At 33.0% G+C, this 274,764-nt stretch overlaps 23 protein-coding genes and 1 long non-coding RNA gene across 53 annotated transcripts; 11 read left to right on the top strand and 13 right to left on the bottom strand.

Annotated features, from left to right (window-relative positions):
- Positions 1-1,625: 1,625 nt before the first annotated feature.
- On the bottom strand, positions 1,626-4,950 carry LOC108343895 (uncharacterized). 20 transcript variants are annotated; one of them, XR_008244804.1, is made up of 9 exons: positions 4,430-4,950; positions 4,264-4,319; positions 4,121-4,169; positions 3,965-4,041; positions 3,811-3,854; positions 3,459-3,564; positions 2,958-2,998; positions 2,785-2,860; positions 1,626-1,939 (listed from the first exon to the last, which is right to left on the bottom strand). XR_008244804.1 is itself a non-coding variant. In XM_052867112.1 (8 exons), the coding sequence occupies exons 1-7, from the start codon at positions 4,432-4,434 to the stop codon at positions 2,801-2,803; spliced, it is 321 nt and encodes a 106-aa protein (XP_052723072.1). In that variant the 5' UTR covers positions 4,435-4,950; the 3' UTR covers positions 1,626-1,939; positions 2,785-2,800. The 20 variants fall into 20 exon arrangements, 5 of the variants coding, with proteins under 5 accessions (XP_052723072.1, XP_052723074.1, XP_052723070.1 ...); XR_008244803.1 differs by having other exon boundaries at positions 4,416-4,950; XR_008244802.1 differs by lacking the exon at positions 4,264-4,319 and having other exon boundaries at positions 4,121-4,209.
- Positions 4,951-8,634: 3,684 nt separating this feature from the next.
- LOC108345597 (protein RST1) lies at positions 8,635-26,527 on the top strand. 2 transcript variants are annotated; one of them, XM_017584214.2, is made up of 25 exons: positions 8,635-9,093; positions 9,682-9,966; positions 10,089-10,172; positions 10,285-10,564; positions 10,927-11,180; positions 11,416-11,599; positions 11,689-11,876; positions 11,991-12,091; positions 12,191-12,266; positions 13,200-13,331; positions 13,413-13,494; positions 13,632-13,704; positions 14,035-14,194; positions 14,303-14,433; positions 14,523-14,614; positions 14,817-14,908; positions 14,983-15,198; positions 15,316-15,393; positions 20,746-20,928; positions 21,352-22,245; positions 22,349-22,645; positions 23,826-24,485; positions 24,665-24,815; positions 24,941-25,059; positions 25,750-26,527. In XM_017584214.2, the coding sequence occupies exons 1-25, from the start codon at positions 8,698-8,700 to the stop codon at positions 26,146-26,148; spliced, it is 5,607 nt and encodes a 1,868-aa protein (XP_017439703.1). In that variant the 5' UTR covers positions 8,635-8,697; the 3' UTR covers positions 26,149-26,527. The 2 variants fall into 2 exon arrangements, with proteins under 2 accessions (XP_017439703.1, XP_017439704.1); XM_017584215.2 differs by having other exon boundaries at positions 10,288-10,564.
- A 1,625-nt stretch (positions 26,528-28,152) lies between these two features.
- LOC108344849 (pentatricopeptide repeat-containing protein At5g40400) lies at positions 28,153-30,329 on the top strand. Its single transcript, XM_017583364.2, has one exon. It carries the CDS (start codon positions 28,278-28,280, stop codon positions 30,177-30,179), a length of 1,902 nt encoding a protein of 633 aa, XP_017438853.1. The 5' UTR covers positions 28,153-28,277; the 3' UTR covers positions 30,180-30,329.
- Positions 30,330-32,370: 2,041 nt separating this feature from the next.
- On the bottom strand, positions 32,371-41,305 carry LOC108345760 (zinc finger CCCH domain-containing protein 41). Its single transcript, XM_017584498.2, has 5 exons — positions 41,131-41,305; positions 39,040-39,930; positions 35,875-37,071; positions 35,266-35,601; positions 32,371-33,174 (listed from the first exon to the last, which is right to left on the bottom strand). Exons 2-5 carry the CDS (start codon positions 39,823-39,825, stop codon positions 32,728-32,730), a joined length of 2,766 nt encoding a protein of 921 aa, XP_017439987.1. The 5' UTR covers positions 39,826-39,930; positions 41,131-41,305; the 3' UTR covers positions 32,371-32,727.
- Positions 41,306-44,334: 3,029 nt separating this feature from the next.
- Positions 44,335-48,828, bottom strand: LOC108346052 (uncharacterized). The gene is made up of 3 exons (XM_017584986.2): positions 48,441-48,828; positions 46,702-46,980; positions 44,335-45,735 (listed from the first exon to the last, which is right to left on the bottom strand). The coding sequence occupies exons 1-3, from the start codon at positions 48,729-48,731 to the stop codon at positions 44,581-44,583; spliced, it is 1,725 nt and encodes a 574-aa protein (XP_017440475.1). The 5' UTR covers positions 48,732-48,828; the 3' UTR covers positions 44,335-44,580.
- Positions 48,829-51,394: 2,566 nt separating this feature from the next.
- LOC108344962 (uncharacterized) lies at positions 51,395-53,655 on the bottom strand. 4 transcript variants are annotated; one of them, XM_017583503.2, is made up of 4 exons: positions 53,505-53,655; positions 52,974-53,185; positions 52,766-52,882; positions 51,395-51,808 (listed from the first exon to the last, which is right to left on the bottom strand). In XM_017583503.2, exons 1-4 carry the CDS (start codon positions 53,572-53,574, stop codon positions 51,758-51,760), a joined length of 450 nt encoding a protein of 149 aa, XP_017438992.1. In that variant the 5' UTR covers positions 53,575-53,655; the 3' UTR covers positions 51,395-51,757. The 4 variants fall into 4 exon arrangements, with proteins under 4 accessions (XP_017438992.1, XP_017438993.1, XP_017438994.1 ...); XM_017583504.2 differs by having other exon boundaries at positions 53,548-53,633; XM_017583505.2 differs by having other exon boundaries at positions 53,514-53,627.
- Positions 53,656-54,441: 786 nt separating this feature from the next.
- On the top strand, positions 54,442-56,955 carry LOC108345188 (methyl-CpG-binding domain-containing protein 7). The gene is made up of 6 exons (XM_017583769.2): positions 54,442-54,677; positions 55,513-55,641; positions 56,074-56,136; positions 56,222-56,350; positions 56,429-56,654; positions 56,736-56,955. The coding sequence occupies exons 1-5, from the start codon at positions 54,543-54,545 to the stop codon at positions 56,651-56,653; spliced, it is 681 nt and encodes a 226-aa protein (XP_017439258.1). The 5' UTR covers positions 54,442-54,542; the 3' UTR covers position 56,654; positions 56,736-56,955.
- A 3,139-nt stretch (positions 56,956-60,094) lies between these two features.
- On the bottom strand, positions 60,095-63,943 carry LOC108344776 (probable galactinol--sucrose galactosyltransferase 5). Its single transcript, XM_017583265.2, has 5 exons — positions 63,413-63,943; positions 62,375-63,112; positions 61,814-61,991; positions 61,315-61,682; positions 60,095-60,853 (listed from the first exon to the last, which is right to left on the bottom strand). The coding sequence occupies exons 1-5, from the start codon at positions 63,857-63,859 to the stop codon at positions 60,293-60,295; spliced, it is 2,292 nt and encodes a 763-aa protein (XP_017438754.1). The 5' UTR covers positions 63,860-63,943; the 3' UTR covers positions 60,095-60,292.
- A 24,826-nt stretch (positions 63,944-88,769) lies between these two features.
- On the bottom strand, positions 88,770-95,287 carry LOC108346110 (glycosyltransferase BC10). 2 transcript variants are annotated; one of them, XM_017585092.2, is made up of 11 exons: positions 94,561-95,283; positions 93,422-93,535; positions 92,265-92,365; positions 91,973-92,044; positions 91,609-91,690; positions 91,417-91,497; positions 91,002-91,040; positions 90,714-90,779; positions 90,175-90,324; positions 89,250-89,378; positions 88,770-89,108 (listed from the first exon to the last, which is right to left on the bottom strand). In XM_017585092.2, exons 1-11 carry the CDS (start codon positions 94,795-94,797, stop codon positions 89,085-89,087), a joined length of 1,095 nt encoding a protein of 364 aa, XP_017440581.1. In that variant the 5' UTR covers positions 94,798-95,283; the 3' UTR covers positions 88,770-89,084. The 2 variants fall into 2 exon arrangements, with proteins under 2 accessions (XP_017440581.1, XP_017440582.1); XM_017585093.2 differs by lacking the exon at positions 90,714-90,779 and having other exon boundaries at positions 94,561-95,287.
- A 1,925-nt stretch (positions 95,288-97,212) lies between these two features.
- LOC108345958 (uncharacterized) lies at positions 97,213-101,772 on the bottom strand. The gene is made up of 7 exons (XM_017584826.2): positions 101,599-101,772; positions 100,419-100,586; positions 100,061-100,152; positions 99,761-99,860; positions 98,812-99,670; positions 98,586-98,719; positions 97,213-98,120 (listed from the first exon to the last, which is right to left on the bottom strand). The coding sequence occupies exons 2-7, from the start codon at positions 100,532-100,534 to the stop codon at positions 97,274-97,276; spliced, it is 2,148 nt and encodes a 715-aa protein (XP_017440315.1). The 5' UTR covers positions 100,535-100,586; positions 101,599-101,772; the 3' UTR covers positions 97,213-97,273.
- Positions 101,773-107,872: 6,100 nt separating this feature from the next.
- LOC108345528 (nuclear pore complex protein GP210) lies at positions 107,873-141,859 on the top strand. 2 transcript variants are annotated; one of them, XM_017584109.2, is made up of 42 exons: positions 107,881-108,264; positions 109,608-109,873; positions 110,268-110,434; positions 110,540-110,756; positions 112,490-112,836; positions 113,447-113,629; positions 113,844-113,973; positions 114,061-114,209; positions 115,539-115,650; positions 115,736-116,322; positions 116,420-116,543; positions 116,623-116,897; positions 118,278-118,385; positions 118,593-118,655; positions 119,494-119,685; positions 120,431-120,490; positions 120,994-121,062; positions 121,303-121,449; positions 121,549-121,668; positions 122,217-122,336; positions 125,936-126,091; positions 126,176-126,238; positions 126,916-127,043; positions 127,443-127,854; positions 128,959-129,061; positions 129,153-129,265; positions 129,988-130,059; positions 131,845-131,920; positions 132,178-132,285; positions 132,387-132,528; positions 132,608-132,691; positions 132,779-132,992; positions 133,231-133,297; positions 133,544-133,635; positions 133,884-133,944; positions 134,520-134,857; positions 137,525-137,527; positions 138,312-138,348; positions 138,495-138,658; positions 138,783-138,882; positions 139,423-139,592; positions 141,077-141,859. In XM_017584109.2, the coding sequence occupies exons 1-42, from the start codon at positions 108,092-108,094 to the stop codon at positions 141,593-141,595; spliced, it is 6,831 nt and encodes a 2,276-aa protein (XP_017439598.2). In that variant the 5' UTR covers positions 107,881-108,091; the 3' UTR covers positions 141,596-141,859. The 2 variants fall into 2 exon arrangements, with proteins under 2 accessions (XP_017439597.2, XP_017439598.2); XM_017584108.2 differs by lacking the exons at positions 137,525-137,527; positions 138,312-138,348; positions 138,495-138,658; ... (1 more) ...; positions 139,423-139,592; positions 141,077-141,859 and having other exon boundaries at positions 107,873-108,264; positions 132,620-132,691; positions 134,520-135,270.
- A 1,212-nt stretch (positions 141,860-143,071) lies between these two features.
- On the bottom strand, positions 143,072-145,996 carry LOC108343928 (uncharacterized). Its single transcript, XM_017582378.2, has 5 exons — positions 145,399-145,996; positions 145,142-145,318; positions 144,499-144,931; positions 144,140-144,229; positions 143,072-144,060 (listed from the first exon to the last, which is right to left on the bottom strand). Exons 1-5 carry the CDS (start codon positions 145,828-145,830, stop codon positions 143,282-143,284), a joined length of 1,911 nt encoding a protein of 636 aa, XP_017437867.1. The 5' UTR covers positions 145,831-145,996; the 3' UTR covers positions 143,072-143,281.
- Positions 145,997-154,627: 8,631 nt separating this feature from the next.
- LOC108346006 (histidine biosynthesis bifunctional protein hisIE, chloroplastic) lies at positions 154,628-158,980 on the top strand. 5 transcript variants are annotated; one of them, XM_017584912.2, is made up of 7 exons: positions 154,630-154,860; positions 154,949-155,030; positions 156,403-156,561; positions 157,577-157,822; positions 157,926-158,021; positions 158,117-158,265; positions 158,539-158,980. In XM_017584912.2, exons 3-7 carry the CDS (start codon positions 156,424-156,426, stop codon positions 158,753-158,755), a joined length of 846 nt encoding a protein of 281 aa, XP_017440401.1. In that variant the 5' UTR covers positions 154,630-154,860; positions 154,949-155,030; positions 156,403-156,423; the 3' UTR covers positions 158,756-158,980. The 5 variants fall into 5 exon arrangements, with proteins under 5 accessions (XP_017440403.1, XP_017440404.1, XP_017440401.1 ...); XM_052867127.1 differs by having other exon boundaries at positions 154,755-154,871; XM_017584913.2 differs by lacking the exon at positions 154,630-154,860 and adding an exon at positions 156,014-156,178 and having other exon boundaries at positions 154,878-155,030.
- Positions 158,981-166,408: 7,428 nt separating this feature from the next.
- Positions 166,409-170,948, bottom strand: LOC128193449 (uncharacterized). The gene is made up of 2 exons (XR_008244671.1): positions 170,812-170,948; positions 166,409-170,675 (listed from the first exon to the last, which is right to left on the bottom strand). It is a non-coding gene; the product is annotated as an uncharacterized LOC128193449 (long non-coding RNA).
- Positions 170,717-175,092, top strand: LOC108345632 (altered inheritance of mitochondria protein 32). The gene is made up of 5 exons (XM_017584265.2): positions 170,717-171,434; positions 171,559-171,644; positions 172,411-172,719; positions 173,373-173,456; positions 174,502-175,092. The coding sequence occupies exons 1-5, from the start codon at positions 171,126-171,128 to the stop codon at positions 174,833-174,835; spliced, it is 1,122 nt and encodes a 373-aa protein (XP_017439754.1). The 5' UTR covers positions 170,717-171,125; the 3' UTR covers positions 174,836-175,092.
- A 309-nt stretch (positions 175,093-175,401) lies between these two features.
- On the bottom strand, positions 175,402-177,507 carry LOC108345360 (uncharacterized). The gene is made up of 2 exons (XM_017583958.2): positions 177,069-177,507; positions 175,402-176,617 (listed from the first exon to the last, which is right to left on the bottom strand). Exons 1-2 carry the CDS (start codon positions 177,281-177,283, stop codon positions 175,843-175,845), a joined length of 990 nt encoding a protein of 329 aa, XP_017439447.1. The 5' UTR covers positions 177,284-177,507; the 3' UTR covers positions 175,402-175,842.
- Positions 177,508-191,386: 13,879 nt separating this feature from the next.
- On the top strand, positions 191,387-193,101 carry LOC108344605 (alkane hydroxylase MAH1). Its single transcript, XM_017583035.2, has one exon. The coding sequence runs from the start codon at positions 191,419-191,421 to the stop codon at positions 193,009-193,011; it is 1,593 nt and encodes a 530-aa protein (XP_017438524.2). The 5' UTR covers positions 191,387-191,418; the 3' UTR covers positions 193,012-193,101.
- A 3,471-nt stretch (positions 193,102-196,572) lies between these two features.
- On the top strand, positions 196,573-202,060 carry LOC108344606 (alkane hydroxylase MAH1-like). The gene is made up of 4 exons (XM_052867103.1): positions 196,573-197,190; positions 197,604-197,875; positions 201,300-201,521; positions 201,606-202,060. Exons 1-4 carry the CDS (start codon positions 196,597-196,599, stop codon positions 202,057-202,059), a joined length of 1,542 nt encoding a protein of 513 aa, XP_052723063.1. The 5' UTR covers positions 196,573-196,596; the 3' UTR covers position 202,060.
- Positions 202,061-207,256: 5,196 nt separating this feature from the next.
- Positions 207,257-209,124, top strand: LOC108344608 (alkane hydroxylase MAH1). The gene has a single exon (XM_017583037.2). It carries the CDS (start codon positions 207,366-207,368, stop codon positions 209,028-209,030), a length of 1,665 nt encoding a protein of 554 aa, XP_017438526.2. The 5' UTR covers positions 207,257-207,365; the 3' UTR covers positions 209,031-209,124.
- A 12,858-nt stretch (positions 209,125-221,982) lies between these two features.
- LOC108343730 (alkane hydroxylase MAH1) lies at positions 221,983-223,926 on the top strand. The gene has a single exon (XM_017582075.2). The coding sequence runs from the start codon at positions 222,010-222,012 to the stop codon at positions 223,636-223,638; it is 1,629 nt and encodes a 542-aa protein (XP_017437564.2). The 5' UTR covers positions 221,983-222,009; the 3' UTR covers positions 223,639-223,926.
- A 4,360-nt stretch (positions 223,927-228,286) lies between these two features.
- LOC108344609 (alkane hydroxylase MAH1-like) lies at positions 228,287-229,916 on the top strand. The gene is made up of 2 exons (XM_052867385.1): positions 228,287-229,492; positions 229,653-229,916. The coding sequence occupies exons 1-2, from the start codon at positions 228,389-228,391 to the stop codon at positions 229,695-229,697; spliced, it is 1,149 nt and encodes a 382-aa protein (XP_052723345.1). The 5' UTR covers positions 228,287-228,388; the 3' UTR covers positions 229,698-229,916.
- A 5,011-nt stretch (positions 229,917-234,927) lies between these two features.
- On the bottom strand, positions 234,928-236,819 carry LOC108344772 (alkane hydroxylase MAH1). Its single transcript, XM_017583261.2, has one exon. The coding sequence runs from the start codon at positions 236,555-236,557 to the stop codon at positions 235,037-235,039; it is 1,521 nt and encodes a 506-aa protein (XP_017438750.1). The 5' UTR covers positions 236,558-236,819; the 3' UTR covers positions 234,928-235,036.
- Positions 236,820-260,809: 23,990 nt separating this feature from the next.
- Positions 260,810-266,008, bottom strand: LOC108344611 (alkane hydroxylase MAH1). The gene is made up of 3 exons (XM_017583041.2): positions 266,005-266,008; positions 263,989-264,040; positions 260,810-262,274 (listed from the first exon to the last, which is right to left on the bottom strand). Exons 1-3 carry the CDS (start codon positions 266,006-266,008, stop codon positions 260,810-260,812), a joined length of 1,521 nt encoding a protein of 506 aa, XP_017438530.2.
- Positions 266,009-266,583: 575 nt separating this feature from the next.
- On the bottom strand, positions 266,584-268,315 carry LOC108345306 (alkane hydroxylase MAH1). The gene has a single exon (XM_017583897.2). The coding sequence runs from the start codon at positions 268,312-268,314 to the stop codon at positions 266,788-266,790; it is 1,527 nt and encodes a 508-aa protein (XP_017439386.2). The 5' UTR covers position 268,315; the 3' UTR covers positions 266,584-266,787.
- Positions 268,316-274,764: the final 6,449 nt, after the last annotated feature.

The following is a 274,764-nucleotide window of genomic DNA, read 5'->3' on the forward strand; positions in this document are numbered from 1 at the left end:
AAAAGATAAATTAAGAAAGGTCAATATAGTTAATTTAAATGGATGATGTTCTTCTTATTGGATTTTTTTTTAATTACATATGAATAGTGAAGGTTGAATTGATTTTATTTTTTGTTGAATTGGTGGAATTGAAACTCTAATTTATGTTTTGGATTGCTTGTTTATAACGAGGATGGATGTTTTGAAACTTTTCTAATCAAGGTTTTTGAAGTTATGAAAATGACCACGAATTAGGTTTCATTCCTTTACAAAACTTTAGAGATTGATACCAATTATACCATATTCGATTTGTTTTTGAATAAAATTTATATGAAAATGTTTATAATTAAAATTTTATTTTATTTTTAAATATCTATTGTTTGTTAACATTATCGAGTTAGATGTCGGTCACTTAAGCAAAACATATAGTTTAAAGTGAATGAAGTATATTTATGTTTTAAGTTAAAAATGGTTGTGGATAAAATTAAGTTTGTTTCATTTTTTATTTTTTTGAAACTCAAATCCGCTTGCTGCCTTGTAAAGTTTCTAAAAATCCTTTGAATTTTTTTCTTATTATGAAATTCACCATTTCAGAGTAGTGTTGGAAATCTTACATCGATTAGAGATAAGACCAATTTATAATATATAAGTGAGGTGTAAACCTCACCATACCGGCTGGTTTTGTAGGATTGAATTAAGGTTAAAGTTCACTTTCTAATATGATATCAGAGCCATGATTAGAGTCTTATACTAGTGAATTATAAGTAGGCATTTCTGTTTTCATCCGTTGTGGGACCGTTATCGGACCATCCCATTAATTTATACTCAGTTTTCCAAGGTTGAGTTAGGTTTAAAGTCCACTTTCTAATAATAAGTAGACTTGAAGAAAGAGAATTTTTTCCATAAAAGGTTTCTATAATTGTTGACTCAAATGAAATTACCTTGTTTTTTTTTTATTAAATTAAATTTACTATAATTTTATAATTCTTCTAAAAGTTGTTTACTATAAAAAAAAGTTATTTTTATATTGTAAAAGTTGAAGTTACCTTAAAATGTAAAATACAAAATTGTAAAAGTACGAGTGTGATACTTTTTGCATTAAATAAAAGAAAAATATAAGATAAATTTTGTATTATAATTAAATGTATCTGACGTGTCACTACAAAAATTTAGATTTTTACCAGGGGTTATTTTTTCCGTTTCCGGCGGTTTTAACCCCCGGAAAGTACGTTACCCGCGGTTAGAAAAACCGTTGGGAAAAGCTGCGTCGCTAAGTAATTACCGACGGTTTTTTGAAAAACCGCCGGAATTAGCGGGGGTTTGAAAAACCGCCGGAAGTAGCGGGGGTTTTGGAAAAACCGCCGGAAGTAGCGGGGGTTTTAGAAAAACCGCCGAAACTAGCGGAGGTTTTGCTCAAACCGCCGGAAATAGTTGGGGTTTTGAAAAAACCGCCGGAAATGTGTACATATTTTTTTTTTTTAGTTTTTGACTGTAATAAAATGAGATTATAATAAAATTAGTTTTATTAACCAAACATAGAATAAAATAATATGAACTAAAATTGAATATTATATATAAAATAAACTATATTGTTCAAATTGTTCAACATATTAACATGTTCATACAACTAATTGTTGATATAATAAAAAGAAAAATATTCAATACTAAATTAAAATATCAAAAATATGACTAAGATGTTCATTATATTACTAAAAAAGAAACAATGTCTAATTTTTTAGAGGTTTCTTAAGTGTCCACTCCCCTCAAACTCCTCTTAAGCTAATTGCCTCAGTTCCATTTGGTTGGGAAGAAAACCCAGAAAAATTTCTTCCTAATTTCTCATATGTATCAGTTCATCCTATGTTTTCCAAACCCGAGAAAATATTCATTCATGTAGAGCATCATCTTCAGGTTTTTTTGTTGCATGCAACTTTGGCCACGATGACAAAAACAAAGGAACCTGCAATTATGACAGTAAAAACATAACTAGTTTAGACCTTGAAGCTTGAAGCTTTTACATTTGATGGGACTAAGATACGAATATTATCTTGAAAATCACCTACTTTTAACGGATAAAATCATCATATACGTCTATCCACTTTACCACCCATTTACTCTTACCACATTCCCATTTTCTACACGATTACGATATTATAATAGAATATCTTAAATGACTATTGTTTCACTCATTCATGTAGAAATATAGTTCATCTATACTATAAAGGATACAATACTCAAATGAAAAATTTGCTTACATATATAACAAATTTAGTTTAATTAAGTAAAGGTAATCAAAGTTATTTGACAAAAAGTTGTAGGGTTTTTAAAATATTTAAAACATTATTCACATGATAAATTATCCAATATCACATGAGTGGATTTCTTTGAATTCTGTGTCTACCAGTAGTACTTTATATATTTTATTCTGACTTACTTTTGCAATTAATTATCAACTTTAAAATTTCACTATCAAATTTAACTGGCCTTACATGTGATTTTCTAGTTTATTAAATGTGAAAACTTATAATAGATATTAAGCATTCAACTTTTTATTGACACGTTGTGAAAGTAGAAGAAACATAGAAGACTTGTGGATATGTTTGTGACCATAAAGCTTTAATTTAAAATGCATTTTTTGGCATAATTATAGAAGTCTTCCGGTATTGATTTGATCCATAATACCACCCTATCATCATTTTTTGAGCTATGTATCTCCTCCATGCTACACCTTTGCCTCTCCTTTTTTTCTATTCTCTATGGATGTTATCACTTTTTTTATTATTTCAATTAAATATTTTGTGATACCTTTAATTCTCTGGTATCATCCTTCTCGGCAACAAAGACAGAGAGTCGTCAAACTGATTGGAAGAAATTTTGGCACCTACTAAAATGAAATCAAATTCCTAGACAAATTACTTATTTATAAACCATGATTTATGATTGAAATAATCATGCAGCCAGAAAAGAAAAAACAACACCTGATAATACACCAACCGCTGGAATGCATTTAATATCTTGCCTGTAAAGAGCAAATGACGTTTCGAAATCAATTTGACTCATTTAAATAAATTCAGTTAAAAAGTCATATGGACAACTGCTAGAAAACTCTATCAAGAAAACAGAGCAACAAATACTATACTTAAGGAAAAATGTCATTTGAGGAATTTAAATGGATGTTGTATAATAAAGTATACACTCAAATAACCTATGCAATTTGAAATATATTTCAGAAAGTAGAAGTGCCTTTTTAAAATATTTCTTGCACCAACTTTATTATTATCCTGATAATGGGCTCTTTGTTCCAGTTATCAGGGTTAGCAATAGCCTCTTTCTAATATTTGAAATACAATTACAGCCTATATTCCAATCACAGGTCATCGTTTTGACACATATTCATAATATATGCACGATGCAGACATGAAAGGCCTCTCTACAATAGGGCAGGAGGTCAAACAATGGATTGGTGATGGAGGTTGTACCACTGTTCTCCGAGGTCTCTGAAACGCATTAAGAGCAACCCAATTTGGAGATTTTGATTGGGATATGAGAACACTCTTCAATAAATTCAAGACATTGTTGTTGGAACTATTGCAGAAAATTAATATACAGATAAAATGGAAACAATATATTAGAATATAATTTTGATTTGAAGATAAGGAATAAGATAAGATATTCTATCGATTCAAAGAGTAAAAACACATCATCAGATTCGTCTTAAAATTTTCTTTTTAAGTAAAGTCTTTTTGATGTGGAAAATCATTCCTTTCGTTCAAGTATTTGCGTTTTGATGAACACATAATCAAAGATGAAGAATATTAATAATTATTATACCAGGGAGCTTCGTATGCCAATTCATATGGCCATCTACCAGCACACTGCCACAAGAACAAAATTAATTACAGATAACAGAAAGTAGAAATCCAAAAGCAACAAGTTCAAATCCAAGAAGAAGTAAACGACTTGAATCAAAACAAGAACAATTTACCAATGTTTCTTAACAAATGAGGTCCACATAGTTACGAGCCGCTTCTGATCCTCAGAAAGACCAAGAAGCTCAAGTTTCTGCATATCAATTTTCTCAATTAATGATTCCTCAAAACATAACTGATTTTGTTGTTTATGGAGAAGAAGTTGAACTTACCTACAGAGAGGAACTATCTCCTCCTCAATGTCACGAGTCCAAAGGGGCACTCCATTTGAACAATAGTGATGGGATTAACATGTCCTCTCCTAATAGTATACATCCAATTAAAACTAACCCAATTCTAACCAATTCATAATTACCTGGTGCAGAGGGTGATTGGACCTCGAACTGATTCGAACAAACCAACCTAGGGTTTCTGAAATTGCAATTTTTAAACTTTAAAGAATAAAGAGCAAAGTTGGGTCAATATAACTACAAACACAAACCGACATTAATCAAAACTCACTCCAACCTTCGATTTCTCACCGCATTCAGAAGTCAACGACCAAATCCAATCTCCTTCGACACACAGCGCGATACGAGCGATAGAGAACAAAGAGTGACTCTAGTGTGAGTAAGAGAGACCACGACGAAGACGACGCCAATGCTTCAAGGACTTTTCGAGAAGGTGTAGAATCGAAACCAGTGGTGGTGAGCGCAACTTTGGATTGTGTGAGAAGATAAACCCTAAATCAGAACAAATTTGGTATCGCTGCCGTTTTCTTCTATGGTGCTTTTCGCGTCTTGGAGGATCTGTTCCTCAAAAAAGTAGAACGCCTCTCAGACCATCGGATTCCTCTCCTTCCTTCGCATCCCTCGCCACTGCCATTCCAACCGTCTGCACATGAGTCCAAGCAAGGAATCGTTGGATTTAATGGTCTCCCAATCTCTAAGAGAAGCGCGCGAGGGAGGGTGGGGTTCCAAGGGAAAAGATAGGGTTGGGGAAAATGATTATGTGCGAGAAAATAGGGTTTGGAGAAAAATTAGAAAAATAAGGGAAATGATGAAGGCACAGAGAGAGGTGAATAGATATTTCGGGATTAAAACTTATTCTAGAAATAAAAAAAAATATTTAGGGGCGGTTTCAGTTATAAACCGCCAGAAAGTTTCGGGGTTCTTAAAACCGCCGGAAAATAACCTCCCCTAAAATATATTATTTTTGTAGTGTGTTATTGATTGGCCAAAAAATGAATCCTTATCAAACAATAATTTGTTGAGGTTGATCGACCAGGCCGGATTAGTCTGATAAGTTGGAATATAATACGAAATTTAATGAACTAAGATATAATAGAAAGGAATAGATTACATTATGTTTATATCCTTGTTGATTTTTTATTTCACAATTATTAAGGTGTGGTATTTATTTGTTAAACGATCGTTTGAAATTATAGGAGAAAAAATTAAATTAATTTTTTTATTGTCTAAATTGACTTACATAAAAAAAAATACTTTCTACAAGTTATCTCATAGACTTTGCTCATTTTTATTTGTAAGTTGATTTTAATTTATGAAAAAAAAACTACTTTTAACTTTTTCTTATATTTTTTATATGGAAAACTTAGTTTTCAACCAAATAATTTTAAAATGGAATCTCAATATACATATTTATTTATTTATTTTTACCAAAAATTACTTATCTTAGCTGTCTTTGAAGTAATTTATCCTTTTGTTGTTGGGCTGTCACTCATGTATTGAAGTTTGTGGAATTGATTCTCACTTTGACTATTCCATGAAGAAAGTTGGTGGTTTTGTTCTAAGTATTTTGGTTTCTGTTTAATTTTTGGCTATTTATATTTTTGTCCATAAGTGTTAAAGCTAAATAGCTAGATTTTGAGGTCCAAAAAGAAAGATTTGGGGAGAGATCACATAAAAGTAAAAGATTAAACTCTAATGTTATATTAATAAATTAAAATTTAAACTCACTTAGCTCTATAAAATCATATTCCAATTACATATAATAATTTAATTGTATTTTTAATTCATATGGGGTCTTTAATACATAAGATTATTGATCAGCTTTGAATTTTAAATAAAATATTTTCAATACAAAATATTTTTTTAGAAAACAAGATTTACATTTAGGAGACACTTCCAATTTTTTGAAAAAAAAAATAACGTTTGAGTAGGTCAAAATTAATGCATTTTTTTCCCTCTCAAAATGTAATGTTACTGTAAAAAATTAATACACTTTTTTTTATACCCAGAATACATAATTACTTAAAATATTTTGAGATTATTATTACCGTAGTTAATATTTTATAACTCACTCCTTTTATATTAAATTTTTAAATAAGTATATGTTATGAATGCTGTAAGTGAATATTCATATTTTCGTCTACTAGCACAACTTTTTTTTGACACTTTTATATTTTAGCAAATACTTGGTTTACTCAAGTAATATAGCACTAAACTTGAAATAAAGGATATAATAATATAGAAAAAATAAGTTAAGAGAAAACGGTAAGACAAAAATTCAAAAAATCTCATTATATATTTTCATAATTTTTAACCAATAAACAAAATTATTTTTCTTATCTCAGACAAATCACAAATTATTTTTATTTTCTTTGGTTATTCAATTAATTCAGCTATTGTATGTGTAGGTTTTGTTGCTGTAACGATACTTTTACAATATTTTTTTGACAATATTTTAACATTATTTACGTGTCATCATGTGATTGGTCCAAAATTACTTCACAATCAATAATAATAATCATAAACACAAATATGGATCAATCACAAAATAATATGTAGACAGTATTAAAATATTATAAAAAAATATTGTTAAAATATATATATATATATATTTTTCAAGTTGATGAGATGTTTTGTTAATTTCTAAGATTGATGGAAAAAACATTAGAGATGCAAAAACTCAAAACCCAGGATGTTATGCACATGCCATGAGAACAAAAGTCTTTGATATAGGTCACTAGCTCACATATATCTATGACCTATTTTGTAAAATCAAGGTCCAAACCTAATTTATTATTGTAAGCCCTTTTTATATTTAGTATGGTTATTTTAAAGTTTTGTTTCACCTGTTTGGGTATCAAAAGCTTTTTTTCATATAAGGTCATTATGGATGATTACTTATTACTGATTCGTAATAAAAAATATATTTTTTACTCGTTTTATTATTAATTGGATATCGATTTAAAAAATATCTATGATATTTTAAAATCTAGAAATATATTAAAACTCGCAAATATAAGTAATACTTATATATATATTTAAAAATTTAAAATAAAATTAAAATAAAATGAAAAGAAATAATTAAATTTAACTTAATAAAATATAAATTAATTTTAATTTTAATTAAATTTAAATTAATAGAATATAAATTAAATTTTAATTTTTTAGCGTTAATGGATATTCGTAGATACGGATGGTATGATATCTATATTCAATCTATTTATAAACGGGTATTAAGATATTCACTACTTGTAAATAATAAATATATATGGTTATCAATTTTTTTATATAAATTTTATCATTCGGCTACTTTTGTTGTGAAATATAAAATTCATTTCAAATTAAATAATCTAAAATACAATATATTATAGATAATACAATTTAAAATATATTTTACATTTTGTATCTTAGAACATAAAAAATTGTATCCAAAATTTATATCCTAAAATAAAATATAAAAATGCATATTAAATTATATATTTCAAAATTTTACCATGTGATTGTTCAATCAATATTAGATCAAACGGTCCATACGGTTAACATGCCACAAAAATAATGATAATTGCAATTTTGAAACGAAATGACCATGACAATCAGACTTAATGTTCACTATACAGAACAAATTCATCTAACACTGATTAACTTACGATAAAATATTATTATTATCAATTGGACCACAATTATGTTATCACTAATCCGAAACTTATTCTGAAATTTATAAATATATATTTAAGATGAAGAGGTAAGTGATTGTGTTTAATACACATTAATTGCTTGAACAATCGAATCATGATATATTATATGTCATTCAACTCATATAAAAATGAATATGATGAAAAAGAGTATGGTAAGAGATATTTTCCCTAAATTGTTGATCTTTGGCCAGAAAAAAATTAACCTGTGAGGGATAAACCCTACATAATATAAATATTACTACCTACATATTATATATATATATATATATATATATATATATATATATATATATATATATATATATATTTTAATGTTAGTATAGTAATTATTTTAAATAACCGTATTAATATTTTATATATATTTTTTCACCTACATTATCAGAATTTATAATATTTTATTTAATAATTTTATACTACCAAATGAGATATTAGGTACATACAACTATCCTTAAAATTTAATTAAGATTACACCTAGTTAAACATTAACAGACTAAAATAACAAATTTTGTATAATTATTAAACAAAAGTTCGTAAAGAAACAAAAAAAAATTGAGTTTTATTAAATATATTAAGTATTAGATATATTATATTATTAAATATCTTATATAAATATTTTATTTTTATCTATCTTTATTTTTTATTTATATTTTAAACTTAAATCATTTTTTTTACTATAAATATAAAACCTTATACATTCACAAGTGAAATTAATTCATATTTATCCATACATAGATTTTAAATGTATTTAACACTAACCATCAAATTTTCTCTAGTTGTGTAAGTGTGTGACGAAGTCTTAAGGCCCCTAATTCTTTATGTGAATACGAAGTAATCAGTGAGACACTAACTAACTTTCTCACTCTGATGGAGTCTTACGGTCCTCTTCTAGAGAAGACCCGAGTTCCCCAACCGGGGCTCCAAAAACTCGCTGTTGAGTCCATTTTCTCCAAGCTTAGATCCGCGCCAAAGCATCTCGACCCGGAATCCGAACCCGGAAGACGCGCCATTTTCCTCTGCCTCTCGTCGCCGTCTCCTCACGTCGTCGACCACTCCGTCCGCCACCTCTGCCGCCTCGCCGCAGACTCAGTCGTCACCGTCGCGCTCGCCTCGCTCGAGCTCCAGGCCGCGCTCGAAGGCTCCGACCCGAAGCTCGTCCCCGTGTTCGTCAAGGGATTGGGCTTCCTTGCTCGCCACGATTTCCGCAGCAATGCCTCTTCACATTATGCTTATTCTTCCTCTCACACTCACCCGTTCGTTAGGGTTAGTCACTCACCACACTCAACGTGCAAATTATTCAGTTGAATAAATTTTAAGTAGGTTTTCTTTGTGTTTGATAAAAAGAAATGATAGTAGAATTTGTTGAAATTAATTAATTTCATCCAAATATGCACTTGTTAGGCCGAAAAAGCTAAAACATAGAAACTCTACAATAGTTATGGAAATGAGAGTGCGTTTGTTTTAAATTGAGGAAATTCATTGAGAAAATGATTGAGAAGGATATGGAGAGGGAGAGTGATACTTTTCATGAGCTATATGATTTATGTGAATTATATTATTGGTTAGATAGAAAATGTTCATTGTGACGGATCACCGTTATCATGTGCCAACATGGTTATAGTTGACAAGGGAGCAAAACAATAAACCCTGAGAATTTTGTATAACTTGGTGTGCAAGTTAATTTCTAAGCAAGGTTCCAAACTACGGCTGTGACTGCAAATATGCCCTCATTGACTGTATTTGCATGCAATTTCTCACCATGTTAAGGATCTAGACTGCAAGTGCTATGTGAAACCTTGCTCCAGAGCCTTGAATGAAACGTGATATTTTATTTTATTTAATGTTTGGCAGGTGTTGTTGTGCCGGCCAGAGGTTCAGTCCGAACTCTTGCAGCAAGTGTTGCTATTTATGTTTCAGAATAAGCAGGTGGGAATGGTGCGCGTTTGTGAGTTTTTAAGGCCGTTGTTGGATGTCTCAATCGTAAATTTGTTAGGTTCGGAGTCATCCTCTTCCTTGTTTGCCATGCAACTGGTATCGTCGATGTTGACTCTATGTTGCTCTTTTCCACATGAGTCCATGCCTGTTTTTAGGCTGCTAACTGAGTGCCTTAAGTATCTTCCGCATGAGGGATCTGAAGTAAGTATAATTATTAGAATGAGCATTGGATATGTTGTGTTAAATTAGTTCTTTCTTTTCTATGTTTTATTAGCGTAGTGAAATGATTATCTTGTTGCTGTTTTGTTGTTGGACCTTCTCAGGACTACAGGAAATTAATATTTGTTGTAGAACATATGGTGGAGGCGTATATAGTTGTACTGAAATCTTTGGCTGGAAAGAAATCAGTATGTCTCTTGTAATTTAAACTTCTCATTTGCGTTCATTGCTTTTATGATGACATTTCCTACTTCAATTTAATTAATGCCTTGCTCTTGTATTTTTATTGATTCCTGTTAGCAGCTGATAACTGAAGCTCAACTGTGTGCTGTTGAATTTCTGGAAACAATTCTTTCTCTATCTACATGTCTTCAGTGGCACCTTGGTGGTCTTGAGCCCATATGTGAACTCTTTATGCGCTTGTTAACTGTACAGAAAGATATTGGGTTACCATGGTTACCTGGCTTGTCATCAATTATTTTATCATTATTCATAATCATTGTTCAATCAGAACTTGAACATGAACATATTTCTATACTGAAACTCCTTCTCTTTATCCTGAAGTGGAAATGTGACAGTGGTATGTTTTCTATAACTGCTTTGATTTTGAAGTCTATGCATGCATACAAGTTGAATGCACATGATAAATTTAGGTTACTGTTTTTCTTTTTTTTAAATGATACATTTGTTTTCGGCATTTTTCATGGAGTTCTAAGTCAATCTCTGTAGTGTTTATATTTCATATTTTCAAGGAACAGAAGTTTATGAATTTTTCAAGATATGCTTTTGCATACTCTTTCCATTGAAACATTTTTTTTTCTGGCTACTGCTGCAAAATGCTCTTTGGTTGAATTCATGAAATAATCCCTCTAATTATGCTCATTCGATAATGTCCTTAATATCATCATTTTTTTTATAATTTATTTATTGTTAACTATGCAGATGCGGCTATCAGTGGGACTGAATTCTCTTTATTATTTGAAGAGACTTTGTTTCTTCTTCCCATTCTCAGTCTCATGTCGTCCCCTTCCAAATCTGTTAAAGGATTGGCAACTGATTTGCTTCACCTCTTGGAGAAGCTCCTTGCCAACATGTTTGTGGCTCCAAAAAACAAACCAATCATTGAGGAGGGAGTTCATTATCTCAGCACACCAGGAAGTATAGTTTTGAGACTTCTGCGTCGTCTGTGGTATCAGGTATTTTGTGCAGCATATCCTTCTTTTTTCTGTTTAAAAGTTTGTTATATTATCTATGCAAATTGTATGTACTTTTTGACAGAAGCATTTATATGCTGTAGTCCTGAATAAATATATACGAACTCATAATTTATGTGACTGGAAAAAGGGCAGTATATAATGTATATGGTAGCTATTTCCAGTTTTCTCCCCCAGCAATAATAGACTTTTTTGAAATATGTATATGTTTTTTCAGGATGGAGAATCTTCTTCCAGAACTTCCCTTCTGAAGTTGGCTTTAACGGGATTGAACCAAAGTGAAATAATTTATGATAGACCATCATCTTGGTTTTCCCATTTAAGAGTGTTCTTTTTGTCAATTGTTGACCGACGGAAATCTTCATTACCACTCTCACATTCTCAGGAAATGTTTCTGAATGGTATAACCTATTGGCTTTTTGTGAAATGGAATTATAGTTGTGTTAAAGGATGCAAGAGATTAAACTTATGTCAATGTCTACCCTTGCAGAGATGCCCTTGTTACTTGCTGCTGTTCTTAATGTTTTATTGATACATCCGTCAATGGGTGCTTCTTCAGTTGATTCTTTGTCTTCCATTGCCATTGTGGATCCCAAACTAGGACTTCCTTTGTTGCTAACAATTATGTTTTACAGTAATATATTCAGAAGAAGTGATGTCAATTGCCATGATATGCTGGTAACTTATTCCTTCTGTAATGACACTTATTGCACGAGTTACCTTGTTCTTTTGCCTCCCATCATATGTGAAGTATTTTTCTTCCTCTCTTACATTTTGTTTTTAGTTTTGCAGTTAAAAATTTTTGAAATGCTGCCATCAATTGCTTCACACTCGGCAATGGTTCCACTTGTTGTTCAAACTATTTTGCCGATGCTTAACAAAGATGCAAAAGTGTGGGTACATCACTAGGTGTATTTTGTTTCATTCTTTAAAATAAGTTATTATTTTATTATTATATTATTCTTGCTTATTAGTTTCCTATTTTGATGCAGCTCATTACATTCTACGGCCACTAGATTGCTTTGTCGAACTTGGGAGACTAATGATCGAGCCTTTGGGAGTTTGCAAGTGAGCTTTTCATTCCACACTTTCCTTGTTCTTCCATTGCCAGAAGTATTATTTTAGGTGAACATGCATAATTGTTTAATACTGAAGATGAGATGACTTGAAATTGTAATTGATTGAAGAAATGTAATTGTGAACTCAATTTAATTGTAACTGTTTGTGAAAAATTTTCTTAAGTGAAGTTAAACACATTGAAGTGGTGTGAGTATTCTGTTCTATAACTCTATTATTTATTAAGATGTTGTGCTACACATGATTAATATTTCCACTGTTCTTAAGAGTAGAATTTATTGCTACAAAAATTATTTGTAGATAAATAAGCTAAATAACGTAATTTCTGGGCTTTTTACTTGACTTTGGTAATTAAAATCTGAGATAATCCTGACATATCTATAAATGGTGAGTCCAAACTCTGTTTTTGGATTGGAAAGCTAGCTGGTAGAATATAACCTATTCATTTAGTCTTAAATTTCTGTGCATTGTTCTAATTTTAAAATTGTTTGATATCTAGAAGTTAACTTATAAGTAGCAGGAATAATAGTTGCTTTCTGGCAAAAGATGATGCCACACGTCATATTTTTGGAGAGGACATGTGCACCCTAGCAGAGATCAAATTTAGAGCCATAAGATTTTGATGCTAAGTAAACATATGTTACACAAACCATAATTTTTGCTGTTCTGTGATATATTCTTGTGAATCCATGCAAGGCTACATCAAAATCGTTTTCTATAAATTTACGGTATAATCTGACAGTTTGGTATTGTTTGTCCCATTCTTTCTCACAATTGTCCAAGCAAAATGTTTCATAGATTTTTGTTAAGGATTGAAATTCCAATTATGCTTGAGTATTTTACCGTCCCTTGCCATGCCTTCAAAATCTTTACTACAGTAAATTTTCTCCCATAATTTTCTTTTTTGCATTTCTCTTGATGTAGGGTGTCTTGCTCCCTAAAGGTTTCACCAATTACACTTCAGAGAGAGAAATTGGCATCAGCAGGGCTGCTTCCATCCGAGATGTTTGCCATAGAAGTGCTGATAGGGGTGTTGATCTCATATTGTCTGTTTCGGTATGCACTACTGTTTTCTTGATTATCTTTTTGCAGCGCATGCTTTGAATAGAAATCACAGTTTGGTGTTGGAATAAACAGTCTTGCATTGAGAACCAAGATCATGTAATTAAAGCTCTCGGTTTGCAAAGCCTTGCCTTCCTTTGTGAAGCTGATGTGATTGGTAATTTTTTTAAACATGTTTGTGGAATAATACCATACCAAGGAATAGTAATGTATGCATTTACAATAGTTTGATGCTAGATCATGTTCAATTTATCTGTTAAATGGCTTTCTGATCAGATATATTGACTTCTTTAGATTTTTACACTGCATGGGATGTCATTGCAAGGCATGTGCAAGGTTACCAAGATGATTCTATTTTTGCTTATAGGTAAGCATCTTTAAGATTCCTTTGCAGACACTTATATGTTGTTGACATAGATTATAATAAAGATGGTGGTAAATTATGGAAAAGGAATTTGTAAGTTATTTCCCAACTCATTAAGTGTCACTGACAACTTCTGAAATTTTCATCTTGGGCATCATGAATTTTCTTAAACAACATATTGCTTTACATATATATCTTCTTTCCGTTAATAAACTCTGATTCAGTATAGTCTTTGGATTGAGGTGTTCTTTCTCCATAAACTAATACATAATTTCCCAGTCATGAATTTTCATTCTGTTGTCTCATTTAAAGATATTTCCTGTATTATGGCAGCCTTTGCCTTCTGCTAAGGTGGGGTGCAATGGATGCAGAAGCATATTCAGAAGCATCAAAGAGTGTGCTGCTAATTGTATGGGATGTAGTTACCTCCAGTCAAGATAGACAGTGGGCAAAAGCTAGAATTTCAGCCCTGGAGTCACTTTCCCAATATGAAGTATATCCACCTATGCAAATGTTTCTCTGCATGAGTGGACTGTTGTTTTATTGAATAAAGAGTACTTTACACTTTTTCTTTAATATTGTTTTTGTTATCACTTTCCAGGTATCCCAACTTGAAAACAGTATTCCAGATTTCAAAAAAATGATTTTAGAGTTGTTCTTTTCTGAAACAAATCCCAACGTTCTCAAAGCTATGGAGGATTTTCATGTCAAGATAATAGCATATGAGCACATGTAACCATTGCATCCTACAATTTTCTTATATAGGACGTTATAATGTTAGCATGGTTGAATTTGTCTATTTTTTTATCCATTTGCCTTAGAAATCGCCGAAGACTAGTCAAGACAAAAAGAGTTACAGGAAGCAAGATTGAAAAATTGATGAATGTATTTCCGCAGGTTATATTCTCTTCAGGTATGGAGTTATCAGTTTTCCATTTTGTGTTCTTTTCTCTAATTCTTGCAAGAAGAAATTCAGACCTGATGGTGGAAAAAATAAAATGAAATGCTTAAATCAAGTTTTCTGTCACCAATAGCTTAGCGGACTCTGTCTGGTTTATTATATTTATTTTCTCGTGTTATATGCATAGGCCTTGATGTTAAGCATCTATTTACAGGAAAGCTAAATGTAGCTAGAGAATTACCTGGTGCCGCCTTAGTATGTTTTTCTTTCACTCCTAAAGACGTGAATGAACACCAAACATCTAAAGTAAGATATTGACAGATTACATATATTCTGTTTAGATTTGAATGAACATTTGATCTGATATTTTAAGTATTCAGAGGTTAAGAGAAGTACATACTGGGTATGAAATTGCTCTAGTGGAAGTAGCTGCTTCTCTTCAGCTCTCAAGAAATATCTTGCTTGCACTGATGGCAGTGCAATCATGGAAAGGCTTTGTGCGACGATGGATGAAGGCTTACACACTTTCATACGATGCTAAGTCACAATTGAGTGTCCTAGATAAAACTTCTAAAGCTGCTAGTGACATTTTAAAGGTCAAGATTGGTCTTTTGTCATTACAAACCATCCTTTTACCCATTTATCAGTTATCTGTATTGAATGCACACGTTTGTCATGTCTGATATAGGTTTTGTTACACGATTTTTGTGCAGAGTATGATGGCTATGGCGGATGAGGCTATACCCAGAGCTGCTGAAAATATTGCACTGGCTATTGGTGCACTTTGTGAGGTGACAAGGTTTTCTATCGTTCTGCACTCATTTAAAGATTCTGATCAGTTATCATCTGTGTTAGACCTCTACTTGTGTATAGTAGGAGAAAGACAGTTACATAACTTAACTGTCTAGGTAGTTAGGGGGTTAGGGGAGTCGGTTGAGGAAACCTTGTATATAAGAGAGATTAGTTGTAAGTAGAGGGCAATTAGTAAATTCTTTTGTTGTAATCAGGAACTTGTTAGTCCTGACATGGGGAGGTTAGGCTCTCATCTTTCGGTAACCATTACCTGCATATTGAATAAAGGAGATTGTTTCCCGTTCCACTGTGGGTTGTTTGTGAGTTTAGAGACGTGTTTCTCATAGGTTCTTGATAGAGAACCTATCATTTGGTCCGACCTGCCGGATCAAGAAGGAGAGGAATCAGTGATGGGAAGTCAGACGGAAGGAAGATTGGACAATTTGGAGATTACGGTGGAGGGAATCAAGGATGAGACAGCGGCGATCAGGCGCGATATACAGCAACTGATGAGGGTCATGGGTGGAGGTCACAATAATCAAGGAGGTGGCTCTGAAGGCAGTGGCAGCTCTGTGAACGAGAATCAAGAAAGGCGCGACAGTGGGGGAATTCCCCAAAATTGGCGGAAAAGGGTTGAATTACCATCGTTTGAAGGAGTGGAACCCCATAGTTGGATCAACCGAGCTGAACGGTTCTTCGACATCCAGAAGGTGGCCGAAGAAGATAAGGTGGATCTAGCCTACATTAGCATGGAGGGGAGCGCCAGCTACTGGTTAAGTATTGGAGGGAAAAAACCAAGAACTGTTCTTGGTTGGGACTAAAGGCGGGATTGATTAATCGTTTTGGAGGTGGGTTCAGGGGAACCGTGTATGAACAATTAGCGACGCTGAGACAGGAGGGCGGGGTGGAGGATTATATTAGGAGCTTTGAGATGTTGTTGGGTCAGACTCAGGGGTTATCGGAGGAATTGATTTTGGGTTTCTTCCTTGCTGGGTTACGCGAAGACATAAAGGGTCAAGTACGAATTCAAGACCCGCAGGACTTGATGGCTGCGATCAGGGTCGCGAGGGATGTGGAAGACGCAATCCAACGAGCGCGCGGTGTAGTGTGGAACGGAGGAAAGGTGAACTCGATGCACGTACGAGCCGCTTCGACGATTGTGAGGGGAGACGGGGAACGTAACGGCGTAAACAGGGTCAGCGGGGCAGAAGGAGGAGGCGCGACTCGACGGGAGGTGTCGTCATTGGGCAGCCACACCAGGGCGGGTGGTAACGCTGTAACCGGAGGTGAAGGGAGAGGAAGAGTGGTAAGAAACTTACCTTACTCGGAGTTCTTGAAAAGGAGGGCAGAAGGCCGATGTTTTCAGTGCGGGGGTGCTTTCGCTCCCGGCCACCGGTGTGCCGAGAGGAGCTTGAGAGTTTTACTGTTGGCGGAGGACGAGGAGGAAGAGTCGACTGAGCACTCAGTGGAGGAGGCGCAAACCATGGAGCTGTCGGCGTGTTCGGCAGAGGGCCTGACACCTCCAAAAACCATGAAGCTGACAGGCGTGATCGGAGAAAGGAAGGTGGTGGTCCTCATTGATAGCGGGGCCAGCCACAATTTCGTCAGCCGGAGGGCGGTGGAGGAATTGAAGCTACCGGTGACCGAGACGTCTTCATACACCGTGAGCTTAGGTGATGGCCATCGCCGCACGACGAGTGGGCGTTGCGAGAGAGTGAGGATACGTTTGGGGAACACTACTGTCGAGGAGGATTTTTACGTGTTTGAGCTTGGAGGAGTAGATGTCATCTTGGGTATCGCTTGGTTGGCCAAATTGGGAGAGGTCGTTTTGAACTGGAGGGAGATGTCCATGAGATATGTAGTGGGTGGTGATAAAGTGGAGATAAAAGGGGAACCAGCTTTATGCCGCCAGCTGGTGGAACCTAAAGCCTTGATGAAGATGCTGGATGCTGACTCATGGATATTAATATGGGAGCTGGAGGTAGTGGAGCAGGGGATTAGCGGTGAGGTGACAGGTGATTTGACTGCGCAGCAGGAAAGGGAACTCAGAGCAGTGTTGCAGTTCCACTCACGTGTGTTCCTGGAGAGAGAAGGACTGCCTCCCAGACGTAATTTGGAGCATAGAATTTTGCTGAAAGAAGGAGAAAGCCCCATAAATGTTAGCCCATACTGATACCCCTATCTCTTGAAGGATGAAATAGAAAAACAAGTCGAGGACATGCTGAGAGCGGGCATTATCAGCCCCAATCAAAGTCCATATTCCAGCCCTGATATTCTGGTGAAGAAGAAGGATGGAAGTTGGAGATTTTGTGTCGATTATCGGGCTTTGAACAAGGCTACGGTACCGGACAAATTTCCGATACCCGTCATTGAAGAACTGCTGGATGAACTTAAGGGGGCAAAGTACTTCTCAAAGCTGGACTTGAAAGCGGGCTATCATCAGATACGAATGGGGGCAGAGGATATCCAGAAAACGGCCTTCCGAACGCATCAAGGCCACTTCGAGTTCCTGGTCATGCCTTTTGGGCTGACAAACGCTCCGGCAACATTTCAAAGCGCCATGAACGAGTTGATGGCGCCTTACCTGAGGAAGTGGGTATTAGTTTTTTTTGACGATATACTCGTCTACAGTTCCACGTGGGCAGAACATGTCGAACATTTAAAGTTGGTGCTGCAGTGATTGGAGGAGAACTGTTGGGTCGCGAATCAAAAAAAATGCGAGTTTGGAAGGGTGCAGATTCAATACCTGGGTCATCAAATTTCGGCGAAAGGTGTAGAGATGGACCAAGGAAAGATCAAAGCCGTGGTGGAATGGGATGAACCGAAAAATTGGAAGGCTCTAAGGGGATTTTTGGGCTTGACTGGATATTACCGAAGGTTCGTGCGGGGATACGGGGAAATGGCTAAACCATTAACAGAACTATTGAAGAAGGGGAAGTTTGAATGGTCCGAGAAGGCCGGGAAAGCCATGGATGCACTGAAGGTGGCGATGACAACTGCGCCAGTTCTAATACTTCCTGACTTTACTCAGGAGTTTCACTTGGAGTGTGACGCGTCTGGCGGTGGGGTAGGAGCTGTGCTGATGCAGAACCGAAAGCCTATCGCGTTCTTTAGTAAGGCTTTGTCGGAACAGACTTTGAGCAAGTCCATCTACGAGAAAGAACTAATGGCGTTGGTGATGGCCATCCAGCATTGGAGGCCGTATTTGTTGGGTAGAAGATTTGTGGTACATACGGATCAGCGCAGTCTAAAATACCTGCTGGCACAGTGGATAACGACTTGCAGTCAGCAGAATTGGATAGCCAAGCTTCTGGGCTATGATTTTGAGATAGTGTACAAAACGGGAAGTTCCAATAAAGTCACTGACGCACTGTCACGTAAGGGTGAAGGGGGTATGGGTGAGATGGAGCTACAAATTTTGTCAAAACCTTATTGGCATGACTTCCACGACATACTGAAGGAGGTGGAGGAGGATGCAGCACTTCAAAAGATCATTGAAGATGTCAGGAGGGACCCAGGATCACATGCATCTTATACCTTGGAAAGGGACCGACTACACTACAAAGGGAGATTAGTTTTGTCGGCAAACTCCACCTGGATTCCAAAGTTATTGGCCGAATTCCATGTGTCCAGTACTGTGGGGCATTCGGGAGTGTTTCGAACCTATAGAAGGGTAGCCCAGTCACTATACTGGTTGGGGATGAAGAAGATGGTAACGGAATTTGTTGCAGCATGCGTTATTTGCCAGCAACATAAGTATATGGCTGCATCGCCTCAAGGGTTACTCCAACCTCTGCCGGTTCCGCAGGCGATCTGGGAAGAGATTAGTCTTGATTTCATTGTTAAGTTGCCCAAGTCTCAAGGTTTTGATGCGATCCTGGTAGTGGTGGATAGGCTAAGTAAGTATGGCCACTTTATAGCTTTAAAGCACCCATATTCTGTTCGCACGGTAGCGGAGGTCTTCACCCACGAGATAGTCCGTTTACACGGGATTCCGATGTCAATAGTAAGTGACAGAGATCCTCTCTTCCTTAGCATTTTTTGGAAGGAGCTCTTTAAAATGCATGGCACTCAGCTCAAAATGAGCACGGCTTATCATCCAGAAACGGATGGCCAAACAGAAGTGGTAAACCGAATTCTTGAAGGATATCTACGGTGTTTCTGTTCTGAACAACCGAAGGGTTGGAAGTCGATTCTGCCATGGGCAGAATATTGGTATAACACCAGTTATCAGGCTGCAGCAAAATGTTCCCCTTTTGAAGTGGTATATGGGCGCTCTCCGCCAACTTTGAACAGATTTATTCCGGGAGAGACAGCTGTTGAGGCGGTGGCCTAGGATTTGATGACCAGGGATGAGGCATTGAGACAATTGAAGGATCATTTAAAAAGGGCTCAAGAGGTGATGGTTAATCAGGCCAATAAAAAAAGGAGGGAAGTGGAGGTTAAGGTGGGAGACTGGGTCTACTTGAAGATCAGACCCCACAGGCAAGCTTCCGTGACAACACGATTACATTCCAAGCTCGCATCACGTTATTTTGGGCCCTTTCAGGTGTTACAGCAGGTGGGGAAGGTTGCCTTCCGTTTGCAGCTACCAGAATCGGCCAGGATCCATCCTGTTTTTCACGTTTCACAGTTAAAGAAAGCTGTGGGGGAGAAGAGGATAGAGAGTGAATTACCCCCAGAATTACAGGCAGATGGGCCCATGTTTTGGCCGGTAAAGGTGTTGGATAGGAGGCAGAGGCAGAATGGGGAAGAGGCCATACCACAGGTGTTGATCGAGTGGCAAGAAGGGGGTCGAGAAGGAGCTACTTGGGAAGATGTAGCAACTATTCAAGAGCAGTATCCTGACTTCAACCTTGGGGACAAGGTTGTTTCGGAGGAGGGTGATATTGTTAGACCTCTACTTGTGTATAGTAGGAGAAAGACAGTTACATAACTTAACTGTCTAGGTAGTTAGGGGGTTAGGGGAGTCGGTTGAGGAAACCTTGTATATAAGAGAGATTAGTTGTAAGTAGAGGGCAGTTAGTAAATTCTTTTGTTGTAATCAGGAACTTGTTAGTCCTGACAGGGGGAGGTTAGGCTCTCATCTTTCGGTAACCATTACCTGCATATTGAATAAAGGAGATTGTTTCCCGTTCCATTGTGGGTTGTTTGTGAGTTTAGAGACGTGTTTCTCATAGGTTCTTGATAGAGAACCTATCAATCTGTGTCACAGATTGGCATCTTAACACAAACTGTATTTATAAGGAACATGTGTTGAGTCAGCTCTCTAATAATGTAGTTAGCAAAGTATCTTATGTATTACTATAATAACATTTGATTGCCACAAACTTTGGCCTTTCTATTATCAGGTTCTGCCCCCTTCTGTTCACACAGTTAAATCTGCTGCTTCAAAGTTTCTTTTGGAATGGTTGCTCCAACATGAACATGAACACCGCCAATGGTCTGCTGCAATTTCTCTAGGATTAATCTCTAGTTGCCTTCATGTAACAGATCATAAACAGAGATATGATAACATCACTGGACTTCTTGAGGTATTCTAGTTCTGTATTTTTAATTAAATTAAAGTGCCGATGAAAGTAAGTTTGAATATTAAAGAAGCTATTGCATTTTTAATTAAACTCTCTTGATATTTTGGATCCAATGCAAGTTTTTCTGGACCTTTACATAAGTTCAATTTTTCCCCTTAGATTTCATCAATCGAAAATTCTTTTGGAGGTTCTAACACACTTATGGGATTATATTAAGAGGTTGTAACACACTTAGGTTCACAATTTTGTTTGTAGTGGTATAGTTTGGATGGAAGAATGCTATTACACACATGGAATATAAAATCAAAGTTTTAAATGGATTATCCTGTCATTTTTGTTAATTTTTTCCAGTTTGGTTCAATCTTTAGAGGAACTTGTTGATAAGATTTTTTGGCATTGCATTTCACTGATTGCGTGAACTTCCAGGTTCTTTTTGATGGCAGAAGTTCCCTTGTAAAAGGAGCATGTGGTGTTGGATTGGGTTTGTCTTGCCAAGATCTTCTTACCAGGGTTGAAACTTCTGCTACCTCTACTGTGATGAAAGAAACAGAGAAGGTTCCAGAATCTGAATTACTAGGAAGAATTATTACTGCCTTAGCTACAATGATACAACAGAGAACTCGATGTTCTTCTGATATTTTAGACAATCTATGTTCATGCTTTCCACTGGGATCATATGACATAAGTTCTAAAGTATATGAACAGTTATCTGACAACACTGAAGACTTGGAAGAAGATATCTGGGGTGTTGCTGGACTTGTTCTTGGTCTAGCTAACTCTATTAGTGCAATATACAGAGCTGGAGAGTTGGAAACTGTCATCAAGATAAAGAACTTGGTAATATCATGGCTTCCATATGTGCATTCACTAGTTGAAAAAAATACTTTCCAGGGGAAAGAATCTGAAATTGTTTTAGCACTTGGATCCTGTATTGCACTTCCCACTATAGTAGCTTTTTGCCAGAGAATGGAATTGATGGATTATGCTGAGTTGGACCACATTGTGATTGGCTTTAAAGAGTTCATTTCCGAGTTAATTTCCGTGAAAACGGCTGGCATTTTACACCATAGTATGCTGATGGCATCATGTGTTGGAGCAGGGACAGTACTTTCTTGTATTTTGAATGAAGGTGTTTACTCTATTGAGGCTGAACGCGTTAAATGTTTACTGGAACTGTTCAGGAAATGTTACTTGAATCCTTTCCCTTCTCTTGTTCATCTTGGTGGCATGCTGGGAGTTGTTAATGCTATTGGAGCAGGTGCAGAAGTTTTGGTTAACATGAATTTTCCAAAGTACACTGGGCTGTCTGATTATCAGAAGGTAATTTACCTTTTTGATAAATATGGTACCAGCTATCTCATCGTATTTGTTATTCTTTTTTTCTAGCTTCATATTTAAATATCCTCTGTATGTAAAAAAACAGGAGTCTTCCTCAGTAGTGGGCCCTCTCCTTTCAAGTTCTGATTTTGAGCCATACTTGACATCTTTGGTGCAAGAGTTGTTTCTTGTGGCACAGAATTCTGATAATCAGCAGCTACAACAGTTTGCTTCCTGGGTGCTTGCCTTCCTTCGGCATCATTTATGGTCTAAAGAACTTTTGGGGGTTGATAGTGATGGCAGTGTAGCTGAAACTAGTTCAAAATCTGTTTCCCACAGTTTTTCTGAGGACAATGTTGTTTTGAAGCTTAGTATGTGGCTTATGGATTTCAAATACACTGAGGTAAATGTTTTGTCCAGATTTTGTGTAAATTTTTATGTTTGTTCTTCATTTTCTTATTTTATGCTTTCCTCTTTGCATTTAAGAAGTGGATTTTAAGTTTAATTCAATTCCACAAAATCGACTTGTAAGGTGAAGTTTGCATCCACTTATCACTAGTCGATGTGGAACTTCCATCACACCCCTCTCATGCCGAGGTATATACATCTTGTGTGTGAGACTAAACATTAATGGGTGATTTGATAGCAACATAATAGCGGGTAAAACAATATGTCTAACAAACAACAAATTTCGTTAGGATAGTCTCTAAACCATGATTTAATACCATAATAAGAAATCATGTGGTTAACTCTTTTGTCTCTGTTTATTTTCCTTTCTTTATTCGATGGGAGGGGTGTTGCTATGCAGTTTAATTTCTAGGTTGATGGTTAGTTGTTCTTTTTAGAATTATCCAAACATATTTTCTTTTCACGTTTGGGAGTTGAAAATCAAACTAATCACAAAAGCAGCTTCAAATCCATAAGTCATGAAGTCAAGATTATATATAAATTTTTTAAGTGTTCACAAAAAGCTAGTTGTTGGGTTTTGAAGTTTGGTTTCTTTAATAATCATATCACAAATACCAATCATTCATGAATAATATGTTTAAGTTTGATAAATTTCTTTTCCCTCCCTTTTTAAATGTAATAACCTTGTTGAAATCATTAAAAGCCAATGATTTTATTATTCCTATAACCATAATAAGTTTTTGTTTTATTTTTCTGTTAAATAAAATATTCTACCATGTATTATTTTTTTACTTGGTAACATTTGGTCGGGGGTTTACGAACGAGTGCTTTTTTTCCTTATAAGTCTTGTCAGTGAATTTAATATCACACTTTGTTCATCTGCCCTTTTCAATTACTGGCTGAAACAATAAAATCATCTTAGAAGTTTTCTTGGTCTTGGTTATTCTATGTTATTCGTCATTTCATTATTTTTTACATTGTTTTGTGCCACTGTGTTAACTGAATTCAACATAATAATAACTTCTGCTTCTATTTAATTATTTTTTCTTTGATTTTAGCATGGTTGTATATGATAAACTTCCCATGCACATCTATATTTTCTATTACAATAGTTTTGTGATATGTTTTTTCATTATTATTTCTCACTGTTCTCATTTTGTTGTGTCTAAATTAAGCCTGAATCTGCTGTACATAAAGACAGAGTCATTTCCGTGTTAAGGTGTCTCTCTAGAGCTCCCAGGTTGCCAAGTTTGGATTGGGGATCAATTATTAGGCGTTGTATGAGATATGATGTCAAAGATGTTGACTTGCTACCCAAAGATTCTACTTGCAAGAATGGAACTCTTAGGGAGGAATGCACCATGTTTGCAATGGCTCATGCAAATCAATTTGATTCGCTTCTAACTTTTCTTGATGAGCTATCTGACTTTTCCAGATTCAGGACACTTGAAATAAATCTACAGTCATGTCTGCTAAACCATCTAGCAGACCTTGTAAAAGTATTTTCAAACTCCAGGCTTGAGAAACTATTTGGTGATGTGAGCAATCACTTACTGTCTTTTACATCACACACAAAGTCGGGCACCTACCACAAAAGCTTGTTATGTATTTCATGCTGGAAAGGTCTCTATGAATGCCTAGATGAGGTTTCTGCAGATACATCTGGTCACATATCTCATATTGAGAGGTGCATGGAGGTTCTATTTACTTTATTACCAGCAATTCAATCTTCTGTAAGTGAAGTTTCAGGGGATGTAAGTTCCGGGGAGGAATGGTCTGATGCTGTAAGATGCTTAGGGAAGGCTCCAGAAAGTTGGCTATTGGATTTCCTGAAGGTATGGTGTACATACATGATATATTGTACAATATCTCTTCGTCCGGCTTTCCCTTCAAGAAAAGTATTTTGAGATCTCTCACAATAATAGTAGTAATCTCTTACGATATGTCATCATTTCTATTGTTTATCAAATTGTCACTTTAAACCTGTGATCTAAGCTGACATTTGAATTCACAGGTTTCACATGAGGAGTTTGTTCAGAGTGCTGGAAAATCTATTGAAGTCCAGAAAAAGGTTTGTGCTAAGATCAAGCTTGTGAAGACTGGTTCCCTTTCAGTGACTGAACTTGGAAAAATGAAATCCTACATTTTGAACTCCCAGTCTCAAGGTTAATTTTCTGCTTTGCTATTCAGTGTTTGTGTATTTGGGCAAAGGAAAGCTCAGATCAATTTAGGCTGAAATAATTGAGGGTTCACATATCAAATGTCAATACCATATGTTTAATTTTTCCAGGACTCTGGCATATACTCTTTGAAGTTGTGGCAGCTTTGTACTGTGCCGAGGAAAGTATTAAAAAACAGTGGCTTATTGATGCTGTTGAAATTAGCTGCGTATCCAGTTTTCCGTCCACGGTAGTAGTTCCTTACTGATTATTCCAACTTATTTATAGTAACCTTCAGGCATATCATAGAAAAATTCAAAAACTAAATTCAACAAGAATTGGTGTGCTATAAGGGTTTGCATTTTCTTTATTTTGAAAAGAATCAATACATTAATTCAGACATTCTGATAAAGAAAATTATACTGGTTTGTTGAAATTTTTTAGTGAAATTATTGTCATTATCATGATGAGGACGATTATTATTTGTAAATAATATACATGAAAAACTCCATCTTTTGTATCAACTTGAATTTCATGGACAAAATTATTTTTTGCCGGAAAGATTTTCATGTGATATTTTATTGTTCATATTGTTTCTTTCTGATTTCTTTTTAAGTGACTAGCATTTACTATGTTACTCCCTGATTTTAGACAAACTTATCTACAAGTACTTATAGAAGAAGAAAATCAGGAAAAATGAAAAAATATCTCTATAAGCTAAAATTAACTTACATTTAAAAATCAGTTTTCGGAGAAACTAATAAAAGAGTTTCTTAAGTATTAGTTTATGCTCAAGTTAATTTTATCTTATTAATTTTTTAATTTTTTATTTTCTTCTCCTATAAGTGCTTTTGAAAAAAGCTACTTAAGAGGCTGTATAGAAGTATGTTCTACTCCTTGATAACCAGGTTGAATTTGTTTTGGAACGTACTTTGTGCAGGCACTGCAGTTTCTTGGTCTGTTATCTGCTGCATGCTGCAAGTATATGCCCTTTATGATCGTGGACCAACAAATGGTTGTGAATGATCTACCAGTCACCCTTGTGTCTCTTCTAGCAGACCAAAACTGGAATGTTGTTGCTGAAACTGTCGTGTCGCACCTCTTTTCATCCACAGAACGTATATACAACTGGGCTACGCAAATAGCAGACGGTTCCTATATTCCTGGCTCGCAACCCATCGATGAAAGTGAGAATCAAATGGCTGTTTTTCTGCTAAAAGTGATGCATCATACATGTGTTTTACTTAAAAGTTACTTGCCATTAGATAAGCAACTCCGGCTCTCCAGCATGGTTGTTGCTCGAGAAGGAAACTATAGTCCTGAAAATAAAAGATTATGACACTGAAATTGTTATATACTCAAAAGAACACCCTCACCATGCTACATGCAGCCCCATTTTTTAGGGAATCGATCTTTGCCATTCATAGAATGTGGAGAATTCTGAGCTGTTTCTGCCATTCTTTATTCGATTCGGAATTCAATTGAGAGGGCACAGTGTTGAGCAGAAGCCAACCGTGTGGAATGTCTCTTAGAAATCATGGAGCTGTACATTCACATCTCAATGCACTAAAATTCGGCAGAAGCATAATGCATGTTGTACCATTATTTTCTGTTCTTCTTACACAACCCTTATGTATATAGTTCTAGCCTAGTGGTTGATCACAGAGATATGTAACGCATTTCAATTAAATTACACAAGAAAAATTATTGGGTTCCAACTTCCAAGCCCTTGATTTCCATGCTTCCATTGGAATGTCTTGTTTTTTAGTGAGTTGATACAAATTCACTTAATGATTGGAAATCTGAAAAAGTGTTCAAAAGTTGTTTTTATGAAAAAGATAATATAACTCTTAATACATTATATGTGTGAAAAAAATGATATTTTTAAAATGTAGATAAGTGTTGGCTGTCTACTAATTGCTTAAATTCCATCCATAATAAAGTAGAAATACAAGGATTGTATATTGTTAGGAGTATATATATTAACAATTTTTTTTAATAATTTTTTGATAATAAATCATGTGTTATTATTTTATTGGCTTGTATATTTGAAATAAATCAATCATAAACTATTACGTGTAAGTGATTGTTAAAAAAATATTTTTGGGAATTTTCTCACGATATGTTGAAAGTGTTTTCTTTCTCAAAGAAGTTGTTTCACAACTACTGTGTTCTTCACATACTTGCTTGGTCTAAAGTTTTGTCGAGAGTATTCTCTGATAAATCGACCACAAGAAATCTTTTTAGTTGCCTTGATTTTAGACCTTTTCATTTGTTCACCCTTTTTCCTATATTTTTATTAATCAAAAGTTGTGTGAGAAACAGAATTCAATATTCCAGAATTTGAATTACCAGGAAGAGTTGTTGCTGCTTTAGCTACAATGATACAACAGAGAACTCAATGTTCTTCTGATGTTTAAGACAGTCTATGTTCATATGACATAAGTGGTAAAGTATATGGAGACTTATGTGACAACAATATCATGGTTTGCACATGTGCATTCACAAGTTGAAAAAAAGGTGCATACATTCCAGTGGCAAGATTAAAGTTGAGACATGGTAACAAACAAGATAATTATAAGTTAATACTGATTTTTGAATAATATTTTAATATAATACATGTGTTATTTTTTTCATTAAATTTAAAATACGTCAACACAAAAACAAATAAATAATAAACTAATAAAAAAATAACACGTTAAAATATTGTAAAATGTGTACTTTCTTTTTAAAAAAACAAGATATTAAGGTGCCATGGAAAGCTTGGATAACAAAATTCTAACGTAACTATAGACAATCTTATGTATGATTTCAAGATTAAGCTTTTGCAGGGAAAATGTGTCAAATACACACATTAAACAAAATCACGTCTAATAAACGGAAAATAGAGAAGTTATTATTTGTGATTCAAGATTGAAATACGTCTTATAAACAGGACACAATAAACAACAAACTCCCAAGTTAACCTTACAACGAAACCTTGTTCTTTATTTTCTAATATAAGTAACAAAACGAAGTTTTTTTCTTTTTCTTTTTTTCTTTTTGCTACATTATTTTATAAGTTGATAAAACGTAAAAAGATTTAAAAATCATAATGGTAGAATACGAAAATAAACTTAGATGATAAAATACTCTAATATTTTTAATGAGTCAAATAAAATTTAGAAAATGAAACAATTTTATTAAAGATTTTTTTTATTAGTACATCCGTAAACATTTAATAAATTAGTAAAATATATGAAACTAAAAATTACAGTAGTTGAAAGGAAAATATAATTAAAATAATAATAAATAATAAAATTTCCAATTCTACAGCTAATTTTTAAAGCCATAAAATCTAACATCGAAATTTACCTAAATTCTCCATCATGGTAACCCAAAACTCAAATTTTCACTTCATCACAGTGACAACTTTGTCCACCCAAAACCTGATATGTTGTTCTTCTTTCTTTCTTTCTCTTCACCAACATGATTCGTCGACCTTCAATCTATCTTCCAACACTGTTTCAATCATTCTCGAATTCAACTTTCACTGATAAAACCCTTCTTTCTGCTGCTTCTTCTTCTTCTACTACTACTCTCATCACCATTCATGATTCTCACTCCAATCGCACTTTGAGTCCCTTTTACAATCTTCTCCCTCCCACCCAAAACCCCAACAACATCGTAAACCTCATCTCTTCGATCCTCAAACACGAAAGTTCCCATCTTTCCCTTCTCCAAAATAATGACATCAAAGGGATTCTCTCCCACTTGGGTCCCCATGAAATTTCAAGGGTCTTGCTCAGATGCCAGTCTGATCACGCTTCAGCCATCACTTTCTTCAATTGGGTTAAAAAAGATTTGAATATCACACCAACTGTGCAAAATTACTGTGTAGTTCTTCATATACTTGCTTGGTCTGGAGTGTTCTCTCAGGCCATGGAGTTTTTGTCTGAATTGATACAAATGGTTGAGGTTGAGGGTGTTTGTGTTTCTTCAAATGGGGGCATTTATGAGAATCTTGTGGCGTGTACTGAGGATTGTAATTGGAACCCTGTGATATTTGACATGCTTGTCAAGGCTTATGTGAAGGTTGGAATGGTTGAGAAGGGTTTGGAAACTTTTAGGAGGAACATTGAGGCTTGTTTTATCCCCAATGTGATTGCTTGCAATTGTTTGCTGAGTGGGTTGTCTAGGTTTAATTACATTACTCAGTGTTGGGAAGTGTACGAAGAGATGGGAAAACTTGGAGTACATAGGAATGCTTATACTTTCAACATTATGACCCATGTTTTATGCAAAGATGGAGATACTGATAAGGTGACTGGATTCTTGGAGAAGATGGAGGAGGAAGGTTTTGAACCTGACTTGGTCACATATAACACACTTGTTAATAGTTATTGTAAGAAAAAGAGATTGGAGGATGCTTTTTATTTGCACAAGATCATGTATGTTAGAGGTGTGATGCCTAATTTGATCACATACACAACCTTGATGAATGGTCTTTGTGAAGAAGGGAAGATCAAGGAGGCTCATCAGCTTTTTCATCAGATGGTTCACAGAGGCATAGATCCAGATATTGTGTCCTATAATACTCTTGTGTGTGGATATTGCAAGCGAGGTAAGATGCAAATGTGTAGATCAGTATTGTATGAAATGATAGGAAATAGGATTTGTCCTGACAGCATCACTTGTAGGCTTATAGTTGATGGATATGTTAGGGATGGAAAACTTGTGTCAGCATTGAACACTGTTGAAGAGCTTAAGAAATATAGAATTAAGATTCCTGAAGAAGTATATGATTATCTTGTAGTTGCATTGTGTAAGGAAGGTAAGCCATTTGCTGCTAGAAGTTTTCTGCAGAGGGTAATATCTCAGGATGGCTATATACCTAAAAGGAATACATACAATAAACTGGTTGAGTCTCTATGTGGATTCAATAATGTGGAAGAGGCATTAGTTTTGAAATCTGAGATGGAAAAGAAGAGCATGAAAGTGAATATTGTTGCCTATAGAGCTCTTATAAGCTGCTTGTGTAGAGTGAAGAGGAGTCTTGAGGCTGAAAGTTTGTTGGAGGAAATGATCAGTTCTGGTATGTTACCTGATGTAGAAATAAGCAGGGCATTGATAAAAGGGTATTGTCAGGAAAATAAGATTGATAAAGCTGTGTTCTTATTGAAACTCTTTGCCAAGGAGTTTCAAGTTTATGATAATGAAAGCTACAATGCAGTTGTGAAAGTGTTTTGTGATGTTGGTAATGTGACAGAGTTGATGGAGATTCAGGATAAGCTGCTCAAAGTGGGGTATGTTCCTAATAAGTTAACATGCAGATATGTGATCCATGGATTGCAGAAAGCTATGGAGGTAGATGATGAGATTTTACCATAATTTTGAAATAAAATAAAATTAATTTTACCTTAATTTTGAAATTCTTTTTCAATCATTTTCAAAATCAAGTGTCTTCTTACTTTTTCACATATACCCTTTTCATCATCACGATTGTAATTCAAGAACTAAAATAAATAAATTAATATTCATTCATTAGTCTAGATGTATGAAATTATTTTGCAGATAAATTACAGTTATCTGAAAAACATAGTTCTTATTGAAATGATGAGATTTTTTAAATTAATGACGAATAATAGGTTATAGTTAAAAATCGTAGTTTAAAAGGTTTGCTTTAGGCTATTGTCTAATAAATTACTATTTTTAACTTTAACGTTAAGTCCTAAAAAAACATGATCTTCATTGATGGTTTTTTTCCGAAGATTTTGGCTCGATATGCGTTTAATATGTATTTTTTTAAGTCAAATGAATTTGAAGTCGATTCTTTGTAATAATATTAATAAATATTTGTTTTTCTATCTAAATTATAGTGTTTTAATTTAAAATTTCATAACTAACACAAAATTGATGGATAAATTTTATATTGTGGATCAATTTTATAAATATGTTAAATTTATTTAATTGTCTTTTTTATATAAATATCAATTAAGAATTCATGAATTTCTTTTTAATAATTGGAATTTGTGTTTTTAGATGAAAATGAAATTATGTAAATAGAAATGGTGAATATAAAGATGGATTAAAGTAAAAGTATGTGAAAAACAGAAAACGTAAAGTACAAGAAATGTAAATACATAAAAATAAACTACTCTTACAAAACAAAAATTGGTAAAAGAAATATAAAATTGTAACTCAAACTACTACAATCATCATCACTGAATTTATCTTTTCCTATTCGTGATGTTGTCAGTATTTGTCTTATATATACAATTTAATATCTATTTTTGAACATAAATGACCTATTTATGTTTTCGAAAATTAAGGCAAAATAAAATATAAAAAATTAAATAATATACAATAACCTTTTAAAAATTGTCCACATTGCATAGTCCATATTCAATGTTTTCTTTTTGATACACCCTGAAATTTTCTATCATGTTAGGGTTTGCCTCCTAAACTGATCTTGTCTTCTGTATGATCATTCCTTTCTCATTTTTGTCCTTGATTCCTTTGTTGTTTTCGATCTATTTACTTTCTTGGAGTCTTCTCGATTTCAATACCCTCAATAATAGTATAAAAAATACATATTTTTTCCGATATTGGTTTGCATCCTCATAGATATTTTCATTACTATGTCACACTTTACATATATAGTTAATAAACCAATAACAAAATTTAAATTATTATAAAATTTCACTTTAATGTATAAGGATGTAGCTAAAAATTTAATGTGCATAATAACATGCAATATAGAAAGGTCATTAATGATTGACATAGACATACTAAAATTTATGATAAAAATTTTATACATATATCATTTATATAATTTAATATACTTTCATTTTTCGTAAAATAAAATAAACCAATTTAACTAGTTGAACTATTTTGTTCCCCATCAATTAAAAAAATAGACGAGATTATCCCACCAATTGTAAAGGGATTTGATTTGAGACTTTAACTTGTTCTCCTTATTTTAAAATTTTATATAGATATACAAATTTAATATATTATAGATCATAATACTAAAAATATAAAACATATTTTATGATTTTTTTAGATAATTTGTTTTTATGATATAAATAATGGACAATAATTTCCAATAACTATAAAACTTAATATATGGAAATTAAATTACAAACGTATAGGTACTACCATAGAGAATGTCTTCATTGCTGTCATCAATGCAAACATCACTACTAGGATTATCATTATTCTCTTGTCATCTTTAATGGAATTACATAATGACTGAAAAGTAAAAGCATTCAATATTAAATGGCTCAACATTTTTCTCCCGCAAATAATAGGGATGGTATAAACAATAAGTGATTTATAGGTATAAAAATTCAAATCATACGGGCAATAATACTAGTAATAATAAATATAATTTTTCTTAAAAAAACTGAAATGTTTTTTCCAAACTCTTCGCACAATGATTTTTTGGGGGGATCACAATGCTGTTGGACAAATGTCTCAGTTTAAAAGTCTTTAACTAATAATCAATATTTATATATTACTCAATTGAAGGAAATTAAAATAATAGGAAGAAGTGAACCAAACAACATTTAAAGGTATGCAATCAAACTAAGTGTCTAACCGCTTCAATTATATTTCCACTGTAACTACAGACATAAAGGGAAAAGGGTTTCCGAATATTTGTTATGTAAGCGTTCAATGGCTTTTAACAGAATTTTGAACCTCAAAACTTGTATCCTAAAAGTGAACTACATGATGCATCATTCCACTAATACCACCAAATACAGGAGGCAGCCAAAAAGAAGGAAATTTACAAGTCTCTGAGCATTTAAAAAGGAACATGGAATAATAACTTTTCAGAAATTGAAAATAGAAACAAAAAATAAGCCCCTGAAAATTAGAGTTTGATAGATTTAAAATTTTACCTTGCTGTACAAATCTGACCATTAGTAGATCCTTAACAGACACTCCCCTCGGGTGACTGTTTGGGAGAAGAAACTTTTGTGGTAGACTGGGGATCTTCATTTGGTTCCATTTCCACATGCTCCAAACCATTTCTAGTTTCAGAATCTCTATTCTCGCCATCTGATTCAATCACTTCTTGGTTCACAGAGTTTCCTAATTTTTCTTTAGAATAGTCATCTGAATCTAAGGGCTCCTTGGGAGCAGATTGAGATCGTTCTCTACCACCGGTCGCATTACTAGAAATAGATGGTGTCAACCACATGAATTTCAGATTCTGTTCATTCCAACATTTACCATTAATAAATGCCCTCTCAGCTGCCCAACGAGTAGTGAAAGTTATATGAGCCTCTTGTTGGATACTATCATTTGTTTGCACGTCTTCTAGCTCTACGGAGGAAAGTTCGCCAAAAGGTGAGAAGTGCTCCTTCAAAACTTCAACCTAAAGAACAGCAATTTATTTGAGAAAAAATGGAATATGATGAGAAGACTGCCTCTCATTTAATAATGGCACATTAACGAATCTGAGACGTGACCATATAAATGCATAAACTTTAAATAAACCATGCATAGACTTCTACTAAATCAACCACAAAAATTATGTTATTTCCATCTGATACATAACAAATGATCTCATGTATGATTTCTTACTGAAAAACAATTCTGCGAGATATACTTCACTTGGGGTTCTAGGTTTGACAAGATGAGACCAGCCAATAAAGCATATTCATGGAACGCAATGGTTCAACCTATCTAATTAATATTGTATTAGCAATCAAGACAACTTGCAAGGTCAAAAACTAATTGGTAGGGGCTCTTACAGATTAAAAATCCACCCCCAAAATACTGTGCTTTTTCGTGAGATAATTTAATGTCATAGAGGAATAAGAAGCAAAAATGTGTTAGCAACATCAAGTGAATTAGAATATCATGCTATGGTTCAGACTAATTGCGAACTCATGTGAGTAGATTAATGTTAGATCAAGATGAGAATGGATTTGAGAGTCTGCCCCTCCATCATTGTGATTTCATAACCAGGCTGCCATACTCATTTCATCAAATCCAATATGCCAGGAGGAGTATACAGCATGTTGTCATTTTATCTAAACAGAAAACTCACGAGTGACCGTTGACCAACTTGCTTATTTATTCCCTAAGGCTTTGAGTAGGGTATGCTGTGATTTATTTGAAACAAGCTCAACGTCATTAAAATCTATGTTTCAGCTTGATAGAGAGTGTAAAGAGTTAATTAAGATTTTCCTTCAGGTTATTGAGAATACATGGGTGTATAGCATAGATGTATTTTGTACTGCACTCCTAATGTAGTAGTATCTGTACAAAAGGTGGTCATTTTATACAGTCTATTCCATTACAGTATACTTTTTGTACTCTTTCTACCCCCTTCGCACAATGATGGTAGGAAACTTCTCTACACTAAGGAGTAGAAAGCAAATTGGCAAGCAAAAAATCATGAGTGTACATCATAAAGAGAACACATGCTATAATTCTGTTCAATTTAGAAAGACGAAAAGAAAGGAATAAATGGCAAATAACTTGGAAAAAGGACAAGTAAAAAATGCCAACTTGATTCGTTTAATTCTGTTCTCTTATAATAATTAAGATCTGAAAACACTAATGTCAACCCCCAACAAAAAAAGAATAAAAAAACAGTACAGGTGGATTGAAAAAATGCAATCCCCATAGGTGATGTTTCAGGGTATGAAAATATATTCTGGGGAGTACTCCCTTAAGACTCAAAAAGAACTAATTTGACACTAAATAAGAAAGTCAGTAATTACCAATCTCAACTAAAAAAAAAAAAACTCTTTTCTAAAATACCTTTCTTTATTGGAACTTAATATCATGAATAAAAAGAAGACTCAGATTTATATTTTGTTTTGGTTCATTACAAAAGAAGTATCCTAAAATGGGTCTGACTTCGGAGTCCAGAAAGATAATAAAAGAGCAGAGAGACTACAACACTGATGGCACAAGTTGGGATTTGTTAGGTTTCTTGGAGGCAAGAAACCAGGTTTATAATTCAGTTTAAGAAATTAACACACAAATCTTCCTGCACAACGTAAATAACACTCTAATTCTAAAAAATATAATACAAGAAAATATCCAACAGCTTCCAAGGCAAGAAATTCCCTTCTACACAGGACAAACCCTGTTCTGAAACAAAATACACACCACCACCAGGAGGCACCGTTTCCTCCAAAGATAACCCCTACTAGATTAAATAACTTCCTCTAACCACCCATAAACTGTCCAACTACTGTTAATTTTGAACTTTTTTCCCAATATACACCTTAAAAGTCTTATCAGGATTCCAGATCAAAGTAAACTTTATCCAATAAAGATGAACATGTATGTGACACCAATATTTACTATTCTCAAATGTGAATGCATGCCTGAATCTCCAACAGGGGTTGTGTGTGGGGACCTTATAGTAAAAACAATTGCATAAACAAGGAGATCCATTGAAAAATTCTCCTATCTCTTGACTACATAAGACATTGAGAATACTTACATTAGTTAGACCAGCTGGCAAAGGTGGGATGATACGAAATGCAGCAGGACGATTGTCCAATTTGTATCTATTTAGAGGCATTAATGGTTGAATTGGGTGCTTCAAGCCTGTAGGTTCTTGCAGTCTTGCTGCTGTACTTGTTTTAGGACTTTGGGGTACAGTATTGACCAGCTGTTTATTCTTATCAGCTGCTGCCTCTGTGTGTGGGGATGTCATACCACCTTCAGTATCCGATGATTGAGGAGGAGAAGCCAGTTTGGCAACATCAGACGCTGTGCCTAATTTGAGTCTCTTGGCAGCTTGCTCATTAGACAATTCACCCTTGAGTCCAGAAGCCTGTAATTAGAGCCCATATGATGAGAGGGAGGAATGATGTCTATACAAGAAAGATGATAACATAAAGTAACAGGATAATGATGAATATGCCTAACTTCTACCAGATATACTTCCCATAGACTTGGAAAGGGTAATATTGCTTATTATTTGACATTAAAGCCTAACCAATCATCACTAAAGGTATTATATTTAGCTTCTTACAGGCAAAACATTATTGGCCTGTAAAATAATGTATAATCAACTACAATTAAAATAAGGGTCTTTAAGTTTTACTTGTTTCTCAAATTTGTTCAACTGGCGCTTGAATTCATTGCGCTTCTGATCTAGCATTTCCTGCTTCTTGCGCAGTTCTTCCTTTAGATTCTCCAAGTTTACAAGCTTCTTCTGCAAAGGAGGCGGAACCTTGAGTCCATCAGTGATGACAGGCTTAGATTGATCAGTGGGTGATGATACTTCATATGTAGTCTTTGAAGCATCAGCTTGATGGATGTCTTTTCCCCTATCAGTGACAACAGGATGAGATGGAACAAAAGCAGGTGCCTGCCCACGGGGAGTTACAATCATGCCATTCCCAGTGTTGGTACTATCACTGCGAATACTATCACGATTAGCCCACCATAGCTTGATAAAACGATTACCCATTACAGCATCCGGTGCCTTCAAAGCTGCTTCAGCCTCTTCCCTCTTAGAGAATTGCACAAAAGCTCGTTCACTGTTCAATGGAATATAAATGTCAATAACTTCCCCAAACTTCTTAAAATGAGCTAGAAGTGCCTCTCTCTTGTTACTTTTATGAGGTATTCCATTTACAAATAGAGTACGCAATGCCTTTTGTGATGACTTTCGTATAGTACGCATATTATCAGTTTGTGCTTTCAAAGAGACATCCAAGGCTTTTGGGTCTGCATCATCTGCTATATTTTGCTTTACTTGAAAAGAAGCATTGTGAGCACCAACTAATTCATCGTTATCTTCCTTTAATTGATTCTCAGGATAATGAAAGGAACCCATTGCAGTGTTAGTTTTTTCTTTTATGTCAAATCTGTTTTTTGAACTACCAATTCTGGCCCATACAGATGAACTGGCACCCTGTGAACTGATAGATGTTCTGGCAGCTCCAACAGGACAATCACCATCTGGAGCATCATTCAATATGGGCTCAGTTTCCTCATTCTTAGATGACTGAAGGGTTAGGAGGGCATTTGAAGGCTCCAGACCACTATCATTCCAAAGTGGTTGATCAGGATCATAAAGATCAGCTCCACTTGTGCAACCAGCAGGACCAGTAAAAGCCCCATCCAATGTCAAACCATCATCATTGACTACAGACTTAGAAACTTTTCCAGGTAAACATTTGTTGTTCATCGAAGTGGTAGAAGCATTTACAGAATGTAAAGATTCAGATCCAGCAGGTGCTCCAATTAAGTGTGCACTTGGAAGTGAAACAGGAAGGTTAAACTGTGAAAGACTCTGAATTATGAACAACAAATTAATTAGTTAGTTTCACAATGAATGAACCTTATAAAGAAAAATATTCATCACTACATCTAATCCAACCCCACATTCACTTCATACCATGTGTGAAATAAAGACTGATATTGGATATTTGAAAGTTCTATGAAATGCAAATGTGTTACAGAAAACCCAATAGTTTTATGTAAACATTCTATTAAAAAATTAAATGCAAACATGCCATGTTCGAGTGTGTTCATATAATATCACATTTTCGAAAAGCAATGCCAAGAAAACAGAAAACATGGGGGAAAATTTTCATAAACGACAGTTAAAAAAAAAATCCCCCTAATCATGATTTTATTCTTTATCCATATAAACTAGAGGAATGACACATAACTTGAGAGAAACTGAGGAAAAACATACTTCAAAATTTGTAAAGCTAATTTTTAAATATTGTAACTTCTTCTCGTTGGCTTAAGCCTTAATGTAAGTGTTAAAATATAAAACACAAAGATATTGGACTACAAATCATGTATGAATAATCAGCAGATATTAGCTTATATAAATTGACTAACAACGTTTATTATACATGAATAGAGGATATATTGTTTCTTCTAAATTAAAGATTACATGACTATAATAATAAACAAAATATATTATTCTGATTCTCAACAATAAGTTTCTCAATTCACAAATTACTTCAACTAAGACCCATTTATGTTTTCAGTGTTTGGTGTTGCATTTTATAATAAATGTATTTAATATAGTATAATGTAAGCCATGCTTCATTGTTGCACTTCCAATTGCTCTACAAGTAAGGAACGATCTTTTTTTTTTCTCTTTGATAGAACAGTTTGATTAAGTGATAGGAACTTGTGTATTTCACGCTACCCAAATTCCACATTGAGTAATATAGGATGCTCAAGTATTTAAGTATTTGGTGCACCACCATTAGCTTTATGGGTGAGTTCCCCAAGTGTTTAGGTGGTATCAGAGTAAGTTGCCGGTGTCTCTGAAATATGAAGGGTTTTAATCACTGGAGGGTTCTAACCATCAAGGAAATTGAGTGAAGTGTCACCATGTAAAAAGTGTCACAAAGTAAAAGTCATGGAGACATTGACTTTTGGGAGCAGTACAATGATAGGGAGTTGAATATTATGGGGTGCCTAATTCCCACAATGAGTAGTATGAGATATTTTGTGGAGCATTTAAGTGTTTGGTTCTCCCAACTTAATATTTTGGGGAGTTCCGCAAGTGTTTAGGTGCCTATTAACTGGTATCAGAGTTAATTGCTGGTGTCTCTAAAAAGGCTACCTACAAAGGGTTTTAATCAATGGAGGGTTCTAACCAACAAGGAAATTGAGTGAAGTGCCACCATGTAAAAAGTGTCATAAAGAGAAAGTCATTGAGACATTGACTTTTGGGAGCAGTACAATGATAAGGAATTGAATAGTATGGGGTGCCTAATTCCCACACTGAGTAGTATGAGATATTTTGTAGAGTATTTAAGTGTTTGGTTCTCCCAACTTAATAGTTTGCTTTTAAGGGTCAAATTCCCATGTGCATGGATTCTTAGCATTAAGATTCAAGGAAATTTAGACATGCAAATGAGGATATCAGCTAACCAAACATTCCTACAACAGCCCAAAACCAAGAAAATGAAACCGTCACTCTGACAAATTTTGTCCCAACCATGCCAGCTAGATCATTTATTAAATCGCCCACATGAACATCTGAAACATTATTGGCATGCAATACTATTGAATTGATTCCACTACTAAATCACCCACATGAAAATCTAAAACATAATTTATGTGCAATAACATTGAATTGATTCTACCTACAGCCAATCAATTTTTCCATTAAAGTGAAACAAAACAAAAACATTATTCTACTTTGTAGAAAAATCCTCATGCAATTTGAAATTTAAGCTTCACCATTCTTAGCTATAGAACAGGAAATGTAATAGGAAAAACAAGGTACCTGAACATCTTCAATGACAATCCGATTAACACCGTGTTCCATAGGACACATGTCCCCTCTAAGGCAAAATCCACGCTCCTCAAAATCTCTACACCGTTGGCGAGAAATATTCACATTCAAAGAAGAATTAATAGGTGGTCTGAGCGTTCCCTGTAAACCCATTGGATGAAGCATATCTAGACCACCATTGGGCACAGCTGGAATTAAGCCAAATGTATTCCACGATGCATTTTGTGCATTTGAAACATTGGGTATCCCACGTCCAGCATAAAGGCTTGGTGGAATGGACCCTTGTGGAACCATTTGTGAAGCAACATCCATTGAGCCAAACCTAGATTCACGTTGATTCCAAAAACCAGATTCCCTGCCTCTTCCCCTGCCAACACCAGGATCTCCAGGAAAAGATGGGTTTCCACGTAGTCTTTGACTCATTTCCAGAGGTGGTCGAGGAACTGAAGTCAAGCCAGGGCGCCTTCTATCAAACTTGAAGTATATATCTTTATCTGAGGTGGCATCGCTGTAAGTTTTCAGTGTTTCAAAGGCTTGTGATTCATTTACCCTGAAGGGATGCCTATTACCAAAAGTTTTGTTACGCTTTTTGAATGGCCTATTAATAACAGGATCTGAAACATCTCTCTCCAAAGATTGAGAGCGAGCTTCCCTCCTTCGATGCTTATGATTACGATCATCATCATCGTCTTCACTCACCTCCTTTTCCTCTGGCTCACTGACACAATCAGATGGTGCAACAGACTCAGGTTTGGGAGACGAAACTTTCAGCTCCATTGATTCACTTATAACACAATATTTACAGTGTCTTCTTCCAAACACCAACTAGAAAGTATATGCCAGCTTACGTTGTCAGAAACAGCCCCAGAAATACAAAGGAACCTACATCAATAGAAAATATAGGAGATCCAAAGTGAGATAATTTGGCATCATAATCTCAAATAAAAGACTAGCAAAGTTACCCATAGCAAATGCACTGGGCACTAGCAGATTACATGCATGTTACGTTAGCTTTTAATGACAAGTTTCCTAGTCATGTATCATTACACCCAATTGCAAGGAAAATGTCAGTGGTCAAATTGGCAACTAATTTCTGAAAATTGTGATACTTCCAGAATATCAAAAGATAACAACCAAGGAACTCAAAGAATGCATGAGAGGATATATCTATACAAAATTTACAATCATCAGCCCAACCGTAGCGAGTGAGAAATGCCTACTAAGCACCTTAAGCAATAAGTTTAGAATTTGGCAAGTCCCTAATATGTGAACTATGCAACACTGGCGCAAAGTAACACAATAAAACCATAATATTTCTTTTAATCACTTAAAACTTAACTCTTTTTCACGCATCATAGTTAGAGAACCATCCAACTTTTGAGGATACACAACCAAATGTAAAGGTTCACCAAAGACTACTAAAAAAAACACAAATGTAGCATATGGGCAACATAATTCAGCAATAATCACACAGTATAATAGGATACAACCATATTAGTGCAAACATATAAAAAGGGATAACAGATCCCCAGCTACCCAACATTATCATAAAAAACAATGTAGTATAAAAAATTTCACCACATTAAACTAAATGCTAAAATATATCCCACACCAAAGTAATAAGCACCTAAAACCTGCTGGAGAAGCCCTAGGAATCCAAAAAATTACAAAAAATAAAATAAAATAAAAGACAACGCGTCTTTGTTTGTCTCTAATTAACCCCAAATGATTGCCTAATTCGAAAGATCCACTTAGTGCTGTTTGCCCTAACAAACATTCTCATTCGCAACACTCGGCGTTGCAATAACTTTCTCCAATTCAAATGATCGAATAATAACAAACAACCACTACACTGTGTACATGAGGGGTTGTGCACTTATGTATTGTGCCACACATAGCGACAGAGAAAATCACCGAAATTACGCATCCCTTTGACAACAAGAAAATTCAGTTAAACCTAAAGAGAAAGCAATCGCCCACCCGTGTAGCTATTTCGTTCATTCCTTCAATTAGGATAGGATAGAGGAGTAAAGCAATTCGAAGAATAAACAATTGTCTTGTCCACGAAATTAGATAGAAAACCTGAGAAGAAGAAGTGGTGGAATTGAACCACGCACTACGGAGCCAGGCGGCGATTGCGCTTAGCAGCGGTGGCTGCGGCGATTGGGCGATGGAGGAGCTTAGAGTGAGAGCCTGGTGCCTGCGCCTCTCTTCTGCCTTGGAGACTTTGCAAGAGAGGAAACAAACACAACACCTTAATCAGATGATTTTTTATTATCGAATTTTATTTTATTATTTCTCCCCTTCCGTCTTTGCCTTTTTCGCGTGTCAGATCAAAACAATGTAAATTGAAAATTATATTTTATTTGTTTATTTATTATTAATTAGAATGTAATTTCAATGTACAATCATACAAATTAAATTTTAAATAATTAATAATTATAATTGCTTCTAATTAGAAGTTGTTTATTTAGTGGTTTAGTAGATTGGAAATATTTGAGAGAAAAAACAATGAAAGTTGTATAATTTAATTGATTTAATAAAATAAAAATATGAAGATGAATAGAAGAAAAAAATAATTAATTTTTTACTTTGTTCTTTTCTCCCCTTTAAACCTTTAATACATGTGTTATTTTTCTTCCATGAGTCCTTCCTATATATAAATATAACATCCTCTATTTTTATAGTAATTATTGATTATATTTAAATTTTATAACTAAATATTTAATATAAAATAAATTTAATTTTTTAAAAATATATTTTTTTTTATTTTGATTAATGGACTTATATTATATAAACAAATAAAAATAATTTATAATTGTAACATTTAGATATTTATAATATAAATAATATTTTATGAAGTGTAACTATATAGATTTAAATGAATACATTAATTTATTTATCCAAATCTGTTACCAAGTGAAAATTTATTTAAATCTTTATAAAGATATTTTAAAGTGGAACTAATGAATTTATCTAAAATTTTTGTATATTGTTTTTATATGATAAGAATTGCATATTATTTTTATATCACAATAATTGTTTAAATTAAGTTATATAATAAAGTTATATATATTATAATTTAATATTAATTGTTTATTTTATATTTTATAATTATAATTTTTAGGTGTAAATGCATGTGTTAATTATATATATATATATACATAAACGTTTCACAAATAATAGTAATATAGTTATAGATATAAATATATATTTACTAACTCATATATTCATATTCGTAGTGTCTCATTGTTAATAAGAAATATTTTTATTTAAAAAAGTTATTTAAATTTTTAAATTAATGTAAATATTTAATAAATAGATTTATATTTTTATACTAAATATTATTATTTAATAATGATCTTATTTGAATGGTTACAATAACAACTAAAAAAATAGACTTTTTCACTTTCTTGAATCCTTAAATTTTTCTATATTATCATCCTTACATAATCAATATAAAAACAAATCTGACCATTGTGGGAAAAATTAATATACATAACATATACATGTGGTAAAATATACTACATCAATCATCTAAGATTTTCAAAATATATAGCATGACTATAACAAGAGTAGTTATATATAAGATGTACATTAATCCAAAGATGTTTTCCTCAAACAAGAATTCTTAGAACACCAAATACACTAAATTCCTCTTGACAAATACTTTAATTAAAGTTATAAGCTTACCATTAAGATCAAATAGCAAAAGAGGGTTTAAAAAGTTTAGTAATTAAAAGATGATGATTTTGTAAAATTAAACTTTAGTTAGTAAATTTTTTTTATATAACTCAAACCCCTTAATACAAAAAATAATATAATATTATACTTTTAATAAAACCACCTATCTTCTTAAACTATTTAACAAAATATTACATGCTCTCTAACATCAAAAATTCACTTAAAAGATGAAAATAAAACTGTTTAATTTCTTCTTCTAATTCTCAGGTGGCTGACATATTTCACGCATTTTTTTTTTCAAGATCAAATACATATTTCATATAACTTCTGATATGTCGAAAGGAAATTCATTCCCTTAATATTTTAATAATGAAATCAGATTCATTAATTATAAAAAGGTTTTTTTTTTCATTAAGTGATCCCACTAAGCAACAATACTTTACAACTTTTCATTGACCTATTAAACAACACTGTTTAGATTGGAAAATATTTAAACAATATTTTGTTTTTATCCTATTTAGAAAAATAGACAATTGTTATTATAATTAAAAAAAAATCAGCAATAAACGAATACACATATTCACAAATTTTTATTACAAAAATATCATTTTCTTAACTTCAATTTTTTTAAAAAAAATAATCTATTTTTTTTTATATGATATACTTATTTAAAAAACATAGTATAATTTTAAAAAAGAAAGCAAACTAATCATCTTAATAAATAAGTAAATTCACAAGAAAAAATGATAAATAGATAAACTCACTACATCAAATGAAAAATATTCACATTTTTTTAAAAGATTCGAATTTAGTCTATTATATAAATACTACAGTCTTATTTATTTCAAGAATGGCATGTATGCAAATATTGGTTTCAAGTTATGTTCAAGATATTAATATCCAAACATATCAATGGTTTTTAAATATGCAGTAATAGTTCTTAGTGTCTCATTACTTAAACATTCAATCTACATGATTTAAACATTCAATATTCTATATATCTCTAATAATATTAATCACAGATTTGTTTACTTGTAGAGACAAATAGTGTTACTTATATAAAAAATTTCATTCATGGTACTCTGTTGGAAAGTTACTTCCCTTAATTCACCCTTAATTTATAAATTGAACTTTACTTATTTTGTTTTGATTATTTTCAAAACTAAAAAAATAAAAACAAAAATAGTTTTGTTTTATTTTTGAATATGTAATTTTACTCAAAATTCATGAATACAATAAATGATTGTATAAATTTAAACTTGTAATTAGAAAAAAATTAATTAATTATTTTTAATTGCAATTTTTCTTATTTTTCAAAATTTAGAACAGTGAAACATACTTACTAAAATGATTTAACATTAAACCAGTTATCATTCACTCTTAATAGTATCAAATAGTTTAGATTAGATCATATAACTTGTCATTAGAGTTTGAATGTTCTTAGTATTGATAGGGAAAAATTTCAACTCAAATAAATTCAATCAATTCCGTACTTAGAATAATTCCTCAACAGAAATCAATCATGTCAATAACAACAATAATTTATGATCACAGTAACTATTAAACGAACTATTCTAAATGGTAATCTGGCAGAACTTGAACTGTTGTAAATAATTATGGAAATCAACTTCTATTTATTGCGGATATACAAGTAAGATGAAGATAGTCATAAATCAGAGCCAGAAAAGTAAACAAACAAGTTTAAACTTTCCAAGGAACAAGAATAGAGAAAGAAGAAAAGAGTTAAAACATCCACTTTGGCACAATCCAACCAAACATAAAGTCTCCACATAAACCACCTTTCATAGCAATTGGTTCTCCTATACATGAATTACTCGTGTTATTATGCTACCGACCAAACCAACTTCGTGGGGGTTGGACTTCACCATCATTCATGAGCTTATCCAGCACTGCATTTAGGTCCACAGATTGACCATTCTCAGTCAGCTTCCGAACTGTTGCCCTTACATGGTCTCTGGGGAATCCCATATTAGCAACTTTCTCAACCACATCATCAACAGAAACCCTTCCTCCAGTTCCAGCAGAACCTGAGCTACCACTCACTGCAGATGCAGTAGGGAGTGCTTGTGGGAGTATCCTGGCAGTTGGGAGCTGAGGGTAACCACTTCCACCACTAGGAGACACTGAAGCAGTTGGCAGTTGTGGTGGTTTCAGTGCAGGATTGCCACCATACTGAGGTGGTCCGCCATAACGATACTGCTCAGCAGGGCCAGAGCCAGATAGGGAACCATATCCAGAAGAATAGCCTGAACCGGGTCTGCTAGATGGCGGTTCGTACGAGTGGGATGGTGCCCCATAGAACTGTTGAGGAGGAGGAGGACCGGTGGGGGACTGAGATGGTGGCTGGCGGACATTGGGAGGATAATTCTGAGGAGGATAAGGTGGTTGTTCCTCAACATGGTGCCCCAGAGGAGGTTGAAGTTGAGATGGATTCATAGATGGATGTGATGGTGGCTGTTGTTGAGGAACATGAGGTGGTGGTGGCTGCTGTTGAGGAACATGAGGTGGCGGCTGAGGGTATTGGGGATGTGGGGTCTGTTGATATTGCTGATGTGGAGCTGCACCGGGGTGAGTATGTGGCGGCTGCGATAAAGGAAGTTGGTATTGCTGATTAGGTGTTTCCTGAGACTGAACAGGTGCTGGGAAATATGGATCTCTCGGAGGAGCAGCTTGGATTTGGTTTGGAGGGAATTGGCTTGGAAGTTGAACTTGAGGGGGTGGTGGCAAACCCTGTTGTGGAGGAGGTTGAGGTGGAGCATTAGGGGGAGGAATAACAGGAATGGACTGAGGAAGATTAGCAGGGGTAGGAAGCTGTGGTTGAGATTGCACAGGAGCAGGAACAGCTTGCTGCACAGGATCGGTGGTTGTGCTAGATTGAGCTTCTGATTTCTGATTCGTATTGGACACTTGTAGCTTTGCCAATTGCAGCTGAGCTTGCATTATATCTTGCTTGTCCTTGATAGTTAGCACCCCTGATTGCACCTGTGTGTTTCATATATCAAACAAAACAGGTAAAAACAGGAGTAGTATGAAAATAAATTCGCATATATCATGAAAGCTTCGGGATAAATTAGCTTTAGTGCTACTCACAAATAGCCCTCATCATAAATTTTGCCTTGAAACATTCATACAAAAAATTTGTTCTACTTTTCCTTTTTTGAATATGAAGTAACAAATTCAGTTTACAACTTTTTAATGATATTTTTCATTATTGCAGAAAAGTTAAAACAGTATTAAATTCAATCATGCGTGTAAGAGACTTCTCACAGAAGCTTAATATTAATCTTAAGTAGAAAACAATGTAGGAATTGGAGAGAACTAACCAAATTCACAAACGTTTCAATATCATTCACTTTTCTATGTTGCACAAGTAAAGATTTACAGCAAGAGTTTCACAATATAAACTAACAACAAAAAGACAAGTCATGTAAAGTCACACATCAAAACATGCGAGTCTATAAAGTGTGGAAAAAGCAACCTTACTAAAAGAATGGCATCACCGTTGGGATCAAACATACCACACCGAAACTATACATACAACATTGCAATCCTAAACAACTCCTATGTTCCTGCCATATGAACGGTAAACTGGTGTTCTATTACTTATAGGAAAAGCTTGTGAACATTTAACTTTCCAACTGCAGACAAGAGATTCTTGTGTATGAGCCACATTTTTTTTTTTGTTAATAATTTTGCTATACAAGTTATCTAGGAAAATTTAGGGACAGAAAAGAAATAACTCAAAATAAGGACCTACAACTGTATTGAAAGATTGTCATGATACCTGGCGTGAATATAAAAACATGACGATCAATTTTAATAGTTGTACATGAAAAATGGTTATAGGATTAGGATACGTCAACCTTTGAACTCATTCAGCATAAATAAAATATTACTAATTATTAAGGCTAGAAGGGAACAGGAAATGGAGGATGATAGATAAAGTACCTCTCGAAGAATATTCTCCAGTTGCCTCAATTTTCCATCAGTGCTACCATGATTATTCCCGACAGATACCTTCAAATCATCCACGGAATTTTCAAGATGGTGGGTTCTAGTTTCTAGTTGTGTTAACCGTGCACTGACACCTTCCAGTACATTGAGCATATTGTCCATATGCTTCTTCATCGTGCGATCAATGTCAGACAACATTGAAGCATCAGAAGCACTTCGGTCCTTTTCTACAATCACCTTTGCAGGTTCCAATGGATCCAGAGAACTGTAATTCTGCACAAAATAAGGATGGATACATAAAATTTGTGAAGATAAAAACCATAATGACAGTACAAGGAGTTATTACTCCTCCTACACAACACTACAAATGAATCATTACCCTATTATTCAAATACACAAAACCTTGATAAAACAACAACGTAAAATGGCAACTAAACCTATTAAGCTGAGAGGAAAACTCAAATTTGAGTCGTAAATGATAAATAAAACGGTGAACCACACTATCACAGCTAATCTGACCGCCATCCAGGACACTGTAGCAGTCATGACATGTAAACACTATGCATAGTCTTCAAATAGAAGCTGTCAGCCAATCTGCCACTATCATGCTGTGCTATATTGGGCTTTAACAACTTACTCATAGATAACTAATATTTGGAACCCAGTCTAGACAGCAAGTATCTTAACAGCATTAGTATTTTACAAACAGAAAATAAAGATTTTTATGAACACAAGGCCCCAATTTAACAAGCCACACCAACACGCTATACAACTTTGGATTGGCATTAGCACATTCAGCTAATTAGAATCATCAAATGTCGATCAAATGACTTTATTTCTTGTTGATAAACCTAAATTGAAATAAGTATCCAAGATCTAACCCAGTCAATTTCCATGCAGTATGTGAAATAACCCTTAGTATGTGAAAGGGGGGAATCCATGTCCATAGAATTTTATGGTAAACTCAAGCTGGATAGTGGCATTTTGATAGAAACCACAACGGGCTCAGCCTAACTTCCAATGCTGAACCCCCAGATTTCACAAAAACACAACTTCCATTTTCTCTAAGCACTAGCCAAGATAGAATTTACAAAAACATTCAAATATGAAAAATTTTAAAAGCAGCAAACAATAATGAAACAGTTCACTAATGTATGTCAATAACAAGTCAACATTAGAAACAAAAAATCATTTGGAAAGATTGTATTTATTGTACGAAAAAACACAAAGTCCCAAATGCTACAATCTTTATAGCAATTCAAAATATTCAACATAATATATCATAGGCACATATCAAAGAACCCCATGAAAAATAGCTACATATATCCTCCTCCAGCACTGAAAGATAGCAAGCAAATAACCGTTTGAAAGTGCGTGTCCATGATACCAGTTAATCACCACATAACACAATCTGAGTTATTGTCAATCTCTAAGCAACGCATCCAAACCAAGTTTTTTCAATTTACAGAAAAGAGATAACAAAACTTAAAGAGTAAGAAACAGCAATCACAAATCACAGTAGGACAAGTGCAACCTCACAGATGATCACTAAACAAGACATTAGCAACTAATTTAAACCCTAATTAATCCAATACCAACAACTAATTTTAACAAACACCCCACAAACCAACAAACAAAGATGATAAAAAACACAGAATACCCAGATGAGCCAAAAGGTTAAAGACAAAAAAAAATTGAGGCTTGAAAGCAAAAGAGCAATTGGGAAAAGTTACTTTGGAGTTGGAATCGGAGTTCCAAGGGCGTGAGAATGCAGCACCGAAATTGGGGGCAGAATCGTAACTGGAAGAGGCGAGAGGGCGAATCGGCTGGAAATCGTAACTGGGAATGATGTCGTCCTTGTTGATCCCATTACCACGCGCATTTTCTTCTTCACGATGATGATTTTGTTGCAGCGGTGGTTCGTGTTTCATGAGGTCGATGAAGTCCTTGCTGTGTTGCTGCGCAGTGGAAGATCCATGAGTGAGATCCATAATCTGCTTGTCCATAAACGGCGTTGTATTCATCGATTGTGGTTTTGTTAGGTGTGAGACGCTGTGGTGTGAGTTCTTAGCATAAGTAAAAGCTTGAAAACCTCTTCAAGAATATCCTTTTTCCTTCTGCAGTTTCACACTCTTAAATACAAATTTATTTGTTTATCTTTCTTAATTTCTGTTTTATCTTTTTGTGTTGGTTTTCATTCTTTTCCTGGCACAAACTAAGTCTTAAAAGATTTTTTTTTTAGTTTCTGTTTATTTTTTTAATATATAATAACTGGAGAATTCAAAACTCATCATTAATATATTTAAGCTTAGTTTTCTTTATTATATAACAAAAATATTAGCTTTTTATCTTTTATTTTTAATATGATATTTTTATCAAGATTATTTTGTCTATACATCATTTGAAAAAAAAATATAACTTTTGTTAATAAATATATTTGTTCTAAACAACCTGTTAACCAATGATAATATAAATAGATTTATCTTATTAATTTACTATTATAAAAAATTATTTCTTTCCTTTGCTCTTCTTTGAAAAAATCTAGTTAATTAAATTAATTTCATGTAAAGACTATCTTGGACGACCATGTATATGAAAAAATGAACAATTATTCAAACATTGCTAATATATATAGTTTATTCTTAACAATTTACACAACATTGTGAAAAATGACAAAATTGAACATAAATTATAAAAATTAAACTATATTAAACATCTGAAAAAAATAAAATAATCTCACATTAAACAAAATTAATAAAAATAGAGACTAAAAAGTATTTAAATCATGTTTTAACTAATCCTTCTTAGTGTATTTTTTCCATTTTTAATTAAAGTTTATTTAACAAATCCATATAAAAGTAAAATTGTAAACTTTATCTAATAAAAAAATTATAAATTCATTATAATTAAGTTTTTAAATTAAATTAATATAATTGAATATTTAAATTAATATTTTTTTTTAGAAAATGAAGGAGTATAATTTTTGTAGTGGATTGATAGAATGAAAATTAAAAAACCTAGTTTTCTTTTATAATTTTAGTATTTTCTCAAAATAAGCAATTATAAAAATAAAAGAAAATCAAGAATCTAATCATATTTTATTAATTTAAAAACATAATTTTAGCATGCTGATTTTACATGGGATGCTGCACACCCTACTCATGGGTGGTCTAACATTGTTCATTGAATTCACCAATGTCACATGCAAGATACACACAAGACAACACATGTTACCAATATCTATCGTAATTTTTTATTCAATTAATATAATTCTTATTATTAATACTAGTTTAATTAAAAGAGTAAAATTAGAAAAACAAAAAATATATATAGTTATAGATGTATAGTTATAAATATAATTATAAATAAAACAAATTTTAGTCATTGAAATAAAAAATATTATAAGTACTATTGCGTGAATAATATTATGATAAATTATTTAAATTAAAAAAAGTAGTTACTAAAATGATAAAATGATAAATTATTTAAATTTAAAAAAGTAGTTACTAAAATGATAAAAATTCTTTTATAATTAATGATTATTCGAACTTAAAAAAATCACTAAAATGATAAAATTAAAAAATACTTTTTTATTATGAATAATTATTTAAGCTTAAAAAATAGTAATTAAAAGGATAAAAAAAATCCTCTTTGTATATAGTTATATTATTATTATTATAATTATAATTATTATAGAGTTTACAGATTTTTCTCAAATATCAGCGGGTTAAGTTGGAAGAAACATCACCTCTTTGACTTTCCAAAACTATCATTCCCGTTTCATTTCACCATTTCACCATGGATCAAGTTAGATGCAGATTTTGTAACAAATAATTTATAATTTTCACATAAAAAACATAAATATAAATTTCAGTTACTATTGGATCAAACATGCATCATATAACACAGCTACTTCCCCTTTATCTTTTTATAAGCAAATGAGTCCAAAGAAATAGATTTAATAATGCATATTCGATTAAATAGTTAAAATATTTAGTGCTTGGAGATATGAAAACTCCACTTGAACAACCACTCTGGCATAACAAAGGCTTGTCATAAACACAATTGCTGTGATTAACTATCTAGGTGTGTGAAAGACAATCCAGTCACATTGCAACTGGATGTTACCCGACATGGCAGAAATCGAGACAGAGGTAAAAGACCCTGTAAATACTGTTATATTTTTTAGCCAAAAATTGGTCAAGCTATATTCTACATCAAATCACTATACTATTTTTGCAAAGAGTTTAATTCCCACCTTTTTACCCACTTTGCAAAAAAATTCACTTATGTTTGCAATCTCTACTAAATCCAAGATATTAATGTGGTCAAAATAGGTTAAGAATTCCAAACTTTTTGTTCCTAAACTTAAGACTAAAAGAGGAGAAGAAATATTTTTGGAGGGCTTGAAAAATCCCCTCTTATAATCTTCTATTTATAATGAGAAATTTGATACAAGAGAATATGAAAGATCAAAGGTCTATACTAGACACCTAGAAAACTAGGTACAACTTGATGATGATCCCAGTAATTACTCCTTAAATAGACTTAATTACTCTAACATACTCAGACTTAATAATTATTGTGACACTTAAAAAGGGTGATAAAAGGAGAAGATAATGGAAAAGACAAGATACTTATTGTGTGTTGCATATGAAAAGACAAGATAATGGAAAAGACAAGATAATTAAAAACAAAATTAAACTATTTTTCATTTAAATGCCAACATTTATTAAAATAGTCTTAATTAGGATAGCATTAGACAATTAGTACTGTAAACAACTCAATCAGAAACATTTGAGACTGATTGAGTTTGAATATCAAAGAACAGGAAGAAAGCTGAGTATCTGTTGTTACCCTACCCGAAAGAGACAAAATGCTACACATATTTTGTTCCTTATTCCTAAGAGTGCTGTAGAATGCACAGGGAGTTCAAATCTCAGTAAGTACTCAAACCTCATTGTTTTCTCATTTGTCTTTACATGTCTTCATATATTGCAAAAGTTTCTACTGTCATACTTCATCATAGTTTATATGTAAATCACTCTGATCAACCACTTCCATCAAGTTGTCCAAGAGAAAGGAGGTGTGCCAAGTATTGCTGAAAGAAGCCAAACACGTCATATTCTTTTGTTAATTCCATAAACACTGTAGAGATCCAAAAGAAACGGAACAATGTAACAAAATTAAACAAACACAGAAGCATGGTTGAAATTTTATGTAAGATTTTATCCAAAAAATAAAATAACAGTATTCTATTAATGTTTGATAAATTTATTAGTCATAGCTTTCAGCAAGATCAATTATGAAAAATATTTGTATCAGTTCTTCCATATCTGTTATTGCTTGATTATACAAAACGTAGAGAAAAATTCCTCCTGCCAAATGAAGGTCTGTCTACTTTGACTGAGAAAGTCATCAACCTGGGCATTATACTACAGTTTTAAACTAGTTTCAGGTCATGAGAAATACACGGAAACAGTGCTTATCATCCTCAGTTTCTCGAAACTAGATTTGTCCCTACCCAAGATTTTAATTGCAGTCATAGTTTTATTGCACTTCTTGATATTGCAGGAAATTACAAAAATGCAATTGAAACTGCTGCAGTCACAAAAACTCCAAAAACCTTATGTTGCAGTCAAAATTGTCATCAAAGAGTTTTTTTTTTAAGCCTTGCCCCTAGCATATAACAGGTAAAAACTTCAGGATCTTCCTTTGACACACTAGAAGAAAAGTTTAGAAATACATCAAACCCAGCAAACAGAACTTCTACTTATCTCACATGTAGAAATGATCATATCAGAAGACAGTTTTTATAGAATTTTTTCAAAATTTTCTAATCAAGGACCTCCATGTCATTCAAGAGAAGACCACTCTATGTCACTCTCACAATTCAGAAATCATTCCACTGTTCACCACTTACAAAGGGGTGGGCCAATAATCCTATACAATATTTTCTCCCAACATTTCATTAAAAAATCAAAACCCCAATGGACTAAGTATCCTTTTCTTTCCAGCAACATTAATGCAATTAATAACCCGCCGTTTGGCATCATACCGCATGATAAGCATATGGCGAATTCCCTTGACGATTAAAGTGTTTTGCCATGATGCAGAACTCAAACGGACCCCACTCTTCAGCTTCAAAGCAGTTTTCAAGAGCAGCTTTGTACAACTGAACCAAATTTCAAACACCAAAATCACACTTTAGGTCAAAATAATATGCTCTAATCTTCAAATTGATTACATCATACAAAAGAAAATACCTTGGTAGTGTCCGTCAAAAGCTCGGTACCAGCAGGGTATGATGCATAGAATTGATCGGCTCTAGAGTAACCAGCTCTTGTCGTATTGTTGACATAAGCGTAGCTTATGAGTGTGGCAAAGCAGTAAAACCCAGTATATGACACCAATCTGCGGAACTTTTGAATCTTCACTATCTCTCTTAACTTTTCATAGATCCTCATGGCGAGTTGTTCTAAGTAAACAACAATTATTATTATTATTATATTAGCAAATATGAAAAAGGATCTCAAAAATTATATTCATGAGAGGGAAACAACTAAAAGGTTAAGCATAAATTCCTATTAACTTATGGCACACAAGCAATTCAAAGAAAACTACAAACAGATTTCAACAAGTAACCTATCTAATCACTAGAACAGCATAAAAGAAGTCTATAACAAGTTCAGGAATGAAGACGCAGAAATCGTAAAATACAGAGTAAAAAAGCATAAATGGTGCAAGAAGGATAAAAAAGATAAATTTAACCAGGAATTGCAAAAATCAAAGAAAACCTCTCTTACACGGCAGAAACCTCCCACCCCACCGGCCACTCACCGAAAGAAAGTGCAGTCTGTCAATCATTCTTGTATCCCTAGAGCAACTGGTGAACAAGAAGGTGTTGGGAGAGGGTTAAATGTTTTATTTAATAATAATAATAATAATATTTAAAAAATCATCATTAATATATTTAAGCTTAGTTTTCTTTATTATATAACAAAAATATTAGTTTTTTATTTTTAATATTGAATTATCCATTCCACTTCTATGGATTTTAAAATTCTTTTAACTGAGACAGAAGATTATAAAAAAATATAGTTTATGGTTTTTTAAGAAAATTGCTATATACATTCGTGGCATCCTCCTCTCGATGGACTCTAATATAGATGTAAAATGTCATAAATACTATTGTAATATATAAAATGATATATATATATATATATATATATATCATTTTTAAGATTTTGCATTTAAAATTAATAGAAATATAAATATTTTATTTAGATTGAGTGAAAGAAACGCCTGTGTGATGAAAATAAAAAATAAAAAACGTTTTTTTATCAAATTTGAACTTTTATCATTATTTAAGAATTAATATATTAATTGATTAACTAAACTAGTACACTTTTTATTTTATTTTTTAAATTGTATTTTCATGTCTATCTATAATTGTTATTATTTTCTCTTTTTACCTATGTGCCTTTATGTACAATATTACATATCCATAACATAAAATACAGAGTCTATATTCTGTCCTATATAGTTAATTTGTAAACACAACAAGGACAGAGAGTATCATCATTAACTTCCGAACCTTAAAAAAAACAATTTAATAATAACTATTAAATGGAAAACATTTACATTTTATTGTTGAATAAGATTCTTCCTCTTAACCTAACAGAGTTAATTACTATTCGACCAGTGCAGACAAGCCCGCGTTGCAAATGTGGATATTTTTGACAATAAAAGACATAATATGTTAGGTAAAAGGTGAAAGTGAACAAACACTGACGACAGTATTGTTGGCATTAGCAAAACAACAGTAGCATACTATGTCTTGCAAAGAAGACGCTCTCAACGGCGTTTCATCGGATCTGCATGTCGGTGTTTCATCACATTTCAAGCTTCCTGAAGGTTGGATTGTGGAGGAAAAAGCTCGACCCTCTAAGCCTACTCATGTTGACAGGGTACATCTTCCCTTTTTGACCCATCAAGTATTGTTTTTTCATTCATGCATGCATGCATATTGTATCACTGTCATGTTCAGGGTTACTCTTAAAGTTTTGATCTGCGCATAACACCATAGTTAAAGATGTTAGGAAAGAATTTTGGATCTGTTTCCTTCATTAGGCAGAACTCTCTCTACTCTACATTGTCATTGTGGCTGCAAATAACTGTTCCCAAACATTCTGTTTTGGCATTTTTTTCATGCTTATAAAGATAAATTTAGTTTCTTGAAAGGATATTAGTATGAAAAATTAGTTTCTGATTCTAGACTGGATAAATTTAGCTCCTTGAATGGATATTAGTGTGAGAAATTAGTTTTTGATTCTAGATTTGGAGAATCTGAAATTTGAACTTTTCAACAGTGCCATTTTGTGCAAATAATGTTATTTTTGGAGGAATGGTAGGATTAATTAACATGGTATGATATAGTTGATGAATAACCATGAGGATTTAGTATGTGGTCAAGACTTGGATTTCCAAGTTTAGGTTAAAAAAAGATCTGTTGGGGGAGAAGTCTATTCCTTAAATAAGCAGTTTTATTGTGAGTGATTTTTAAAGGGTTATTTACAGTTCACCAAAGAAAGTTATTTTCTTTTGTAGACAAAGTTAAACCTATTGAGTCAACCCTCCCTTTAAGATAATCATAGCAAAGAAGATAGAGAAGTACTTTGTTTATTTTTCTGGTTTGTTCTTCATTTATTCAGTTAGCACATCTGATGTTTAAAAATGGTATTCTTTCTGTACTTGCAAGGATTTGATTGTTAGTGTTTTTTTGATGTTATATTATTTGATCAGTATTACTATGAACCAAATACTAGAAGGAAGTTTCGATCACTGTCTTCTGTTCAGAAATATCTAGCACAAGAAGCAGGAGATCATGATATCACTGAAACAAAGATATCAAAAGATGGAAACACAAGTACTGTGAGTTCTTATTTCATATTTTACAACTTTTTTAAGTATGTATTTATAATGCAAAGTGTAACATCTAGTAAAGAAGATGAGTCATTCTGAATATTCACAAAAACTTCGGAGAGGAAAAACATTGAAACTATTGAACATTTTCGTATTTAGACATAACACACCACTGTGTAACACTAACAAGGCTCCTACTCAATCCCTTTTCCCTTTCCAGACTACTTTTCTTTCACAATTTTCCTTTGAAAATTTTAACTTGTAATAGCTCATTTTGTTTTTCTTGATTTGAAGATGCAACATAGAAGGATTAGTTATACCACATGTGCACCTACCTTATGTGCTGTTTGTTCAACAATGTACCTAAAACAACTGCACAAAAATTGAGGAGTTGTGGCTTAAAGTACTCTCTATTTTTATTTAAAGTTATATTTTTTGCAGAATTATACCCAATCTAGAGAAGGAAAACAACTGGCAGAAAAACCAAGTACACCAATACCTAAGGTGCAAAATCCAACCAACAAGTAACTTTTGATTTCAACATATATCTACATTGTTTATCAAAATCTTATCTATGTTTTCGATTCAGTTTGCAGTTGAATCAGAAGAGAAAATTGTTCGTGGTATAAGAAGTTGTAGAAATCGTGCTTATTCTTCATCATTGCAAGAAGAAATAAACACTCCCAAGTCCTTCAAACACTCTAATCAATATGCTGGAGTGAGTTTCAAAACTATAGACTTTATGACATTAAAAATAATGGTAATGCATTTAATGTAATTAGCTTAATGTTTTCAGAAGAAACCTGTGAAGCTGGATAGTCAGAAAAAAATTAATTTTGAGAAGAATAACAGAGCTCCAGTGCATTACCTAACTGGTTCACCACCAGAAAAAGTAAGTTGGGTTCTGTCTGGTCCTGATGGCTTCTGGAACCCTTCCATTGATGGTTTGGCTGTGCCAGAAGCTGAAAGGCTAAGATGGTCTGAAGCATTTGTACAATCCCTCCGTAATAATCGAAACTAAGGTAAGTTCCATATAATTAATACTGCAATTCAAGTTTTTCAAAAATTGAAAGTCACTAGTTGATTCTCATTTAATTTTGCAGGTTGGATGAAGATGAGGATCTTCCTTAGTTGAGAATGGAGAATGCAATTATGTGCAACAACTTACCTTAAAATTTATGCAGACATTATTCTATTTTACTAAAGGCAGACAGTACTTTATGTTAAGAAGTGTAATGATGTAGTTTGTATCTCAAGTTATGTTTGGATCACACTTGACAGCAACTTCTAAACTGGGTTATGATTGAGGTTTTTGTCCTTTCATTTTAGTCTTTAAGACTGTGTCAATTGGTCTATCCTACATGCATGTTGACATTAACAACTTTTGCATTAAGAAAATTGTTTTATCAGTACCATATTACACACTTATGCACAACTTGTTTTATAATGTTGATATATGTTTTTATGCTGTGTTTTTCTTTGGAATTTCACTCTAATTTTCATTCTAATATCTGAAACTCATGAATTTATATGAAAACACATTGAATGATAAGAATACACAGTTGAAGACATTTTCTCTCATTTCACTTTTTATGCAGAGGCAGTTTTCTTAAAAAAATGGAAAATCTAGAATTTTGAACATTTATAAAAATAGTAATTCAGTATTATGAAGCCAAACTACTATATTAAAACATTTTTGAATTTTAGTTTAGTGTAAAACATTTTTACACAATTACTAAATTATGTGTTTCTAGCTACCACTTCATTAAAAGTGTTTTCTGATATGGCAAACTCTTCCTAATCTAAAAACACAAGATTAAATGATAGTTCAAACCTATTCAACAGTGGCAAATAGCTGATCATTGTAAGATAAAAGCACAAAAGTGTTTAAAGGAGAAAAAAAGGGTAATTAGGAGAAAATGACATTGATTGCATACAAAAGAAACCTGATACTGACTTAATTATCAGACCAATGTATTGCTGCCATATGAAACATTGTGAGAAAATTCAGTAGGAACCAGCCTCCTCCTTGGCAATTAAACACTGCAAGAACTCCAGTATACTATATCAAAAAACACAGCAGTTTTAGTTTCCAGTACAATCTGATCATTAGTTTCAGTATTTGTATTTGACACCATATGAACATCAAATAATTAATTGGATACAATTAACTCTATATTGCAAGAAATCAGATAGACTGCAAATTTTCTCACTTTCATTGTTCAAAAAACATATTTCATTTGACAAAGGTACTTGATCAATATACTTTTAAACAACATCATTACAGAAACATTGCATACATATATAAGGGCACGGGCAAAAGCTCAAATGCTCGTTTTCTTCATTGCAAAGATTAAGGTCCTTTTTTGGTAAGTTTCTCTGTAAACATTTATAAGAAGATAAAGTAAATTGCAATTTTCCTATAACCTAATATTAACTTTCACTCTTCAGCTCTTGGAAAAGACAGATTAGACAAAGCAACCTTTGTAAAAGTTAAGTGTATAAGTCGGTTTCAGCTAATGGAATGACTTACATTCCTTCTACCTTTTACTGCCAATGCCGTAACCATATATCACACAAAGTAATTCTTGCCAATTTAGAGCTAGAGACATTTTGAATTGCTAGTTGATTATTGTCAGGAGATGATTTATTCATGGTATTTTGTTTGTTACAAGAATGCACTGTTAGTAAGAGTAGTGCTGGTTATTTTTCCTTTCTGTTCATACCAGCATTTCATTATCAGTACATTGGTATATAATGTTATCCCTTCTTTCAATTTGTATCATCCATGAAAATATAAGAACTTACTAACTATATGATACTATTCATCAAGATATTAACAATATTATCATTTAAGAGTTTCACTTTCGTGAACATTGTTTAGCCCTTATATTAGTAAATAGTTTAGTAAATAGTTTGAACAATGGTTCTCATATACTTATAAAGTACTGTTTTTACAATGAAGAGAGAGATAAAGAAGATGAAAAAGATGTCGCAAAAGGTGCTAACTAAATAAATAAATATATAAATAAATAATATAATATAACTATATTATACATAGTTTCACGTGGTCTGAAGCAGCTATGTATGTGCATATATATATATATATATATATATATATATATATATATATATATATATATATATATATATATATATATATATCCCAACAGCAAAGATTCGTTCCCAATAACGATGCAAGCAATTGAGTGCACTTTTTTATTTTTAAATTAACAAATTTGGGAAACATCTTCCTTGCTGGCTAATAGTTGAATCCTAAAAGATTAACTTCCTTTACTCTTGGTAGAAATTTCTGTAGCTGTGCCATTTAAAATATATTGAATATTTTGATTTAAATGTTGGATTTACTGTGCTACATCCAGAGCATGGTTAGGTAATTTGTTTGCATATCACTTTCTGGACTTACACTATAACTACTCAGCAGTTGGTCACAGTTTTGAAAGTATGGTTTTCTTCAGTTTGCTTAATTATTTGATAGAATAAATGACATTGATGTTTTCTCTATGCTTGAGCCAAGCACCTTACCATATTTCAGTTGATTGATTTCTTTTCAGCTGTATACCTTTATACAACTTCACCTATACATATGACTACATCATGTCAACATCAACTAGTTTTGTGGACAGGTAAGGATACACACTTGCATTATGCTTCAGCACATATAATGTTATCCCATCTTTCAATTTGTATCATCCATGACTTAAAACTGAAATCTCAATTTTCTTTTTAAATTATAGCACTGAGTGAAGTTAGTGACACTAGAAGTACAATTCCTCGTACAACAAATTTTGAGAGGTTAAATTTGCTGATATGAAAGCGGAAATTTTTGTTAAACTTGGTAATTTATTTGCCTGCAATTTAAATGTTTTTGCATTACACTATGAACAGCTTTGCTGACACCAAAGAAGACTGATATAATCCAAAAATGGATCATGTTATTCCTGTCTATAACTGGAGGAAAGAATCTCAGGTAAAGGCCTAATGTATCCCTTAGTTTGCTATAAGTTAATTCCTAGACTTAAAATACATGATATGCATTACCTAATAATACCATCTTATTCCTGTCTTATATATTCTTCTGCAGTGGGATGTTCTTACCAGAAAGCACGGAAACTGTATTTCCAATGTTTCAAAAATATTGCTAGGTAATGGGAGAAATTAACTTCTAAACAAACAAAGCCAACCATATAATGTATATATTCTGCATTTTTAAAAAATCCATCCAATGAGTTAAACATATTATAGTATAAAACATTTTTACACAACTACTAAATCATGCGTTTCTAGCTACCACATCATTAAAAGTGTTTTCTGATATGGTCAAACTCTTCCAAATCTCAAAGCACAAGATTGAATGATAACTAAAACGTATTCAACAGTAGCAAATGGCTGATCAGTGGAAGATAAGAGCACAAGAGTGTTTGAAGGAGAAACAAAGGTATAATCAAGAGAAAGTGACATTCATTGGATGCAAAAGAAACTTATTGACTAAATTATCAGATCAATGTATTGCTCCCATAAGAAGCATTGGAGGAAAAACTATAAAAGCAAGTTATGAAGCATTCCAATAAGGGATAAAAGGCCCCTTGATATCATTTACTATGGACGATAATTCAAAAAAATAAAATAACTCCCTAGCTCAGAATGCAAACTGAACAGTGGACAATATTGAAGAAGGCCATGGCACTTGAATTTTGACCATGAATCCTTCATATTCGAAATCAACTTCTTTTCCATCAATTCTACAAGTGCTTGGTCTCTCTGAAGCATAGACCCTCATCTCCCCAGTGCCTCTTATTCCAACTTCCACCAAATTTTGAGCATCATCAAAAGTCAAGGACTGGACTGCTCCACCAGTGTTCAGCATATTCACCAAACCAATAGGAGCAAACTTCACGGACTTCCCAGACAAGACAGTCACAGGGGAAACTGTTATAAGCTCAAAATTGAATGGTTCCAAGGAAATCTCTTCAATGTCAGAAGGTGCTGAGAGGATGAGCTTCTTGGCTTGGCTGAAATACAAGGCGAAAAGCTCCACCCCTTCAATGGAAATTGGGTTGCTTCCACTATCCCACTCAATGTCTTTTGGATTGGCCTTGGTTGATACCTTGTGAGAAAACTCAGCTGCACATTTGTTGGACCTAGACTCACGGCACCAGCCTCCTCCTTGGCAATTAAACACACCTAGAACTCCAGTGTACTGTATCAAAAGGAAAAAACACAGCAGTTTTAGTTTCCAATATGATCATTAGTTTCGGTAATTGTATTTGACACCCATATCAAATAATTAATTGCATACAATTAACTCTGTCTCACTATATTCTCTTCTATATAAACTGACAAAAAATATTACCCGAAATCAAATACAATGACAAAAATTCTCACTTTCATTGTGCAAAAAACATATTTCATTTAAGGTACTTGATCAATTTACTTTTAAGCAACATCATTACAGAAACATTGCACACATATATAAGTGTATTGGCAAAAGCTCAGTTGCTCAATTATCCAAAGAAGGCAAAAGGGATCCTATATAACAGTTTGTGGATAAATAATGCTTGCCAATGCCAAAACCATATATCATCACAAAATAATGCAAAAGAATGGGATTTGGAAAGGAAAGTATGAATTGAAAAATGAGATTTAAGGAGGGTATTTGACCTTGTTCAGATTCCATATTTTGAGCATTGTTTTGCCATCATGGAGAGGGTCAGAAAAGAGACAATCCCGGGTTGGGAGTGCATAGTACTCACACCTGAGGATGGAGCCATCAGGCAAGACCAGGGTCTTGAGCAGCTCAAAGTTGTGATTCCCAACAGTGTCACTGATGTAAATGGGGCCACCAGATATGGCCCTTGAAGCTGCATGGAAAGCAGCACAAGGGTGAGTAGATTGGAACATGTCCCAATCTGGTTGAATGAAGTTCCCCATCCACAAGCTGTTGTACGCACAATGCACCATGTGACACCCTTGTAGCCAATATGTACCATTTGGATCACCATAAGGGTCAGTGCACCAGAAATCATCCCCTGATTCAACCCAAATCATGAACACACATAAGATCAAAGGAACTAAACAAAACCAATGCCAGAAGGTTCCTTCCTAAAAGAACACATATAAATTTGTTATAGTCTGTGGTATCAAGGTGCAATTCACATACCAACACGACCAAGGGATATTGCTTCAGTTCCCAGCAACATGAAATCGTTGCAATGCTCCATGCTAGCAATGACACCGTTTCCCTTGAAATGTTTTCTCACTGAAGCTGTGAGTGCTTTGTAGTATGCTTTAGCCATATCCACTCGTCCTCCATATTTCTCACATATCATTTCTAGCAACTGTTTTACAAAATCAGTACATCACAAGTGACAAACCATGCATAGATAACAAACAAATAGGAAGCAAAAGCTTAAACAAAAGTTGGTCTTGGTAATTTGCCTTTGACAAGAAACATGGTCAAACATTAAGTAGAAAATTGTTGAATTTAAAAAACGTATAAAGCTTCAATTTAAAAAGAAATTACGTGCCGACCAAAAAAATAGTGCTGACATACAAATTATAGTGATATTCTATTTTTCTTTTCCACAAGATTTCGTTTGCTAAATTTGAAGTTAAATTGGTAAAAAGTGAGCAAAATTAAGATTTTTTATAAAAAAAATGTAATTTTTTTTAAAAATAGAAATGAAAAATAAAAGGTTGGAAATTGAAGAAAAAGACTTACGTGGATGACGTCGACTTTGACCCCATCAATCCCCGCACGCTCTAGATGCGCGTGAAGACCCTCGTACATTTCCGCCACTGTCTCCGGCGGCACCACCCCGACTCCGTTCTCGACTATCTTATCGACGGCGAGGTCCTCCATCGTCAACTTCAAACCCTCCGACAGCACCGGCTTCTCCACCACCGCCTCACCCATCCCCGCCACTCCGGGCCTGACTCCTCCCCAGTAGCCGCAGAGCGCGTGCCACACGTAAACATACTCAACCGTAGCAAACGCCTCCTTCAATTCCCTCACAAACCCACCCAACCCTTCCCCGTTCCTGTAATCCCTGAACTTGTAGTTCTCCTCGTAACTGATCAACCTACATGGCATCTGTTCTCCGGCGACCGTCTGATTCATCCCCTCCTTCTCGGGCTCCGCGTCATGGCTGATGCACTGCCATCCGTCGTCGATCAGAACAAACCCCGGCGGACAACCGCCGTCAACCAGCCCCTGCACGCCCTTCTTGACGCCGTCAGGGTGCACCGTCAAGTAAAACGCGTCCCACGTGCACCAACCGAACTTCTCCACGATTCCTGGAACGGTTTTCTCTTCTAGAAGGTTGAAACTGCCCAAATGCGCCCTCACCACGCGCGTCGCTTCCTTCACCAACGTGAACGGGTTATCCCCTGCATGCACGTACACCACACTCTCGTACGTCGACCCCGTCACGTGCCTCGACCCACTCTCAACGCACACCTTTAAAAAATCGAAATAATTAAATTAATCACAATATTATAATATTTCCAAGAATTCACACGTTTTAATAATAATAACTTGACACATATTATATTTATTTCATAAGTAAAATAAACATAAAAAAAGGTGAACTTTTATGTTTATGAAAAAAATAGTTTCTAATAATTGTAAAAAAAATTGTATGTAAAATGATATTCTTCTTTCTTTTTCTTTGACAAATAAATAAAAATATTATTAAAATATATTTATTCATCGTTCATAATTATCATGCAAAAATAAAGTTAAAGGTAAAATATTTACCGAAACATTGTCATCTGAACCGGGTTGGAGGGACGCACGGAATGGGCCTTCAACGATGGGGAGAAAGAGAACATAAGGGCGGTCCGGACCGGACTGAAGCATGAGAAACTGAGTTTCGGATTCGAGGTCGCTACCGTTGGAACCGGTCCAGAGAGTGGTCCACCAAACCTTGAACCGGAAGATGGAGGAGAAGTTGATGTTTTTGAGTTGGCCTAAGGGTGCCACATGACGATAATCGAGAGCAGGAGCATGGAAACCTAGGAAACAACCTGTGGTGTGAGCGTCGTAGGTGCATGGTGTGAGGGTTATGTTCTGAGGCACTTGGGAGAGGATGGTCTGACCCTTAACTTTTAGGGTTGAGTTGGAGAGGGTGAAGACCGAAGGGTTGAAGCCATTAACATGCTTTGTGATGGATGAAGCTAAGGGTTTGTTAAAGCTAGGAGTCATAGTGACAGTGAGAAATGTAGAGTGGAAGAAGAAACACGACAAAGAAAAAAACGTGTTTGATCTGTGATATGTGGTTTGGTTTGGTTCGATGATGTTCGGAAGAACCATTTATATGTATTTATAGAGCTGGCATGAACGTGAAGGTGGGGCCCACATGAAGGTGAGGTGAAGCTTGGTTTTGAAAGAAAATCATGGTTTTGGTGAGTTTTCTTTCTTTATTTATTTAATTAGTGTTTTTTTTTTATTGGTTATGTTTTTTAAATGGTGCGATTTGAAAATATTACTTGATTAAATTAAAGTTGAAATGTATGTATAATTTAAATTAAAAAAATACATCCATATTTAATGTTTGAATAATATATGGGTCTTCAATAAATTATTTAAAAGAATACATGTGAACATCTTGAGAGAAATAATCATAATTTTTCAAAGCAGTTATTACCGGAATGAGAGTCTCTTTCAATTATTATATATATTACGTTTTTTATGATGATAAAACATACTGAATGCTATTAAAAATTTAATTCTATTTGTATTAATTATAATAAAGCGTTGCTAAAACGTTAAACGTAAAAATAAAGTATGTATATATAATTTCCTTTTTCTTATTTGTATGTAAATTTTTTAAATTATCTTTTTTTTATTTGTCTTATTTTTATTTTTTTAAACAAGTATACATACATAATGTTATGATTAGATTACTTATGAAAAACAACTAAGTTATAATTTATTTTAATAAATAAGAATATTTATCACATTTTTATGGATAAACTATAAGAAATATATACAAATAAAAAATTTATGAGAGTATATCATTTTCATCAGTTATCATAGATAATAAATTAGTATTTGTTTTAGTAAAGAAAATTGTTATTAAAATTTTAAAGATTATTATGTAAATAGAAAACAAATATTTCTTTATTAATTGATATATTAATTATATGTATTAATAATAATTGAAATTTTAAAATATTTTAAACCCAATTATCAAATAATTATCGGGAATATATATATTGGCCATTATTATAAGATCAAGAACATCCAAATAAATAAAAGCACTTGAGAGAAATGAGAGAAATTTGTAGCTCATTGTTCTTAACAACATACTTTCGGTAAACATAATTAAAGAAAACCCAAAAATACACGATTTTTCTTTTTTATGGATTTTTTTTTGTGTGTGTGTGGAATTTAATAGAAGAAATATTTTAATCATCTGTTCACAGTAGTATTATCAGTAAAAAAGTAGTCAAAGTTATGAATAAAAAATGATTTCAGATTATTATATAAAAAATAGAATATTATATGATCCAAGTAGGCTCCTAATTTTTTTTTCAATTTATTTATTTTTTTTCCTTTATTATTCTTTTAAGTCTTTAGACCTTTCTTATTCTTTTAATTGTTTTATGAAAGACCCTAACTTGTTGGCAAAATTTGTGGAAAAGACTTGCACCGACAAAACGCCACGTGTACACAAAATGGGTCCAACTAAACCGACATTCAACACGCAATTGTTGCTTTCAATATAAATAAAATAGCAAAATATATTTGACACGTGGGGAGTTCACAATTTTTTAAATTTTGCCAGTAATTGATATACAATATTTTTATTTCTAATAATATATATTAAAAAATCTCATAAAATAGAAATATATGTATATATTGTTGAAAGGAGTATGATAAGTATTATTGATATTAAAAATTAAAGTTGTATTTTGATGGTGGGCGAAACAATGGATTAAATTAAATATTATTGAGAAAACAATAATGTATCTAAGTTTTGTTCAAATATAAAATTGGAATGATTTTTTTTATAGCTGATTATAATACGAATTTAAAATGCATTTATGTATTCAACTAATCAATTAATCTTAAGTTATGCAATTCACATAAGGTAAATCCCTTAAAACATGCATCTAAAATTAAATTGTGAAATTTTCAAGCATGAATGAGTAAATGATCTAATTAATGTATATTATGAGAAAATCAAGGATGGTATCATGTATGATAAAATAGAAGAAGATATGAAATTTAGATTTTGACAAAGAAAGAAGAAAAGGGCACGTGGCATGAGACAGGGAGGGTAGTTGGTGACGGTTGGGGTACGTTAGGAACAGTTGGGATACGTGTCATTCCAATATTTGGATAAGATAAAACCGTTGTGGATGTTTGAGTGTCGGTGGGAAAAGGTTGCATAAACTAAAGACAATGATGTTTTACCATTAATAGAGTGTTTAATTAGAAATTGAAGAGTATGTTAGATGATGAAACATAGAAATAATTTTATTCAAGTGAATATTAAAAGGAAAAAGACTTTAATATTGTCTTATAAAGAAACTACAATAATATTTGGCAGTTAAAGCTTTAAATTGCGTGTTCCCTTTTCGTATATTATACTAAGTGAAAAGTGAAACGTGGCATGAATTAGTTCAAGTATTTTTTTAATTTTTTTAATTATAGTTAAAGGTATCTTGCCAAATGGCATATGGTATATTCTGTAAATTAAGGTAAGGATTAGTTTAGATGGATAGAATGGTGCACAATTAGGGATGACAACGGGTCGGGTCGGGTATTGATAGTGCTTACCCGCAATCCAACCCGTCGGATAAAATCGTATTCATTATCCGACCCGTTATCCGTTGGGTACCCGTTTAAAAAATACCCGCAGATATTTTAAAACCCACAGGTACATGCGGATACCCGTAAAAAATAAAAAATAAATATTTAATACATATTTAAAATAAAATTACAAATATATATATATATATATATATATATATATATATATATATATATATATAATATAATATAATATATATATAAATTTTAATTAAATTTAATCTAATAAAATATAATTTTATTTTATTTTTAATTAATTTAATTAAAAAATATATAAATTATTTTTTTTTTAATTTTTCGCGGATAGCAGGTAGTATATTATCCGTACCCGACCTGTTTAGAAGCGAGTATTAAAATATTCGTTTACCCGTAGATAGTAAATATCCGTGAATAATTATTATCCAACGTGGATTTTACCCACGGATACCCGTGCCCGCTGGTAAAATTGTCATCCCCATACACAACTCAGAGAAACACTATGGTGATTTTTCAAACGATGTATATGTCATGAAAATGGGAGGTGCAATAAGAAACAACCTCAAGAATATTGGTGCTGCCACCTTTTAGTTTTTGGTAGATTGTTGACAACTTGGACGTGGCCATTTCCTTCTACACCCTATCGAAGTTGTTTTTATTGATCCTATCTATCTAAAAGGTATTCTATTATCCTTTATTGTTTTCTTGTCTAATATGCACAGTAAATGCTATCAGTTTGTTTTTAAGTCTGTTGAATAATATTATATATTTAAGATATTGTTTATTTTGAAATGTGAATTTTTTTTACAGTTTTGTTTTTATAAAAAGTTTTAAAAAGTAAAAGAAAAAAATGTATATTTAAACTATGTTTCACCCCAGCTCTTAATCGATGTGAAATTTAAATGTGATAGGAACAATGTCTATTATAGATTTCTTGAATTTAAACGTGAGGAAATATGAATCAATATTACACAAAATGTAAAGAGAGTGCTTGAAGAAGAAAAAGGTGATGAAGTTAAAAGTATTTTGAATAAAATTAAAATAAATAAATCTATTTTTAAGATGATTCATCAATTTATTATTTTAAAATTGTATGTTCAAATAAACAATATGAAAAAAGATGACTTGAGATATTTATGTTTAGGAGATCATTGGTTTCAGATGAAAACAGTCAAATTTAAAGAAAATATTTTTTTATTTAAACAAAACTACATGTTTTAACTCAGTATTTTTGCATATAACATTTTTCCATCATTAATAAACATTTAATTTATTTTATGAGTAAATTAACTTTAATTCTACCTGGGAGATAATATCAAGTGCCATTTTATTGTTTATAATAAAAACAAAATGAACAATCAATAACTCAATTCTATGAAATTTGTGTTTACAGATTTATTGTGAAGGCACCAATTTTTCAGAGATCAATTTATAATTTTTTATTTTTACACTTCATTATTTCTATCTAAAAATCAGTTAATGTATTTTTTATCGATTTAATTTACTATAAACAATTTACTAAAAGTAGATGTTAAAAGAATAAAAAACTATTAAAACAAGTAGTTTTAATTAATAATGAAGAAAATGATTGAAAATAAGAAAAAAGTTTATAATTCTTCTATTACTTTACCCCACATCAATTTTATTTTATTTTACCCTTTTGAACATATAATGTAATATGTGTATATAAGTACAATTGACGCGGTTTTGGTCAAAAAATTAAAGGAAAAAGAAGCAGAAACTTACTTGTTCTATAAGAAAAATTAATTAGGGATAAGAAGAAATGATTCAACACTCTGATCGCTTAGACATTTTCTGATCGTCAAACAGATGATTCAGGAGTCAGAAATTGTAGAGAAAAGAAAAAGAGAACTCGGAAAAAGAGTTATAGAAAGATGACAGAGTGTTTTTGATATAATGAGACAAATTTATGAAATTATATTTATATGATTGAATTATTTTGACTTTAAAATACTTGGTTTCATTATTTTAAAACATTTATCTTCTCTAATACTCTATTTTATAGATTCTTACAATTACTATAATATTTTTAATATTTATTTGATTATCTTCTTTTTTATATAGTTTCATTGATAAAAAAATAATTTCAATAATTAACAAATATTTGAAAACTATATCTATAAAAAATTACTATCAAAATTAATAAGATAGTAGTTTAATTTAGGAAATTAATTACAAAAAAAATCATTTTTATTTTACTTATTATTATCTATGTCAAAGTTTAGGGTGTAAAAGATATTTAACTTAAAAAATAATTAAAAATATTTTTTTTTTCATTTCTGTACTAATATTGCTATGAATGACATTGATGAAATAATTTTAAAACATATTGAAGGAAAACGTATTTTGCGTGAGAATTCTACAAGGTTTAAATTTTGTTTTCTATTACGTGATTTCTGTATAAGTTTTTTATTGAGTTCTTTTATGTTTTATTGTATATGTGTGGTATAAATTTTGTTGTATTTACATGTATTTTTTTGTGTTTACATGAAGTTAGTGAAAAATTTGGTTACAATAGTATTATATATGCATGATAAAGGATAGGTATTATCTAATAAACTTGATCGGTAAAACCCTTTTAAAAATTATAAGCTTGTTTTTTTTTAAAAAAAAAAGACTTAATACCCTATTTTGTCCCCAGTTTCGCCCGAAAATGTCAAATTAGTCCATCCTTTAAAAAATGTGTCAATTACGGTCCTTACTTAATAAAATTTGTATCAATTAAATCACTTCCGTTAAATCCGTACAAACGGCATTAATTATCTTGATGCAAAACGGAAGGGATTTCATTGATGCAAATTTTATTAAGTCGCATTTTTTAAATGATGGACTAATTTCACATTGGCGAGCGAAACTGGGGACAAAATAGGGTATTAAGCAAAAAAAAAAACCAAATTAGCCACTATAAATAAAAACAAAAGCTCAAAAGGTTTCCATTGAAAACGCATCTTTTCTCTCTTCCCCCGTCTTCTTTTTTTCTCTTGCATACTCACTTTCCATCATCTTTTGATTAGAGATAGGGGTTGCGACCATTCCAGAGTCATAGTTGGGTCTAACGGAATGAAATCTTCTTTTGGATAAGTTAAAATTTCATTCTCCTTCAACATCCATTCTGTTTTGGCAGTGCATGCGGTCTTTTTGAGTTTCTACGTGCTTCTAGCAACCTTAATTTCACTATTACTAATAAGTGTTTTGTTAGTTTGGTTCGATTGTCTTTTCGTTGCATATAGATTGAGGTAGAACTTTGTGAGTTTGAAGTCTAATAATACATAATAAATAAATATATTCATAAATTGATTAAATGAGTATAACATAAAATATTAGATGAGTTTAAAATTAGATATTAGATGATTTTGTTTATATACTAATTAGACAAGTATAACAATACTACATGAAAAATGAGATTTACCTATCGATATTTACATACAAATTTTCATCCATAGGTAATGCAGATAGTACATACGGATATCTAAAGGTGAGTTACATACGAATTTTACCTATCAATATTTTCGTATGTAATGTTAGCGCATTTGAACAAAATTTTTACCTAAGGATATTATTTGTATATAAATATTCAAAATCTTCCTGTAATCCAAAAAAAAATTATAAAATCGTAATTACAAACAAAAGTTTCACATGTAATTAATACGGATTTTTTCGTAACATACGAATTTTTTTCGTATGTAACTACATATGATTTATCCGTGTGTTTACATACGGATAAATTTGTATGAAATTATATACGAAAAACTCTGTATATAATTCGTATGTGATTATATATGGATAAATTTTTATGTAACATTACCTACAACCATTTACATATGAGTTTTTATTCATATGTAATCCGTACATAACACTATTTTACATAAGAGTTTTTGAGCTTACATACGTATTTTGGTTGTATATAATTTCGATTTTTCTTGTAGTGATGTAGAATTTTTTAATAAAAGTTTATACTTATTTGATTGCATGGAAAAAGAGAGTTTAACACAATCGACAAAGGAGTACTATTTTGTACATGAATTAAAGCGTTAGACATTTCTTAAGGGTTTAGGCATTTTGTATGTGTACAAGCATTTTGGCGTACATAAGGGTTTGGACAATGTATGTTTGAGTAACATTCAACATTTAGAATATAATTTTATAACATTTAACGAACTTATCGTACACGATTTATTTAATTTAAATGTTATTTCATTAGAAACTTTAAGTTTACTTAGACAATCTTGTCCTAACAAATTTAATTATTATCATTTGTGAAAATACCTACACTACCTATGTGTATTCACTTTTTTTTATAATAATAAGTATTGATAAAATTATAATTATTAAAAAAATATAAATATTTTTTACAATTTAATTATAAATATTTTTATTTATTTTATAAATGATTTATATTTATTTAATTTAGAAAATATTAAATAAAAAAAACACTTAAAAAGTAAGATTGAAAAAATTGTGAATAAAAAAAATCCTCTTTATATAACAAAAAAAAGGAATTCATATAATTTAATTTTAGTAAAAATATAATTTTATTAGGTTTAATTGCTTGCTTTGTCCCTAGTTTGGTTGAAGTGTGTCAATTTCGTCCCCCTTTTAGAAAAGTTACAATTTTGTCCACACGTGGTATAAAAGTGTCAATTGCATCCAAACATAGAAAAAATTTGTGTCAATCAAGTCATCTATGTTAAATGCAGACTAACGATGTTAACTTATTGATGATTTGGCAATAGAGAATTAAAACGTGACAAAAGACAGGTTTACGTGGATGCCCTAAGTGGGAAGTACCCCAACGAGATTATAAGTGACAAATGCGTGGTGGGAGTTTATCGTGTTGGCTGTCTTCTTCTTCGTTAGGGTTTGTCGTTTACTATTTTGTGTTGGCAGTAGCTTAGTGAGTTTACTGTTCTTTCTCTACTTCTTTGTCTTCTTCCTCCCTCTTTGGGTGTTTGTTGAGAAATTGTTGTTCTTCGGTTTGGAGTTGGTTGAAGAAGTATTGGTACTGTGTGGATTGTGAGGTTGTGTCGTTTTCGCGTTGGCTTAGGAAGTGACAATGTCATAGAATCATCAGTGTTGTTCGTCTTTCTCATGGGGGAGCTCTTGAGCTGTTTCATCTAGAGGATTGGTTTAAACCAATATATGTCATTGTGGGGAGGTTGCTGTGTTGAGAGTGGCGAAAACTGTGAAGAACGAAGGCAAGCAATTTTGGGATGCCCTAATTACAAGGTTTGTTCAGTGGTTGTAGTTTCATTTTAGTGATTACTTTATTTTTTGAGTAATGAAATGTTTGTGGTTGGATGTGTTGAACAACGGACTCGAAACGAAGAACTTCAAGGATGCAATTATTTTAAATGGTGCAATGAAGATAATTTGGATGAAAGGATACTATTATTGCTAGGCAAAGGAGAAAAATTATCAATCTGGAGAAATCTGCTATGGTTTCTCAAAAATGGTAGAAGCAATTAACATGGGAGAAACACTCTATCTCAAATGCCCTAATTTGATTTCATTCACAACAAAACCCGTAATGAATATATCGTTCACAAAACCCCTAAATGAATTATGATTTTAATTTCCCCAATTCAATAACCTATTTCCATGTTATCTAATTTTAATTTCATTGACACGTCATTACCAACATTGTCACTCTTTTCCCACGTTTTAATTCTCTACTGCCAAATAGTCAATCAGTTAACCGTTAGTCTGCATTTAACGGAGATGACTTCATTGACACAAATTTTTTCTATATTTGGAAGCAATTAACATTTTTAAACCACGTGTAGACGAAAATGCAACTTTTATAAAAGAAATGATGAATTTGACACACTTGAATCAAACTGGGGACAAAAGAAGCAATTAAACCATTTTATTACCACTACAAAAATATTATTTATAATTAATATTATTTTGTTGCAATATAGTTTGATTCTAATAAATTTAACAAATACTATTATAAATTCAAAAAAGATAGTTTAATACAAAAAAATTGACATATATTCAAATTTTTTAAAATTGATTTTTCATGTTCATATCCTTTTTTAGTAAAAGTTTTTTATTTGTATCCTTTCTCCTCAAGGCAGCCATGTCTACTGTTATTACAATTGCACAGTTCCACTATTTGGAAAGATTATTTTTTGTACATGGATATTGGTGTTACCTAGACCTGTCAAATAAGCTCCCATGATAGGGCTTGGCCTAGCCCACATGAGTTGGGGCCAAAAAAGCCCACAGGACCACTTTATTTAAAAAGCCCACAGGACTAAATACCCCCAAAGCCCTATGGGTCAGGGCCAGCCCATGGGCCTTCCTTTTTACAAAATTTTATGTACAAAATTTTATGTAGAGAAAAAAATGCTGGAATCAACATGAATCTAGAAAACACTGCAATGAGTAAAATAAGATTGCAAGTCTGTGCAGAATACACATCACGAAGAAGAAATAAATCAGCATTAGAAAAATAGAAACATAAAACAATTCTGCTAACCCATCATATCAATTCAAATACAGCAGATAATAACCACCTAGCTGTGACAAATGTTCTTGAATAGCCAAAGAAAAGTTTTAAATGCTGAATCATTAAGTTGCTGTAACTACAGGTTGAGTAAACGCAGTAAGAACTGAAAAATTACATAAAGAACTTCGCCAAGAACGTTCCGGATCCATTGCATTTTCAGAAACCAAAAAAATGCAGGTAAACTGGCAACAGAGTTCATAACATCACGATATTTTTCTTTAAAAGATCAGGAATACCATTTGTAGTTGACTGTAAAACAGCATTAGTGAACTCAAATTTCATACACAAATATATCCAAAAATAAATAAAAAAGATCAAACATTTGATAAATAAAACGTCAAGCATTTGATATGGGGAATATATCTGGATATTAGATCAAACACGTTGTACATTGTGATCTAAACAACAGGAAAAGAACCTCAGATGATGAGCCGTGTGAAAACGCATTTAGATTACCAAAAGATTGGGAATTAATACACGCTTACCATGTTCCTAGCTGGTGAGATCCAGTATTTTCATACAAAAATCCAGGGAAAATTGATAGTGTTAACACATATTAGAAACAAATCAGCTGCGAGATCAATGTTCTGTAGAAATAGTTGTTTATTGCTCAGCCGGTCTTGATTTTTAGCATCAAATCCAACCTGCAATAGTTTCAAGTCTTTCAGCTTACTGTAATATACTTCCTGGAGCTTAGTTTATTAATTTCTTTAACAGCTATTTATAAATGTTACATTACTGTAATATTTTAGTATGGACAACTTAGGGATGTAAAATGCGTATAGAATTATGCAGAAAAACTAAAAAACGGTAGAGATTGCAAAAAATAGCAATGCAAAATGAGGAAATAATCAATCTTAAGAGTTAATAGATGACAACCAAATCTACAATGCTGTATAAAATTGCCATAATGCAAAAACAAGTGAGTAAAACTGATATGTGGCAATGTCCATTAGTGAATAAGAGTAACATACTAGTCCCTTTCCGAAGACCATTCTTTGAATTCTCAAAACCCACTTTGGTGACAAGTCTCAAACCAGAAGCTAGAGCTCCTGAGGCAGCCAAACCAGCAAAGCAAGACTGTAAAGCATTCAATTGTAGAATTAGTCTAACTAGTAAAAACAAGACTACTATTTTAGAAGACAGGGGCCATAAGCTCAAAAATTACACAGTAAAAGCAAATTAAAGAAAGAAAAAAACAAGATGATCAGATAAATTCATATATGTTAGTGTCAACAAAGGAAAGCTTACCACGACTGAGGCAGAGGAAGAGATGGTATGTCACCACGACATGCTTACGACGAGGCCATGTACTCTCGCTTGCTTCCAATCTATTAATAACATCGCGAAGGAGCTCGGGGGAAGGCTAGCCACAGCTTACTACAGCCTGTGAAGAAAGAAGACAAATTGAGACTAAACAAACCTGTCTGTTGTTGAATGCTCAATTACCCATAAAATCATAATTACGACAGTGCGATAAAATAGAAATCTCAGCTAAACAACATCAAAGCTCATTTATATGGGGTATGTTTGGTTTAGTGTAGTGTTTTCCTTCTGTATATATAAGTTTATCCAAAATCACAGTTATATAACTACAGCGCCCCAAGTGACATGATGCACAAACACATAAAGAGAGCTTAATCAAAACCCAATTGAAAAATCCATCCATGGAGCATACACAGTCATGAAAGTATACAACTTTAAACATTCAATTTATTAGGGTATTAGAAATGACCCAGATGGTTAATTGATGCTGGTAGAAAACCAGAAGCACTAACGGCATTTCCAACATTGAGTTCAATTGAAATCGAACATAGCAGAGACATTGAGCATAGATCGTAAAATGGGGGAGATACAAGATGAAAAAACAATGGAGACACATTGGAATTCGTTGCAATGAATCGAAGAAAGCAGGAATGTAAAATTGGTACAGGTTAGAGAGTAGATCTAGGAGGGGATGGAGCCACGAGATTAGATTGCGTTAAAGATGAACCCACGAGATTAGATTGCGTTAGAGATTGAGTTGGAATTCGTCGGGGAAATTGAGGTTGTTGGAATTCGTCGGGGAAATTGAGGTTGTTGGTGGGGGTGTTGGGGTTGGTGGCGGTGGTGGTGTCGGTGTGGGGTTTGTTGGGGCCTTTTTCCATGGAATCCATGGATTTGAAGTGAACCCAGGAGGAGGGTGAAGCGGTGGTGGAGTTGTTGATGAGGCGAGGGAGAGGGAGGGAGCGGAGGCATTGGATTTCGGTGCGGTACCGTTTGCGGAGTTTTTCCATTTTGTGGCGGCACTGGACGGCGGTTTTGGCAGTGGCGGAAGCGTTGGGGCACTGGGCAGTGACGGCATCGGCGACCTCTTGCCAGTGGGTGGCTTTGAGGTTTGTGCGGCCGAGGGAGTACCACTTGTCACGGTAGGCGTCGATGAGGGCAGAGGTTTCCTCCGGGGTCCAGCATGACGGGGTGAGACGGTGGGAGAAGGTGGAGGGAGGGGTGGCGAGAGTGAGGGAGAGACCGTTAAGTGCTCAGTGAAGTGGTTGTTCAGAAGAAATTGGGGCTAGGGGGCTAACCCAGCCCTACTTCATTTACAACCCATCTGACGGGGACTTTGGGGCCCAGGGGCTTTAAAAAAAGCCCCTAAAGTGTGGGTCAACAAAAACAGGACTAAATATAAATTGCGCCAGGGTTAGCTTGGGCTTTGAAAAAAATTGACAGCTCTAGTGTTACCGGCAGCATTCTATAGATTTAGGCTCATTTTCTGATCTGAAGGCTTCCACAGTTCTATTAACTTGTTTATTCATTTTACAGATATACTCTTTTTTCTTTAAGAACATCTCATTTGGATTCACCCTATTCTTGTACCATAAAACATAAAAGGGTGTTGCTCCCTCCACCACCACACCTTTCTCCCTCCACCTCTCCTTTACTATTTTGTCCCTCAGTAAAATTTTATTTTTAGGGTTATTATTTTTAATTTTACCCATTCACAACCTATTTCATTAATAACCTATTATAGTCCCGTACATGAGTAAAATATTTTTCTTTCATTTTAACATTATAAAGGTTGGTGGTGGTGGAAAGAATTCTCAAGCAGTCTCCCTCTTGTGGTGCAGTGTGTGGAGTGGTGCAGTGTGTGGAGTGGTGCAGTGCGTGGAGTGGTGTAGTGCGTGGAGTGGTGCAGTGCGTGAAGTGCTTCCTCGTATTCGAATAACGGAGGTGACATCCTTCAACGGATGTCAACATCCGTTTAAGGAAAAAACGGATGTCGACATCCGTTTTACCTGAAACGGATGTTGACATCCGTTGAAGATGTCACCTCTCGTTTAAAAGTTACGTTTTTTTATTTTAGAGTTTATTTTATTAGGTTACATCATGTATACTTCCTTACGCTGGTTGATGCTCTGTACGTTCCTCGATGTTCCTTCACACCACGGCGGCGATGCTCCTTCACACCACGGCGGTAATGGAAGCTTTCAAACCAAAAAAAAACTAGGAAGAAAAAGGAATAAAAGTGCGGGAGGTGGGGAGGTGAAACGAAAATGGGGAAAGGGGAAGAAAGTTATGTGGGTGGGTGCTGGGAAAGTAAAATTAGGGTTTCAAATTATTTAAAATAGTGTAAAAGTAAAAATCTTTTTAACTTAAGGATATAATTGTATTTAAAATAATGTGAGGAGGTGGAGGAAGTATAGGGTGGTGGTGGAGGGAGCAACACCCAACATAAAACAAATACTATAAATAAATAAAGTCTATTAAATGATTTCTAGAAACCATAAAACATAACAACTCAAAATAACAAAATTTCAGCAGTAGACACAGATTGAACATGCTACAAAGGACCACACCCGCATGTTACTTACATCTCAGTACCATGGGGTTCCAAATTTGAATACTACATATTAAAAGCACCAAATGCTAAAAATAGATATTTCTAGAGTTATATGAAGCATAAAACATAACAACTGAAACATAAGACTCTTCAAACTTAGAAAAACACAAACACACAACAAAATTTCAGCAGTAGAGACACAGATTGAACATGCTACAAAGGAGCATGGGGTTCCAAATTTGGGTCGTGAGTTGTGCGGCGGAGGAGTTCATTGATACGGTTGTAGTTGAAGCAGAATGAGGCGACAAGTAAAAGAAGGATGTTGATGATATACCACCATAAAAACTCAGGAGCAATGAGAATCCACAGCAGTGCTTCACATCCAACTACACCAGAGACGTTGAATATGAAATTAGTTGGACAGGTGGTTTGAACTGTGGAAACAAGTACGTGAGAACATATTGCTGTGAGGAAAAGCAACACAGTTGGAGTTGAATATTGGAAGGGATTGGTGTTTGAACCTCCATATTTAATCCCTATTGAAGCCAACAGCATAACCATTAGAACAGTATAATCTCTGTGATTCATGGTGTTTTTGAAAACAGAGGATCAAGCTGAAGGGAAAAAAGAATAACAGAGAGAGAGAGAAAGAGAGAAGATTGTGATGCTGAGTGAAATCAGAGAGGAGGGTATATATAGGTAGGAAGCACTCCACGCACTGTTTAGACAACCATATAATCTCATTTATAAATGGGTGGGCTAGTTGGTATTATATTTGTTTATTATAAATTGTTACTTGCAGCTTTTATTGTTCATTTAATTATAAAGTACATGACAAAGCAACAAAAAATCACTAGACTATAAAACTTGCCCGTTCGCCAATGAACGCGTAAATTAATTTTATAAAAATTAATTTTTAAAATGATCAAAACACGCAAGCACAGGAGAGTGTAGATTAATTTAGATTATTTGTTTTTAAGATTATACTTTGATGTAAATCATTTAAATTTATTTTTAAAAAACTCACTAATTTACATTAAAATTAATAATTATATTTAAAAATCAAATTTAATCTAAAATAAAATTTTATTATATTTGAAGAAAATAAAATAGATTTAAACTTTTATTTTTGTATAATAAATATTAATTATTTATTAAATAATTTTTGGATGCTAAGACTATTATTGTGTATGGAAAAATTAATTATGGTTATGTTATTTATGTTATATAGGATGCATGAAATATATATGAAACATTAGTGTTTGTGGTGCTGATGTGTGCTGATGTTGCGTGATTGGAAGAACTTACTTTTCCTTTGTCCCTCCACCACCACCACCCTCCTATATTTCCTTCACCTTTTCACATTATTTTAAATATAATTATATTCTAAATTAAAAAGATTTTTACTTTTATTCTATTTTAAATAATTTGAAACGTTAATTTTACTTTCCCAGTACTCATCCACGGAACTCTTTTTCCCTTTTCCCATTTTCGTTTCACCTTCCCACCTCCCGCACTTCCATTCCTCTTTTTTTCAATTTCTTTTTGTTTGAAAGCTTCCATTGTCGTCGTGGTGTGAAGGAGTGTTGCCGCCGTGGTGTGGAGGAACATCCAGCATCAACCAGCGTGAGGAAGTATACATCAACGGAGATGTAACCTAATAAAACAAACTCTAAAATAAAAAACGTAACCTTTAAAGAGGAGGTGACATCTTCAACGGATGTCAACATCCGTTTAAGGTAAAACGGATGTCGACATCCGTTTTTTCATCCGTTTTTCCTTAAACGGATGTTGACATCCGTTGAAGAATGTCACATCCGTTCAAAGGTTACATTTTTTAGGGTTTTATTTCAAGGTTTATTCAAATACGAGGAAGCACTTCACACACTGCACCACTCCACGCACTGCACCACGAGAGAAAGACTGCTTGATAATTCTTTCCACCACCACCAACCTTTGCAACTTGTAGTATCTCATAACAACGAAAGAAAAGTATTTTACTCATGTACGGGACTAGAATAGGTTATTAATGAAATAGGTTGTGAATGGTTTAAAATTAAAAAATAATAACCCTAAAAATTAAATTTTACTGAGAAACAAAATAGCAAAAGAGAGATGGAAGGAGAAAGGTGTGGTAGTGGAGAGAGGAACACCCTTAATATATTGTATTTGATTTGGGGGAATTTGTTGACTCGCATGGGTTAGAGTATACGGAAATGTGAGTGGGAGAAATTTACTGAAAAACCTTCTTGAATGCATGGTGAAGGGGTTTCAAACTTTGTTTTCATCGATAAGTAATTAAAAGGAAGGGAAAAACTAAGGTGATACATTAGGTTGACTTTTATACTTATATAGTAATGATTGTGGTTATTATCATGAACGTTTGTTTATATTTTTTAATTAAGGGGTTTCATTGCAGAGGTGCATTGCACTTACAGTTTTCTCTTCTAAATTCACATAATTGTATTTAAAAACTTCATAGTACTTTAATTAGTAATTTGTGTTGTCAACACTTTTTTTTTTCTCGGTAAATAAAAATTATTTTCATAAAATCTAAAAAAAAATAGATGTTTTATTAATCCCAAAAGTGATGAATAAAGAAGGATGAACTGATTCAAAAAAAAATTAATTAAATTTTATTTAAAATTAAAATTTAATTAAAAAATTAAATATTAGAAAATTTATTTCTAAAAATAATAATTTTAATATTAAAATCATAAATTGTGAAGGTTAAAATTATTTAATCTTCTCAAAATTATTCTAAAATACTTAAAATTGTAGTGAGATTTCAAAATATTGTTACAAATATAATATAATTAGAATACATACCAATTATTTAATTTATTAATATTATATATAAGATATTAATTTGTTATGGAAAGAACCCAAATATATGTAAGTATGAAAAAGTTGATATTTTATTTTTATTTTATTTATTTAAGTTAAAAACTTTGGAAATATATTAATACAAAAAACGTGTGGAGACAAAATTCTCTTATGGAAATTATTCATCAAGAGTTTTCTTTTTCCTCTACACTTTAATACTCTTCATCATCATTTTTTAAAGATTGAAGTAATAGAAATTATTCTTGCAATAACTTTTACAATTTGTTTTTGTTAGTTTATCTTTAGGTGAGTATTGTTGGTTTGAACGGGAAGAAAATACAAGGGAGGAGAAAGCGAAGGATACGCGAGGAAAAGAAATCTGTGTGAATGATGTTTAGTCTTTGTGTTTGAAAAAGAATTAATGACTTTTATTTATAATATACGATACTTTTGCAAGTTTGTACCGATTAAATTATTTATAATATACGATACTTTTGCAAGTTTGTACCGATTGCAAGTTTGTACCGATTAAATTATTTATAATATACGATACTTTTGCAAGTTTGTACCGATTAAATTATTTATAATATACGATACTTTTGCAAGTTTGTACCGATTAAAATAATCTAACAATGAACCTATTAATACACAATTTAAAAGGACTTAAAGATTGAGAGATTTTGCAATACATACGGTTTCGGTAGATATTTTTGGGACTGAGAGACTAACCTGCTGATGTGTCTGAACCGCTCGCTCGCTTCCAAACTTCTGCTACTGGCCGATCGGTGTTGGCATAAACCGATCGGTCTCCTTCTTGACGAGGGGATGTACCTGTAAAAGATACTCTGACGCTCAAGTTAGGCGTGTGATTTGAAGAGCCTCGGCTCCTAGTTGAATATTTAGTGAATGGTTATCACTATTGAGTATTTTAGAGTAACGTAGAGTAAATAATGCATAAGTGGCACGTACCTGGCTTTTGGCCCTGGCTTTGTATTTATAATTTACCTCATGCATCCTGAGCTGATGTAAACCCAATTGAATATAAACAGAATCAGATATAAACAGATTACCTGAAAATCCGATTGGTTGTGTTATAACTACTCCTGAAAATCCGGTTGGTTGTTTATAACCACTCGGCCAATATTTTATACTGTACATTATGCCCCCCAAGTCCGAGTTAAGCGTTTGGCTTTAGCCGTGGTTAACTATAGGACTTATGAGTTTGAGGGAGGCTGCGTTTGCGGAACTGAGAGCGTTTTACCGCTCGACTCTCAATCATTAACCGAGAGGGATTTACCGCTCGTCCTGCAACATGAACCGAAAGGAAGTTACCTCTCGGTCTTCAACATTAACCAAGAGGGTTTTACCTCTCGACCTTCGACATTAACCGAGCGGGATTTACCGCTCGTCCGTCCCCATAAACTGAGAGGAATTTACCTCTCGCTCTTCAACATTAGCAGAGAGGGTTTTACCTCTCGACCTTCGGCATTAACCGAGCGGGATTTACCACTCGTCCTTCAACAGGAACCGAGAGGAATTTACCTCTCGGTCTTCAACATTAACCGAGAGGGTTTTTACCTCTCGACCTTCGACATTAACCGAGCGCAATTTACCGCTCGTCCTTCAACATGAACCGAAAGGAATTTACCTCTCGGTCTTCAACATTAACCGAGAGGGTTTTACCTCTCGACCTTCGACATTAACCGAGCGAGATTTACCGCTCGTCCTTCAACAGGAACCGAGAGGAATTTACCTCTCAGTCTTCAACATTAACCGAGAGGGTTTTACCTCTCGACCTTCGACATTAATCGAGCGGGATTTACCGCTCGTCCTTCAACAGGAATCGAGAGGGATTGACCTCTCGCTCTTCAACATTAACCGAGAGGGTTTTACCTCTCGACCTTCGACAGTAACCAAGCGGGATTTAACGCTCGTCCTTCAACAGGAACCGAGAGGAATTTACCTCTCGCTCTTCAACATTAACCGAGAGGGTTTTACCTCTCGACCTTCGACATTAACCGAGCGGGATTTACCGCTCGTCCTTCAACAGGAACCCAGAGGAATTTACCTCTCGCTCTTCAACATTAACCGAGAGGGTTTTACCTCTCAACCTTCGACATTAACCGAGCGGGATTTACCGCTCGTCCTTCAACAGGAACCGAGAGGAATTTACCTCTTGGTCTTCAACATTAACCGAGAGGGTTTTACCTCTCCACCTTCGACATTAACCGAGCGGGATTTACCGCTCGTCCTTCAACAGGAACCGAGAGGAATTTACCTCTCGGTCTTCAACATTAACCGAGAGGGTTTTACCTCTCCACCTTCGACATTAACCGAGCGGGATTTACCGCTCGTCCTTCGAGAGGAATTTACCTCTCTGCCTTCAACAATAACCGAGAGGATTTTACCTCTCGACCTTCGACACTAACCGAGCGGGATTTACCGCTCGTCCTTCCACATGAACCGAAAGGAATTTACCTCTTGGTCTTCAACATTAACCGAGAGGGTTTTAACTCTCGACCTTCGACATTAACCGTGCGGTATTTACCGCTCGTCCTTCGAGAGGAATTTACCTCTCGGCCTTCAACAATAACCGAGAGGATTTTACCTCTCGACCTTCGACACTAACCGAACGGGATTTTCCGCTCGTCCTTCCACATGAATCGAAAGGAATTTACCTCTTGGTCTTCAACATTAACCGAGAGGGTTTTACCTCTTGACCTTCGACATTAACCGAGCGGAATTTACCGCTCGAACTTCAACAGGAACCGATAGGAATTTACCTCTCTGCTCTGATCTAGGAGTGCTTCCTAGTGAACGGGCTTTACCGTTCGACTTTGAGAGGACTTTACCTCTCTGCTTTGAGCTAGGAGTGCTTCCTAGGGAACGGGCTTTACCGTTCGACTTTGAGAGGGCTTTACCTCTCTGCTTTGATCTAGGAGTGCTTCCTAGTGAACGGGCTTTACCGTTCGGCTTTGAGAGGGCTTTACCTCTCTGCTTTGATCTAGGAGTGCTTCCTAGTGAATGGGCTTTACCGTTCGGCTGTGAGAGGGCTTTACCTCTCTGCTTTGAGTTAGGAGTGCTTCCTAGGGAACGGGCTTTACCGTTCGCCTTTGAGAGGGCTTTACCTCTCTGCTTTGAGCTAGGAGTGCTTCCTAGTGAACGGGCTTTACCGTTCGTCTTTGAGAGGGCTTTACCTCTCTCCCGAGAGGGATTTACCGCTCGGTATTTCAACTAGGATTGCTTCCTAGGGAACGGGTTTTACCGTTCGGCTTTGAGAGGTTTTTACCTCTCTCCCGAGAGGGATTTACCGCTCGGTCTTGGACTTGATCGTTGATTATGAACTTTGCTGACGAAATTGGCAATCAGTGTTTGCAATAGGAGACTTCCCCTTCGTTAATTGAATTTCATGAAGTCCGTTTATGACTAGATCTTAGTCTGCACTTGCATAGTTGATGGCGTGGATTTTGATATAGATTTCTTCAAGATGTTCATTGCTGAAATTCTCATGATGATATATATTATGGTATATACCCATATAATAAATGATTCAGTTATCAGATATTATGAATTGCACCGAATAAATAACATAGATAATAAACAAGGTATCAAAACCGTTTCGAGATTTTAGAATATTGATGTTGATAGTTATCTCTAACACAACAATTTCTTTGATTATTGGAATCATGCCAGAAAATGTTTCGGTTATAATAATTAGATAACTATATTTATAGTTATATACTATATTATATATAATATATCATATATCATATAATATATTAGGGATTATAAAAATAGTTGTTATAATATCAATTAGATATTTTATGAAATATTCATATTTCAAAAAATACTTATCTTGTTGATGACGTCTCACGTAGAGATGATGATTCATCTACTGTAGTGTTCACTTTGTCGAAAGTTTAAACTGTTGATCTGAAATAGTGATGTCGAGACCGAACGCTCGTCTTGGTTTCTTGTGGTTTCTAATCATCTTTTTGGTGCTTTGTTGTTCATCCATGCTCCTCGTGTTCATCATTGGGTTTGACGCTCGGTCCCACGGTGGGTGCCAAAATGTTTCGGTAGATATTTTTGGGACTGAGAGACTAACCTGCTGATGTGTCTGAACCGCTCGCTCGCTTCCAAACTCCTGCTACTGGCCGATCGGTGTTGGCATAAACCGATCGGTCTCCTTCTTGACGAGGGGGGATGTACCTGTAAAAGATACTCTGACGCTCAAGCTAGGCGTGTGATTTGAAGAGCCTCGGCTCCTAGTTGAATATTTAGTGAATGGTTATCACTATTGAGTATTTTAGAGTAACGTAGAGTAAATAATGCGTAAGTGGCACGTACCTGGCTTTCGGCCCTGACTTTGTATTTATAATTTACCTCATGGATCCTGAGCTGATGTAAGCCCAATTGAATATAAACAGAATCAGATATAAACAGATTACCTGAAAATCTGGTTGGTTGTTTATAACCACTCGGCCAATATTTTATACTGTACACATACTAAACAAATTTATACATACAATGAATATACAAGTTCACTAATACACATTAAACAAGTATGTCCTTACAAGACTTAGACGAATATAACAAATATTAGAAAAGACACTTCATATATTGATTACATGAGTTTAGGAATACACAAAAGACGACTTTGTTCATATATCGATTAGACAAGTGTAACAATAAACATTAGACAATTAGATGAGTTTAACAATGTGTTAAATAAGTATGTCTATACATTAATTAAACGAGTATACCAAAAAACATTAAACGAGTCATTCCCTACATTGATTAAATAAGTCTATGAATACACATTAGATGACTTTGTCTATACGCTTATTTCGCAACACATTAAACATGTTTGTTCATACACTAATTAAATGAATTTTGCAATATATATTAGAAAATTTTGGTCATACATTGATTAGATGAGTCTAACAATACATATTACATAAGTTTCTTCATACATTGATTAGACGAGTCTATTAATACACATTACATGAGTCTATCAATTCACTAATTAGACAAGTCTTGCAATGCACATTAGACAAGTATGTTCATACACTAATTAAACGAGTCTAATAATAGACATTAGATGAACATATTCATACATAGTTTAGATGAGTTTATTATATACAATAAACCACTGTATTTATTCACCATTTAAACTAGTCTTATATTACATATTAAACGAATTTGTCCAGACATTGAATATACGAGTCATTAATTAGGCAAGTCTAAGAATACACAATTGACGACTTTGTCCATACAGTTATTATACGAGTCTAACAATACATATTAAACAAGTCTTTCCATACATTGATTAGATAAGTATAACAATATATATTAAATGAGTTTGTTTATACATTTATTAAAAGAATCTAGCAATATATATTAGGCAAATATGTTTATACACAGATTAAACAAGTTTATTAATACATATTAGATGAGTTTGTCCATTTACTAAGTATACGAGTCTAAGAATACATATTTGATGACTCTATCCATACATTGATTAAATGAGTCTAACAATACACATACAAGTTGTCCATTTAACTGATTATATGAGTCTTGCAATGCATATTAAATAAATTTATTCATATATTGATTATACAAGTTTTACAATATACATTAGACATGTTTATCCATTCACTAATTAGACGAGTCTTTAAATACACATTAAACAAAATTGTGTTTATATATTGATAAGATGAATTCAACAACAAATATTGAACAAATTAATCTATATACTAATTAAACATATCTACTAATAAGTATTAAACAAATTTATCTATACACTAACTAAACAAGTCTCATAATCCATATTATATAAATATATTTATATAATAATTAGATGAATTTACAAATATACTTATTTATCCAAATAACTTTATCCAATCAACTTAATTACTATAAAATTTATGATCCACAACTCTATTCATAACTAACTATTTTAAAATTTTAACTTACAATAACAAAATAATAAACGTGTTTCGTATGTGTATTTACACTGCTTTGAAATAATAGTGCTTCAATTTAATTAATAATAGTGCATCAATTTAAATATTATTACATATTCTACTGTATCACATATAATTCAATAATCTTCATTAATTATTTAATTATAATTTTTGTATAATTAACCTTTTCATTCCGGTATCATGTTTACAAATCATAACACATAAATATAACGATATAAATAAATATTCTATTTAAATATAATAATAATTATATCATTTATTTTTCAATCAAAGTATTAAATAAAAAGAATAACTAACTTGTGTGCTGACATGGATCTCAAACTAGTTTGAAAGTTAAAATAACTTACTAATTTATAATTCAAAAGTCTTTTATACCATAAAATAAATTTTAAGTTGCATAATCAAAAAGTCATTTTCTAAGAATAAAATGCAAATTTTTATATTTATGGAGGTGAAAATATATATACGGGTACAAAAGGAAGTTTCCCTTGAAGTTTTTTTTCTTTCTTTTATTACCCTCTAAAAATTCCTCTGCATCTTTACTCTTATTTTATGAAAAAGAGAAAACTGTGTTTGCAAGGTCTCAAAAATTAAAACAACCTCCACATGTCAAATCACGTCATTAATGCTCTAAAACCCTGTCCACAATTTTTTATTAAGAAACGCACCCACACCCTCTCGTTCTGAGCACCATTTAATGCACTCTCGCCACACGTGCAGTGCCATTAAAACGCACTCACACTCACTCTGCATGCAACTGCCAAGTGTCACTTTGAAACATTCGAAAACGTTAGTGGAATCCAAGTGGCAGCAGGTGAATGGACGTTCGTCCTACGTGGGGAGAGAAATTAATTTTCTGGAAAACACTCTTCCCACTTCTCTGCATGCTTCGTCTTCTTCCCCAAACTCTTGATTTCCAAATTCTCTGCCTTCTCTCTAGAACCTCCATCTTCTCTCTACCATAACTTACCTTCTTCTTCTCCGATCCAATTTCAGAGACCGTAGAAGCGATCCAGTCATAAGCTTTCCATCAAACCGAACAAGTTCAAGTTTTGAATCTGGTAAGTTCGTCCCTTAGCTGTTCATTATTAGGGTTCATGCAAAACCAAATCTGATTACATGCATTCTCCTTATCTGAATCAAATTTTGATTCTGGAATTTGTTTTAGTTCGCAAGAGTTAAGTGGTCTGAGGATAGAAGTGATAGTTGGGCGAATCCAGGATTTCGAGTTAGGACGTTCGTTCACTACTAATCCAGGTAAGGGAAGCTTATTAAGTTTAATTCATGTGTATGTGTTGTGTTGTATGAAGTATGTGAAATTATGAAGTATGAAATCTGGATTATTGATCTTTGATGTATGATCTGGATGATGAGATGATATATGAAATTTATGAAATGTGCCATGATATGAGTAGTTAAATGCATAAAGGTTTATATTGAAAAATGAGTTTACTGTAATTGAGAATTGAAATATGAAATGCTATGAAAATGAACGTTCGTTATCGAAAGGTCTTTGACCGTTCGGTATTTCGTACTTCCCTTGAAAACAGAATTCTTTCATTTGGAAGGAATACTGAGTCAGGACGAACGCCCTCTTATATTAGTCTTACGTTTGAGCGTTCGGCCAAACGTAGGTGCTCTGAGTGTTATGCGAGAAAGTGAGAAGCTTAGAAAAATACAACCTTATATACTTAGTCATTCCTAAATAATTCTCTTCACTATGATTACCTTATAAATTTCTATTTCTATTAATATCCCGCCTCAGCGATGGGTCTCGACCCAAAGCGTTCATCATGAGTAGCGCTCGGTCTTATACCGAACGCTCGTCCTTACACTTGATTATCAATTGTATGAAAATAGCGTTCGTCCAAACAGTTAAATAAATATCCATTACCGCGTTCGGTCATTGACTGGCGGTTAACATCTTTTATAAATTCGTATCCGTTATCAACATCTAAAAGCCTTGCGATGTCTTTGTTCATTTGGATTCGATCTAAAGTTCTTGAATTTAAATTATTCTAAGTATCATTTGAATCGTTCTAGAATCAGTTCATTTAACTGATTCAAGTGGTCATGACGTCCGTCCTTGGAAAGACGTTCGTTTTCTTTCTTTCAGAAACGAGTATTTCTCGATATCATGATAACGTTCGTCCTCATTATGAAGGGGGCTGAACGCTCGTCTTTTTATGAAAGTGGAACTAAGAATGAAAATGTGATTTAGAGGAAATTTTATAATGTGCGATCAGTATAAGAGATGAAACTATGATTATGGAATTTGAACAAGCGTTCCGAGGAGGAACGTCTCTATGATTTGAATATGAGAAGTTGTGTAGTATGACCATGGTAAAGCTACTGATGGCAGTTCATCCTGATGTTCCGTGAGTGCTCGTCCTCAAGTAGAGGGGAGTAGGTCATGTGTGGGAACGGCAGGAGGTCCTAGTCCTAAGGAGTACTTTGGACTGATAGGGCTAACCTCGGATGGCAGTTGTTGAGTGTTTCCAGTTATCACATCACCCGGGTGCACGAACGCCTGTAGATACATGGATTCATACAGTCCGGACGGTCTGTCTTATGAGAGTTTGAACTGATTATACGTGTTGTGATATTTTATGAATGTTAATATGCTATTTGTATGAATGACTTGTGAATCAAATTCAATAAGCTTACCCTGTGTTATTTCCTTGTGTTGTCGTTCGTCCGTGTACGTCCGTCTTGTCTATGCAATGATCATCCGTGTAGATGTGAGCAGACGGAGAGACGTTGCTTGAGGAAACACTGGAAGAAGATAATTTGGAGGACGCCAATCTGGTCGAAGTAGAGGTTAAAGTCGAACCCTAGAGTGCTCGTTAAGTTGTAGCTTTTAGTTTTCTGTTAGCTTTTTGGACGTTCGATTAAAGTTTGTAAAACCGTTCGTCTTTAAACTTGGAAATACTGTTGTATGGTATTTTATCTCTGTACTTAAGCACGTTCGGCTTTGGAATTATGTTGTTAGTGTAAGACTGCATGTTTTAACTGATAATTGTAATTAATTCTAAATTATGGTGATTACTGTATTTTGGGATGTTACAGTGTTGTATAGAAATTTTTGTTCTAAAAACAAATGAGAACCAAATACAAATTAAAAATATTTGATTCAGGAGGAATAAGTAGAAGATAAAGAAAGTAAATATACATCTAAGAAATAATACAAAGGTCCATGTCCATCACTTAAAAAATACAAAATAAAAATATTTGAACTAATGTATTTATTTAAAAATTAAAAGTATGAAAATTATAAAACAGATAAAATAATTTTGGTGTGTCTCTGACAAGGACACAGGCACTCTTAATTTTGTAAATATACATTATGGTAGCCAAAAAAACTCTTCAAATGGTTTTTCTTTATTCTTTTTCTCCTCTTATTTGTTTTGCTAAGTGTATTTTTGGCTTGTATCAGCCTCTTCCAATGAGCACTTTGTTCTCTTAATTGAACTCTCCCAGAACAGACTGTAAAAATTAAAAAAAAAAATACAGAAAAATAATTAACAAGCTAGACTTGTAAAACTTACATAGAAGAAGTTAAAAAGAAATGTTTGAAATCTAAGTATATAGCAGTTCAAGTAAACCATGAAATATGCATGAACTTACAAAATCAAGAAGCCTTAAAGCAGCAGTCCGAGTAAATTTTCTAGCAAAAAGGAAGCAAGTTGATGCTTTACCCTTGCTGCTGCACCATTCTCTTCGGTATTCTGTTTCGTAGTATATATTATCTATGTCCTGAAAACAAATAATCAAACGTTTTTTGCACACATTTTCTTTCATGAAAGTAGAGTAAATGCACTTTATATGCTTGTCTCAAACTGAGAAAGATATGTTAATGAGTGAAGCATTTCTGCATTAGCTTTCTTACGATAGCACAGTTCAATGATCATCTTTTCTTCCAGGTGGCTCACACTATTTGTGTTTTATTGCATATTCAGCTCATTACAGTATCAACAACCACTCATAAATTGAAAATTACCCAGTTGATTGAATATTTTGGAAAAAGTTTTACTAACACATTAATGAACATAAAAACTAAAACTGATTGCTCTTTTACTGGCTTCAACTGACTCACATAATACCTTTGCTTTATTCACAAAACAAAAGTTTCTCTCATTTCACACTGGTAAAATATTATCTATTTTGGACTCACAAATTTGCTTTTTGATATCATTCCAAAAAAAAACCTTTTACTAATAGAGGTATTTTATGTGTATATAAATCCATATTTATTTTTTGTTTTATCTTATGTGAGACTTTGTTTGTATCCTAACAAGTGCATATGCTGATATGTTGTAGTAGGTGATTTATTTAATTGTTTGCATTCATTTTAGCTCCATTAGGGGGTTACCTAACTATCATTACCACCCATGATATCTTCCCAACAAATTAGTATTATTGTTGAGATAAAAACAGTGAGAATGTTTTTGGCTGCTAAGGCAAAATCACTGTTTAAGATGCATGAAAGTGATGATCATGGAATGGAAGTAGATTCAAAAGGGAGATTTTGCAGTGGCAGTAAAGATGAAACCTTAATGAATTTTAGAAGCATAGGCGTCGCGTCTGAGTACTTGTAAGTCACTGGATGCCATCCCCGGCGCTCATGATCCCTGGAGTTGGAAATATCCCAGGCAGTATGTGTCAATGATCTTCGTGTGATTTCTGCTTCAAGGTCCTTTTGCTGCATTTTGGGAAGGAAACACTCAAATAAGAACATTGGAACTAACATAGTGATCACAGACATCAATTTCTTTAACCATATGTGTTTTAATGTGATGCTTTTTATTCAACTTCAAATAATGCAGCAATGTAAATTTGTAACTAATTCACTTTTTGAAACATCTAGAAACAGTGCAGAAAATCTCCATTCCAGTTACTCTGTCACTCAAATCATACAAATCCAAGACCCAAAAAAGTATACAAAATTAGTTTCTTCTCAGCATCAGTTTTTTAGCATAATAAATTATGCCATAGCAAGTTGTTGAATTTAAGTGAATCAGATTCATGACAAAGCCTGTTTCCAAGACAGAAACAGAAAGAGTGCAGATTGGAAAAGAAAAGGATCCTTACAGCCAGTAATGTCTGAACATAATGTTCATCTGGTATGCAATTATGGATCTTGGATGTATCAGCAGGCTTCATGAAGGAAGAAATTATAATTAGTTAGTTGTTAGTTCATATAATTTACTCGAACCTAATTGACATCACATATCAGTTCACAATCAAATATTGAATTACTTCATAAGAAGAAAAATGATTTCAATAAAGAAAAAAGGAGACTGATTGAAGCTAATATAGTAAAAAAAAGGAACATCTTTAAATAATTATTAAATGCATAATTTGAAATAGAGAACTTACAATGTACTGATCCCTCCAAAATTCTGGGAGTGGTTTTTTCTGCATTATTAAATCCATAGGTAAGAAAAACAAAGAAGAAACAGATAAGGGTGTCAGCATTAAGAGACAAGAAATATTAGTGGCTTAAATACTAAAAAGCAGATCCATTAGCACAACATGGATGCAAAGCCAGCAATGAGTTAATAGTTTTAATGATCAAGAATGTGAGGAAACCCTAAAGGGTGTAAAGGAAAATAAAGATGGAATGGAACAGACATAGTCCCTACAACTCTCACTGTTTCACTGTCAAAATTGGCACATTTGCTTAGGCCATTATTGATGTGTAACTATCTTTGTACAAGAGTCCAACATTTCAAAAAACGCATGCAATAGCAATCATAAAAGACAGACTGTAATTGACCTTGTCACCCATTACCTTGCAATATTTTTTAAACATTGGAAATACAGTTTCATCTTCCACTACAAACTTGGCATGTTTTCTTGTAAGAACAGCCCACTGCAGAAGAATATATAAATAAGACAGGAATAAATAAGAAGGTATTATTAGGTGATGCATATCTTTTCGGAATTAAGTTATAGCAAACCAAGAGCTACACTAGACCTTTACCTGAGATCCTTTCCTCCAGTTATAGACAGGAATAATAGGATCCATTTTTGGATTATATCGGCCTTCTTTCGTGTCAGCAAAGCTGTTCATAATTTTATGCAAAAAAACGGTTAAATTGTTGGCAAATAAATAGCTAAGTTTAACAAAAAGTTTCCCTTTCAGCAAATTTAACCTCTCAAAATTTGTTGTATGAGGAATTGTACTTTTACACTAATAGTGTTTCTAACTTCACTTAGTGGTATAATTTAAAAAGAAAATTGAGATTTCAGTTTCAAGTCAAGGAATGATACAGATTGAAAGAAAAGAAAAAGTGGTAACATTACAAAGCAATGTGCAGAAGCATAAGGCAAGTGTGTATACTCACCTGTCCACAAAACTAGTTGATGCTGACATGATGTAGTCATACGTATAGGTGAAGTTGTATAAAGGTATACAGCTGAAAAGAAATCAATCAACTGAAATATAGTAAGGTGCTAGGCTCAAGCATAGAAAAACATCAATGTCATTTATTCTACCAAATAATTAAGCAAACAGAAGAAAACCATACTTTCAAAACTGTGACCTAGTGCTGAGTAGTTATAGTGTAAGTCCAGAAAGTGATATGCAAAGGTATAAGGTCTAAAACTTTATAGCTGTTAACAAATTTATACCCTCACCTATCTGAGAGGAAAACAAAGCGTTCATTTAAAGGATCACTTAGCGCATGTCTAAGTAAAACGCGCTCGGCCTCTATCATGCTTGCTTCTCCCCACTCAATCTGGAAACAGATCCACATGAACTAAATAAGTACCATGAAGCTGATATGCATAACAAAATGGGATTGCAACTTTTCAGCACTATTTTCTGAAAAATTTAGACAGCATAGTATAATTGAAAACAATGATTTAAAGTTTACTTTGAGAGGAACAATTTAAGAAAGGATATACCTCAGATTTTTCTGACAAAATGAGATTGCAACTTTGTAACAACTATTTTTTGACAAATTACATACAGTTTGGTAAAATTTAATAAAGTAATTCAAATTTCACTTTTAGAGAAACATTTAAAAACAGGAGGTAGACTGAATATTCATTGATACTTGGAAGTTTGTGATAAGAACTATATATATTCAATCATGTTTACATAAAAACAAAATACACAACCATGATCTGGGTGTACCACAATAAAATCCAATCAAATCAAAATATTCAACATAAATTCTAAATGGCACAGGTAAGAAACTCCAACAAAGAGTAAAGGAAGTCAGTCTTTTAGGATTCAACTGTTAGCCAGCAAGGAAGATATGTTTCCCAGATTTGTTAATTTTTTTTTTTTTTAAAATGCACTCAATTGCTTACATCGTTATTGGGAAAAATCTTTGCAATTGGGAACAATAAGTTTATCTACTTAAAAATCTCACAACAATCATTCTTGTTAGGCATCTGAAACATCAATCATCTCCCGAAAAGAAAAGAATTAAAACTTCTGAACAAGAACATTAAGAAGGATATCTATATATAACTACATATCAAGGGGATTTAATTCCATCAAGGGAATTGCTTCTTGTTATCAGACAGAGGACGTTTGTTTCCAGTAATTATTTTTATCATCTGTTATACTCCCTCTGTTTCTTAACATGTGTAGTTAAGGTATCGCTACACAAACTAATAAAACCATTAACTTTCATAACACAAAAAGAACCGATGTTAAGCATAAGCAAGGGGTAAGTTACACCAAGTGTACTTCCTTATCAATATGAACACCACATAATATATCACACAGGGAGTGGATTTATAAGCAAAAATATTCTGTTGAAAACAAAAAGAAGACTAACCTGTACACTATTATTAACTTGCCGATTCAAAAAATAAGATGATTTAGTTGTTACTTTATTGAGAAGAAACCCTGGTCTGCAGTGAACAAAAACTGAGAATTTGCTATCGCCTCCCTGAAGAAATGGCACAAATGTTTCAGTAGGAATTACAGCCCCTTAATATAGTAAACAAAAAAGCATTGTATGGAATAAAAACAATGTTGATCACCCATTGCTTTTAAAAACATGAAAAGAAAGATCAACAAATTCACATCCATTATGAACACTTTTAAAAAAGGAGGGTCCAATAGCATCTTAAAATGCAAACTGGCACTGATATTGAAATGTTGGTATGAACAGCAAGGAAAAATAACCAACACTAATTTTACCAACAGTGCATTCAAGTAACACCAACAGAATACCATGAATAAAGCATCTCCCAATAATTATCAGCTAGCAATTCAAAGTGTCTCAAGCTCTAAATTGGACCAAAATAAATACAGATTCTATTTAATCATTAAGACATTGAACTAACCACAATTGATGTACCTCACTTTAGCCTCTAAACCCCCTATCAATTAAAGACTCTACCCCCTTCACACAAAGATTTGAATTTAAATTCTTTTCACAGTACATTATCAACAAATAAAATATCATCATTTGTGTTATTTTTAAATAGTTATTGTAAAAACCAACATACTCTTTATGGATATGCTATATTGAAAGAAAAAACGGATATAAAGCCACTCAATTTAATTAGGATCTGTTTAACCTCAACAATATATATTTTTATTTTAAGGAGAAGCAAAATAATAAGTTATAAATGTGAGCAAAACTTATTGTTTTCCCAAAATTTGAGATTAACTCATTATGTAATGACAAATATAAAATGATAGCAATTTGTTCCAATCCAAGGCATAAAATGACCATGTAAAAACTCTTTACATTGTTATTATTGACAAAAATAAAGAGAAATATAGAAATAACTAAACTTTGTGATACTAAGCTATAATTGATATCAAATAACTAAACTCATCTGTGCTGCTGTAACTGAAAAATATCAAATATGTCAGCTATAAAATAATGACTAATAAAAGTAGCTGCCTTATTTATTTCCATGATATAGAGGTCAGTAACAACTAAAAGAGAAAAGAAGGTACCCTAAAGAATGCATCCCAAACCATTTCCAAAGGTAGCCTGTTCCGTGCAATGAAGAGAAACGCAATCTTGGGGCCCTGAACCTCAGGCTCAGAAACAAAATGGCGTTGCAATGAAACCAACCCCACAACATGATTGTAACGTGTCTGCATAAACAAGAAACTCCCAAAACAAAACACCACAAAGATCAAAGCAAAAAGCTTCTTCTTCCACCTCTGCTGAATCACCTTACGCTTCATATTATATCTATCTTCGCCCCCTTTTAGCAGCTAAAACTGACCCACCATTTCAAACTCGTTCAGCAGCAGAATCACATCCTAAAAAACGAAACTTTGACCATCACTTGGATCTTGCAGGACTCAAAGCCAGAAGATCCAGCCAGATCCATGGCAACCCAATAACCACAGAACCCAGAAAGAAAAAATTTGACCAAGCTCGTGAAAAGAGGAAAATACTACACTGACCCAGAAATCAATACAAAGCAACTAACAGTGGTAAAAAAAAAGTAAGGTGCTTGTGAGGTTATGAGCAAAAAGCTTATAGATTCTCTCTCCAGAGAATTGTTACTTGGAAATGAAACTGAGAAATGAAGAAGATTTAGCGAGTGAGAGAGAGAGTAATGGAGTGTGTGTTAAGACTAAAGAGTGAAAAGTTTGTTGGTTAGTGGTTATTATTAATTTGGGTTTGAAAAAGTGAAGAGTGTCTCCTTGTTCTTGTGTTGTAAAGGTGCTACTTCTTTTTCAAGTTGCGTGTGCATCTGGATAACAGAATACTATGATTGAGATATGAGAGTTCTTTAAAAAACACACAAAAACCAAAACTCTTTTCTCTGTAATGTTGAAGCCTATCAGTGTGTTTCTTTTTTTTGGTTATCAAAGAATGCAAGAATGTAAGAAAACACAAACAAAACCAACTCAAGAAGAACCATTTTGCTAATATTGGTTAAGAAATTAATATTAGATTTTCTTTAAATGAATTCAAGATATTAGTATACAAACTATTCAATTATAGAGTGCCATGCATAGTCATTTTATATACTTTTATTATAAGTATTATAATCATATTAACATGATTTCTAATTGATTGTTAGGGTAAAAAATTTATAATATTTTTCTTTACTTTTATTCTTTTAAGTGCTTACTTACTTGGATGTAATAAATTTTTTGACAATATCAATAAATCAGAAATTATTTAAACTATGCTTTTTAAGATAAGTATTATAAATATAGAAAAAAAAATGTATATAATTTATAATTCTACGAATATAAAAAAAGGTGCATGTACATGTATTATTTTTAATGTTTTAATATTAATTTATATTCATATATTTTAAGTACAACACGTGTATTATTATTTTTTGAATAATAATAATACTGATATATTGATTATATTCATGAAAAACTTTTGACTTCAAGACTTCGGACAACCCTAATATAAATACTTGCTTTAATATATAAAAAAATCCTTTAATCCTTTAAATCTTATGCCTTGTATAAGTGCATTTTCTAACTTTAATTTAGTCTTAGTTTCTAAACTCTTGTGTTTTAATTAATCCATGAACCATATATTTATTTTAAACAACATCTAAACTTTATATATATATATATATATAATGATAATAATTTAATTAAAACTATTTGACTCGTAATATTTTATTACGTGTTCACAAAATGTCAAAAACATTTAGAGTAGGTGTTAGATAGATAGTTACACCACACCAAATGGAGGTTGTTTGTAACCAACCAATGATGACAAATTTGATAAAGTGCGATTCATAAAATATAGTCATTAATAATTTCTATTTAAGACATTATATGTGCAAAAGTAAAACTTATAGTCATCTGTTCACAATTTGTTGTTTTTTTAGATCTCCAGCGTGTCACGAAATTTTTTTATAAGGATTAAATGTTTTATTCTCTGTTTATATAGTAAAAGTTTGATTTTTTTTTCAGTTTTATTATTCATTTATTTGTTTATTTGATCTTATTATTAATAAAAAGTTATCATTTCATGTCTTTCAACTTTCTTTGTTTATTTTGTATCTTTAATTCCAAATCAATGACATGTGAGTAATTTGATTCAACTTTTTATAAAAATTAATTAATTGACTATTATAAGTTGCTCTAATTACAAATATTAACAATTAATATATATATATATATTTTATTTTTTAAAAATAACTTTAACAATTAATGAATCAAATTTAACAATATAAACACATGATTAAAGTTATCCACATATACTATAAGTATTATCAAATTTAATAATTAACTACATTATTTTTATAAAATAATCATTTTAAAATTTAACTATTATCAAACTTTTTATCATCAATTGCATAAATAGAGAAAATTGCATGTTGAGAAACCCACTACCTTAAGAGTGATGAGTGATTAGGGTGTTTATTTTTATTATTAAAAAAAAGTCCATTACTTGTTAGGTGTGCTTTATTCTGAATCATTCTGACGAATGTAGATGAATCTCTATCCAATATTTGCCTCATCTCTTCTCATATGTGTGTGATGTTACAACTTACAAGCAAATAAATGCTCTAGCTGTTTGAGCTCTTGCAGCTGTTCTTGAGCTCTTTTCCTAATTATAAACAATTACTTTCAGAGAAGAATGGTGTTCATTGAAGATGATAACACAAAAACTAAGATAATAAAATTCTCAAATTCTCAATTGAATAGCAGTCTGGCTAAGTAATAGTACATGTCAGCATGGATGAAATAAAATGTAAATACACAGTGCCCAGCATGGTAGATGAACAACACCTACATAGAGGTAAGTAGCACTGTTCCAAGCCCAAAGGGATTCCACCCACTTCCAGTAGTCACCAACATTAATACCATAAAAATCTTCAAATGCAACTTTAAGTAAAACAAATGCAACCGGAGGAAACACGACAAATCCTAAAGCAATATTAAAAGAGGCCCTTAGTAAGGTTCTCCAGCTCCTAGCTTGGATATCAAGCTTCAATGGTCTAGCCAATAGACAAATTGGGACAATAAGTAAAGCCCCAATTTCTGCAGTAGCAAAGTTAATGACGGACATGAGAGACAAACCGATGAATGCTGTTGATATAGTTACAGACTTTAAGCTAGCCCACTTGTTTTTCTCGAGTTGAGACGCAGATGCTTCGGCAATTGGACAACCCAATATCAAGTATAAAATCAGCAAGCTTAAAATTGATAGAAAACCCCACAATACAAAGTTCATCGTTAGGGTGGTATTGGGGAGTTGACGTAGGAAAAATGGGAGTAAGGAGACAACAACACCCCATAAATGAATGACCAAAACCTTCCTAGCGGAATTCAACCATTCCCATGATTTGTGGCTGCCATCAACTTCTAAGGTGGATGGGTTTTGGGGATTGGAATTACTAGCATTGGCATGGAGATAGGCAGCAACTATCGGAAGTGGTGCGACAAGTAATGCAAATGGAATCATGTAAACTCCAACCGACACAAACTTACCAGGAGATGTCAAGAGATACAAAAAAAATGACTGGTGAAACTTCTCAAGAAGGTTGTTTATTGAGCGTATGACTCCTTCAATTAACCTGCAATACGTACAAAACATTTTGGTTACGGTGATTAAAGATATAGATCTTCCGATTGCGTGCTTTATAATATACCCAACAAAATTTTCTTCACGTTAAAGAACTCAAGAATTTCCCCTGTTTAACAATTTATGAAAAATACTTTTTTGGAGTTTCTTCAACTTTCCCTGCCTACATTTAACAGTTTGTGAAAATACATCATGTTATATCTAACGACAGAAACTCAACCGAGCGTTCAAATAACTATCCAGAACTTTTCTTTCTTTGGTTTCAAAAATAAGGACAAGATGTTCATAACTTTGTACAGTTTCATTACTATAAGTGGCAAAAATAAACAGTACATTGCATATAATTTAAAATGAAAAACATGTCAGACTTACAACAATTTCATCAACAGCAAGCCATTTATTCGATGGTTGATTTTCAAAATAGTTATACAATGCAACTCGCATGTGTGGCACATACCTTCCACCACGAAGTATGAATTCATTACGCCTGTACAGTTTAGTAAGAGAAACTTTTGGTGAAATTTCCAGAGTGATTGCATCAACTTGATAATCACGGAAGGCACCATGAGGGCCGGTGGGAACACCCAAACCCTGAGAGGAATAATATACAGACAAAGGATATTATAAAATGGTCACAGGGAATATTGTAACAAACATATTTTAGACAGGTAAAAACAAAACACCTGGTAATACAATGAACTTGCCAGTGTTGCAGCACCTTCAACATACTCAGAAGCAGGAATACCAAACTTCCATTGGGGATTTAAGCTTCTAGCGATTTTTCCCAAGGATTCAAATATAACACCCAAAGTATTGAGCCACCAGGAGTCAAGCAGAGACCACATCTTCTTCACTTCTATCCGCAATCCTTGTTTATGCACTGCCATATAATTTACAATATTGATAAGATCAAGGTTTGGCATCTGGCCGTTGGTTGCTTCTGCATAAATATTAAGACTGTCTTCATACCGGTCACCTTGCTCAGCAACTTTAATTACAAGAGCTGCTGCCATAGTTCCTGCACGTCTAAAATCACCATTTAACTTTCCATCCAGATAAAGACCCTGTCCAAGTTCATTAAAAGTGCTGCTCTCATTACATGCTTCACTAGTAACTACATCAACTTTGTGGAAAACAGGGGCCTGATATTCTCTTAGCCAAGCAGCCACTGCAGAATATTCTCCATATTGTGAATCAGCCACAAGCCATATGACATCCTTTGCCAGCCAAGTAACACGCGAAAGCAGCGAGAACACAGAGTAAGCAATGCCCAAGGACACAGCCTCACCCAAACCAACTTTGCTTCGATTGTAAGGTGTCACCAATACAATAGCTTCCTTTCCATCCCCACGTGGTGCCCTAATAATTCCAATAGTGTTGACTCCAAACGAAGAACAAGTTCCATTTTTGGAGATTATACCTGAATCAGGACTGGTAAAGAAGTGCAGTGGATGGAACTGACTGAATTGAGGGTAAAACTTGTGGAAAGTAACTTCAGCATCCAAAGCTGACATATACCGAGCAATAAGCTTTTGACTCTCACTGTATTAAAACACAACAAATAAATTATTTCTTCTTTTTCCTTGCGAAGTTGTATAAAGTCTCTTATGATAACACGAAGGAAAGAGTTACATAGGTGAGGCCATGGAAGTGAACTCAAGATCAGTTAGGTCCTTGATGAACTTATTTGCATCTGAGACATGGTGAGTAGAAAGCATGTTGTATGCAGAACCTGCAGAAGAACCAAGTAAACAAGAGAATTAGTGAGTAGGAGATGAAAAGGTATGCCGTGTGTTTGGTTGTCTGTTTGCAAGCATTCCAATGTGTGTAGACAGAGAAGTATGTCAGTTAGCACTTCTGGGAAAATTTCTATTTGAGGCTGCACAAATGGAAAAATAAACGAGCATGCAGTAAATTGAAAATGAAAATGACCTGGCATAAGGGCATTCTCGGAAATGTAGGTATTCTTGGCAAGGACAGGGAGAAGGAGAAGAGCCACCACCCCTGCCAGGAAACAAACCAAGCTGGAAAGAACAGAGTTTTAATTAAATTCAAATCACTCAATGTAATACTAACAACAACAATAATAATAATGTTAACCAGTGTCTTTAGAGCACTGATTAAAAACTCAAAAGCACTATTTAAAGTGTTACCAATGCACCTCCGCATCATTTCCAATGCATCCCAATACGATTTCCAGTAAAAAAACGTTCAATTATTGAATTCTTAATAGTCTTACCCTCAATAATAATAGAAGTACTAGTAGTATTAGCAGCAGCAGCAGCAGTACCTGACAATATTGCTGTGAGAGATGAGAAAGATCCCTAAGCGTACAATTGGGCGCACTCTTGGTTTTGCACTACTGTTCTCATTGGCACCCATGACTTCCCTCCGGTTCTGATCCATACGTCACAATTACAGCAGTCAATCCAACATGCCTAATATTCAAGCACTAGACCTGTAAAAACAGCCCATTTCATAAGATTTGACCCATGTAGCTCTTTCGTTCGTTCCTTCAATTAGGATAGGATGGAGGAACAAAGAAATTATACTTTGTAAAAATTAAAGGATGATCTGAGGTTGAAAGTAGAGGGGGATGGGAGATCATGTAGGAAAAGGGGAATACAATAAGCAGGGAGACTAATAGGGGGTTTGAAGTGAGAAAACATAGTTTATTAGATATTGACAGAGAATACTTTACACATAAAGCAAATATCACATAACTGAACTCCTTCAGTGATTTAATAAAGTTCCATTTTACTCTGTCTTCACCTTCACAAGGGAGCAATAAATCACTTGGATATCCTCTAAAGTGTACACATAAAGATTGAGATTGAATATAACAGTTGCGGAAAGATGATTTCTATAAGGGCCACTAAAATGTTTGAAGTAAATCAATCCTCTTCGAAATCTCCTACTTTTTAATCTTACATGCTTCCCCTACTTCAGGCTCTTCATTAATTTCTTCAATAACAACACCACCAAACAGGTAGAGATAAAGAGGAAACAAATCTAAAAAGGTAACCTTCACAGGACATAAAATCATTAACTCTACGTTGCTCTTAATCATTAACTAATGCAATTTCATATGTGTATGAAGCATCAAACTGATGAATTACAAGAAAAACGAAACACATTACAAAACTCACTTTCATATTGCCACTTACAACACAACCATAAAATCAGTTTGCGTGCGTGTTTATTTCTTAATATCATTTGAACTTTACAACTAAGATGTCGTATGCAATATCATGGCTGCAACATCAAGATCGCAAGTCTACGTTCTCGCATCCTCGAACCTAGTTAACTCGCAAGTATAATCTATTTTAGTAGGCTCGAATGAACTCGAGCAAACGCGTGAAGAATCGCGAGTTTAGAGTCGATTCAACGAACTCGGTTGGACACTAACAATAGCAAAAAAACAACACTGGAATTACTCGTTTCTAGGTCACGATTTATGCAGAACGCACCTGGGTAAGTGATTCACTGGTTCTATCTTGCAATTTTCTGTTCTCCTATCGCACCCACAGATCCGTGTTGGTGCCTTTCTCAGGTCTTTTTGCGTTTCCACATTCTCCTTTGAGTTGTCTTTGATGGCTTCTGCGATCTCACTGCTTTAGTTTCAGGACAACGAATTCAAGGGATTTTTTCACATACATAAATTTCTTACATTATTTTAACATTATTTTTTTTTATTTATTTAAAAAGATACAAAAATTTATTCTTTTATAATTATTTTATTATTATAATATATCTTAAATAAATATAACTTTATCATTTCTTGAAGAATTAAATTAAGTTAAAATAATTATTTAAAAAATCAGTAATTACAAAAACGATTTTAAGAGAGGACGTAATATACGAGAAAGTTTGCATTAATTTTTTAAACAAATTAAAAATGTCATATAAACCTATATATATATATAGTTGTAACAAAAAAAATAAAGTATTTTGGCTCGGTTGATATTAAAAAGTTTAATAATTAAGAGAAAAAAGTAATAATAGTGTGGCAAAAGATCGATTATTCAAATTAAACAAAATTAAGACTAAAGAGAATAACAAATACAAGATTTATAGTTTACTGATAAATTAAAATTATGTTACAATATTATGAGAATTGATTTCTTGAATTAAAGAAATTGAATGTTTGAAGAGCATTGTCACTGTTACGGATTTGACAAACTACCTTATTGCAAATTACCTTATTGTGAATAATTGTGGATTCAAGTGCACCCATGATGAATGCTATGGGTTATGTTTCCAATGAGATTTAATGTTTGAATTGAATTGCTTAATTTTTTTTCAAAGTACCTGAGTTGTGTGGTTTGTAACTAATGTTGATGTTTTGTTATTTTTATTATATCAAAATTAAGGAAAATTGCTATGTATGGTTAATAATAATTAAAGGCATATAATGAATTTTGTTAGGTATGAAATAGTAAAAAACTTAAAGATATTTGATTTCAATTTAGTGATGATTTTATTTCAATTACTTGTATAATAAATATTAAATTATTGATAATTGATTTATTCATTGAAGTTCATTATTATAAAGTATATTTGGATCATCCAATTGTTGATTAATTATTCTTGTAAGTAATATGTAAGATGATACATATTTACTAGTTTTATTTACATACCTAAAAGTATTAGGTGATTTTAGTTGATATATATTTTAATTACCATTAATGTTATAATATTATTAACATCATTATTATGTTTAGGCAAGGATATCCCATGAGAGAACATTATTATGCATGGAATGTTTAATTTATATTTGAATGTGTATTTGTGTTTAATTTATGACTCAAATAATTAATAGTAAACATGTGTTAATTGCAATTTTTTTTTTATATATTTACATTAGCTCATTACGTTTTCATTCTTTGAGATAAATTTTTTTAATGGGAGTAAATAAACCCAATTTCATTTAAGTGTGTTGGATCTCAAATTTGGTTTTTCAAAGTTGATAAGTCATCTACTATCATCAATTCTAATAACAATAAAGACACAACTCATTATAGAATGTGGGAAAGATCAAACATAAATCAATTTCTAATTAAACTTAAATGTTTATAAATCTAATTTTAATTTTAAATTTATATTTAAAAAAATGACTATTTCATCCAATACACAAATATATATATATATATATATATATATATATATATATATATATATATATATAAGAGTTAAATAATATATTTGTACAAGTAAAGTGATACCATGACACACTTTTATATTCATTTGACATAGAGTACAAGGGTAAAATGGTCATAAAAGTGTAAAGTTTTATATTTTTTGAAGAAAAAAAAGAATAAAAAGTAAATATAGGTAGTGTCAAATAAATGTAAAAAATTTATGTGTGTCAAATAATCATTTTCCTTTGTATAACAATGTTGCAAGAGTTACTAACCAAGTTTTTGAAACATAAAAATTATAAGTTTCACTCAGATCATCAATCAATAAGACACATATATAACAAAGTTTTTTAAGGATAGAATAAACAATGAGAAGTTGACAAGTTAATATCCGAGAGCTAATATAAAACCGCACTTAAAATTATGGCTAACCACTCCCACAACATTAATTTAGGATGAAAACATTAGCAATGACGATAATAAGGTTCTTATTATTTGCACTCATAGTCGTGGGAGGTGTTGGTGGAGGTGGCATATCTGTCATCATGCTTTTCCCTCATCGTTGAGTTTGATCCAAAATTAACAACTGCAAATTATTTATACAACAAATCACTCATTCTCTCTGTCTAATGGTTCTATAACAGATTATTTTAGATAAAAGAATCATTAATTGTACCTCTTGATTTCACAATATAATGGTTACATACCTCTTTTCAATAAGTGCAATAACCTACTTTCGATCTTATCTCTAACAAACACCATTACACCCCTAGTGCAATAGTGACATTCATGCATTTTTTTGCAACAAAATCCCAATGAACCGAAAGAGAATCGTGACGCCACAATCGTACCTTATGCTCAAACAAAAATAGAATGGACCATTCGATATGGCACAAACACGTAGAAGTGTTTCCTCTAAACTCTACGGAGGTTGCACGTGGTGAAACCTAAAAGAGAAGATGAACGGTAGGTGGAAAGGTATATATACATTGTAGATTGGAAGAAAAAGAGGTAATACAACTTTCATTCATATAGAAAAGTATACTTCGAGAGTTATTGGTGACAACTTTGTCATTTAAACTATTGCAAACAAACTAAATTAATCACTTTTACTAATGTAGTATAAAGTGCAACTCAAGTCAGTCCAAGTGTTGTGAGTAGATTGGATGTAAAAGAACATATTTTGGGGTTTTGAAAGTAAGAATAGAAAGTAGTAAAAATTAAAGGCTAGAATAATTAAACAATAACTAACACTATGAAAAACAGGTTGTGAAACTAAAAAAAAATAACTAAACCGAAACATTCATGAGGTATGTGACAGCAAAAGGAAAGTGCAACGGAAATTGAAAATAAAACTGTTAGGAGATAAAAACAAGTACTATGCCGTCAACTTAATGAAATCATAATTGCAACATCAAAACATAATTTAACCATAAAGAGAGTTATGTAGGCTAACGTGAGAGGTTTATAACTAATAACCAAAGAAAAGCAAGGAAATAATGGAGAAATGTGGAAAGGATGAGTGTAAATTATGTCTCAACAAACATTCATAAATTAAATTAGAAAACTCTCTTTTCTTTCTCTTTTGATTTCTACTTCTCCCTCTTCTTTTTCCATTTTTTTTTTCTTTTGTAATTCAATGCATACCACTTTTTAAAAAAAAAAACAAATTTTCTCATTCATAACACCCTTGCAAATTTTCACAACACATTAAAATAGTAAAAACAAATTCATCACATCTTCCCCCACACTTAAGCTTCTCAATAGGTACAAAATAGTTTCAAGATTCCTCCAAACTCTAATGTTGGGTTGATCATGACTTTTAGGTCTTGGGCTTGTAATGAACTAAGAATTCACAAATTTTGGTATTGGAAAAAAGTTGATGGTTTCACTTCATATTTGTTTAGACTAATTGTTCCTGATTTTAAAATTTATATAAATAAAATAGAAAATTTAATGGATTTTAAATGAATTTTTAATGGATCAAATCACACTTAAACTAGACTAGTTGGGCAAAAAATAATTTTTGCCACCTTGATTTTTGTTATTTTGGAACAAAAAGAAATTTTTGTTGGTGTTTGTACATGTGCCATTTGCCTAAAGTTTGTTTTTTTTTCCTCGTTGTTATATGAAACACATGATACAAAATAAATGTATTTTTTCCTTTGTTTTTTTTTTACTTTAATAGGTATCTTGATTGTGGTTGTAGGATGATAGAATATGTCAATAGGAGTGAAATATGTTAATTTTACATACACGTGAAGTTAAAGAAAATAACAAAGAACTTTAAGTATGCTACATCAAGACACATTGTAGTGTTTATTATAAATATATTATTTTTATTGATATCATTGTGCGACGAGATGCAACCTTTTTCATTGATTTTAATAATTATTTATAAATATTGAAAAATAATAAGGTGGGAAAAAATTAGAACAAATATTTGAATAACTAATTACACAGCAAGTAAACATAATGCATGTATTAATCTTAACAACATATATACTTATAATAGGAGATAGTCACAAACCTTTCAAGAAAATAAGTTATCATCTTAGTTCAAACTTAAATGAAAACATGTACATATTTAAAAATCACTTTTTATGAGGATTTATTGTGTTGATTATAATTCATTTGACATAATAAGTGACACAGTGACATAATTGTAAGTAGGATAAAATTTTATATGTCGATTATCATTAAAATTGACATAAAAAAATGAATGTGGTGACAATTTCGTAATAAATTACAAAACTTTTTTTATGTCGGTTATACTAGAATTGATATAGAAATTTAGAATAGTGGTAATTTCATAAAAAGGTAAAACACTTTTTATATTAATTATCATTAAAATCGACATAGAAAGTGAGAGGGTGACAAATTTGTAATAAAGTTAAAAACTTTCTATGCCACTTTGTTATTGTATTCGACATGAGATCTTTAATCCTTTTCTCTCCCCATTTCTTTTCGTGCTTCACTTCACCTTTTTTATTTACTTTCCTCCTCTACAGTGCATCCTCGTCGTACCGTTGTTGTCGTTTCTCCTCGTCTCATCGAATTCTGTTCTCGTCACTCTGACTATGTGAGCCTACCCCATCACTATAAATCCCCAATTTCTCAAACCCTAAGCAACAACTTGTCTACTTCAAGATTTGCGCGTGGATTGGTGCTCTCGTGCCTCTACACCAAGCTGAGCATAAGCCCCACCATTTTTCTTTTCAACATGTATTAGTGCTCCCAACATTGACGCCAATTGCCACCCCCATCGAATATCGCAAGATACAAGACCACTTATAGGAGTTCTATGAGATCTTTTCGAGGAGCTCTTCAAGTACAATGAAATTGAAAGCATTAATGTTTGAGACAAACTCGCCCACAACATGGTATGATCCTCTCCCTAATCATAATCTCAACCTCTCATTTTATCATTCTCATGATATTTGAACATTGTTATTTTTAGGTGGAGAATGTATAGGTTCAATTTAAAGAGGAAGAGCATGCTACTAATGTAGTTAGAAACCCAACTGGAAGGTTTTATGTCGATTATTTATATATTTTCTTTTTGGTTTTATGCAATTTCTCATTCATTATGTATTTTCAAGGTTTACGAATGCATATTATTATCTTTTTGTAGTTTGAATATTAAGTTTTTTTTTTATAGTTTGCATGGGTGTAAAATGTTTAATGTATAACATAAAAGAGTTTTAAACACAATTTTAAAGAAGAGTGAATTATAACCATTAAAAGTCGCAACAAAAGCCACAAGAACACAAATAATGAACATAAGAAAGGAATTAGGACCACCAATTCAATTTCAATAATTTTGTTTTGAATTGAGTAATTTTGCTACTTTCCAAATTAAAACTAAATTTAATTTTTATATAAATATAATGATATTTTTATTGCAGTTGACATTTTTATTAGATATTCCTGAAATTCAATTATAAATTATTATTTATTTATAAATTGAATATAATTCTTAATTTAATTATTAAATATAATATAATTATTAGAATTGTTTTAGAATATAATTATTAAATGTTTTAGATTTAAATGTATATTTTAGAAATATAATTATAATATAATTATTAACTTTATGTTTGATTTTTACTATAAGAAATAATTTCAAAAATATCTATAATTAAATCAAATATTTTTTGATCAATTTAATTTTTTTAATAAAAATATGATATTTATATAAAAATTAAATTTAGAAAGTGAGAAAATTCTTAATTAGAAAAAATAAATTAAATTGAATTAAAATTATATATATATATATATATATATATATATATATATATATATATAAAGACTAAAATAAACAAGGTCAACACAATCCCAAACTAACACTAGACTTGTGAAACAATATTAATTTAACACTAGATAATTTCCTTTTAAATTAAAAAAAAAAAAACTCACGAACAGGCATGTAATATATACTATTGATATGCTCTTAACTATTTAACTTGTTACCAAAATGACCGAATTAATCAAAACTAGAATCTTATACCATATTAAACAAACGTGTAAGGAAAAAAAAAAAAATAGTATGTGAGCCTTAACTTTTATTCATTGGTGTTAAAAGACGTGACTTACTTTCTAGTTTCTTTTCTGGAAAAGAAAAAAAAAAAAGAATACTGACATTGCTTTCCACGTTCCACTGTTTCTTCACTCTGCTCATATTCTTCTTCTTCTTCGCTTCTTAAAACCCTAAACCCTTGAAATCCTCAACAGAGCAGCATCAAATTCAACTATTCCCTCAACTCTCTGCAATGCAAAGTTCTGACTGAGTGCTGTGAATGATCGTTCTGAGCCACGCAAAATGACGATCGTGGCCTTGTTACTGAGTTTTCTGGTAACGGTGACGGTGGTGGTGTCGCCGTCGCACGCGGCTTCCAGTGGTCCCCACATTGCTGACGTCAACTTGCTCTTGCCGCCAAAAATGACGTATCCAGTTGATTACCGGCTCCAAGGAAGCGACGGCTGCTTCCAATGGTCCTCTTCCGTTTTCAATCATACTTACTCACTACTATTTTATATTCTTCGCAATTTTGAAGTATATTGAAAAAAAAAAAAGAAAGAACTAGGTGATGTCATTTCAGTTCAGTTCAGTTCTCCATATGATAAAATTAAGGACAAAACTTAGATGCATGCAGTGGTAGCACGAGTGTTGAGTGTTGTTAGTGCTGTTTTCGGATCAGAATTGGATTTCACCTAAACGTGGTTGGTGAAACTCCTTGTAAAACTGCAGCAGCTGTGGTATCTAAGTTTTTTTGTGATAATAGCATTGTTGTGAAAACTGAGGCATATTTTCTTGTGTGCTTTCATGTGTAGTTTTACAATGAGAACTGAAGTTTTACATCGGAACTTGTGCTGGCTTTCAATGATAACATTTGTTGTGCATACTACTGGAATTAAACTATAATTCTGGATGGAGAATAATATCTGAAGCATATAAGAAACCTCATCTAAGATTTGTCCAAATTCTTTTCATATAAGAAAGGCATGAGTGAGTTTAGGCTGCATATTTTTTTGGGTTTTAGTTTTCATATCAGACTTTTATTTTCTATAAAAAATCCTTGCTCTGAAAGTTTATTTGAAAATGGAATCATTATATTGGAACACAACTAGGTCAAGTAATTTAAGTTCAGTTGTAGTTTGATAATTATTTTTATTAAGGTTAAATATGTTTTTGGTCTCCAAACTATTATGAAAAATTATATTATAAAATATTTAGTCCTGTATTTTATGAAAATCATATAAAACTTCATTTTCCAACAATGTGGAGTGTTTTTATGTGTCAAATAGAGTTCCACATGGAGACATAATATAACCTACACATGTCGATTGTTGGGAGAATGTTTTACACGACTTTTATGAAGTGTTTAACGAAGTACTTTATAATCAAGTTTAGGAACAAAACAATTTTTTATAACAATTTGAGAATGAAAAACATATTTAATCATTTTTAGTAAAAGAAAGTTTAGTTAAAACGAAGGTTTGGGAAATTAAGATGTGTTTGATTGTGTCTTTGTATTTTAGTTTTTAGAACTATTTTATGAAACAACATCTAAAGCTGATTTTTGGAACATATAAACAAGGAAGGATATGTGAATTGGTTTAGAAATTAAAAAGGAGATATTAATTTTGATTTTTTTTTTTAAAATTACTCTTATCAAACAAGGCTTTTGTGAAACATTATTCCCTGGTTTTTCTTATAAAATTGTTTTTCTCAAAAAGTGATTCCCTTGTTTTCTGAAGTGGTGTTTGTTGATTGGTTTTGGTTGTTATCCTTTGTTATTGAGTTGATTATGATATTTTTTGTGGTACATACTTAGGTCATGGGATCATCATGACATTCTGTCTGTTGAGCCTCAGTATAATTCAACCAGCAAGTGCTCAACTAGTGCAAGAATAAGATCCATTTCCCCTTACAGTGGGCGGAAGGAAACTGCTGTTTATGCTGCAGACTTGAAAACTGGGATTGTGATTCGCTGCAAAGTCTTTATTGACAACATATCACGAATACAGATATTTCATAATTCTATTAAACTTGATTTAGAGGGGCTTGCCACACTACGTGTTCGAGCCTTTGATAATGAAGGTATCTGTGAAATCTTGCTAGTTTTGTACTTATCATGGGATTTTCACACATCATGAAAGTCTGACTCCATTGTAAAATCTTGCCTTTACATAACCATTCGCTTGAAAATATGCTTTCTTTACCATATTTTTTTCTTGAAAATTTTAAAATGAGCTTTAATAAACGAAGAAGGCATACTACACTATGGCAGGATTGACATTATAGGTGCTATGAAGCTCAATTTACTCTTTTCTGCCTTTTTAGCAAAGGCATTAAACTTTTCAGCATTTATTTATTTGTCTTGATGATTCTATATAATTATTTCCAGCTTAAAGTTTTGTTAATTTCCTGTCACCTTTTCTCCTCAATTGGGTCATAAGATTGGAAATATTTATTGAATTCCCTTGTGCTGCAGAAAACGTATTTTCTTCATTAGTTGGCTTACAGTTTATGTGGAGCCTTATGCCTGAAGCCAATAGATTACCTCATCACCTTGTTAATGTTCCACTAAAGGATTCTCCCCTTAGTGATTGTGGGGGATTATGTGGTGACTTAGATATACAAATAAAGCTTGAAGACAATGTAAGACTGCTACTGGCTGGTTTAAACAGGTTAAGTCATTGTGTTATTATAATAATGCATATTTAATGTTATATCCTACTTTTTTTTCCTGGTCCTGTTTTGCAGGGTGTATTTTCAGATCTTTTTGTAGTAAAGGGAATTGAGATTGGTCATGAGATTGTGTCAGTGCGTTTGCTTGAGACACAGTTAAAGAATTTAGCTGATGAGATTGTTCTTACTGTTGCTGAAGCTATGTCCCTCGATCCTCCTTCACCAGTTCTTGTACTTGTTGGTGCAGTCATTCCCTACACCCTTAAAGTCATCCGTGGAAATGTTCCTGAAGGTTTTCTTAAGTTGTTTACTTTTCATTCAAATCTAAGTGCAAGTTGTTTAGAAATGTAAATCTGATATCTATGTGATTATGCTGTCAAATTGCAGAATTGGTAGTTAAGATTACTAATGCAATTGGTCATCCATAGATGGGGAATCCTCATTTTTCTATATTTTGGGAGAATTTTTACCCTCCTTGTTTGTTTTCTTTTAACAAAATCTTCTAATTTTCAGTCCTCCTTAAAATTACGCTCCAACTTATTTTCTAAAGCAAAATTTGTAGTGTTAATGTTTTGTTTGGACTGTATTTCAGTCTATTTAGTACCATTGAAAGATTACAGTACAGCAAAGGTGTATAGGTCTCATAAGGTCCATTTCTCTGACAGGTGTGTTCTGGGCCACAAGATTTTTAAATCAAAGAATAATCTGTTCCTTCATCTGTAGGCAGCTTAGAAACTACTGATTAAATTATTTCGATTTTATGTAGAATCGTGGATCTCTCTCATTGTTTTGGATCAGTACTATATGTCTAAGTTGGAAGATCTTTTGTCTATGTTGGAAGTTGTTTTTTTTATTAGGTTTAGTGGTTTGGGCAGTAGAAAGGAGAGAATGATGTTTCAAAATTGCCTTTTTTTTGTGAGTGGATATTTGTCTTGGTAACTTTTCAGTAATCATTTTGTGATTAGCTGTAAAGCAAATATTAGATTATGTTTTATTTTATGGGATCTTTTATTGTTTTCGTTTTTTAATTATTTGGAGGAAATCAAACTTTTCATTCTCCCTTGACAATATCAACAAATGCTGACAAAACAAGAGAACCAAGAGGAATTTCCTTGACCTTTTACACTATACAAATTTCTTTTATGTTTTTGTTCTTTTCAAATACCATCATAATTTGGTCTTTTTGGTGGAAAATAAATATGTTCTTGTTAGAAATCTCACATTGATTGGTGATATTGCCAAATTGTAAGACATAAGTTGATGCAAACCTCAAGTTACTATTAGGTACATTTATAAGATTGAGTTAGACTTATAATTCATTTTCTAAAATAGTATAAGAGCCTCTTTTATCGAGGTTTGTTCCAACTATTTGGTTGCTATTGGACTATCCAGAAATATCTAGTTCCACACTTGAATTGAGATGTCTAATTCTCTGTGTGAGAAGATGTGTTGGGAATCTTTCATTGACTAAAGATATGACTAAATTATAGTACATATGGAAGTATAAACATCATCTTTTAAGCTAGTTTTGTAAGATTGAGCTTAAATCTACTTTCTAAGAGCTCTAATTTGGAGTTCTTGTTTTTCTACCTGCTGTTGAATGTTCTTTAATATATTTTCTTCGGTGTGCAAGGATAAGGGGCTAAAATTTTTTACTCTTTGGCTGTTGCTTGGTGTATTTGAATGGAGCAATGAGCAAGAGACCTTTTCCAGATATCCAGAGGACCAATTTGCTTGTTGGTCTATGCAATATTCTTTGCTGTTGTTATTTTCTTCTGTAGAATTCCTGACTTTTCATCTTTGCATTTTCGTTTTGTTCTTATATATCAAGCAAAAAAGTGATGATTCAGCTAATGATTGATGCTATTTATACTTAAAAGAATTTTTAATTGGATATTGTTTACATCTATATGAAAGTTAAGATAACGGTTTTTTTATCCAATAACTTTTATATTTTGTTTCTGCTGTGATGTTTGTCAGCATATTATCAAGACTCTTACCAATATTTTGCTTTGGCATTTGCAGTGGTTACTTTACCCTCACCACATCACCAATGGTCTGTCTCAAATGCTTCGGTTGCTCAGGTCGACTCAAAAACAGGGTTAGCATACGCATGGAACTTGGGCATGACAGCTGTTATTGTTGAAGATACTAGGATTGCTGGCCATGAACAAGTGTCTTCATTGAATGTGGTCCTACCATCTTCTCTATGTTTGTATATATCACCTTTATCTAGTTCTGGTGATCCAGTGGAAGGAGTAAAATCTAACCCTCTGATGACCCGTTGGTATGTTATATCTGGCCATCAATATCTTATCCAGATAAAGGTTTTTGCACAGGATCATCCTGCACAAGAAATTTATATTACAGAGGTAGTTTTCATGATTCTACTTTCATAGCCTATCATCAATGGTAAAACATATTTACGTTGGCTCCTTAGATTTTCAAGGACATTTTTTTAATGTATCTGATGGGGACTCTTATCTATATAATAAATTTACTATTGTGTCCTCTCTTTCAGAAAATGAAATAAGTTAAAAAGGAAATTCTTGTATAAAAGAAAAGGGATACTATAAATTGTTTTATTATCGGCACAACTTTTCCTTGATTGTATTGCAATTCTGTTTTATGTTCCCAAAGTTGTGAGATCTTATCTAATGATCTGTACGGAAGAGGACAGACACAAATGAAAGTGGCTATTGTGCATTATGTATGATATAGATATAAAACCTTTTCCTATCAGCCCAAGGTTGTGGTAATTGATTATACATTAGGCCGTTGCCAAATAAAGTACATCTCTAGTGTTGCTTGACATTTTTGTTTTTGATATTTTCCATGTACATTGCTAGTCTTGTGTCTGCTGTTATATTTGTGAGTAATACGTCTCTGTTGGAACTTCCCATTTATATTCATTGTGTTTTCTCTTATATGAATTGCTTTTGTTTCTATCAATAGTTTTCAACATTTATCTTTGCATTGCAGAATGATGATGTTAAGGTTTATGATAATGATTCTGATCAATACTGGAAAACATTTTTTGTTTCAAATGATATTGCTGTTAAACACGGCTGGCGGAATTCTAAAATCTTGGAGGCTTATTCACCAGGACTTGGAAAATTGACAGCTTCTTTGAGCTACCCTGGTGGGGCTGATGACAAAAAGGAGGTGACTGTCGTTTCATAGAAGCCTTATAAGCATATTTTTCTGTAGTTCATTCCTCAATTATTTTTGTCTTTTAGTTGTTGCACCATATGTTGCTTTGTGGTCATTTCATTCTTCTTTTTTTTGGGATTCGAGAGAGGCTATTTGTTTCCTGGCTTAGGAAGGTCATGGTACTTTTTCAGTACCAAGTTCTCATTTATTAGTTAAAATATTGCAGATTATCAAGGCTGTGCAAGAAATAATGGTTTGTGATAAAGTAAAGTTCACCTTGGACAATGATAGTGGAATGATCTTATTACCATGGTCAACTGGTGTTTATCAGGAGGTGGAGTTAAAGGCTACAGGAGGTTGGAAGCCAACATCTTCTCCAATCTGAAGTAGCAAGCTTATTCTTGATATTTATTTCTATACTCATTGATCCTTTTGTGATGTAGGTTGTGCAAAAACTGTGAGTGACTTCAGATGGCTATCTTCAGACTCGTTCACAGTATCTGTAACAGCTTTTGGTATTGTCCAGGCAAAAAAACCTGGTAAAGCTACTATCAAAGTGTTATCTGTATATGATTCACTAAATTATGATGAGGTAATGCTATTAAGGAAAATATATACTTTTATTTATTCATTCCAAATGTCTAGTAAATTTGATCATGTTTGGTTCCCTAAGCCCAATCCTGTTCTTGGGCTATATGCTATGGTATTGGAATTTAAGAATGTTGTTTGGTTAAAGAATAGTAAAGTGGTATGTGGTATAAGCATATTAGTTGGACATGTGTATGCTTAATGAAATTTTCACTTGTACTGCCCCTACTTTATTAGTGATTGTGTCCCATTACACTTTGATTTGCACCATCAATTAAGATTATCCTACTTTCTTTTTAAATGTTGATTTATTTGAGTTTATTTTGTTTCTTTATCTTTTCCTATCTTAATAAGATATAACTCAGTTATTATGGGGATAGATTATATCCATCATAATTTAGGATTTTCAGTTATTATGTTAATGTATCTTATTTAAGAGCAGTAGCTCTTCTATGAATAATATCAGAAACAATTTTTCTGATATGGTTTCAGCACTCTAAAATCTTTGGAAGCCTTGTGTAATCTCTTACGCAAAACCACATCCTTTTTTTTTTTCTTTCGTTGTATTCACCTAAGCAACCTGCATTGCTCCAACACCACAACCCTTTCTTTATTCCATTGTATTCCTTCTAGGCCAGCATTGCCATAGGTCAAACCTCAAAAATGTCTGTTACTCTGAAAACTTTACCCACTACAGTGTTCAACTACAGTGTTCTAAAATTAAGGAGGTTGCTGGGCACCGGTGGAAGCCTAGTGAACTGATCTTCCCTTCTTCATTTATTGAATAATGTTAAAATGTTAGTGTTTTCATGAAGATGGTATCCCCTTATGAGGGTTTTCGTTAACAGAAAGGAAATGAATGGAGAATGTGAAGATACATTAATATCTGTTAGCATACTATTGTTGATAGTTGATCATAGTTGACTTGTTTCAAGTCAGTCTTGAATTTTGTACAGCAGTGTATTCTTTACTATATTTTTCTTTCTTTTATGTACAGTTGTAAGTTTCTATTAGTATTAACAGAAACCTGACTCTTATGAGTAGCTATCAGGTACATATTTCAAACTGTTCTAAGATCAACAAAACATTTTCTTTCATTGTTCATATTCTCTCTTTTCTCTCGGCTCACGTTATCTAAGAATTTCTAATGATACTGTGATGTTTTTCGTCGTATAAATTATTCTAAAAGGTGTTTTCTGTTGGATTCTCTTTGTGCTATTTGTTTGTTTTCTATCAATGCATAATGTATTCACAATTTTTTCTTGAATTTACTTTGGAATTCTATACAATTTATACATTATTTTTTATTTTTGTAATTTTATTTTTCCTATAGGTCCTTGTTGAAGTCTCCATTCCTTCTTCTATGGTTGTGCTTCACAATTTTCCTGTAGAAACTGCTGTTGGATCATATCTTAAAGCTGCTGTGACAATGAAAGCAGCAAATGGTGATGCAATGTTTGAGGATATTGTAAAGTTTCTTTTCCAATTTTCTGCTATTCATTTTTGCTCATGTTGTTGTATCATCTGCAGGTTCCTTTTTCTATGTATGTGATGCCTTTAATTCATTGATAAAGTGGAAGTCTGGAAGTGAGTCTTTTGTAATTGTCAATGCAACTCAGGAGTTGTTATACTTGAAAACTGAGCCAAATACTCAGCTCCGATCATCAGTCAATGGTTCTCCCTGTTCCTGGACATATGTTTTTGCTTCTCATCCTGGTCAAGCTGTGATCCAGGCCATTTTTTCCAAAGAAGATCACCACCACAGTCATAGTCCTGTTGGACTAAAAGCATCCTTACGCATTGCGGCATATCTACCCCTTATTGTACGTCAGGCAGGTGATGGAAACCAATTTGGTGGTTACTGGATTGATTTGGCTCAAGCAGAAAATGACAAGCAGTCACATGGTTTAGAGGAATTATATCTTGTACCTGGCACAAGTTTAGACATAGCACTTGTTGGTGGTCCTGAACAATGGGACAAAGGTGTGGATTTCATTGAAACTGTGGAAGTTTTGGATCAAGCCAATGCTCTAGCTGAAGATGGAGTTCTTGTGGAACGTGTATCTGATAGCTTCAGGAATTTGTATGGAGTTTTATGTCAAAAGCTGGGAACCTTTGTAAGTTTCAGTGATTATTTCTTGGTTGAAAGTATCCTAGAATTAAGAAGCCATAGAACTTGGAAATTATTAACCTTTGTGGTTTTAAATGACTCAGAAACTTCGTTTCCAACGTGGGAATTTGGTTGGGGATGACCATCCTCTGCCTTCAGTGGCTCAAGTTTGGTTGTCTGTGATGTGTAGCATTCCTTCTTCTATTGTACTTATAGCTGATGAACCAGGTATACATTTTTTCAGAGTTAAAGTCATTGGCAACAAAATTCTTCAGATTTCTACCCTGAAGTGAGTTGTGTTTTTCAGTGAATGAATGCAGAATAATTAAAGCAGCAGCTCAAGCTGAACGTAGTTCAGGTAGACTTCATGATGCCCCTGTTATTGTGGCAAATGGGCGCACTATTCGTGTATCTGCAGTTGGTATCAGTGATTTGGGAGAGGCTTATGCAAATTCATCTTCTCTCAATTTGAGGTGGGAACTTAGCAGTTGTGAGGGACTGGCCTACTGGGATTATGGTTTTAATATAGTGAAGTCTAACAGTTGGGAGATATTTCTGGCCTTGCAAAATGAATCAGGCTTGGTACTGAAAGATTCTTATTAATTTTTTCATTTTCTTGATAGTTTGGCTTTACTACTTCATTTGACAACACCTGGTAATTTTGCAATCAGAGTTGCTTGTGAAAATTTGCTGTCCCAAAAACTAGTTTATAATGGTCTGAGTTCAAATATGTTTTTTTTTTCAGATTGACCAATAAAAATATGAGCGTGTTGATTATTTTAGAAAATAGAGAGCTAATTCTAAGGAAACAAATTTTTGTGATTATGGGATTGTTTTTAAATGCATAATCCTAGTAGTAATGACAATATATACCTGTAATATATGATAAAATTATAGCAGGGACAAAATAAAAAAACATTGTAAAATATATAATGAGCAGCATGGTTTTGACACTCCCTCTCAAGCTGGTGTTTCTGCATTCCCAGTTTGGTTATAATTCCTTCAAAATTAATACAGTTCAGTCCTTTGGTGAGTATGTGTGCAAGTTGATTTCAAGTGGACACATGGGGTACAAGTCAAGCCACTGTCTAGTTTTTCCTTGATGAAGTGTTGATAAGATAGGAAAAATGATTTTAAAAAGCTTGCTCATTGTAGCTTCATCAGTGCCAAGAGGTTCATTTACATTAAAATCGATAAAGTATAATGCATTTCATCCCTCAAGGAGTTGTGTGCATTTTATAAAATTAGAGGGAAAATCTGTAATTTAAGGGAGATGAATTTAATTTACCTTTTTCTTTAAGCTTCAGTTTTTGAAATTCAGAAATTTGTCATATACCAACTTTTGGAATTGCAAGCACAGTCATCTTTCTAAAGCATTGCTAGTTTTGTCTAAATAATTCTTCTCCATGAATGATCGGATTTACAAATAAACAATCTCTTGTGGTGATTGCTTCCAGCTTTTGACCCCTTCCTGATAACCAGTCCTTTATTTCTGTGGTAATGTAGTTCTATCTGTCTAGTCTTCTATAATTAACTCTCTACACAAGGTATTGATGGGAACATATGCTTTGGTCACTCTTAAAATTGAATTAGCTATTGTGTAAGGTAACATATTAGAGGTACTAGAATGTCACTCTTTGACTCTTACCTAGGATCCAAAGGATCTATGCAGCCGATACTATAATTACCTTACCAGTTTGTGATATTTCTTGGCTGGTGTAAATTAATATGATAATCTATGCTGAAATATCAGTTTGGTTGAGCGAACTCAAATCTTCCATGTTTCACCCACTTCATGGATGATTCTTAAAGTCATGCTATTAAATAGTTTTGTATGCAGGGTGATACTTTAAACAAGTTTTAAAGGGTCCATGCTGTATAGCATTCATGCATGTGATTAACTTTTTATACTTGTTCTAATATGTGGACGACTAATGTGATATTAAATGCTGTGTTTCTTAGTGCACTGTTCGTGCTACTGTTACTGGCTTTGCTGAGATCTTGGGAGATGATACATTTCACGGGTTTACTGAAACAGAAAATGTTCTGACAGATGCAATTCATTTACAGGTAATAATTTTCTTAAAATTATTTTTGTTCAATATGAAACTGGTTTTTTCTACTTTCCATGACTAAAATCTTAATATCTGAGTTTCATAATCAATTCTGCATCTTCTCCCTGCATTCTGTTCTGTATAATGGGATTTTGTAGCATATTTATTTTTGTTGTTACTTTGTCGTAAGTTGTCTTATCTTTGTATTGGTGCTACAATGCAGCTTGTTTCTACCCTTAGAGTTGATCCAGAGTACAAATTGATATATTTCAATCCTGATGCAAAGGTAACAATCACCGTTTGTTTAACTAGATATTTTATCTGGTGACCACAGCTTGGGGTCCAGAATTATTTAACTGTTTGCACATTGAATTTGCATTGGTTGTACACTGGGTTTTGCCTTTTACTTTTTATTAGTAGATAGATTGATAGATTATGTATTTAGCCTAGGTTAAGGCAGTCCTGTTGGGGCAACATTTTATCAGATTATGTTCCGGTTGACTGCAATTTTTTTATAGTATCATAAACACATGGAACTTTTCGAAATTTGGCCTAGGCCTTTGAACTACATTTTATCAGTCCCATGGAAAAAAACAAATGATTGCCTATTTTTAAAGATATTTTTCCTTTCTTAGAATGTGAGTTTGGGTCTAACTCAACCCCAAAAGGTAGCTCATGAGGCGAGGGTTCCACACCCCTCATGCTGAAGGAAGGAGATCTTGAGTGTGAACTTTATTAGACATCTTTGGGTGGTTTGGTAACTAGGGGACTGGTGGGCTTGATGCTAACCATAACCATTAGGAAAGACAATTTGGTTCAAGCTGAACTCAATACCAAAAGCTAGGTCATGAGTCAGGGTCATCTCCGAGTTATACGCACTATTTGGCTTTCTTGTAGGATCTATAACAACATTCAAGGGTGTTTATTAGCTTGTTAGCTCAGCTAATTCCATTGTTCAGTGTTCATCTCAAGGTTCACTTCTCACTCCCAATGCAGGGGTTATGGTCGAACTTGCTTTTGCTACCCATCTTTTTGATACAAACATGTCTTACATAATGCTTTTTGTTCAAGAAATTAACTATTACTGCATTTTAATTGTGTTCTAATATCATATATGACTACAGGTAAACCTGACTATTGTTGGTGGGAGCTGTTTCTTGGAAGCTGTTACAAATGATTCTCAAGTTGTACAAGTTATTCAACCACCATCTGGATTTGAATGCCTACAATTGATTTTGTCCCCTAAAGGATTAGGGACAGCCAATCTGAATATATATGATATTGGACTAAATCCTCCACAAAGAGCTTCTGCACTTGTAAGCTATGTCTTTCCTCAATTCAGGATTGTTTGAAATTTTAAGGAATATGCTTGGTTTAATATCCCTGCATCAGTTTTATGATCGATCATAGGATTTTGGAAATGTGTTGATATCAACCCTTGTCTGTTTGAATTATTAATCTGCAACGATGCACTTCTCTTTCTGCTTTTAGGACTCTTATATTTTACTGGTAGCAAGCCACAAACTTATACTTTTTGTCATTTGAACAAAATGAAAACCAGATCTCGTAATTGGTTGTAGTGTAACACATTTCCTTCTTTCTTACTAGAAATATGAAATATCATTTCTCTTTCATACTTATTATTTAGTTTAGGAAAACATTATAATTGCATATTGGCTTATGTTTCTGATTTTGTAATTCTGCATTTACTCTACTTTATAGACTAAGTATATGCTCTTTGGGCGACCAAAAATAAAAATAAAAAATATTTATGCCCATATATCTAACTCGGATCTCCATTTTGTGAGTAAGCAGATATTTGGGAAAGATGGTTTTTTTTTTTGGGGAAATAATGGCTTTTTAAAGCACTTTATGAAAGTTGGAAACAATGTCTATTGTCCAACAAGGTTTTGATACTAAACATTCATTAAAGCTGATGATCTTGGGAGGGAAATTTATTAAGGGCAAAAGTTTTCAGCGGCTAGTATCAATACGATTTCAAATTTGATGATTAGATGATGTCATTTTATGTTAAATGCTTATAGAAGTTAAATATTTCAGGTTCAAGTTGCAGATATAGAGTGGATCAAGATCATATCAGGAAAAGTGATTAGCATGATGGTATGTCTTCTCTAAAAGGTTGTTGATTTTTTTGGGACTTGAGATTGAAAAGAAATAATTCTTGAGAGCTTGATGATCCCTCTCATAATCTTCTATTTATAAAAATAAATTGATACAAAAGTATATGATAATTAGGGTAACCTTAGACACAATATAATCATGATAAATAGGGTAATCTAGACACAATATAATCATGATAAATAGGGTAATCTAGACACAGTATAATCATGATAAATAGGGTAACCTAGACACAGTATAATCATGATAAATAAGATAATCCTAGATACAATATAATCATGATAAATAGGGTAAATATTCTAACAGGGTCATAATGGCTAATACATGAGATTTGCTTGCATTGATACGAATCCCACGAAATGGTTTCACTTAAAAATTGGTAGTAAAGATCAAAATAAAGCTGAATAACTTCTTTAAAGCCTGCTCAAACCTAATTTCTATCAAATCTGATCTTATTTACATTAAATTTTATATGATCTTTACAGGAAGGAAGTTTGCAAACTATTGACTTATTGGCTGGTAGTACTGGCGGAAATAGTTTTGATGCTTCTCAGGTTTGAATAGTTTTTCCTATTTAGTTTTAGGAGCCACACTCCAGTTTCTTGTGCTTGTTCTGCATTAATATGGTCTCTTCTGACATAGTTGTTACTATACTGCCTTGAATATGCTCACTGAGACTGATATCTTTTACATTTTCTTGGTCATTTTGAATATCCATAGTGGGTTTTTTATTATTTATTTTTTATATAATTTTTTTTGAGTGGCAATTTGTTGATTTGGAAACTGTTACACAGTTTGTTTACATGAATCTTCATGTACACATTGAAGATAATATAATTGAGCTGGTGGATACTGACGATTTCTCAAGCCTTGTTGGTGGACATGTTAATGCACCAAGTTTTAAAATAAAAGGGAGACATCTTGGAATTACAACCCTTTATGTAAGTCTCTGGTCAACCTGTTTTATGATCTTCATCTCAGTCAAAATTCTTTAGACTTTTGAAAACTCTACAAGCTTATTTGTTATTTATTGAAACCAGGTCAGTGCTGTACAACATTTGGGACACGTAGTACAAAGTCAAGCTATTAAGGTGGAAGTTTACGCTGCCCCAAGAATACACCCTGACAATATTTTCCTACTACCTGGTGCATCGTATGTGGTATGTTCCAAAGTACAGGTGTTGTTTTTCATTGCTTAATTTGAAAGAATGTGTACTTTGAAAGAGACACATACTAAAATTCTCTTGGAATGTTTTTTATTGAGTAGGAAACGCCAAAGTTGACATTTTTTTTTTTTGCAAAATAACTGCTCACAATTTGCTTAATATATCAAGATTCACATGGTTATTTTTCGGTTCAAGATTTGTGTATTGACTAAGTTAATTGCATCTATGATTTTTCAATCAGTCACGTAATGTGTATTATTTGTCTAAATTTGCTTACTTGAATCTAGTCTATAATCATTTAAGGAGCCTATAGTACCTTGTTCATGAGCAAGTCAGGAAAAACCAAGTGAAGTAATTCGGCTTTTGCTCATGTGTCTCTTTTCCATACCTTTCAATTGTCTACATGTTTTAGCATTCTCTTTCTTCAATTGTTTATCTTTGCATTTTGGTGCATTGAATATTGGTCTGATGTGAAGTTTACACCATTGTTTTCTCCTATTTTCTTGCTTTGATGAAATAATGAGATTATGTCCTCTGCACAGCTTACCATGGAAGGAGGCCCAACTCTCGGGGTTCGTGTTGAGTATGGAATTGAAAATGATAAAATTGCAAGTATTGATAGATATTCTGGACGACTCTCGGCAAGTTCTATTGGGAACACTGTAAGATGTGAAATCCTGTTCAGACTTATTATTATTCCTTATTTTGTTTAGCTGGCTTTTTCTTTCTAATTTGTTATCTGTAGAAAAATATTCTCTTATTGAATTGATACCAATAACAGAGGATACAAATTATATTTATGAAGACAAATCTGCTATAGTTGAGGAAACTAAATCACGCATAACCGAAAGCAAATCTCCCACAGATAAGGAAACAGAATCATAGAGATATTTCTAAAAAGTAAATCTGATCTTATTCAGTTTTGTACCCTTTAACTTGATCCTACAAATCTGGATGGATATAGCATTCTTATCTTATCCATATTTCCATAATTTACTTTGAATCATAAAATTCTAATATTCCCAATTAGTCCACATTATCTAATATAGACATTCATGCATATGCTTCTTGTTGGAGATGACCAAATTATAGTATATAAGGGGAGACAAACCTCATCTTACTGAGCTGAAGCTGGTTTTATAGGGTTGAGTTAGGCTTAAGTCTACCTTAAAGACTGTTAGTGGAAAACGGCAAGTACACCGGTTGCACGTAGCAAGTAATAAATATCGTTTTCTCTACAGGGACTTGTTCAACACATGATAGCTCTTGCAATTCACAACTCAATTAGACAACAAATGTCACAAAAACACAGAAACTCTTTTTGTATTTTTATCAAACATTTGGTGTGCAACAAGAATTTAACATAGAGTATTTACATATGTCAATATTAGATTTCATCCACTTCATTCTTATACATTCACAAATATCTCAATTCCAATTTTATGTTAAAATCAACTCACATGAATACTCAAATCCTATTTCTAGTGACCTTGAGCCTATGATAACTCATCAACTTCCAATTCCTTGAATCCTCAACAAGCGATCATGCATTATGTTCAAGAGTCTTAAGATTAGTAATGATTCATGTTCTATCCCTAGATATACAAGCTCCATTAGGTACTTAATTTCAGTTCTAGGTGCAAAAGACATTTTCCAACACCTTAAGAACCATAAATCAAGGCACGAGTGATCTATCCACACCAAGCATTAAGCATAGAAATCAAATACTAACATAGAAATGAAAAAACATATGTATTAACATCACAAAAAACACAAGATTCAGTTTATTACATTTAATCTCAACAAATAGGTTTAGCTCTCCATGGTAGAGAACCTAGGTCATACAAATTGAAAAGATAAGAAAGAAATTATAACCAAACTTTCCCAAGATTCTTCGCAGTTGCTCCATGCTCCAATCGCGCCTTCCCTTCAAATTGACATCTCCAATTCGTATATCCTCTCTCTCATCAAACTCTAAAGGGGCATAACACCATGGATTAAGATTGAAGACCCAAGAAGGGGTGGGAGAGCTTCCCAACACCCCAAACAACCTCCAAGGACCTTTCTCAGTCGCCCTAGGTGGAGAGAAATGGGAGGAAGAGAATTCCCCAAAACCTTGAGGAAAACATGAATAAATACCCAATTTTGACATGTTAGCGAAGCCATTTCTAAGTGCCATCAGTTAAAACACGAAAGGGGCTCTCTATCAAACCACTGCTCAATGCAAGTTCTTCCGCACTAACTGGTGCTCAGTGCCACTTTTCCACCGCTCAGTGCTACCTGTGCAAGGGCTGGTGGCGCTCAGTTCCAGGCAATTTGGCAACACTCTATAATATAAGTACTGGGCGTGATCCCAATGGTGCCCAACATGGGTATTTGCTTCAAATTGATCTTTTCTGATCCAAAACATGTTTCCTTGAGTTCTTGCTTGTTTTCCTCCACTAGAATTGCTCCCTATTCATTTATTTCACACACTTAAACAAAGATATTAAAGGTAAAACAAACATAAAGCCATTAAAATACAAAACAATACAAAACACACTAAATTTGACGATAAAACAAAATAAAAGCTGGGAATAAGTTGATTTATTCATGACAATAGGCACAAAAATAGGTAAAAGTAGATGTTATCAAAGACATGCTTTAATACAACTACACAAGGTAGATTTTTACTTTGGCTGAATAGTGTTTTGTTTGTGGCCATGTTTCTACTAGTGATAACTTGCTGATGTCACACAAGTTTTTTTTTATTACAAACTACATGCTAGGCATCACTATTAACCTTGGTATCCCCTCGAGATTGACACCCTAACATTCAACAATCATATATTAGCACATGAAAAGCGCTATATAAAGGGAAGAATAAACATATACATGGAGGACCAAACCAAACTCATTCTAAAAAAGAAACAATTACTGTCCCACAAAGGATACACCTAAACAAAGTGAAAATCAGAGAGTTGATACCCGCTACAGAAAAAATAAAAAATATTAACAGGCAGAAAGAATCTAAAGCACTTAAAGTAAGTTTTGCTACCCTCTATTTTATAAAAATTAATCAGGTCAAGGCAGTTTTGCTACCCTCTATTTGTTAATATTTTATAGACTTTCACGAGAGGGGGTTGGTCAAATGTTAAAAACTATTGATTGGTCCATGCTTTACATGCTAAGATTTATTGGATAGACTTGTTTTAATGGTATTTTAGTGGAAATCAGCCAACGGTGTGCTTTTTGGACACTGGCAATGCATGTTTCCTGGTCAAATCAGTGTTGTTTAGTATTAGACAATTCTTGGAACTCACCTTCTGTAGATAACATCAAATCTTCTATTTACCCTGGCGATAATCTTTTATTGTATGATTGACCTTGGCACTACCTGTTTAACTCTTTATTAACAGTACAAGTTCCACATGCCCATCACACATTTGTTCAGTTTACTTAAATTTGATTCTGACTACGTCTTTGATCAATTTATTTTGAAAGAATCAGTATTTCTCGTATGAAGGTCTGTAGTTCACAAGACAAAATGAGTCAAACTAAAAGAATAACTGTTAGTATAGTATATTTTATTCTGTTGAGATATTATTGGAAGTTTCAAATTTTATTCCTATTGGTTTTAATTTTGTATTTTGCGGTATCTTTGTTTTATTACTAGGATATAAATTCCACACTCTCAGGGGAGATTTGTTTCCAAGAATAGGTTGTGCTTTTTACCTAAATTATCCTATCAATGTATGTGTATATACTAGAAAGAATTAATATAAAAGAAAGAAGATTTTTATTCAATTGATTGATTTGAAACATAATATCAACTTCTATATACAGAGAACTAAAACCCTAAAGTAAGAATTACAATCTCTTAAATCTTCTAACAACTACTAACAAGTTCTAACAACTTCTAGTAATACATTTTAGTATTCTACTAACAACTATTGCACTTAATATCCAACTAACCACATTTAATAGTCTATCAACTTTTAGTAATGCATTTAATATCCTACTTACAACATATGTATGAAATGTATGTAATGAGACTCAATAAGAGAAATTATTTTATTCTAATTTTTGAGATACTCACATTTACTCTCTACTTTTTTCTACTTTTAATTTTTTCTGGAACTCACAAGCGAATCATTTCAATTTTTATTTTATATAAAACATATATTTATTCCTTTGACAGTTTGTGTGTTATGCCTTTTACATTCAATCATATATGGTTGGTGGAAGATATTTGTCTAATCCAAGATATTATTATTGTCAGACAATTACTGCTAGTGTCTTTGTGAATGGTAATACTGTAATTTGTGAAGCACGGAGTATTTTAAGGGTGGGAATTCCGTCTACTGTCATGTTGCATACGCAGAGTGAACAACTTGGGATTGGCCGAAAATTGCCAATTTATCCGTTATTTCCCGAGGTGACCATTAAAATCAAGTTTTCATTAATTTATGCATGATTGTATTTCAAATTCTAATATCGACTACCTTTTTTGTTTTGTCAGGGTACTCTGTTTTCTTTCTATGAGCTATGTAAAAATTACCAGTGGACCATTGAAGATGAAAAGGTTTGGCTGTCTCTTCTACTATATCTTTCCATTTCAAAATGCATTACAGAGGACAAACATACTGCAACTAAAGTACACACCGTGTACACAAGTTACTCTCCTAGGAGTATGAATTCTGTATGGCCTAAAAACCATATTACAATTAAGCCAAATGCCAAGAAACTATTGAATCTGAAGGAAAGTGTGTTTTGGTCTAAATAGTAAAGATACTGTAGAAATATGGGTGAATATATTGCACATAACTGTACAATAAATATTGCTTACTGTCTACACATTTTTTCACTGATATAAGTGATTAGAAACAATGCTTCTTACAGCTCCGCCTGAAGCATATCTTTTCTGTACATATCATGGAGTCAGGTTCATCGAGTTTGGAATTCACCCAATCCAATTTGAAATGGGTACACTAAAAAAAATTCAACCTGACTCGATACACAAAAGTCTATTTAGGTTGTGTTGACTAGATTCAAGGGTTGGATACAACTTGCTTTCACCTCTAATCAAGAGCATAGCCTTCCAATTCCCACTCCCACTAAAATAAGCACCGGGATTTAAAACTGTAAATTCAAGAGAGTAACTGTCTGTCCTTATACTGCATATCTTTTCAGTTAGGTAATGTCCTCTTTAGTGAATAACACTCAAAGGTAAGCTAAATAATTTTGTCTTTGTTTCTATAGGTATTGAGCTTTAAGGTGGCAGAGACCTTGCACGGGGATGGGATCCAGTTTACTACTTCAGCAAGAAGTGAAGTTAATAGTTATTTTGATGAGAATAACCTTGGCTTTATTAATGTCTTGTATGGAAGGTATTAAGGAATTTGACATTTAAGAATAAGATTACATAATAAACAATGCTTAGTAGTACTTTACTTTAGCCTTTGGGTATACTATAACTTCCTCCACCTTCCAGTGTATCATATTTGTATGTCTAAATCTTTTTTACTTGTCTTTTATGTAATTATTAGATGTCTGAAGCCAAATAATGGTCTATTATGCTTCCAGTTAGCATATTATTGGTACAAGGTCTTTTTAATAGTCATGTTGGTTTTCCTGTAGTTCTTTTTCTTGTTACTGAAATTAGTTCCTTGTAAGAGCAATGTAAAAGTGTACACAGGGTTTGACATTTCAATGCAGAAATGATTATAAACTATTTCAAAAATAGGGTTGAGGAATCTGTGATTCAGTTCTGGATGTTTGTTTTTCAGATCTCCAGGCAAGACCAATGTTGCTGTGTCTTTCTCGTGTGAACTTTCAACTTCTGGGTCAAGGGCTCAGTCCATGTTTTACAGTTCATCTTTGTCAGTAACAGTGATTCCTGATCTTCCACTGGCTTTGGGAATCCCCATGACCTGGATTCTTCCTCCCTACTATACAATGACGAACCGTTTGCCTTCATTGTCAGAATCCTATGCACAATATGATAGTCGAAATCGCAGGGGAACCATCAGCTATTCTTTATTGAGAAGTTTAGAGAAAAACGATGCTATGCAAAAAGATGCCATATTCATTGACGGGGACAGAATTAAAACTACCAAAAGTAATAATCTTGCTTGTATTCAAGCTAAAGATCGTACTACAGGAAGAACAGAGATTGCTTCTTGTGTCAAGGTTTCTGAGGTATGGAATAATCTTTTGCTTACTGTTTATTTGGGCCTACTTCTTGGCACTCATGATCAATGTCTCCTAATTCTAATAAAGCTAGAATCATACTTGCAACAGAATGATGACAGAAAATACTGAAATGTAATTGAACTATGTAAGGAAATAAAGAACTATTTTATTGATAACAATCACAACAAATACATTCTCATCAACCCTTTGTAATAATCAAATCCTTTAAAATAAGGAAATAAAAATATATTGAAATGAATAAAATATTCTAAAGATATTTTTTCCTAATTGCCATAGAGATATTGAGAATATATTTATCCTAATAATATATTATTTGCAACAAATATCAAAACATTAATATCATGCGCTGTAAGGACTATTTATTGACTGTATCAATAAAGCAGTATTCATATAAACAACTATAAATCATTTCTTTTGCATAGACGAATTTTCTCACAAATAATATTTTCATTACACACTTATTACCTAATTGGGTTCGGCTGAGTTTATTAGGTTTAAAATTCATCTAGTCATTATTACTAAACCCTGATTCTAATTTTGTTCGCTAGAAAAAATTCAACTCAATCCACAAAAATGTAACTGGGTTGGGTTGGATGGATTGGATGTTTGTTGCAACCTGTCTACACCCTTAATTACAGTAGTGAAGTTTAATGGATTGGATTAATTCAGAAAATGCTTAATGGAGCAATCATATATAGAATTATATCCATTGTATTTATATATACATGTTTAGTTTATATATGTGTGTGGACCTTGGTGCATATAGTAAATACAGTCCAAGGTTGATTTTTAATGAATTTTAAAGAGGTAGTAAGTATTCAAAAAGGGAGAGAGAGTAATCTTAAATAGATAGGTTGGACATCTATTTATTAACAAGTCATTAATGGATTGGATGTTTTTTAATACTTAGTTAGTGGACCATAAATGGTTTTTTAATCATTTTTTTCTGGTCCATTCATAATGGTTAATCCATAAATCATTGTTGCTGGTCTGCTATCAGCAGAATTACTACCTTTTTTATTAACCATGCTAATTTGTATTGTTTGGAAATTTTATCCACATGACAAATTTATTCAATATTATAATCAGGTGACTCAAATTAGAATAGCCAGTAAGGAGGTTCTCCTCAATGTGATTAACCTTGCTGCTGGTGCAGAACTTGATCTTCCAACAAACTTTTATGATGCTTTAGGTATCAATGCCTCCTTGACAGTGAATCGAATACAGGAACTTTTGAACTGAAAAGTAGTAATCTTTTATTGTCTCTTATTGTCGTTCAACAGGAAATCCTTTCCACGAAGCCTACAATGCTGTGCCTTTCCATGCTGAAACTAACTACCCTGATGTTCTCTATGTAAACAAAACAGCTGATGGAAAAGGCAATGTCCATATCAAGGTTTGTTAATGACTTTTACTGGAAATAATTTTTTCTTGATTCCCTTGTTCTTATAATTTGGATCAACAAGCTAAATAAGATCATACAGCTTCCACAATCATAGATTTTTGGAACCATGACTTTTCTTTTTATCTTGAAAAGTGTCCCAAAGGACTTAGGTCTCTAACAAAGCCAATCCTGTATTGTGTTGTCATGATCAGGTTAATTAGTGAACTTTATGCATTGTGATTCAACTTGAGTGCTTTGTTTGTCTGAGAAAGAAAAGGAAAAGGGAGAAGATAGAAAGTAGTGAGAAAGAGTATATTTTTAAGGGTTGTTTGCTACAATAAAATATTAAAATATGAAGAGAAAAAAAAATGAAATGTCATTAAATAGACGATTATGTTCCTATTAAAAATATTGTTATAAGTAGATATAAGGCCATTTTAGGAAAGATGCAAATCATTGTTTCCTTTTATTTTTTCTCACCTATTTCTCTCATGTCAAACTAGGAGAGTTTCTCCTTTCTCACATCTCCCCCCCTTCAATTTCTTTCTCTTCTATTTAACCTAAACAAAACAGAGAACAGAACTTATTAAGTCCATTGCTTTAGAACAAACTATATTTGTTTAGAGTCTGAAGATTTTGAGTGTCTGGTATTTTTGTTCATTTTACTATCTGTGAGTTTTTGGCTCAGCTAAGTAAATTAATAGAATTCTTGTCCTGACTGCTGATGGTTGAAGGCAATTCGGCATGGTAATGTTCTTGTGCGTATATCAATTAGTGAAGATCTGCAGAAATCAGATTATGTGCTGGTAAGTAATAGTTTTCCCCAAAAATCTGCACAAAGTTGTTTACTGTTCTATGCACATATCTTAATCTCCTATTCTGTATGCTAAATTTTAGAACCTATACTTTAACAATATTAGATCAATTTCATCCTGATGCCTGATACACCTAAACTGGCTTATAATTTTGTTCAAGGTGATTTACATTTTCGGAACTGAGTTAATCTTGTAGGTCTTGCTCTCATTTATTAAAATGTCTGATAATATTGGCTATCTGTTAGCATTTGTTAGTATCCGTTAGTGAGATAGTTAGCTGGGCTGGGATAATTAGAAGAATCAATGCATGTTTCCTGTGAATAGAAGAGGTCGAGAGACCATATTACCTCAGATTGTGAGAGAATTGTGGTCTGTGGGCTTTAGAACGTATGCAGCATCGTGGATCTGCCGTGCTTATTTGTAATTGAGGTTTATCCTCACTATTTCTTCATAATAATATTCCTAGTTCTATAGGTCGTGTTCCTTCTAGTAAACAAAATCCTAGATTGAACTTAATGATCACTAACCATCTAACATGATAAAGTTAGTTGTTTGATTATTGTTTTTAAAGACAGTTTTTATTTCTAAGAAAATCTTCCGTGATAGAGGTTGTTTTAGTTTTGCATTCTTTGAAAGTTTTTTAATGAAAGTTTAAGACTTTGAAAAGTAAGTTATTGCTTTTACAGTGACATTTATAAACGAGGAAGGACCTACACCTATTCACAATAACGTGTTGCTTTGCTTGCTATGTCCAACACTTTTGGGCACGACATGTTAGATATGTCTTTCACAGATGTCTGACACACTTCAATTGTGTCACAATGAAAAACTATTTTGTTGTGCTCTGACACCTCTTTTACATAGCTTGAGCATTTGTAAAGAAAGTGAACCAAAATCTGTTCTTGGTTAACACTTCCTAGACATTCCTTATCATAAAGAAAGTGGAAAACAAATTATATTATAAATAATGCAAATCTCATTTTTCGGTTTGTTTCTATAAGCCTTGACTAGTTATTTAAGCTATTAAAATTTATGTTTCTTGTTTAGAATTCTATTGGGAGGACTGTTATTATAAGGAACTGTAACAAATTTGTTTTTATAGTGCATATAATACTGAACTTCCAATTGATTGAGATTTTTGTCATGATTATATATATCAGTGGTGGTGTTATGTCCTGTAATTTGGACATAGCCATGTCCCAGTGTTTGTGCTACTGTCATCTCTGGTGTTGCGTAGAGTTCATATTTATAAATAACATGGTTCCTACAACAATTTTAGAATAAAGTATGAATTTTGAAGATCATCTACCAATGATGATCCATTGATATTTTATTTGCCAGCATTTGATCTTCTTCCATCTCCTGTGTATTTTCAAAATCATGTTACCAAACTTGCTTTTTCTTTTTACTTTTTGTGAACAGCTTTTCAAATTATTTTAACAAGTAATTCTGAAAAAGGAAAAAAAAAACAGAATAAAAATAGTTGCTATATTTCCTTATTACATCTAGACTTGTTTTCTTATTTAATTAGAATTAAAATTCTAAAAATACAACTATAAATAAGGATTAGTGTTTTGTCGTTTGTAACACTTGCAACGAGTTGTATACGTGATGTATGCTTTTTTCCCTGTATTCATTGTCACTTAATGAATTGTTCTTGCGCAAGTTGTACATGTGACACTCACTATTCTTCCTTTTATTCATTCAACTTGCTAGATCACTTCCTGTGTTCTCTTCCAATATCTGAATCTGTGTATGTTTTTCCACCTTTTGCAGATTAGAGTGGGTGCCCATATATATCCGCAAAATCCAGTTCTTCACATAGGAAGTCCTCTTAACCTAAGCATAAAAGGTGTGGTCATTTTGGATGGTTGCTACTAATTTATTTTTCTATCAATGTCTTATCTCTTGAAAAAATTTCTTTTCTAAAAGGTTGTACTTGTCAGATTTAGCTTTGTCTAACATGATTTTTAGAGTTACTTTGTTAACCCAGCACTGGAGCAGATAGTTATTTCAATTGCTTGACTGAGTTTTGAGTTCAGGGCATTTCATCTTTTCCTTTTACCAAATTATTCCATAGTGGTAATGGATTTTACCTTTAAGTTTCAGGTTTGAGTGATACAGTTTCTGGACAGTGGTTTACTACAAATAGAAGTGTAGTATCCGTTGATACACTATCTGGGATGGCCAAAGCTATTGGGCAAGGTTCAGCCCAAGGTGCTAGATTTTAGTACTGAAAATAAACCTTTTAAATGTCATTCTGGAGTTTTTGCTTTATAAACAATTATTACTTTCTCACTGAATGTTATTATGAGCAGTATCTTTCCGTTATGGAGGATCAAAACTGCAAACAACAATTACAGTGTTGAAAGGAGATTATATTTCTTTGCTTGGCCCAAAGGAGATGTTAACTAATGTCCCATACCCCTCGAAAGGATACAACTTCTCCGTGAAATTCAGGTTTGTGAATTATAACTCTATGGACTTTAACTTGGTTTGAAGAAAGCAACCTGCTTTTCTGACTGACTAGATTGTATAGTAATTCCTACAGTGAATCCCTTGGTGCACCTGGAGAAAACACGAGAATTTTATTCAATTGTAGAGTAGATCCACCATATGTGGGGTATAGATCTTTAACCATTTCTTTCTTTTGATTCTTTAAAGTGAACAATTCATTCTTAGATATATCTTCTACCTCCATTCACTGAAGGTACGTGAAGCCATGGCTGGATCAGGAATCTGGCAATTCATATTGCTTATTTTTCCCATACTCACCGGAGCATTTGGTGCACTCAGTACCTAAGTTAGAAGGCATGAGGCCAGATGTATCAGTCTCCATTTCTGCTTCTCTTGAAAATGAACACATATCTGGATCTGCTTCAGCACTTTTTATTGGCGGATTTTCTATAATGGAGATGAGCAAGGTGTGGATCTTTGATTCTTCCTCGTTTTATTGCTACAAATTACATTTCAGAATTAGGCAAGAGTGCTTGATTTATGAAGTTTAGTGCCTGTGATTTTCTTGATCTGGATTCTTGACCATTTTACTCTCCTTTATGCTTGTGATGTGCCAAATTGCAAATACATTGGATCCCTCACCCCAACCTGATTGTGAAATGAAAATTAATCTATGATGTTAATATGTTACCCCCATACCCTCAGAATCCGTTGCTGCTGAATCTGACACCAGGCTCAAACAAAACTGCCATTACCATATTGGGAAATACTGGTAAGATGACATATCTTCGTTTATTTTCTTGTATGATCATTTTGTTGCTTGATCACCCAATACTTTTGTCAGAAGTTGATCTTCATAAAAATATTGTGGTCTGGTGGGGATGTAAATCATTGTGATGGGTCCTGTGGAGATGTTCCCGGTTGTCATCTTCGCTAATTGTTGAGAACATAGTTGCCACAAAAATTTGTTGCTGTCGTCTACAATATGTAAGGTTAAACGTTGGCCTTTTTGTTATAGATGTTGAAATTCACTGGCATCATCGAGATTTGATTATGATCAGTCTCATCCACAGAGAAGATATTGGCATTCGTGGGTATGCACGGTATGAGGTGAGTACTTTCAATGGATTTCATCACTGGTCAAATCTAAATTTGAAGTTACAGAAACTAGGTGATTTTTTTATACCTTGAGTTGAGCTTTGCATTTCTTTTATGCGTACTGCAAGCCGGTGCTAAAGTATCATCTGAGAAGTTGCAGAGCTATAAAGTGAACTAATCCCGTTGTTAGACATGCAATAAATGTGCTGATTTTGGATTTAAAATACATTCGAATTTATTTTTCTTGTCCATGTCTCCAGGTTCAACTTCTGAAAGCCAAGAGATTCAGAGACAAAATCCGCATCACACTTCCAGCTAATGGTTACGTATTCGTGAAGCTTAATATTACTTAATTACCTTCGGCATTTATATTTTTTTTTTCTCAAAAGGGAATAAACTCAACACTGTTTGGGTAAACTTCTTTATAAACATTTATGGAGAAGAAAATAAGTAAAATGAAACAAACTTCTCCCAGAAGTTAAAATCAACTTTTGGAGATACTAAATGAAATAAGCCTATCCAAATTAGCCTATGGGATAAATTTGTTTCATTGGTCGATTTATTTTCATATACATGTACTTGTAGGGAAGTTTATTCTAACAAATTTTAAGTCTGTTAGAGTTCACTATTCTAGTCTCTGAAAGCATAAAAGTGCGGTCACATTAGTCTCTAAGCTATTATTTTACCCTAAAGTTAACCACTTAATGTCACCTTAGTCGTTGAAATCATATTAATACTTATAGAGATTGCATCTTTGACTAAAGTGGGTGATAGATTGCACTTTCACGAGCTTACTTGAATTTTAATACTTATAGAGATTAAAGTGACAGCCTCTTGATGATGACGTTGGATATTCATCCCAAAGTTTAATCTTCCTTTTCCCTGTTTTATTACAGGCCAGAGTGTGGAAATAGACGTCAACCATGAACCTGAGGAAACAGCACCATCCAGCATAGCCATAAATAAAGCCTTCTGGGGAAGTATTCTGGGATGTTTTCTGCTGTTGATTTTATCAATCGTTATCTTCACACGTTTCTTCGAGAAACCAGAGAGATCTCAGCAAACAAGTTCCTCGGTTACTACAACTACAAGCATTGCAGCTCCCATAACTCCTGATAGAAGCAACCCGTCTCCTGTAAATGAAATGTCTCCGCGAACACCTCAACCATTTGTAGACTATGTGAGGAGAACCATCGACGAAACTCCATATTATAAGCGAGAAGGGAGAAGAAGGGTTAATCCACAGAACACGTTTTAGACTCTTCCACTACTCTCACTTCTGATAAGACCTGACTAATGTTGTATGTTTTCTAAACCTGAGAATTTTGTTATCTACATCTAGCTGTGCAAATTTAGGAATGTGTTACCATTCTTTGATCATCACGTTGCATATTTGTCTCGTTCTTAGGTTAGTGCTGCAGTTTCATTACCATTTAGGGATGCTTGTAATTGCTCTACCTTATTGCTTCACCATGTTTGTAACTTGTTTTTTAAATGATGGTAATGCAATGTCGCTTGTAAAATAGGATTACATTTGTAGGGTGGTAGATAATGAAACGGTGGACTGAAATATAACTAAGTAGAATGGATTCAAAATGCCATTTTGTTATTTGGATATTAATAATTAATTATGAATTCGATTAAGGATTTCTAACTTTCTAATTTTATATTTTTGTTTGTTTTACAACTCTTTAATTTATTGTATGTACTATATTTGATAGAAAATATAGAATTGAGTGGAAGAAATATTGTAACAAATAACTTTTTAGGAATGTATGTTGTGTTTTAATATTTAATACCTTTTTAGGATGATTTTTAAATATAACATAATTCGTGGACAAGTTTTTAGCATAATTGGTTGCTTGATGTTGCTCTTGTGTAATCTTAATGTTCATAATTGTTTTTCGAGGACAAGAAGTTAAAACTTGTTAATATTGATACACGCTTTATCATTCTTTCAAGGTTTAATAACGTTTTGTCTTTTTATTCATTAAATTTTCTTCGTTTAATTTCACTATTTTAAAAGGCCTTTATTTAAATTTGTTTTTAAATTTTATATTTATTTGCTTTAAATTGTTATAAAATTTGAATCCGTCTCGCGACATTTCATATTAACACAGTTTGATCAAGGTTTGATATAGTTTGACCAAGACCTTTACAACTCAACTCGACTAATTGTCAATTTGTTGGGCTCGTAGGCTGGTATGCCTAGTTTTTTTATTTTTGTCATCGAAAGTGTAATATCACATGGAAACAAATTGAAATTTTTGAATTTTTACATGAAAACAAGTAGATAACGGGTTGTTGGGATGAAAATTGAAACGAACTATCATCTGGATTGTTTCAAATATTGGCCAACCTATGTTAGACCTTAGTTAAGTTGTATCAGACCTTGGTGGGACTGTCGGGTTGGGTTAACATGAAGTATTGTGGCATAGGTTTGATTTTTTTTTTAATGATGTTTGGCTAGCTCGATTGACCCGTGGAGTTAGCCTATAATCAATTACATGTACCAATTGCATTTTCAAAATTGGAAATTATCTTGCCCCTAAACGACTTTCTATTGAAATTGTTAGGCCTCCTAACGATTTCAATGTAATGTAAATATTCATTATAATCAATTACATCACCTTAAAGTCGTTGGGAGACTAACAACTTTCAGTTTCAACGCGATCAAAACCAAAGTCGTGTGGGGTTGCACAACTTTTCCATTTAATGTTTTGTGAGGTTGTATGACTTGTCTATTATCGTATTTTTTTTTTAAATTTGCCTATTTTCATAATTATTGCACCAAATTATGTGTATACAAGCTAGATTGCAATTGGTATGTACAATGATAACATATCAACTAATGTAATAGTCATCTCACACATTGATAGATAAAAATTGTTGATATTTTTGTGACACCTCTAAATAAAGATAGACAATAAGCATTTGCACTTACCTCATATCCAAAAGTGCAAAATGACATATAATAATCTACATTACTCAAATACATATGGTGGTGTGGTGTATTTAACTTATTCATGTTGTGTCCATTTCATACCAACTTCAAGCTTCCACGATACTACAATTATACAAACTTAATATATTATTGGAAACAAAATAATATATGCCATATTTAAATTCTAACATAACCACCTTACTAATTTATGTCATATGATATATGTATATTGTTACCACTTAAGAATCATTTATGTTCTCTCATAAATGGTCCATTGAAGGTACTATTCTTTTAACACACATTTTTATTAACATTGTTCTTTAGGTGACTAGGTCCCACAAATTGTAAACCATGTGATTTGTATAATTTTTTTACTGAGATAAGAAATTTTCACACATAAATTATGGAGTTAGGAAAAATTAAAAAAAAAATTATGAAAATAGGTAAGTCGTGCAACTCCTACACAGCTTTAAATGAAGAAGTCGTGTATGTCCACGTGACTTCTACTCTGACACCATTGAAAAGTGAAATTGTTAGTCCTTCCAATGACTTCAATGTGATGTAATCGATTATAATGCATAGGTAATCAATTAAATTAAGCTGTGTTTGGGGAGTCTAATGACATTAAAAGTTATTTTGGTACAAGACGACTTCTAATTGGATAATACACATTGTAATCGATTATATGATACTTGTAATTAAATACTAGGGGAAGAGAATGAAAAAATAATATATATATATATATATATATATATATATATATATATATATATATATATATATATAAATGTCTATGATCATTTAATCAAATACAAATAATTGGTTCTCTCGCAAACATAATTAATTTCATGATTTTCATGTGAATTGAGCATCTTTGATTTTGTAAATTATGATATCATATATGTTGTGAAAAAGATTCTACAAATTCTATTCCAAAACACATCTTATATGTTTTAGAAAGTTTCTTCTACAAAGCTCGTTATGAAAACCATCTCATATATTCTCTTACAAACCTATTTCAAAAATCTTAGTTTGCAAAACTCATTCCATAATACATTTTATGTTCTAAAAATTTGGAAAAACTTGTTGCAAAACATTTCCACAATAGATTATCCACAAGTCACTTTTATGAAGGATAAAATAATTATTTAAAAACTATGACGTACAGTTAGAAATTATACGGGGTGTAGGAAGAAAAAAAGAGCATTTTTCTCTTCTTTATTCTCGACATCAGCCCCACTCACTCTCAGAATAAAAAAAATAAAAAATAAAAAAAAATAGAAAAGGGTTTTACAAAATTTAAACACGAGAGAGAAGCAATATCCATCTAGGGTTTCTCTTTTTACTTTTCTCATTCTCGTTCTCTTTCGCTTTCGCTTTCGCAAGCTCTTCTGAATTCGCAAGCTATGGAATCTCCCGGTAACGAGCATGTGGTGGATGCCGCTGACCCCAACGACGTCGTTACACCTTTCTCCCACAGAGAAGAACCCCACAATTCCCAACCCCTCACCGGCGACGGTGCTAGTCCCGGGTAATATGCCCTTTTCCATTTATTTATCGTAGTTTCTTTTGTTTTTTCGGAAATTTTTTAAATTGGAGCAATTCGGCAAACGCAGCTCATGAAAAGAACCAATCTTTCTTCACTTCCTAGAAAAGGGTTTTCAATTTGTTGGTATTTAGATTAGACGATAATAATGTTCTTAGATTTGGTTCTAATTGCACTCGACCCATAATTTGCAGAAAGATATTTATAGGTGGTTTAGCGAGAGAAACGACCATTGGTTAGTGCTTGCTTTGCCTTTGTTTATGATTATCGTAATTGTTATTTTTGGGGTGTGGCAACCCTTTCTCTGAATTGTGTGGATTTGTAGCTTTGAGCATTGATTTCTCATAACCTTACCCGTATGACTTATGTAATTTGTTGCAGCTCAATTTATCAAGCACTTTGGGAAATATGGTGAGATCACGGATTCGGTCATCATGAAGGACAGGAAAACTGGGCAACCTCGCGGATTCGGGTTTATAACGTACGCCGATCCCTCGGTGGTTGATAAAGTCATTGAGGATCCTCACGTCATCAATGGAAAACAAGTATGACTTGAATCTGATGATGTCTTGGCTAAGGATGTCATGTTACCTGTTTTTTGTTTTGATTATAGTGATTAGTGAATGGATACTTTGCTGGCTCTTATGGTTTTGGGATCATCATATATAGGTTGAGATTAAGCGGACGATACCAAGGGGAGCTGTTGGCTCTAAGGATTTTAGGACAAAGAAAATTTTTGTAGGTGGAATTCCTTCAAATGTGACTGAAGGTAGGTTACCTCTTTAGTTAGCTAAATTCTTTGCTGCTTGACTGAGGTGTCAACAAGGGGGACACATTGCAACACCTTGAGAGAGCAACCTTCGAACTGAGGACAGTATGGGCATAAAAATTTATCTAAGTTTCAGATCCTAGAATTAAATACTGTTTTTATATTTGAGAGTACTGTTTAGGATCTGCAGAGGTTTACTCTGATATTATAGACAGACAGAACTCCCTTATTGTGTTGTGCCTTGTATGTTCAAGTTTTCTTCTCCTAGAAATTCTTATGAATCACTTGGCCACATGTAATTTACATCTGTCCTGATGTGAATGACGTGTTTTTATTTGTTTGACGGTGTGTAAGTAAATTGACTATTTTCATTATGATTCCCTTTTGTCCCTTTAAATCTGTGGTACAGTTTACTTTCAACAGACTGTTAGACAGTGAAACAGTTTTTGATTTTCAAAGTAACTCATTAATCATTGAATAGTTTCAGTGAACGACAGTTCCTTTGGTTGGTAGTTTTTAATCAAAGATGCACTTGTGCAGATGAATTCAGAGACTTCTTTACTCGCTATGGTGAAGTAAAAGATCACCAAATAATGCGGGACCACTCCACCAACAGATCTCGTGGCTTTGGGTTTATAACATTTGATTCTGAAGAAGCAGTTGATGATCTTCTATCCATGGGGAACAAAATTGAATTTGCTGGAGCTCAGGTGAGGAATCTTTTACTAAAACCGAGTACATGTGTTACATTGTTTTACTCTTGACTTGTGTAACTGACATCCAGATCCAGAGGGTTGATTGTATAAAATTTTAAATCTCTTGGCTGAAAGTTTATTTTGAATCGAATTGAAAATAGTGAAATATTGGCAACTTGATTTTGTTTGCGCCATGAAATTTATATTTTAGAGTTTGCCTTTGCAAAAAATATCTTTTAAAGGTTTTAATCTTCAAGGTGGAGACTCATTATTGGCTCTGATTCTCTTGTTCAAAGAATATAACTCATGAGTAATCTGTAACTTTAACTCTTAATTTAATGAAAATAATCAAGTAGCAATGATTTCTCACCTTTTATTAAGTTCAATGTACCAGTTGCATTGTTCTGAAATCAAATTATCGGATCCATAGTTCCATATCATCATATACTTATCTGTGTTTTAGTGAAAGTTATTGCTCCGAGTATCAAAGTAAATATTCTAACAAGAATCCACATTGGAAATTAATAAGGGTCAACTGGTTGGCCAAATCAGTTATTTGCTGAGACCTTGGAATACTCTAGAAAGAAAATAGTGCTTATTGAAAAGGAAAAGGAGAGGAGTGAGAGATAACCAGTTGGAAGAAAGGGCAAGGGATCTGATATTTAGGCTTGGGACTTTTCCCGTGCATTTTAATTTGTGTTCATGTAATTGTGTTCTAATTTGAACGGGGGAATATCTGTTTGTGTTGCAATTTCTACCAGTGCCTCCAGAAGTCTGAGAGGGTTTGTCTTGGTTTTTTGGATAAATTTAGTTAACTTATCTTATTCTTCTTCAGGATAGGTATACTTTGCTTTGAATAGTAAGCAAAAGCTGCAGTAGAGAGTAAAATATATGGGAAGATAGTTCAAGCGTATTAATTAGAAAAATCTACTATTCTTTTGTGATTAACATGTAGTTTTACCGATACATGATGCCATCTTCAAGAGTATGTTGCCTTGAGTAGTATATTAGCCTTATCTGTCAACCTTGATGATAGAACTGATATCATCCTTTATTACTATCTGTACACTAATCCCGTACCAACATAGTAGGGAATAGAAAAAGGAACAAAAGGAGTTTTAGCACAGCAATACAACTGAGGTTATTTGAGAGAACCTCACTCTCCACAATCCTCACTAACCCAAAAAAAAAACTCTCTATCCTCCTCCGTATTAAGACTTTATAATAGTCTGTTACAGCTATTTAATTACAGCTGTACTAACTACCTTGTCTTTTCCTTCTTTTATAAACTATACCGAACCTATCACTTGAAGTGGTGTTTCTTAGTGTGTGCATGTTTGTTTTACTACTGTATCCTACTTCCAAATACACGAAGTCATTGGCATTCAAAGTATCTGGATGGATTTGCAATTTAACAGATCAAGAACCTTATTGAAGCATTTTTTTCTATTTACAGTCTTTTTCATCAATAAAGTAAACTTGTCATTTTTCTTATGTAGGTGGAAATCAAGAAGGCTGAACCAAAGAAGCCAAACTCGGCACCTCCATCATCCAAGCGCTACAATGACTCAAGATCTTCATACGGTGGTGCTGGATATGGAGATGCCTATGATGGATTTGGTGGCAATTTTGGAGTTGGGGGTGGTTATAGATCAGGTGGTGCTTATGGTGGCGGTAGGGGTGGTGCTTATGGTGCCTATGGAAGTGAATTTGGTGGTTATGGAGGATATGCTGGTGCGATGGGACCATACAGAGGAGATCCCTCCCTCGGTTATGCTGGTCGATATGGTGGAAGCTTTAGTAGAGGGTATGATCTTGGTGGGTATGGTGGACCTAGTGAGAATTATGGGGCATATGGTGGGGGTGGTGGTTCTTCTGGTGGTGCTGGTGCCGGTGCCTATCAAAGTGGCTATGATGGCAGCCTAGGAGGTGGATATGGAGGGACTAGTGGGGGTCCCTTCTATGGGAGCAGTAGAGGTGGTTATGGTGCTGGCCGATACCATCCTTATGGAAGATAAGATTGGATATCGAGCATTTGTAGTCTAGGACTAATATGTCTAGCATCAAAGCAAGTTTGTAGTCTGTGTTTGGTTCATCAGTTAGATTACATGTTTTCTTTTCAAAAGAGAATTGCCAAGTATGCTTTCATTTATCAGCACACCCATTTCTTGGAAGTCTAAACAAAATTTTCATTTGATCCCCCTTTGAAGTCTTTTTTTGTTCATGTAAGCTGCAAATTGTGCAGATGTTTGTATTCTCAATGTTATTGTTGCTTTGTACCATTTCTTACTACCATCTTTTTTTTATGTTTTCGACTTGATTATACCATGCTGGTCTATTTTTTTATGCATGAAAAATTTGGGGAGTACATTGAGTTAGTTGATTTTATTGTTCAATATTACAAACCTTTTTGGGTTTTCATATTTTATTAAGATATAGATTTAAGTAAATGCCTTGTTTTGTTTCTTCAATTAATCGTTTATTAAAAGTCATTTCATTTATTAATTTGTCAAAATGGTTTTGTTAACAAAAAGAAAACATTGGATAAAAGTACATGTTTTTTATGAGCAAATGAATGGAAGTGCATGTACTAGTCCTTGATTTGATATACGGTAATTTAAAGGGATAAAAATGTTTTTGATATTTTGGGTTTTTTTTTTATTTTTCAAACTTTGATCAATTTTGTCCTCTTTTTAAAAAAACATGGATTTAGTTTTCTTTGACCAATGTTGTTAGTTTTTTTTTTCAGATGTGGTAAATGTTTTGAACATGTTTAAGACGTGTACTCACGATTGAGTTATTTGAGTTCTTTGTTCATCTTATTTGGCTAGTATGAGTCTTGTGTATAGGTTGTTTAGATTTGATTTTGCCTAAGAATGCAAAAGTTTAAGTGTGAAAACATTTGATAACTTAATTTCTATATGTTAAATTATATTAATTTAATATTTTGTTTATGTAATTTAAAGAATAATTTTGTTGTAAAAATTCTAATATATTGATTATTAAAATATAAATATATTAAAGTTATAAGGATTATTTAAGTTATTAAAAAATCATAAAATAAGGTTTCGCTTCTGTTTTATAAGTTACGTTCTTAAAATAACATAAAAACACTGCAACCACACTGTTCGAAATCACATGATTTTGGCCCATTTTTAGATACTAAATTGTGAAATAATGGCAACCAGAAAAATTAATGGGAAGAACAAACAAAATAGTTGTTAAGAAAAATTGTTATCACTTTTAATTTAAAAGTTTTAGTAAAGTCTAACACCAACCACTAGAATCAAGATGATGATGGGGAGATGATATATGGCAATGAAGAACTTAAAATCATGTTCATCTGGATAGATAATCGGCAAAGCTTTCACAAACTAACGACAATTTATCTGCTATAATCTGATTAATCTGTTGCAATGGCATTGTCATCTTCTATAGTAATGACATCAGGAAAACCCAAAGGAAATAATATGCCAAAAAGCAAGAGTAGAGTATGAACTCGCCTAAACAAATAGATACCTTAAAGTAAGCATATGTAAACATAAAAGGTTCTAGGATGAATTATTACACTGTCACTGTTAGAAACAAAAAGCCTGCAATTATAACACCTGATACAATCTTACACAGCTCAGGAAGAAGAACAGTGAGCTTAAATATATGCACTATTCACAAAAGGTGTGCTATATATACACTTCAATTCTGAGTTACCAATTTTCCAATTCAAGTTTTGCCTTCTGCAGAACTTCCTGAGCTGCAATTTGCTTTGTCTGTCTTTCTTCACTTTGTTTCTTTGCCATTTTCGTTTGCTTCAGCGTTATGTCAGTCGCCAATATATTCCTTTCCAAATGACCAAGGCGAGTTTCAATCTTTAAGGTCTCCAACTCACAAAACTTTAATTGATTTTGTTTTGCATTGAGCATGGCCTCGAGATGAGAGACCTGTTCACATAGCAATTGTCCATGTCTTTTTGATGCTTCAAGCAAAGCTTTGGTCTTGACATGATCATCTTGGAGTTGAGCTAATCTCATTTTCTCCTCCTCAAAGAATTTGTTGAGATCTTCCATAGTAAGGAAATTTTCCATGGATCTATCTATTTCTGCAATTGATGATGCAAAATTGATATAGTCCAAGACATGATCAGAAAACTTTTTGTAGTCAACCTGTAAAACATCTAATATTGCAAAAGTGGTTTCTGCTGCCTCTTTCATGGACTCATGCTCATGAGGAGCCAAGGTTTCTAGATCAGCTAGAAGTTGTTGCTGTGTGAACAAGATCACTTCTCTATGCCTTGATGCCTTTGACTTTCTTTCACCATCTGGTGATTTGCTGGGACTAACTACATGTCCAGAAGCCTCAGTATGGCAACCAGTTGAAAGTTGGGCATGTTGTTGACTAACACTTTTTATAGCAAGCTTGTTGCAAGGACCATCAGAAACATTCCTCTGTTTAGGGACAATTATTGGATTAAAGGATGGGAAAATGCCTGTAAGGATGAGACACAATCAACCACAATTCTAAATCAAAGTGCACATAAACACATAAAAAAACTGATGAAGTTATACAGCAGAAAAATGGCTTAGGCGTGGGGAGATTCAAGCTTTGAGCTGGATGGAAGAAAATAAGACGGCCAAGCCAACCCATTCGACAAGAACCTGCAATAAGATCAAATCGAGTTTTAAGACTAAATATGACTAAATCACAGGTTTTCTCTCTCAAATAGAGTTTTAAGACTAAATATGATTAAACTGCTTTCAAACATGACACAATCCAATTTCTTAAGTTCAAACTTAAACTGATTGTAACAATGATGACCTGTGATTGAATTTGTAAAGAATCAAGTAAAAATAATCAAACTAATGTAACTTTGCTCCAAAAGTTGCAGCTGAAACATAAATGAAAAATGAAAGAAAGAAAATATTACCAAATGAAGCATTGGAGGAAATGCGCCTCTCAAACATAATTTGTCGCCAACGCATCCTTGAAGGTATCGATATTTGAGATAGTGATAGAAATGCTTCTTCCTCAACAGTATCCCACGAAACCGAGTTTATAAACTCGGAATCATCACCATCAACCATGAAATCTGGAAAACCATTGCGATTCGAATCTGCTACAGTTAATACTGCACCACCATCTTCTTTGTCTGGCACAGCCAAGGGATCCTCAGAATAGTCTGTAACTTTCATCCTTTCACTGAGTTTACTTCCCAGCTCATTATCAGTTTCATCATTTTGGCATTCCTCCCAAAAATCATGAAGACTCCTTTGCCTGCTTCGCTGGGTAGGAACAATGCTTTTTCCATCAAGCAGTTTAATCTCATCCTCCCAAACACGGTATCCGCAAGATCCATGACCCTATATAATAATTATCAGTTCAATTATACATTTTCAAGATAACCCAAAAGGATACTTGCCATATACATCAAACAGCTTATAGGCACCAAAAATCCAATATCATCCCTCTTATGCTACAAAACATAAATCTTTCCCCAAAAACCCAATAACACACACATACACAAAAAAGAACCATAACATCAATCAGAAAATAAAGGTCATGAACCATACCTGTTTAACAGGGCAAGTAAAATAGTACTTAAAACCTCCATCCGTCTCTTCACCCTTAACTCTTCTACAAACTCCAGCCTTACACGCACACTCAGGATACTTTATCATTGGAGGCTGCAAATCTCTCTCAGCAACAGGTTCATCGCACCACTTAACAAAGTCCTTACATTTTACCCCCTTTAACATAACCACCAACATCATCTTTAAAATCATAATCACAAGAGAAAGATGCAAAACTGCAAGTGTTAGAAGCGTACACTTTTGATGGGGCAGGTATAGAAGTTCCTCCCACTGCGTGAGGTTTTGATTTCGCATGCGCCATGCCCACAACTGCACTGTACAGCGTTGGGAGAAGGTGAGACGAGTTTAGAATTGGGGGATTTGGAAGGACAGTACGAAGACCAATGTCCAAGTTGGTGACAATTGAAGCATTCTGATTGCTGCATTCGTTTGACAAGATGTGGGGGGATTACAGTAGTGCTTTGAGAACTCTGAGCTTGAGATTCTGAAGGTGAATGCGAGAAAGACATGGTTCTCTTGCTCTTGGTGAAACACGACCGAAGAAGAATGAAGGTTGGAACAAAGAGAGAAGAGATTCTGAACAGCGAAGATGCAATGCAGTAGTGGAGCTGGAGTGTCCGTGCAACATGCTTAAGAACAACGTCAACAATCCAATGATTCTCACGCATTTGAATGCTTTCAACTTCACAAATAATTTAATAATGTTACTAGAGCTTCCAAAATTGTACTATAATGTCCCCAAAAGTCACTAACGGCAATGTTCATTCGTCGTAATCAAAGGATGAGAATAAATATGAAGCATAAATTTTGTAAGAGTTTTTTGAAATAATCTATTTTAAATTTTAGGTTATTTCATGTGATGATGTTTAGACTATCAACAAAAACAATTTATTAGCTGGTAAAATAAATTTTAAATTATCAGTCAGAAACATGTTAGAGTGAATATTTGGAGTAACTCTTTTACCAAACTAATATTATATATTTCTATAGAAATACTTTTACAACTTTTACTTATTTGCACTAAATATTTTACATAAAAAAAGCTATTAAATCCAATGTTTACAAAATAAATATAATCTTTACAAATTTTCAAACTTTTATATTTAAATTAAAATGTGTAAAAACCCAAAAATATAGAGAAAAACTATTTTAAGGTGTTGTTTCATCATTGATATTAAGTGGTATGTAAAAACCAAGTCGGCCTAAGTTAAAAAGCTCAATTGAGTCAACTCAGGCTAGAAACTCAGTCGAGTTAGTTTAGACGGAAGAGTTAATCGAGTCGACCTAAGTTGAAAGATAAATCAATTTGACATAAGTTGTAGTTCGAGATAAGTTAACCTAAGTTGAAGGTCAAGTTAGGTCACTTCAGACCAAAGGTTGAACTAAGTTTGTACAGACTAAATATGCAACCATTTTGGCACAAGGTGAAGGTCAAGTCGATGTGACATAAATCGAAGGTCGAGTTTAGTTAGTCATTATTGAGATGAGTCAGTCTAGTTGAAGGTCAACACGAGTTAGCCAAGATCAAAGGTTGAGCTAAGACGACACAAACCGAAGGTCGAACTGATTCGACTTAGACTGAAGGTCGAGTCGAATCAGCTCGAGTAAAAGGTCGAGCCATGTTATTATGAGTCGAAGGTCAAGCCCGAGTCGACTCGAACCGAAGGTTAAACTAAGATGTCTTAGAGAGCTGAGTCGTGTCGCATAGATGGTGAGTTTTTTCGTGTAGAAATACAAGCCGTCGAAGTACGAGTCGAGTGAACTGTGTAAAACCCAAAATAAATACAATAAATTGTTTCCTTCATTTTGCAAGTAATGTAAAATTCAATTAATAATAATTTCCTGTTGTATAATAGTATTTGTGTACTTATGTTTTTAAGATGTGATTATATTGTTTTACTCATTCTTATAAATTACAATGGAATGTAGGTATTTTTTTTACACTCTACAATACACCTCCAATATATTCTAGAATTTTTTTTTATGTGCAAATAATCCATTTTTGACTAGTGTACACGTTGCTTTGTCCTTCTCATCTCCATGACGTAAAATCTTTCCTTTTCCCCACATATATAGTCGTTTTTCTTCTTTCCACCATAGCACCTTGACATTCTTGGCTTCATATACCAAAAGAGACAAAACATAAGCCAAACATTGAAATGAAGCTAGGGGAGACTTTGAGGAACATAGGTTCCTCCTTTTTGAGAATACCCGATACTTAGATTTTCTTCACTTGAATGAATTTGGGGAAGAGTGATTGAAAGGATTTGAAGATAAATTTTTTTGTTGTTTATTTGAGTAGATTTGGAGGTAAGTGAGAATGAATTTGGAAGTAAATTTTGTAAGAATTTACTTTGGCAATTAAGAAGTCGAGCTGCCATGGAGAAGTCGAGCTGCCACACTAAGCCACGGACATCAAAAGGACTTTGGCAATTAAGAAGTGAATTTTCCAGCCGCCACTACTGACCAGCTTTCTCTTTGCTTTTGAACGTTTTTTCATAGATACCCACACGTCCAAGGAGAGCTGCACTTCACTCACACGGTCCAGCTCCAACATCCAGCAAGCTTGGAGAGGTCAAGAAGCCTTCAAACAGCAACAACATGCATCCATGGAGAGCTTCATTCACGGCTGATTCCAGGAGCTGGGAGTGCACACGGTGATTTGCTTTAGAAGCAGCAATAGCAGCTGGTCACAGTTGGGAAGAGGCACTCACGGATGCAGCATCCAGCAACAAAGAAGAAGTTAGCGCATGGAGGAAGTGGTGATGAGAATGGATGCAGCAGCTTGGAGGGAACGCTCCATGGCAACATAGCAGCAAAGAGAAGAGGTGTGCACGGTGATGAAGGGCAGCAACTTGGTCCAGCAAAGAAGGAGAGCATAGCTCTCGGTCATGGCTTGGCTGGAGAGAAAAGTGAGGCATAGTTGGAGAAAGAGAGAAAACCGTCACTGCTGGAATGGAGGATGATGTTGCTTGAATTCTTGTTGTCTGTTCATCTGGTTTGTACACCTTTTTATTGAAGCTTTGTTCATCTGTTGTTACATTCATCTTTGTATTCTATAAACTGTAATCTGGATTCTGTTTGTGGAAGTTGTTACTGGAATTAGAGAGCTTTGTAATTTTATTTTGGAGTGTTTTCTTTCTTTTAATTAGAAAGCTTTCTTTTTCTGGTAGAAACCAAACATCTTTCTTCTAAAATCCATTAGTATTTAGTCCAGCATGTGAGACCTCTTCTTGCATTGATTTTGTCTTTTCATGGCTAGAATGGTGTGCACGTTAGGTAATGTGGAGAATACAATTCCATTTGCTTTTCATTTAAGAAAAAGACAAGAAGTGTTAATTCATAAGGTAAGAGTACGTACAAGTGGAAGGCACATGCTTTCTTTGTAAAATCAAGTTGATATGGATATTGGAAAGCCACGGTGTTGGATGTGGGATTCTATTCCAAATTTTTATTTTTCCTTTTAATGAAAACCAAGCAAACTTGTCACGGCCATAGAGGATTTTTAGAAGCAATTGTAATTTCAAATTTCATTTCTTTAGGAAGATGTTGTATGTTTTTCTGAACATTTACTGTTCCTACATATTATTTAAATTGATGATGAATTGTGCATTCTGTATTGTTTCGCTGTTTTTAATTGTTCGACCAAGCTTTTTAATTTGTAATACACACCTTGAACATTTACTTTTACAGCATTGTGTATTTTCTGTTTAAGCCTAAGCGTTATAATTTCATTGCGTGAACTGTGTATGAATATTTATTTGTTACCGTGATTAGTTTAATGTTTTCATGTAATTTAATGACTTTAATTATATTCGGTTGTGTTTAAGTTTTAATTTTGTCATCTGCATTTCACAACAAAATCTTTCAAAATTCAAATCACAAAAACACTATAAACCCTCCTTCTCAATTCGTATTTAGCTTAAAACTCGAACCACAAATTTGGTCTTTGAGAGACGATCTAGAGTCACATCCTAGACTATACTGTATTTTAATTGCAATCAAACTTGCATGGGATGCGACCCCATCAAATTAAGGCTTGGCCTCTTCCTTGACGAAAAACTTAAGCAAACATTAACGAAATAATGAGAAAAATAAGGAGAGAACGTGAGGTGATCTGAACTTTCATGGTTGAACATACAAGGGGAGTAGCTTTAAATCATTTGATATTCTTTATTCCTACTCCTGTTAAACTAAGTGGCGAGAGTGTACTAGATGCAGAATTCCTTCTTTCTCTTGAACCATGTCATGGAAACTTTACTGAAGTTACTGAATTGGCCTAAAAGTTGTACCTGGTTTAAAATAAGTTAGTATCTTATTCATTTTGTAGGACATGGTACAAGTCTGACCCATAATTCTTAACATACGACAACCTTTTTTTGTTGGGAAAAGCCATATTGTGTGCACATGCTAGGAGCTGCAGAGTTTTATTTATTTTTTTTTTTATTTTCTTTCTTGGACTTTGAGTGCAGAATCATATTTCACGTGTATCTTTAGTCACCATATTAAAAACTACAGATTTTTCCCTTTAAGAGTTCTGTAGTGTTTAATTGGAATCAACATCAGTTTTTAATTGAAACTTGAGAAAGACTTAACCTACTACTAATCTAAATTAGCATGGTAAATCAGAATAAGTTCATACAAGTGGTTCATGCATGGTATGGTATGTGTGATTAAGGTGGTTAACCGTGAGCTTAGCTGTAGACTTGGTTTGCAATTCATGGTGTATCTCTTTAGTGATCTTATGCTAGGCTTTTCAAATCCAAATTTTGATATCTTAAGGCAAAATAATGTGACATTCCAGTATAGCTTGATCTGGACCGTGGGAAAATCCAAACTGCAGATTTAGTTTTCAAGTTTTGGTGCATTTTTTAGTTCTTATATCAAGCTTGACATTCCAGTAGCTTTAGTTCTTGCAGTTGTTTTTGCACACCTCTTAAGTTTAAATATAAATGTGTGTAGGTCCTTGACATTTTGGCTTCTAGCCTTTTCACTTATGACAAACTGAATGCACCTTACCAAGCAATTCTTTATTATATTATCAAAACCTTTCACATTGTAAGCCTTTCCCTTTATTTTACTTTTTTGTTGTTGTTCGTTTTATGTATAGACTTAATCTATATTGTAATTGTTAAAGGAACCGTTGCAGACTTTCTTTTCTTTAGAGACTAAGGCCATATCTTACTCCATTTTGTTATTTGGCCGTGAACCATCTCATGGTAGACCTTGTCCTTTTGTTTTATGAGAAATGACGTGGCATCCTTTGTACCGAGAGTAGGCCAATTTTAAAGTCATTTTGTTGGTGGTTTCGGACTTGAAAAAGTAGTCTTTTTAATTTGGACAGTAGGTAAGGATTTAATTAGATAGTCGTGAGAAGGATTAAGTTTAATGGTTCATCATGATAGTTGGTTAATAAGGACATTATTTTCTAGACTTTTAGTGTATAACCAGGTTAATACTTTATCTCGGTAAATTGATATAAACTATGGTTCTTTTGCCTGCGTTTCATTTCTTCTTTTGAGGTGATGAAAAGGAAAATATGTTTTGTTCGTAGGTTTTTAACTCGTGTTGATTATAGTTCTTGGTGAATGGATGCACTTCACCACTGTTTTTACTCGTAAGTTCTTGTTGAACAGAAGAGATAGATTTGAAAGTGCGTGTGAAGGACGATTTGAATCCAAGGTCTAATAGTTGCGTATGAAGGACTAGTGATGTGTCCATTAACTGGATGTGAAGGATAGAAACCGATAAGTCCGATAGCTACGGGTGAGGAACGGGAACTGAGTCCTGTCCGAAGCTGCGTGTAGAGGATGACTTGTGTCTCCTTGATTTGGTAGTCATGGTTTATGTCAGACCTCGTAAGTATGCACCCAAACCCCACCTGTCTAATCTCATTAAAAATGCACCCAAAACCGGAAAAGAAATCCACACATGTATCGCTTAATGGGAATTCACGTGCCAAGAGGGGAAATTGACACTCAGATGACTGACGCCAGGTGTCAAGCAAAGGGATCCGAAAATCAGTTAGTGGAAAACAGGTGTCGACGGAAGGAGGGGACGTTCGTTGTGAAGGGTAATGCAAAACTTGGATTTTCAGGAAATCTACTCCACTCTCTGCATGCACCCTCTTTCCAAAATCTGATCTTTCATTTCCTCCTCCTTCTCTCTAGAAAACCCTCCCTTATCTCTACATCCTCTTCATCTTCTCTCTAAGAAGACACTTCCTTTTTCCTTCTCTAATTTCCATTCAGCCACCGTAGAAGCACTCCCGGCGTCAGGAGCTTCCAAATAAACCGTTCGGTTTGTGAAACGGATCTGGTAAGTCTTCTTTCCACCCAGTCGTTCGTTTCCTAAACATGCAAACACAGTTTTGAGTTCCTATGTTGATCATCATTTTCAAACTGAGTGGTTCTGATAGTGTTGGATTGTCACTTGGTGTAGTTGGAATTGTCGAGTGTTGACGGAAGGGAAACTGGTAGTGGTGAAATTGTATTTCTGCGTCTGGGAACGTTCTGTCACGCTCATAGGTAAGGGAAGCTTATTAATTTAATTTATATGACTATGTGTTGCATGAACGTTCGTTGAATTGATTTGGATATGAAAATTTATGGTGCTATGTTATGATGCATGAAATGTATGAGATTTCTGTGATTTGATGATATAAGATATGATTAATTGAATATGGTATGATTGTAGATGGGTGAGACTATATGTTAAGAACTGAAATTTGATAATATTGACTATGATAAGAAATTCCCCTTATGAGTGTGTACGTACGTTACTGGACGGTCCTTGACCGTTCGGTTTTCTAGTGGAATTGATTTGGTAGGGGATTCTTTCATTTGGAAAGGATTCTAGTTGATGACGAACGTCCGCACTTCAGAGTACTGTGTATGAGCGTTCGGCCAAACACAGTTAGGTATTGCCGTTCGGTTATAAATCTAAGTATATAAGTAATTGTATATTTTGTTGTTCGTAAACACTACTTCAATAGTATAGTGCTATATTTATCAAACCCTTTTATTATAAATTGATTAGTGCTCGGTCTTACACCAAGCGCTCATGCTGGGTAGTGTTTGGTCGTACACCAGGCACTCGTCCTATCTCTCTAAGTTAAATTTCTTGATATGAGCATTCGTTCAGACTCTCCAGGGTCGCTCACTATAGTGTCCAATATTAAACCCAATTAAACTAAGCATTCACAAACGTTCAGTTTCTTCATATGAGACAATTCTAAGTATTAACCTTCGTGTTTTGGAATATTCCTATTCATTGGTTTCACCCTAGAGTCCACGTCCTTGGTTTAGTCTTTTATTTTTCTGAGTGTGTTTTCAAGAGTTAGTTGATTTAAATTGACTCAACTTGAAATGGACGTTCGTCCCATTTGTCCTTGGAATATCTTATTTTGCTTGCTATCTTTCTTAAAATTTGATGTCAACCCTTGGTCTCAAACCATTCTCAACTTTGAAGGTCCCCGGTCTCGCTCTATGTGTTATGCCCAGTTTTAAGTTCGGGTTGAACGTTCGTCCTTTTAACGTTTGTTGAAATCGTTGTAAGAGATAAGATCACCGAGATGTTTAATTACGAATGATGAATGAAATGTGAATTTGAGATGTTATGGAATTTGAACGAGCGTTCCAGGGAGGAATGACTCATGTATGGAATATGGAAATTGGTAAAGTATGACTGTGGGCATGCTAATGCTGGCAGTTCATCCTGATGTTCCGTGAGTACTCATCCTCAAGTAGAGGAGGGTAGGTCATGTGTGGAAACGGCAGGAGGTCCTAGTCCTTAGGGGTACTTTGGATAGGGCTAACCTCGGGTGGCAGCTGTTGAGTGTATCCCAGTTACTACATCACCCGGGTGCAAGAACGCTTGTAGCTACACAGATTCATACAGTCCGGACGGTCAGTCTAGTGAGAGCTTTCGTATGTTTATATGTGATGAAATTTCTTGTTTGTTGGAATGTTTAATCTATATGTTTATTTATGAATTAAATTACATAAGCTTACCCTGTGTTTTTCCTTGTGTTGTCTCGTCCTTGTACGTCCGTCTTGTCATTGCAATGATCATCCGTGTGGATGTGAGCAGATGGAGATTCGCTGTTGGAGGATGCACTGGAAGAAGAGAATTTGATAGAAGTGGAAGTGAAGGCCGAGCCATAGGAGCATTCGGCTAGTGTTTAAGTTTATTAATATGGTGAGGTGATAGTTCGGTCATCTCCTGTTCTGTTTTATCCGACCGTTCGGTATTTTCTTTTGTAAACCGTTCGGTCTTGTTTCCACTTATCCTTTGCAGTTTTAATTTGAAGCCTTTAGGTAAGGCCGTTCGACCTTGAACGTTCGTCTTCCTAGTGTAAAACTGAACTGAAATATTATTAAATGTAACGATTCTATTATATAGTTAAATGCTGTATTTTTGGGATGTTACAGTTTACATGATAGGCTACAAGAGAACAACACGTGATTAAATTCACTTGGGATTTGAGTGATTTACAGAATAGACTAACTAGTGTAGTTATAATCTCATGTTGGTTACAATAGAGGTAGTATGACCTCGATGATACCCTGATGAAATTCTTGATGTGTTGATGTGAATATTTAAGATTGGTGAGTGAGTATATTTATAACTTATGACTTGTCTGTATTTGATTAGTTCACTCCACTTGTTGTGTTTATGCGATGATTGTATAATTCGTATTGTTATACGAAAGTAAATGATGTTTTGGTGAAGCTGAAGCGGTTTAGTGCAAGGAATGCCTTGAGGGAAAAACTCATTTAGGACTTTTTAATTTGTATTTTTAATTATGTTATATTGTGGTTTGAAATCTTAAGACAACTTCAAGTTTTAATTTTGTATTACAATATAAGTTCTTTCAACTTTGAAGTTACTATTTTATAATGTTATTAGATGTTAGCAAATGAATATTTTGAAAATTTTTCCGGTGACACTTCAACAGGAACACTTCAAGAAGGAGTGTTACAGGCTCATACTAAAGGTCGAATTGAGTGGGTTCAAACTAAAGATCGAACTTAATTAGACTAAGAGTGGTCGAGCCAAGTTGTGTTAAAGATTAAACTTAAGTATTGAAATTTTGAAATCTAGTTTAAAAATTGAAACAAATCCATCCAAATTAAAAATTAATCCTTGTTAGTTTAAGTCGAATATATCAGAGGCTTAAGATTAAAAATCGATACAAATAATCTACAATTAAAAGTTCAACTAATTCAACAATCCTTAAAATAAAAATTAAATGACTTTATCTAAATAAGAAAATTAAAATATAAAATATTTCAATTAAAATAAATTATTTAAAAATAAAAATAATGAAATATTTAATTAGGAAATAAAAATATTTCAATTATAAATAATTCAAATTTATATATTTTAAAATTTAAAAATTGTTGAAATGAAATCTCTCTGTCAAAAAAGGTAGAGAGATTTCTTTTCCTTTACCGTGATCCAAGTTTAATATAGTTCAGACATGAGATATGCAGATGATCTTAAAAAGATATCGCTTTTTTGATGAGATAATAATGGTACGAGAATTGTCTCTTTCTGATTCATCGCAAGAACGGCTCTGATAGCGCTTTGGTGCAGCGAGCAGCGTGGGAATATCACAGACAACCCACTCGTGCCTCTACCTCATCACACCGTTGATCACCATCACAAACACAACAACATACGTACCATACCAGGTGAAGTTGAGGTTGTTCTTCTTCTACCTTCTTCTCCCTCACTTACCATTTCCTCTTTCCTCTAAACCCCATTTCTCTCTCTCACTAGATCCAACCGCAAGCACAGCACCGCACCGAACCCACCACAACACAATGATCCAACCCTAATTTCACCGTCTCTTACCTCCAAGGTCTTCTATCTTCTTCTCCCTTCTTCCATTTTCCCTCTTTTGTTCCTTCAATCTGTTTTATTTCTTCTTTTGATTACAGATATAAAAAAAATTATCCGTCTCTTTTTCGTAAACTTGTACTTGCATAATGGGCAACTCTTAAACGCAGCTTCCCTTCATTTCGTGTTTAATTCGAGTAGTTCACCATGGGTTCTCCTTACAATTGTGGCCAACCCTCTATTGGATCTGGGATCCTTCGTGTTTGCGATGAAGCTAGGGTTTTCGCCCAGTTTCGCCTCAAGATTGGGGGATTTTCTCCTCTGATTGTTAATTTCGACACCCTACTTCCCTCTTACCTGGCTTTCTGGGATTTGTGTTGGACTCGAGGTTTTTGGGGGAAAAGTTTTCGCTTGCCCTTTCCTTTTGTTATTTCCCTTTTCCTGCAATTGAAATTTGCAATAAAGGAAGAGTCTTTCCAGTTTGGTGAATGAAGCTGCGATGGAGGAAGTGACCTCCGATGCAATGAACCTTGATTTGAATCTGGGTCCAGGCCCCGAGCCTGAAACTGGGCCCATAAGCAATGACTTGTTGTGGCAATTTGTTTTGTTGGCCTTGCCTAAGTAGGTGGTTGCATCTGCATTCAGATGCAAAAGAGTGTGTCCGGTTTGTGAGGTACGGTTTGAAGAATTTAGGGCCACTCCCAGAGGATGTGATGGCTTTTGCTCAGAATAATGCTAATACTGCTAAAGCAGGGGATACCGAAGTAGGGTGCAATCCCATTTGCTTCGAAGGAGTGAAGGAAGTAGTCTTATGGAGTTTTTACAGTATGAATTGAATATTATAATCATATAATAAAAATATTTTCATCGTTTCAAGAGTGTAGTATAACAATTAGAAACTCGTTGACAAATATACAGTTTAAAAGAAGTATAAAAGACAAAAGAATATATACATAACAAACAATTATTAAAGCTATTTTCTTTATTAATGATTATAAATTATAGATTATAGATTACAAATTACATTTGCAACGGCGTCGATTATTAAAGCCCGTGATTGTGAGTGGTCTTTTCCCGAACCCAGAAACCCTTCCTTTTTCTGCTTTTCAATGTTGAAGTGACGTTGTTGGTTCTGCTCAGCCATTCTCTCAGTCGTTCAATTCTTGCAAGGTTCACATTGTACTGATTATTGTTTCATTCACTAAACACGACCATTTTTTTTTTAAGCAATGAGAACTGTTTTTAGTTGAAACCTGAAATTGAAGATTTAAGGTTTTGTATGTATGAATTTGTAGGGAAGAATACATTTTTTTATCTCTAATATTTTTTGAAATTTTGTGCTTGTATGTCCATCTGGTTAGATCTGTGGTTCACTGAGAAATTGGTTGTTGCAGGTGAAGGTTCCCTTGGAATCCATGGCTGTTTCGTATGTTCACATGGTTCAACCTGGTAGGGGTTTCCACAAGGGTAACCTTTCATATGTCAATTTCAGTTACAACGGGAGGAGGACCAACCGTTTAGTTTTTGCTTCTATGCACACGTCAGACCCTAAGGTACTTCAGTGTCACCTAACTAACTAGTATGGTTTCAAGGATTTCGTTGCTTGAGGAAATGGTTACTTGTGAAAAGAAGGAAACTAGTTTGTGTTTTTTGCCAAGTTTTAAGTTGACTGTTTTTCAAGACCTGGTTTGCCAAGTTGATTGCATTGCACATTCTCCTTATATGGTTTTATTGGTAAAAACAGTGAAGTTCTGGACGTGGACTTACACTCACATGGAGATGTCTGTTACTGAGAGATTATTGTCATTGTATAATCAAGGCCCAAAGCATACTAATGAAAAGAAATTTCTGTGTTGTTGGCTGTCTATTGCGGATGTTTGTTGTCTGGAATTTCCTACAATTCGTCATCTAATTCTAGTTTGGATAATCTCCTTTATAAAATGCTTGTAAGAGAAGAAAATAAGAAGAAACGAAGCCATATACTAAATTTAGCTATTGCACAAGTTAAAGCAGATTCTTGAGAAGATAAGGTGATAGAACTAATACAAATTAGTTCACATGCATAAGTTAACTTTAGCTTATCAGAGAAACATGTTTGTTTACATAGAGCCCAAGTAGTCAGTGGTGTAGCCGGGACCCGGAGTCTATGGAGACAAAATATAGAAACTGAAATCACTGGGTTTAAATATATAGGAATAGAGGAGATGCAATTCAAAATTATAAAGTTTTACTTGTAGTTTTTCGTGTAAAAGAAATTACCCATGTCGTTTTTTAAATTGAGGGGATGCAGTTCATTTTCGATATAATGTTGCAGTTCTCGTTAAATTGTGGATGTAACTTTAGATTTACATATCTGGGTTTAAATTGAGTGACAATGTTGTTCCGTGCGATCAAGTCCCCTAATTATGGTGATTGTATTGCTAATATGTTGTTCTAACAAGGACATTCATCCTTTGTATTCTTTGTGGATTTTCTTAGCATTTCGTGTTTTCAACTTTTTGTTCTTATTGTAGTTTTCTTTTGATAGTATAACTTCATGTTCTTACATTGAAGCGCTAAACTTTTCAGGTTGATTCATTACTGGACAGTGTAAAATGGGATGATAAAGGCTTAGCTGTGGCAATAGCTCAGAATGTTGACACAGGGGCCATATTAATGCAAGGTTTTGCAAACAGAGAAGCAGTTGCCACAACCCTATCTTCTCGAAAGGCCACTTTCTATAGCCGATCAAGATCGACATTGTGGACCAAAGGAGAGACCTCTAATAATTTTATCAATGTTCATGATGTCTTTCTTGATTGTGATCGTGATTCTGTAAGCACTTCCCTTTTTCTCATTGAATTGTTTAGTTTTTTGTTTTTGATTTTAGTTTCATACTGAATGTTGTTTACTTTTCTCCCTGGTAATTACTTCTCAGATAATATACCTGGGGAAACCTGATGGGCCTACCTGTCACACAGGGGCAGAAACATGTTATTATACATCAGTCTTTGACTTGTTAAAACAGAAAGAGGTAACAAAAAGCAAATAAAAAGTATATGTAATTGCCATTTTTTGTTGGAGAGGAAGTGCAGCAACATTCAAATTGTTTTGGGTTATCTGTTACAGGATGAAGGAGATAATTTGGCATTAACTTCATTGTATGCATTAGAGTCAACAATCTCGCAACGGAAAACAGAGTTAACTGGAGAAAATGAGAAGCCTTCATGGACAAAGCGATTATTGCTTAATGATAAGTTGCTGTGCTCTAAAATCAGGTTGGTATAACTTGGTATGTTATTATGTTGAGTTGGAATTTAAAAGAGGAAAAATAGATCCCTTTTGACCTGTTTGTCCCAAAAATATCACATTCTACATGCTTTCCAGTCATTAAGAAGCCTTGTAGCACATGCCATTGCTTTTGCATAAGATGTCTTTAACCTACAACACCACTTTGATTATATATAATTCACTTTTCTTGAAGGTACAGTATGGGTTAAACGATTGTCTTTTTATGATCTCTGATTGTAACTCTATCTTTCTACTCGCAGGGAAGAGGCAAATGAGTTGTGTCAAACACTAGAGAATAATGAGGACAAGTCACGTACTGCTTCAGAGATGGCTGATGTACTTTATCATTCCATGGTTCTGCTGGCACAGAAAGATGTCAAAATAGAAGATGTTTTGCAGGTTCTTCGGCTGAGATTTTCCCAATCTGGTATTGAGGAGAAGAGTAGCCGTTTATCCCAGAAACCATTGGATCATTAAATTTTCTGTCAAGTCTATATATCGCAAACAATATATTTAGCTTTCGTTGACACACCTGGATTAACTGTATCTGTTATTATCTGTGTGACTATACTGAATTGGGGTAACTTATTTAAATAGCGTAGAGAATGTCAAGAACACCATGTAACTGCTATCCACCCATTTTTGCAGATATCAGTTTTCACTGTTTTTGAGGTATAGATAATTATATTGCTTGGATGCTTATTTCTACCAAACTACAAGTCTGTAATGCATTATCTTAAGTTAATTAGAATTGATTTTGAGCTGTTAAATGTAGTTGAGATATGTGGTTACTTTCAACCATAGCTATAATAAAATGTGTATATGGTGAGAGGATTTCATTTTAAAGATGAAAAGAAAAATTCCAAGTTGAATTGTTGAGCATTACAATAATTTGGAGCCACTCCTAGTGATATCAGCTCAAGCATAACAAGAGCCATTCCTAACTATAGTGGCAAAAGCACAACAATTTAGAGGCTTTTGCTTTTTGTTCCTTCATGCTTTATCGATTATATACAATGTTGAGAATACCTCTGTGTCGGTAAAAGATAACCTATTTTGACTCCCTCTCACACCTTTGTACTAATCATGTTTTTGTCACCTTCAACCATTGAGAGCATTGTATCATCCTTGCAAGTTATTATCTTTCTCCAGTTGTGTTGATATCATTATGCCATTGTATTATTTTGTGGTTTTCTCGTGGAGACTTCAAATTGAGTGGGTTTTTAAGTTTCAAAATTGTGTTAATATGAAAATCTTATGTGAATAAATGATTTTGGAAGTAGAAAAATGGATTTGATGTTCTAAATTGAACAATCCAGAAAGCTTTTACCTATTACGTGATTCAAAAAGCTTCTTGGAATGAGCTATCCAGAAGTACATGTGATGGTTATGTATAACAATCTAGAATGTCTCCCAAATTGAACAATCTAGATAGTTTTACAAATGGTTCTTTATACAATCTAGAATGGTCTCCCAAATTGAACAATCCAAATAGTCTTACAAAATTAGAAATTCAAAATGTATTTTTGGATTAAGCACTATATGATGCACTCTCATATTGATTAATTCAAAATTTATTGTTAATTCGAAATCCATTTAAAATTTTGAAGTTTAAAATGGATTTGTATTTTATAATTTTTTTATTTATTTGTGACACGAGGATAATGGGTGGTGTTTCTCAATCCAATGAATGTGAGAAAAACCTACTCTTTTAATACAAGATGTTTCTTCGTGCACTTCAAACCTTCTTTTGCACCTCTAAGTTGAAAATTTTGTCGTTAGATAAAAATATTATAAAAAATTAGGTAAGTAGTAATTATTGGTTACCAAATTGCATTTACTTCGACCTGTGTATTTACTTAAGTTTATTATTTCATCATTCTTCTTCTCTCACTCTCGTGGTGGGAGTTTTTGTGGTGGTGAGTTTTGCATTGCTCTTTTCATTAATCTTACTTCGTTCACTTCATCTTCTTTTTCATTTCATCTTATCTAGGAATAAGCATTTTTGTTTCTCATTTAATATATAGTTATTTCTACCACAGGATTTCAAATTATTTAGGAAACAAAACAAATTTCGAAATTCAATTTTGAAAATTACAAAACTTCAAAATTTAATTTAGGAATTCATGAAATTTAAAAATTTAATTAAGAAATTTACTGAATTTTGAAACTAACTAAATTTTGAAATTAATTGAATTTTAAAATTCGATTAAAAAAGTTATTGGATTTTGAAATTTGGTTTTGGAAGTTACTAAGTTTCAAAATCCGATTTAGAAAGTCATTGAATTTTGAAATCTGATTTAAGAAGTTGCTGAATTTCAAAATCCAATTAAGGTATTCATTGGATTTTGAAATCCAATTATGATAGTTAGCAGATTTTGAAATCCGATTGTAATAGTTAGTATATTTTGAAATTCGATTATGATAGTTAACAAATTTTGAAATCCAATTAAGATAGTTATTAGATTTCAAAATTTAGTTAAGAAAGTCACTGAATTTTAAAATTCGATGATACCATTAACTGAATTTCAAAATTTGATGAATTTGTTAAATTTTTCTTTTGTATTCTTTTAACCTTTTTTATTTTAATATTTTTTTCAAATTTATTTAACTTTTTGTTAATAATTTATTGAGATATTATTAACAAAGAAGTGAGGTATTTGATGGTGATGATATTATCTTATAGGTGATTATATTATAAAATAGAAGATTATTTTTTCATTTTGATAGATTAATAAGTAAATTTAAGTTTCATATCAGATTTCTATTCTTTCATCAATGAAATGTGCGAGAATGATTAAGCAAATAATTCTACAACTAATCAAATTTTTCTCCTATGCTCTTATGCTTTACTCAAATTTCTGGAAGCTCTCTAACTAAGGCATCTTAAGTCAAGTCAACTATCAAAATGTTGCTTAAGAATAGATAAAAATTTAATATTACATTGAATGCATTTCTATATTCATGTGTAAGCAAATGAATGCTTGAAGTGAAAATTCTTAACGAACAAAAAAGGTTTTGGAGTGACTCTTTTACCAGTTCTCTATTTAAAGAGTTGAAGAAAATAACAAAGTGATCAAGACTTGTCGATTTGCAATGTGATCCTCAAAGCTTTTTGTGTCCCTTTAATATTGAGAAGACCATTTTGTGTTCACATCGAAAATTACCACAATGTTTAAATCTTTTTTATTTGTTAAAAAACATGTTTCTCTATCTATTGAGCTAATCCTTACGATTTTTATATCACACCTTTTATTGTAAAATCCTTAGTCAGAAATGTCTGCATTCCAAAAACCACTAAGTATTAGATATAAATAACTGTTTCTAAATAATATTTAGGTTCATAAATAAAAGAATATTTGTATTCCAAATAATACTTGGATTTTAAGAATTTCGAGTAGTCATTCATAAAAGTGTATCTAAAAAGTGTTGAAGAGAAAACACTGATAGCATAGCATTCTGCATCTGATCATGTAATGCAGAATCAAAGTGATATGCCATGAATGAATAGTGAGTTTTCTTGTGTGGATGAATCAAAGTGATTGATAAAGAATATGATTGCTTACACTGTTATCTGAAAATGATTGTTCCAAACATGTTTGCCTCCTGGCCCCACAAGTTCCACACTGTCCATTCTATAATGTCGGCCCCACATGAATTATTACACGTGTCAATCTTCTATTGGTCACTACTTCATTCAAATTACATACAAAATTTTAATAATATCACTATTTAACAATTCAATTTAGCTTTACTTAAATTTAAAACAGATCAATTATTATAATATAGTTTTTTTTACTATAGTTTATTTTTCTCCTTTCATGATAATTAGTTTAAGAGTATAATTAAAAAAATGTCATTTTTTAAATTAAAAAGAAATGATAGATAAAAGAATTGAAGAAGTAGTTGATAGTAATAAATAAATTGAATACAAAAGATAGTATCTCTTAATTAGGGTTTGATTTGCATACATTTCATAAATGAGTTTTGAAAGATATTTTATTAGAGGTTAAAGGTAAGTGAGGGTCATCATACGAGAAAACCATGAAAGTGACCATAATCATTACTTAGAAACTAGCCAACTATTGTGTGCCACCCACATGTTCTCAATCTTTTCTTCTTCTTCTATAAACCAATTTTGATTATTAAATAGATTTTTGAAAATTATTAGAATCAAATAATTGATATTCATAATATAAAAGACTAATAATTTTATTTCCATGATTGACATTAAAATCTAGTCTAATAGATAATGTTAACCACAAAAAATCAAACACTTGATTCCAAAGGAAATGAAACTCGTGTACTTAGATATTTTAATGCTCATTTCCATATTGAATAATTAATATAAGTATCTTTAACCTTTGTCCATTAAAAAAAGCTAAAGTGGTCACCTTTGATTAATAGTATATACCATGCATATCCAATTTAAAGAATATTTTCACTATTGAATTTATTCAACCATACTTTTATTTTGAAGTTACTTTTGTTATCTTAACAAGTTTTTTTAAGTAAAAAAACAAAAAAATTCTTACTCTCATAATCAAAATTCATGAAATCTTAGACCTATCAGCTAAATTTATTTCTTAAAAAATTAATCCAACAATTCATAAAAGCCAAATGATTTTAAAATGGCTATAAATTTGTCAAATGTGTTTATTTAATAATGGCGTCAAAATCTAATTTTTCTTTCAAAATTAATAAGAATAATAAAAAAGGTTCTAAAAATTGGGTTTAATGAGTATTTTAAAAATATGTATTTAATTTAGATTATAAATAAGTATAAATTATTCGTAATAAATGTAAAAACTAGTCATTTATATTAATATATATATATATATATATATTAATTTTTATAACTTTATACTATATATTAATATATTATTTTGGTTTAAACACTGTTTTTTCTTTATATTTGTTTGAAATTTTCAATTCAATCATTAGATTTTGAATCGTTTCAATTGAATATTTTTTGAAAATGTGTAACAAATAGATCCAAATTGTTAATTTTGTCTAAATAGTTAACAAAGGTGTATAATAGACATGGTGATGTGATTTTTTTTTATCATGTGAAATTTAATTTTGGTTATTGAAAGAGATCTTGGTAAAAGAAGCCATGAATAGGAAGAAGACAAAGAACAGTTTGATCTGCAAAATTAGCATGGTTAAGGACAAGGAAAAGGTTGAGGAGGTCAACAATTTTGCAATATAAAAAAAAGAACTTGACAAGTTTGTTGAATAGCAAGAACTCGACAAGATTGTCAAGTAGCAAAAAGAACTCAACAAGATTATGGAGTAGCAAAGAGAACTTAGAAAGTTTGTCAATTAATAAGGAAAGATCTGCTAGACATATGAACCAGTTGGTGAGGTTGGTAAGATATGTAGATAGACCAGACGACAAGGTGGAGGATATGAAGAACTCAACAAGAGAGCTAAGTAGTACGGTGAACTCGGTAGAACAACTAAGCAATATGGATAGGCCGACCAGACAATTGGATATCCTGGAGAGGTGCTTGGACAACTCGTATAGCTTAAAGGAGCATGTAGAGAGCTTAGAGGAGAATGTAGAGAGCTCGGTGGAGCCTAAGGTAAGCTCGTTAAGCAACAAATTTGGAAATGTGTGGCAAATATGCTCGAGTTATGGATTGGAAGATGAAGGTCAAGGAGGAATTGAGCGAGTAAATGAACAACTCAAATAGCTCAATAAAGCATGTAAAGAGCTCGATAGAGTATGTTGATAGCTTGGTACAGAGCCCGAGTAACCGGATGGATAATCTAAATAGTCTAGATAGCCTTGATAGCTCGGTAGAGTGAGTGAACAACTCAAAAGGAGCTTAGCATGTTGGTGTGAAGTGGTTGTGGTCTATTATTTCAAAAGGAGAACAATATATTTGTAAGTACCCAACTACAAGAAGCTCATAAATCAAAATTAGAAGCTAAAAAACCAAAAGCATTAGCAAATTCATTTTGATGTAATCATTAAGTCCATTTGCTGGAGTTCCATTTTTTTTTGGTATACAATGCAATTTGAATTGGTGGACTAATATGGATTGTTTGTGGATCTATAACAATTTCTTTTTACCTTTAATGGATTATAAATACAATGTTTTAACAAGTAATGAAATTATCGCAATAATTCAAAAACATTACATTAATGACTTCAACTTTTTACAACACATCATAGAGTTTTCAATAAAATTGATATTACAATTATATTAATTACACATACAACAAACATTATCCCTATTAGCACCTTCAACCATTTTTTCAACATAAAACATATTTATCTAAAATCGACATTTTCATCGTTTCACCATCCATTTTTTTCATCTTCACCATAGTTTCATCCCTTTCTTTATTCTTAAGACTTTCTTCAATTCCTTGTTTACTACACCACTAGAAATAATTGCAACCAACTAATTCTCCACACTCACTTTGTTCAACAAAACAATAACATTTATGGTTTTTAATAACAAAGAAAAAATAGTCAGTTTTGCTTTCATGGATCTTATCTTGAACTTAGGATAACCTCATAATTATTTTCCCTTATTCTTTGGGGTTTTAGTAGTTCTCAAGATTGCATTGTCACCATAGTAGTAAATGAGTTTTGCACCCAACCTCCTCGCCCTACCACCACGAAAAGACATGCTACCATTTTACATCTCTCAACCATTACATGTGCCAGACGAACAAGAATAAGAGTGAGACATACCTCAGTTGAATAATCGATAATGGAGAAGACAACCTCTTCTTTCAAAGCTTGCACCTTTAAATGTTAGAGCAAAGAAAACAATTTTTCAAAAGAGGATATTAAACATGTAGCTACATTGAATTATGAAATCAAATGACACATAATCCATTCAATATTACAACTCGTCAAGTATTTATGACGTTTTAGTAAAGTGATCTATTTATTACACATTTGAAAAAAATGATCTATTTATTACACATTTAAAAAAAGGACTTAATTGAGACTACTCAAAATATGAAGATGGAATTGAGATTTTAAAAAATATGAAAACCAACAAAGAATTTGAATTCATTATTTTCTATATTTTTGTAGATATAAGTTTCTTTTATTCTTATGAAGATTGTTGTACTTATTTATTTTTAAGCTTAAATATTATCATTTATTTTAATGTGAAATTTATGTATATTTTGGATGTGAAAATGTTTCACTCTACTTTTTAGTTTTAGAAATTTATGATGCTATATTTTTTTAGTATTATTTTATAAACTATATTATCGATTTGATCATAGTTCATAATTGAACACTACTTATTAAGTTTAATAATCCATTCATGTTTAAAAAGATAGATTACTATATACCATAAATGAAATTAATTATGAATATATTTTTATTTACTTTCTTTAAAGACAAGTTTATGGTAGTTACTCTAATTTAACACCATATTCTATAATTTACATACCACAAATAGCAAAAAGTATACATTATTTACAACCACAGAAGCAAAAAAAGAATAGAAAATAACCTAAAATGACCATTAAAAAAATACACAAAATAAAACATTTAAAAAGTGAATTGAAAGTTAGCTATACAGATGACATTATTGTTTGAAATAAAATTAAAATAAGTAGGAATAATACAAGAGACATTATATATATATATATATATATATATATATATATATATATATATATATATATATATATATATATATATATATATATATACATAAATTATAACTATACAAGTGACACCATTATTGTTTGAAAAAGTGGTAAGGAGTGCTTCACGCATCATGGTTTATGGAGGAAAATGAAGTGTTCATAAAAACCATAATTTTCTTGCAAAAACAAAAACAAGAAACAAGAAAAAATTGGCTTTTATTGGGGGAAACTACATTAAGATAAGAATGCCTTTATTTTAATATAACTCACACATTCCCATTTTATATATAGAAAAATAGCATGAACTATACTAACATTTAATTTTGTTTTAAAATGATTAATCTATTTTTTTAATAGAGACTAATTGTCCTCGGAATAACATAACATTGTTCCTCAAAAAAATAGTAATTATATGGATTATATGAACTTCTTGTATTGTATATACTTTATTAACTTTTATGATAATAGGGTGTATAGAAATTTAGAATTGTTTGTTATTGTTAGTGTTAATTGTTTTTAGTTCCTTCCTTTTGGATCGGATCTGAGACAGGGTGTTTCACTATTGTCAGTGGTGTGTTCAAAGACTCCCCAAAGTTACTTCACTCTGTGTTTCATCTTCTTCTTCTTCCCTTTCTTCAACAACATGCTTGTTCTGCTGTTCTTCCACCGTCCATGAATGAATGAAAAAAAAGACTCTTTTACTCTTCATTCACATTGCCTGATCAGGTTCTCCTTCTCTTTCTCTCTCTGCCTTTTTCTTGTTTTATTTTCGTGATCACTTTAACCACTGTTTCCCATGCTTTTTTTTTATGGGAGAGTTTTTTTTTATCACTGTATGCAGTAGAATCAAAGAAAGCTCAAGGGGTTTCTAAAGAATCAAACTTTTCAACCTTGGGGTGTTTTAGTCTAATGCATTACTGGTGACTTTGATGAGGTTCCTTCGTACATCATGTTTTGGTCTTTTTTGTTGCCAAGTATAAACAAAAGGAGCATGGGGTTTTTGGGAAATTCGGAAAACCGAAAATTTAACGAACTGAATTTTCTTGAGGCTTAATGAAGAGTCCTTTAAAAGTTTGCAGTCTGTGATTCTTTCTTTTGGGTCACGAGTAAGGTGTCTGAATTTTGAAGGTTTTTTTTCCTTTGGGGTTTACTAAATTGATTATGCTCAGTTAGACGTTTTCTGTTGATTCATTGCGTCTGAAATGGCTCTCTCACAGATTCTCTAAATGTTTTTCTTTTCTAATTTCATTACATGAGTCATGTATGTTGATTGATGTCCTTTATCTTATTTATTTGCTGATTCTTTTCTTAAATGTCCATTTTATAGACATTTTTGTAGGAGATTCTGTTATTAAGAGCTCTTTGAATGAGTACATGCTGGTAATTCAGTGTGCTGAGTTGGATTTTTAAGCCTGTTCAGATACCCTTCATGGAGTCTCCTGTTAATGGAGTTGATTCCTTGTCAGAGGTTCAGAATTCAGTTTCTGAGGTAAATCATGACCGTCTTTCATCTGGGCCTCCCCTACCTTCTCGGCCTCCCCTGAGAGCATCTAGAAACTATGATGGTGGTCATGAAACTAAGATCATCCACCATCAAAACAGTCCTGTAATTAATCAAAAGCATTCCCACGAAGAGGGCAATAACTTGAAGAAAGAAGGGTTGGCGACAAAATTGTCCAGCAAGCAGCCACCACTTGATGATTCCAAGGGTTTTGAGTCAAGTGGTGTGTTAGTGTTAGAATCCGAGAGGAAAGGAACAGTTGATAATCATGCAAAGAGCCACTGTCAGCCAGAGGCTACATTCTGCCAAAGTCCTCAGAATAGTTTCTATTCAGCCACTGTCTACTCAGAAGCCAAAGGAAGTTTCACCAACACTGAAGTCAGTGAATGTGCTAGTGTTGACAAATCATGTGAAAGTGAAGAAGTGGCGAATTCCAGTGATTTTAATGAGAGCAGGAAGACAAGCATATGTAGAGCAAGTACTGGCAGTGATGCTAGTGATGAGAGCAGCACCACTAGTTTGAGCAGTGTTTTGTATAAACCTCACAAGGCAAATGACATAAGATGGGAGGCTATTCAAGCTGTTCGAATCAGAGATGGGATGTTGGAAATGAAGCATTTCAGGTTGTTGAAGAAATTGGGGTGTGGAGACATAGGGAGTGTGTATCTGGCTGAACTGAGTGGCACAAGAACTTCTTTTGCCATGAAGGTCATGAACAAGACCGAGCTGGCGAACCGCAAGAAGCTCCTGAGGGCTCAGACAGAGAGAGAGATATTAGAGTCCTTAGATCATCCTTTTCTACCTACATTGTATACTCACTTTGAGACAGAAACATTTTCCTGCTTGGTAATGGAGTTCTGCCCTGGTGGGGACCTGCATGCGCTCAGGCAAAGACAACCAGGGAAGTATTTTTCAGAGCATGCAGTCAGGTTAGCAATTCCTTTTCAATTTGACTCTTGCTATTGTATCCTATATAACAGGAAGAGACATGTACAACATTTTAGGATCAAGTGAACTCGATATCAGCTAGGTATATGTTCCTTGGATTTATGAACTTTAGTATTTCATGTCATCATGAGCCAGGAGTGAAACTGTTGTTAGTCTTGAAAGAAAACTCTATTCTTTCCTTGGGAAGAAAAAGCTTTTCACCACCTTGAGGTTTCATTGTATAAATGACAAGAAAATCTACCAGATTGTAATTCTTGTCCATTGTCATCAATATGACCCCTGGAATTTCTATGTAGCCAACCCCCAGCATCCTGTGAAAATTTTCATGGCTTTTCTACCCTGTTTGACCATGTCAGACTAACTGTTAAACATACCACTTGCACATTCTCTACGTTTTCCTTTTCTGCCTTAATGATTGGTCAATTTACCTTAGTTCTCTGCTTATTCTTTTTCCGTCATTGTGACATTCTGATTCTCTTTGAGTTTGATTTAATCCACTGTTGTTTTAATCAGTGAAAGTGTCTACATTATCTTTCAAATCATGTGTTACTACATTAATAAAACTTAAAAGGGGATCATTTGAAGCTCTCGTAATAAAGTAGCAATACATGATTAGACTTGTGTAAAAAAGTTTATATTAGCAGCAGATAGAAATTTTATTCTTTCTATGAACAATGTTACTGTGATCTTACAGAGTGTGATTTCCTCTCTCATTTTCTATCCAAGCCTGGTGAATACTATGAATAGCTTCTCTCCACCCTCAACACTTTCTTAACTAGTGTTTTACTTGTTAAAAATATCAGTTTTTGGTATTTTCTTCAGCAAGTATCGATTTGGCCTTTTTTATATCATGTTTGGTGGAAACCACTCCTTGTTACTCCAACCCAATTTCTGACAGATAGATTAAGATTTCTGGTATATTATCTTCTAGTTATCTGCGTAGGAGGCTTGAACTTTGACAATGATGTATGATGCATCTTGATTTATTTGTCTGAATAATTCAATAAATGTACTGTCACTTGCTTAACTTACTTTCTTGATTTTTAGGTTTTATGTGGCAGAAGTTCTCCTTGCTTTGGAGTACTTGCACATGCTAGGGATCATTTACAGAGACCTGAAACCTGAGAATGTGTTGGTGAGAGAAGATGGGCACATAATGCTTTCAGACTTTGATCTCTCTCTAAGGTGCACTGTCAGTCCAACTCTAGTGAAGTCATCAAACAACTTGGAGACCAAAAGCTCAGGATACTGCGTTCAGCCTTCCTGCATCGAGCCGACATGCGTGATGCAGCCGGACTGCATCCGGCCGTCGTGTTTCACACCGCGCTTTCTATCCAGAAAATCCAAGAAAGACAAAAAGTCTAAACCAAAGAATGATGTGCACAACCAGGTGACCCCTCTTCCTGAGCTAATTGCCGAGCCAACAAATGCAAGATCAATGTCCTTTGTTGGAACACACGAGTACTTGGCCCCAGAGATCATCAAGGGTGAAGGGCATGGAAGTGCTGTGGACTGGTGGACATTTGGGATATTCCTGTATGAGCTTCTGTTTGGTAGAACACCATTCAAAGGTCCTGCAAACCGTGCAACTCTGTTCAATGTAATTGGTGAGCCTCTAAGGTTTCCAGAATCTCCAACTGTTAGCTTTGCTGCCAGAGATTTGATCAGAGGGTTGCTTGTGAAGGAGCCTCAGCATCGTCTCGCCTATAGGCGTGGTGCCACAGAGATCAAACAACATCCATTCTTTCAGAATGTTAACTGGGCACTCATCCGTTGTGCAAATCCTCCAGAGGTGCCAAGGCAGGTTATGAATCTTCCTCAAACGGAAAAGGACCTTGGTGTGAAGCCTTCTGGTAATTATTTAGATATTGATTTCTTCTGATACTCATCTCATGTCACTGTTTCTTCTTCTTTGGACCAGTTTCCATTTTCCATCTCTCATTTCTGGTGTTTCATGTTTCTCTGTCCTTTCCATAAAAGGATCCAATGTTTTCAACTACATTGTTGTTCATCAGCACTTTTAACTGTTGTAAGAAATTTCAAAACGCCGTATATTCAGTAACAACTTTCTCTTCTCTTGTTTACTTCTCCTTTCAACACACCAAATATCAATATGTGAACAGAATCGAATTATAGCTACCCAATTACGTCTACTCACTAATAAAGCTTTAAAAATTTAAACTTTGATCAAACACGGTCAGAAATTTGCATCGCCTAACCCATTGTGGTGCGTGTAGACTCGCATTTCCAGAAGAACACGCTGTCATCATTTAGTTTTTTATTCTTTGGATTGCGTCAGTTGCTAATTAATTAGTTCTGCAAAAGAATAGGTCAAGTAAACGCATGATTGTTATTTATTGAAAGCGTTGTTCAATTCTCTTGATGATTAAAAAGAAAAACTTTGAGAGAAATTTCAGGGTTTTTTTATCATAAAGAAGTCTGAAGTTTTTACCTTTGACTGGTAAGTTGAGCTAAAATTGTGAAATTTCAGTCTTGATCTAACTGCCATTCTCGCGCCTCTGTAGTTTCCAAATCCATCACCCCCACGCGCGCCTTCAGCAAAAAATTTATTTGTATGGGTTTTTTTTTAAAGGATTAAATGAAAAAAATAATTTTAGAATTTTTACAAATTAATTTAAAAATAAACTTTTGACTTTTTGAAGCTAAGCGCGTGGGTGGTGCAGATTGAAGAATGCACGCTTTGAGTCATTTTCTTCATTGCGTACGTCTTTAAGAGTGAACGTTTCGCATGCGCAGTGCGCACCCATGCCATTAGCTTATATATTACTCGGAGCCAGAATCTGTAACGCTCCCATTTTCTCTCGCTGTAACCGACACTTCTCTCTCATGGCTTCTTCCGCTGCTGTCGTTGACGATGCCAAGAGCGGCTTCTCTCGCCCGGAGATGTACAAGGAGAACCTCGCCGGCACCGTCGACGCTTACGACCGCCACGTGTTCCTCTGCTACAAGAACCATAGCGTCTGGCCGCCTCGCATCGAGGCCTCGGAGGCCGATCCCCTTCCCAAACGCCTCGCCAGTGTCTGGAAAGCTCGCAAAAACGACATCGCCGTCAAGGTTTGGTTTCTGTTTTTTAATTTGCTGCATCGATTTGAAGTTTGATCAATTCGGAATCGGATCGTGAATTATTTGAGGTTGTGATTTGGATTGATTTTGAAGTTGTTTGTTGCGTGTGCGGCAGACGAAAATCACGGTGTGCGAGGCGCGTGAGGAGGCCGGTTTCGCCGACGGTGACGTGTTGATTTTCCCTGACATGATCAAATACAAGTATGCCAAAATCTACCACCGCTTCATTTCGTTTTTTTTGAATTGGTTATTCGTTATGAAATTACTGGTTAAAATTAAAGTTTAAAAATGAAAAATGAAATATTTTAGATAAATAAAATTTAAATAATTTGTTTATGACAAAATTGAACCCATTTTTCTTGAAATTCTTTTGAAAGAAATTCATATTTTTTCTGGTTTTAAAGGAATATCTTTATATCGAAATAAAATAATAATTATAGTTATTTATATTTATACTTGTATATTTTTACAGCATATTTATATTTATATTAAAATCACTTTTAAATATTATAAGTTAAACTGAACAAAACACTGTCATATTTAGCATAGTGTGAGGGAAAGTAAATGTAATTACTTCTAATTTCTTTTTTATTTTCAAAACAAGTCAATGGTAAAACTAGGTATATTTTTATTTAGTATAATCTTTTTCTATAATTGTTTCAATTCAAATTTAATTTTGAAATCAGAATAATCAATTAATGTAAAACTAAACAACTAAAAATTTATTTGACATCACATTAGGTAATAATAATAATTATATGAAACTAAACAGTGTATTAAGTTTACAATAAATATAACAATGGTCTATCAAGGGAAACTAGTTTCCATCTCTTAAGAAGCGCATGTAAACATTTTGGTGCTTAAAGTTATTGTTTGCATATGGAGTATTATACTCATACCAAAACGTGTTTACCTTTAATACTAGTTTTTTAACTTTGAGAAAGTTTTATTGTTGTTTGATTGAAAGGGGTTTGGAGGAATCAAATGTGGATGGTTTTTTTGATGATGTGATAGTGAGTGGTAAAGAGTGGAGTAGTGGTGGAGAGAAGAGTGTGTTGAGGGGTTCGCATATTTTTGTGTGTGCTCATGGAAGTCGTGATGTTCGGTGCGGTGTTTGTGGGCCAGTTCTATTGGATAAGCTCAACGAGGAAATTCAGCTGAGGGGATTGAAGGATCAGATATCTGTTGTGGCTTGTTCTCATGTTGGGGGTCATAAGTATGCTGGGAATGTCATCATATTCTGTCCAGGACCAGATGGAAAGATCACGGGTCATTGGTCAGTTTTCACTCTTCTATATGTTTCGGCCATTCCCTTTCATATATATCACTTTTATTTTAAAGTCTCAATAATTTATAATAAGTAATGAGATATTAAATGACAGTATTTTAGTTTAATAATTTACTCTAAATCCTCTTCGCAAATTCGTAAGATCATTAATTGGAGGATGTAATATTACTTTTATTTTAAATGTCTCAATATTTTACATCTATTCAAGGCTTTTTTTAATTAGTGCACACTAACTTAATGTATCGGTAAATATAGAATGGAGATAATATTTTCTAATTTTAATGGAAAATGGTCTTTTGAGTAAACTTATTATGAGTGAATGTACGGCAAACGATAATTTTTTTATCATTTAAAACATTGTTATATATTTTCAAGAAATTTTTTGTATTTAAAATACATATAAGTATACTTTTTAAACGATAACTGAAATTGTTAAGGAAGTATAGTTCAGTTAGTTGAATATGATGTGTCTAATTCAATTGGTTTAATATAATAGGTGAGTTATGTAAATATTCTTCTTTATTAAATTTCGCAGTAAAAAGTTAAAAAAAATGGTTGAAGTTAACATGTTTATGAAATATATAGACAAACGGATGCATTTTAACGTTGCTAGTCTCATTGATGCGCTTAATTAATTTCAGGTACGGCTATGTTACTCCGGATGACGTGCCTGTCTTGTTGGACCGACAAATTGCTAAAGGAGAGGTCATACAAAAACTTTGGAGGTTGGTACTTTTTGTTTTATTCTCTATCTTCTATGAAATTGGTAATATGAATTAGTTACATTTTGCTTTTAAAGACAAAAGTATAAAATAAAATAAAACAAAAATACATTCTTAAGATTCATAAACTACCCTTCTATTGGTTATTGGACTATGGAGTGTGGAATTATCAAGATATCAATGTTAATTTCTGGATGGCTGGGGACAATGTCGTCTTGCTTCCGGTGATTAGATTAAATATATATATCATAGTTGTATCCTATTAATGAAACCGAATCTCCAATTTGTTTCTTCTACGCAAATTGAAAACAAGTTATTATCTTCTTAATAAATTTGCAGCTAATCGAATCTCTCGTTTTCAGTCCCGCATATAAATAAGTCAACAGGTAAATCATAATTATTAATAAATAAACCTCAAAATTCATTTATGAAGTGTCTTTTCTCTCCTCGGTCTTGAAGTCAAAATTTATAGAAGTAATCTTTCATGTACTAACAATCATGTTAAACAGTCTTCTAGATAATTAAAAAGCTCTTTAAGTTAGTTTCTAGATACTACATACATGAACATAAAATAATAAGGTTATTCTTCCACTTAACTAACTAGTTTGTGGCTAATATTAAAAAAATTAAGAATAATATGAAGATTAGATTATAATCATTACATTAAGATAAAAATGATTAAAAAACTTATACTATACATTTATACAAAGATAATCTTATGATATTTAATACTTGTATTCAGATAATTTAATTACTTTAAAGAATACTTTGAAGAGGGCAATGGAGGATCGAATCGGTGTTTTATTGCATAGTTAATTCAGTGTTTATTTGCTATGATTCTAATTCTGATTCGTCAGTTACAATTCATCAATATGGCTTGTTTCCTTTCCTGTTATGGTCCTGTCTGATCGAATCATAAGCGCTTTTGCATCTAACTTCACTACTTAGATTCATAGCCGAAGGAAAACGAGATTATTTGGTTGTTGATGTGATTTATTTCATTTTGTAATGGAAGATGATTAGCTTTGTTTACGTGACATTGTTTCAGGGGCCAAATGGGACCAACTGTTGCCGAAATCAAGGTAGCAGATGACCGCAAACTTGCTAATGGAGATGATAATGGCAAGGCCAGTCTGAGCAACAACGAAAATGTGGGAGGATGCTGTCAAGGTGCTAATGGGGTTTCTTGCTGCCAAAGTGCAAGTTTTGAGCAAAACAAAGACAATGATAATAAAACCGGAGAAGCTTATAAAAGGCAGAGGAGCAATATAAGTTGTAGTTGGCCTTTACTACAGAAGCGTGATATTCTTACAGCTACTGGTATACTTGGAGCTTTGGCAGCTGTTGCTATAGCTTACAGATTTTACAGAAGGTCAAGCTGAAATTCGCTTTATTCTCAAGTTTGCTGTTGCTAATCATGAAGACTTCACCTTCTGTTTTTACTTTACGCTACTTCTTCTCCAGTAAATTAATAGTTTTTACTTCATTGGTTTTGTTATCTTCATTAGAAGAAAGAAAAACACCCACAGAATCAGTCACTCTTGCACTTTCTTCATAAAAATTTAGGTTCCACGCAAATTTTGAACACCCGTCATTATTTACAATTTTAGAACTATTTATAGAATTTTGGTTCAGTAAATTTCTCTACATTCTTTTTGTTTTTTAAATTATGTCTATTGGCTTATCATATAAGTTAATATATTGGCATATGGATGTTATTTACTAATATTTCAATGATTGTTTTCATCAAGAATTAACTACGACATTGTCAAGCGGGCTCAAAATTGAAAAGTTGGATAGTACGAAAATTTTTCGCACAAGTTTCGCATTTTGTTTTATAGTTATTTAATTTCTTAATTAACCAATAGAATACCAGCACTGTGAATTACTCTTGAATTTCAGTATCCCTACATTAAAAGTTTAAACTACAACCTTTAAAGCACTCCGTCACCTCTTTAGTTCATTGGGGGATTTAAGTCTTGACCGAAGAGTGAAGACCCCACATGATTCTACGGATCATGTATAAATCTTTATTTGTTTCGCTTTTTCCAAAGTGAGAAACAAAACCCCACGACATTGTTTGCTGAGTTGGTCAGTCGTTAACAAATAAAAAAGCAACACCAAATCCTAAACTCTAATCGAATTCAAACTTAATGTTTGTAACCCGGAACAAGTAAAGTTAGAATCCAAGAATACCTAGCAATCGACACAATCAAAACCAAACACGAAACATACTAAAACCGAACCAATTTTATATACACAACAATGCTGTCAATTCTACATTGGTTTACTAATATCTTTTCAGCAATGAAGTTCATGTCAAAAACATAATTAATGCCAATAAGTTAGAAAGAAGAAAAAAAAAGTAGTGATGTAACGCAAGAAAAGATTAAGCATGGAGCTTTGCAATCATCTCCTCTACCAGCCTCAAAGTAGTATCTGCCAATTCCTCTCCTTCTGCTTCAATTTCATCCATTATCCTTTCTATAAGCTCATGATCAATCTGTTTACATCTTGAGCTATAATTGGAGCAGTCCCTCAGAAGCAACAACAGTTCTCGAGCCATGGATTTGGCTCTCCATGTTCCATCCACACTCAACTGAAGCAACCCTGGCATCACTCCCTCTGTCAAAATCAACCCTCTATATTTCTCTCTGCAGCTCTGGCATACAAGGAGAAGTATACACACTGCATACTCTTTGCTCAGTGAAGATCCATCTTCTATAGTCTCAACCAGTATCCTGATTGCTCCAATAGTACTAGAAACCTCACATAATGCACTCTCTGATGAAGACACAAGGTTTTCTAGCAACCCAATTGCTTTCTCAACCAATGGAGATGATTTTACTGAGGTGTGGATCAGTTCAAGCAAGGAGAGCATAACCCCAGAAGACACAATCAGTGGAACAATCTCTTTGCACGTTGTAAGATTCTGCAGAGTAGCAATAGCATCAAGCTGAGACTGAGTGCTATAATTGCTGTTGTTTACAAACCCAACCAAGATTTGAACAGCCCCAGAAGAAGCAATTGCTACCTTATTTGCTTTGCAAGAAGAGAGAGTAAGCATGGCTGCCAAAGTCAAGTCTGCTGCTCTCTGGCTATCACAATGGAGGAGACTCAGCAGAACTGGCAAACTTCCATATTTGATGATCCGAATCTTGTTTCTGTAAAATTTTTGGAAAAGTTGTGTACCATTAAGCAAACTTTTGAAGGAATTCGTACAACAGAAGGAGTTTATTTGATCCTTTGATTTTTATACATACATTACTTTTAGGTAAAGAAATATGATGACACAATTTATCATTAACAAATGGCAAGCTTTGTTTGTTACCAAGAACATATTCCTTAGCCCCACTACCAGAAATCCAATCATGGGGGTGATAAAAAGTTCAAACTTTTTAATTGCTCCAATTCAATGTTAAGTTTTCTATGCTTTATTGTTAACCCTTTGCAATGGACACATTATTTTTGTTAACCCTCTGTTCTCTTGAAGACTCTCAACTCAGAGTGTTTAAGAATTCATCAGGGTGATAACAGAACTCGGAGTTAAAAATTACAGATACTGTAGACTGTAAGAAGAAACGGGAGAAGTTTACAATGAAATGATGAACTAACCTCTCAGAGCCAAAGGAAAGACTGAGCAAAGCACACAGAGCAGCTTCTATTGCTTCATAGTTTTCAGAATGAAGCATGGAAATAAGAGGAACCATGACTCTACTTTCTTCCAACTTGTGCCTCTGCTTACTGCTTAATCTGCAAAGCTCCAAAGCTGCTTGAATTTGAGATTCTCCGTCACCATTCCAAAGACTTTCCACAACCTCTTTTTCCATTGGAGCTCTCTCTCAGTTTCTTCCTTTGCCGTGTGTCAATGTTGTGGTAATTGTAGCATCGAGATTGGTTGCTTGAAGAGGTAAAGCTAAGCTTTTGAGGGTATTCCAATCCGTTGTTTCAGCAAGAAGCAACATACAATTCTTTTGGTCAGCTTTTGCATTTTTCTTTTATCTTGGTGTGTGTTTTGTTGTTGGGTAGTGATAAAAAACAACATTGATTCCTAAGAATGAATCTTTAACTTTCCTTATATGGAAGCAAACGCAGTGAGCTTTTGGTGGGTTCTATATTTTTGGTCAATTTTCTACTGATTTTGTGCTTCTGCTTTAATGCTATAGGTTTGCTTATAGCTGAGACTAGGACTCTGGAAAGAACATAAACTATATGTTAATCAATAACTCTTCTGAATCACCTTCACAACATTGCTTCTTCTTATTCTTTTCTTCAATCATGGCACCAAACTCCTTTTGACCATTGCTACTGCTAAGCCACCAATACCTGAAAAAAGAATGATAACTTCATAAGCAAAGTACAAAATGGAAAAGGAAAAATTAAAAAATGATTTTCAAATCACAACAATTAAATGAAAAGATACCATGCTTTATTAAGAAAAAAATTAACACCAAAAATAAATCCTATTAAAAATGGTTTTTATAATCAAATTTGAATCTTAGCCTTGATTACATGCATTCATGTTCTTACTATTTTAAGATCAATATTTCTAATGGAAAGAAGTTATTGTGTTATTCTCTGTACTTTCATATTATCATGTATAATCTCGATTATTGAGACTGTGTCATGTTTAACAATATTATGTGAGAGGATATTTTTAAATTAGAAAAAAATCATATTAATTCTCGTAATCGATGAGATTACATAAGAAATAATTGATGAGAAAAATAACTATTTTAATAAAATTAAATGGGTAATTTGTTAAGAAGATTTAATGGAATGTATTGCATCCGGATTTTAAAAGAAATTTTCCCGTAAAAATAAGTTATGTAGTTTTTAAAAGATTTTATTGCATTGTAATGTTTCTTTTTAATGATTTTTTATGACTTTTATAATTAATATTTATAGAATTTTCAAAATATGAAATTTGAAATTATTTTATGGATCTACAATAATTAAAAGGATTTATTGCATTTAAAAATATATCATAAGTATCTATTTATTTACCTTTTGAAAGTGAAATGCATCTGATCAATCTATTATTATACAAATTACATAAATTACATAAATAAAAGTACATTTTAGTATAGGTAATGTTAGTACTTTTGTAAGCCATCAAAGAAACAAACAAATGTTTATAAAATTTTTTATTTATTTATTCTTTTTCTTTGAATTTGTCAATTCCCTTAGAAACTATTTCGTGTGTTCCTTTTCAGTGTCACATTTTTAATGATTTTTTTATAAGAATCATTAAAATTTTTAGGCAATTTCATTTCAATCTTTATTTTTTTAACTTAATATTAATTACTTTACATATATACATTTATTGTGATGTTAAAATGGTAATAGTAAATAAAATATTTTATTACAGTTAAGAAAACTTATTACATTTTCTTTATTTATTAAAAATATCCTTAAACCACGCTTAAAAATAATGAAGGAAGTAATTATCATAAGATAATAATAGTAGTCATAAACTAACATACACAAATAGAAAAGTAAAATAATAATAATTAGAATTAGTAAAAAAAATGACAAATAAATAAGAAAAATATATATAAATGTCGTTCGGTAAGAAGTTCACATAAGTCAACCATCATCTTCACTCCACCCAATATTCAAAAGCTATTTCGTCTGTGTGTAAAATATTGATAATTCGAAATAGTAAAAAAAAATGACAAATAAATAAGAAAAACATATATTGATGCAGTTTGGTAAGAAGTTCAAATAGGTCAACCAACACACTACTTTCATCTCCACCAAATACGCACAGGCATTTCGTGTGTATGTATGTGCGTGTGAATGTGTGCATGTGCGTGTGTGCATCTGCGTGTGCTTGTGTGTGTTTGCGTGTGTCCATGTGCGTGCGTGTGTGCATGTGTGTGTGCGTGTGTGTGCATGCATGCGGGAGTGCGTACGTGTGAGTATGTGTGTGTGCGTGCGTGCGTGTGAGCGTGTGTGTGTGCGTGCTAATGCGTGTGCACCTGCATGTACACATGCGCGTGCACGTCCGTGCCTTAACGAATGTGTGTGTGTGCGTGACGTGGGTGCGTGTGTGTGTGCGTATGCATGTGTGCATGTATGTAGGCGTCGGTGCGTGTGTGTATGTTTGGGTGCCTACATGTGTGCATGTGCGTGGGTGTGTGTGTGTGTGTGTGTGTGTGTGTGTGTGTGTGTGTGAATAGGTGTGGGTGTGTGCGCGTGGGTGTAGGTGTGTGTGGGTGTGCGTGTGCAATTATGCCCGTAAGGGCGTGTGCGCGCGAGTACATATGTGCGTGTGTGGGGGTGTGGCGGTGTGTGGGTGTGTGTGTGTGTGTGAGTTTGGGTGCGTGTGGGTGTGAGTGTGTGTGTGTGTGTGCTTGTACGCTTGTGCACATGTGCACGTGTGTACGTGTGCGCGGGCACGTGTGTGCGTGTGTGGGTGGAGGTGTGTGGGTGTGTGTGCACGTGTGAGGGTGTGCGTGTGTGTGTGCGTGCATGTGGGTGTGCGTGTGTAGGCGTGTTTGATTTTGTATGTGTGTGTATGTGAGTGTGTGTGTGTGTGCATGTATGCGTGTAAGTGTGTGTTTCTGCGTGTGTGTATGTGTGTGTGTATGTATGTGTGTAAGTTTGCTTGTGTGCGCCTGTGTGGGTGTTCATGTGCGTGTGTCTGTGCACGCTTGCGTGTGTGCTTGCATGTGTGTGTGTGTGTTTCTATGCCCTCGTCTGCAAGTGTTCTTGCGTGTCTGTCTGCGTGCGTATGTGTGTGCGTGTGTGTGGGTGGGTGAGTGGGTGTGTGTGTGTGTATGTGTGTGGGTGGGTAGGTGCACGTGTGTGTTTATGTGTGTGGGTGTGTAGGTGTTTGGGTGTGTGTACGTATGTGCATGTGTGTGCGTATGTGTGTGTTTGTTTGGGTGGGTGGGTAGGTGTATGTGCATGTGCGTTCCTGTGTGTGTGCGTGTGCGTTCCTGTGTGTGTGTGTGTACTTGTGTGTATCTTTGTATGTGTGTGTGTATCTCTGCGTGTGTGTGCGTATGTGTGTGTTTGTTTGGGTGGGTGGGTAGGTGTATGTGCGTGTGCGTTCCTGTGTGTGTGTGTGTACTCTTGTGTGTCTTTGTATGTGTGTGTGTGTCTATCTCTGTGTGTTTGTGCGCGCGTGTGTGTGTGGGATTTTGTGTGTGTGTGTGTGGGGGGGGGGGAGATTTTGTGTGTGTGTGTGTGTGTGTTTCTATGTGAGTGTATGTGTGTGCATGTATGCTTGTGAGTGTCTGTTTGTGCGTGTCTGTATGTGTGTGTGTGTGTGTGCTAACGCGTGTGCGTGTCCACGTGCATGTAGACATGCGAATGCACGCGCGCACCTTAACGAGTGTGTGCGTGTGCGTGTGTGTATGTGTGCATGTTCGTGTGTGTGCATAAGTGTGTGCGTATGCGTGGCCGTGGGTGTCTGTGTGTGTGCATGTGCATATGTGCATGTGTGTATGTGCCAGTGCGTGTGTGTATGTTTGTGCGCCTACATGTGTGCATGTGCGTGCGTAGGTGTGGGTGTGTGCGTGTGTGCTTGTGCAATTATGCCCATATGATTGTGTGCAGTTGTGCTCGCGAGCACATATGTGCGTGTGTGTGAGTGTGTGTGTGTGTGTTTGTATGCTTGTGCACATGTGCACATGTGTGCGTGTGTGCGTGTGTGGGTGGTTGTGTGTGTGTGAGTTTGGGTGTGTGTGAATGTAAGTGTGTGTGTGTGTGTATGCTTGTGCACATGTGCCCGTGTGCGCGTATGCGTGTGCGCGGGCATGTGTGTGCGTGTGTGGGTGGGGGTCTGTGGGTGTGTGTCTATGTATGTGCACCTATGAGGGTATGGGTGTGTGTGTTTGTGTGCGTGCATGTGTGTGTGCATGTTTGCGTGTGAGTGTGCGTTTCTGCGTAAGCGTGTATCTGTGTGTGCATTCGTGTGTGTACGTGTGCAAGCGTGTGTGTGTATGAGTGTTTGTGCAGGTGTGTGTGTGTGGGTGTGTGTGCAAGTGTATGTGTATGTGTGTGGGATTGTGTGTTTGTGTGGGTGTTCGTGTTATGCGTGTGTGTGTGCGCGTGGGTGCATGGGTGCGTGTGTGCATGAGTGCGTGTGTTTTTGTGTCTATGTGTGTGGATGTGGGTGTGAGTGTGTGTGTGCGTGTGTTTGTGTCTGTGTGTGTGTGGGGGGGGGGGGGGGGGGGGGGGGGGGGGGAGGTGCGGGGGTTGGGTATGTGGGAGGGTGGGTGAACATGTGTGTGTGTGTGGGTATGTGATGTGTGTACGCGTGTGTGCGTAAGTGAGTGTGAGTGTAAGTGTATTTATGTGTGTATGATTTTGTGTGTGTGTTGTTTTGTGTGTGCATGTATGCTTGTGAGTGTCCGTTTGTGCGTGTGCGTGTGTGTATGTGTGCATGTAAGCGTGTGTGTGTGCTTATGTGTGTCTTTGTGCGTGTACGTGTGCAAGCATGTGTGCGGGTCGTTGTGCTTGTTATGCGTGAGTGTGTGTGTGCATGCGGGTGTGTGTGTGTGGGCGTGGGTACATGTGTATGTGGGTGGGTGTGTGTCTGGGTGGGTGTGGGTGTGTGGGTGTATGTGTGAACGTGGGTGAGTATGTGTGAGAGTGGGTGGGCGGATGTGTGTGTGTGTCTGTGGGTGGGCAGATGGGTGTGTGTACGTGTGTGTGTGCATGTGTATGTGTATGGGTGTTGGTGCGTGTGAGTCTGTGGACATGTGCATCTGTGTCGGTGTGTGCATGGGCGTTCGTAGGTGTGGGTGTGTGTGCATGGGGTGTGTGTGCATGGGGTGTGTGTGTGTGCGTGGGTGTGGGTGAGTGTGCGCGTGTGCGGTTGTGCCCGTATGTGGGGGTGTGTGTGCAAGTGTGAGGGTGTGTGTGTGTGCGTGCATGTGGGTGTGCGTGTGTAGGCGTGTTTGATTTTGTATGTGTGTGTGTATGTGAGTTTGTGTATGTGTGTGTGCATGTATGCGTGTAAGTGTGTGTTTCTGCGTGTGTGTATGTGTGTCTGTATGTATGTGTGTAAGTTTGCTTGTGTGCGCCTAGGTGGGTGTGCATGTGCGTGTGTCTGTGCACGCTTGCGTGTGTGCTTGCATGTGTGTGTGTGTGTGTGCGAGTGTGTGTGTGTTTCTGTGCGCTCGTCTGCAAGTGTTCTTGCGTGTCTGTCATCGTGCGTATGTGTGTGCGTGTGTGTGGGTGGGTGAGTGGGTGTGTGTGTGTGTGTGTGTGGGTGGGTGAGTGTGTGGGTGGGTAGGTGCACGTGTGTGTTTGTGTGTGTGGGTGTGTAGGTGTTTGGGTGTGGGTACGTGTGTGCATGTGTGTGCGTATGTGTGTGTTGGTTTGGGTGGGTGGTTAGGTGTATGTGCGTGTGCGTTCCTGTGTGTGTGCGTGTGCGTTCCTGTGTGTGTGTACTTGTGTGTATCTTTGTATGTGTGTGTGTATCTCTGCGTGTGTGTGCGTATATGTGTGTTGTTTGGGTGGGTGGGTAGGTGTATGTGCGTGTGCGTTCCTGTGTGTGTGCGTGTGCGTTCCTGTGTGTGTGTGTGTGTACTCTTGTGTGTCTTTGTATGTGTGTGTGTGTATCTCTGTGTGTTTGTGCGCGTGTGTGTGGGATTTTGTGTGTGTGTGTGGGGGGGGGGGGGGGGAGATTTTGTGTGTGTGTGTGTTTCTGTGTGAGTGTATGTGTGTGCATGTATGCTTGTGAGTGTCTGTTTGTGCGTGTCTGTATGTGTGTGTGTGTGCTAACGCGTGTGCGTGTCCGCGTGCATGTAGACATGCGTGTGCACGCGCGCGCCTTAACGAGTGTGTGCGTGTGCGTGTGTGCATGTGTGCATGTTCGTGTGTGTGCATGTTCGTGTGTGTGCATAAGTGTGTGCGTATGCGTGGCCGTGGGTGTCTGTGTGTGTGCATGTGCATATGTGCATGTGTGTATGTGCCGGTGCGTGTGTGTATATTTATGCGCCTACATGTGTGCATGTGCGTAGGTGTGTGCGTGCGTAGGTGTGGGTGTGGGTGTGTGTGCGTGTGTGCTTGTGCAATTATGCCCGTATGAGCGTGTGCACTTGTGCTCGTGAGCACATATGTGCGTGTGTGTGAGTGTGAGTGTGTGTGCTTGTATGCTTGTGCACATGTGCGCATGTGTGCGTGTGTGCGTGTGTGGGTGGTTGTGTGTGTGTGGGTTTGGGTGTGTGTGAATGTAAGTGTGTGTGTGTGTATGCTTGTGCAAATGTGCCCGTGTGCGCGTATGCGTGTGCGCGGGCATGTGTGTGCGTGTGTGGGTGGGGGTCTGTGGGTGTGTGTTTATGTATGTGCACCTATGAGGGTATGGGTGTGTGTGTTTGTGTGCGTGCATGTGTAGGCGTGTTTGATTTTGTATGTGTCTGTGTGTGTGCATGTTTGCGTGTGAGTATGCGTTTCTGCATGTGCGTGTATCTGTGTGTGCATTCGTGTGTGTACGTGTGCAAGCGTGTGTGTGTATGAGTGTTTGTGCAGGTGTGTGTGTGTGGGTGTGGGTGCAGGTGTATGTGTGTGTGTGTGAGACTGTGTGTTTGTGTGGGTGTTCGTGTTATGCGTGTGTGTGCGCACGTGGGTGCATGAGTGCGTGTGTTTTTGTGTCTATGTGTTTGGATGTGTGTGTGAGTGTGTGTGCGTGTGTTTTTGTCTGTGTGTGTGGGGGGGGGGTGCGGGGGTTGGGTATGTGGGAGGGTGGGTGAACGTGTGTGTGTGTGGGTATGTGATGTGTGTACGCTTGTGTGCGTATGTGAGTGTGAGTGTATGTGTATTTATGTCTGTATGATTTTGTGTGTGTGTTGTTGTGTGTGTGCATGTATGCTTGTGAGTTTCCGTTTGTGTGTGTGCGTGTGTGCTTATGTGTGTTTGTGTGCGTGTACGTGTGCAAGCATGTGTGTGGGTAGGTGTGCTTGTTATGCGTGTGTGTGAGTGTGTGTGTGCATGCGGGTGCGTGTGTGTGGGCGTGGGTACGTGTGTATGTGGGTGGGTGTGTGTGTGGGTGTGTGTGTGAACGTGGGTGAGTATGTGTGAGAGTGGGTGGGCGGATGTGTGTGTGTGTCTGTGGGCAGGCAGATGGATGTGTGTACGTGTGTGTGTGTATGTGTATGTGTATGGGTGTTGGTGCGTGTGAGTGTGTGGACATGTGCATGTGTGTCGGTGTGTGCATGGGCGTTCGTGGGTGTGGGTGTGTGTGCATGGGGTGTGTGTGTGCGTGGGTGTGGGTGAGTGTGCGCGTGTGCGGTTGTGCCCGTATGGGTATGTACGCGTGGACACTTATGTGCGTATGGACGTGTGTGGGGGCTTGTGTGTGTGGGTATATGTGTGTGTGTGCGTGTGTTTGTAGGTGCGTGTGTGGGTATTTGTATGTGTGGGTATGTAGATGTGTGGGATGCTTGTGTGTGTGTGTGCGTGTGTGTATGTGTGTGCTTTTGTGTGTGTGTATGTGTGATTTTGTGTGTGATTTTGTTTGTGTGTATGTGCGCATCTATGCTTGTGAGTGTGCGTTTGTGTGTGTGCATGTATGCATTTGAGTGTGCTTGTGTGTGCCTATGTGCGTATGCGTGTGTACATGGGCATTCGTGTGTGTGCGTACGTGTGCAAGTGTGTGTGTGTACGGGTGTGTGTGTGTGCAGGTGTGTGTAGGTGTGGGTGTGGGTGCGTGCGTGTGTGTGTATTTGTGTGTGTGGGTGTGTGTGTGTGCATGTGTGGTGGGTGGCTGTGTTTGTGTGTGTGTGTGTGTTAGTGGGTGTGTGTGTGTGTGTTAGTGGGTGTGTGTGTGAGTGTACGTGTGTGTGTGTGGGTGTTTGTATGTGTGTGTGTTTGTGCATATGTGTGTGTGTATGCACGTCGGTGCGTGTGTGTGCGTGGGCGCGTACATGTGTGACGGCGAGTGCGTGGGTGCGCATGTGCGTATGTGTGTGAATTTGCGTGTTTGTGTGCGTGTGTACGTGTGGGTAAGTATGTGTGTGCGTTTTTGTATGTGCTTGTGTGTGTGCATGCGTGTTTGTATGTGCTTGTGTGTGTGCATGCGTGTTTGCATGCATATGTGCGTGCCTGTGTGTGTGTGGGTGCGTAGGTGTTTGTGTGTGCGTAGGTGTTTGTGTGTACGTTTTTTTTTCGTGCGTGGGTGTGTATGTGTGTGTGTGTGTGTGGGTGTGTGTGTGTGGGTGGGGGGTGGGTGGGAATGCGTCTGTGTGTATGTGTGGGTGTGTGTGTGTGTGTTTGTGCGTGTGTATGTGTGATTTTGTGTGTGTGTTTGTGCGTGTGTATGTGTGTGCGTGTGGGTGCGTGTGCGTATGTGCTTGCATGTGTTCGTGCGTGTCTGCATGCGTATGTGCGTGCGTGTGTGTATGTGCGTGCCTGTGTGTGTGTGTGTGTGGGTAGGTAGGTGTGTGTGTGTGCGTGCACCTGTGTGTGTATGTATGTGTGTGGGTGTGTGTGCGAGTGTGTGTGTGTGGGTGTGTATGTGCTTTTATGTGTCTGTATGTGTGATTTTGTGTCTGTTTTGTTTGTGTGCATGTATGCTTGTGAGTGTGCGTTTGTGTGTGTGCATGTATGATTTTGAGTGTGCATGTGTTAGTGTGTGTGGGTGTGTGTGCTTGGGTGCGTGCATGCATGTGTGTGTGTGTCTTGGGGCATGCGCGCGTCTGTGTGTGTGTTTGTACGTGTGTGTGTATGTGGGTGTGGGTGTGTGTGCGTGTGTGTGTGTACGTGTGTGCGTGCATGTGTGATTTTGTGTGTATGTGCGTTTGTGTGTCTGTGTGTATGTATGCGTGTGAATGTGTGTGTGCGTGTGTGTGTGCATGTATGTGTGCATGTATGTGTCTGAGTGTGCTTATGTGTGCCTGTGTGCGTGTACATGTGTACGTGTGCATGTGTGTGTGTGTGTGTTTTTGTGTGTGTATATGTGTGGTTGTGTGTGTGGATGTGTGGGTGCGCATGCGTGTGTGTTTGCGTGTGTGTGTGTTTGCGTGTGTGTGTGGGTGTGTGCGTTTGTATGTGTTTGCGTGGGTTCCTGTTTGTGTGTTCGTGGATGCTTGAGTACTTGAGAGTGCGTGGGTGGGTGTGTGTCTTCCTGTACGCAAGGTAAAATAATAATAATTACAATTAGTTAAAAAAATTAAACAAATAAATAACAAAAGCATATATTCATATTCTTTGTTGTACCAGGGGGTGCCGGACGCCGTACGGAAGGACGCCCACATAGACGGCGCCATATGTACTGATAGTGGACGTCTACCCAAAGTAGAACGTCCGCCCAAGACTTGACGTCCGCGCAAGGTAAAATGTCCGCCCCGGAAGCTGGACCGAACGAGCGGCCAACCATTTAAGAAGTGGACGTCCGCCCAAGGTTGGCGTGTCCGCCCAATAATACGGACGTCCGCCAAACAGTCTGGATCGAGCGTCCTCAGGAACCGGACGTCCGCCCAAGGACGTCCGTCGTCCGCCAGTCCGCCCAGGAATCTGGACCGAACGAGCGGCCAACCATTTAATAAGTGGACGTCCGCCCAAGGTTGGCGTGTCCGCCGTCCAGCCATTCCAGAATCAGGCGTCCACCCAAGTTGGGACGTTCGCCCAAGAATCAGGTACGCATTCATGAACCGGACGCCCAACCGCCACCTCACTTTATTGATTACACGGTTATACGCTAATGACACATTAAGGCCCTTAATGAAGATTAAGGTATTATTGGGCCGTTTCCAGGCCCCCAAAAGGTAAAAGCCCATTACAATTCACTATAAATAAAGGTCTCAGGTATGAACTCTAGACTAACTTGAATAACGATGCATACACGCATCACAATCGCTCTGTCATATTACTGACTTGAGCGTCGGAGTGCCTTTAGCAGGTACCCGGCCCCTCCCCAGCTTGGAGCGCGGAGCAGTTTCTGGAGAAGGAAGACGTCCGCCCGACCTCGAGTATGAAGAAGTGTCAAGGAGGACGTCCGTCCGGCTTTGAGTTTGGAGCAGGATGGTGACCGCCCGGCCTGGAGTGAGGAACAGCGTTCGTCCATCACGAGACCGTCCGCTCGGTCTGCATCAGCTGGAGAGAAAGCGTCCGCCCGTTTCCAGCGTTCGCCATCGGTCGTCCGCCCGGCTCCAGCGTTCCCCATCAGTCGTCCGTCCACTCAGATGTGTTTTAACAGGGTCCGCCCGGACACAGTCGAAACATTTGTTAAAAAAAGGCCAGATAGTTGAACCAACACAAAACCTTTACCTAATTATTAGTCATCACTTGATGTGTGTATAGCATCCATAAATTGCCCTAATTTCAAGTATTCTTTTTAACTGTTATTTAATAAACTTTTAATGAATTTTGCATTTCAAATGTTGACTGATATGTTTCTTAGGAGGCTTTTTTAGGTTTTCATTCGAGATAACTTCTTTTTATTTTTCACTTGACCTTATCTTTTTTCTAAGTTACCCTTTTTGAATTTTCAACCTATTAGGTCTCTTTAACTCTTTCCTAAGCTGACTTAACAATTTTCTTCTTAGTGAGCTTATTTTGATTCTCCAGATAACCTCACTTTTTCCTATGGCATTCTTTTCAAGTTTTCTTCCTATCAAGTCGCTCTAACTTTTACCTAAGTTGCCTTACCAGGTTTTTAACACAACAAGCTTCTTTCCTTTTTTTAATTTGTTTTTCTAAGCATAGTATTTCTTAATTACGTTAAAGTTTACATGAATTGTTAAGGAATTAATAAAGTATTTGACAAAGAAATTCGTGATCAAGGATCTTCAACCTATGTAGTACTTTCTTGAAATTCAGATCTCAATATCAAAATGAGATATTTTTCTCTCTTAGCAAAAGTATGCATTGAATTTATTGAAAGAAATTGAGATGACAATATTCAAGCCATAAATTCTCCAATTAAAGGGAAATAAAAGTCCAACTAATAAGGAGATATATCAAAGACTTGTAGGGCCGTTGATGTATCTCTCACATATTATACCTAACTCATGCTCTTGGTGCGGTTAGATAGTTCAAGAACAATTTAGTTGAAAAACATGGATGTGATTATACAAATTTTAATGTACATAAAAGCTGTTCTTGGAAAAGGAGCAATGTTCAAGAAGAACTTCAACTAGAAAGATGTAATAGTTTTGATGCAGATTGAGCTTGGTTTGTTAAAGATAGAAGATAAAAAATAAATACTTTATATTTTGTAGGAGGTAACCTTGTCATTTAGAGAAGCAACAAGCTGAAAGTTGTAGTTAGATTTAGTGCATATATAAGCTCAATTTCACAACCCCTATTAATCGTATGAAGCATGTAGAGATTGAAAGTTTCTTCATCATGGAAAAACTTAATAAAAATATTTTTGAATTGTCTAATATTTAATCTGAAGATCAATTTGCAGTTATTCTTACCAAAAGTTATGAAAACTTAGGTTTCTGGGATATTATTAGCCAAATTAACAATATATGTTTGCCATTGAGAAGAAATGTTGACCTAGAGATATTTAATTAGCTAAATTATATGTTTATATAACATTACAAAATATTGTATAATCAAAACTTCCTTAATTTAGTCAAGTAAAATTCTATAAGAGCGTGATATCTAAACACAAAAATATATAATTTCTAGTTGATGTATATGTCTTACGTATACTTTCCCTTAAGAAATCATATACAACCATTCACATATTCTTTGACGTGCAGAGTATGTTGCCTAACCTTGCATTTGGATGAGGTAATTGAAAAGGATAAATCACTTATTTGAAGAATTTAAAACTTTTTATAATAAATGACTCGTTTGAATAAAGAAATTAGAAAAAAGGTCAAATTTAAGAAATGTTAGAAAGTAATTAAAATGAATAAAATAGAAAATTTTCAAATACTTTAAAAATATAATAAATTTGAAAATTTTTCTCTTTTTTCACTCTACTCACAAAGGTCGAGTCAAGTCATCTTAGTCAAAAGACTTAACTGAGTCGGCCTAGGTTGAAAGTTAAGTCTATTTATCCTAGGTCAAAATTCGAGAATAGATGACTTGTGTTGAAGATCAGAAAGGTCCACCCAAATTAGGTGAATGTGCCATTAAACCTTGTTGTTGTTGAAGAGTAGGGAGAAGGAGGTGCCACTGAACAACCTAAAAACATGTGGAGATGAAGGACTTTGATAGCATGCTGATATTTATAATTTTGTCACTGTTATGACATATTATATCCAGTAATAAATTGTTATAAAATATTTTTTCATTAGTATATGTTTATTAAATCACTTAATTTATTAGTTAAAAGAAATCATTTTCTATATTTATATTTTTGTACTTTTGTTTAAGTTTTAGTTAATGTTTTATTTTTAGGTTAAATATGTCTTTTGGTTCTCATATTTGTTCGCGAATCTCAAGTGGGTCATCGTTTTTTTGTCTCAATTGAATCCAAATACTTGTTAATTTGAGGTTAAATATATTTTTGTACTTTTTTTTGGTCCCAATTGAATCAAAATATGTCTTTTTAGGTTAAATATGTCTTTTTAGGTTAAATATGTCTTTTGGTCCTCGTATTTGTTCGCGAATCTCAAGTGGATCATCATTTTTTTTGTCCCAATTGAATCCAAATACTTGTTAATTTGAAGCAATAAAGTCCTATCCGTTAATTTTCGACTGACGCCGTCTCCACATGGTGAGCTGTAAATAATTTTATATGCGTGGCAATATGTATTAAGTTGAATGGGTGTTCTTTTGTATAATGAAACATTCCACGTGGACAACTAAATTTTTTATGTTGGTAGCCGTAAGCCCTAATATTTAAATCAACCATGACATCGAAAGTTTATACTTGTTCGTGCTAAGGAGGAAGAGTGCTGGAAGCAGAGTTGTGGAAGCAATGTTTATACTTGAGCTCATCAAATGTCTGCTTCATCCTCTTCTTGCAAATGCTTGGGTTCGGGGTTTGAACAGAGTTGTGGCAGTGTCAGCAGGTTGGGTGTAAAATCCACTTGCTTCTGTGGTCAGAATGCAGTCTTCCGCATTGCAAGAACCCCTAAAAACAAGGGCAAAAGGTTTTGGTGATGCCCCAAGTTCAAGGTAAGTTTAATGGATGCAATAATTTGACTTTTAATGTGATTTTCTTCTTCTTCCAGAGGGTGGGAGTCAAGATTGCGTTCACGAAGTGTGTTTTCTTCTTGGACAGGGTGGGAGTGAAGATTGTTCTTCTGAATGCAACTTCTTTCAGTGGTGTAGTGAAAATGTAATTCATGAAGGAAATGTGGTCAATGTAAAAGAAAGTGGAAGAAATAAAGAAGTGAGTGGAAGTTTGATGAAGATGGAACAAATGCAGATGAATATGGAAGAGAGATGTTGAAAAGCTAAAAATAGCCTATTTACAAAAAAGTGTTGTTAGTATGGAAAAGTGGTTGATGGTGTTAACGGGGGCATATTACGTGGAATTTAATAATGGTATATTTCCACGTAAAAGGATATTACTTCAATCCCCAACTCAGTAATTTTTTATCTTAAATTTTCTAACAAACCGTTTTACGTGCACGCAAAAAGCTTCTAGACATTATGAACTTATTCTACATATAACAATTTCTGTTTTTTTTGTTAACTATGAAAACTTTAAACCATTTTCCATAAGAAGGACAATTAAATGCCTGATCTTTAAACCTACATGCATTATGAATTTCTTCTACAGACAATTTTTCCTTTTGTATAATAAAACAAAGAGTAATGATATGTCCTCCTACAATTTTTCTTCCTTCCTTATACAGAGAGCATTTAAAAAGGATTTGTTCATGTTTCTCAAAATCACATTTCTAGTATTTTAAGAGCTTTTTTTTTCCTTAAGAAAACAAAAAACCAAAACAACAATTTCTCTGTCATTTCCAGTACAGTGACAGTACAACAAACAAAAATGTAGGTCATGCACATTATAAAAAGTGAATACCATCAGACTTAGGGCAAACAAATTCGAATTAACATCAAACACTCTTGCCAATCCAAGGAAGCCATGCTTCTATACGCAGCCATAATAGCATCATTCTTGTGCTCCCTATACTTCTTCCATCGCAGAAGATGTTGCAAACACCCCCTCTTGAGAGATTACCCCATCCTTGGAATGTTGCCACCACTGCTCTCCAACTTGTGGCGTGTTCATGATTTTTTCACGGAGGTGCTAACAAAACATGGTGGCACTGGGGAGTTCAAAGGACCATGGTTCACCGATATGAACTGTTTGGTCAGTTGTGACTCCCTCAACGTGAAACACATGTTGTGCAAGAACTTCGACAACTATGTCAAGGGACATGACTTTCGTGACATTTTCGAACCATTCGGAGATGGGTTTGTCACAGCCGATTCAGAGACATGGAAGTACTTCAGAACCGTTCTCCATTCTTTGATCAAACAAAGAAGGTTCGAAGTTTTTGTTGATCAAACAGTTCAGAAGAAAGTGTACACAAGCCTGCTTCCGATATTGGATCATGCACAACAACAAGGAAGAGTGGTGGATCTTCAGGATATCTTCAACCGATTCACATTCGATAACATATGCTCCACAATCGTAGGACACGATCCTAAGTGTCTTTCCATTGACTTTCCCGAAGTTGCGATCGAAAAGGCTTTTAATGAGTGTGAAGAGTCGATATTCTACAGACACGTAGTGCCGGGAAGTGTTTGGAAGCTCCAAAAATGGCTCCAAATTGGTCAAGAGAAGAAGATGACAGAGGCGTGCAGAACGTTTGACGATTTCATATATTCATGCATAGCGTCCAAGCGAGAAGAGTTAAGCAAGTGCAGCAGAGAAGAAATGGAGGAAGCTCCTTTTGACTTGCTTACTGCTTTGATCACAGAAGAGAGAGGACGTTTGCATGATGACAAGTTTCTAAGAGATGGTGCGTTTAACTTCTTTGTTGCAGGGAGAGAAACCATGACTTCAGCTCTTACGTGGTTCTTTTGGCTTATTGCTAAACACCCTTTAGTGGAAGCCAAGATTCTTGAAGAGATCAGAGATCATTTTAAGACAGATGAAAAGAAAACTGTTGACTGTGGATATCATGGTTTTCATGAGGACCCCCATAATCATAATCTTGATCAAGAACAGTATCTTAAGCAATCTGTATCTGGGGAAGTTTTAGGCATGCAAGAGGTGAAAAAGCTGGTTTATCTGCATGGTGCTTTGTGTGAAGCTCTGAGACTTTTCCCTCCAGTACCCATTGAACGGAAGCAAGCAGTTAAAGCCGACACTCTTCCAAGTGGGCATAGAGTAAATGGCAATACAATGATAATGTTTTCTCTGTATGCGATGGGAAGGTGTGAAGAGATATGGGGAAAAGATTGTTTGGAGTTCAAGCCAGAAAGATGGATATCTGAGAGAGGAGAAATAGTTTATGCACCAGCTTACAAATTCATTGCTTTTAATGCAGGACCAAGAATCTGTTTGGGAAAAGACTTGGCGTTTCTCCAAATGAAGATGGTGGCTGCTGCTATTTTGAGGAAGTACTGTTTCAAAGTGGAGGAAGGTCATATTGCAACTCCAACACATTCAATTGTTCTTCTAATGAAGAACGGTTTGAAGGCTAGGATAATGAAAAGAGAAGTTTGATGCAACAAAATCTAACTTTGATGGTTGAATTCCTTGTGTTACGTAATTCTGTTTAAGTCTATGTTTTATGAAGTGTTAAGTTCCTTTTTATCGATCTAGTTCTAAATTTCCCAGCACATTAATCCGTATTAGAGTTTTAAGTTCTATTTAAGCACTTTTTATGCAAAGGGAGAAGAATTATTTAATGTTTTTCTTATCGAGAAAAGTTGTATATTTTTAATAGAAAAATTTCTTTTAACATTTTTGTTGAAAACTTTTTTAGGACAGCTTACGTGGTAGCTCTTGATTGATCCGTTTTAAATATACAGACAAATAAAATAGTGACACATAATTTATTGTTAAAAAGTTATTAATATATGATGGTTTTTTTTAATATTATTCTAACAAACATTGTTTGAAATTTAAAATGAAGTGTAACCTGCGAGTCAACCCGGCTCACCATGGATTTGAACCGAGTTGACTTACCATTTAATTATTGTAGATGATGATAAAGAAGAAGATATTTCAAGAGAAAAAAATATTATAGATATATCTATTCAAGACTCTAATATTATAAATGGACAAGTGATACAAAAAGTATCAATATTAAAAACATATTTGTTCGCCTTTTGTACATGTTTTTGGGTTACACTTTGATAATATGGTACTTTTTTTTATTTATTTTGAATTGTCTTTAGAGTTTAACATATTTTAGTGTGACGTTTATTTAGATTTGAATTAAAAAAAATAATTTTTTTTATTTTTAAAAAAACTTATAATTAAATGAGATAGTGAGTCAACCCGTTTAACCCATCAACCCGTGGTGGGTCGGACCAGGTTCAATATTTTTTTAGCTCGTTAATACGTGAGCCGGGTTGGATTGACTCACTAAGTGACCAACTCGTGATGAGTCAGACCGGATTGAATTGGGTTATCAGTTTTGACAACTCTGTCTAGAAGGTGGGTTCAATTAATAAGCATATATGAGACATATTCAATAGTGTACAACTAAAAAGAGGTGGGTCTCCCTCCCGTTCTCTATTTTCTTCTTTCACCTCCAAAATTTCAACTCTGTCATCTCTTATTTTTGCTAAGAACCAACTGAGAGTTGAAAATTTGAAAGCTAATTAAGTTTATAAAAATAATATTAAAAGATCAAGTATGTTAAAAGGATTTAAAAAATAATTGAAATCTTAATTGATTTTCGAAAGTTGGTGAGGTCTTCAAAATTTCTTATTTTTTAAATTTTTTTATTTTAGTTTAGATTTTTCTTTTGTTTTTTATATAATAATAAAAAAAATATTAAAAAAGTTAAAAAACAAAATTTTAAAAAATATTATTATTATTATTGTTAAATAAAAAACAAAAAAGTAAACTAAAATAAATAAATAAAATTAAAAAAATAATAAAAAACTTTAACCCACTTTCCAAATTCTCACCGACTTTCAAATGTCGATTAATTTTTTAAATGTTTTCAAAATCTGTAAAACTTTTAATCGACTTTCGAAATTCATTCATTTTTAGGGTAGAATAAAATTTTTGGAGGTATAAGAAGAAAATAGAGAGGTGCAGGAGAAACATCCTTAAAAACAAAGAGTATGGTTAGGATTGTTTCAAAATTATTTTTTAACCTGTGTTGTTAATTATTTGTTAACTTAATTATGTAATTCCGTAGAAAACTCAAATAGATTATATTATTTTTTAAATTTGGATGGGAACTTGTAATTCGTCTTTGCTTCAAATTTTGATACGTTTTAATGTTCAAAAATTAAAGTTAAATAGATATAATTCTTCTAATTCAACTAAGTTAATTTTTATCAAGTGTCAAATGTATTTATTTCATAATGATATTTAAGTTGTTTATATCATTTGATACATTACAGTTCAATTGTCAGTATAAAGTATTGTTTGACAAATTTAAAAATTTAGAATCCTTAATTAAGAAAATTATATTAATTTATTTTTAAAGTTTGAATATCAAACTTTAGAATAGAAATAAATTACAATTTCACATCATTAAAGTTAAAGACATATATAACTATTTTTTTTCTACATCCTAGCAGCAAGTATATATATGTTTGAATTTCAAACTATAAAACCATACATGTTTTAACTCAAGCACTACTCAACTTACAACTTCTTTTTCCGATTTATAGGATAACAATATATCATTGTTTCTACATCAATAAATAACATATATCAATGTATAACGATAAAGAATATGTGTTTAGGTCTTAAAAATAAAAGACAATTATATGGTACAAGACAACTTAATGCAGCTTACACTGCTGGAAGAGGTATCCTCAAATACTAACCATTTTCTTCCAACAGTGTTGAAGAGGTCGTTATGCATCTCATTCAACCACTAGAAGCACATGATGATCCCTATGATGATTTGAGTCGAATGTTTGATACTTTGCAAAATTTGATCATGAGATTCTTGTCTCATAAACACAAAGTTGTCTTCAACAGTTACTTATAGATAAATATGTACATTATTATGACTTTGTTTATAGACAAACTTCTATAAATTTTATGTTTGTTTGAATTGAGTTATAAATAATTTGTGATGTTTGTCCGAGATTATATTTATGTTAGTTTGGACTTTATTATTTAGTTGACAATATTACCTTTGTATTGCCTTTTGTTTAACACACAAAGAAAATACAATCCATTAGTTTGGAAATTATCACTGCATTTATTGAGAAAATTTATAAACGGATAAATTCGTATATAAAATATTATACTTAAGTCATCATAAAGAAAATAGATGCTTAGACAATTTTTTCTAGTTTCTTACATATATTAACAGTAAGTAAATTTTTTTATATAATAATCAATTAAAAGTGTGTTAAACATTCCAATTATTCCTATTCAAACAGCCAGAAACATAGATAATTACTAAATTCCTTTGTTTAGAAAAGTCTTTTTCCAAAACAACAACATAAATTTGCAAACCATTATTCAATCCACGTAAAAAGATATTACTTCAGTCCCCACCTCAGTAATTTTTTATCTTAAATTCTCTAACAAACCGTTTTACGTGCACGCAACAAGGTTCTAGACATTATGAACTTATTCTACATATAAACAATTTTTGTTTTTTATGTCAATTATGAAAACCTTTAAACCATTTTCCATAAGAACCTTTAAACCTACATACATTATGTATTTCTTCTACACACAATTTGTCCTTTTGTATAATTAAACAAAGAGTAATGCTACGTCCTCCTACAATTTTTCTTGCTTCCTTATAAAGAGAGCATTTAAAAAGGATTTGTTTATGTTTCCATTTGTATAATAAAACAAAAAGTAATGATATGTCGTCCTACAATTTTTCTTGCTTCCTTAAAAAGAAAGCATTTAAAAAGGATTGGTCTATGGTTCTGAAAATCCCATTTCTAGTATTTTAAGAGCTGTTTTTTTCCTTAAGAAAACACACATAGAAGAGAAAACAAAACAACAATGTTTCTGTCATTTTCAGTACAGTGACAGTATAACAAACAAAAATGTAGGTCATGCACATTATAAAAAGTGATAACAATCAGACTTAGGGCAAAACCAATTCGAATTAACATCAAACACTCTTGCCAATTCAAGGAAGCCATGCTTCTATATGCAGCCATAATATCATCATTCTTGTGCTCCCTATACTTGTTCCATCGCAGAAGATCATGCACACACCCCCTCTTGAGAGATTACCCCATCCTCGGAATGTTGCCACCACTGCTCTTCAACTTGTGGCGTGTTCATGATTTTTTCACGGAGGTGCTAACAAAACATGGTGGCACTGGGGAGTTCAAAGGACCATGGTTCACCGATATGAACTATTTGGTCACTTGTGACTCCCTCAAAGTGCAACACATGTTGTGCAAGAACTTCGACAACTATGTCAAGGGACATGACTTTCGTGACATTTTCGAACAATTCGGAGATGGGTTTGTCACTGCCGATTCAGAGACATGGAAGTACATCCGAAACCTTCTCCATTCTTTGATCAAACAAAGAAGGTTCGAAGTGTTTGTTCATCAAACCGTTCAGAAGAAGGTGTACACAAGCTTGCTTCCGATATTGGACCATGCACAACAACAAGGAAGAGTGGTGGATCTTCAAGATATCTTGAATCGATTCACATTCGATAACATATGCTCCACAATCGTAGGACACGATCCTAAGTGTCTTTCCATTGACTTTCCCAATGTTATTAGAAAGTGAGTTTATGCCTAACTCAACCCCACAAAACCGGCTTGTAAGGTGAGGTTTGCACCTAACTTATATATTATCATTTGGCCTTATCTCTAGTCGATGTGGGACTTCCAACACACCCCCTTCACGCCGAGGTATAGACATCTCGTGCGTGATAGTAGAAATTGGGTGGTCCGATAGCGGCCCGATAGCGGGTGGAATAGAAGAATAGAATGCCCACTTAGAACTCGCTAGGATAGGCTCTAATCATGGCTCTGATACCATATTAGAAAGTGAGTTTTATGCCTAACTCATCCCCACAAAACCGGCTTGTAAGGTGAGGTTTGCACCTAACTTATATATTATCATTTGGCCTTATCTCTAGTCGATGTGGGACTTGCACCTAACTTATATATTATCATTTGGCCTTATCTCTAGTCGATGTGGGACTTCCAACAAATGTTGCAATCGAAAAGGCTTTTAATGAGTCTAAAGAGTGGATATTCTACAGACACGAAGTGCCGGGAAGTGTTTGGAAGCTCCAAAAGTGGCTCCAAATTGGTCAAGAGAAGAAGTGGCTCCAAATTGGTCAAGAGAAGAAGATGACGGAGGCGTGCAAATCGTTTGACGATTTCATATATTCATGCATAGCGTCCAAGCGAGAAGAGTTAAGCAAGTGCAGCAGTGTTAGTATTTTGAGGTTGTGAAAGGAATAGTTGATGATAGAGAAAATGTAGAGATAGTTGAATGTAAAAGTAGTAGTTGGAAGAAGTGTTGTAGTTGTCTTTAGTTGTAGTAGATGTTGGTTCATACAAATGATAGATGTTGGCTACATACAAATGGTAGAGGTTGGCTACATCTTGCAAATGGTAGAGTTCATGTGGAATGTTCTAGATTTTTACCTATGTAGAATATTCTTGATTTTTCTTCCTATCTTAGGTTTTTCTAGAATATTCTATAACTTGTATTACATTTCAATTCTTCTATCTAAGGAGCTTCTACATTCTTCTAGAATTTGCATTACACTTTAATACTCCTCCTTAATGCAAATTCGGTAACTCCAAACATTGTGCATAGTAGTTCAAATCTTTGTCTTGGTAACATATCTTCAATTTGATCTTCTTCCTCCATTTCCTTGACCATAGTTCATGCTTTGACGCTTCTTCATAACAGTTAGGTTCAATCATGGCCATATTGCAGGTTTCATACATGTCTTCCAAAGATCTTACTCTTCTTGGACTAGATTCAGGTGAAGAATCTTGTTGTGGAGGTGGAGAGAGCATACCTGAATTTTCTACCTCTTCTTGAGTTTCTTCTTGAGATTGTTGCACTGGAAGTAAAATGTTGCTTTTAACAACTTTTTCTTCTTCCCAATTCCAAGAAGCATTTTCGTCAACTTCAACATCTCGACTGATGATGAGCTTTTTCGTTTGTAGGTTGTAGACTCGATAGCCTTTTGATTGTGTGCTATATCCCAAGAATATTCCTCGTATAGTTTTGTCTTCAAGCTTGTGCCTCCTTTGATCAGGAACATGTATGTAGCAAATAGACCCAAATACTCGTAGGTGTTTAGCCGATGGCTTTCTCCCACTCCAAGCTTCAATAGGAGTCTTGTCTTGGACTGCTTTAGTTGGACATCTGTTTAGAATATAAACTGCAGTGTAGACTGCTTCAGCCCAAAAAGTGTTAGGCATACTTTTCTCTTTCAGCATTGATCTTGCCATCTCCATAACTGTGCGATTCTTTCTCTCTGACACACCATTTTGTTGTGGAGTATATGCGACTGTAAGTTGTCGCTCTATGCCTTCATCTTCACAGAATTTGTCAAACTCGCGAGATGTGTACTCCTTGCCACGATCACTTCTAAGTATTTTTAGCTGTTTTCCACTTTGCTTCTCAACAAGGGCCTTGAATTTCTTGAATACTCCAAAAACTTCTGACTTTGCCTTTAAGAAATAGACCCATGTCATTCTAGAGAAGTCATCAATGAAGAGGATGAAATATCTGTTGTTATGATGTGAAGGTGTTCTCATCGGTCCGCAAACATCGGTATGAATCAACTCCAATAAGTCTTTTGCTCTCCATGCTTTGTCTGTCGAGAATGGTAATCGATGTTGTTTTCCAAGGAGACATCCTTCACATGATTCATTATTCTCCTTCAAGTATGGAAGATCTCTCATCATGTTTTTCGTATATAGAAGCTTTAAGGCATGTGTGTTGAAGTGGCCAAATCTCCTATGCCAAAGCCATGAGTCATCAACTTCTACCTTCATGACAATATTAGTTCCAGGTTTGAAGCTTATAGGAAAGCTTCTATTTCTCTTCTCCATTTTTACTTGGCCAATTTCTATCATTTTATTGTCATAAATTTTGCATGTATCTTTCTCAAAATGAAGAGAATATCCATTCTCCATCATTTGGCCAATACTTAAAAGATTTTCTTTAAGATTTGGAACTAGTAAAACGTCTTTGATGAATTTAGTACCTTTCTTTGTCTCCACCATGACAGTTCCTTTGCCTCGAGACTCCACTGTGGTGCCATTTCCTAGCCGAACTTTGACATTGACAGATTTATCAATGTCTTTGAAGATGCTTTGATCTTTCGCCATGTGATTGCTGCATCCACTATCCAAGTACCAACTTCCTTCTCTACTAGGAGATTCTTGATTGGCGTAGAATAAGAGTTTCTCTTGATTATCTTCTTCCGCAAAGTTTGCTTGATGCTTATTTTTGTTACGACAATACTTTTCTATGTGACCAAATTTCTTGCAATAGTGGCATTGAGGTTTTCCATGATGCCAACAATCTTTTTCCAAGTGACTTGTCTTTTTACATATGCCACATGGAGGATATTTTTCTTGACGAGTCATAGAGAAGCTTCTAGGATTTTCTTTATTTCTAGAAATTTCTTCTCTACTTTTATCTCCTTCATATTCTTTATTCTGAGACCGTAATTTTAGTTTTGATTGAAAGGCATTTTCAACCGAGTCTTCTTCATGCCTTTTCAATCTTTGTTCATAAGCTTCAAGAGAGCCCATTAGTTGCGTGACTGACAATGTAGCCAAATCTTTTGTTTGTTCAATCGCGGTTGCGATTGTATCATACTTTTGGGGAATAGAAATTAAAATTTTCTCAACGATCTTTTTGTCAAGAATATTTTCCCCATAGGCTCTCATCTGACTAACTATTTCTTTTATTCTAGAATAGTAGTCTTTAATGGTCTCAAATTCTTTCATTCTTAATAATTCAAACTCTCGTCTTAGAGAATGAAGTTTAATATTGCGTACCTCGTCACTTCCTTGAAACTCCTCTTGTATTGTGTTCCAAGCTTGTTTTGCACTTGTGGCACCAATTATCCTTGGAAAAATTGTGTCATCAACTGCTTGTTGAAGAACAAATAAAGCCCTTGAATCCTTCTGCTTGTTTTCTTTCAACTCCTTCTTTTGAGCTGCAGTAAGAGTAGAGGTGTCTTCTGGAATAGTGAATCCCTCTTCTATGATATCCCATAAATCTTGAGAGCGGAAGAATGTCTTCATTTTGACACTCCAAAAATCATAACTTTCTCCTTTGAAAATAGGTACTGGAATTGATGATGTTTGATTAGTAGTAGCCATTGTTGAGAATATATTTGGGAGTAGTAGAATGAGTTATAGTTTTGTTTGAGGTAGTTGAAAATTTTATCTACGCCCAGTAGATGACCGAACGTAGCTCTGGTACCACTGTTAGTATTTTGAGGTTGTGAAAGGAATAGTTGATGATAGAGAAAATGTAGAGATAGTTGAATGTAGAAGTAGTAGTTGGAAGAAGTGTTGTAGTTGTCTTTAGTTGTAGTAGATGTTGGTTCATACAAATGATAGATGTTGGCTACATACAAATGGTAGATGTTGGCTACATCTTGCAAATGGTAGAGTTCATGGGTATTTATAGACCCATAGATTATTCTAGAACATACTAGCCACAACTTATGTGGAATGTTCTAGATTTTTACCTATGTAGAATATTCTTGATTTTTCTTCCTATCTTAGGTTTTTCTAGAATATTCTATAACTTGTATTACATTTCAATTCTTCTATCTAAGGAGCTTCTACATTCTTCTAGAATTTGCATTACACTTTAATAAGCAGAGAAGGAATGGAAGAAGCTCCATTTGACTTGCTTACAGCTTTGATCACAGAAGAGAGAGGACGTGTGCATGATGACAAGTTTCTAAGAGATGCTGCGTTTAACTTGTTTGCTGCAGGGAGAGAAACCATTACTTCAGTTCTTACATGGTTCTTTTGGCTTATTGCTAAGCACCCTATAGTGGAAGCCAAGATTATTGAAGAGATCAGAGATAATTTGAAGACAGATGAAAAGAAAAATAATCATGGTTTTCTTGAGGACCATCGTAATCATAATCTTGATCAAGAACAGGATCTGAAGAAATCTGTATCTGGGGTAGTTTTAGGCATGGAAGAGGTGAAAAAGCTGGTTTATCTGCATGGTGCTTTGTGTGAAGTTATGAGACTTTTTCCTCCAGTTCCTATTGAACGGAAGCAAGCAGTTAAAGCTGACACTCTTCCAAGTGGGCACAGAGTAAATGGCAATACAATGATAATCTTTTCTCCGTATGCAATGGGAACGAATGAAGAGATATGGGTAAAAGATTGTTTGGAGTTCAAGCCTGAAAGATGGATATCTGATAGAGGAGAAATAGTTTATGCACCAGCTTACAAATTCATAGCTTTTAATGCAGGACCAAGAATCTGTTTGGGAAAAGACTTGGCCTTTGTTCAAATGAAGATGGTGGCTGCTGCTATTTTAAGGAAGTACTGTTTCAGAGTGGTGGAAGGTCATGTTGCAACTCCAACACATTCAATTGTTGTTCTCATGAAGACGGTTTGAAGGCTAGGATAATGAAAAGAGAAGTTTGATGCAACAAAATCTAAATTTGATTGTTGAAGTCCTTGTGTTACGTAATTCTGTTTAAGTCTATTGTTTATGCAAGTGTTTAGGTTCTTTTTTATTCATCTTGTTCTAAAGTTTCACCTTATATATTTTAATGTCTTGAGTGAAAGGTGAGAAAAGTTTAGTTAAAATAAAATTCTCAGCACATTAATCTGTATGTCAAAGTTTTAAGTTGTATTATTAAGTCCTTTTTATGCAAAGGGAGAATAATTATTATGAGTTTTTCTTATGGGGAAAAGTTGTATACTTTTAATAAAACTCAAACAAACATTGTTGGAACTTTGATCTAAAAGGGTGGTTTCAATCAGGGAGCTTATGAGACATATTCTATCATTTACAATTAAATAAAGTTCTTAAAATGTACCTTACTTATTTTTCAAAGTGGTAGGTTATTAGCAAGAGAAATGTTGCTGGCAATGGAAAACAAAAAAAGAGGGAAATCTCGTTTTGTGAAATTTTTGAGAAAAATAGTGAATTCATGGTTGCATGTAACAGTAGTGATTGAAAACTGTTTGAACAATTTGTATGAGAGGTGGAAACTCATGGTGGTAATTATTTTGCAGATGGCACCTAAAAGAAAAGCAGTGCATGACATTCCTGCCTGCAATAAAGGAAAAACCACTGCTACTATCTAAGGGCACCAAGTCCTTGGTTGAAACGTTTGAGGATTCGTCCTCCTCCACTCTAGTGCCCTTACCACCAATAACAATGCTGAGAACTAGAATCCAAGATTCGATATACAGACATATCTCTACACTGGTAATATATTGTCCGCTTTGGACGAAGTTCTTACGGATTTACTTTTGGTACCATTCCAAAAGGCCTCTTGCCAATAGAGATATCTATGTGTATATAAACTCATATCTATCTCTTCTTTTATCCGATGTGTGACTTTGTTTGTATCTCAACACATACAACTCTTGCTCACAAAGGAACGCGAGCACGTCCAAACCATGTTGCTGCTTTCAATTGGTAGAACAGCCAACACTGCAACTCCCACTTCAGTCACTACTAACACGTCTGTGTCACCAACCTCCACTCAAACCCCAAGAGAACCTGCAGCAATAACTCATGGAAGGGGTCCATTTCCAATGAACCAGTGGGATAGAATCATGTTCCAAACAAGGTCAAAACACCAGAGGTTTTCGGACTTGGAGAGGTTCATCATGACTGAAAGGAATTGAGGTGCTGCTTAGTGAATATGATAAATTCCAATGAGCCTTGGAGGCACATGGAGAAACTTGTAAAGCCTACTTATTACTACAATGAAATTATTGTTCGAGAGTTCTATGTCAATGCCTATTCTCACCGGCACTTTGATAAAAATAGATTTTCCTTTATAGTCAAGCCCCGTTACAAGCCAACAAAAACCTTAGTAATTCATACCAATTGTGTGTAGGTAATAATTGAAGACAAGGTACAAATTTTGGAAAGAACTTGCAAGTGTTGTGAACGAGGAAAAACACTAAATGGAGAGGCTAAAAAATAAATAGACATATTGAACACATGAGTGAATTTACATAATCTTAAATTGTGAAAACTTGTTATCTGAAAAAGAGTTGAAAGGATTCATGTTTGACCTAGTTTTCAATGCCTAAATTGAAAGAAAACAATTGGATTTAGTCCTTTGGCTAACTTTGAATGCAAATATGTTTTGAATTTTTTATATTTTTCCTTGTTTAAAGGCAAACAATGTCTAAAGTTGAATGCGTTGATAAATATCCAATACGAGTTAATTTTAAGATGAATTTGATATTATATTTAATTTTGTTAAAATTCTGTATAAATCACCTTAGTTTAGCTTATTTTACAGTTCTTGATATCAATAGAGAGTCAAAGTGAAAAAATAAAGAAAATAGATAAAATTCAAGTAATTCTGAACAAAACTAACACTGGTGAGCAATAAAATTGAGGCTTGTGCCACACAAGCAAACTTACTGTAAAGGGAAACCTCAAGCACTGATCCTGAGACTAAGCCATAAAGACTCATTCTCAGTTATCTCAAGGGCTATAACAACAAGATGTAACCCTTTATAACTCTCTTGTACTCGTCCTATTTTATTTTTCCAAGTATGTTTTTATTACATGTTTGTGAATTAGTTTATTTCTATTGTTGGATTATATGATCACTTATCTTATTTCAGTAGGTTGGGATTAAGTGGGATCTAGTTCTAAGTTGTGGTCTAACTAATTTGTTTCTTGCCTTTAGATGCAAGGAATAAATCTAAGTTCTAGCTAGTTATAGAGTCTTAATCTTAATATAAGTGATCCATTCAAGCAGTCATTGAGGAATCATATTGAAATTTGGTGATTTTAGGCTCTAGGTGTCAAAAATAGACTTAGACTTACATTGAAAAAGAACTCTCAAATCATGAATAATTGTATCTTTATAAATGACTAAATCACTACAAGAGAGGTACAAAGTGAAGAAATCTAGTTTCAAAACAATTTTATTATCTTGAAGTCAACCTTTATAATCAAAATTGTTTTAGTAGTTTTACTCCTTTAAATCAACTTTATTTCCTTGCATCAAATCTGTTTTCACATTTCTTGTTCACCTTTTCCACTATTTCATTCAAGTCAAACCAATTTAAAATCTTGTGTGTTCTGCCAAATCTTTGTAGAAACAACACTTAATTACTACAAATTATCAAGTATACTTGTTGAAAAAATTGATTGCTTTGGAACATACCATTAGTGTTGGGCGGGGTCGACTTCTTCCTTGGCGAGGACAACATGTTGGCACTGAGTGCCTCTTCCAAGATTTTGGCTCACGACACACTAAGTAGAGTGTAATTACTGAATAAAGGTCCCTTGGGTCGTTCTTTACTCCAAGATTCGTGGGGTTTCCTAAACAGCTTATTAATCGCTCCTTTCTTATCTCTTTTTGATTACTTTGCACACATCTTCATGCAAAAAACCTTTATCTCCTCTACCTGCATGAACTAGGCCTCTCATTGCCTAAGCTCATCCAGATTCTCAACAGGGTTTACACATAAGCTATTGGCAAACTGTCCTAATCGTAGTACCGTGATCATATGGTGCATAGCCACGTCAAGACTAAGGTTCCTAATTTGGAATGATACTTTCCAAAATCATTCCATGAAGTCCTGTAGGGATTCATTTTTCTCCTGTCTAACATTGACTAAGGCAATTAATTTTAGATTATCGGGTTGATTGGCGGCAAACTAAGCTCGAATCTCGATTGCATGGTTGCGAAGCAGTCCACAAAATTGGTCGGAATACCAAACCAAGGCTTCTCCCTTTAAAGAGGTAGGGAAAACTTTTCACCATATGATGTCATTCTTCATTTACAACGACATTTGGTTCATGAATATCCTAATGTTCTCGTCTAAGTCAACAAACCCATCATACATGTCAAATACATGCATCCTCCAATTGTCGAATAAAGGAGTCTCCATGATCCCATAGTGGACGAGAGTATACTACTTGTATCAACAATCACTACGGACGGGTCATGGTCTTTTGCTTGTCTTGAAGCTACTTTTTTTGAATCATTTAGTATGGTTCATCCTGAGGCTTCTTTGTCGATCTTGAAAGGGTTGAGGTGGATTGCACGATATTTTTACCATCTTTCTCTAATCTAATGATCGCATTCTCAGGTCGCAACACCTTATACTTCTTTTACTTATCATCCATTTGTCTTTGCATCCTCTGCATCATCTCCTTCAGATTCATCTGATCATCAAAGATTCCTTTAGCACAATGTTACTCGCTATGTTCCTAGTGGTTACCATATAGGCTTAAGGAATCTCACTCAACTGCACAATGGACACTAAAATGTTTTAGGTTTGGAGTCGAACATTCATTTAAAACAATTTTTTGATCTTCACACTTCAATGTTGTCTTCTTCATGTAAGGTAATTTATTGGCCAATCAATTGGAAAGTATTTGAAGGTACTCCAATACTAAAGTTATTTCAAATTCAATCAATTAAAACAGCTAATGTTGTAATAAAAACATAATAAATGTGTCAACAATCATACTTTAACATACGCTTATAGTTTTCTCTATTAACTTTCAATTAAGTTCGGCTTACTTATGATCCACTTCTCTTTAAATCTAATTACTAATTTATTTATATTCATTAGATGTTTAACTAATTTGAACTGTAATCAATCAATTTTTTTCATGCTTCGAACAGTCGGTCACATTATTGCGACCGTATGTACCGATCGATGTTGATGATAACAATGAATAATCTTGGCGTTGGAAGTACATATGAGTCTACATCATACATCATGAATGATAATTTGTTAGTATCAAGACTGACTCTAATTAATGTCAACTAAGCCGACAATCATTAATTTTTAAACTTTTTATAAAAATAATATAAAGTTCTTTTATTTTAAAATTTATTTAATAAATTAAAAAAAATCTAGTAGTATATGTATTATCCCTTATTAATTTCAAGTAACAATTTCTTTTTCCGCAAAGACAAGTAACATTGTGTGGGAATTATTCATGTTATGATATAATATTTTTTTCTTTGAGCTACGTGCAAGGCTTTGATTTTACTCATTCACTGCCACATAAATAAGAACAAAAACTGGGAAATGTAAGGCAGTGCCACCTCAATGGTGATTCATGATATCAGAATAAAACTAAGGCACTACCATTTCTCATGAACTCTTTCTGGGTTATTTCGGAACCCTCACTCTTTACTTTTCCTATCATGTTTGAATCCTCACAATAAAATTCTATATCTATTTTTTCAAATTATTTCTATAATTTGTGTGAAAACCTCCATTACAGAGATCAGTTTGACGAGCCGGTGGATATTTATAACACATTCATAATTGCACATGACGCCATTGAATTTCTATACGTGCTGCATACTTCAGAGACGGAAGTATTCTTAAATGTGACAGCTATTTTCTCCTTTTTTCAATCACTATTTTTTATTTGGACAATGATAAACGAACATAGATTTTTCTACCACATTTGAATACAACGAATGTGTCATTTTTAGTACATTAACACAAAGAAAACGATACGTGTTATTTAAAATGTTATAAAAAATATATATATATGTCAAAATATCTTTTTGGATTTCATTTTATACCAGAAAGAAAAACATAACACAATACAAAAAGTTATAAAAGCATGTACACAAACTTTAAATATAGCTATTGAAATCAAGAATTTTAAGAAAATTTGATCTATTAATTCATGAAAACAAATATATATGTTCTTTATACATAGTCACAAATCACACACAGATGTCAAGCAATCTGCATTTTAAAAACTCTAAGTTCATGCATACACAAGCACAGCTAAGTTTTGATATGGCCATGCTTCTCTACGTATTCATAATAGCATCATTTTTTTCCTTTGTATACTTCTTCCATTGTAGAAGATTTTCCAAACACCCCCTCTTGGTTGATTACCCCATCCTTGGCATGTTACCCACCGTGATCTTCAACTTGTGGCGAGTTCATGATTTTTTCACGGAGGTGCTAACAAAACATGGTGGCACTGGGGAGTTCAAAGGGCCATGGTTCACCAAAATGAACTATTTGGTCACTTGTGACTCCCTCAACGTGCAACACATGCTGTGCAAGCGCTTCGACAACTACATCAAAGGATCCGAGTTTCGTGAGATTTTCGAACCCTTCGGAGATGGGGTTGTCACTGCCGATTCAGAGACATGGAAGTACTTCAGAACCGTTCTCCATTCTTTGATCAAACAAAGAAGGTTCGAAGTGTTTGTTGATCAAACGGTTCAGAAGAAAGTGTACACAAGCCTGCTTCCGATATTGGATCATGCACAACAACAAGGAAGAGTGGTGGATCTTCAGGATATCTTCAACCGATTCACATTCGATAACATATGCTCCACAATCGTAGGACACGATCCTAAGTGTCTTTCCATTGACTTTCCCGAAGTTGCGATCGAAAAGGCTTTTAATGAGTGTGAAGAGTCGATATTCTACAGACACGTAGTGCCGGGAAGTGTTTGGAAGCTCCAAAAATGGCTCCAAATTGGTCAAGAGAAGAAGATGACAGAGGCGTGCAGAACGTTTGACGATTTCATATATTCATGCATAGCGTCCAAGCGAGAAGAGTTAAGCAAGTGCAGCAGAGAAGAAATGGAGGAAGCTCCTTTTGACTTGCTTACTGCTTTGATCACAGAAGAGAGAGGACGTTTGCATGATGACAAGTTTCTAAGAGATGGTGCGTTTAACTTCTTTGTTGCAGGGAGAGAAACCATGACTTCAGCTCTTACGTGGTTCTTTTGGCTTATTGCTAAACACCCTTTAGTGGAAGCCAAGATTCTTGAAGAGATCAGAGATCATTTTAAGACAGATGAAAAGAAAACTGTTGACTGTGGTGATCATGGTTTTCATGAGGACCATCATGATCATAATCTTGATCAAGAACAGTATCTGGAGAAATCTGTATCTGGGGAAGTTTTAGGCATGCAAGAGGTGAAAAAGCTGGTTTATCTGCATGGTGCTTTGTGTGAAGCTCTGAGACTTTTCCCTCCAGTACCCATTGAACGGAAGCAAGCAGTTAAAGCCGACACTCTTCCAAGTGGGCATAGAGTAAATGGCAATACAATGATAATGTTTTCTCTGTATGCGATGGGAAGGTGTGAAGAGATATGGGGAAAAGATTGTTTGGAGTTCAAGCCAGAGAGATGGATATCTGATAGAGGAGAAATTGTTTATGCTCCAGCTTACAAATTTATAGCTTTTAATGCAGGACCAAGAATCTGTTTGGGAAAAGACTTGGCCTTTGTTCAAATGAAGATGGTGGCTGCTGCTATTTTGAGGAAGTACTGTTTCAAAGTGGTGGAAGGTCATGTTGCAACTCCAACACATTCCATTGTTCTTCTCATGAAGAACGGTTTGAAGGCTAGGATTATGAAAAGAGAAGTTTGATGCAGCAAAATCTGAATTTGATGGTTGAATCTCTTGAGTTACGTAATTCTGTTTAAGTCTATTTGTTTATGCAAGTGTTTAAGTTCCTTTTTAATCTTGTTCTAAAGTTTGACCTTATATATATTAATGTCTTGAGTGAAAGGTGAGTTTAGTTAAAACAAAATTGTCAGAACATTAATCCGTATGTCAAAGTTTGAAGTTGTATTTAAGTCCTTTTTATGCAAAGGGAGAAGAATTATTAAGATTTTTTCTTATGAAGAAATGTTGTATACTTTTAATAAAACTGAAACAAACATTCTTGGAACTTAGATATACAAGGTTGGGTTCAATTAATGAGCTTATGAGACATATTCTATAATGTAAAATTAAATAAACTTCTTTATTTGCACCTTTCTTATTTTTCTAAGTGGTAGAAGCTTTGGCGGGGCTAGCAAGACAAGCAGACAGGTCTTCATATGTGAGATTACAGTGACAATAAATTGTATTTTAAGTTGTTTTGAATTAGCTTTAGGACTAAAAGTTAACTTCTTTAAAAGCAAACTGAAAGGGACAAAGTTGGATACTTAAAGGATGATTAAGGCAGAAATTTTGTGTATTCACACACTCAGATTTTCTAAATCAAAAGGTAGAATATATGCATATATAAAGGATGACCTAATAGGATAAAGATAAAGACAAAACATTATAAATTTTTCCTATATACGGCTCAGTACAGTTTTCTGTTGTACAGTTTTCTGTTGGACAGTTTTCTGTTGTACAAATTTTCTGTTTTGCAGCACATGTGTTGTCTGTTTTGCCATTTTCATTTTTCATTTATCTTATGGCCCAATTGTTAGATTTGTTATTGTTGTTTCAAAAATAAGTGAATTGAATTTAAAATCTAAAAATACAGATTTAGAATTAGATAAATCTATTTAGACTGACTTAAAACAATATAAATTAAAATGATTACAAATTTAATTTCAAAATTTGGATATACTTTACTTGCTTTAAATTTCTTCATCATTTAATCCTTGTGGTGGATGATTATTTAGAGCAACAACAATACCAAATGTCTTGTGATAAGACTAAAATTTCAAGTCCCAGGATTTTGAAATTGATCATATATATATGGTAGATACTTCCCCCAATGAGCTCTTGTATTGATTTGAGGGACATTCTTGCAAGAGATGAATTTCTGGTGTTCTCTCTTTTGAGGAAGTGGGGACGTTATAAAAGTTGAATTCATGGCTTTGATAAATGTTCTTCAACTTGCTTGGAACAGATACTACAGACTAACTCAATGTGAGAAGGACAACCAAATTTTTTTCTTGGCTTATGAAAAAAGAAAAGTGAATTTACAATTCTGCCTTTAAACAAAGAATCACACAAAATTTGAAAGATAATTATGATGAAATTTTTTTTTATGAGTTTGAATTATTACGCTTTTGGTAATGGGACCGCATGCTAAAAAAATAATTTGTAAGAAGTAGATTTCAAGTTTAATTGTCGTAAAACTTCAATAATATAATTTTATAAAGTAGATAAGATTCGACGTCAAGTAAAACAATATGTACAACAAACAACAAATCTCGTTATGATAAATTTTAACTAGGTTGTAAAGTGAAGTTTGTATCTACTTATTATATATTTTAAATTGGTTTTATTTCTAATCGATGTGAAACTTCCAACAATAATATTAAGGGTTAAATATGTTTTTTATTCTTAAACTAACTATCATGTGATTTTAGTTTTCGTCCCTCTTCGAAACATTAATTCATTTTCATCTTTCTTCTTTTAAAAAGCTTAAGATATAATCCTCCACAACCAACAACGTTAGTATTTTTCTGACGTGGCTAACGGTGTGCCACATAACCTACAACATATAATAACACATGGCTGCCACATGTTTAATTTTATTTTCTGAATTAAAATTAACTTTTGATACCTGTCTAACAAGGATTACCACGTTGCAGTTTCCCTTATTCACCTATAATTATAGTTTTCGTGATTGGAGGGGAAAGTGGTTAGGGGTGGTCTGACGCCAATGACCGTGGCTGGTGTTGTTTTGTTATTCTATTATAGATTTGAGGATACATGATTTGGGGTTTTTTGTCTTCATGTAAGTTTTGATTTAATTTGCAGGTTTGCTCTGATTGCATGATTTGTGATTTGGGTGGTGCGACTTGACTGCATTTGGTGCAATGTCAAAAATGATGGAGGTGCGAAGTTGTCGTTCACAATTAGAGTTTCGATTTTGGGATTGTCTAAGATGGCACTCTGGTGGACAAACATTCTAGATTTTGTGATGGGTTTTTCCAAGTGGGTGAATAGTGGTGTGATTCCTTAAAAGACTTATGGACCTCAATCATGCCATAGTGAAACTATTGTTCTATAATTACGAAAATTATATTACAAAAAAGAAGGGCATTACCGAAGGACAAAGCCCTCGGAAATAGCCCGAAACCGTCGGTACAAGGTAATTACAAACGACTTATCGACGATCAAAGTGCCCTCGGTAAATCCCTTGTCGCTAACATTTACCGAGAGGGCTTCCGCCCTTCGATAATTACCAAAGAGTACAAACCTTCGGTAATTACCAAAGGGCAAAAGCCTTCGGTAATTACCTAATGTGGGTAATTACCGAAGGGTATAAGCCTTCGGTAAGTTCGAGCAGATCTAAGGCACAATTGTATTTCTTATGAAACCAAACAAACCTGTATAAATTGTTCACAACACAAACAGACCTGCATAAAATTTTCCAACCACATACAGACCTGCATAATGTGCATCTCAATCATGCAATCATTGATCAGAAAAACAATATAACATCTGAATCATCCAATCATCCATAGAACATGTATTTATAAATAAAACAAAACAATATAACATAATGATGTTCTAACATCCAAATCATCCAATTGATCTAACATCCAAATGATCTAAACTCCAAATGTTCTAATATCCAAATGTTTCTATAACAACTATAACAAAATAAAACTAGTAATGTACATAGTTATCATCAAAATGATCTTCATCATCCTGCTCCTATGTAGATGGTTGGACTGGTGTGGGTTGGACTGATGTGGGCTGCTGAGGGACAACGGGTGACGGGGAGGGTCGTGGCTGGGTCGGAGGGATAATGAACTGATCCTGTGAAGTTTCAGGCAACACTCTCATGATCAGGGCCTTAAAGTTTCTAAACTATGCTCTCAAATCAGTGATTTCCTGGTCACGTTGCTCCAGTGCCTGCGTGAGGCGGACAACGGCCTCGTCAGCAGTAGTGGTGGAAGAAGAAGGTTGGTGCTTTAGAGTACCTCCTCTCGATGCTGTATAGTTTGCAGCAAGTTGTCCTACACCGTACACTCGTCCCTTTTTCTTCCCACCAACGATGTCGACCCAGCACTGTATCCTACGGATGTCGTCTTCTGCATTATTGTGCCCTCATTTCTATCTTTCTTTTATGTTTTAAAACTTGTGTACATATTTGTTTTACTGTTTTGGTTACTACTTTAATACACTATGCATTATGACCACTTTTAGTGTATTCTACTAACTAGTTTTAGGTTCTAGGGTGTCATGTTTTGAGTTCTAAGTTAGTTTTGTAGTGTGAGTTTCTAATTAGCATTGTTTTACCATCCTAAACTTGTTAGGACAGTTTGTTTGAAGTTTCTTAGGCTAGTTTAGTGCAGTCATCAAAATCTGACCATTCTTGTGCATTTCTAGTAGACATTTTGAGGTTTTAGTACACTTTTTTAGGTTCTAAGTACTCGAACATTGAGTTTAAGGTAGTTGTTCTAATTAGAGTAGTTTCCTACCTTAATTTCACTACTTTAGACTTGTTAGGATATTAACATTACTTATTGTTCGTCTACTTTAGGTGAATTGCCAATTTCTTACCTCTTTAGTAGACTTCATATTTATCTTTCTTTTATCTTTTAAAACGTGTTTAGATAGTTATTTGAAAGTTTCAATAAGTATTTCAAAACAATTTTCATTGTTAGCATTTTTAGCCTATTCTACTTAGTAGTTTTAGGTTCTAGGTTGTCATATTTTGAGTTTTAGGTACTTTTGGTAGTGTCATTTTTTTATTAGCTAGATTTTACCGTTCTAAACTTGTTAGAGCAGTGTCTTTGGAGTTTCTTAGGCTACTAGTATTATGTGTTTTTTGGTCAAATAATAAGACTTATTTTATATGTGCTTGGATGTTAGATAGAGAGGGAGAGAGCTTGTTCAGGTTTGGAGCATTGTGATTGGGTCTCACACACACTCTGTTTTTGAAAGTTTATTAAGGAGGGCTATTACAGACAATCTCGGCTCAACAAAGGGAATGGAACCAACCAACACAAGAGAGGAACCCAAAGGCAGAAATTAAAAACCATTTTCATACAAAGAAATAAACAAAGTTCATGCAAAAAGATTAACCTAAGGCTCAAATTATAGGTCTGTTATACTAGGTCTTCCTCCAAAAGCCAACATTTGCAACATATAATAATCTTTAAATACCAACATCATAAACATTGCAGTTTAACAAAACACACAATCACAAAGCATGATAAACACTCAATTGATAGTTCAACCAGCTTTATTTGATTATTTTAATTGTGTTTAAACTCTGAAATGAGTTATAAACAACTTTCAATTCAAAATCACCACTCCACTTCCATTTTAACTCAAAAAGTGATGGTGTAAAGACCAAATCTGCATATAAGTTAAAATATTACCAATTGAACAGTACTATCAACTTTAGAACACCAATTTAAGCTTGTTTAAGCTTTCCAATACCATAAAAACAGCAAAATTCGAAAATCACCCCTGCCATAGCCAATTTATGCAGCAAATTACACCATTATAACACCAAAATCAAATTTCCATTGAAGCAAAGATTGGACAATTTAATTGACTCAAGAAAGTGTAACTATACTAAACTAAGCTGCAATTAAAAGGCTTAGCATGATGTTAACCCAACTTGTGTTAGCCGTTGCTAGGACTCGGGTTCAATCCCCAAATCCCCGGCAACGGCGCCAAAAACTTGTTAACCCAAAACTTGTTAGCCGTTGCTAGGACTCGGGTTCAATCCCCAAATCCCCGGCAACGACGCCAAAAACTTGTTAGTCCAAAAACTTGTTGGGCTCGATTTCGGCAAGTGTACCGAATCGTTCAAGTAATAAACCGGTAAGATCGGGTATCGTTTTCCCAAGAGACTCATAATACTAGAGAATTGTGCGATTAACAACTCATATAGACTCAAGAACATAACATCAATTTACAAACAAGTGCAGAAATGTAAATTCATACATAATTACAAGGTTGGACTTTGGTATTGAAGGCACTTGGAAATGGAAAAGACTAGAAATGGTATGAAATGACATTGTTAAGGCTAGTTTTCACCAATGCACTCTTGTGTATGACTAATTTCATCTCCTCTCTATCAATTTACTAAAGTCAATCCACTAAAACACTATAGTCCTAATCCCTTAGGTGAAAGAGCCTAGGTTTTCCTTATCAAACTCCAATCCCTTGGACAATCTAACAAGCAAAACCCGCATTAAAGAGCTGGGATCTAAGACAGCATGTGAATCATCTTCCATCCCTAGAATCAATGAACCACAAGGACTCCTATTTCAGTTCTGGGTTTCATCTTACGTCCCCATAATCCATAAAACCCCAAAATCAAGTCATGAACGTCCCCATTACATGCAAGCTTTAAGATCGGAAACAAGAATACTAGCAATTGATAGAAAAGGCATATATATAATCAAATCATTCAACAATTACACAAGAATTCAAAGGCTACAACTAATCCCAACAAGATGGGTTTGGTTCTCCATTTCCATGGAGAACCCTAAAGCTTACAAACATGGAAGATGGAAGAAGAAGGAGACCCAAAGGAAGAGGAGGAGATGTTCCCACAAGCTCCTCACGCCCTCCATGAGCTCCAGACGTGAAATCGCACCTCCAAAGAACCAAAGACCCAAACCCCTTCGCGTTTTAGGGTTAAATAAGCTCTGTCAGACACATCAGCAAAAAGTCGCGCCCGTCGCCCTCTGTTTCGCGCCTGGCGCGAGACTCTCTGGAAAGTCACGCCCGGGCGCCCCATTTCTCACGCCCGGGCATGAAACTCTCTGGAAGAAATGAAAGTGGACGAGCGTCCACTGAAAATGGACGAGCGTCCACTTCTCGCTGTCGAGCGTCCACTGACGCCTCCATGGACGAGCGTCCTCTTAGCTCTCTCTGGACGAGCGTCTTCTTAACTCTCTCTGGACGAGCGTCCTCTTATCTCCTGGACGAGCGTCCACTTCTCTTGCAGGACGAGCGCCCACTTCTGCTAGCTAGACGAACGTCCACTTCTGCTAGCTGGACGAACGTCCACTGCTCTCTTCGCTGGACGAGCGTCCTGCCTGGCTGGACGAGCGTCCTCTTCTGCCTGGCTTGGACGAGCGTCCTCTTCTGTGTTTCTGGACGAGCGTCCGCTCGTGCTTCCACTCTGGACGAGCGTCCTCTCTCCTGTCTTCTGGACGAGCGTCCTAGTCTTTTCTGGACGAGCGTCCCCTCTAAACGTCCTGGACGAGCGTCCTCTTGCTGGCGACGAGCGTCCTTTTGCATGTGCTTGCTTTGGTTTGCTCTATACATTGTGGGAGACTCTTCCAAGCTCATTTTTAGCTACAAAATAAGGGATTATTGATGAAAGTACATCAAAGTAGCCAAAAACACAATTATTTAGAAAACAAGACAAAACAAGAGGTTTAAGCAAGTTATAAGTTAGAAATGAGTTGATTTTGCTACTAAAATGATGCTTAAAATATGGTAAAATTTAGCATTATCACATGACCAAACTCATAATGAATAATTCAAAGAAGTTGAGCAAGGTGAAAAGCTACAATTAAATTCTGAAACAGTGAAATGATAAGGATTTTGAGCAACCAAGCTATGCATATTGCATTCCATTGCTTATTATGGTTGGATATACCTTAAGCAACCTTCAACAACACTAAAAAATGTTGTACAAAGCTTTAGAATCAAAGGAAAATAACTGAAACAGATTTAACAATTTGAAACCAGAATAAAAATTCTACAACAACGTTAAAACAAAAATGAAATCAGAGTTGAAAACTAGTGCTTCAGCTTGTATCACCAAGGCTAGAACAAGTTCTCATTGCCTTTGTTGGTAGATATATAGCTTTTCTAGCACCTTAAACTCACACAAACCGAACTAAGCATAGTTGAACACATTAGTAATAATTAACAAAGCTAACACTGCATCAACAAATGCACATGACTCAGACAAAACTATTAAACTGAAAAAATAAAGCTACAAATGACACAAACAAAGAAGAATGAGAATGAGAATTATAGTAGAAGATAGAAAGTAAGGAAAGAATTATGTATATTATGAAAAAGGTTGAAGAGAGATCGAGTTGAGACTTAATTTGATTCCTTAGCAGCTGGTGGTTGAAAAAAGTGCAAGCTTTTTGGATGGGTGTTGTGATAGTCTTCTTCAAAGAGGCCATTTGGTGTGGAAGAGTGGGGAAGAAGGTCTAGAGGTTATATATAAGATCAATATGAAACAAAGAGCACACAAGAGAGAAGAAAAAGAGAGATAGAAGGCAAGATCTGTGTGTATGAATTTAATTGAGGTTACCATATTTATAGGGTGGGCTTCTACTTCCAAATAGGCTCATTAACATTCACTTTTATCATTGAGCTGGTGCAATCACGACATCTATATTGCAATAATGGGCAGTTCCTCTACTCACTCTTTCCTTATTTCAGATGTGGGAGTATTATGGAAGTCAATTTTAGGGGGAAATAGTGAATAACTTTGACATAAAGTTATTTTGGAAAGGTTGAATGGTAGGGTTACTTAACAAGTAACCTCTCCTATTATATGCTCATTGTGTACTGTTATTCAGTTTTGTGAGTTATTTTAAGTTTAGGTTTAGGGAAAAAGGCTGATTCCCATCAAGGTTATAGTCTTTTAGATAGATTAATCAGCAACAAACTAAAACAACATCAACATAAGTTTTTATGCTCAAATTGCACAATTTATTTCCCATCAAGGCTATCATCAAAATAGAAGATTCATACATGCTCAAATTGCTCAAATTGCAAACTTTACAATCCAAATTCAATTATAATTGGCTCTCAGTTCATAAGGCAATTAACACTACACAATGAGCATGACAAACACAACAGGATGAACTTTACCTACCTGGAAATGATGAACTGTTGACCACTTGAGTGCAGCCCTTTTGCAACCAGCTTTAACCCACTGTGTTGGAACCTTCCACACGTTCTGTGACTCAGCCCCTTATCGAAACCCTAAAACCTTGTAGAATAATGGACAAATTACATTAGCAAAACGTAACACCAACAAATATTAATCATCAAACACCCTCTTACGAAGAATAGGGGCTCAACACATTCAGGTTCAATAAGAAACCTACTTACCTTGACGGCAGGGGAAGTAACGCAACACAAAACCTCCACCGCAGGCAAGTAACACCCTCCCTCCAACATAGCCTCCTCGACAGCGGCACAAAAGGCAGCAAGTAAGCCTCTACCGTAGAATAGCCGTCAACGAAAACCCCTAACGAAGATGAGAGAAACGCACCACCCAGCCTCTCGTAGCGACAGCACCAAACCAGCTCCAAGCCTCACCTCACCACCACAAACCGAAGAAGGAAGCCAATGTTGATTGGGAGCAAAGGAGAAACAATTTTCTTGGACTCAAATGGATTGGGGAATGAAGAAAGGGAGTAGTGCTCGAAGAAAGAAAGTTCGGGTAAAGGGAGAAAGGAAGACTTGCACGAAAACAATTTGGGAGAATGGGAGAGGGAAATCTCAAATTTGCCTTTCATTAAGTCGATGCTTATACCGACGATCGTAAGCCTTCGGTAAAATCACTTAGCCATTATCGAAGGTCACAATCCTTCGTTAATTACCACCTCACATGCCCTTCAGTAAAGCCTTCAGTAAATCAATATTACCAACGGTCAAAAGGCCTTCGGTATTTATCCTTCGGTAATTACTACATTTCTTGTAGTGAACAAGTTACAAAATTATGGGTACTTAACATCAATGTTATTAAAATAAAACTTGTTACCCCTCTAATTTACGTAAATTATGAATATTTGTAATATAATTGTTTACATATTCAAGATTTCCAACTTTCTCCAAAATCTCCTTGATGGCCAATACAAGTCCATGTGGTGGCCTCCAATGATAATCTTTTGTCATAGCCAAATCTCTTGCCATTGCAATAAAAGTCTTGTCTATTTTTTTTCTAATTCACATATCTTTCTATAAGAATTTTCATTGTCTTATTTTGGACAGTCACCGTTTTGTAATGTGTGGAGATGTAATGATTCAACTTCTTCCATTAATTAATTTCTCACATATGCACCCAAAATAACATTAGAGACACTAATATCATATTTCTGATAATTAGATTCCGATTATGAGAAGATGATAGGGAAGATGGATGGTGAGTGATGGTGATTCATAGTGTTAAGGTTTCTGATAGGGATGATGATGACGTGGTGGCTTGTCATTAATCACCATTACATGTGTCTTGAGGACATGATATACGGTTAATCATGTCTGAAAAATATTAACATCGTTGGTTATAGAGAACTATATTTGAGATTTTTTAAAACGAAAGATAAAAATAGATCAAAGTTTCGAAGAGAGACAAAAATTAAAATTGTATAATAGTTTAAGAACCAAAAACATATTTAATCTCTAATATTAATTGAATCAAATAAAATTCAATCAAACGTAATTTTTTTTTTCAAGCATGCACTGAAAATGAATATAATCTTCAAATTATTGATTTAATTGAAAACAAATTTTTTTGAAAGGAAACTTAGAGGGGTCGCAAACTTGGATTTATCAAGACAGGTTTAATTTAAAAGATGCATAAAACTCAGTCTATTACTCTAAAAAAAATAGTATAGTTAGGATTGTTTCAAAACTATTAGTTAACCTATGTAGTTAATTGTTCACAACTTAATTCTGTAATTGCGTAAGAAACTCAAGTACGCGATATTATTTTTTAAATTTGGATATAAAATTATAATTTTTTTTATATATTTTAGTTTCACAACTTTAAAGTTAAATAAATATAATTTTCTTAACTTAACTTGATTAATTATTTTTGTAAGATGTGAAACGTAGTTCAAGATAATATTTGAACAGTTTAAATATTAATATAAAATATCGTTTAACAAATAAAAGAAATTAAAAAATTTAAACTAAAAAATTATATTAATTTATTTTTAAAATTTAAAAACTAAAATATAATAATTCTCAGGAAAAAATAAATTATAATTTTACGTCATAGGAATTAAAAAGCATATATACAGTTTGAATTTCAAACTCCAAAACCAGGTTTTAACTAAACTTATAACTTCTTTTTCCGGTTTATGGGACAACAACAGATAATGGTTTCTATATCGAAGATATATCAATGTAAAATTATTATAATATTTAGGTCCTAAAATTATGATTGTTTTAGGGTAAAATTAAGGTTTAATCCTTTTCGACATCCCTATTTATGTACGAATGTCTCAATTGGGTCCTCGTTTTTTAAAGTGTATCAAAATGGTCCCTGATTTTGAAAATTGATATCAATTGAGTCCTTTCCGTTAAGTTGGCTGGACGGCGTTAAAAAAATTGATGAGTGGATGCTGAGATGACGAACGAACGCTCGTCCACCAGCGAACGAACGCTCGTCCACCAGCGAATGAACGCTCGTCCACCAGCGAACGAACGTTCGTCCACCAGAGAACGAACGCTCGTCGACCTCTTACTGCTAGACGACCGTTCGTTCCACACTGGACGACCGTTCGTTCGGTGGTCGACGAGCGTTCGTTCACTGATGGACGAGCGTTCGTTCGCTGATGGACGAGCGTTCGTTCGCTGGTGGACGAGCGTTCGTTCGTCATCTCAGTATCCACTCATCAATTTTTTTAACGTGGTCCAGCCAACTTAACGGAAAGGACTCAATTGATATCAATTTTCAAAATTAGGGACCATTTTGATACACTTTAGAAAACGAGGACCCAATTGAGACATTCGTACATAAATAGGGATGTCGAAAATGATTAAACCTAAAATTAATTATTAGAAGGTGTAAATGTACGGAAGTTTTTATGGCTCATAATGCTTGAGGACCACTTTCATAAATCCGCATGGCGACAGTGTTATCTTTTATTGAAGTTCATGTACTATTTTCTTCTTTATCTTTTCAAACTGACGTATCTCATTTTTAACTTGGAGCAGTGTACTCATCCAATAATAGTAATATTATGGCAGCTTTTGTTTTTCATATTTTCTAAAAAATAATAATATCACATTTTTATATTTATTTCACATATAATACAAAAATAAAATAAATATAAAACAAATAAAATTTTATATTTTTTTAAAAAGTAAAAATTAATTAAAAAATAATATTAAATAAATATATAAAATTTATGTGTCTCAAAATTAATCGTCCTATCACTATTTTTATTTGCATAACTCAAAATCTAGAAAACAACCTGTTATATTCGTACAGAAACTCATCAACTATTTGTACCAAGATGAAAAACATTGAAGACCAAACCTTTTACAAAAACTATTTTTTTTTTAAATGTAACCTTTAAAATTAACTTAATTTTATAAAATTAACTTGTAAAATAAATTTTACTTATTTATATGATATAAATATAATCTCCAACATTCATAAATATTTTTCTGGGTGTAGTTTCATCCATACAATATTAGTTATCCACACGAGGAAATAAAGATAAATTTGTTGAGAAGATAAGAAGGGAATACTTTAACGTGAAAATTCTCAATAAGAAAGAAAAAATTTACAGTTATAATAAAATAAATGCTTTTACATTTAATAGAAGAAAATACAATATTCTAAACATAATTAAAAAGAGAACGATTTATACAATTGAGAGTTACTATATATGGTAAGAGATAAACAGACGTGTCATTGCTTTGATATTCTCTTCTCTTTTCTGGTAGTTCTGTCCATAGATCTTTTTGTTATGCTTCATAAGCACATTTTCTTCATTATTTTATGCCAAAAATGGGTGAAGAAATAAAGTGTTTGTTTTTCAGTTTGAATAAAAAAAATGTAAATCTAACATATAACTTAAGGAGATAAGATGTTGACACCCATATAAAAAATATAAGTACTTCAACAAATTAATATTTCTTTCAGATTTTAATATAAATTATTGATAATATATATATATATAATTATATTGTTAGAATAGATTTAAGGTGAATGTATTTTGTTTTATACATATGAAGTATAATTTTTTATAACTTATTTGGGTGATAATAAGTTATAAAATAGAAACTAAAAAGAAATTCTTATCTATCATCTACATGAACCTAATTAACTCTCTCTTATGGGCTATTTATGGAAGAGTATGTGTGAGAGAGAGGACCATCACCTCATGATGGAAGAATTTCAAACAATATATGGTACTGTAAGTTGTATAAATTAATAATATGCAAATATACAATATAGTCAACTCATCAATCTTCAAATGAAAAATTCCTATAATCCTTAGCTTTGCACGGTAGAATTTATCTAGAAAAAACTATCTGTATCTAGAATTTATGGTAAATTTTTGTCTAAGAAATTAGCTATCTATAACTTCACAATTTCAGTTTATGCAACTGTACCACATTCAACCCATCGTGGGCCAAACATACATAAACGTACAACGTATCATGTTTTGACTTTTATCATGCTTTATCTCAGACATGGTCCTCACCATTATTAATTTTGACGAACATAAATTCATTAAACATCACAACTGTTTTTGCCAACTTGTAAAATCTAAGAGCAATGTATCGAGAAAAGCAAATACAGGCACATTGAAGAAGAAAAAGACAAGCATATCTCACTTTGAGTCTCTATATATATGGGACAATATCCCACACTCATAGGCCAAACCATCCACATTTATAACCCTATCATTCGTGCATGCACAAACACTTTCTCGTTTTCGATATGGCCATGTTTCTTCTCTATGCAGCCTTATTAGCATCATTCCTTTGCTCCCTATACTTCTTCCATCGCAGAACACAATGCATACACCCCCTCTTGAGAGATTACTTCATTCTCGGCATGCTACCGCCGGTGCTCTTCAACCTGTGGAGGATCCATGATTTTATCACTGAGGTTCTGAAACTTCGTGGTGGCACCGGGGAGTTCAAAGGGCCATGGTTCACCAAAATGAACTATTTGATCACTTGTGACTCCCTCAACGTGCAACACATGCTGTGCAAGCGCTTCGACAACTACATCAAGGGACCCGAGTTTCGTGAGATTTTCGAACCCTTCGGAGATGGGGTTGTCACTGCCGATTCAGACACATGGAAGTACTTCAGAACCGTTCTCCATTCTTTGATCAAACAAAGAAGGTTCGATGTGTTTGTTGATCAAACCGTTCAGAAGAAAGTGTACACAAGCCTGCTTCCGATATTGGATCATGCACAACAACAAGGAAGAGTGGTGGATCTTCAGGATATCTTCAACCGATTCACATTCGATAACATATGCTCCACAATCGTAGGACACGATCCTAAGTGTCTTTCCATTGACTTTCCCGAAGTTGCGATCGAAAAGGCTTTTAATGAGTGTGAAGAGTCGATATTCTACAGACACGTAGTGCCGGGAAGTGTTTGGAAGCTCCAAAAATGGCTCCAAATTGGTCAAGAGAAGAAGATGACAGAGGCGTGCAGAACGTTTGACGATTTCATATATTCATGCATAGCGTCCAAGCGAGAAGAGTTAAGCAAGTGCAGCAGAGAAGAAATGGAGGAAGCTCCTTTTGACTTGCTTACTGCTTTGATCACAGAAGAGAGAGGACGTTTGCATGATGACAAGTTTCTAAGAGATGGTGCGTTTAACTTCTTTGTTGCAGGGAGAGAAACCATGACTTCAGCTCTTACGTGGTTCTTTTGGCTTATTGCTAAACACCCTTTAGTGGAAGCCAAGATTCTTGAAGAGATCAGAGATCATTTTAAGACAGATGAAAAGAAAACTGTTGACTGTGGTGATCATGGTTTTCATGAGGACCATCATGATCATAATCTTGATCAAGAACAGTATCTTAAGCAATCTGTATCTGGGGAAGTTTTAGGCATGCAAGAGGTGAAAAAGCTGGTTTATCTGCATGGTGCTTTGTGTGAAGCTCTGAGACTTTTCCCTCCAGTACCCATTGAACGGAAGCAAGCAGTTAAAGCCGACACTCTTCCAAGTGGGCATAGAGTAAATGGCAATACAATGATAATGTTTTCTCTGTATGCGATGGGAAGGTGTGAAGAGATATGGGGAAAAGATTGTTTGGAGTTCAAGCCAGAAAGATGGATATCTGAGAGGGGAGAAATTGTTTATGCACCAGCTTACAAATTCATTGCTTTTAATGCAGGACCAAGAATCTGTTTGGGAAAAGACTTGGCGTTTCTCCAAATGAAGATGGTGGCTGCTGCTATTTTGAGGAAGTACTGTTTCAAAGTGGTGGAAGATCATGTTGCAACTCCAACACATTCCATTGTTCTTCTCATGAAGAACGGTTTGAAGGCTAGGATAATGAAAAGAGAAGTTTGATGCAACAAAATCTCCAATGAACTTGTCGGGTTGTTTATTTTCTATTTTTAAGTTAGACAAATCCGTGACATTTGATGGTAAAAGTACGTTATACAATGAAAGTGTGCTTATTTGGATACAGTGTAAGGATGTTTTATTATGTATTCAATAATTTTACAGTTAAATGTATTTACTGGGGTGAGAAAATATGTACCAAAGCTATCTTTTTTTGTTAATTTAATAATGTACTATAAGATGCAGCTATTTGAAGATTTGTAACAAAAGGAATCATCTGTGTTTATTGTCATAAGAAAATCGCATATACGATTTTTGGTTGGTGAATATGGTTATTTTGGTTTTGACATTGTTTTTTATTAAGTTTTATTAAGAGTATAACTTAATTGAGTTATTAATCAAGCAATTGAAATTTACCTAAATTTCTTTACGTAACTAAACCAACTTAATGTTGATAATCCAAGAATATTTTTCTGGAATTCTGCATGAGTGACACGTTTGATCAAATCTTTTTGAAAGCCCTATAATAGATGAAACAAAAGAAACACGTTGATTTTTTCAAACAATTCAAAATAATATAAGATAGTAAACTTATTTATGACAATTATATATTTTCAAAACCGTTGTCTCAAATAATTTTTTATTTGATCATATTCAAGATGTTATATATAGTTCCAAGGAATGAATGAAACAGTTCCGATAACGTTTCATTAGAATAATGTTTTATACATCCTTAAAATTGACACTCGTGTGTCTCTCTTTTCGGACTCTTAATGCTTCCATTTCTCAAACTCACACCATGTAAGTTACAACAAGCTATCCTCATGTTTTCAAAATCACAAGCCATTATCACCCAACAACCTTAAACAACTAATTTAAATCAACAAAAAAGAATAACTAAATATAATAGAACACTTGAAATATCTTAATCCATGTTCAAAATATTATAGTAGTATGTACGTATAGCAAAAATATATTTTAAAATAAAATTATTTTTGTCTTAATTATCTCATTTTTACATACCTCTAAAATTACGATCGACAAAACAAAATATCTTCAACTCGTTTTCTCTCTCTACTTTCACTCTTGTAAGTAATAACCAGCTCCAACTCTTATCCCTAATTTTCATTTGGTCTATTACTAGTAATATATAAAATATGAAAAATTGTTCTATAATTACGTATTTATCTTGTATTCTTATCTTTATATTGTAGTGTGTTGATAAGAAAGGAATGGTAGCTCTAGGAAAGTTTGTGGAGTAATGGGTAGGCACTAGGCACTTTATGAACAGCATTTTCTCTCAACTACCAACTGTCTTTTGCAAAAGATGTTGAGTGTTACTTAGAAAATAAACAAATATAATTATTCACTATTTTTTATCAATTTATCTATTTATATTTTTATTATTCTTATTAATTTCTTAATATCATTTTTATTTTCTTCTCTCTATATCTTTTCAACTTAATTAGTTTATAAAGAAGAAATTTAGTTATTCTAGCATCATGTTAACATTTACGACCCTTTTGAAATAGTCACTCACCATCGTTTCTAATAAAATAACACTTTCTTAAGTATGCTCAAATACATTCACACTCTCTGATTTTAAAATCAATATCCTTTTTTCATATTATTAATGATATAACATTCATACTCTTGATTTTATTTTATTGAAATTTAGATTATATTCAAATTATAAAATTTAGAAACTACACGAGAAAATTTATAGAAATTGACTTTAATTTATAAAAAAAATTACGCTCTTACAATTTTTAGAGAAGAAAAAAAAAGATCATTCAAGTCAATTTTGAATTTCTTCATACAATATTAGTTACCCTTTTTTTCTCATATACATGTACTCATGATAGGTTTTTAATGACAAGTAGCATAAAGTAGAAAGGCATTAGTAATAGAAAGGTAAGACTATAATTATTATGAAATGAAAGAAGTAAACAAAAATTTGATGGCATGTATGAACTCATGATAGTTCTAAATTTTGTAGTGATTTATGTTAAATGAGAGTGTAGAATCATCACTTGTTTTTTGGTATGAGATATGAACTATAAAGTTGAGAAAGGAACTTTGTGGGGGTGTGCTAGCTGTAGCACATGGGAATATTCAAAGAACATAGTCCTTTGCATGTGTATGATGGTAACGTAACCTTATATGTCGGTAAGGAATTAGGAATTTTTATGGGCATCCATAACACTTTTAACTAATGATATAACAGATTATGGGGCCACTAATAATCACTACGGAACTTAGACAAACGAAGACGTACTTTGAAAATAGGGATGGAAAGCAATAGAGTAGGGGTATATTATCTTTTCATATACCTTCATAATTTTACTTCAATTCAATTGAAAGATGTAGTCCATAAACATTTAAAGCCTATACTTTTCTCCTATCTTCTCAGTTTAGAATATTGAGGTTTTGTATGTTGGGTATGTGTATTTTTGAAGGATAATATTAGAGCTGTCAAAACGGGTCACTTGACCCGACCCGATCTGACGCACTACGGATTGGTCACTTAGTGAGTCAACCCAATCCGGCTTATTTATTAGCGAGTCAGAAAAATTCAAACCTGACTCGACCCACCACGGGTTGGTGGGTAAACGGATTGGCTCACTTAATTACAATTTTTTTAAAATAAAAAAAAATTACAAACTTTCTATAATACAAATCTAAACAAATTTCACTCTCAAATTTCACTCCCAACGTGAGTGTTTAATTAATTTTGAAAATAAGAAACTTAAATAACTTTTTCAAGCAAAAACAAAATAATAAATATTTTTTTATAAAATTAAAATTAAATTTTAATAAAATAAAATTATGTAGGTGGGTTGGTGGGCCAACCCGGCCCACCACGGGTTCAACCCGCACGAGCTAGGTTTAAACGAACCGGATTGAAATCTGACCCTCATAAAAAAAATATAATTTTTTCTAACCCAACCCGGCTCAAACCCGTGGTGGGCCGGGTTAGCTCGCTTTTGACAGATAATATCAGTTAATTTCTTATGTTCAATATTTTTTTATTCAGTGTTATACTTAAACTAACATATAGATTTCCAATAATAACTAAAATATTATATTAGTTTTGTATTAATATTCTTTGGAATATATGTATATATGTGATTGTGCAAGTATAACTAATTAGGACTTTACATTACTCCTCCTTCATATAGGAATCCGTATATGGATTATCAAATATTTATTTATTGTTATTAGTATTTTACTTCAAAGTTTTTTATAATATTGTAAAACTTTAAAAAATAGATATTAGAAGTGATAGTTTATTTTAAATATTAAGACTCGATTATTTTAAAATTAAAAATTTTAAAATATAAATAGAATTTTAGCAGTGAGTTTCATAGTTTAAAACATATCATTTTTTTAAAATATATTTTGTAATAGATTTTTATTTTTTCTTTTTGTCTTTTAACCTATAATTCATTTGTTTGAAGATTAAAAAGTGTCTGAATGATCATTGAGGTAAGATGTTCAAGTCTGTCCAAGTAGTTTTTATAGAATAGTAAGTTAGTTTAATCTTTTTTCTTGACTTTTCATGTTTTTTTATGCATATGAATAGTTCTTCATTACATGTATCTCCTGAGGGTTTTATAAGACTCTTTGATGATAAGTAATTATAACGGTATATCCTGAGGGTTTACAGGAACAAATAGAGTTTCTTGAGCGGTTGAAATATTCCTAGATTTTTTACAACAGTTTCAACCTTTAACAGGTAAGGAAATATAGCTACCTCATTTTAAATTTGTTGATCTATTGTAAATCCAAATTGCATGTATGTTTTTTTGTTTGAATTGGTCAAACTAGTATGTAGAAGTGCTGATTGTGTTAATTATGATATGGTACTTGTTTTTTATTGTTTAGGTATTAAGTTGAGGAATTTGATTATATGGTAATTTGAACAAATTGGTATTCATTCTAATATCTAAACCTGTTTTTGAGTCATATATTGGGTGAAGAATATCAATTTGGATGTTTGAATAGGTTTCTGATTTCCCCAAAACTCAATTTTGAAGTTGTTGTGTTCTGGTTTGATGTTGAGCAATGCTAGTATAGCATTGAGTGCAGCTTGGCTATGCGAAGTTAGAGAGCAATTATTATTGAAATTGCTAAGCACCAGATGGCAATTACCACTGCAATATTAACCCTCAACCGTGTTTATTTAAAACAATATACTTTATTGTTGACGTAATAAAATATGTTTTTTCAAATTGTCTATTGACAAAGTTTTTTCAAATAAACGTTTTTTTATTGATGGTCAATAATAATAGATAACGTTTTTTTTTTCAAAAAGCATTGTCTATTAATAAATAGTACTCAAATAGACAACATCTAAAAAGTATTGACTCTTAAAAAAATCATTGTGATAATTTTGTAAAACAAAGAGTAATAATGTGAGAGTATTTAAAAAGGATTTGTTTATGTTTCTGAAAATCCCATTTCTAGTATTTTAATAGCCATGTTTTATTTTCTTAAGAAAATATACAAAGAAGAAAACACAAAATAATCAGTCATTTTCGGTACAGAGAGAGGTATAACAAACAAAAATGTAGGTCATGCACATTATAAAAAGTGATAACCATCTCACTTAGGGCAAACCGAATTCAAATTAACAACAAACACCATGCTTTTCTATGCAACAATAATAGCATCATTCTTATGCTCCCTATACTTGTTCCATCGCAGAAGATCTAGCAAACACCCCCTCTTGAGAGATTACCCCATCCTTGGAATGTTGCCACCAGTGCTTTTCAACTTGTGGCGTGTTCATGATTTTTTCACGGAGGTGGTAACAAAACATGGTGGCACTGGGGAGTTCAAAGGACCATGGTTCGCCGATATGAACTATTTGGTCACTTGTGACTCCCTCAACGTGCAACACATGTTGTGCAAGAACTTCGACAACTATGTCAAGGGACATGACTTTCGTGACATTTTCGAACCATTCGGAGATGGGTTTGTCACTGCCGATTATGAGACATGGAAGTACATCAGAACCATTCTCCATTCTCTGATGAAACAGCCAAGACTCAAAGCATTTTTCGATCAAACCGTTCAGAAGAAGATACTTACAAGCCTGCTTCCAATATTGGATCATGCAGAACAACATGGGAGGGTGGTGGATCTTCAAGATCTCCTCTTGCGATTCACTTTTGATAACATATTCTTAACAACTGTAGGACACGATCCTAAGTGTCTTTCCATTGACTTCCCCGTAGTTGCAGTTGAGAAGGCTTTTAGAGTGTCTGAAAAGTCGATATTCTACAGACACACGGTGCCGTACACTGTATGGAAATTCCAAAAGTGGCTCCAAATTGGTCAAGAGAAGAAGATGACAGAAGCATGTAGAACAATTGATAAGTTCATATATTCACTCATAGAGTCCAAGCGAGAAGAGTTAAGCAAGTGCACAGAAGAAGAAATGAATGAAGCTCCATCTGACATGCTAACTGTTTTGATGACAGAACATGGAGGGAGTGAGCATGATGATAAGTTCGTAAGGGATTTTGCATTTAACTTTCTTGTAGCGGGGAGGGGATCCATGGCTTCGACTCTTACCTGGTTCTTTTGGCTTCTTATCAAACACCCTATAGTGGAAGCCAAGATTCTTCAAGAGATCAGAGATAATTTTAAGAAAAATGATGACCGTGGTCATGGTTTTGATGAGGAGCAGGATCCGAGCCAATCTGTATCTGGGGAAGTTTCAGGCATGGAAGAGGTGAAAAAGCTGGTTTATCTGCATGCTGCATTGTGTGAATCTCTGAGACTTTTCCCTCCATTACCTATTCAACGGAAGCAAGCAGTTAAAGCTGACACTCTTCCAAGCGGGCATATAGTAAGTGCCAATACAATGATTTTTTTTTTTTTTTATGCAATGGGAAGGTGTGAAGAGATATGGGGAAAATATTGTTTGGAGTTCAAGCTAGAGAGATGGATATCTGAAAGAGGAGAGATTGTTAATGTAGCATCATACAAATTCATTGCTTTTAATGCAGGACCAAGAACTTGTTTGGGAAAGGAGTCGTCTTTTCTTCAAATGAAGATGCTGACAGCTACTATGTTGTGGAAATATCGTTTTGAAGTGGTGGAAGGTCATGTTATCAGTCCAAGCCGTTCATTTGGGCTTTCCATCAAGAACGGGTTCAAGGTTAGGATAATGAAAAGAGAACTTTAATGCTGTCGTCTGTGTTTTGAAACTCTCACATCAAAATTATAATATATAAAACTGAGGTGTAAACAAACCTTACCTTATCTCGATTGAATTAGGCTTAAACCTATTTTTTAATATGGTATTAGAGATTATCCTAATCTAATATGATATTTGAGGTTATCCTAACAATATTTCTTATTTTTTGAGCATTTCTAGTTCACTCGTTGCATCACTGTCAGACCCCAAATAAAAGAAGTTGTTATCTATAATCCTTGTATGCATGTTTTCAAACCAACAGGCCTTCATAGTTCTTCCCTATGATTTTAATGACAGTGCTGCAGCAAATGAAATCATCTCTCTTTATAGTTATAATTCTGCATGAGTGAAAATAGGTAAAACAAAAGAGACACGTTCATCTTTTCAGACAATTGAAAATAATATAAGAAATAGTAAACTTATTTATGACAATTATATATTTTCAAAGTACTGTCCCGAATAATTTTATTTGATCATATTCAAGATGTTATATATGGTTCCAAGGAATGAATGAAACATTTCCGATAACGTTTCATTAGAATACTGTTTTATACTTCCTTAAAATTGACACTCGTGTGTCTCTCTTTTCGGATCATTAAGGCTTCCATTTCTCAAACTCAAACCAAGCGAGTTACAACAAGCTATCCTCATGTCTTCAAAATCACAAACCATTATCACCCAACAACCTTAAACAATTTTTTTAATCAACAAAAAAGAATAACTGAATCTAATAGAACACTTATTGAAATATCTTAATCCATGTTCAAAAACATTGGATTTTAAGAATGATTATGAGGTGTATCTAGAAAGAGTATCTTAAACAACCTTAATACCAGCCACCATTGTTGTAGAAAGAAGAGCAAATATAAATGAGGATGAAAAATATATTAATACTAAAATATTGATTTTATTTTAATTTTTATTTAACTTTAAAAAAAATTATCATACAAATGCTATTTCTTACTCTCTAAATTTTGTTTTCCATCTATTTAAATATGTTATTTTTTTGAATTTTAGTATTTTTTAACTAATAAAATCAATTTTTGTTTTTAAGTTTGTAATGATATGATTATATAACGATGTTGACACTGTTAATTACATTAACATTTTTATAACAAAGTGTGACTACACAAGCAAAGAAACATAACATTTAAAAGTTATAGAAACAAGAGTAAAGAAAAATTAAAAAAAAACTAAAGGCATACGTTATACGATTAAAAAGTAAAAATATATTTAGTTTCTTTTTATATTATTATTCACTAAGAAATTATTACACGTAATAAAAATCATCGCGTAAAGTAATTTCTTGTTAATTCAATAATATATTAAACTTAAACTCAAAATTATTTCTTTTTTAATCTAATATTATGGTTGCATGTACTTATAGCAAACATATATTTTAAAATAAAATTATTTTTTCTTAATTATCTCATTTTTACATACCTCTAAAATTACGATCGACAAAACAAAATATCTTCAGCTCGTTTTCTCTCTGTACTCTCACTCTTGTAAGTAATAACCAGCTCCAACTCTTATCTCTAATTTTCATTATTTGGTGTAAGTGGATTTCATTAATATCATACTAGTAATATATAAAATATGATAAATTGTTCTATAATTACGTATTTATCTTGTATTCTTATCTTTATATTGTAGTGTGTTGATAAGAAAGGAATGGTAGCTCCAAGAAATTTTGTGGAGGAACGGGTATCTTCTCCCAACTACCAACTGTATTTTGCAAAAGACGGTGAGTATGATTACCTAAAAAAAATATAATTATTCACTATTTTCTATCAATTTATGTATTTATATTTTTATTATTTATTATTTATTGTTTCTTTTATGGAATCGATGTTGTCTGTTTATCAAGTCATAAATATCCTATTTTCATCTTCACCATTTTCAATCATTTACATCGTTCTGTTAATCCAAAAAATTACAAATTGAAAGTATTTTGATGGCAAAGACAGTTTGTCAAATTCAACAATTAATGTGTAATAAATTTGATAATTTATCTTTATACTTACTTTAAACTCAAATTTATAGATTTTAGAGTGAAGTTTGAATTACTGACGTCTTAATAAATTATAAACCATTTGGTATTCATCATGTTTTACAGTAAACTAATATTTATCGAGTCTAATTGTTATATATAAATAAATAATTGTACGATCATATGGTATAAGCGTTCGGTCATTAAGTAGACATTTGACTATGTATACCGTCCGATCTTAAGTTAGTCGAAAGGTCATATAGTACACATATTATTTTCTTTTGAGTACATCTTTTCAACTTAGTTAAAGAAGAAATTTATTTAGTCTAGCATCATGTTAAATAACATTTACACCCCTTTTGAAATAGTCACTCACCTCTTTCATGTTTCGAATAAAATAGCACTACAATTTAAATAAAATTGTAAAAATTAAAAATAAAAGTTTTGAAATATAAAATTATATAAGCTTTATAAAGAAAGTCGATGATTTAATTATAAGGAAATTACAGTATCTTAAGTATGCTCAAATATATTCACACTCTCTGATTTTAAAATCAATATTTATTTTTTTATTTTATTAATTATATAACATTCATACTCTTTATTTTATTTTATTGAATTTTATATTATATTAAAATTATAAAATTTAGAAACTACACGAGAAATTTATATAAATTGACTTTAATTTATAAAAAATATTTTTTTCTCGCACTTACAATTTTTAGAAAAGAAAAAAAGTTCATTCAAGTCAATTTTCAATTTCTCCTTACAAAATGAGTTGCCCTTTTTTCTCATATACATGTATTCACGATAGATTTTTAAAGACAAGTAACATAAAGTAGAAAGGCATTAGTAATAGAAAGATAAGACTAAAATGAAAGAAATAAACAAAAATTTGATGGGATGTATGAACTAGTGATAGTCCTAAATGTTAATTGAGAGTGTAGAATCATCACTTGTTTTTTGGTATGAGATAAGCTATAAAGTTGAGAAAGGATTTGTGGGGTGTGCTAGCTGTAGCACATGGGATTGTTCAAAGAACACAGTCCTTTGCATGTGTATGATGGAAATATAACCTATGGGTCGGTGAGGAATTAAAGTTTTTTTGGGCATCCATAAAGTTTTTAGCTAATGATATCTCAGATTATGGGAACACTAATAATTAGGACTCGGTATAGTTAATTAAACTATACTAAACTATAGTTAATTATATTTATAAATTAAAATAACTGAACTACTTTAATATAATATGTAACTTTAATATAATATGTAACTGTATTGTTAAGAGTTCAGTTTTCAACTTATATCAATTAACTAAACTAAATTTTGTATTCAAAAGTTAAGTATACTATCACTTATAAAAAACGGTAAATAAAATATATAATTATAAATCCTTGAATCGTGAAATCAAAAAATTAACAAAATAACAGTGATGTGTGTAATTATTTTAGTAGTTTAATAATATTAAAATAGGATGTTACAAACGTCTATATTTGTTACATAAAGAAAACATAATGTATTTTTTAAGCAAGTTAAAGAGAACAAATATTGAACAACTTTTGAAAAAAAAAGGATATTAAGAGAAAACATCCAAAGTCTCAATTTAGTCATAGAATTAACCCATAAATACACAGAGAGATCAAGAGTGTTCAAGAGAATGCAAATAGACCCTAAACTCAAATTCCAAAAACAAAAAGCAATCACAAAAATCCCCAAACTGCGACAACCACTAGGGTACTCATTTGTGTAAAAATCAATTTGCATCTACGAATTAAAATCCAAAAAAATTCAAAACACTCATTCAAACCCTAACCCTAAAACAAGGAAGAAATCAAGAAATAAACTCTCAAAACACGAATCAAAACGTAAGAAGAAACCTTTAAAATCAAAGAACAAATGAAACTCTAATTTTAAATCTCAAATCCGAACAAAACCTCAATGAGAATCAAGAGAGAGAAAAGAAAATGAAGCATACTCCCTACAATACGAGTTGAACCAAAAGAAGAATAAAAGAACTCTCCCTTAAATGAGAATTTATTAATTAGATTCTATTTATTTGGATAATAACTATCTATTAAAAATTTTATCCGCAGTGCGCAATATTTTTTCTCATTCCCAAGTGTCACAGTATAAACAAAAATTGATGTGTTGGTGGATAGTTTAGAATGTCTATAAATTACATGATAAATTAATAAGACTTTCTTACCTTTATATCACTTCAAAATTATTACACCGTTGCGTAAGTTATACACTATCTATTATTTTTATTGCGTAATGTTATCAATTTTCATACTATATAATGATTAAAAAATTTTAAAAAAAATTATGAAGATGTAAAAGTATACAATTCGTTATACTTTTTAACGTCTTTTTGTATGATATTTGATATTTAATTTTCTTTTGTATATTTTATTTAACTAAATATTTTTGTGTGGTCGATCATGGTGATTGGTATAGTATGTTTTTGAATTGTGAAATATGTGAAATTTTTTTAAACTGTTTCGAAATATGTGGTTTGACTGAAATTTATGTTTGAAATGCGATACCTTAATGTTATGTTTGTTTTGGGTGAAAATACTATAATAATGGCTTTGTATTCGTTTGAGGTAAAAATACTAATCATAATAATGGTTTTTCAATGACTTGGAGTCGATTCTTAACATGGTGGAACCGATTCCAGTTATAATTATTGACTTTTTGTTTATTAGTGTTGTAGGAGATTTATAGTATTATTTTATTATTACTTTTAGCTCACGTGTCATCTAAATGTAAATCGTGTCAAAAGTAACATCTATTTGTTTAAATTAAGTTACACAGATCGAAATGAAAGTGTATTACTTTTCAATGCTTTTCCGACAAAGAATCTTATCGGTCAGTAAATCTTATCACTCTCCCGACAAAGTTGTTTTTGTCTGATTATCATTTTTCCACACACGTACCTCTCGAAAAGACTGCAGTCAGTGATAACTTTTTTTTTTCTTCTAACTTTTGTCATTTTCCAATTTAAATTATCTACTTATTTTTTAAGTTATCTAATACAAATGCATAAACTGGGACAGAATAATCCCCTCCTTCAGAATTCAAAAATGGATTCAAGGGATAATTTCCAATTTATTTTATAAAGCCAAAGACATCTTATACACCATCGTTAGGTTTATTATATATCTTTTACAAGTTTATCTGTTTCTGAGATAATGAGATTAAGTTTCTCTCTTTGTTAACTTAACCTTTAAACCATCCTTCATTAGAAGAACGATTGAAAGGTTTGGCTTAGCAACACAATCTTCCACCACTTGAACATGATACTTCTGCAAAATAGCAGTTGCCACCATCTTCATTTGAACAAAGGACGAGTCTTTCCCCAAGCAAGTTCTTGGTCCTGCATTGAAAGCAATGAATTTGTAAGATGGTATATAAACATTACCTCCTTTCTGTGAGATCCATCTCTCTGGCTTCAACTCCATGCAATCTTTCCCCCATATTTCCTCAAATCTCCCCATTGAATACAAACAAAACAGTATAACTGTGTTGGGATTAACATCATGACCACTTGGAAGCACGTCAGCTTTAAGTGCTTGTTTGCGTTCGAAGGGTATGGGAGGAAACAGCCTCAATGATTCACACATAGCACCGTGTAGATAAACCAGCTTTTTCACCTCATCTGCACTCAAAACTGTCTTTTCGTTGCTTCCAAACTTTTCATTCATCTCTTCAAGAATCTTGGCTTCCACCAAAGGGTTTGTAGCAACAAGCCAAAAGAACCATGTGAGAGCTGAAGTTAAGGTATCTCTCCCAGCCACAAAAAGATTGAACACAGCATCCCTTAGAAATATATCCTCATCTGCTTCTCCTTTTCCCTTTCCTTCTCTCATCAAAGTTGTTAACAAGTCAACATGAAAAGTTTCTCCCGTTTCATTTTCCTCGTACCTGCTTAGATCTTCTCTCTTGGACGCTATGCATGAATATATGAACTCATCAAGTGTTCTACATGCTTCTGTCATCTTCTTCTCTTGACCAATCTGAAGCCATTTCTGCAGCTTCCAAACACACCTTGGCACTACGTGTCTGTGGAATATGGACTCTTCCGCTTCGTTAAAAGCCTTCTCGATTTCAACTTCGGGAAAATCAACGGAAAGACAATTCGGGTCATTGCCAAGAACTATAGAACATATGTTATCGAAAGTGAAGCGGTTGAAGACATCTTGAAGATCCACCACGCTCCCTTGTTGCTGCACATGATCCAATACGGGAAGTAAGCTATTCTGAACCTTGTTGTGAATGGTTTTCTCCAGAAACACCTCGAAGCTTTTCTGCTTAAAGAGAGAATGGAAGAGATCCCTGTTGAATTTCCAGGTTTCTGAATCAGCGGTGAAAATCCCGTCTCCGAAGGCTTGAAAAATGTCACGAAACACGGGTCCCTTGACGTAGTTGTGGAAACTCTTGCTCATGACGTGGTGCACGTTGAGAGGGTCAATGGTGACCAAATAGTTCATGTTGGTGAACCATGGTCCGGTGAACTCACCGGTTCCACCGTGCTGTTTCAACACCTCAGTGAAAAAATCATGGCAACGCCACAAATTACAGAGTAACTGTGGAATCATGCCAAGAATAGGGTAATCTGTGAAAAGGGGGTACCTGCAACATAGTCTCCGATGGAAGAAGTGTGCGATGCAGAAGAGTGCTACCATTGTTGCTGCTGCATAGCCAAGAAACATAGCCATGGTGAATTGATGAACAACGCAAAAGCCTTTGTTTTTCTATGTTGTTTTTTGAGGATTTCTCTGTCACTCACAAATGAGAATGTTAGATGTTAATTTATTGTCACATCTGTTTGTTTATTTTTCTGGTGAAGGAGATATATGAAGAAATGATGAACATTATAGGAAGTTGGAAAAGGACGATGTTGACTAGTTAGGCATCTATTTAAGGAATTGTTAGTACCATATATAAAGAGACAAAGAAAATAAAGGTGTACGTCTTCTTTATTTCACACCCTTCTCAGATATCTAACCTTTTATTTCTTCCTCTTAAATATATTTTCACTTTTTAAATTTAAAATTAAATTTTATTAAATAATTCTTTTAAATATAAAACAATTTCAATTTCAAATATAAATTTAAGGGTTAAAAAATATGTAATCGTTTTTTATTAACCTAACTAAATACTGAATAAAATTCACAGACTAAATCTATAAAACTTATTTTCAATAACTGAATTTAAGAAAAAATATTAATATATAATCGTCAATAAATTTGATATAATATATCCAAATAAAAACCAAACACAGCCTTTGGGTTTAAAGAAAATTCCTAATCACATGTCTATTGGATCTTGCTACCTGTTTCATTTGAATAACACCAAATGTAACATTGAACAGTTGCTTTAGTACGGCATGCAAAAGACAAAAAAAAATACAAGAATTACAAGTGATAATATTTTATGGTATACAAACTAAATTTTACTTTTTTTATGAATACAAAATCTGGGCTTTAATTTTATCTTAGTTAATCTGTAAATAAATATCTTTAATTTTTCCTTAATTAATTCTTAAATTTCATCATATATATAAATATATATTTTACTTTTAACTTGTTTTATGTGAAAAGAAAGAAAAAATGTAAGAACAAAAGAAAAATAAAGAATTTAAGTATTATAGGGAAATTCTCATGATTATACAGTAGCATTTAAACCAATCTACTTACATTCACATCACACCACTAATTAATGGATTTGTTAACGTAGTTGGTACATTTTAGCAATGTGTATCGAGTTTTAGTAGACAAAAATATTCTTATATATCATGGATTCTAAGTTTTAAGTTAAGGATATTTTAATAATTTTCATTCTTATAAAAAAAAAAAGAAACTCCTCAAATCCTTACTCACCTCTCTCTCTTTCATCTCTCTCACTCCAACATTTTCTCTATTATTCCTATTGTAACTCCAATTGAAAAAATCAGAAACATTTGCCTAACCCTAATCCACCTTCCTCATTTATCCAATTTGTTTCTCTCTCATCTCCCTACTCTTCCTCACCCACACACAACAACCCGCGACACTGCAATTTGTTGCTCTTGCTCGGTTTGTTCATGTGTTTTCCACTTTAATAACAAAATAATTGATGATGTTGATGTTGATTTTTTATTGCAGAACTGTGTTATATATTTTCCCTTCTTATTATTAAATTTCATTTATAAATTAAGTCACGGTAGGGATGACAGAGAATAGGTCAGTATGAGAGATTAAAGAGAAATGATTGAGAGGAATGAGAGAGATGAGTAAGGATTTGGTTTCTTTTTTAAGTTTTGATAATGAAAATTATTAAAATACTCTTAACCTTAAAACTTACAATTCATAATATATGAAGGTATTTTTGTCTACTAAAACCCGATATGTATCAACTAAAAAATAAGCGTACACGTTAGCAAACCATATATATATATATATATATATATATATATATATATATATATATATATATATATATATATATATATATATATATATATATATATATATATATATATATATATATATATATATATATATATATATATATATATATACACACACGAGTGTCACTCTCCAAAGCTGAATATAACATTAGCTTTCGCCTATTTATCTCTTTATCATTCATCTAATATTATATTAGTCTACAATATGCATTTATTATGATGTAGAAATAAAGAAAAGAAAATAATAAATGTTATAATTTTTTATGAAAATTTATTACACTTTATTTCTCCAAAATGACCTCAACCAATAATTAAAAGGCTATTCAATAATTATCATGGACAATTGTATGAAAATTGTTGGGTTCAACTGTATAACCAATTAGAATGGACCAATAAATTGACTATGCTGTTAACCTATAATTCGTGCATAAACTTAATTTTCTGGAAATCCTCAACTAAGAGATTTTGTATTATTATTAACAAATTATAATTCATGTATAAGTAAATTGTGATTTTTTATCCATTGGTATGAAAACGATATCTATAAATTCTAAATTAAATATTTTAGCCTTTTTTTTCTTTTCCATTGTATAAAAACAATAATTTATATCACGAATATTTTATTAAAAAATATAGAAAAATACGAAATCACACTAAACTCATGATGCACACATAGACAAAAACAATACTTATGATAAAAAAAATAAAAAAATATATATATATAAATGGAAAACATGGTAAAAAACTAAAGGTCAATAATCAAATTTTTTAACATATTAAACCTTTTCACAACTCATGAATTTTTTATGAAAATAATTATAGTTTTTACAAACACTTGTTTTAAAAGATTTAGTATTAAATTTCCTTAACCTACTTTAACTAAGTTTTATTATAATTTGAACTGGCTCCTCCTTTTTCTCATAACTAGAAATTTTCATTACATAAACTATTAACTCATTTATAGGTTATTTTTCATTCCTCCATAAAACGAGTTTCATTAGACGTAAAAAAAAATTAGGATATCTCTCAAAATTATAATGAAGTGAATTTAAATGTTGTAAATCTTACAAACTATCATTAATGGAAAATAACATCCTCCATATAAGACATATATGTCAAGGAATTAGATATCACTAACACACAATCACCATTAGAAACATTTATATTCTTAACAATAAAAGATTCAAACACAATACAAACATTGTATTGATTTGGTTCAAGCTTTGATTGAACATCAATATCCAACACAGGCTCCCCATAGGATCCACTACAAGGTCCACCACAAGCTTAAGAATGGACTCCATTTCAGGCTCCACCGTAGACTTTACCATGAGCTCTAATATAGGCTTCACAATAGGCTTTAAAAGAAGCTCTACAACTTCCACTGGTTTTAAAAGTGAATCTAGAGACCCTTTATTCTCACCCTTGACACCAAACTACCTTAGGACGATAAAGTTGTTGTACTTTTGCACAACGATTTTTTCCTCACTAAAAATTATATTGATATCTTGATGTAACCGTTAACAATTAGATATATCATGAACAATCATTTTACAATTTAAACAAAATAAAGAAAATTTCTTATACTACACATTAAAAATAATGCAAATTATGACATTTCCAACAAAATTTGATTAGACAAATCAAATAAAAAAAAATTAACATAACGTGCAAATAAACCTCAACACTTATTCTTCATGAAATCATCAGAAAAATAAAAACATATTAATATCACTCGCAATTGAAAAATATCAATATTTCAAAGAAAAACAATGTATATGTACCCAATATTAGGTTTTCGTAAGTTACATAGAAGTTAGAACAAAATCTTTAGTTCAAACAAAAACATAAAAAATTGTAGGAGACAAATTCTAAACTTCAACCACCAAAATTCTTCTCATCGTCATATGTAGAAAGAGAAAATGCGTAAAATCATTTGCCAAAAAAAATACTTTTCATTAACCCAAATATATCTAGATCAGGTCAAGCTTCTTACAAAAATCTAAATGAAAAAATGCGTATGTTTACCACATTTTCTTCACAAAATACATTCGTACAAATGATTTGTTGCATTCTTCAAAACAAGATAAACTTTTAAATAATCTGGATCGAATTCATATATCCTTTAATACAAAAAAGAAAATTATAATAAAAAATGTTACAAACATTATTAAAAACCTAAACAGTTGTCATTTTTACATCTACACGAATACCACGCCGTTAAACAAAGGATGAAGCAGCTCCACGTGAAAAACAGTTATTTAACTAACATCTGTGTTTTTGGATTCTTCCTTGGAATAAGTTTTTGGAAAATTGATTAAAGACTTTTATAGACAATCGTTTCGAACAGAACATGTTAATTTTGTTTTTTCGCAGGAAAATAAGAATCAGTTTAATAAAAGAAAAAAATAAATCCAACGTTGGCAGTTGCATGGTAATAGAAATTAATGTATTTCAAAATTTAATTTACCAGTTACATATAGTATTTTGTAAGTTTATCTATTTAAAATGATTAATAAATAATATTTATTTATATAATTAAAATAAAATAATGTTAATTAATAAAGTTATTTATTAATGAAATTTTGGCATAAAATCCAATTAACACATGAACATTTGCGTATACATAAATATCTGTAATTTTGAACCATATTTCTCTTTTATCTTTGAATATTATTTTTAAAAAAAGGACCTAATTATATACCTATGGACACATTATTTACTAAATATATCTTTTATGAAACTAAAGCACATTATTTTTCAATCTATAAGATTGATTATTAATATAAATTAAAAATTAAACGGTTATGCTACTCAATAATTTTAAAGGGACTAAAAACTCACACATAGATGTTATGCATACCATTTATTTCATAATATATATATATATATATATATATATATATATATATATATATATATATATATATAATATTGGTTTCATATCACCTATATATTTAACTAATAAAAAATATATATAATGACAATAATAGTAATAATAAGTGGTAATTTAAAATTCTTTCAAAAATTTACTGACACAATAATTTTTTAATTTATATTAATAATTACCAATACAAAATAATTAATTAATTTTAAATTAATATTCATTTATTCAATCTCAAAAGTATTTTTTATTTTTATCGTATAAATTTTCATTTTTTATTTCTTCAATTAATAACATATTATTATTGTTAGTAATATAATTTCATATTTTTTAAACTACTCTAACAATCCTTTTATTAACAATCCTTTTATATGAATATTCAATAAATAACATTTTAATAAATAATTTATTTTTTTTTTATTTATATTTAGATGTGACATATAAGTTTATAGTATTTTTTCTATTTATTATTTTTAATTTTTTAATATTTTTAATTTTTTAATTTTTTTTTTACGTGTTAAGATTCATGTCGTGTTATGTAATAGGGTGAGTATCCCATAATAAATGAAACTTAAAAAAGTATTGTTATTATCAATATTTTATTTTTGTTTTTTTATTTTTGTCTTTTTATAAAAAAATGAATTGATTCTTGTAATCGATAATTAGATGAAAAAATTTAATATATAAATTTTAAAAATTTATTTTAACATAAATATATAAATTATAATTATGTTTAATTACTAATTTCTTCTATCATATATGTATGCCTACAATGTTATATTTGTATACATACAATGTTGTCCCATTTAAAAAAAATTAAACTCAACTTAATCAAAATTAAATATTAAAACTAAATGAAATACAACACACAATTCATGTGATGTATAACATAATGCTGATACTGGAACATAACATAATATTTTGATGTTGACACAACATTAATCTTTTAACACTTGGAAGAAAATTTAAAAAATTATTAAAAAAATTATAAAATATGTCATTTACTATGATGTTAACATCATTTATAGATATCTAACTGAAAGAATAAATTGAACCGATTTAATATAATTTATAATTGAAACAAAAACTAAAAAATAAACAAAATTAAAAATCATAAGAATTGAGATCAAAATAATAATTAAATCATAATTATAGTGTAATTCAACACGCGTGCCCATGGATCGTCTCATCTGACAGAAACCGATTGTCACATTCTGCCACTGGCAAGAAGTATTAAACAATTCTTACATAAAACTTAATTTTATAAAATTAAATTAAATATGAAATTATTGAAATTATTTAGTTAGATAAAATATCATTTTATTAATTTTTTTGAAATTGTGATATTATTACTATTATTACAAAATACATGAGTGAGATATAAAACTTATTTTAAAAAATTGAGTTAATATATATGTTATAGTTTTACTCGTCATAATCATGTTGAATACATTATTCCAAAAGAGAGCATTCCACTTCCTATATATATGGTTGGAACAAAATGAAATTATTTACTTATTTATGTTAATTAATAATAAAACAATATCTCTATTTGACACACAGATATAAGTACCTGAGCTAAAACAATTCCGCTAAATTAAATAAAGTTTACAAGATTATAAGTGTTGCTTACTAATACTAATAATAATAATAATAATAATAATAATAATAATAATAATAATAATAATAATAATAATAATAATAATAATAAAATAATAATAATAAAAATAATAATAATAATGGTGTGTATTGAGTGGTTTTTTTTTGTTGTGAAAAAAAACAAAAAGGTAGTAGAGACATTAATGAGTATTATTTCCGTAATTTTAGGAAGATAACAGAGGTATTTAATGAGTAACCGTTACGTAAATCAAGAAAAATAGATATATAAATGCAAATATATTTTCAATTTAATTATTTTGTTTGTTATTAAATAAATAAAAAAGTTAATATTTTAATACTTATTAATTATATTTTGATCAGTTATTAATTACAGTTATTGAAATTAATAACTATACACTTGATTTAATTTAACTTGAATATTTAAATTCAAACATATTTGGAGTTTTATTATAAACTTTAAATATAAAAAATGATTATATTTTAAATAGCTGTTAGTGAAAAAGATGTTTCATTTTCTAAATAGCTGTTAGAGAGAGAGATTGAGATTGTGTTAAGCAGTAGTTGTAAGAAAGATGATTCATGTGTTGTTTTTTATATTGTATTTGTTGAGTAGTCATGTTAGTTTTAAAGTTGGCGGAATTCAAACTATACTAAAAGAGGAAGATTTAGATTTGGAGAGACAACTTAAGCTCATTAATAAGCCTCCAATGAAGACTATTAATGTATGTCTCAACTTTGTTAAGTTTTATGATGTGTTTATTTTAGTTGATATCACATTACATGGTTTAATAATTTTATTTATGTGTTTTATTTTGAATTTGATAGACAAAGTTTGGAGATATTATTGATTGTATTGACATTTACAAACAACCATCATTTGATCATCCTTTACTAAAAGATCATAAGTTGCAGGTATATAACCAAAACCTTTAATTACAGTGAAATTTGACTTTCATTTTCTTTCTAATAGGATTAGTTTTGAACCATTCTTTTGTAATATTTTCCAATATTTGTTTGTTTATTATTTTTAACTTAGAGAAAACCCAATTTTCATAATGTGATTGGAAAGTCAAGTCAGCCAAATTTAAGAAGTAGATCCATATTCGGATTGAGTAAAGATGAATGTTCGAAAGGAACTGTTCCTATACTCAGAACAACAAAAGATGATCGTATTCGGGAAAAATCAATGTTAAACAATCATATATTGCTTGAAGATCTTCCTGGTGTTCATGTAAGATCTTTTGTAAATATATTTTCACAAGTTGGTATTTCATTTTTTATAAATTATATTCTATCTAATTTTTTCAATCTAACTATTTATTTGTATATATTGAAATTTTTAGGTTGCAGAAGTTTCTCCTAAATCACATTTTGGTCCTTATTATGGAGTCAAAGGAGTAAATAGTGTTTATAATCCACAAGTTGATACAAAGTTTCAAATCTCTATGTCTCATTTATGGGTTCAAAATGGACCAATAGAATCAACTAACAAAATCTCATTAGGATGACATGTAAGTTGTAATTTTCACATTTAACCTTTTTTTGTGTGTCATAATGAATATTTTAACTAATCCAATGCACTACAATCAGGTGATTCCAGAACTATATAATGATTATGGAACTCATCTTTATTCCTCGTGGACGGTAAGGACATATCATTACATTTTGTGTATAATTACTTTGTTTATAGAAATGAAAAACTGTATACGCTCCCTTATAAGTCTTTGGTACAAGAGAAGGATATATTTCTTTCGTTTAGATATAATGATTAAGGGTATAATAAAGACATTATGAGATTCTAAATGAATTTTAATTAATTAATTTATCATATTAATATCATTATTCAAAATCTGATGTGGTATTCAAAATTTACAGTCAGATAACTACAAGAAGACAGGATGTTATAATATTCGATGTGCAGGTTTTGTTCAAACTAGTAAAGATTATTATCTTGGTGCACGCTTTACCAATGTATCTCGATATGGAGGACCAACTATGGTGTCTCTCCTCTCTATTACTCAGGTCATAATCTTTTTTTTTTATAATTTGCACTACAATAAAAGAAAAAGCTAGGTTTTACTCATATGGATTAATATATATTTTAATTTTTGAAAAATATATTTTAAGTGAATATAATGCTAACACAAATTAATATTTATAATACACTACAAGAAATCTTGGAATTAATATTGTATATCCCGTACTAGATTACAAAACTTATTGACAAATATATTTCTTGGTAATTATTGACGAACAATATTCACTAATAATTACTAAAAAATATATTTATCGGTAATTGAAAGATATATCTGATGTAATTACTGATAAGTGATATATGTCAATAAATATTATTGATAATATTTTTATCGACAGATTTTCACTCATTAGTTATTCGTTAAAAATTAATTAATATTTATGAATTTTTAACAGAAAAAGCTATAAGTATATTCAATTTTTTTAATGAGTAGACATAATTAATACGCTATAAGTATATATATATATATATATATATATATATATATATATATATATATATATATATATATATATATATATATATATATATTTCATAAAAGTGTGTGTATGTTTTCAGGATCCTGTGACAAAAAATTGGTGGTTAAGTTTACAAAATAAGTTTATTGGATATTTTCCAATGAAATTGTTCACGAACATGAGTTCAGCTGATCAAGTAGGTTGGGGTGGAAGAACAAGAACTCGTCTTAATACTCGTAGTCCTCAAATGGGGTCAGGAATTTTTCCTGATGACAATTTTACACATGCTTGTTACTTTAGACATGTGTTGATTGAAGGTTCATCAAGAAAAACCCATGAAGTTCAACCAGATGAAACTCATTCCTTCATTGACAGACCCAATTGTTATAATGTTAGATATCCAAAATTCTTCTTTGGTTATATTCTCCTGTTTGGAGGACCCGGTGGTAACTGTGGCAATTAATTTGCTTTCAATTAAACTCTTTTTTACAAATAAATAAAAACTATCATCAATGTATTACTTTGATGATATTTTCATTGGTGATGGTAGATTTAATAGTATTGTTATTTTTCATCTTTAATTTATTTGTAACAAGTTGGAAAACTTTTTTTATAGTCAAACAATTATACAAATTCTAGATGTCTTAAATGCAAAGCCCAACAAGGGCTGTAGAGTGCTTAAATGGAGGATAATGACTTAGATTTACATGATAAAATGCTTAAATTTACATATTAGAATGATTAGATAGAGAAAAATAAGATGTATTAAATTCATCTTAGATAGGTTAACGCAAATAAATTTAGCGACGATTACAAACTTTTATATATTTAAATGTTAAATAATTTTTTATCCTAACTCTCAACATCTTTCAACATCTTTCAACTTCTATTTATATTTTCTTCCATTCACCAAACATATGGGTTAAGTGTTTTTGTTTCGATCTTCGACCCATGTTAGTCTGCCAATCTCTAGTCTAGGTCAAGTCATCTTGACTTTTTATTCAAGCCAGCTCGTCTTAATCCTAGGCTCTAGTTTTCTTGTCCCAATCATTAACCTGGTCTGATTGTCTCGACTTTCGACCAAGACGACTTATTTTTATCATTGTCTTGGGCACTCCTCTCGACCTTCGACCTTGGTTGGCTCGTCTCGACCTTCAACTAGGGTTGGTTGGTCTTGACCTTCGACTTGAGCTAACCCGTCCTGACCTTCATCCTGCCCAACCCTCGATCGTCTCGTCCTTCGTTTTAGAACAACATTTCTCAACTATCTCGTCCATTTTTCCGAACTAGTCCATCTTAACCTTCGACAATAGTAAGCCAGTCTCAATTTTAGGCATGGGCCTACCTCGACTTCCAATCCACGTCAGCCTATGTTGACCATCAGTCTACATTTTCCAGTCTCAAATTTTGGCCACAGACAACTAGTTTTAAATTTCTACCGGAAATGACTTGTCTCGACATCTGACTGGACTATCTTGTTTCGACCTTTAGCTCAATATGACTTCGCTTGACATTTGATCGAGGATAAAAGTGTTGTTTTTAAAAGTTAAGGTTTTGTAGTGAGGTCAAGACTACCTTGACCTTGATCATGACCCACTTTGAGAGGGACTTTGGGTCTCGAGATTTCTTTTGGTCTTCTTATTTAAGGTTTATCTAAAAAGTGGTTTTTTCAAGAGTGAGTGAGGATTGATCTATGAAACATAGGTTAAATTGATACCTCTATTTTTATGATACTATGTTTCAATACTTTTTAATTTTTTTCTCTTTTTTTATAAATATAAAAATTTACTATTTATATCTCTAGTGTAAAATGAATGTAAAACATTATGATAAAAAAAAATTTATATATATGATAAAAAAAATTTAAATAATATTTTGTTTTGTAAGATTTAATTAAATATAAAATTATTAAAATAATGTTAAAATTAGACAAAATATTTTCTAATTTATTACAATTGTGATATTATTATTATTATTATGAAATATAGAAGTGAGATATAAAAATTATTTTTAAAATTTTAGTTAAATATAAAACTATTTTTATTATTTTTTTTCATTTTGGTAATATTCAATTTCTACTAATTAAATAATTTTTTTTATCTATCACATTGGTCAAATTCTACATTATTTTTCACAAATTTTATTTTCAAATTCACTCTTACTTACCTCCAAATTCACTCAAATAAACAACAAAAAATTTACTCTCAAATCTCCTCAAATCCATGCACTCACTCTCTCCCAAATCATTTTTCCAAAGAGAAACAATTTAATTAACAAGTTATACTTAGATGTTCATTAATTTAAGGTTTAATACCTCTTTTGGCCCCTTGAAAGGGGGCAAATGTTCAATTGGGTCCTACCTTTTTTTAGAAGTTCAACGTGGTCCCAAATTTTGTAAAAAGTGTGCAATCAAGTCCTTTTTGGAAACGGCGTTGATTTTTTAATGGAGTAGCTGACAGGGTGAACTGAAGTTAGCTACGTGGTTGTGTGAGGTTGATACGTGGCTGTGTGAGGGTGATTCGTGGCTGTGTGAGGGTGATACGTGACATTCATCTTGTTCTTGTCACCCAAAATGATCACGGCATTCAGGAATCATGTTATTTAGAATAGAATCTGCTAGCCGAATTCCATACGCAAACATACAGAGATGAATCTATTGTTAGCAAACATAGTATACTTGAATTTTTTTTTGCTTGAGTTCCCCTCATTCCAAGACCAAAGATCGCCGCTGAAGGAATAAACCAGAAGCTCCGTCCTTCGCCGCCGACGAACCAGGTCGAAGAAGTCGAACCATACCGCGAGGCCAGCCCTCCACCCGCAGAAAACCAGAACCAAAAACAAAAACCAAAACCCAGAGATCCAGCGGCCAACCTCGGCGAAGTTTCATTGATCTCCGCAAACCTGTTGCTCGAGACCCACCGCACGAACCACCATCGAAACCCCAAGGGTCGCGCCTTTGCCGCTGTGTCGCTCCCAAGCTCCGCCGCCGCGGACCACCCCAAAGCTGTCGCGAGTTGTCCCAACGTGAGAGAAAGGAAGCTGCCATATGGTTGCAGAGCAGCGCCGAAGGAGAAGAGAAGGGAAAACTATATCTTTCCCTCACATGAGCGTGACGAAGCAGACATAAGAAGAAGAGGGTAGAAAGAAATTGGGATTTCCAATTTAGGGTTCATAATCCTTTCAGATTGGGAGTTTTCCCTCTTAATTCTAATTTTAATTAGGTTCCTACTTTTCAAATTTAGGATTTTTCGACATGTATTACCCTCACACAGCCACGTAGCAAACTTCAGTCCACCCTGTCAGCTGCTCCGTTAAAAAATTAACGCCGTTTTCAAAAAGGACTTAATTGCACACTTTTTAAAAAATTTGGGATCACATTGAACTTCTAAAAAAAGGTAGGACCCAATTGAACATTTGTCCCCTTTCGAAGGACCAAAAGAGGTATTAAACCTTAATTTAACCTTTCAAATTATCGAGATGAACAAGAAAAAAACTCAAATTTATACTAGTTTGATGCGAAAGAATAGCGTTTATAAAATTATAAGTGCTCTTAATAATATGATGATAATAATAATAATAATAATAAATAGAGGTGTGTATTGAGTTGTTTTTTTCGGAAAAAAACAACAAATCGACGGTATTTTCGTAATTTTAGAAAGGTAATAGAGGTATTTAATGAATAATATTTGCATAAATCAAGAAGAACAGATATGTAAATGCAAATATATTTTCAGTTTAATTATTTTTGTTTGTTATCAACTTTTAAATAAATAAAAAAATTATATTTTAATACTTATTAATTATATTTGATAATTATTAATTATAACTATTGAAATTAATAATTATACATTTGATTTAGTTTGACTTGGATATTTAAATTCAAACATATTTTTTTTAGTTTTGTTATGAACTTTAAATAAAAATAACGATTATATTCTAATAGCTGTTAGTGACATTTCAAAGAAAATATTATTATATGTTTGACTTTGATTCACATGTTATGCATAGCAAGTAACGTATGATATTACTATACAATAAATTATTATATCTTTTTTTATATTCATTACTATATACTTTGGAGGTTTTACATTATGTTTTATTTGATACTTTAATTTATATATATATATATATGTATGTATGTATGTATGTATGTATGTGTGTGAGAGAGAGATTGTGTTAAGTAGTAGTTGCGAGAAAGATGACTCATATGTTATTTTTTGTACTGTATTTGTTGAGTAGTCATGTTAGTTTTAAAGTTGAAGGAATTCAAACTATATCAGAGGAAGAAGATTTGGACTTTGAGAGACAACTTAAGCTCATTAATAAGCCTTCTATGAAGACTATTCATGTATGTCTCAATATGTTTTATCATATGCTTCTTTTGGTTGATATTACATTATATGGTTTAATAATTTTATTTTTATGTTTTAACTTGGATTTGATAGACGAAATTTGGAGATATTATTGATTGTATTGACATTTACAAACAACCATCGTTTGACCATCCTTTACTAAAAGATCATAAGTTACAGGTAAATAACCAAAACCTTTAATTACAATTAAATTTGACTTTCATTTTCTTCCCAATATTTAGTATTAATTTTCAACCCTTCTTTTGTAATATTTTTCCATGCTTTGATATTTGTATGCTTGTTTTGTTTTGTAATTTAGAGAAAACCCAACTTTCATGCCGTGATGGGAGAGTCAAGTCAGAGAAGTTTAAGAACTAGATCTATGTTTGGATTGAATAAAGATGAATGTCCGAAGGGAACTGTTCCTATACTCAGAACAACAAAAGATGATCTTATTTGGGAAAAATCAATTTTAAACAATCATATATTGCTTGAAGATCTTCCTGGTGTTCATGTAAGATCTTTTGTAAAAATAGTTTAAAATGTTAGTATTTCTTTTTTTATAAATTATATTCTATCTAATTTTTTCAATATAACTATTTATTTGTATTTATTGAATTTTCTAGGTTGCAGAAGTTTCTCCTAAACCAGAATTTGGTCCTTATTTTGGAGTCAATGGTGTAAATAGTGTTTATAATCCACGAGTTGATACAAAGTTTCAAATATCTATGTCTCATTTATGGGTTCAAAATGGACCGATAGAATCAACTAACAAAATCTCATTAGGATGGCATGTAAGTTGTAATTTTTACACTTAATCTTTTTTGTGTGTAATAATAAATATTTTAATTAATCCAATGCATTGCTATCAGGTGATTCCAGAACTATATAATGATTATGGAACCCATCTTTATTCCTCGTGGACGGTAAGGACATATCATTATATTTTGTTTATGATTACTTTGTTTATAGAAATAAAAGACTAGGTATGCTCTAATAAGTCTTTGGTACGAGAGAAGAATATTTTTTTTCTTTTAGATATCATGTATAAGAATATAATTAAGCCATTATGAGATCCTAAATAAGTTTAAATTAATTAATTTATCATATTAATATCATTATTCAAAATCTGACATGGTATTAAAAATTTACAGTCTGATAACTACAAGAAGACAGGATGCTATAATATTCGATGTGCAGGTTTTGTTCAAACTAGCAAATATCATTATCTTGGTGCACGCATTGCTAGTGTATCTCGATATGGAGGACCAACTATGATGTCTTTCCTCTCTATTACTCAGGTTATAGTCATTTTTTATATAATTTTCACTACAATAAAATATAGAACTAAGTTTTACACATACGAAATTAATATATATATTTTAATTTTTGAAATATATTTTTTAAATGAATATAATGCTATCACAAATTAATATTGTATAGCATACTACAAGAAATACTAAAATTAATAATGTATATCATATACTAGGTTACAAATCTTATTGATAAATATATTTCTTTATAATTATTATTAGACAATGTTTATCGATAATTACTAATATATATATATATATATATATATATATATTTAGTTACGCAAAGATATATCTGACAATAATTATTGATAGATGATATCTGTCAATAAATATTATTGATAGTATTTTTATAGACAGATTTTTACTCATTGGTTATTCATTAAAAGCAATTATTATTGACGAATATTTACTTTTTTTCGGCAAATAAATATTGTTAGTAAATTCAATTTTTTAAATTTCTTTTTAATGGATAAACAAAATTAATACTAGTATAATATTTATTTTTTGTAAAAGTGTCTATATGTTTTCAGGATCCAATCTCAAAAAATTGGTGGTTAAGTGTACAAAATAACTCTATAGGATATTTTCCAATGAAATTGTTCTTAAACATGAGTTCAGCTAATCAAGTAGGGTGGGGTGGAAGAACAAGAACTCGTCTTAATACTCGTAGTCCTCAAATGGGGTCAGGAATTTTTCCCGATGACAATATTACTCATGCTTGTTTCTTTAAAGATGTGTTGATTAAAGATTCATCAAGAAAAAAACATGAAGTTCAACCAGATGAAACTCATTCCTTCATTGATAGACCCAATTGTTATAATGTTAGATACCCAAAAGGCTTCTTTGATTACGTTCTCATGTTTGGAGGACCTGGTGGTAATTGTGGCAATTAACTTGCTTTCAATTCAACTTTCTATCAAATAAATAAAAACAATTATCAATGTATTATTTTGATATATAATATTTTCTTTGTCGCTGGTAGATTTCATAGTGTTGTTATTTTTCATCTTTAATTTATTTATAACATAACTGTTGTATAAGCTCACAATAAAAAAATAAAGATTACGAATAAAGAATTTTTTGAGGTGTATAGATCATTGTTCTTAAGAACTTATCGGCGATATATTATGCAAGCCTTCTAAGATATCACACAAATTTTTCATAAGATCTCTAGAAAGAGAATAAAATAATTAAACTCAAAATATTTTTTAAGAAAAAGAAGAAAAGAAAAATAAAACTAAGAGAGAATGAGAAGAGAGAAAAGTGGTTTGCAATGATGTTTAGGAATGTAAAAAAGGCTCTATTTATAGAGGGCCAACGTGCTCACTAAATTAGGAGAATATCTTGTAGCTTAAGGAAGAGTTCAACAACTCAATCCCTGGCCTTTGAAGAAGAGAAAAATCAGTCCTTACGGAAGAAACATAACGTAAAGCTTGCCGAACAACATCAACGTTCTAGTACATTATATTTTGCAATATAATATTTAAATTTAAACACCAACATTCAGAAATATTATATTCTACAATATAATATTCAAATTTTATAACATTGGAAAACTTTTGTTTACAGTCAAATAATTATAAAAATTTTACTGTTTAAATGCAGTTATTTTATTTCAATCTCAATTTTACGTTTCATAAAAAAAATTTCATATATATTTTCAGTTACATATTAATAATTTCAATAATTTGTAATCATAAGAAATTTATTATTTTATTTTCAATCAATTTTAAAATTTATTTATTTTGATTCCATTTGAACTTGATCATTGATTAAATCGCTTACTTTAAATAGTTGATTTAAAGTTTTCGTATATTTAAATAAAGTATACTATTTGTCTTAATTATGGAGCAATGTAATAACTCTTTTCATGGTAGTTATCGAGTATTACATTATATATGAATACATTTGGTTAATGCTGAGTTATGGCATATGCTAACTGTTTATGCATCCTAGGAGCCATTTTTTTTGAGAAAAAAACCAATAGGGTGCTGGTGTTGACTCAAAATAGCTCCAATTTCCATACCTATTTCTAGTATAAATGGCTTTGAAAAATCTCGGAGAACTAACAAATCTGTCATAGGTAAAGCAAGAGCAGCATATCCTCTTGTAATTTTTTTTTAGTAACCTCTTAGGCTTAAAACCCCCATCAATTACTTGACATTACTATAGAGCGCTTACATGGAGAACAATGACTTAGATTTACATTTACATGATAAAATGCCTAAATTTACAAATTAGAATGCTTAGATAGAGAAAAAATAAGATGTATTAAATTCATCGTAAATTTAACACAAATAAATTTAGTGACAATTACAATTTTTATAAAATATAAATATTAAATCATTTTTTTCTCTCAACTCTCAATATCTTTCAACTTCTATTTATATTTTCTTCCATTCACCAATACACGGGTCAAGTTTTCTTGTCTCGACCTTCGATCCAAGTCAATTTGTTTCAATCTTCGACCTAGGTCATGCCGTTTTAATCACCTTTGATTCAAATTAGCTCGTCTCAACTTGTCCTGATCATCTTGACTTTCGACCAAGACGACTTATCTTTGTCATTAGCTTTCGCACTCCTCCTGATATTCGACCTTGGTTGGCTCGTCTTAACCTTCAATTAGGGTCGGCTCGTTTTAACCTTCGACTTTAGCTAACCCGTCCTGACCTTTAGCCAAAGACGGCTTTGCTTGACATGTGTCCGAGAATGAAGCTATTGCTTTTAAAAGTTAATTAAGGTTTTGTATTCAGGTCAATGTTACCTTGACCTTGACCATAACCCATTTGAAAGGGTTTTTGGGCCTCAAGCTTTCTTTTGGTCTTTTTATTTGAGGTCTCTCTAAAAAGAAATGTTTTCAAGAGTGAATGAGGAGTGACCTATGGAACATAGGTAAATAAATTAAACACCTCTATTTTTATGATATTATGTTTCAATACTTTCTTTTTCTTCTTTTCTATAAATGTAAAATTTACTCTTTATACCTATAGTGTAAAATGAATGTAAAACATTTTGGTAAACAGTTTTTATATATGATAAAAAATTCTTAAATAATATTTTTTTTGTAAGATTTTATTGAATATAAAATTATTAAAATAATGTTAAAATTATATAAAATATTTTCTAATTAAATTTATTACAATTGTGATATTATTATTATAATTATGTATTATGTATTATTATTATTGTTATTATGTAATAAAGAAGTGAGATATAAAACTTACTTTTAAGAATTTAGTTAAATATAAAACTATTTTTATTATTATTATTATTCTCATTTATTACATTATTCCAAAAGAAAGCATTCCACACTAGTGGTTGAATAAAATGGAAATATTTATTTATTTATATTATTCAACATTTACACTATAAGAAAATTTATAACCAGCAATCAATGAAAAAATTAATTATTCATTATAGTGATGAAATTAAATATCACTTTATAAACTAAAGATTATTTCTATGGTTATTGATCAATTTAGAAGTCAATTCACATTTTAATTATAATTTTTTATATTTTTTGTTATCTAAAATAATTAGTAACTATTTTATTTTTCTAAAATGAATAATTTTTCTTATAATATCAAACTATCTTACACACAAAAATAATTGGTAAAGCATAAAACTACATGCATGATAAAGTAAGTGTTATTTGAGCAGCATGTTTCCTCAAGTACCAATTACTCCTTTTTATTTATACAAGAATCGTTCATTTCGATCTTTTCTTTTATTCATAATCATTTCCATTTTCTCAGAAGCTACAGATGATACACATAAGATTCATTATATCATATGGAAGTCATTGTACATCAAATTAATTTCTCTTTTTGTTATCTTAACCTTTAAACCATTCTTCATCAGAAGAACAACCGAAAGCTGCAACAATCTTCATTTGAACAAAGGACAACTCTTTAAAAGAAACAATTTAATCAATTAAAAAGTTATACTTAGATGTTGATTAATTCAACCTTTCAAATTATTAAGACGAACAAGAATAGAAAAAAACAAATTTATACTAATTCGATTCAAAAGAATTTTATCTAATTTTCTTTTAAACAACTTGAATTAAAATATTTTTATTATATTAAATAGAGTTTATAAAATTATAAGTACTCCTTAACAATAGTGATGATAATAATAATAAATAGAGGTGTGTATTGAGTTGTTTTTTTCGAAAAAGAAAAAACAAGAAAGGTAGTAGAGATATATTACGGTATTTTCGTAATTTTAGAAAGGTAATAAAGGTATTTAATGAGTAATGTTTGCATAAATCAAGAAGAACAGATATGTAAATGCAAATATATTTTCAGTTTAATTATTTTTGTTTGTTATCAACTTTTAAATAAATAAAAAAAATTATATTTTAATACTTATTAATTATATTTTGATCAATTATTAATTATTACTATTGAAATTAATAATTATACATTTGATTTAGTTTGACTTGGATATTTAAATTCAAACATATTTATTTTTAGTTTTGTTATAAACTTTAAATAAAAATAACGATTATATTCTAATAGCTGTTAGTGACATTTCAAAGAAAATATTATTATATGTTTGACTTTGATTCACATGTTATGCATAGCAAGTAACGTATGATATTACTATACAATAAATTATTATATCTTTTTTTATATTCATTATTATATACTTTGGAGGTTTTACATTATGTTTTATTTGATACTTTAATTTATATATATATATATATATATATATATATATATATATATATATATGTGTGTGTGTGTGTGTGAATGTGTGAGAGAGATTGTGTTAAGTAGTAGTTGCGAGAAAGATGACTCATATGTTATTTTTTGTATTGTATTTGTTAAGTAGTTATGTTAGTTTTAAAGTTGACGGAATTCAAACTATATCAGAAGAAGAAGAAGATTTGGACTTTGAGAGACAACTTAAGCTCATTAATAAGCCTTCTATGAAGACTATTCATGTATGTCTCAACTTTTATATGTTTTATCATATGTTTCCTTTGGTTGATATTAATAGTTGATATTAATCTGGATTACTAATTTTATTTCTGTGTTTTATTTTGGATTTGATAGACGAACTTTGGAGATATTATTGATTGTATTGACATTTATAAACAACCATTATTTGACCATCCTTTATTAAAGGACCATAAGTTGCAGGTATATAACCAAAACCTTTAATTATAATGAAATTTGACTTTAATTTTCTTTCCAATATTTAGGATTAATTTTCAAATTTGCTTTTGTAATGTTTTCCATGCTTTGATATTTGTTTGTTTGTTTTTCTATTTAGAGAAAACCCAACTTTCATAATGTGATAGGAGAGTCAAGTCAGAAAAGTTTAAGAACTAAATCCATGTTCAGATTGAAGAAAGATGAATGTCCGAAGGGAACTGTTCCTATACTCAGAACAACAAAAGATGATCTTATTCGAGAAAAATCAATGTTAAACAATCATATATTACTTCAAGATATTCCTGGTGTTCACGTAAGATCATTTATAAAAATAGTTTAAATTGTTAGTATTTCATTTTTTATAAATTATATTTTATCTAACTTTTTCAATCTAACTATTTATTTGTATATATTGAATTTTTTAGGTTGCAGAAGTTTCTCCTAAACCACAATTTGGTCCTTATTATGGAGTCAGTGGAGTAAATAGTGTTTATAATCCACGAGTTGATACAAAGTTTCAAATTTCTATGTCTCATTTATGGGTTCAAAATGGACCAACAGGATCAACTAACAAAATCTCATTAGGATGACATGTAAGTTGTAATTTTCACATTTAACCTTTTTTGTGTGTGTAATAATAAATATTCTAATTAATCCAATGCATTATTATCAGGTGATTCCAGAATTATATAATGATTATGGAACCCATCTTTATTCCTCATGGACGGTAAGGACGTATGATTACATTTTGGTTATGATTACTTTGTTTATAGAAATGAAAGATTGTATATACTCTCTAATAAGTCTTTAGTACGTGAGAAGGATATATTTTGTTGGATATCATGTGTAAGGATATGATTAAGCCATATGAGATCCTAAATATATTTTAATTAATTAATTTATCATATTAATATCCTTATAGAAAATCTGACATGGTATTAAAAATTTACAGTCAGATAACTTCAAGAAGACAAGATGCTATAATATTCGATGTGCAGGTTTTGTTCAAACTAGCAAAGATCATTATCTTGGTGTACGCATTACTAATGTATCTCGTTATGGAGGACCAACTATGGCGTCTCTCCTCTCTATTACTCAGGTCATAATCATTTTTTATATAATTTTAACTACATAGAGCTAGCTTTTACTCATATGAGATTAATATATATTTTAATTTTTGTAATATACTTTTTAAGTGAATATAATGCTAACACAAATTAATATTGTATATTACACTACAAGAAATACTGAAATTAATATTGTATATTCCATTTTAAATTACAAAACATATTGACAAATATATTTATTGATAATTATTGACAGACAATATTCGTCGATAATTATCAAAAGGTATATTTATCGGTAACTGAGATATAAATCCGACAATAATTACTGATTGGTGATATTTGTTAATAAATGTTATTGGTAGTATTTTTATTGACAAATTTTTACTCGTCCGTTATTCGTCAAAAAATAACTATTATTAACGAATTTTTACTTTTTTCGACAAATTAAGCTATAAGTAAATTGAATTATTTTTGTAATGAATTATTTTTGTAATGAGTAGACATAATTAATACTAAGCATGATATATATATGTCATAAAAGTGTGTTTGTTTTCAGGATCCATTGACAAAAAATTGGTGGTTAAGTGTAGAAAATAAATTTATTGGATATTTTCCAATAAAATTATTCTCGAACATGAATTCAGCTGATGAAGTAGGATGGGGTGGAAGAACAAGAACCCATCTTAATAGTCGTAGTCCTCAAATGGGGTCTGGAAATTTTCCTAATGATGACAATTTTACTCATGCTTGTTACTTTAAAGAAGTGTTGATTAAAGATTCATCAAGAAGAACTCATGGAATTGAAGCAGATGAAACTCAATCCTTGGTTGATAAACGCAATTGTTATAATGTTAGACATTCAGAAGGGTACACGGTTTACGTTCTCCTGTTTGGAGGACCTGGTGGTAACTGTGGCAATTAACTTGCTTTTAATTAAACATTTTTATATCCATAAATAAAAATTATCATGAATGTATTACTTTGATATATAATATTTTCTTTGGCGCTGGTAGATTTAATAGTGTTGATATTTTTCATCTTTAATTTATTTATAACATAAGTTGGAAATCTTTTGTTTATAGTCAATTAATTATACAAATTTTACTGTTTAAGTGCATTTATTTTAATTCAATCTTAACTTTTTTCATATATATTTTCAGTTGCATATTAATAATTTCAACAATTTGTAACCGTAACAAATTTATAATTTTATTTTGCATAAATTTTAAATTTTATTTATTTTGCATAAATTTTAAATTTTATGTCAACAATTTTATTTATTTTGCATAAATTTTAAATTTTAATTCATTTTTCATAAATTTTAAATTTCATTGATTAAATCGCTTACTTTAAATTGTTGATTTAAAATTTTGCGTATATTTAAATAAAGTATACTATTTGTCTTAATTAATGGAGCAATGTAATAACTCTTTTCATTATAATTATCGGGTATAACATTATATATGAATACATTTGGTTAATGCTGAGTTATGGCATACATTTCCCTTGCATATGCCAACTGTTTATGCATCTTATGAGCCAATTTTTTGAGAAAAAATCAATAGGTTGCTGGTGTTGACTCAAAATAGCCCCAATTTCCATACCGGAGGCATCTATTTCTAGGGTGCTGGTGTTACTTCTAGCATGTTTTTGTCCATAGCAACACCTTTTTCAATGATTTTATGCCCTAGATGATTTTATGCCCTAAATAATTTACATATTAGAATGCTTAGACAGAAGAAAAAAATAAGATGTATTAAATTCATCTTAAATATGTTAACACAAATAAATTTAGCGACGATTACAATTTTTATAAAATTTAAATGTTAAATTATCTTTTTCTCCCAACTCTAAACATTATATTTTCTTCCATTCACCATTCACAACACACAGGTCAAGCCTTCTTGTCTCCACCTTCGATCCAAGTTAGTCTCTTTCAATCTTTGGCCTAGGTCAAGTCGTCTTAACTTTCAATTCGAGTTAGCTCGTCTCAACTCGAGTCGTCCTGTCTTAGTCATCAACCTCACCTTACCGTCTTGACTTTCGATCAGAGCGACCTACCTTTGTCATCATGGACCGACTTCTCTTGACCTTCGACTTTGGTTGGCTCCCCTCGACCTTCAACTAGGGTTGGTCCGTCTTGACCTTCGGCTTGAGCTAACCCGTCTTAACCTTCATCCCACCTAACCTTCGATCGTCTCGTCCTTCGATTTAGAACAACCTTTCTCAACTATCCTGTCCATTTTCCCAAACTGGTCTGTCTCGACCTTCGTCAAGGGTAGGCAAGTCTCGATTTTAGGCAAGGGTCAGCCTACCCTGACTTTCAATCCATGTCAACCTATTTCATCCTTCAGTTTATGTTTGCAAGTCTCAAATTTTGGTTTGAAATAACTTGTTTCAACATTTTATTAAACTATCCTGTCTCGACCTTTGGCTCAAGACGATTGTGCTTGACATTTGACAGAGGATGAAGGTGTTATTTTTAAAAGTTAATTAAGGTTTTGTAGTGAGATCAAGGCTACTTTGACATTGACCATAACTTACTTTGAGAGGATAATTGCGTCTCGAGCTTTTTTTTTATCTCCTTATTTGACATCTCTCTAAAAAGAGGTTTTTTCAGTGAGTGGGGACTGACCTATAAAAGCATAAATCAAATTGACACCTTTACTTTTGTTTCAATACTTTTTAGTTTTTTTTTTCTTTTTTTTTTATAAATGTAAAAGTTTACTCTTTATATCTAGTGTAAAATAATGCAAAATATTATCATTAAAATATTTATATATATGATAAAAAAAATTCTTAAATAATATTTAGTTTTGTAAGATTTAATTAAATATAAAATTATTAAAATAATGTAAAAATTAGACAAAATATTTTCTAATTTAAATTTATTATTGTGATATTATTATTATTATTATAAGTATGTATTATGTATTATTATTGCTATTATGAAATATAGAAGTGAGATATAAAACTTATTTTTAAAAATTTAGTTAAATATAAAACTATTATTATTATTATTATTCTCATTTATTATGTTGAATACATTATTCCAAAAGAAAGCATTTCACACTACCTTTATGATTCCACACTACATTTATGGTTGGATAAAATGGAAATATTTATTTATATTATTCAACATTTACACTATAAGAAAATTTATAACCAGCAATCAATGGAAATATTAATTATTCATTATAGTGATGAAATTAAATATCACTTTATAAACTAAAGATTATTTGTATGGTTATTGATCAATTTAGAAGTCAATTCACATTTTAATTATAATTTTTTATATTTTTTGTTATCTATAATAATTAGTAACTATATTTTTTTTCTAAAATGAATCATTTTTCTTATAGTATTAAACTATCTTATACACAAACATAATTTGTAGAGAATAATAAACTACATGCATGATAGTTTTATCAGTAAAGTAACAGTTACTTGAGCAGCATGTTTCCTCAAAACCAATTTACTCCTTTTTATTTTTACACAAGAATTGTTCATTTCGATCTTTTCTTTTCTTTTATTCATAATCATTTCCATTTCCATTTTCTCAGAAGCTACAGATGATACACATAAGATTCATTATATCATATGGAAGTCATTGTACATCAAATTAAGTTTCTCTTTTTGTTATCTTAACCTTTAAACCATTCTTCATCAGAAGAACAACCGAAAGATTTGGCGTCACAACAGAACCTTCCACCACTCCGACATGATAATTGCGCAAAATAGCAGCTGCAACAATCTTCATTTGAAGAAAAGACAACTCTTTACCTAAGCAAGTCCTAGGTCCTGCATTAAAAGCAACGAACTTGTAAGATGGTACATAAACAATGCCTCCTTTCTGTGAGATCCATCTCTCTGGCTTCATTTCCATGCAATCTTCTCCCCATATTTCCTCAAATCTTCCCATTGCATACAGTGAAAATAATATCATTGTTCTTGGATTAACACCATGACCACTAGGAAGCACGTCAGCTTCAAGGGCTTGTTTGCGTTCGAAAGGTATAGGAGGAAAGAGTCTCAATGTTTCACATATAGCACCATGCAGATAAACCAGTTTTTTCACTTCCTCTATAGTTAAAATCGATGCTGTATTTTCATTTCTTCCAATCTTTTCATTCATCTCTTGAAGAATCTTGGCTTCCACCAAAGGGTTTGTAGCAACAAGCCAGAAGAACCAGGTGAGAGCTGAAGTTAAGGTATCTCTCCCAGCCACAAAAAGATTGAACACAGCATCCCTTAGAAAGCCAGCATCGTGTTCTTCCTTTCCCTCTCTCATCAAAGTTGTCAGCAAATCAGCACAGGCTTCTCCTGTTTGATTTTCGTTGTACTTGCTTAGTTTTTCCAACTTAGACGCTATGAGTGCATGGATGAACTCATCGAACGATTTGCATGCTTCTGTCATCGTCTTCTCTCGACCAATCTGAAGCCATCTCTGCAGCTTCCAAAGACGCTTTGGCATTACATGTCTGTAGAAAATGGACTCCTCTATTTCATTAAAAGCCTTCTCGATTGCAACTTCTGGAAAATCAAGGGAAAGGCAATGAGGGTCGTATCCCAGAACTGTGGAACATATGTTGTCGAAGGTTAAGCGATTGAAGACATCTTGAAGATCCACCATGCTCCCTTGTTGTTGCACATGATCCAACACGACAAGTAGACTATTCTGCACCTTCTTCCGAATGGTTTTCTCCAGAAACACCTCGAAGCTTCTGTTTTTAAAGAGGAATTGGAAGAGATCCCTGTTGTATTTCCATGCTTCTGCATCAGCAGTGAATATCCCATCTCCGAAAGCCTGAAAGATCTCACGAAACTCGGGTCCCTTGACGTAGTTGTTGAAATTCTTGCTCAAAATATGGTGCACGTTGATGGGGTCACTGGTGACCAAATAGTTCATGTTTGTAAGCCATGGTCCAGTGAACTCACCAGTTCCCCCATGTGATTTCAGCTTCTCAACTGAAAAATCATGGATGCGCCACAGATTGCAGAGTACCTCCGGTAGCATTCCGGTGATGGGGTAGTCGGTGAAGAGAGGGTATCTGCAACATAGTCTCCGATGGAAGAAATAGATGATGCAGAAGACTGCTGCAATTACTGCTGCATAGCAAAACATCGCTATTAGACATCAATCAACGAAACAAAAGCTATTTGGTTGTGTTGTGATGTTTGTAGCTTTGTTTCTACATCTTATATAGAATCAATTAGATATTTGTTTTAGTTGAATTATGTAGTCATTATTAAATGATGAAGGTTGTTAGAAGTTAGTGAAAAGGACGAAGGATTTGATTTGCTACAACGGATATTTTAAGGAAAAAAATATTTTCACACATAATTTTTTTTTCTTACAACATTTTAATTTAACATATACGTTATTTTTTTACTAATTTATTATTTTTTTGTTATTGTGATGATTTATTTTAAATTTAATGAAAAAAGTTATAAATATATTATGTCAAAATATGGTTAAATATTTTGATGTAACATTGCCCTACTTTTACGTGTAGACCCAATGTTTGTTGACAAATACGACTGAACAAGATAATGTTATAAAGAAAATGGGCGATGATGCATTGGAAAATGACGTTTTGAAACGTGCTTTTTTTAAGGGTAATGAATAGCTCATTAATTTAAATACTAATATAAATAATATCGTTTATTTTTCTTTATTTCTTTTGATTGCATATGATATACTATATCTTTTGCTTAGATATTGTATATTCTCATAAATCTACATCAACTTTGTTTCTTTTTATGATTTATTTAAAATAGTGTGAATTAAATCAATATTAATATGATATGTTTTTAATATTTATTTAAATTAATATCAATTAAATTTAAGTTCATAAATATGTAAACTTTCATAATAAAGAAATATGAATAATAAATTACTTTTAATCTTAAAATTTAAGTTTAAGATAAATCTTTTCATGTTCATATTTTTTATTCAAATGTATTTTCTTCATGAACACACATCTCTTTTATTTATAGTCATCTTTTTTGTCTACACTTTTTTCATCTCTTTTATCCACTATAAATTTTTTAGTTTTATATTGTATTTTGTTGAAGTACTTTTTATTTAAAGTAAGTATTATTAGTTTTTATTTCTCTATTTATGCGTTAATTTTTACCAACTCTAATATATATTTTTCTTGTAGTGTTATCTCATTCAAAATTATTAGTGTAATTTAAAATTGTTGATTTTGCACCTTTTTCTTTTTTATCTTTTCATGTCTTACTGTATGAAAATTTATTTTAACATCAATTGGTTAAGTAGGTATACACGAAACCTTAACATATCATATCAATTCACATTTAAGTTTTTACAAATATCAATGAAATAAATGGCAAGTTATTGGAAAAGTTCTAAGTAAATTGAACCGTATATATGGGAGAAAAATGACTCACATTTAATGCTTTAATATATTAAGTTGGATGCAATATTAACTTCATTTGTAAATAGATTTAATATTCTTATTCTATGTTTCCATTTCATTGTATTCCAGATCAGCTCGTAAAATAGAGAGACAATGGTCTAGGGCCTATGATTAGAAAAATATCGTAAAAAATACAGAGAATATAGTAAATTTATATTTAATTCTATAAATAAGGATTTCAGATCTTGTCCAAATTAAAATATGACACATAATTAAGAGAATATTACATTCATAAATGCATGTTAAATGAATTGTAACTAATTAACTAAGACATAATTAACATGTAATGAATATTTATAGATTTGAAATGATCGTATATTTAACCGGACAAGTTTATCGATAATCCCAAATATTAACCGGAAGCACTAGAATCACACTCAATGCTACAAATATAAAGAAAGGAATCACTTGTAAAATACAAAAACAATATAAACATAAAATAAGTTAAAAGTTAAGAAGAATTTATTTTACTTTCCCTAATGTAATCACTAAAAACACTACATTAAATAACAAAAAATTTCAGTCGGTAATTATCATGTTATACATATTTAGCGAATTTTCGATCACAAACACAATATTTCTTTTGGTTGCAAATTCCATCACTAAAACTTTACTTTCCTTTGATGTAAACTGTTAAAACTTTCATATTAAGTAGAAATAAAATCAAATTATAATATAAGTAAAGTACAACAAATCAGTAAACCGGTTTTGTGAATTGAGTTAGGCTTAAAACTGACTTTCTAACATAAACAACCATCAATTAATTAGTGACTAAAATTTAGCTATTAAAATTTTCAATCGCTATTTTAGTCTGATCATAGATTTGCGACAAATATCATTCAATATTTAATGATTATTTCAATCACAAATAATGATAGTCACTAATTTAAATTGTTAAAAGACTTATTTCTTATAGTAATAATTAAATATGACAAACTCCAATAAGGTAAAAGTTGCTGTTTTTTAGTCAAAAATCGTAAAAAGAACAATATAAACAAAGTTTAAAATTGTACTTCAAGTCATAAACAACATTATACCACAAGAAAATATTTTACTTGAAAGTTTAAATTTGAAATTTGAAATCGAAAACTTGAAAGTATAAACTTTAATGACCTTCGCCGTAGATATGAATTACATTCTATTGATTTTTTCTTAACATCTTTGTTGGATGACATTTTGTTAAACATATACAAAAAGTCCTTCACTAATGAATCATGGAAAAGAATCACAGATCATTCGTGATCCAAATTTTCTTTGCTGAAATGAATTTTTAAATAATATTTAACTTATATTTTTATCATTTAAGACAATAGAAACTTAAAAACACAACAAATAATTGTTAAAAGTTCCTTTTTATTACGAGTTGATGATGGAAAAAATAAAATAAAGAGACCTACTTCGTCGTTACTCGCAGAGGACTCCTAGATTTTTTTTCCTCAGTTGAAGACACAAAACAAAAGAATAAAAAAACATAACAATTAGTTTTAAAAGAGCAAGCACACAAAAAAGAACCGCAACAGAAGTTAGATTAATCGTTCTTTAAGAAGTGAAGTCATTTCATTCAAAAAAAGCCTCAATGTGATTTCTCCAGAAACACCTCGAAGCTTCTGTGTTTAAAATACAAAAAAATATTTTTTTATAATTATTTTATCTTTTTTTCTTGTACGTTAAATGAATATAAAAATATGTTATATAAAACCAATTGTTGGAGAGTTTTGAGTTAGGAACAGCACATATCAATTAGGAAAAATTATCTTGTTATTTATTTAATAATGTTTATTTTGTACCAATTATTTTGGATTTGAAATTTCATTTGAGTTTGGTAGAGTAGTGCTTTCCTATGCTAATGTTTACACTCATTTTCGATTTCAAATATTTCGGAGATATATCCTATCACTCCTTTTCTTTTTATCTTCATATGATAAATTAAGATAATTTTTTTTATTTGCAAATACCTTCTTGACACTTTTCTTTCTAAGCTCTTGTAAATTTCTTATTATTTGTATCTCTTTTATTTAGGTGTTGATGGCATTTTTTAGATCCATGAGATATTATTCTGAAAATTTATTGTAACCTCAATTGGTTAAGTAGCGAGTACACGAAACGTTAACATATCACATCACATATACGTTTTTACAAATATCAATGAAATAAATACCAAGTTATTAGAAAAGAAATACGAAATACGTAAGTTCAATCGTGTGTGTGTGTGTATATATATATATATATATGTGGAAAATAATCGTATTCCATTTCATCGTATTCCAGGACCAGCTCTTAAGATAGATAGAAAATGACGTTGTACCTATGATTAGAAAAAAAATCGTAAAAACTATAAATATAGTAAATTTAAATTTATTTTTATAAATACCCATTTATGATCTTATCCAAATTAAAAAATGACTACAATTAAGAAAATATTACATTAATAAAATGCATGTTAAATGAATCCCAACTAACACCTAACTAACATGCCATAGAATTGAAATTATTGTATATTAAATAACCATACAAGAAACAAATGAAACTTAAATCATAATAAAGAATGACATTGCATGATGCAGTGTCCTATTTTTGGTGTATAGTAGAAAGAAATACACGGCATAGATAAAAATAATGTGACAAAAATGAAAAAGAGAAACAGAAATAGAAAAATGAAGGAACTATAATAAAATATTATGTATAGATATTGTTTGTATAGATGCTTTTTTTAGGGAATGACCAATTTTAGATAAGAGTTTCCAACAGTATTACCGGAGAAGAAAAGGCATTTTATTTTTTTTGTAATACTGAAACTTTGTTGTCAAATTATTATTTTCCTTCAAATTTTTACAAGCAAACTGAGAGACATAATAATAATAATAAAGTTAACAAATACTTAATTTTTAAGATTACGAGTTGAATGAAATATACTTTTTATTTTACTCTACCTCATCCTTAGAGATATATCTTAAAAATCTCAATAATAATTTCCTTAAAATGGTAAGGTATACACACACAAATTATAGTGAAGTCATTGAAAAAGTAAATGATTATTTCCTTTTTCTTATTATGAGAGACGAAATGCTCTAATAATGATACAGACAGAACACATTACACAACCGACAAGACATACTTTTTTTACCAAGTTTGATGTCCAAATTTTCAAGTCAAACTAAAACTTTCTTTTCGTCATATTCACCTTCAAACCATCCTTCATAAGAAGAACAATGGAGAGGCTAGGAGTTGCAACATAACCCTCCACAACTTGAACATGGTAACTGCGCAAAATAGCTGCTGCCACAATCTTCAATTGGATAAAGGACAAGTCTTTCCCCAAGCAATTTCGAGGTCCTGCATTGAAAGCAATGAATTTGTAAGATGGTACATGAACAATACCTCCTTTCTCTGAGATCCATCTCTCTGGCTTCAACTCCATGCAATCTTCTCCCCATATTTCTTCAACTCTTCCCATTGCATACAAAAATAGTAATATCTTTGTTCTGGGATTAACACCATGGCCACTAGGAAGCACGTCAGCTTCAACTGCTTCCTTACGTTCGAAAGGTATAGGAGGAAACAGCCTCAACGTTTCACACATAGCACCATGCAGATAAACCAGCTTTTTCACCTCCTCAGCCCTTAAAACTGTCTTTTCATTGATTCCAAACTTTTCATTCATCTCTTCAACAATCTTGGCTTCCACCAAAGGGTTCGTAGCAACAAGCCAGAAGAACCACGTAAGAGCTGAAGTTATGGTATCTCTCCCAGCCACAAAAAGATTGAACACAGCATCTCTTAGAAATATATCCTCATGTGCTTCTCCTTTTCCCTTTCCTTCTCTCATCAAAGTTGTTAACAAGTCAACATGAAAAGTTTCTCCCGTTTCATTTTCCTCGTTCCTGCTTAGATCTTCTCTCTTGGACGCTATGCATGAATATATGAACTCATCAAGTGTTCTACATGCTTCTGTCATCTTCTTCTCTTGACCAATCTGAAGCCATTGCTGCATCTTCCAAACAAACGTTGGCACTATGTGTCTGTAGAATATGGACTCTTCTGCTTGGTTAAAAGCCTTCTCGATTGCAACTTCTGGAAAATCAATGGAAAGGCATTCAGGGTCACGACCGAGAACTGTACAACATATGTTATCGAAAGTGAAGCGATTGAAGACATCTTGAAGATCCACCACCCTCCCTTGTTGCTGCACGTGATTCAATAAAGGAAGTAGGCTATTCTGCACCTTCTTCTGAATAGTTTTCTCCAGAAACACTTCGAAGCTTTTATGCTTGAGCAAGGAATGGAAGAGATCTCTGCTGTATCTCCAAGCTTCTGCATCAGCAGTGAAAATTCCATCTCCGAAAGCCTGAAAAATCTCACGAAACTCGGGTCCCTTGACGTAGTTACGGAAATTTTTGCTCAGCATATGGTGCACGTTGAGGGGATCACAGGTGAGCATGTAGTTCATACCGGTAAACCATGGTCCAACGAACTCACCAGTTCCACCATGTTGTTTCAAAACCTGAGTTGAATAATCATGGGCATGCCACAAATTGCAAAGAACGTGTGGTAGCATGCCGACAAAAGGGTATTCAGTGAAGATGGGGTTCGTGCAACATCGTCTGAGATAGAACAAGCGTAACATGCAGAGGAGTGCTGCAATTGTTGCTGCTCCTGCATAGCCAACCAATAAGAAAGCCATGTTGTAAATATAAACAAGACATTTTGATTATGTCTTGTTATATAGAAGATTCAATCCTGATTAGATTATAGTTTATGTTACCATTATTATTTTTTATATTATCATGTTTGTCCCACATTTAAATGATGTGAAATATTTAATATATACAGATACGAATTCTGTGAGTTGTACTTCAAGTTCATTAATGTTGGCAGAATATGATTTGGTGGTTCTTGACTCAACACGTAGACACTTTTGGTGTGGTGTATAGGAACACTCTAGATTTGAAATTCTGAAATTCGTAAACTTGGTGTTATATGTTTTTGATTGTTTTTTAATAAGATAAAGAAAGAAACAATAATTTTGAGATGAGACAGCAATCTTCCTTATCTCTTCGTACATAATTTCGTCTTATATGTTTATTACCATTGTTTTGGCCCATCCACCAAAGCTGCAAGATGTTGGAAAAAGTATGATGTTGACGCCCTAAGCCACTGTTTCCACAGATTGTTATATTACTACACGTCTTATATATATAATGAATATAGTTATAATCACATTGTGAGTCAGAGATCAAATTGTTATCCTCCCATATAGCAGAGATTTTCACTGATTTACTATAGATGGCAACCAAAATTATGAATATAACCTTGCATAGGGGTGAGGAACCGATTATGTTTGGAGGGAACCGATTTCCTGGATCTTACAATTGTTATGGAACCCATTCCTAATCTTAGTTAGGGAACCGATTCTCTTGCTTCTTTGTGTATGTGTACCCGATTCTCATGTCTTTTGTTTCCAATTTCATTTCCAAGTTTGTTTAAAATAATATTTTTTAAAATACTAATAAATTTAATAATGACAAAATTAATTTTTTTTAATCAAATATTTAAAAGTAAATTATTTTCAACCAATCATATATATATATATATATATATATATATATATATTATTTTAAATTAATTACACTTACTAAAATGTATATTTTAAAAAATACATCATATTTTTTATTAACTTAAAATTAATGTTAACTAAATTTATTTTATTTTCACTTTATTATAACTTAGGTGCGAAAGAGTAATCTTATATTTAAATCTATTAATACACTTAAAAAGTGTCGTGTCCATCTAATCATTCACAAACCCTCACAAATTTTTTTCTTTTAAATCTCTCCATGTATCCCTTAATATAAACAATATTATAATATTTTTTACATCCCTTCAAATTCATCTACTCATTCTTTTTCGAATCATTAAACATACCTCCTAGACATGTATACATTCACACAGTGAGAGGATGAATTTGAGGTAAAGTTTTGTGTTATTTATTTAATAGATTTGAGGTGAAACTAAATGAATTTGAAAATAAAGTCTGTTAAAGTTTGTAAATAATTTGACTAATGTGATAAAATAAATTGAATTTTAAAATAAATATACTAAAAGCCCAAAAGTAAAGAGTGTAAGAGGAAAAATTGACTGCAAAAAGAAATTCAGATATCTTGTCGTTGGGCCCTTCTTTTCTCTTTCTGCACCCACTGCTTAAAGAAATATAATTGTATGTGAATTACACACAATTAATGATCTCTATCTTCCATTTTTGATTTGGAATCATTGCTTTAATATAAAGCTATATTGATTTTTTTTATTATCCTTTTTTGTATAAAACAAGAGGCATCACCGTCTTAAACTCACTTTTCCAGGAATTATTGTTTGAGAATAATGATAATGAGCAAGCCTACTTTAATTTGTGGCCCCATGTTTGAACAGTTTTCATTCCCTGAAATGCATCACTAAATAGGAATCTTTTTGTTGTCCTTATGCATTCATACATATTCCTTTGTTCATATACTTTCCTTTGTGTTTGTTGGCTATAAATCACGTAAATAACATAAATTATTCATCACTAGCTAATGATGATATCTATGGAAGATTTTCATGTCTATATATTCAAAAGGGGCCAACATTTCGTAGGAACATCAAATGGTGAATTGTTGGTGAATCTTGGAGTTACGTGCATGAACTGAATTTTATGATTGCCTATGTTGTTTCTCAATTTAGTTAATGAATTTGATGAAGTTGTAGCTCGTGATTAGTGTTGATAATTTGTGATCATTATTATTTAAATAAATGATGGAGTGCACAATTTTTTTTTTATAAATGATAGGTTTAATAGCTTTTCTTTTACTATTTTGATTATTTTTAATTTGATCTCATTTTTTTAAGAAAAAAAATGATTTTATTAAGTTTACATTGGGAGACATATGTCATTTGTTAAGTATGTTTCATTTTAATTCCATCAATAAAATAATTTAATTGATGATGAGTAATTTATTATTTATATTATATGTCATTGATTAATATTATCACTCAATGAAATTTAAGATTGGAATATCTTTCGTATCAATAAAATTTCATTAGTTTAAAGCTAAGAAAAATATATGTATTTAGTGTAAGGAAAGAATAAACAAAAAATCTTATACCAAATAAACCTGTATGAACGAAATGACTTGACAACATTTTATACAAACTTGACAATATGAGAGATGATAAGTTAAAATGTAGCACCAACGTTAGACAAATCTATAGAAGAAAACAATGTCTATGATCCTATGGTCACATTGGTGAAGGTTATTTGTCAAAAAATACAAATCCCACAGGTGCCATTATTTTTGGCAATGTCATAATGTACTATTATATACTTACATATGTATGATTTTTTGGATATATTACATCAAACAATCAAGAGTTAAAATGTATTGTATAGATATGGATTATGTAAGTTAAATATTTAAAACATTCATATTTATTACTTATTGTGTGTTATACATGACACATGGATATTTTTATCATTAACTTAATTCGATCGCGGTAACAAAAAAAAAGCAAAAACAAAAATGTATATCATTAATAATGAAGGGACGAAAATAAATTTATTTTGTTATATATATTGAATAAATTAAAGTAAATTATTTAAGAATTATTTATATTTTTAGTTTTTAAACTATAAAGTGATTTTGCAATTTGTCTAAACTTTGTTTTTCTTTTATTCTTATATTTTTGAAATGAAAGGATGAAAGAGTGCTTTTCTCCCTCCCTTTCCACCCTCCCTACCCTTCTCCTCTCCATCCTTTCTACAAAATATACGTGTAAAACTAATCTTTTTCTTCTAAACAAAATTATGATTTATTAAAAAAAATTCTTAACTCATTAAATATCATTTTCAGTACCAATAAAAATTAAGAATCACTCATAATAATTTAATTAAATTTTATTCTCAAACATAAATTTACAATTAATTTAATGAAAATATATTAATACGAAAAAATTAAAACCTTACTTAAAAGACCTAAAACAAAGACATTACTTTTTTTAACCTTAAGTCAGTCATACTTAATTATTGTTGTAATTCTAAATAATAAGGATACTTTTAATCCTCTTTAGTATTTTCGTTGATGAAGGTTTCGAAACCATTTTTATTTTTTTAACTATTGTTAAAATCTTATGTCTAATATAAATTATCTTACCTTAAATTTTTCAGATGACCATGTAATGTAAATTTTCTCTCATTCAATACTATAGCTTAAACATTAATGCTATAATATAATCTATAATAGGTCAATTTCTACTAGTACGAAAAAGGGCTTTGACGTCTCGCGTTTTACATTTTAATACAAAAAAAAATCAACGTAAAAACATGATCGATGACACTTTTATAAATAAATGTTGAATTTTGATGTTAGAATTTTATATTTTTTGACATCATATGGTTAATTGACGTTGAAATTCTCAATTTTTGACATCATATTAGGAAAAATTGATGAGAAATGTTTGGCATAAAGGTGAAAGTGTACTCATGTATGTGTCGAATATCCTAATTTCAAACGTCAAAGAGCTATAAGACGTCAAAATATCATTTTACAGGCGTTATATATTAGTGAATTCATTAAAACTTTGGGTGGTGAAAATTTATTCATTTTATCTTTGCGTGAAACCTTCTTCTCTACTCAAACTCAAACCCTTATTGGACAAAGCTTTCGGCACAAACACATAATTTTTCTTTCATTTTACACAAATGCACGTTCAATAACAAATTTAGGTATATTTTCTTTGATTTTGACTAATTGGTTTCGTCTACAGGTACTCTTTGGAGCATAGACGCGTTCTCTTTTCTCTCTCACTAGTGGCAACACTTTATTCCTAGGGTGAACCCACCTTCAAGAAGGTTATGGTTTCGTTTTGGATTTTTGATTAACTTTTGTTTTCGTTTTTGTTTTTTATGGACTATCAATTGGTTGAACTTGTTGAACTTGTTTGTTGTTCTTACACCATATACATCCAAACTTAGGTTAAAACTAAGAGTATATTCAAACAAACTACAAATGACTTGAAAATTTGTTCAAAGCATCAAAAAATCATGAGAAGCTCCCACAAAAAAATTTAGATCAAAATTCAAAATCTTATGTGAAATATTTTTGCAAAGTTTAAAAAACAAAAAATAAATTGACAAAAAATAGAAAACGAACTTTTTTTGAAAATCTAGAAGAAACAATCGGCATTCTATTCTTCTCTTCCACCCACAATCGGGCCGCTATCGGACCACCCAATTTCTATTATCACGCACGAGATGTCTATACCTCGGCGTGAAGGAGTGTGTTGGAAGTCCCACATCAACTAGAGATAAGGCCAAATGATAATATATAATTGAGGTGCAAACCTCACCTTACAAGCCGGTTTTGTGGGGATGAGTTAGGCATAAACTCACTTTCTAATAAGAAAAAAGAAAAATAACTTGAAACCAAGTTTATCCTTCAATTTTTTTGGCTTTCTTTCCAAATATAAAAGACCAAAAAATTTGAAAAAATAAATTGTGAATCGAAATAAGTGTTATAAAAAAACATTTTTATAAAGAAAAATAGGTTGAAACTACGTTTAAAAGAAAAGTGAGAAGAAGAATTTAGTGTGGCAAGTTGTGGTGGTTTGTTAAAGGCAGCACGAGTAGTGTTCTACTTTTTAAGAAACTTTCTGTAGCATGAAATTGACCAACTTTCAATTAACATGCTTCGGTCACTTCATCACCGCCCCTTCTATCTAATACTATAATACAACAAAACCTTCAGCAAATTTCTCCATACACAAATCATAGATCACTAATAAGTGCTTCTTAGATGGTTCTTCGATTCTATTATAAGTTTATCGATTGATATTGTTAAGATGAATATTTTTTAAATAAGATATTATTTATTTTAAAATCTATCATGATTATAGTTTTAGTTTTAAAAAATGTATTGAAGAATAAAAAAAAGAATATTTAAAAATATGAATATTATATTTTATAAAATTAAATTAAATTAAAAATTCATTTCAAAATTAAAAGGTTAAATGATAGAATATGTAAATTTTATACATAACAATTAATAAATAATCATGCTTAGGGTTATTAAATTTGCAAATGGATGATTTGATTAAAAAAAAAAGTGGAAATGAATTGAATTGTGTGGGGTTTAGATGATAGATTTGGAGATTGATTAAAAAGTGTAGTGATCTTTGATTGGCATGTAAGGTTAGGGTTTGGTTTAGAATAGGATTAGGTTAGGGTTAGGTCTGTGCGGCAAATAGGGATGTGTTAAGATGGCTTAGGCCCACATCGGATTTGTTTCTTTCTGGATTTTCTTTTGTCCACTCAAATCCGCGTAGATAGAAAGCAACTTCTATACCTAGCATAGCTGTGATCACAAATCCAAATATTTCCCTTTATAAAAATATATCTATGTAACTATGATTAATATATTTTAATATTAAATTTATATTTTGAAGTTAGATGTAGCTTTTTGATGTATAAAGTAAAAATTCAAGATTTTAATGTTGAAATTAAAATAGATGGGTAATTTTTAATATCACACAGTAAGAAAAGATTTTGTAAGAAGAGAATCAAACAATTAAATTAAATTATTGTATTGGAAAATGTTCTAAAGAGAAAGCAATCACCATCACATGATAATAAAATTAAGAAAATAATGTACTTTCAAGTTTACAGAGTCAAAGGTAGTTAGTATCTTTGTATTTTCTTATGGATAAAATTGATCTTCAAATTTTTTAAACATTTGATGGAAACATAATACTTATAATTTTGTAAATTTTAATAAAAAAACAAAATTATATTTTCAATAAATAAAATCATTTTATTTTTTATCATTATACATTTAAGAAATAATCATGATTTCTAAAATAATTATAATTGTGACATAAATGTATAAAGATGTTGTATATAAAAAGTGAATTACCTTATTAATCATATAATACTTTTTCTGATATTTTTATAGTATTATCTTTTATTTATATATTTATCTCATCAATTATTCTTGTCACAATCTCTTTATTGTAATGCCAACTATTTTGTATTATTTTTTATACTTATATAATGGTGATTTTCCTTTTTAGTCAAATTTACTTTTCATTTTTTATCTTTTATCGT

The sequence above is a fragment of the Vigna angularis genome, chromosome 8, assembly GCF_016808095.1.
Source record: "Vigna angularis cultivar LongXiaoDou No.4 chromosome 8, ASM1680809v1, whole genome shotgun sequence".
Lineage (NCBI taxonomy): Eukaryota > Viridiplantae > Streptophyta > Magnoliopsida > Fabales > Fabaceae > Vigna > Vigna angularis.

Coding starts and splice junctions, on each gene's coding strand:
- LOC108344772 (XM_017583261.2), bottom strand. CDS start 236,557: ATGGCTATGTTTCTTGGCTATGCAGCAGCAACAATGGTAGCACTCTTC.
- LOC108344849 (XM_017583364.2), top strand. CDS start 28,278: ATGATTCGTCGACCTTCAATCTATCTTCCAACACTGTTTCAATCATTC.
- LOC108345360 (XM_017583958.2), bottom strand. CDS start 177,283: ATGGAAAAAGAGGTTGTGGAAAGTCTTTGGAATGGTGACGGAGAATCT. Junction 176,618..177,068: donor CTTTCCTTTGGCTCTGAGAG/GTTAGTTCATCA, acceptor AAAATTTTACAG/AAACAAGATTCGGATCATCA.
- LOC108345528 (XM_017584109.2), top strand. CDS start 108,092: ATGACGATCGTGGCCTTGTTACTGAGTTTTCTGGTAACGGTGACGGTG. Junction 113,974..114,060: donor GGAGTTAAAGGCTACAGGAG/GTTGGAAGCCAA, acceptor TTTGTGATGTAG/GTTGTGCAAAAACTGTGAGT. Junction 114,210..115,538: donor ATTCACTAAATTATGATGAG/GTAATGCTATTA, acceptor TTTTTCCTATAG/GTCCTTGTTGAAGTCTCCAT.
- LOC108345188 (XM_017583769.2), top strand. CDS start 54,543: ATGTCTTGCAAAGAAGACGCTCTCAACGGCGTTTCATCGGATCTGCAT. Junction 56,137..56,221: donor CAAGTACACCAATACCTAAG/GTGCAAAATCCA, acceptor TTTTCGATTCAG/TTTGCAGTTGAATCAGAAGA. Junction 56,351..56,428: donor ACTCTAATCAATATGCTGGA/GTGAGTTTCAAA, acceptor TAATGTTTTCAG/AAGAAACCTGTGAAGCTGGA.
- LOC108344606 (XM_052867103.1), top strand. CDS start 196,597: ATGCTTCTATATGCAGCCATAATATCATCATTCTTGTGCTCCCTATAC. Junction 197,191..197,603: donor TTTCCATTGACTTTCCCAAT/GTTATTAGAAAG, acceptor TATCATTTGGCC/TTATCTCTAGTCGATGTGGG. Junction 201,522..201,605: donor ATCAGAGATAATTTGAAGAC/AGATGAAAAGAA, acceptor GAAGAAATCTGT/ATCTGGGGTAGTTTTAGGCA.
- LOC108345958 (XM_017584826.2), bottom strand. CDS start 100,534: ATGGATCAGAACCGGAGGGAAGTCATGGGTGCCAATGAGAACAGTAGT. Junction 100,153..100,418: donor TCTCACAGCAATATTGTCAG/GTACTGCTGCTG, acceptor TGTTCTTTCCAG/CTTGGTTTGTTTCCTGGCAG. Junction 98,121..98,585: donor TTCATACTTCGTGGTGGAAG/GTATGTGCCACA, acceptor TACGTATTGCAG/GTTAATTGAAGGAGTCATAC.
- LOC108344605 (XM_017583035.2), top strand. CDS start 191,419: ATGCTTCTATACGCAGCCATAATAGCATCATTCTTGTGCTCCCTATAC.
- LOC108344608 (XM_017583037.2), top strand. CDS start 207,366: ATGTCAAGCAATCTGCATTTTAAAAACTCTAAGTTCATGCATACACAA.
- LOC108346110 (XM_017585092.2), bottom strand. CDS start 94,797: ATGAAGCGTAAGGTGATTCAGCAGAGGTGGAAGAAGAAGCTTTTTGCT. Junction 92,045..92,264: donor TTTGTTTTCCTCTCAGATAG/GTGAGGGTATAA, acceptor ATTTCTTTTCAG/CTGTATACCTTTATACAACT. Junction 89,109..89,249: donor CTTTAAGGCTTCTTGATTTT/GTAAGTTCATGC, acceptor TAATTTTTACAG/TCTGTTCTGGGAGAGTTCAA.
- LOC108346052 (XM_017584986.2), bottom strand. CDS start 48,731: ATGAATACAACGCCGTTTATGGACAAGCAGATTATGGATCTCACTCAT. Junction 46,981..48,440: donor ACTCCGATTCCAACTCCAAA/GTAACTTTTCCC, acceptor TATTTTGTGCAG/AATTACAGTTCTCTGGATCC. Junction 45,736..46,701: donor TGGAGAATATTCTTCGAGAG/GTACTTTATCTA, acceptor TGAAACACACAG/GTGCAATCAGGGGTGCTAAC.
- LOC108343730 (XM_017582075.2), top strand. CDS start 222,010: ATGCACAAACACTTTCTCGTTTTCGATATGGCCATGTTTCTTCTCTAT.
- LOC108344962 (XM_017583503.2), bottom strand. CDS start 53,574: ATGATTGACAGACTGCACTTTCTTTCGGTGAGTGGCCGGTGGGGTGGG. Junction 53,186..53,504: donor GTTTCTGCCGTGTAAGAGAG/GTTTTCTTTGAT, acceptor TTGTTTACTTAG/AACAACTCGCCATGAGGATC. Junction 52,883..52,973: donor TTTTGACGGACACTACCAAG/GTATTTTCTTTT, acceptor AATTTGGTTCAG/TTGTACAAAGCTGCTCTTGA.
- LOC108344776 (XM_017583265.2), bottom strand. CDS start 63,859: ATGACTCCTAGCTTTAACAAACCCTTAGCTTCATCCATCACAAAGCAT. Junction 61,992..62,374: donor TCAAAGTCGACGTCATCCAC/GTAAGTCTTTTT, acceptor TTTGTAAAACAG/TTGCTAGAAATGATATGTGA. Junction 61,683..61,813: donor AATATCCCTTGGTCGTGTTG/GTATGTGAATTG, acceptor GGGTTGAATCAG/GGGATGATTTCTGGTGCACT.
- LOC108344611 (XM_017583041.2), bottom strand. Junction 262,275..263,988: donor GTGATTCTAGTGCTTCCGGT/TAATATTTGGGA, acceptor AGCAGTCTTCTG/CATCATCTATTTCTTCCATC.
- LOC108344609 (XM_052867385.1), top strand. CDS start 228,389: ATGTTGCCACCAGTGCTTTTCAACTTGTGGCGTGTTCATGATTTTTTC. Junction 229,493..229,652: donor CTCTTCCAAGCGGGCATATA/GTAAGTGCCAAT, acceptor CTTTTAATGCAG/GACCAAGAACTTGTTTGGGA.
- LOC108345306 (XM_017583897.2), bottom strand. CDS start 268,314: ATGGCTTTCTTATTGGTTGGCTATGCAGGAGCAGCAACAATTGCAGCA.
- LOC108343895 (XM_052867110.1), bottom strand. Junction 4,042..4,263: donor CCAATCACCCTCTGCACCAG/GTAATTATGAAT, acceptor ATTGATATGCAG/AAACTTGAGCTTCTTGGTCT. Junction 2,999..3,810: donor TTGGCATACGAAGCTCCCTG/GTATAATAATTA, acceptor TGCTCTTTACAG/GCAAGATATTAAATGCATTC.
- LOC108345760 (XM_017584498.2), bottom strand. CDS start 39,825: ATGGAGCTGAAAGTTTCGTCTCCCAAACCTGAGTCTGTTGCACCATCT. Junction 37,072..39,039: donor TTGTCATTGAAGATGTTCAG/GTACCTTGTTTT, acceptor TTCATAATTCAG/AGTCTTTCACAGTTTAACCT. Junction 35,602..35,874: donor TGAACAAATTTGAGAAACAA/GTAAAACTTAAA, acceptor CTCTAATTACAG/GCTTCTGGACTCAAGGGTGA.
- LOC108345597 (XM_017584214.2), top strand. CDS start 8,698: ATGGAGTCTTACGGTCCTCTTCTAGAGAAGACCCGAGTTCCCCAACCG. Junction 10,565..10,926: donor GAAGTGGAAATGTGACAGTG/GTATGTTTTCTA, acceptor TTAACTATGCAG/ATGCGGCTATCAGTGGGACT. Junction 12,267..13,199: donor GAGCCTTTGGGAGTTTGCAA/GTGAGCTTTTCA, acceptor CTCTTGATGTAG/GGTGTCTTGCTCCCTAAAGG.
- LOC108346006 (XM_017584914.2), top strand. CDS start 156,424: ATGGCTGTTTCGTATGTTCACATGGTTCAACCTGGTAGGGGTTTCCAC. Junction 158,022..158,116: donor ACTTGTTAAAACAGAAAGAG/GTAACAAAAAGC, acceptor TATCTGTTACAG/GATGAAGGAGATAATTTGGC. Junction 158,266..158,538: donor TTGCTGTGCTCTAAAATCAG/GTTGGTATAACT, acceptor TTCTACTCGCAG/GGAAGAGGCAAATGAGTTGT.
- LOC108345632 (XM_017584265.2), top strand. CDS start 171,126: ATGCCATTAGCTTATATATTACTCGGAGCCAGAATCTGTAACGCTCCC. Junction 171,435..171,558: donor AAAACGACATCGCCGTCAAG/GTTTGGTTTCTG, acceptor CGTGTGCGGCAG/ACGAAAATCACGGTGTGCGA. Junction 171,645..172,410: donor CCTGACATGATCAAATACAA/GTATGCCAAAAT, acceptor TTTGATTGAAAG/GGGTTTGGAGGAATCAAATG.
- LOC108343928 (XM_017582378.2), bottom strand. CDS start 145,830: ATGCGTGAGAATCATTGGATTGTTGACGTTGTTCTTAAGCATGTTGCA. Junction 144,932..145,141: donor TTACTTGCCCTGTTAAACAG/GTATGGTTCATG, acceptor ATTATTATATAG/GGTCATGGATCTTGCGGATA. Junction 144,230..144,498: donor TTCCTCCAATGCTTCATTTG/GTAATATTTTCT, acceptor ATCTTATTGCAG/GTTCTTGTCGAATGGGTTGG.